We start from the raw sequence: 288,358 nt of genomic DNA, 5'->3' as shown, positions 1-288,358 counted from the left end.
AAGGTTGTGAGCTAAAGCTCTCAAATGGTGAGTGTCTGAGGGAGTTGTGTAGTTTCAATAGGCTGAGCTTTAAGGAGATGTTGATGAGAACTGCCATGAACTACAGCAGATACAGTCAATTCTGCCTTGATCCAGTGAGGAGACTAGACAGTACCTTCCTGCATTTTTCTATTTAACAATAATTAATATTGAAAAAAATCATCAATGTGCAGCTGTACAATGGATGTGACATACACATTTTCTGTGTTATATACTTATCTATTGGTACTATATCCTCTCATTGTGTTAGTATTTATTATTCTACTGAGTAGAAAAAGGCTGGATGATCCTGATATGGTATTGTTCTTCATATGCTATATGATGTGTTAAACAACTGTGGAGAGGATTCGTTTGATCAAGGAAAAAAGTTTTTGGTATGTCAGTAGTATTGGATTTCTATTAGGTACTTAGTTTTGCCAATATTAAACCGTGAAAAAACCTACATATTCCTTAACTGTTGCTTCCAGTCCCTACAGTTCTGTTGTTGCATGATTCTGTAGCATGACAAAGGAAACAAAATGGAGAAATCTCATATGCTAAGGCTGAAAAGTTTTTTTGAGTAAAATGCTGAATTTATGTGCCCATAAATCTTAGTAAGTGATCCAGTTTGGATATTGGGAAAAACTTATTTTCAGAAAGAGTGGCCATGCCATGGAACAGGCTGCCCAGAGAGGTGGTAGAGCCTCCATCCCTGGAGGTGCTCAAGAAACCGTGTGGATGTGGCACTGAGGGACCTGATTAGTGGGCATGGTGAGGATGGCTTATGGTTGGACTGTGAGGGATCTCAGTGGTCTTTTCCAACCTTAATGATTTTGTGATTTTAAGCAGAATGTTAATTGTTTGGATGAGAGCTATGCAAATTAGAGTTTTAATAAGAGGTATAAAGTATATACTTAAGGAGCTTTATTATAAGAAACAATTGTTTTCAAATCTCAATTACGTCAGGGTTTTTTAGTGATTTAATGACTGTGGAGTTTATGTCCAGCCCAGACTCAAATGTAGCACCAGAAAGAATATTTTTGTTGCATAAACATTGCTGGACAAATGTCAAAAAACTTCTATACCTTAATTTGAAGCTCAGGTACAAATAACTTACTATATATAGAATTAAAAATTATATGGTTTCTCTGAGAAGTTGTTTTAAAAAAGACATTTTGCCTTTCATGACATTTGTTTATAATTTCTTACAAAAATCAGACTGCTCTATGGATAGCAAAGGGGCACCACACTGGTGTGTAAGACAGGGGCTCCCTTTCCTCTGCCTACAGTGCCTGTTGCTTTTGGGTCTTGGCACTCAGTGGCCTAAGTGCCCTGAATGGATCCCTCTGGGGGAGAGCAGAGAGCTACTTGAGAGGCAGCAGGGTGCTGATCTCCACAAACACCAGAGGGCCTTGGGAATATCACCTCCCTCTTTCTCAGTCCTTAAACAGAAATCTCTAATGATTTACAGCTGTGCATGTCTTTAAATACTTTTTGTTGTTGTTTTTTTTGGTTGTTGTTGTTTTTTGGTTTTTTTTTTGCAAGAGTGATCAGTGTACTTCAAAAATCCTTCCCATAGCTTTAGTCCTTGTACAGAAAGATACCACTCATTCGGCTGAGTTTTTACAGCCTTCTATTTCTGCAGAGTAAACTTCCATTCAGACGTACCAAGGTAACTGTGCTTAAGAACAAACACTGTTGTGATGGAAATTCAGGAGAGACAATCTTAAAGATTTCACTTTTTTTTTTTCTTGATATTATCCTGAGTTCGAAAAAGCAAATCAGTAGAGGACCCCTCCAGTTCACTCAGCCAAACACTTGTTCCTGGCTGCATGAAGCCTGCTCTGCAGCGAGGAAACCCAGTTGCATGGGAAGCACTGCACACTGAAGTGCTGCAAAGAGGCAGTGCTGCTTCTCAGCACCTCGAATAGGTTTTGTTGTGTACAATCAGAACGCAAGCTGGATATTGAAAATTTGTGGTTCAGTAATTTGAGCACTCCTCTGACGTGATACAAATAATGAAAAACACTTTCCACGAAGTCTACTTTAATAATGAGAATATTGCTGATTTTCAGTGCAAAGGTACTGAGGTGCAAAGGTTTTATTTGCAGCAATGCCCAAAGTGAACTTTAATTATTCAACTTTGCAAATACTCAGTGATCCTGGCTCAGTAATGAGGTCTTCCTACTCACATGCATTTCACATTTGAAAAAAGAAATGCTATTTGTAAAAGTCATATGTTAAAATACAGCATGGAGACTAAAAATTAAAAAGGAAAGAAGAGTTATAGTGTGATTTCACAGCCCCATGCCTCCTGAAGGTGATCAAATTCTAGTGTGAGAGAGGACTTGTATTAAAACATATGCCCAGTCTCTGCTATGATCTGTATTTTTGTTTCTGTGCTGGCTGCTAAGAGAGCATGGCACAAGAGAAGTGGTCTCAGCTAGGTACATTTATAAATCTAAAAGCACAGGCTGCATGAGAAATAGGCATGACAAATGCTTTTCAGGACCTTGTTTCATAGACTCCTTCCTCCAAGTATGTTATTGTATACGAATGGTTGGCATGTGCATACGTGAGAAGTCTGAGTATGGCTGGTTTTAGTGGTCCTGGTGGCTTTTTGGTTGTTTTTTTCTCCCTTTGTGTGTGTGTGGCTGTGCACGTGGAGGAGAGAGGGAAATGGAACACATAATGAGTGTCACGTTTGTGAGGTGTAGAAATAGCTCACTCCTTCATGTTTTTGTCCCTCTCAGAAGCTCATATTTGCTACTTTAAGTGTCTCGGTAGCTCGCACAGGCTATAGACACGACATGTAGAAGAGCTGGGCTGGGCTGTGCTCCACAGGGTCGAGAAGGCACTGTGTCCTGTGAGAACCTCCACCCAGCCCAACTGTGATGTGGCCTGAGGACCTGCTGAGGCCTGTGTTCCTCTGCAAGCATGATTGGACAATGGGCTCTGGGCCGCCTGCACTGCTAATGTGCAGCAAGTTGCATGCAACAGAAGAAAGCAACCTGCTGTAAATGAAATCTGGCAGAACCAAGCTAAAGCAGTACCGCTGGCCATCAAAGCTTGGCCTCACAGCTGCTTTCTCTCCTTCTCATGAAGTGCAGCAAATGTAACTCAATGTGGCAGCTCTGCAAGGCAGAGAGAGGAGGGGCAGTCAAAGCTGTTTATGGATCGGACCTTCTCCATTCACAGTTTGTCCACGCAGCAAATGGTTCTGAATTATTCAAATCTTTTTGGAGTTAATTTGTACTGGGTGACTGGTGTATTGATGTAACTGAAGTGGTTCTTGTTTTGTGAAATGGAGAGGAAAAAAAACCACAGCGATGCTAGCTGCAAACTATAACATGCTTTGCCAATGCCTCTGTCAGCTTTTCAAAGGCCTAAACTACTTGATTTGCTGGGCAGCCCAAGAGTGAAGGTAAATGCTCATTTTACAGGCAGGGAAATTAGGGTTGTTGAAGTTCTAAAGCATTGGTTACTAAAGCAACCTTCTCCAAGTCCTTTTTTTCTACTAATCCGTAAGAACTGTGATAAAAAAAAAAAAAAAATAGAGCATTTTGGTCCTCAACTTGTTTTTTAGCCATAATTTTCATGCCTGTTTTAGAAGTGCTTACAACTACATGGTCCCCTTTAGAGCCTTGCACCAGAAGTTCCACATGAGTAGGAAAGCAAAGATGAAACAAAGCACTGAGGAAGAACCCAAGCCTTGGAAGTTTTGGATGCAATTCACCTGAATATTTTGAAACTTTAAGAGATAGATACAAATGCGACTAGCAAGCTTCTAGTATTCCCTGACCCATTCAAACAAGAAAAAGGACCTAATAATAAAATCCATATTCCTCACCTAGCTGCAGGTATACATTCAAGACCCTCACAGGAACCTTCTCCTTGTTGACCTTGCTTCCAGATGTTTCACACTGGCCCTCTCTCACTCCATACTGAGTCCCTGCCTCACACTGTGCTGATCAAAGATGCACAGAGTACCAGCAGATTGCTCAGAAAGTTATGAACACCTCCAAGTGTTGGCTGGAATGAAGCTGAGCCAATAATGAATGGTTTATTGCAGCATCTAACCTGATGTATCAGTTGTCCATGCTAAAATTATGAGGACTAAACTTTACAAAGCTGATGGATATTAAACTAACTAAACAAGAAGGGCCTGACTTGACTTTTTCTGTGCAGCAGGATTTTCAAACTACTTTGAAGTACAGTGCAATGCATAAGTTTGAGCCCTACTTTTTTCTGGTGTTTGTAGATTGATAGATCAGAGAAAATATCCTTTCATAATGCCAGGCCCAGCCCAACTCCCAGCTGATGTGTACCCCAAGCCTCAAGATTCAAGGGATCATTAAAGAAATTTTTTACAGGATCAACTACTGACATATCTGCGAAGTTTTAAACTACAAGTGTAAGGACAGTGAGAATTTTTACGCTCCTTTTGAATTTCCAGTATTGGCTTAAACTCTGTAAGAAAAGGATAGGCAGTAATTATTTTGCAGTGCATCTGACCCACTTGTGCTTGTGAAGCAAAGAAAATCACCTGGCTCAATAGCAAAGTCACTGACTGCGCATTACATATAATTCTTTTTAAGAAAAAAAAGAAAGCACCACAAGCTGCAGCCCATCAAGTATGGCTCCACAACAAGCTTATTTTTCTTATAATAAGAAAATAAGCACAGAAATACTCTTCTATAGGTCATCTCTTAGCAGAGAAGCCGAAAGCAATAGCATTTTCTGCAAGCAGTATCCTACTATGCTGGAGCTTCTGCATGCTTGATTGTAGTGTAGGTGGAAACTCCTACCAGCAATAAACCAAAAGCAATAAACATCCACCGATAAACTGTTGCCATGATTCCATCTCTGCTTGGGAAATATTCACTCTGAATACAAAATCATCAAAGTGAAAGAGAAGATAACTTCATAGTTCTTGGCTCTTCCATTAGCTGGGGCTCAAATGAAACCAGAGTTTGAGACCAGCTTACACAGCCAAGAACAATCAGCCTCACTCCTTATTCTACTTTCTTGTCTTAAGTTATGGTCTATTAAAAAGATTTTGGATTTGTTTTCTTTTTTGTGAGGGTACTCCTCAGTGTGATCAAGTGGCTTTTCAACCTTCTCTTTGATAAAGCTAAGGAGACACATCCTTTGAAAGGCTTGTCCAGGCCCCATCTTTGCCCTTTTCAGTTCTGGACTTTTTCTGTTCGTTTCCCATGTCATCTCCTTTGCTGCAGCAGCAGCAATGGCATGCAATATTCCAATGCCCCATATAGCAGTGAAATCCTCTGCTCACAAGTTGCCAGTTCACACACCATGTGCATCAACAAAAGAGGGCAACAGGATTTCCTGCTGAGTTGCTTGTTCCTTAGGATTGTCATATCTTCTTCCTTTCTTCTATTTTGCTGGATCTGACTATCTGTCCTGTAGGTCTGAACCCTTTCCTTTGCCCTGGGTATGCATTCAGCAAATCAAGTAAAACTCTGTAATACAATGAACATTTACAGTCTAGTTAACAAATAAACATTCTCCAGTCTCTTGAGTTTAGTAGTTCTAAACATCAAAGAACTACAAAATCTCTTTTTTTTACATTCAAAAAATTGGATTTATATTCATCAGCACTGAGATTAAGAATCTAGTCTGCAAAAAGGCTGGAAAAAACAGCAAATAAATTACAGAGTGAACTGTAAGCCAACAACCAAAAAGACAAAAATATGCCTAAAGAGATCTAACTGCATTAATAAGTGAACAACAGATGATGGAGTAATTACTATTTCAGTATCAAAGGGTCTTAGTCGCTTTGAGGAGAGAAGTGAAACAAGGCTACATGCTGTAAGTAGGAGACTAACCAGCAGCACAATCACTGCTAGAATCTGATCTTGGTAAGTTACCTTTACTTAGAAATCCTGACAACATACAGAAAATACAAGACTGCAAATTAATAAAACAAGTACTGTGAAAGGCTATTTATACTTCAGAATAAAAGTCAGTGAAAATATTTGCCTTCAGAGACCACAGACATTGAATTCGATGTAAAATTCGCAATTTAGTTGATATAAAAGACCTTTCTCTCCAGCCAAGGTGGATCCAATCAGTACTTGACAAATTTGAGCTGCCCATTAGATCAATGGTTTCCTTGGTAAGGGCCAGACACTGAGGAAGACTGCTGTTTCCTGCACAGATGATCAGCAGTCCTTGGAGGAAGCACAGAGATCCTGCTGCTTTGTGGGAAGCAAAGCAGTCCCTGGATGTGCAGCGAGCTGCCTTGGAGTTAGGTGCTCAGACACAGCCTCATCTCAGGGCCGTCAATTCAATGGTGTTTGGGCAGGCAGCTGGCCGCATGCATAAACACTTCCAGAAATCCAGGGAGGTGGGAGAAAGGTCAGGGGGAGAAGACCCTGATTCTGCAAATGCATTAATGTCCATAGCTGTGAAATCATAAGTCGTCCCATTGACTGCAAAGGGCAGGATGTAGGTTTACTGGCAAGGCCGCAGCCTGGTGTCATAAATCCCCTGGGGCCGAAGGGGGTCTGCTCACAGAAAGTCTCAGAGTCTTAGGGCGCTAAAACAAATGGAGTGATCATTGTTTTCTCTGTACGATAAGGCTATGGAGGAACATCCACTGCAGACGGTAAACAAAAAGTGAATTGTAGCCTCTGTGTGGTATCTGTTGTCACTGAAAGAACCAGGGGAATGACCACCCTTGAGACCACCTGTGTGTGCATCGGGGATGATCAGAATCCAGCCTGTCACTCCATGTGACACCTTGCCTGGTGACTTCCTCCTGAGAGCAGACAAAACCTTAAAACCCAGCAGGTGTAATGGGCACACGCATTTAACCCTACATACGCTGCTACCAGTTACGTGCTGTCTGCAACAAGCTGCTTTGTGCTGCCCCTGACCTGTGCTCAGGTCCTGCTCTGTGCAGCCTTCTTGAGCAAGGGCTGGGTGTTTGTGTGATCAGCCTTTTCCTGTGCAAGGAGAAGGGATGCCATAGGGCATGAAGCAGGGTTTGGTACATCCCAGCTATCCTGCACAGCCTCTGCTGTACTGAAACTCAAGACAGGACTGGAGGTAGCCGTGCTGACTCAGGACCATCTAAATTCAGGTTTCTCATGCTGGAAAAGCATATACTCACCAGGACAACTGAGAAAACTGGAGCAGCAAGAGTGACTTTAACCCATAAAAAATCTACCTCAGTTTAAAAAAGGCTCCAGTAAAATGGCCAAGCCCACCAGATTGCATTATTAACTGTAAAAGTAACTGGAATTTCTTATCCTTTCTAAATCTATGCATTTTATGTCTCTGGTAATTCCTTAGCCTGCAAATTTCTGGAATCAGAAATGTGCTAACAGGCTTTTCTGCCTATTATGAAATGCACTTATTACTTCTGCATGGGAAAGTAATATGCTATTTTGATTTTCAACAGTCATTTCTGTGTGAAGCGGTGACTTTCAGCAGCAACCAGCAGCTTTTTGTAAGCTGGAAGTTAAACAGTGGCTATCAGCTCCAACCGTCTCATTCTCCCAATGAGATTAAGACTTGTTTTTCAAACTAATAAAAAAGTTTAATATTCTTTGAGTCATAGTTGTACTACCTAGAAATATTCTGAGCCTCATTTTGTGATTGAGAAGTAGTCCCACACAGCACAAAGTGCTTGGAAATGCTGTGGGTAAAGGCTCAGTGCAGTACATGGAGCTGGTCATGGCACTCTGCAAAGCCATCATCAGTTGTATTTAAGTGATCCCGTAAGGATTCTTCAGCCCTGGGGAATATCCAGAAGGTATGAGGCCACTGCAGGGTTCCTCCAGTCAGTGCCCACTACCGATGGGAGGCACTGCTGTGGGAATTCAGTTGTTCTCACAGCTGGTTTAGCCGCGCTCCTCCTAGGGCTATGGGTAGGCACCAAGGCAGACTATTTGCCAGGAAGTTACATCATTTCAATGAACTTTGATGTTTGAAGCAGAGATCTGCTTTCAGGTCAAGTGCACTGTTCAGTGGTGGCATTCCACTGCTGTTTCTGTGGATGAACCAAAGCCCTGGCAATCAGTAACACACCTGGAAAATCAGCTGCCTGAAGGCTCTGATTTAAATCCCATTTTGCAGGTGGTACCAAAAGAAATCAGTGGAAGCATTTCAACTGGAACAGAAATCAGAAGTCTTATTTGCTCAAAGATGTTCAAAAGGAGCAGAGCTGCTGGCATGCTGACAGATCCCACATCACACAGACAGGAACAGCACTATCAATGCAGGCCTTCTTCTGGATCAGCTTCAGGCTCTTTCCCACCCTTCCACCTTCACTGCTGACAGAAACAACGGCTGATGCCTCTCCGCTGCTGATGCTTCAAATCAGACACTCTGATTTGAAGCCCAGCACAGTTATGCTTCACCAGGGAAAGCCCCATCAGTGGCACACATTTAATAGAGGTGCTGCCGGCAGCCCACCCGCCACGCTTTGACTGCAGGCAGGAGCAGGGCTGGTAGCTGTGCCAGAACACAGACAGGGCTGCGGGCAGTTCACCAGCAGCTTGCACAGCTCTTGCCCAGCCCGTGCTGGTGCAGGCAAGCTCTCTGCACAATGTGAGAGCCCGGGGCAAGAGGCAATCACATTTCTCTTCTCTTTGGGAGAAAACAGAATGTTGTGTTGTAATTAAATTTGCCAGACTCCACTGCAGCATGGTGGTGCAGATGACAGGATGCAGATAAATATTTCTGGGCAGCCTACCCTCACATTAAAGCACTGGAAGGTTGATTTTCTTTGTTTGCTTTACAAATAGCCTTAGTCCTGCCTAGTCCAAGAGGGAATGTTACTGAAGGATAGCTTACAAATACTTTTTTTTCTGCACTAAAATAAGGATGCAATTTTTAACACTAATAAAAATAGAAACGTAACTTCTCTCCAGACCTTAGCTAACAGAGGTCTTGTTTTCCTGACTTGGAAAACCAGCCAACCAAACAACAACACACAAAACAAACAACAGCAACAAAAGCAGCTGAAGCAAATAGAAGGTCTGTGAACATGGAGTTATTACTTATTGCAAAGGACTTCTATTCGGACTGTTATGACTTGCTCTCACTGATCCCAATAGAAGTTGTTTGTCTGTAAGAAGGAGAGCTGTACCAACTGATTTTCATAGATCATAGAATCATAGAATCACCAAGGTTGAAAAAGGCCTCCAAGATCATCCAGTCTAACCATCTACCTACCGCCAGTATTTCCCCAGTAAACTGTAGAATCATTTTCACGTGGTTGTTCTGTTTAAATATGTTTCCTCAGTTTCCCAAGGCATAGAGCAGGACAAGGTACAGCATTTGCCTTTGAGCTCCCAGCCTTTTTATTTGGTGTACTGTGGCTATGCATTACAAAGTGGTCACAAAGCTGCAAGTAGCTCATTTTGGATCGTGCCTCCGATCACCTGGGAAATTGGCTTTTATTGTTGTATACTCAGATTCCATCATGATCCAGGTCCCTGGGCTGATCAGTGCAAATAGCTGCTGAATGCATGTACAACCTCTCTTGATTATTATGCAGCTGTACTGTGCAGTAGCTTTCCTCCATTTACTTTGTCATTACCTGTTTAATGTTCCTCTGTCTCTCTCTTTTAGAAAGGAAATATTTTTGACCTCAATCAGTGTTTCTTCAAACTCCTTCCTCCTCCACCCCTACGGGGCTCATGCTTCTCCATCAGACCATAATGTTCCTTCACTAGGGCGGCTTGTCCTTCATCACCTGCTGTCCCTCTCCCACCTGTGCCAGGACATCTCTGTGCCAGGACATCAGAGCTTCTGCCACCCTTGCTGGCCTGTAGTTAATGGGAGGAGGTTGAGTGGAGCTGTGATGGTGGCACATGCACTGTGCAAAGGCAGCACAAGCCTCAGCTGGGGAAATGGGGAGAGACTGGGAAACACACTCCTGTTTGCACTGCACCATGGAGGCTGTGCTGCCATGGGATGCATCAGGCTTGCTTTTGCCGCTGAGGCTTTTGGCAGATAAGAGTGTGCTGCATGTGGTTTTGGGTGACCAATCCTTATAACCATGAAAGGTATTGTTTGTGTAAAGGTGGAGAGATTGGAAAACATGATATATTTGGTGGCATATTCACACAGAGGGTGGTGATGCACTGGAACAGGTTGCCCAAGGAGGTTGTGGATGCCTCATCCCTGGAGGCATTCAAGGCCAGGCTGGATGTGGCTGTGGGCAGCCTGGTCTGGTGGCTGGCAACCCTGCACACAGCAGGGGGGTTGAAACTAGATGATCATTTTGGTCCCTATCAACCCAGGCCATTCTATGATTCTATGATTCTATGATATGGCTAGAAGGCACTTCAGTACTTACAGATATCATCCAGGACACTTCTGAGAGCAGTGATGATGAGACTGGAGGAGGGTAACTCAAAAGGGGCATCCGCTAGACTGCCTGAACACAGCTTGTAGCAGTTTCACAGTTCCAGGCCATCACATTTTGTACAGGTACAAGGCTCCCCACAACAAACATGCCTCAGCTTGGTGGTTAACAAAGTCTTCTTGGTAGATAATGAAGTCTTCTCCAGTTCAGACTCAGAGAAGGAGGTTTTGTGCTGACTGCCACCTCTCAGCTTTATAACCTTGTTTTTGGCTCTGGCCCAACTGAGTTTCACCCTTTTCAATATCCCAAACTTGTTACTATTCCAAACATCTCAAAATAGTTATACCCTATTGGAAAAGCAAACATTAGCTTCTGCTATCGGCTAATTACCCCAGTCTAAAGACCCTGGCTACCCAGAATTTAGCTCCTGCTTCCAATGATCTCCTGCCATTAACATCCTGTTTTCCTTGCAGAGCCCAGCAAGCCCTGTGCAGCAGCACCAGTTCACTCAGCACACAGCCAAGGACAGCCAGGAAGGTTAATGGCGTTCTGCACTTCCTCCAGCTCTGTCTCTGGCACTGTGGGATTCCTGCAGCCACTCACACCATTCATTCTTGTGCCAAAAGTGCTCTTTAGCTTAGCTTAAATAGCCCTTTCCCCCTTTCTGCTACTAACTCTTCTGAATTACTTATGAAGAGAGATCATATAAGCTCCCAGTCTTTTGCTGAGCTAATTACTCTTCTATGTATTCCCCTAAAAGAGAGTGGCTGCCCCAGCCATCACCTTTATGTCTGTTCCAGGCTCATCAAGACTTTCCAGACTCATAGCCACTACTGAAACATGGAGATGAGATCCCTCCAGAGATTTCTGTAACAGCGGTAATAATAATCCTTGATCTCTGTAGTAAGTACTTTGCCTAGCAGATTTTTGGTCACCTGTTTTTAGTTCTCAGGTAACACTTCTCAGTGGTCATTGCCATCTTGTGAATAATAAAGCCAAGACTTACTCCTCCTTAGTCATTCACAGATGATGAACATGAAGAAATTTCCATCATTAATCCCAAACCAAGGAGATTACAACTTTATTATTAAATACATTTTCATTTCAACCACACTGATCTACATACCCATTACATTGCTCTTTCCCTTAATGTTTTAGCCCTCCTTCTGCAGGCAGTGCACCCAGTCTGATGCCAACAATGTACTGCTTTATCGCCTTCTCTGTACTCCTACTAAACAGAACAAGACCAGAGCAACTCCACCACTAAGTACCTTTCTTGCTGAGAGTTTCTCCTTCAAGAGCACACACAGCAGTCTCCCTCCCTGGAGCCAGAGGAACAAGCAGTCCAGTAAACACAAACCTCCTCCTTTAATACACATGATCACGAAATCCTCTGTGGGTGGCAAAATTTGGCAAAGGCATTCCCAGTTATACTTATTTCCCAGTCCCCATCCTTATTTCCTTCCAGGGTGGCACAGATTTGTTTGTGTGCTCAGAGTGACAGGGAGAGCCTGTGAGCTATTTCAAGGAGACATAAGGCAGTATAGCCAGCTGCAGATTTCACTGGGGAAGTGAAAGCAGTTTTCTCCAGCTTCTCTGTCAGCACTGAGGTCCTGCCCAATCTCCCAGAGTGTTTCCAAACTTCACCTGTGGGTCCAGGGGCTGTTGGTGGATGCTATCACCAAAGTCCACCTCTAGCCCCACCATCTAGCTAGGTCACTTCAATAAGGACATGGCTCGTATTCTGGCTGCCCTGATTTCCCATCTTGTTCCCTTGTGTGGAGCCAGCAATTCCCACAGTCTCCTAAAGCTTGGCTGTGAACTGAGCCTGCTCCTCCTCAGCTTGAAATACATGTGGCAAAATGAACTTGCTGCCTGTCTGTGCTTCAACTGCCTTCCTTTCCATGGACAGAAAAGAAAGGTCAGTGGTTTTACCTGGGTACCAGCAGATTAATTCCATATTCTATAAAGAATCTTTCTTTCAGGTGCCAAGTGAGACATCTGCATGAGCACCCATATTTCTAAGGCACCAGATCAGGTGATGGGAGGTAGGCTATCTGCCGGATAGGCTTTTACATTAACTATACATTTTGTAAATGGAAAAGAGAGATGGGTGCCAAGCATTGCCATAAATTTTTCTGTTGCTTGCTTTCTTTACTCTGTCCTTACTAGAATTAAATCCTAGGTATCATTAATATTTTGCAATAACTGGGTGCAAGTCTTATTCCTTCATTGGCTGCAACCCACAAAAACATTTTGCGCACTTTTGTGTTTTTTTGTTCTCTCTATAAACTGACGCCTTTCCTCACTCCATTTGAAGTGTCTAGCAGCTCTTTTTGGGTTATTGTCTCCTTAGTCTCTCCGATGCTATTCCTAAGTTGACATGATGACAAAAGCCACTTAAGGATAGCAGCTAATAAGACATCTGCTTTCCTCTAGTGAGGGTGTTGGGAGGCTTGTAAGGCAGCAGTCAGATGTGTGCTGGTAATAGGATGCGTTACCTTTCAACTCTGGGTCACTGCTTCACCTCTGATCCTGTCAAAAGTGGCCAGAAGTTGTTATCTGGCTGTAAATCATGAATCTAGGAAAAGGAGTTGATGCTCTTTCTTGAAGCCCTGCTGACAAACATCCACACTGCAATTAGCCAAAGTAGGGAGGATAGACTGGAATGGGGTCCAGCAAGTCAGGGGCAAGGATGCTTATGAGGTCAAGGGCTGGGCAGGACCACCGGTGGCTGAGTTCACCTGGGTCTGGAGGACCACCATTCCACAGGCACATGATGCATTTTGATATAAATAAAAACAGGAGTAAAGTACAGTGAATCTATGCAAGGTTTAGATTCCCTGTTGTTTCTGAAGCCACAAATAAGAGAAAAAGGTGCAGATTTGGTAGAGTATACTTTAAGGAAGATTGGACTTAAGAAAGGCTTTTGTGATTCTTTTAGTGTGCAATGTGTACAGCTCCGGCATTTGTGATGATTTTAGCTGCTCTGTGATTTGGCCATACATAAATCATGCCAGAACTGCCAGCCAGCTGTGCCATACTTGCAATATAAACATTATAAATTTCATTTGTAATTTCTCTCCGTATCTTAAGGACTATGTAAGTTAAGTCTGCAGTTTTTTTTAACTAGCGCTATTAATCAGTGAAATGTGCAATGCTATCAGGTGGTTTGTGTTAGCGAGTTTCACCACATGTAATTACCAATGTCCTTCTTAATTTCAAGTTGTCACCGTTGCCATATTCTGCATATAGATCACTGTATTTGTTTGTAGTCTTTATGGATGTCAAAACGTAACAGAAACTTAATTCCAATGAAAGACACATTGAGGAGCTCCATTTGTGCTGATTAAATCATACATTAACCCAAAAGAACAGAAGGTCTGACATCACTCTCAGGTAGTTAAGGATTATGCTTCATAAAGTCTCTGAATATTATCTTGAAAATGGTCATGTCAGAAGGCCTAGAAATCTCTCAGAGCTTCTTATACTTTTTTATTTTCAAGCATGCAATGTTAGTACATGATCAGAGAGAGACACAGAAATATGAATTAGTTAAATGACCCATTAAAGGTTAAAAAAAAAAAAAAAAGGGCTGAAACCTACATTTCTTTAGTCACCTTTCAGGCAAATCAGTCACCAAATACTTCTGAGCTGATTATTTTACTGCAGAAATTATTTCAGAGCAAAACAGGAGCAAGCAGATCAAAATATCTCAAATATCTCACAACTGCTAGATAGATATTTATTTCAGAAAGTATTCCGTTCACTTTGGCGAGTACAGGGACAGCCATTTGAACTTAGCACAGGGCCTGTATTTCCTTCAGCGGGTGCTCCAGGATGAACACCAGAGACTGCAAAACAAACCATGATGAGTCTTTCACCTTATTCCTCCCTTATAAAAGAGCAAATAGAGACTTTCAGGAAAAAAAAAAAGAAAAAAAGTTGCTATCATAGAATCACAGAACTGTCACATGGTTAGAAGGGACCTCACAGCCCTGTCTCACCCCCTGCTTTGTGCAGGGCGGCCCCCCACCAGCTCTGCTGCCCAGGGCCCCATCCAACCTGGCCTTGAGCACCTCCAGGGATGAGGCACCACAGCTTCTCTGAGCAGCTGTGCCAGTGGCTGACCGCCCTCTGAGAGAAGAATTTTTCTGTCAAAATCTACCCTCTTTTAGCTTCAAATCTATAGTCAAAGCATATGTAGATGTTATTCATTCTTACCAGTTCTGCACAAAGAGGACTTATTCTTTTACCTGCTCTTCACTGAGTGTAATAAATATTCTCACTCTGGTGCTGACTGCATGTGTGTGCCCATGCCTCATCCAGCTCCTCAGGGCTTTATTCCAGAAACAGGCTTAAGAGATTTGCAGCCTACTCATAGTAGCCATAAATAAATGCTGAAGGCCTGAACACTCAGGTCATTAGGCATTGCCCACCTCCAAGCCTTTTACAGGGAGACTGTGAGAATCATGTGTTTACCACCTGGCTTGTAAGAATCTGTGGCAGTGATGTTTTTAATAATTTATGCCCTATTGCGCTTGGGAATCGACCAATCATCTTCAACCAGGTTATGCTTAAGCTCATAACTCCAAACATGCCTTCCTTTCTGCAAGACACTCTTTGCAGCACATCAGCTGCTGCAGTGCCTTGGCTGCAGTAAAGCTTTACTGGGTGTGAGAGCACAGCAGGAGCACTCCTCACCAAGGGAGATACCCACAGTCTGAAATACAGGTGGAAGAGAGGGTTAGGGCCAGAGGCATCCATAACACAGTGTGGCAAAGCTGAGCATAGGGGAAGGCAGGGAAATGGCATTGAAGCGTGCGCTCCCTGGGCCCTGACTGCTCCCTTGCCTCCACGTCCAGCTGATTTCATAGATAATGTGGGAATGAGGAGAATGAGAAGCTGCAGATGCTGCCCAGCCTCACACACCTCCTCTTTGGCCTGAGCAGCCTGCCCTAATTTCACCGCATGCTCAGACCATCTGCAGCCACTGCCTTGCATGAGATTGCACATCTATAACATACGAATATCCAGTTTCTATCCCTGTGCAAAATGAGCTATGTAGAATCCTAATTAAGAACATTTGCTCTGAAATAAGAGCATCTACTCAGGAAATTAATTGGAAGCAGTTAATTAGGGATAACTCCCCATGCAGTGAAGCCCTTAGCACAGACGTGGGAATGGGGCTCACTGCTGTGCAACTGCTTCTGGCTTCTCTGAAAAGCGTGTGCAAGAATTTGTCCTCAGGCTCCCAGTGAAGAGAAAAAGCGAACATGTCACTGTGGTGCATCTCTGGCTTGGCTGCTTCAACAGGATTTAAGCTGTTGTCTAATCAAGGTGATACAGCTTGATGAAGTGGTGATTAATCTTTACTATGCTCCCCAATGATCATCACAGCAAAGAGCTATGCCCGTGTGCCTGCTTGTCCACTGTTCTGAAATTTTCACAGATAAAGAAGGACTTGTTTGGGGATTAGATTTTGTCATCAAAACCAATTTTTGTTCACTTGAAGCAGAAAGGAAGGACTCACTTTTGAGGGAAAAAGAAAGTAAGAGGAAAGCCCAATTGCTGGGCAGTTTTCTGTGACATTCTTATAATGTAGTGTGTGTCCTTGCACAACATTTGTATGATGGGGAAAGAAAGGCATAGATTGAGGAAGGTTACCAGGGTTCTTCAGCCATGAAGTCATCTCCAGGCAGCAGCCGGTGCCGCTTATAAACAGGTTGTGTTACCACCCATCTGCGTTCATGGACCTACAGCACCATTTAACCCATTTGCTTGCTGGCAGTTGTTTAATAGCCAGATTTGTTTTTTCTCCCTAACAGGAGCATTAAAGCAAGGAATTAGGCCAAATGCTGGATTTAGCAAAGATGTTTGCAGGCAATGCCCTTGCTATCCTATGCTCTGCAGAGGACCCACACAGAGGAGCTGGGCACCAGATTGGGAACTTTGTCCCTGTTTGCTGGGAAAGCACAGCTGGCACTCTCAAGGGGAGTCCTTTAAGCCCTGGGCATGGCTTTCTGTGAAGTCAGACAGATGGGCAGAGGGTACAGATGAGGGCAGAAATGGCAGGATGAGAACCAACCATCATTTGGGCTCTGTTCCAGCTGCGGCTCCACGAAGAAGGAAATCCAAAGCCTTTCCTCAAACAACTAATATATAATCTATGTCAGAAGCAGTCGTTTTGCTTTCTGTTTCTCTCTAGTTTCTAAGCACCAGGACTGACTCAGGCCTTGGCTCCAGGGTCATTTTATTTCTATAGTTACGGCATCTAGACTATTATTTCCATTCTGCTTGGAGTGTATTACCCTACAAATGCTGTGTGGGCATCCTCACAGTCACAGGCAGATCTTGTACAGACAGGATTTCTGAAGATGGAAGCCCAAATGGAGATGACACCAAGCTGAGCAGTGCAGTTGATATGCTGGACAGATGAGATGCCACCCAGAGGGACATGGACAAGCCTGAAAAATGGGCCCATGAGGACCTTGTAAAATTCATCAAGGCCAAGTGAAAGATCAAGATCCTGCACCTTGGCTGAGGCAATGCCAAGCACAAAAACAGGCAGGGCGATGAGTGAATAAAGAACAACCCTGAGGATAATGATTTGGGTTAGCTGGCTTATGAAAAGCTGGACATGAGCCAGCAGTGTGCACCTGCAGCGCAGAAAGCCAGCCATACCCTGGGCTGCATCAAAAGAGGGGTGGTCAACAAGGAGAGGGAGAGGATTTCCCCCTCTGCTCTGCCTTTGTACACTGCCATATCACATCCAGGCCTATAGTGGTAGAACAGAGGGTGATGGCTTTTAACAAAATGAGGGTAGATTTAGATTAGCTGTAATGAAGAAATTCTTCACTGTGAGTGCAGTGAGGCACTGCAACAGATTTCCCAGAGAAAACCATGGATGCCCCATCCCTGCAGGTATTCAAAGTCAGGTTGCATGAGACCCTGGGAAGCATAATCTAGTGGGAGGTTTTGTAGGGGATTAGAACTGGATGTAAGGTCCCTCCCAACACAGCCCATGCTAACATTTTCTGATTCTATTAAATACAGAAACGCATTTGGAAAAGCTGGTATTATATTGCTAGCAAATCTAGGCAGAGAAGCAGTGGTATCTCTGTTTTCCTGTCCTTGCCGTGCTGTCTAGCTTACCTGAGGTGGCCTGAGGCACTAAGTGGTCCCACTTCATGGCTTGTGAAAAACTACTGTTTTGTAGAATGCAGCGTTCCTGAGCAGAAGCAGGCACAGACCAGTAGTGGAGTTGCTGCTGCACTTTCAGGGCATTGACATGAACCTGCCAAAAGCGCAAAAGGTCTGGGAGTGGAGATACTTCCTCTTCAGACTCCTAGGCATAGACTGCCTGCAGATGTAATTGCCTTGGTCACAGGATGCATGATAACACTAGACTTCTTCCAGCATGCTGAACTGATCCTGAACCTAAAAGAAATAGTAACCATGTAAGCACAGCTTAGGTGCTTTTAGAGAGCACGTAACCCACATAAAGACAACTCTCCAGCACAGGCAAAAATGAAATGCAGTCGTTGTGGGATCATGAAGTTGTCTGTTTTAAAGCAGACTATAGCACCTTTCACAATGCTACTTTTCAGTGTGCAGTTAGGAATTACTTGGCCAGAGTGACTACTGTTCTTGTCTGCAGGTGGGAGCACTGCCAGCCCTCGCAGCTTCTGCTCAGAGACAGTGTCTCCTTTGCAGTTCTGCCATTGTTAGCTGTACAGCAGGGAAAGCGTTACAGTCCTCACATCCGACTGAGAATAATATACTCTGCATTGTGCAAAGCGGTGTTTAATCGGAGTCATACAACACAGCACTTCCTACTGCAGGGAGCAGCATGGCCATTCGCATTTAAGCTTGCTGCACTGCTGTTTGAATCCGGCTCTTGCGTACTTCATCTTGCAGGTAGTTTGTCCATGATCTTCAAATGCATTCCCTTTGCTAGCTCTCATTCATGCACTGCTTTCTGCACACTGAAGCTCAGGACATGCGACACTTCGTCATGTGCTCCGTGCAGCTTACCCCTGCCTTTTAAAATCCCTTCATTTTTGTTATTTATTTATTTGTTCGGAAGAAGCACCCAGGCTCCCAGGAGATTTTTGTGTGAAACAAGGGATGACGGGTAAAGACGGCAGGTGCAAACCAATGAAGAGCTGCTCGAAGGCCTTCCGCGGAGCACGCTCGCCTGACTCAGGTTAAGGCGCGGCGCTTCCCGAGCCCGCGGGGAGCTCTGGCCGAGGCTGCCGAGGCAGCACAGATCCCGGCTCCCTCTACGGGCATTTCTAGACAACCCCCACCCCCACCCCATCCCCCTACCGCTTTTGTGGCTGAAATCGAGGGGGGGGAAAAAAAACAAAAAAACTAGGAAGTAACTGATCACTTATGGCACAAAGGGTTCTAAGGAAAAATGTAGATAAATGCCTGAAATTGTTTGAAGCTGGGAAGACAGAAGTAACTGAGAGAATGAGGGAATGCCCAATGCTGTAATGGGTACAAGTTAACAGAATTACAGAATCGCAGAATGGCCCTGGTTGGAAGGGAACTTGAGGATCATGAATCTCCAACCCCCCGCCACATGCAGGGCCACCAGCTTCCCCATGTAATACCAGACCAGGCTGCCCAGGGCCCCATCCAATCTGGCCTTGAACACCTCCAAGGACGGGGAATCCACAGCCTCTCTGGGCAGCCTGTTCCAGCACCTCACCACTCTCTCTGTAAAGAACTTCCCCCTGACATCCAGCATAAATCTTCCCTCCTTTAACTTAAAACCATTTCCCCTTGTCCTGCAGTTATCAACCCTTTCAAAGAGTTGATTCCCCTCCTGTTTGTAGGCTCCCTTTAAGTACTGAAATGCTGCAGTGAGGTCACCCTGCAGCCTTCTTTTCTCCAGGCTGAATGGCCCCAGCTCCCTCAGCCTGTCTTTGTAGGGGAGGTGCTCCAGTCCCCCGATCATCTTTGTGGCCCTCCTCTGGACCCTCTCCAACAGCTCCCTGTCTTTCTTGTGTTGGAAGCTCCAGACCTGGACACAGTACTCCAGATGGTGCCTCATGAGGACAGAGTAGAGAAGGACAATAACCTTCTTGTTCCTGCTGGCCACTCCTTTTCTGATGGAGCCCAGGATACCATTTGCTTTCCAAGGTGCAAGAACACACCGCTCTTGTTCAGTTTTTCATCCACCAGGACCCCCAGGTCCTTCTCCACAGGGCTTCTCTCAAGGACTGCTCCTTCTAGTCTGTATGTAATCCTGGGATTCCTCCAGCCCAAGGGCAAAACCTTGCACTTTGCTGTGTTGATCCTCATTAGGTTCACCCAGGCCCACCTTTCAAGTCTGTTGATGTCCCTCTGAATGGCATCCCTTCCTTCCACTGTGTCAACCGCACCACTCAGCTTGGTGTCACCATCAACAGAAATCATGCACAAAAAAAGATACCAATTAAAAGCAAACACTGAAAGGACATATTTGAGGGCAGATGCACTTGGCAGTACAAAACTTTTATTCTGTGACCCAGAGGTCTTCAGGAGATGCTATGTCACAAGTATTCATGGTGGGCATACCCTTGGGCACTCAGCATTTTGCTTCATGGGACTCTCACAAGTTGTACTGCCCTCTCCATTATGTGGGCAAAGCTAAACGTGTCTGGAAGCATCTGTGCCCTGTGTCTTCGCTGGCTGCCTGAGCACCTGGTTTGAGCTTCCTTTGAGAAAAACAAGTGGCAGATCTCATAAAACAGAGATATTGCACTTTCTGTACAAAAAAGGGGTATTGCTGATTTTCAGAAAGATACTCTCATTCATGAATTTAATTGCAGCAGGCTGACTTCTCTCTTGGCCATAGTGTACTGAAGGTGATGTTAACTGAGTACCATAATAGTCTCAAAATATATTGTCATGGAGATAACCCAAGACCTAGGTTTAGCAGTTTATATGCATTTGGTAAAATACTTAGAATCACAGAACCATACAATATCTTCTGAGTTGGAAGGGACCCACAAGATCATCATCGAGTCCAACTCCTGGCTCCACACAAGACCACCCAAACCCAATGTCTGAGAGCAGTGTCCGAACACTCCTTGAACTCTGGCACTTGGGGCCGTGCCCACTGTCTAGGGCAGCCTGCTCCATGCCCACTGCCCTCTGGTGCAGACCCTTTCCCTAACTCTCAGCTGCCCCTCCCTGACGCAGCTCCATGCCGTTCCCTCTGGTCCTGTCGCTGTCACACAGAGCAGAGCTCTGCCCCTCTGCTCCCTGTAAGGAGCTGCAGCCACCATGAGTCCTCCCCTCAGCTCCTCTGCTCTGCGCTGAGCAAACCAAGGGACCTCAGTCACTTCTCATGTCTTCCTCTCCAGGCCCTTCACCCTCTTTGTAGCCCTCCTTTGAACACTCTCTAATAGTTTTATGCCCTTCTCATAGTGTGGCACCCCAAACCACACCCAGTGCTGGAAGTAATGCCGCACAGCTCAAAGCAGAGCAGCAAAGTTCCTCTCGTCACCCTCTGGCAGTGCTGGGCCCAATGCACCCCAGGGTGAAGTTGGCCCTTTGGGCTGCTGTGACACAATGCTCTCTGACATTCATCTTGCTGCCAGCCAGAACTCCCACATCCCTTTCTCAAACCTGCTCTCCGCCTGCTCATCTCCCGGTCAGTATGTATTTCCTGGGCTGCCCCATCTGTACTACTGCAGATTCCACTACTTGCTTTTGGTGAATTTCATGTGGTTGGTGGTTGCTCAGCCCTATAATTTGTCAAGATCTCTCTGCAAGGTCTCTCTGCTCTTGTGGGAACCAACAGTTCATCCTATTTTAATATCATCTGCAAACTTACTTGGTATTTCTTCAAGTCCTGTACACTAAGAAACTTAAATGTCTGTTTAAAATTGTCATCCAGTAGGAAAAAAATAATCTTTTATGAGGTACAATCTTCATCAAACAAGTATATATCTTCTCTGACTCCAGTGAAATTGAAAAGCATCTGGCCATAATGCATTTACTTGAATAAAAGTGTACCACAGTGCAACACAAGAGTTATATTAGGAAAGCCTCCAAATTTTTATATCACCAATATACAATATTTCTGTAAGATGCAGATTCTGGAGGCTGGTAGCTGATCTAAATTAAAAGAGGAAAATGAATACATGGAGAAAAGGAAGCACAAATTGTGGTTTCATATAATATATTTAGCAATGGTTTTATGTTGTGCGCTATATAAATTCAAAACTAACTCAGAAGCAGTTATATTCTCAGAGCTCAGGAAGCCCAACAGCCATATTTGTTCATGGGCTTGGCAAGCTATAGGGAGCTGTTAATGTGAACAGGCCTTACAAATGGCCTTTTTTTGAATGAGGTTCACCATCATCCTTGTTCAGCCCTGGTCGCTTCTTCCTTAGAGAGAGTGGGATAATTTTTGCACTCTAAACTAAGGTCTGCAAAAAACTCAGCTGAAACCACAGCTTTCATTATACTGATGGCATCAGGCTGGGCATGGACTGTGACACCAGTGTTAGCCCTACAGCCATCCTGAGGCACTTACTATTTTGGAACACAGTATGGTTATGTCCATGCCCTTCCTGGCCTGGAAAGAAGAACTCAGTAGGGGACTCATCATTAAGACTAATATTTCAGTGTAATTGCATTTGGTGTAATCACACTGCTGAACATTTCCATTGTGTGCGTTTGTAACATTTGTACCGTGAACCTATGAGAAAGTGTGGGCCACAGCCTAAACTTGTATGTGAGAGATACATTATGAAATTGAGTAAATGCCTGATTTGAGGAAAATAACTGCTCAATTCTGTAGATTACTAGGTAAAGGTAACTAATGGAAAGGATTACAGCAAGTCTCTTTAAGTGTCTTTCTAGGTTGTTACTGTTGTTATGCATAGAATTTATATACCAATTTATAGCTGGGACGGTGCCTTGTTTCTGTTCCTAATTTTTGATAAAATTAATCAAAAGCATTACCTGGGTTGAGCACACTGGGTCAGCTTCAGACCACACAATAAGTTTAAGTAACGAGAAAGGGGAGTGAGGTTCAAATGTGGGAAGCCTGGCCTTTACAGTCAGACAAATTGGTGGAGTAATAAGGGCAAGCACAGAGTCCTGCACCTGTGGTGGAATAGCTGCATGCATCAGTACAGGATAGGTCTGATCCACTGGAAAGGAGCTCTGCAGAGGAGGTCCTGAGTGTCTTGGTGAACAGCAGGTTGGCCATGAGCCAGCAATGTGCCTTCGTGGCCAAGAAGGTCAATGAGATCCTGGGGTGCATTAATAATAGTTTGGCCGGTGGGTCAAGGGAGGTCATCCTCCCCCTCTACTCAGCCCTTTTGAGACCACATCTGGAGTATTGTGTACATTTCTGGGCTCCCCAGTTTGAGAAAGACAGGGAATTTCTAGAGAGTCCAATGGAGTGTCACAGAGGTGACGAGGGACCCGGAGTATCTCTCTTACAAGGAAAGACTGACAGACCTGAGACTGTTCAGCCTGGAGAAGAGAAGACTGATGGAGGATTCTTACCAATGCTTACAAATATCTAATGAGCAGAAGTCAAGTGGATGTGGTCTGGCTATTTTCACTGGTGCCCAGTGACAGGACAAGAGGCATCCAGCACAAACTTGGAACACAGGAAGTTCCATACAAACGTGAGGAAAAACTTCTTTACTTTGAGTGTGATGGAGCACTGGAGCAGGCTGCCCAGAGAGGCTGTAGAGTTTCCTTCTCTGGAGATAATCAAAACCCATCTGGACGCTTTCTGGTGTAACGTACTATAGGGAATCTGCTTTAGCAGGTGGTTAGACCCAATGTTCTCCAGAGGTTCCTTCCAACCCCTACAAGTCTGTGATTCTGTGAGATATAAAGGAGTGCTGGGAGCCCTTGATTCTTTTTCCTTGAACAATGACAGAAAGTCCTGGATTGGATGCTTTCTTGTGACTGAGTGCTTTGGGCAGGGCATACTCCCCTGCAGTCACCCCATACTCACTGATCTAACAGCTGCAATGGGTCTGCAAGGAGGAGGAGGGCAGCCAAAGGGGCTGAGGCCATGCATTAGCACTTCGTAATGCAGTGGATCTCCTCCGAGGCAGGGCAAGGAGGATGCTGCAGACCATGATCATTACAGCTGTATCCAGCTGTGTCCATCCAAGAACCCCTCTGGACAGCAGGGCCATAGGGGGAAGCAAACTCTCCAGTAACCAGAGCTACACATTCTCTGTGCACAGTCACTGAGTGCTTCACTGCCCAGTACTATTCATCATAAAAATTGTCTTCCTGATTTCAGAAGCTGCTCTCTGTGGTTATATATAGGCTGCTCAACACTCAGCTTTTTGCCCACATTAATTCTCACTGTGTCACACAGGGAAGTGGTATCATTACCTACTGGTTAAAGGACTCAGCACGCGATTTAGGGCAACCTGCAAATGGTGTTAGAAGAGCAGCTTCAGAAACCAACAGGACTCGACGTGGTCCTGCCCCTGAGAGTGCTGCATTCATGGGGCTGCAGTCTGCACTCTGCAGGTGCATGGCTATGGGCGCAGGGAGGGAGGGATTGGATGAAGCTCCAGTGTGTTTTTGTGAATGAAAGCTTATGTCACCATGACCCAGCCCAAGCAGAGGGAGCAGAGGAAATGTTACAAAACATGAATTCACAGTCACAAACAGAATGCAAACTCATCTTTTTCCTGCAGAATACACATGCGTAGAAAGCCTCTGTGAGCACCAGACGCTGCTTGTTAAAAACTGGCATCTGTTCAACAGAGCTACCAGTTATTTTTCCATAAAACACATTAAGATGCAGTATAAATGCCTTTATGGATTTCATACCACATTAAAAGGAGGGAGTGATCGACTGCCTTTGCAGTAGCTTATTTTTCATCCTTTGACAGCTGTTAACCAGACAGAAGCATTATTAGTTCAATTTCTCATGCTGTAAAAATATTTGGATATAGGAATTCAGCCAGTTTTTTCCTCCTTGTTTCTAACTTCCTATCAGAGTTGTTCAGATTCCTTCAACAAATTCGGGGTGTAACTAACACAGTATCTTAAAGGGAAGGCTGATTTAATTTCCAAACTTCCAGGCTTGCTAAGGCAGACTTGAGGCTCCGAGTAAAGAGGCATGATCTCTGGTCACAGCACTCCCAAATAAAGTTTTCAGGGTGCTCAGGACTGGATATGGGTTTTGCTCTTCACAAAAATTGGAGCTGCTTACAGAATGTGGATGTTCAGTTTAAGGTTAAGATCTCCCTGCCACAATCAATAGATGGCACATGAAAAATGAATGTTAAAAAATGCTAATGCTGAGTCAAATCTGTTTTTCAATCTTAATAATCCTGTGATCATTTCCAGCAAAATGATTGCATCAAAATAGCCAGGTTACACAGAGCCACATTGCAGTGTTGGTCAGTGAGAGGAAATGCAAAGCACCAGCACCCAAGTGAAGGAGTTGCTCTGCATTTAATCCAGGGGAACTGGTGCATTCACTTCTGAGCCCTGTACGTGCTACAGATAGCGCAGCTCCCCAGACTCTGGGCTCTACCAACTGCTATGACAAACCCAGAGGCTTCATAATCCCGTCCTTGTTGAAAACAATTTCTCATGGGGAAAGAAATTTCCTGAACCCTTCTCAGTGTATTCATCAGAATTATGGACTAGTAAAGCATACAGAAAGTTTTGGAACAAACACGGGAACAATTTTAACACCTGCTCTCTTGGAATATAGTTATTTTCAAATTAAGTCTGAGCTTTGAAATGTAAATATTACTGGTCAGAGCTAAATTATAAAGGAAGATCTGTTGTTGTTGTTTTTTTTTTAATAGTTAAATGCTTTTATTTTTAATAGGCGCACTGGAAATAGACGTATTTCAGGAGCATGAAATGTTCACTGCTGAGCAGCATAAATAGCAGCTGCTGTTACAACTACTGAGTTTGAATGTTCAGTATTCTTAAATGCTACTAAGAAAGCATTTCTCATTCCAACAAAATATTTTTTTTTTTTTTTTTTAATGCAAACATATAAAGCTATAAATAAGCCAGTGGCAGAGATGATGACCAAGTGAGCAGTGAGGGAGCAGTGGAGGTGACAGCAAAGTGACTATGGCAAGCTCCATGTGTGTGGGACCCTGTTATTCACCTGAATTAAGACAGAAGCCTATTTTTATTTTCCTGGGCTATCTTCATATAACTAATTATTATCTCAATCAGCCAAGAGCAGGCATTCCTTGGGGAATCACTACATAGAGACAGTACAATTAATTTAGATGAGATCCATTTAGATAGCAAGCTACTTTTAATGGATAGAGGCAGAGACAGGAGCATGATTTTTCAAAACAACTGTGAGAAATCAAGTTATTTCCCCTTTGGCTGTTGCCTATTTCAAGCAAATACTTTTTTTTTTTTTTTTTTTTTTTTTTTTTGAAGGCAAAGGCATGCAGAAAGCATAACAAAGCCTCTGCTGACTTCCTGTGGGTTTCTGTCTTTAGCTGGGGTACTCAGGCCACGTAACAGTGAAGACTGAACTACTCACCAGTGCCTTGTCGAGTGAGGAAAATTCATCACTCAGCTCATCTACACAAGTGAAACTGCATCAAAGGCTGAAAAAATTAACTATCTTAAACCAGCTCTATTACATTTTGCCAGCATTAGAAGTACACCTTCCCAGAGATAAGTCAATTATCATTGTGTTGCTTTTTTTAAGAGTTATATGACTAAAGATGGAGGGGCAAAGGGGAAGCAGCAAACAAGCCCCATCCCTTTGTAAGCAAACTAGGTTACTGTAAGTTGTCCTTGTCACTGGCTGCCAAAGTGCAGCATGTAGCTCTCGCCTCCCCGTGGGTCACCATCTGCCAGCACATCTCCCTCTCCTTCCTCTGTCTCCCAGTCGGGATGAGTTGGACCATCATGGGCTTTGGCAGGCTGTGTTCAAAGCAGCATTGTGACTTTCCTAAAGGCTGGGGCAGTCTGCTCTTGATACTGCTTCAGTCTCAGCCTACAGGAAATCAGGGTAAACAGGCCTTGGGTTGCTCTCAGGCAAAATCCCCAAAATGCAGCAGAAGTGCACAGGGCAGCCTCTGTCCAGACCAGATCTGCTTTTTCAGGGAAATGTACTCCATTCATGCACAGCACTGCAGCAGGCAATGACTATGCTATGTTATAGTGAAGTAACGGCTTTTAAAGTTTGCATAAAGCATCTTTGTGCATTTAAAAGTTGTTTCCAGTGTTTGTTTTCAATGAACACCTCTTAACAGCTCACGGGAGGCTCTTTTTTGAAGTGTTAGATTCAGCCCAGGTTTGCACAGAACAAATATGTGTGTTTAGAGGAAAAACTCAGTCACAGCTTGAACCAGTGATGGAGCACCTGCTGGGAAGGCAGGGTGAACCCAGGGGAGCTCAGGTGCATGCAATGAACCTGAGTGACGGGAGGAATTGGAGCCAGGATCCACCCCTTCCCAGACCACATTTATGGGTTGACAGTAGAGGCAAATTATCTTGCTGAAGATGTCTGCTCATCTGTGGCCTTCTAAAGGTAAGTAGTTTTTCTTCCTTTGCTTCTGTGGCTGCTGTATTTAGGCTTGTCCTCATTTGCTGCAGCCAAAGACTTTGCCATCCTGCTATTATTGCTGTACTTTCCATCACATTATAGTGTGCACAGATGAGACTCTACTCAGGGAGAATTTCACTTGGACACTGTAAGGCCAATGCAGTCTGTTAATGTGACAGCCAACAAATCAGATACTGACTAAATTCCTGCATGGCTTGCTGCTTTTGTAGCACACAATGAAAGAAAGTCCTGAGTGCTACTGCTCAAGATTATGTGTTAACTCAAGTACAAAACATTTGAAGAACTGTTTCCAATTATAGCAGGTACTCCATATGAGAAGAAAATTCACCAACTACAAATAAAGAGCATGATCCTGTTTGCCTAGGAACCCTCTCCTATAGTCATTTCAAACTCTTTGTACAGCCAGGTGAGCACCTACATTCCTGTTTTTTTAGGAAAATGAAGCAGGACACGTTTATGAAGTGTTAGTTGTAAGTTATTTCTACATTTATGCAAATCAGAGCTCAAACTCCGTGGACAAGATCTGTTCAGTGAATACCGTAACACTGGTCAAATCTGACTGCTGGGCTAAGGGAATGTTCACGGGAGGTTTTCTTATATGTGTAGTTCCCCATCTGCCATTGGTTCGCTTTCACATCATGATACAACATAGGGAAATTCAAGTCTAATGAGTTTTTAGGCAACTCTTTCTGTAACCTATATTTTATTCTATTTTTAAATCTGTAAAAAAAGTCTAAATGAAATAGCCGCATCTGGCTCTGTGGAACAAAGGAGGCAATTAAGAGAAATCGGAGCAATCTCAACACCCTGGCTCATGTTCCTTGAGGTATAGAGCTGAGGTGGCTTGGGATGCTCTGACTGTTTTGAGGATCAGTGTTGGCAATAAAGAAAGCACGCTTTCATCTCTGCCACTGTGATGACACAGCAGAGAATATTGGGCTTTTCTCTGAAGCCCACTGAAGGGCCTTCCACCCTTTCTGTGCCGAAAGAGGTACTCATCCCTGTCAGTACCCTGACAGGGAATATTACAGCATCAACTTTCCCACAAAAGGAATCTTATTTTATGTGAGGTGTAGGAAGATCTCACACTAGGAAGAATTAACAGCTATTTGGTGAGATGTGATGCAACAGCCTTCTCCTTTCAGAGTCATTCATGTTGTTTTACCCTGGCAAACATCTCTAGATCTATCTGTCCTGTGGCCATAGGACTTCACACAAATTTGCAAGGCATTCAGCTGCAATATAGCTCACATGAGTTTCCCAGTTCATCTCCCATCTATTGCTTCATCAATAAAAATGGAAATAAAACTCTATCCCTGAACTGCTGCTTCCTACAATAAAGGCTTGCTTGAGTGTCCTAGTTAATAGTAACAATGAAAAAATGTATGTAGTTCTGATTTATTTGATTTCTGATTTATTTATTTCTTTCTGTGTGCCCTCACAGCCCGGAAACCAAACCATATTCCAGGCTGCATCAAAAGAAGCAGGGCCAGCACATTTGAGGGAGGTGATCCCTGCCTATTTGTTCTGTGCTGGTGAGGCCTCATCTGGTGAACTGCATCCAGATGTGGAATCCTCAGTACAGGAGAGTCATAGACCCATTGGAGCATGTCCAAAGGAGGTCCACAAATGATGCAAGGGGTGAAACACCTCTACTACAAGGACAGGCTGAGAGAGCTGGGTCTGTTCACCTTGGAGAAGAGAAGGCTCTGGGGAGACCTGAGAGTGGATTTTCAGTATCTACAGGGGGGCTGTAAGAGGGAAGGGGACAGACTCTTTAGCAGGGTCTGTTGTGATAGGACAAAGGGAAATAGTTTCAAGCTTTAAGAGGGGAGATTTAGGTTATATATAAGGAAAAAGTATTTTACACAAAAGGTGCTGAGGCACTGGAATAGGTTTGCCAGAGATGTGGTGGGCACTTCATTTCTCCTCCATGAAGAAATTCAAGGCCAAGCTGGACAGGGCTCTGAGCAACCTGATATAGCTGTGGATGTCCCTGTTTGTTGCAGGGGAGTTGAACGAGATGATCTTTAAAGGTCTTTTCCAACTCTAAGGATTCTATGATTCTATGTTTCTGTTCCTCGCGCCTCTGCAAGGGCACTCGGCCGCACTGCTATGCACTGCGGAAATCTCTGTCTGGCCTGTGAAAGAGCATTGGACTTTAGCACACAGCAGTAAATGTAAAAGAGACAGTTTAGGGAATCTGCTCAGAAACAGCTACGTTTCAGCATCCTGAGGGCCCAAAGGTTAAATGGCCACTGGGCAGCCACTGGAGGTGTGTTGATGCCCAGCAATTAGTGGTTTCAACAGAAGACCTCCAAAAGGGTTAAGTGGAAAGAATGTGAATGTATGGAATGCAAGGGCTGTTACAGAAACTTTGTTCAGTGGCTGAGGGGAATAGATCGATCTCTTGACAAGGCAGAGGTGAAAGATGTCATGTTGCTTTATGTTTCTAGGTTTTGAAAATATGCAAGAAGCCTTAGGACAAAAATAATAGTAATAATAATTACTCAGAACGTAGGAAACTTGTTCATAATAATTTTTCTGTAGCAATACTTTGAGCATTTTTTTCTCATTAATTCTGGGGGACAAATTTCCCTGTGGTGTATAAAATGTATATCTATTTTTAAAAGCCCAATAAGAACCTTTTCCATTGGTGACTTAATTACATCATTTATAATGCCATTTGCAAATATTAGGATGCTTCTTGTGTGATTTCCAATCACGTTAATTAGAAATAGTTCATTGAGGAACGCCAACTTTGTTCTCAGTTCAGGTCTGTTGCTGGTGCCAGTGTAGTAATGAAGAAAACCACTGCCTTCCATCCCAAGTGAGGTCTGATTTTCAGTGCAGGATTTGCAAGAAATTACAAAGATGGAGCACTCAGAAGCATATACTGCAGGTATGTAAGTCAGGTACATCTTCTGTACTGTGTTTTTTACAGAATGCTATAACAGAATGATTCTCAACCATGCACTCATGAAACCTCACTGTAACTTCTACATATGAAACTCTATTGACTTATAGAAAATGTTAAACAGCTTTACCTCCTATTACTTCAGATTTTATTTTCCTGATAAAAGTTGTGTAAGCTGCAGAAAGAAACACAGAAAAGCCCTGCACGGTGTGTAGGAAGGGAATTTGGCTGCAGGGTAATCTGGTAGGGAATGGCACTCCCAAACCAATCGTTCAAGCTCAGGTAAAGGAATAAGGGAAATAAAGAGGAACATGAAAAATCTCCCCAGTCTCTGAAAGGTCAGACACGAGCAAGTGTGTATCACAGTTCTGACTCTCTTGCATGGAGAAGCATAGCCAGCTCTAGGCAAAACTGCTACCTCTCTATTAAACTAGAGATGGCAAAAGCCCTGCATGGGCTATGCACTTAGTGTGGGTGCTGCTCAGGGAGGTATGAGGATGCCTGAGGCAGCAGCTTTGGCTTGAAGAGTAGAAGACTGGGAGAGGGGATGAGCCCTGCCTTCTCCTTTTCCTATCTACACACCACACCTCAGCCATAGCCCTTCTCTGTTGCTCTGACAGGCCAGGTGGCCCAGCCAGGTGTAGCCTCCCAGCCTTGAGGTGGCCAGGTCTGAGTTGCAGGGAGACCTTGAATCTGATCTGCAGGGAAGACTCCCATTCACCTGGCAATGCTTATGGAATCCCCTTGAAGTCCTGAAGCTTTCCCTTCATTTTATTTCCCTTCTATTTTGGCTGTTCTACACTATTTTGGGCACACTGCAGTTCAGTTCTGTTTCCCTTCTGATCAGTTGAGTAGCTCTAATATCAAATCTTCCTTGGCACTGCATTAGGACTTTCCTGAACAGTAAAAATAAAGCAAATAAAATATGCAGTACAGATCCATTACTGCAAAGTTCAAAGGTATTCATAATGATATATCAAAGGAGGAGTATATATAAATCTCTAGATAAGATGATTATACGTGGCTCAGGTAGCAGCCATACCTGGAATTATGTGCATTTCCAAACCATGCACTGTAAAAACCTGTGCATTCATTAAATATAAAGTATATATATCTATATAAATATTGTGTATGTGTGTGTATATAGATATAATTCATGGCAACAAACCTGTGTCAGACAAGGAAGGTGAGTTCTGCTACATGTAGAATACAAGAAGCAAATTTGAATGGTCTAACACAGTAAAAAGTCAAAGGATAAACAAAATGTATAAATATTATCAAGCCAACATTAAAATTGAAGTGGAAATTATTTTGTCTCAGGACAAAAATCTTAGATTACATAAAGTTCTCTATGGAGCACTTAGATGATCATATACCTAGATTAAAAAAAGAAATTGGGAAATATGTCTCAATATTTAAGAAGTTCCCATTACAGTAACATTGTTATAGCAAACCTGTACAGAAGACAGGCTGAGCTATCACAGAATGAGACTTGCTCATGGTTCATTCCATTACTGAAGTCAACTAATTGGGATATATCTCTGGTATCTGCATCACCCCTTACCTGCTATATTAGATCTTTAGCAAAATAGGCATAAAGTGCTAATACACAGAGTAAAACACTGTATCTGTGGCTGTAGTATGCTTTACATTTATGTTACTACCCTGTAAATTTCTGCACAGGACAATGACAAATCAGCTTCTCTTGCTGTAGGTCCTCAAGTACAATTTAAACAAGTCAGTCAGAATAATGTCTTTGTCAGAATATCTTCTTAAGTATGTGGGACAGAACTGACCTGAGTTCTGACACGGTTACCTATTCTTCCCTGAATTTAATTCCTCTTCTGAGTGAAGTCAATATGGATCACACACCAAAAGAGTATGACATGGTTTACTTTTTTTTTTCCCTCCTATGAATATCTGCAGAGTAATCAGAAAAGTCAACAGTACTTGGGAAATAAGATGCATAGTCCCATCTAAATGTCTGTACCTATCAACTGAACAAAGAGTTGGACTAGATTCCAATTTGTTAATTTGTTTTCCTCACATGGGTAGCTCTTCTATTTCCAACAGCATTTCAAATTTCATACATTTAAATTGTTACTCTGTTGGGGATTATTCTGTTTCTCAGAGGAAAATAGTAGATGTTCTTTTAAAAAATAAACAAAGTAAAAATGTGACTTTAAGATGAAAAACAAATTTCTTACCATAGCAAAATAATTATAAGACAGGTCAAGTTTTCAGTTCAAATTAATTGGTGATATTTCTTCAAATTAGTTATGGACTGTCACAGTCAAAATCTGTTTCTTGACATTAGCATGACATTTTCCATTCCCTAAATTCTCAAGGGAGTATAAGTGAATTTTGATGACAGAATTTGTCAGAAAATTTGAAAAATACACATCTGAGAAGGTCTGAATATGAATATGGTCCTATACTGTTTGTCAGAAATAGAAAATAAATAATGTAACATTAGGCCATTGTCTTTAAGTAAGCAACGCCAATTGCTCTAACTTGAATCAGCAGTGATAAGGACTGATTAACTTAATTGGCTTTAGACAATTCCCAAAGGCTTTCCCATGTTTCTTACACAAAAAACACAGAACATTCACAATTACTCCCAGTGTGCTATATTCCTGGAAGACAGACATGATTCTGATAGAAACATGAAGTACTTGTAATTGCACTTAGTCCAAATGTATGCTAATGTAAATAAAATCCAAGAGAATCACCTCAGCGTAAACCCTGCCTAAACAAAATCTGGAAACAAGCCTTATGAAAGTCCTTCCTCTCATCTCAATTACTAGGGCAATTCTCTGTTAACATTCAGTTCAGATTAGTCTGTGTGTTGTTTGAATAACTTATTTCTAAATTACGTTCATTCAAAATCATCATAACTTCACAACATGATGTGGAAGACTTTCATATTGTTTGGAGTTCAACAGTAAGGACATCTTAGGGGCTCTCTGGGCATCCATCAAATGAGCAAGGAATGATAAAAGATGGCATGTTACATTATCCACTTAAGTGCCACTACTCCATCTGTAAACTAATGAGAATTCATTACAAAGATACTAGAGAAAAGCAGATTACCTTGGATTTATGGCAAGGTAAAGCTGGTTTTGTTTATTTGTCTGTTTGTTTATATTCAAAGTCCTTACAAATGAGCATCCATTATCTTCTTTATTTAGGTTCTATAGTTTTCTCCGTGCTGTGAAGTTAAAAATGGAAGATTTGTATTAGAAAGCTGATACAGATCTGGTCCAGTCTATTGTTCTGATCCTTCAAAAACCTGAGTTTGAAGCAGAGAAGCTTCTTCATCTGTGTTCTTACACAGCCTCTAACAAATATCAGCTGGTCACATGGGCAAGATTTTCAAAAGTGGCCATTGATTCTCTATTTCCTTCATAATACATGACTTTTCAGGAAATATTGGCACTGATTTTCTCAAAGTTATAAAATCATAAGAAGAATTGGAAGAAAATTTGCAGTAGGGGATGCACAGAACTGGGACAATCCGGAGCAATGGAGAGGAGAGGGAATGTATATAGCAGCTAGGGAAGTGGTGTGAGCAGAGATGAACTGGAGTCCAGTGTAAAGTGGTATATAGTCCCAGCACTTCTCAGAGCATCCAACCCATGCACCAGTATTTCTCTGAAAAGGTTAAATAACAAGTAAATGTTTTCACAGTGAAAATTCTAACTTTTCATTTGATTGGATTTTGATAAGGCACAAATAAATATATAAGGAGAAAGGAGAAAGTGAGTGAGTCAAAGGAGGAGATGTAAGAAAAATTATTCCTATTCTCCTCTTGCTCCATCAGGGTTCACATGTTTCCCTTAATCATTACCATGAAATATAAGTTTCTTATGGAGACACTTGCTGATTTTTTTTCTGGATTGTTTTGGTGGCTCAGGACACAAAGAGGAGCGTGATATCCTCTAAAGCAGGAACTTCACAATTCCTACATGTGTTCCTACAGGAAACTGAGAACTTGCAGACAACTCTTGAAGCCAGAAGCCTTGACACCAACCTCTGTCGGGATCAGATGTATGTAGGTCATACCTTCATATGAGAGCTCCTTGTTGGCCAGGAGCTCCTTACTCTTGTTAGCATTCTACCTTGATGATATAAGGGGCCCATCAAAGTCTATCAGATCAAACCTCATTTCAGTAATCCCTGCTGATGCAAGGTTAAGAACTTTAAACCAATGCTGCAAATTGCCGCAGTCTCACAGCTGCTGTAAACTGCATCTTACTGGGATGGATCAATAGGATCCGAAGTCTCCTTATATTCTGCTCTTTCTTTCACCAAGAAATACGCTTGTTATTATTCTTCTGTTTTAAGCAAAGATATCATGGCACAGAGAAATAGGGCATCATTATTCTTCCCACATAAAGCATGGAAACCTTTACCCTTAGCGTATTTATGCAGTTTGGATGTTACTGTATCTGTTCCTTGCTTAGTTAGGACTGCAGTCTGTCCCCTCATCTCCACCTCATACAGGAGTGTCATGGTAAGGGAACAGCTTATGAGTTTAAGTCCTCACGGCACATAGAAACATTGGTGTTCCCTGCTAGGGTTTGTTGCATGTGAGGAGGAGTAAATTATCTTGCCTGTAATATTCTGGCAATGAGTACTTTTTTGGAGATTGATTAAATGTTTCAGCTTTGCTCAGTCTATTAATCTCAGCAGCCATTTATTGCTCTGTATACTACAGTGCATTTGGGATTATCCCTTAAGCACTGTGTGTAGAAAGCATGTAGCAGCAAGACACAAATCATGTGTCTTGGAAATGCTCCACTAAAAATGAAGAAAGGATCTGTCAGTAAAATGCATGGTTAATATTGGTGCTGGAAGCCTCAACACTTTGTCATCAGTATCAGTATGCCTCCATTTCCCACAGGAAATGAGTGATACTAACTATGGAGAACCTAATGTGCAACTGATGCACAGATGTTGCACGTCTGTTAATTCCTGGTTATCACTGGGTCAGGGGAAAGTGGACTTAAAACACTGCAAACTTCATAGAGCACTGTGAGTAATTGCTTGTGTGTTGGCTGAAACATTCAGCCTCTTAATCCATTGAACTGCTGCTGCTGACTACAAATGCTGCAGGTATTGTCATTCTGCATATTAAGCATATATTTCAAGGTAATATGTGCATCCTAGTGGATGAGGCAATCTTCAAACATACACCAATTGTGTTAGCATAGAGGCTACCAATACAAAGAAATCAAGCCCTAAGAAGTTTTCTACTGAATCATGACTTACTTTTTTCTTTCATCTAAACCGATGCTTTATGAAACAAAATGAGCTCCAGTGGAAATATGCCAGTCTGCAGCAGCAGCAGGACTGGCTCTTTGCTGCTCAGCCACTTTGTGCAATCATTATTAGCAACCCAGTATGAACGTCAGTAGTTCTATGAGCTAGACAAGAGTATCCATGTTAAGGAACCTCAGAGAGAATCTGGAGAAAGATGTATCTTTGAAATTTCCCAGGGTTTCAAGCAGCACTGTAAGTCAATGAAAACTACAGGATGAAAACAAAAGTCAGGAATGGTAACAGCCTCTAAAGTTTTTCAAACACAGCACCTGTAACATTTTCAGAGCCATCAGCTTAACCATCATCCAGGTTTAGCTGAACTGAAAAGTAAAATAAATAAATAAATAGATAGATAAATGGAAAAGAAAGAAACACAAAGCTCAGGGGTCTCAAAGTAGCCTCCAGCTTTCTGACTCGCAGAGTGTTTTTCAGACAAGAGAAAGTGAAGGACAAGTGGAAGTAAATGGGTAAGAGTGAAGAAAGGCTTTATAGAAGTACTAGAGATAGAAAAAGGGTTTCAGTGTGAGCTGGTAGCTGCCAGAAAGCAGCCTCAAGATAACAAAGCACAGTCAGGCTGTAACAGAGAGGGCGACCGATATGGCTATGGAGACAATGTGGCAGCTCAGGGGCATTCACAATAGGTCATTATTAGTATTGTAAAGAACCATCTGCCAAGGCTGCCAGCTCTTTGCCTCCCCTTACTTCTGCCATCTCATGTCACACAGCTCTGCCAGCCCTGACACTGCCAGTGCCTACTCCTGTCCTACCAGAAAAAAGCATTCAGCAGTTGGCTCCCCTGCCAACTTGGTCTGGCACAGTACAGAGACCCTATGAGTCTGATAGAGACCCTCAATATGTGGGTGATCCCTAAACCTTCCCACAAAAAGCTCTAATATTACCTTTAACTCATCCTTATTTACAAAAATATATTGCTCTTCATCTCCCTCTTCACTTTGCTCAGAATGGTCTCTAAATTATTTGTGCATGCACCTCTGGTGATATTTATTTTGATGCACATTAAGGACAACAGAGGCTTATCTTATTTACTTAGTAAAGCCACTTCTTGTTTACTGATTAAGCATCTTATTTTTTTCTCATCCACTGATTTTAAAATTCATGACAAATCTATGTAATGAAACTGCTAATTCTAAAAGCTGAAGCATTCACACTGAGAACACACTTGGAAAGACAGGAATAAAATTTTACTGAGGGAAAAGAATGCAGGCACTGCACAGAAAACCTTTCTGGACCTATAGGCAAAGGCTCTCACCTAGACTATCCTTTCTGTGCTACAGGCAAACAAGGATCAACATCCATGGAAGCACAGGCAGGCTGCAAAATGGTCCCTCTGATGCAGCACACTGAGCTCTCCCACACATTAGGACTGACATGTACTACTCCATTTCAGAAAAAAAAAATATCCAAGTTGTGTTTGAAAAACAGTATTTTCACTCCTTGGAGCCAGTGCTCCAGGCATCTCAGATTATGTACTGCTGGCAGCTCATGCTCAGGAGGACATCCCCCAGGCTGTTTGACCTGTCTCGAAATCCTTGAACCTCTGTCCAGAGACCCCGAGCTCTAACCTTTAGTCTCAGCCTTATGCAAGGCACAGTGCTCTATTATAATTCAAAGCATATACTGCTTGTATAGCTCAGGCTCTCTGCCTACTGTTCCACTTCCTATAGAGAAAACCCACTGTCACACTGGAAATGCATAAATAATGATGAAATAGGAGTGATTTTTCTCCTGCCCAGTGAAAGGCTTCCTTAACCATGACTGTAAGAGGATAGAAGAGAAATGCTAATAGCATTTATGTTCATACTACTAACCACATTGGAAAACTACTTTTTTTTTCAGTTTTCACTAGGGAAAAAGGATAACAGTTTATGAATATTCACTCACAGTCTTTCCCAAGCAGACTCATGTTATTATTAATCAACATAGCAGACCGTAAGATTCAGCAGAGAAACAGAAAAGTCTTTCTTTTCTAAACTCACTGGGTTGGTATGGAGACAAAAGGTGCATGCTAGAAGCAGGGAACACCATTTTTGTAGTTGCTTCCAACCTTCTGTGGATAGCAACCCTTGTGGTTGTTAGAGAGGATACCTCTTCATAGCAGCATGCTACACAGCCGCAGTATTTCATTCAGGGTCAATCTCCTGACAATTAATCAGAAACAAGAAGACTGGTTGCTTATGAGTTTTCCAAATGCTTATTTTCAGGATTATATCCTTTGACAGCCTCAAGTAACTCAGCCATCACTGGTCATTCCAATTCTGCTGCAAAATCCACTCCAACCAATCTCCACATCTGTTTGTATAAAGCAGACCAGTAGAAACCAAGATTATGAGTATAGTTAAGAGACAGCACGATGCCCTGGGAAAAGGCTGAGGTGATTCTCGTAAAGTGAACTTATGAGATAGCAGTTGATTGGAGTTCTTTCTAAAAGTCAATGAGCATGTGAGCAAAGGTGATTTATTTGATATAGTATACTTGGCCAAAGTTTCAACAAGATTCTTAAAGGCTCTTGAGAAGAGAGAAGGTGTACTAATAAACTGACCCCCAGTTAAAAGGTAGGAAAGAAAAGGCAGGAATAAACAGCAACATTTTGTAGCAGTGGCTGGTTCCCACGTATTACCACAGAGATAAACGCTAGGCTTGTACTCTACCAGATATTTAAAAGTTATGTATCAAAATGGTAGAGAGTGAGGTTGAGAAGTTTATGGATTACACAGCTGCTCAGAGAGTAAAGCTGGTTATGAAAGCTTTTTATTGTCTTTTTTAAATTGGTGACAAAATAGAGAAAATAATATAAAGTATATGTGCAAAGTAGACAACAGCATTTGCCATTCCCTTGTCCACTGTGCTGTCACTCACCATATGAGGCCCCTAGATCTGCCCTTAGTGAAGCCATGCTGGCTGTCTCATCACCTGCTCGTCCCTCAGCACCTGTAACATCTCTTCCAGGAGGATCTGTTCCATGATCTTCCCAGGCACAGAGGTGAGGCTGACAGGTCAGTAGTTCCCCAGGTTAAGGATACTCTGAAGCTCAGAAGAAAAGAAAATTTTAAAGAGAGATGAAGTTAATACCTTCTGACTGCTGAGGAACAAGGTGCCTAGCAGGAATACATCCTGTTTCCATCCAGATGTGTCACTAATTCATCCCGAGCCACAAATTCACGGGCAGATGGCAATGAACTCTTGTGACAGAAGACAAATGACAGCATTTTTACACTTATGTAGGAGGACACAGAAAATGCAGATTTACAGTGGCTATCAACAAGATATGCTTCCAGTTCCAATGGAACAATCCCAAGATGCACTAGGCCCCACATTACCCCCAAGGAGCATGAAATTTTAGTTTGCAGCACTGAGGGAATACTGTGAAAGAAATCACCACCATGATGAAATAATGACTTACAGCAAGATAAAAGCCAATTGCTTCGTTATCTCTACCTATGCCAGAGCAGATAACATGAAGCAAGCAAATGGAAAACTATCGTGTCTGTGGATATTCTCTCATGTAGAGAAGTTCTGAGTGTAAAATTAAGCATCTGTGTTTTTCAAAAAATTCTACATATAGTTTCCCATGAAGCTTAAAGCTATCTAATTGCTTTCATTATCATTCTACAGTTAATATAATACTGCAGGTTGCTACTAGAGACCCCCCTGGAAATGATATCCCCTCAGAAGTTGCCAGAACTATACAAAGACAAGGTCTATTCCTGTACTAAACCTGGAATTTAGGAAGTCATGAGGCGAAGATTTTTACCCAGGATGGCAAAGCTGGAGAAGTCTTCAAAGATAGAGATACCACCATGTGAAAAAAAAAAGGGACAAGCTGCTAAGCAACCGTTAAAATACTTCAAGGGAGTTTCCAAATACTCTTCTGTGAGGGTAAAGTGATTAATGGTCTTGCTTTTTCTCCTCATATGTCACTAGGACTCATGGTTGGTAATTACATTTTGTTATTGATTAAAATGGCACATCTTTGCTAAAATCTTTGCTGGGATAGTCAACAGGTAGTGGGATTAGCCACTCCAGGGTATTCAAAAGCATTTCCAGAACTGCCCAAGGAGGCTGTTTTGGGATGGGAAAGCAGGACACATGGGGGAAGAATCTGTGGGATCTAAGCAGTAATCTGTATCCCTGCTGACACAATTTGAAATATGTTATGAGCCCAAATATTTGGCTAAGGTTATTTACCTACCTAGTGTTGTGTCCATGTCTCTTGGGTTACACAGACATATATATTCACACCAATAAAGTTGACGCAGCAAACCAACAGCTACTGCTGTCTGTAACTGAAAGCGCTAAAACCCCAAGTTTAACGGTAGGCTTGATTTTGCTGCCTTGGATCCACAGAGCAGTATAAAAGCTACTAGTTTACTGCATGTGAAAAAGTTTAAAAGTGTTCAATCAAACAGGGGACTGTGGTGCAAACACAAACAACTTTTGCCAGTTGCTCGCTGCACTTACAGTTTAAAGTTGTAGATGACGGGAAGACTGAGAGAGCTGAAGAATAAGGACACAAGTAATTTAAGAGTGTATCTTTGCAGAGTGTACATGGCATCAGTACCTGTAGTCTGAGAGCACCAAGAGCTGCACTCATCTAGCCCCATCTTTGCCACTTGTGCATATAGCCATCCCCTGGCACCAGACAGTGCTGAAGGCAGGAGCACTTCTCTATGCTCTTTGATGAGAAATCCCCGTTGTTAGCATAGCTGAGTGCCAAGCGTGCCGCAGGCAGGTACCTTTGCACTGGTGGCTCTGGGGATAGCACAGCAGTGCTATCTTGGTGAGGAGTCATTTGCAAATAATGTGGCACAGTCCAGCCTGTAGATTCCATGGCCTCTGACAGATGCAGCAGTAGGGCACTCTCTTTATTTCAGTGTAAAGGTATTTACGAACAAGAAAACATGACCAAAATGACATTAACGCATGAACTGAACAAATCTCTGGAAAACTGTGTGTGCAAGAAGATTCTCACAGCTTTCTGTGAGGTCTGCCTTTCCTGCCAAGTTAGTTGCTCTTGGTTATTCATGATTTAACTCAGTAGTATTTATTCAATTTAAAAAGTGCTGGAGGGGGTGAGGAAGGTTATGCCTTGTATGCGTGCTAAATGAAATATGCCTGTACTCAAGAGTCAGTGTTCATTTCAATCAGATCAGTCTTTAAATCAGTTTTGTTAGTCTATTTGAGTTCTGACACTTTGAAAAGTGCCTGATTTCTGCTAGTTTGCTGAAGACTCCATTAGTTACATTTATTATAGAGAGATCACAGGCCAACATGTCTTAATGTTCTGAAGTCTATGTTCCCACATAGCTCAATGTACTCAAACAAACAGTGCTAAAGTTTTGTCTTTGTGTTAATATGAATCTAATAAGAATCGGACTAATACTAGCTTAGCCTAATGTTACTAAAGCCTGTTATTTCTTTACTTTTCTTATTACCCAATTTGTAAGTCACATTAGGTAGTAACCAGAACTCCTGCAGGGTGACTTCTTAAGTAAGTTTTCTTTGCAGCCCATTTGCTTCCATATAATTGATTGAGGTGGGGCTGAATCTGTCAGTCAATTTTAAAAGGCTTTTTGTAAGAAAGTTATGAGCCACCACCACCTCATGTTTACAGCTATGATTTCTTTTGAAAAAGACCGTCTTCAAAAGAGATTGTTCTTTGTCAAAGGTTTGAGAGGTTTATTTGTTTTCTTGAAATACAATTATCCCCGGCGTGCTAGAAGTGGTAATTGAGAAAAGGTTAAACTAAGACAAAATCATTTATATCAATTGTGTTAACTGATAAGCTGACACAAACAGTTGCAGCCTTATTTTACCACATCAGAGTATCAATACTGCTGTGCCCATATTCTGTTGTGATTTCTGGTGGGTTGTTATATATTCATTTGTTACACTTACTCAATCTGTTCACTGTCTTTAGGGCTCTGGTTCCATGTTATTAATATTGGATTTCTACAACACTTGGGAAAAGAAAACTGATCGGGATCAGGGAGGAAATTACATTTCTGTCCAGTTAGCTGCAACATCCAGAACATGATTCACATTGACAGTGCTTTATGCTGCCTCTTTAAGTTATTCCTGATCCAATACCAGCACTACAAGAACAGTAAATACCTGATCTGACATTCAGTCTGCACAAAGTTAACCCTTCAGCATGTCTCGAACAAATCTGAAGCAGTCAGGTGAGTGTCCCAGAGCCTGCCGTCAACACACTGCAGCATTTGAATTCCCCATTGCTAGGTGTCTAAAGCCTCACATGATTTCTCTTGAAACCACAACTTAAGACTATTTCATTTCCAGTTCTTCAAAACCCATCTGCTTTACTATTAACCTGATAAACTGCAAAATCTTGCCCTGTTGCATGTACTGTCCCCCCTTCAGAGCAGTTCAGCTGACTCTTGAGGGGCTATCCAAGGTCAGCGCTGCCCTCACTTCTGCTGTGAAACACAAGGTGTGTGTGCTCCCTGACTGCCACTGGGCCCACCATGGGTGTGTGAATAATACAGGAGTGCACAGATAAGCTAAGGTCACTGCCAAGTGTGATAATGCTCTTAGTAGAACCAAAAGTGAGTGCCACAGCTCTGGCATCTCAAGCACTGTGCCTCTGTGAGATCCTGGGGCCAAAGAGTGACTCAGTGTGAAAATGCCAGGGGTTGCTTTATAGATTTAAATATTGCCTAGAAAACCAGGTCCTGCTTTCATATCATACTGAGACTGGTAACAGCAGGTATCTGTTCAGTAACATTTTCTCTGCCTGGCACACCAGATATCATGACACTGCTGAAGACCTCATCATCGGTCTTGTTGCAACTGACGGTTTAGAAAGCCAGTCTGTCTTGAAGTTGGGAACACATAATTATTTCAGTGTTTGAAGATTTAACTCACAGTGTTATGTCCACAGTGACTTTTCCATGCAGAAGCAGTATTCCCTGTAGATCACAGCTTCACCTATTTTATCCAAACTCTGTCTCAAAACTGTTCAGGAAAATGAATCTTAATTCAGCTGAAAGGCTGCCAACACAGTTTGCTCTTAACTATTAGCTTCCTTACGCCTAAATGATGTTCTCTTTTCACTTGTCTCCACCATAAGCAACACACAGAATAATTATGGTTCTAATTTAATATTCTGTGAGCACCTGAGGGCTGAAATTAAACGTATTTTTTAATCATCTCAGAAATATGAATAGACTAGTGGAAAACTGTTCATGTGTATGTATATGCTTTACTCCCTACTACTGCTACTTCCTAAGGGTTTTCTCTTGGCATTATTTGCTGATGGTACTTTAGGACCTGCCACGAAAAAAACATAGGTTTAGGATAAGAACAGAGAGAAAGAGTAGAATCACAGCACCAAATGGTTTGGGTCCTCAGCAACAGGCTGGGATCTGCTTATCGTTGAATTTTCATCCTTCCTTTCTTTAAGAAGCAGTTGATAAAAGTGGAAGTGAAATAGGCAAATGGCCATTTGTTTCTTTTAGCATCAGACTTCGTTGTCTCTCTCTGCGTGCTTCACTCATAACCAGGAGCCTTTCAATTGTCTCTTAGTGTTCCCACAACTGTCTTCCTAAATCCATTTCTGGGAAGATCATTCAGAAAAATATGGCTAAAATGTAGTATGAAACTGTGTCTCCTTTTGTCCTCAGCCTTCAGCCTAACCCTGTAGACCACTGAATATTCACAAATTGAGCTCTTTCACTTTTTTTTTTCCTACTCCTGACCTAACCTTATTTGCTATAGTACTAAGGAATCAAACCAGGTTAAAATAAGCTATCAACCACTGGCACTTCCTTCATTCTAAATCTGTGAATTCCTCAACATCCGCCATATGCTTTTCCATGTTCTGTTTCCCTAACCCTATATCTTATTTAATATCCTGCATAACCAACTGGAAATCTCAAATCTGTGCATATCTGATCTCTTGTTACAGTCACGTGGTCTACAAAAACAAATAGGTGGGACAGGAGGAAAACAAGAAAACCAGTAAACAAATAGAGCATTTTTCTGCATGTTGATCTTCCAGCAGTTCTACACTAAAACCACAGATCCCAAGGAGGAGGAAAAATGCTCATACAAGGAATAAATGGCAAAAATAAGTTGTGTACTTTCATGCTGCCATTATCAGAGCTGCAGAGTAGTGCTCTAGAGATATTGCAGGCCAGACCTTCTCTGCTACAAGCTGCCAGCATCCCATCCCACAGCTGGCAGAAATATGGAGGCAGGAGCTAGCTGCCTGCCTGGACAGCCAGTCCCACCTGTGGTGTGCATGGTGTTGATCTGCACAAGAACAAAAGTAAGTGCTCAAGGTACTTCTTTTTGCACGTCTAATTGAATTGAGAATGGGTTTTAGATGGGCTCAACCCGCAAATACCAGAGAAACAAGCCAATGAAATATACTACCGAGTTGATACTTCTGCAATCTGCACATTAGTAGTATGTAAACAAGTCCAGTTCTTCAGCTTCATATAGATCTGAGTCACTGTTTTTTTCCTGAGCAAAGGCAACATAATTTTACAAAGACATTTGTGAGGTTATTTAGGACTGGAGTCCAGTAGAAGAAATTGTACCACAGTAAAATATTATGACACATTAGCTTTTCAGCTCTGTACACCACTATCTTGCCAGAGCTCTGAATTAATTGGCTAGTATTGACTACACACTTGAACACTGACTTGCAGAATTGGATTGCTAAGAATTATGTTATCCCCTGTGATTTAAGCTGTTAGACAAAATCACAGACACATAAGGTTAGAGGAAACATATGGCTCAGATCTCCTTTGAGAAAGAATCAGATCTGTCTAGCATATTCCTGAAAGAAGTTTGTCTGTCCTGTTCCAAAACTTTGATGATGGGAATTCTTTAAGAAACCTCTTCAAATGCTGAGAAATGGTTTGTCTAACACATATCTCTTGCTGCAAGTCACTTTTCATCTAATTTGTCGTCAGCATGGAGAAGTCTTTATTTTCTTTGCAAGTCTTTTATGCTGGTCATCATTCAATTTCCTTTTGTCTAAATTAAATAAACTCTCTCCCTCTCCTCCTTCCCCCTGAGATTTATTAAATCTTGTCACACCTATTGCTATTGTCCTGTTTTCTTGCTTATTTTTTTCTTAGGGTGCTCCATTCTGGACACACAATCCTAGTTATTAGTGGTGAGTAGACCAGAAAAATTACATTTATAGTCACCAGAACTACATTTGTTTAGTTCATGGGGCAGTAAAGTCACTGTGGGAGAAATGTTTTTTCAGCAGCATCTGTAAACAGCAGTAAGACCACAGCCTTGCCTGCAGGACTGCTGCCCCACCAGCTATTCTCCACTTCTCATTTGACTTCTGCCCCCCAGGAGGAGTTCTTTGTATTCTTTATTGAACTTGATCTTATTGATTTCTCTGCATTTCACCAGCGCAGCAAGATTATTTACAATTCTAATCTCGTTCACCAAAGTGCTCACAAACCTTCCTGTCTTGATGTCATCCACAAATTTTACTCTTTATTCAAACCGTTACACTCATCCAAGTCATTATTGAAAGCACTGAGTAACGCTGACCCCAGACAGACCTTTGTGGGACCTCACTTACAACGTTCTCCTGGTCTGACAGTGAATTATTGGTAATTACTCTGGACAAGCGGTATTTCAACCACTTGTGCACCTGCCTGGCTGCAGTGATCTTATTTTTGTTCCAGCTCCGCTCCGAACATCAGAACATTACATGGGACCACATCAAAAGTTTTTAAAAGCTCTTGCTTATAATTCATGCTTACCACATCCCAGATAATCGAGGGCTGTCCAATGTACACATCTCATGGACTATATCCTCCAAGTTAGCTCATGTAGCTTGTAGCCAACTGCCAGGCATTTGCTGTACCTATGCATACAGCAAATGATGTTCATCTGCAAGTCTCAGCCATATATATTTTGTAGTGCTTGCCCTGCTAATCCAGTAGCAACAAGAACAGAGTTTTGCAGGCATTAAGTGTTTTCTGGGCACCATGTTTCCATAGCACATGGGGAAAGCAAGGCAACTCCCGTGTTCTTCCTAGAAAGCTCACATCACCAGCAGCAATAGGTGCTGGGAAGTTTGTCCTAAAGAGGTGGTTAGATCAGTTTGACACAATGTTCTTCAAAAGTCTTTGTTGCCTGACTCTATTTTGTGTGTTTGGGGACAAACTGTATCTGTTTGTCTTAAAATGCTTCTCAGCAACACTCCCAGCCTGACTCCTCCAAAAGCCACAAAATCACAGAATTCTAGGGCTTGGAAAAGATCTCAAAAGATCATCAAGTCCAAACTCCCTGCTAAAGGAGGTTTCCTACAATGGGTCACACAGGTAGGCATCCAGATGGGTCTTGAATATCTCCATAGAACTGAGTTCCTGCTTTCTTCATTTTCTCCCCTCTAATGACAGGTACTGTACTTATCCACTGGGACTTTTCTGCTAGCAGCTGTCAAAGATTATAGTTAGTGCTGCGAAGGCCGCTCTAGCACTCCACATTTGTCAGCATAAAGCTCAGCAGGCCTGGCTGATTTCAATGTATCTACACCTCCTGGCATTTTAAACTGTATTCTTTTACATGATTTTTAGCTTGTCTGTACCTCTCCTAAAATGCAGCTTGCTAAGTTGCTGGGTACCAGCACCTTGTTTGTGACTAAAAGCCAGAGTAAGTACTTCAATCTTGGTGTCACCTGCTTTTCTTCTCATCCCTCACTCAGCTGTAGACTTTCCTTCTGCCTCCCCCTGCTTCTAACACCCTTTCAAAGCTGTCATTACAGTTTGTCCCTAGTGACTCATTTTGTGCCTTAGCCTTTCTGAGTCCTTCCTATTCAGGCATCCTTTGTCCTTCCATCCCTTTCTGTGCAGTTGCTTTTGTGTGAGTCCTGTCATTTATTTTGCAAGGTGAACCTGGAGATGCAGCAGGGCATTTCTGTGGTGCTCTCTGCAGTCACAAGGACACAAAGAAGGCAATGCAGTCACAGCCAGCTCTCTGTCACGCAGCCTTGCATGCGCACAGCTGGCAAAGTGGTTCTGGCTCCTGGAGAGCCAGTAGTGGGTTAGTTCATGGACATGCCACCCTCCCAAGGCAGCGTGGTTTCATATTCACATCCTGCACATGTCTGTGCTAGAAGTGCTTGCCACTGCTGTGTGCTCCTATAAAGAACTTTCCATGCAATTAATTTAAATGGTGGATATGGATACATCTAATCCCAGTAAAGATATCTACCATTTTTCCTCGGCAGATTTCAAAAGTCTGACAGAAGAGTACAGAAAGGTGAGGACTACATCCACAGCAACACTTGGGGTGGTGAGTTAGGATGGAAATCCTGGCTGCTGAATCCAGCATCCTCGTCACAGCCTCATTGTGTCTTCATGGATAAGCTGCTGACTTCCTTCAATATGTACGGAGGTCTTGATATACACCTAACTTCACTTTCCATTTTAGGAGGGATACCACTCATCTGCTTGGCACAGACAGCAGCAACGCACTAATGAAATTAAAGTACGTGTAAAGCCCTACATTGTTACAAAGTGTCATCACCATGCCCAGCTTCCTAACACTTTGAAGCTTTCATGTTTGCAAGATGTAGAGAACAACAGTGCAGTACATTAATGCAAATAACAATCATAAAATTGCACATATAGGCTGATGATAATTGCACGGCACAATGTTTTCACTCTTTCACAAGATGACTGACACTGCTGTGCTATTTACTGAAGATACAAACTAAAAGAGAATTAAATTTTCTACTATTGTGACTGACGACCTTTACAGCATCATCCTCTCAGACAAATTGAAATCTGATTGCTTAAAAGGATGCGGTTTGGAGAAAATCCCTCTGCTTGCTCACAGCCCCCGCGATAGCGTTTGTCTGCCTCCCTCCCTCTCTCAGTGGTGCTTCCCCTGGGTTCCCTTCAGCCTGTTACCTCCTGTGGCAGCGGAGCCAGGCCGCATCAAGAGGCTGGGAGCCTGCAGGAGCCTGGCTGAGCAGACGTCCCACCATTTTCGGGGACCATCTGCTAACACCCGCTACCAAAACGGCTTCAGACTCCTCCTGGAATAGAATAAGCTGCACTCCCAGAAGGCATTTTGTAAGCGTTAGATACGGATAGTCCCCCCATTTTGCAAGCAAATACATGCCTGTTGCAGTGCATTTCCAGTACAGCGTGCCATCGTATTCTGAATGGAACTCATGCAGCTACCACAAACCTACCGATATATAAACAGACTTAATCATGATTCTAACTTCCAGATCATTAAGAAAGCCCAATCTGGTACTACCAGTGCTATGGTGTTCCAAGCCAACAGCATTTCCTTCTTCGAAGGAGAGAATAAAGCATTTAGTGAAAAAAATGCAAAAAACACAGCATTCAAATGGTTTGTAGTTCCCTGCAAGCACATTATCCACAATTTTTTTTCTTTCTATGCAGCACAAATTCTATTTATTTCTATGACATCTCCGTGCTAAGCACTACATTTATTTCAGTGATATTCTTTATTCTCTGTAATGAGTCAAGTAAACCACCAGCATGCGGTGTCAGTATTTTTACTGTTATTATCTGTGTTGTGGCATCTCTGACAAGTTAGAGATCACAGTAATGATGATGTACCCAAAAGTCCAGTTTGGATAATGTATCCAAATGGAACAAATTCAGTTCATTATTTGATTTCACAGGCACTTAATCATACAAAACGATGCCTGGCTGGCACTGGTAAATGAACAAGGGAAAGATTAGATTTGTCAACTGTAACATTAAGATCAGCACAGCCTAGCGTGATTCCCTCCCTCCTCATGCTTTCTTAGATGTGGGAGGTGTGATCTCCTCTCATTCTTCTGCAATGAGATGATGTCAAATTGGGAACCCCATAAGCTGATACCAAATGGTGGGACGGCTGCTTGGTCAAAAAGTGCCGCTATCAAGTCTGTCGTCTTTGTTGCTGAAGCACATTTGTGTTACTCCAGAGCACATCAGCTATGCATGGAAAACTTGAGACAATGGCTAGAGCTCATAGCTTTGCATGTTATTAAGGCGAGCCAGTAAAAGGTTTGTGAATTGCTTCATGAATTGCTGCCTGGGAAGAGGAGGTGTCTCAGGACAGCTTGTTTGGAAAGCATGAAAGAAAGCAGGGTCAGGAAGGAGCTTCAAACAAAACCCCAGCTGGCCACACCTGAGGCACTTCCTTCCTGCTGGAAGGAACTAGACAAGCTATGCATTGCACGTACAAATTAGACTGATGATTTTTATGGATGAAATACATCTTAAAAACTCAATGTGAAGGATAATAGGCAGCAAAGGAAGAACCTGTTGTTAAGTTTGCCCTAGAATTACATTTCAAGTTTAAATGACTCCTGGTCATTTTCATTTTCCAGTCTTGTAATTAGGAGCTTGCCCTTATGCCAAGCTGAAGTAAACCTTTAATTTGGTTAATGTTTGCACTCCACTAGTATTAATGACAAGCCTAGGTGAAGCTAACAAACCTCAGAGTGTTCCCATTTTCTGAGAAAATCCAAATGCTTCCAAGGAAAGAGGCATGAAGAGGCAGCTTCCAGAGGAACTGCTCCGCAGGGCATATATAGAGCATCAACAAACAGAACGTGTTCCTTTGTAGGTGTGTGAATTAATGAAAGGACAAGAGTTTTCAGGTGCTTGATTGCAGAAAGATGCCTGCTCTGACAGACACAAGCCAACGCTCCTCCTGCAAGGGAAGGATGCCTGAAAATTATCTTACAGGCAGCTCTCAATGTGCCTACCCAAAAGCAGGATTTTCCCTTACTGGCAGTTTCCACTGTTGGTATTCAGTTTTCATCTAATTCAAGCAAACCCAATAAAAACAATATTTCTGTGTCTTGGTTTCATTTGGGACAGAGCTGACTCTTTCTTAATCATGCCTGGTGTGATGCTATGTTTTGGCTTTTGGAGAAAAACAATGCTGATAATGCACCAATGTTACAGCTATTGCTGAGCAGTGCTGCACAGAGCCAAGGACATTTCAGTTTTTCAGCTTCTTGTGTTGTCCTTCCAGTAAGGGGCTGGGGATGGGCACAAGGAGCTGGGAGGGCAAAGAAGCAGGACAGCTGACCTGTCCTGGCCAAAGGGATATTCCATACCATTTGACAACAAGTGGGAAACAAAAAACAAACCCAAACCTTGATAAACAGCGGGGAATTAGCTGGGAGGTAGCTCCTGCTTGGAGGCTGGCTGGGCATCAGTCAGAGGGTGGTGAGCAATTACGCTGTGCATCACTCGCTTTGTATATATGTATAGATCTATAATTATCATTACTATTTTTTTTCTCTTCCTTTTCTGACTTAGCAAGTAGTTTTTATCTCAACCCATGAGTTCCACTTTGTTGGTTTTTTTTGCCAGTTTTCTCCCCTCATCTTATCGGGGGAGGGGGAGAGTGAGCGAACAACTGCTTGGTGCTTAGCTGCCTGCTGGGTTAAACCACAACATGCTGCAAAACAGATGCTTAAGGAAAACTCCACTGATGTTCGGAGTTCCCCACACAAAATAACCTCCCTGCTACGGCAGGCTGCTTAGTTGGGTGGGCATGCTCAGCCCTTTCCATGACTACTAACAAGATCTAGAGCAGCCTGGAAGCCAAACATGCAGTTCCTAAGGCACTCTGTCAGGAACTAAAGCACTTTTCTAGGGGAATTTGATTAGAGTTGAACAGTTGCTGCTAACACTAATCTCAGTCCCCTTTGAAAAGACTACTGTGCGAAGACCATTACAGCCAGATCTTTTGCCCATACAGTGGGCAGTCCCTTAAGCATTTAGGCCTTGGTAGTCTTGTTCTGGAGAATGAAAGATCATGGTTTATTATGGTGAAATTGCCTCTAATTGAAGTTCAAATAGTTTTGTGTTCTGTTGGCAATTAATGTAGCCCATAGTTTCAAGAAATGGAGCAGAGCAAAAATGTAAATGATAGCCCTCCACTGAGCAGCCTGGAGGGCTAAGAACATTCTCAGCCCTGCTAACCTCTTCACTAGATCCTTAGTGAGCATCAGGCCTTGTCATCTTGTGAGCTGGAATCAGAATTCTAAAGACAGTTTCTTCTGTGGTCCCATCTCCTTTATGCATCGCTTTTCCCTTCCCTTTCCTACTGTCAAACCTCCCAGCTTACATGCAATCTCTGTTGACCTTGGCATTACAGTGACAGCAACTCTTGTTGCAGGCTCACTTGTGACACTACCTTTCCCCTGCATTTTGTTACTATACTCTGGCAGCAACAATCAACTTCTGTAGCTGGTATGGTCTGCAGACACAGAGAGCTCCCTTCTGCCCCTCCATCCCCTACCAAACCTGATTTCAAGCTCCCATTTCAACCTCTGTGTCCTCCACAACGTTGCACTGTACTCCAGTTGTTTTGTCACTTGTGCACTCCAACCCTCCCACACTGCATTTTACCAAGCCAGAGGGCACCAGCAGACAATGATCTGCATTACCCAATGTTCCTGCATCACATTCTCATCCTGTTATCACCTCTCTTTCCCACTGCTCCAGCAGCAAGAAGAGGCCAGTAATTGCAAACTGGTGGAACACGGCATCCCGGTGCATGAATCCGGCCTTGCCTGGGCAACACAGATGTGGATTACCAGATTCTTAAATTTCTACATGTATGTGGATAGTTTAATGCCCTAACTACCTAACACCACACATTTCAGCCTCCAGAATGACCAGATCTTCCCCTCTTCTCACTTTCTTGTTTATCTCTGGTCAGAATTGGCATCTCTTCATATTGTTTTCAAATTGGTCAAGCAGCAATTCCAACACAGTATTAATGTAACACACCCTGAAACCTGCAGCCCTCCTGAACCTGTGTGGTGGGCAAGATGGCACACCTGAATGCATGCTCAAGATAAATGCTGTAGCTACAGAAAACTCTTCATTGTTTTCATAAGCAGTTGGAAATATCCATGAAAGCTGAATAGAAAAAATAACCTTACAAATGCAGGTAGAATCACAGAATGGTGTAGGTTGGAAGGGAGCTTAAAAGCCCATCCAGTCCCAAGCCCCTGCCTTGAACAGGGCTGCCATCCACAAGAGCAGGCTGCCCCATCCATCCTGGCCTAGCAGATGGGGCATCCAAGGATGGCAGCTGTGCCAGTGCCTCACAGCACTCTGAGCGATGAGTTTCTGCCTAACATCTAACCTAGATCTCCCATCTTTTATTTTAAAACCATTCCCCTTCGTCCTATCGCTATCAGGTTCTGTAAGCAGTCAGTTCCCCTCCTGCTTATACGCACTCTTCAAGTACTGGAAGGCTTCAATGAGGTCTCTCCAGAGCCTTATCTTCTCCAGGCTGAACAGCCTCAGCTCTCTCAGCCTCTTACCATAGAGGGTTGTTCCATCCCTTGGATCATTTGTATGGCCCTTGTCTAGACATGCTCCAACAGCTCCACGTCTCTCCTGCACTGGGAGCCCCAGGCCTGTACTCCAGATGGCACCGCACAAGGGCACAGTAGTTGGGTCAATCCCCTCCCTCTCCCTGCTGTCACCCCTCTTTTGCTGCAGCCCGGGACACACTTCACACTTTGCCTTCTGGGCTGTAAGAGCCACTGCTGGCTCATATGTCTGACTTTTCATGCACCAGCACCCCTAAGTCCTTTTCCACAGGGCTGCTCCCAATGAGAACAAATATTGTTTTAAATACTCTCCAATGCACTCCTAATGCAGACAGGCATCTCTTATTGCTAGGTGTGACAGTGAATGGAGATGCAAGACTGCTTCAGTGAATGGTGCTGCATTTGCCCCCCCTTGCACAGCTGAGTGTGTGCTTGGCCACAGCTCATCCCCACGGCATACCTGAGCAGAAGGAGGGGACGGGTCGGTCACAGACCTTCTGCACCAGGGAGGTAAGCGCGCAGTAACAGCGGAGGCTTTGGAAGCCGGCTGCCCCGTGTGTCCAGGGGGCTGCTCGCAAGGATACCTACTGCTTTTGAGGAGAGCCACGGTAAGGCTGAGCACGCACACAGCCGCTGACATCCGCAGGAACGAAACGCAGCGGAAAGGCTCTGACTTTGGGTTAATAGGTGCATCTCCTCGGCTCAACGTGCCGCTGTGCTGCACTGCGTGGCGCAGAGGTGCGAGCTCCCTCCGCATCCTGCAGCGGACCCACGGTGGCGGAGCTCAGGGCGGCAGCGCAGCCCGCGGAGCAGCAGCCCCCGGCGGCTCCGAGCCCGCCGCCGTCAACGCGGTGCCCCCCGCCCTCAGATCCCGCGGAGGGAGCGCTCCGCCCGGCCCCGCCCCCCCCGCCCCTCGCCGGGATAAAGGGTGACGTCATCCCTCCCGCTCGGCCTCGCCGCCGCTCCCCCGGCCCGGCCGCCGCCCCGGGACGGTCGGCGGGCCGCTCCCGACCCCCGCCACCCGCACGGCCCCGACCGCGGGACGCGGGGCCGCGTTCCCCGGACAGCCGCCAGCCGCCGCGCCCCTGCCCCACACCCACGACGTCATCCCCCCGCCCCCCGGTGCTGGCGGGCGCGCGGCCCCGAGGGGGGGCTCCGCAGCCGGGCAGCGGCGTCGCGACGGCTTCGTACTCGGCAAGGCGCCGGCGCAGAGGCTCCGCGCCGGCGCGGTACGACTGGCGCGCATGCGCAGCGAGGGGGCGGGCGCGGCGGGCGGGCGGCGGGGCAGCTCCTGCGCTGACACCTGCAGCATGTGCCAGGAGCTGCAGCGGCAGCGGCCGCCTCTGCCTCTGCGCGGCGCGGCCGCCCCGCTCCGGCGCCGTGCGCGGCGGCGGCGGCGGAGCTCCTGCTCTCGGCATCCCTCCCGCCCGGCGCCGCGTGCCGGCGGCGCGCCGTGACCTTACCGAGCGGCGCTACCTCGCAGGTACGGAGCGGCTCGCCCCTCCGGGCCGGCGGAGCGCGGGCAGCGGGGCGGCGCCTGTTGCCGCTCACCTGTGTGCGGCTGTCGGCGCCCGGCTCCCTTGCGAGGGGCTCTGGGGTCCGGGCGCGGGGCGGTCGCGGTGGGTGGGGGCGTGCGGGGCCGCGAGTCTCCGCTCGCCCTCGGGGTTGAGGACAGCGGGGCTGCGCGGCCGCGGGTGCGTGTGTGCGGCCGTACGGATGTGTGTGACATATCTGTGTGCCTGCGCGCTGTGCGGGCGGCGGGCGGGTCCTCCGTGTCACCGGTTCGCAGCCCGCCGTGCGGCCCCGCGGGAGGGTGGGCGGAGGGAGCGCCCCGTAACGCCCGCCGCGAAGTTGGGTGAGCGGCATCCCGGGCAGCGCTCCCGCCGCCAGGCGTTACGTCGTGTTGGTGGCTGAGGGGACGGGTGAGCTCCGCGTTTATCCGCTGCCTCCGTTCCCAGGCGGGGGGAAGAGGAGGGGTAGTGTTTAGGTAAGGTTTAAAGCGTTGGAGGGGGGGTACGTGTTGCGTGATGAACCGCGGAGTGCGCCGGTGGGCTCGGAGGTGTGGAAAGGAGAGCTGGAGAAGTGTTCAAGCAGTGCCTCAAGCTCAGTATTTCTAGGCGTTAAATACAGCTTGACGTTGGAAGTTCTGTAACTTTCTGTTCACTTCTAAACGCTGCACCTCTGCTCTTCCCCTTTCCGTACTGGTGCAGTCGTACAGTAGTGAGGGGATAAAGGCTTAGAGGCTGTATTTTAACCCTGCCGTGGCCGCAGAGCTGTTTTCCTTACTTTTATCCCTGTGCGGTGTAGCCTCTCTCACATATCCACTGCCAGTGAGCGTGCTCACCGCTGGGCACCTATCTGCTGATGGAACGATGGCAACTGGAGAGCAGTGGGTGCTGGGTAGTTGGGTTTTGCTGGTGTCTGGCTGCCCAAGAGTAAGTGAGCGTGAGACAAAAGCCAGCGCCGTGTCTGCTGTCAGCTTGTCTTCGTGTTTCTTCTACAAGCGATACGCTGCTGACACGTGTTTGGGTTTTACCCTACTGTTGGTGCATGAAGGCTCTCATATCGATACAAAGTTAATAGTTGATGCACAAAATTGGGCACCTGTGTGCTGTGATCAGAGCAGGTGGGTGACTTATGCATGTTGTGCCTCCCGTCAGTGTAATTGTCTTCACAGGCAGCCTTCAGTGTGCTGCTGTGAATGTGCAGCAGTGCCTCAACTATGCCCTCTCAACCCTGGTGGACTCAGCTCTCAGAAGCCCCTCAGACCTTAATTGTGAAAGCAAAGTGTGTGGCTGTGATTGCTGTATAATGGGGTAACCTGCTGGTTCTACAGTGGAAAACCAGGGAAAAACCCCACAAAGTACGTCATGGGAAGGTAGTGAGTAGTGGTCTGTTAAGATTTAGAGGAAGGTGAAGGATAGAGTTTTTTGTTTGGCTTTTGGAGATGCAGTGCTGCCTTAATGATTTCCCTCATTTTGCAGTTGTGTGCTGTCACAGAGCAGAGAATAGCTGATCTCCTATCCATTTCATTCAGCTTAAGTTTGTTCAGAGCAGCCTTTAATGGCCAGCACTGATCTAATTCTCATGGCAGGCAAATAATCAGTTATAACTGCACTGAAATCAATGAGTATATACTGACATGAAACTGAGAGGAAAAGCACTTTCATGGTGTTTTATGTTTGTACAGCTGAAAGTCAGAAATAGCTGCTATGAACACAGTGTGTCCTTTCAGACAAAGTAGTTGATGCCACTCTTGGAGTTGCCCAGAAAGTTTCTTTCTCCAGTTTCAGCAGCTTTTGGTGAGGAAAGCAAAATTAGCGATTTTAGAATGAGAACTATTCTTGGGAAATTCTTGTTCCAGTGACTAATCTCCTCTTTCATTCTGTGGTCTTAATCTTAGCTTGCATGTATACACACTATTAGCAATGGGCAAAGGCTTCTCTCAAACAGGGGAGCTGCTTATGTCATCAGGTGTCACAAGGTTGTTTCTAATGACTGTGTTCTAAGCTGTTATTCTTTATATTAGTTGCAGGTGTGTTCCTCTAGGTGTAACAACAAAGTGTAAACGGGAGGTAATGTTACATTCCAGTTAGTTCTGCTGTGCAAATGGGGATTGTAGTGGAGGGGCAAATTGTTGTTGAAGGGAGGCCTTGCATGGACTGCAGGTCTTGTTTACCATGGAGAGGGGATTCTTGGGAGTGTGCAGCCTGAGGGCACAAAGCAGATGTGATGAAGGGATGAGTTGGACCTCAGACTGTGGCTTTGATGTTGTGTTGTATTCGCATTCTGGCTGTGCTCCATTCATTGAGCACTTCACAAGTGAAAAACTCGCAGAGCATACAGCGGGATGCCTTTTCTTTACAGAGCTTATCCTGCCCCTTTACTGAGGTGCAGAGCTGTTGGTTGCATTTGTAGGGGGAACTGCGGTGCATGAACTTGCCGAGGAAATCAGGTCTGCCAAGCAACACAGGTTCATTTCCTGCATTGTCTCCAATCCAATAGTAGTATGACCTCATACTTCTATTTTCACTTTCTGCATTGTAGATTTGCGTCAGCATTTTTGGAGTCTGAAAGTGGATCAGGAGTAGAGGAATAAGAACAACATTGCACCTTCATACATTCCAGTGCCTGCTTGTGCCAAATTACTTCTATGGGCGTTGCTGTGGACTGACATCTTTGTTTCCGTTTCCAGAGGAAAACAATGTTATTTCTAAATTAAGGGAAACGAAGTTTCTTAGAGGCAGCAGCCTCGAATATGTTACACAGTGAGAGCTAACACTGCTTGCTCAGCTGTTTGCCGGAACAAAACAAAGCCTTATGTCAAAGGTGTCTTCAGTCCGGCACTTACTCTGAGCTTCCTTGAATGGTAATCGTTAATGACATCATCTTCTCAACCTAACAGAGCGTGAAAATTCCTTCATTTATAATCATTTAGGAGCATGCTTGAAATTCTGTCCACTGACACAAACAGCACAAGAGCTGTGCTGTTGCTGAAAGCTGTTGGGATGGAGGAGGGGAGGTTGGGCAAGCAGGTGGCAAAGGTGTGGAGTAACCATAATGTGCTGGAAGAGTGTAATGCAGTGTCTGTCTCTCCGACTTCATTACAGAAGCGGCTGGAGAGAGTATGTTGGAAAAAAGACATGAGGTTTTTGTCTGAAATGTGTAGCAGAACTGTATTGATCTGTATATTTTTATATCTCTCAAATGTAACCAGTCACCATTTTTTGTGACCACCACGGGCATTTGCACTGCTTTGGGAAAGGGTGTTAACGGTCTTGGAGAAATAAAAAGAAGTGTTCTCACATTGCCTTATATTTGGAAACTCCTATATGGAAAACATGTCGGAAGGGTGTGGCAGTTCAGGTTTAAATCCCCTCAAATTCTGATTGAGCATAAGCACTTCATTTGTTTTTAAAGTAGCAGGTGCACCTATTGTATTCTCTAAATGTACATGTTCTAGAATGTCTCATGTGGAGGGCTAAAACCTGATACCAACATGGATTGTTGAGCAGTCTAAGCAGTTGAGATGAAATGCAAAGCCACTTGCAAGAACGTGGAAATGTCAATGGACTTTGTGTCCTGGAGTGGAGATCAACAAGCCTGAGACCGGTTGCACTGATGGAGAAAGTGACTGAAACTAGGAAGCTTCAGAGAAGAAAAAGCATCTCAAATGTAGAGATGCAGAGATCTAAGAAAAACTTTCAAATACACTTTGTTTGGGTTCAGTTACTGTAGAACTGGAACATCATGAAGTTTCCAGCTGATATCGTGCCCCCTTGAAATCAGCAGAAGCAGGGTTTTCCCCAATATTTAGGATAATCATGGCTGAAATGCATGGGGCCAGATCCTTTTCTCATTTATGGTGGCATAAATCCAGACCTGGTGTATTTTCCTCCTCACAGTGAAGCGAACGAGATCACAGCAACTCTACTACCTATCTGCAGCATACCTGCAGTTTCTGCTGGAGAGTATGCTTGTTCTGTTGTTCAGAACCATTACTATTAATTGTCTGATGTCATCTCCGTTGGTATCCATTCTATGCTGACTGTGCACGTACTAATGCATATGCTGCAAGGACCTGCAGGGAAATCCTCACCTGCATCTCATATCATACAGAGGCTGCTTTTGTGTATGGATGCTCTGTGTAGCTAGAATGGCTTGTTAAGGGGAATTACAACTTAACAGAGATTACAGCTTCACAGAATTCCACCCTGTAATGTACAAAGTACAAAAATAAAGGCTCTTTCCAGTTAAATCCTCTACCAGAATGGTGCCAAGAAGTGAAGTAATCAAATAATTTTTGTGTTGGTGGTGGTGCTTTTAAAATCTTCTTAGCTAGAAGAGATGGTAGAAGAGCTGAGCTGGAGAGCCACAAAAATTAAGTATGAGGATCATGGGGAATTTCTTCATGTAGTGGTCTGGATGTCTCTGCTTATTTTATTTAAAATGAAATTCAGACTTCAGAAGTGCGCTTGATTTTTCTTCTTTTGTGATGCTGACAAACTGCCTCTGCTTTGTTGTCTAAAAAGGTAGCAGCAATTAAAATGTGATGTGACAGCGACTTCTATAAACTGTTTTTTGATGTAAGAATCCTAACGTAAGATTTTTTTTGTGACATGATGAAAATTAACAGGGAAAAGGAAGTCTTTCAGTGTTAGCCACAGCTTTTCAAAAGCTCATCTGGAACTTCTACCTGCTGGTCAACTCCACTCGCAATGGAGTGTGGGATTCAAGGCCCAGCCAACTGGTGAAACTCTTCTCTATAGAAGTTTGACTGTCGGTTTGAGCAAAAGGCCTTGGGAATTCATGGGGAATAGAGCAGCTTCCTGCTTTTATGCTGAATTTGCTAGTCATGTGTATGGGCACATAGACCCAGTGAAAAGTGAGACCATGTTGAACAGTTCATCTTGGTTTATGCAGAAGAGCAGAACTGGTTTGCACCTCACCTTGGCATCTCACAGAATAGGTGAGCTGCTTTCAGCGGCTTTGGCTGCATCCAGAAGGAAGAGCCATGTTGAGCAGTTTATGCATCTCAGTTGTGAGAAAATGGTCACTGGAGAAAGGGAAAAAGAGAAGGTAATGTGACGTTTTCTGGAGTGTAATTATTAAAAGATTAAAAACAAAAGTAAAACACAATTCACCTCTGTTTTCAAGTGAAAAACTACAAGGAAAGAAAGATCAGCTTCTATCAGAAATGTAAGAGGGAACCGTGGGAGCATCTTGGTAGTATGATCTGTCTGGAAAGATGTGAGCTGAGTTTAGGATCTGATGCATGTTGCTCTGATCTTGACCCTTGGTTCTTGAGTAGCTGTAGTTCCTCCCTGGTGTCGGTACCCGCAGGAGCTGTCTTTGTAGGCCATTTGTTTGTGTCCTTATGCCTCACAAAATTGTCCTGTATAACAGCAATTTGCATCTATTGAGTTTTCTCACAATTGCACTGTTGTACTTGCTTGGTGCCAGAGTGGAAGTTAAATGATGGTTGGCCAGTGCTCAGCTGCAGGATCATTGTCCCCCCCATAATTGCTGCCACAGAGTAGGTCTTGATCGCAGCCCGAAACAGCAGTCAGCTCTCCTCTTTTCTTTCCTCTTTGAAACACTCTTTGCTTTGGCATGCGTGTCAATGAGCGTGGCCATGTGGCGTTCAACACAAACTCCAGCGAGGCTCGCCTCCCTGAAGAAAGCAGAGTTCTTGGCGGCCCACCAAAGCCCATCATGGCTTGACAGCTACGCTTTAATGAAATGGACCGACCAACTTCTCAGCAGGCAGTGTGCCAACCTAACAGATGAACCTGAATGTGGGCAGCCAGCAAAGCAGATATATATGCGTAGATATAGATATTGTACATACAGGCATAAAAAATTGGGATCTTTTCCATTTGGAAAAAGATGTCCAAGTGGAAGACAGCTCTAAAAGTAAGAGCCTTGAAAGAGACTTCTTTTGAGGATGGGATGTGCTAGAGTTACTCAGAGGAGGATCTGTGCTTTCCTTGTTACTCTCTGCTTGCTGTTGGGCAGATTATATAATAAACAAAGGAGGCTATTTAGTCTTTTGAATCCAGGCACCCTTGTTATTTGCAAGAATGTGGAGAATGACGCTGATTTGCAGCGAATCCCTTTACAAACCTGCTTGAAGCTTCTTTCGGCTCAGATTCTACCAATATGCTCACTACAGCTTGAGATCAGTGCAAATCTGTGCATTTCATGCTTTTCATTTTGCATTAATTACGGTATGGAAATACTTTGCAGAGCAAAAATATTTCAGTTGCACAGAAATCAGTTACAGTACTGAAAGCAACAAAACCTCTGTGTATACCAGCCTGAATGCTTCCAAAATCTGGGTGTGCTTAGCTGGTGAGTAAATGCCAGGCCCCTTCTATGGGTTACAGTCAGCTGCCACAGGTGTGCATGCTGAGTAATCATTGCCCTGCAGTCTTTCAAAGAACTGAACGTCAGTTGCATCTCTGCAGAAGGACCACAGGAAAGCAAAGTGACGTGAATTTGTCTGCAGAGGGATTGGATTGCAGAAGCCTGTGTCTCTTGAGACCTCAGCCTAATGTTATCATGCCAGAGAATTGCCTAGCCTTGCTGTTTCAAGTCACACAGGTACTTGGTTGAAAGTCCAGCTCACGCTGGGAGAGAGCACTAGTGGATTGCAAGATGAATGGTATCACATCCTCAACTGGAAGCTCCTTTTAAAACTCTGAATGGTCTGTGGACGTAGTTTTCCTTAAGCTCCACAGGGCAAAACAAGGATCTGTGACTTTTGGCAAAATCCATAACGAGCTCTGAAAGCAGTTTACTTCCTTCAGGGCTGTCTTGATCATCCATATGGTTAGAAATCTGTTGGATTTTTTTTTTTTCCAACTCAGTATAAAAGTAGAGATTTAGCTTTGTGATTCGAGGACCGTTGCACTAGACAGATGAGCAGAAGTTCTGGGGATAAGAAATGCCTTTGAATTTAACCTGGAGGCACAGTAACTGCTTGTTTTGACTCCTAGGTGAAGCAGTGCAGTAATCTGCCTTCTGTGTCTGGCTGTGGGGCACTGCAAGTTTGTTCATTTGTAAGCCAGCAGTGCAGATAGGTCTGCAGGGCCAGGTAGGGCCTTCTGGCCCAAAGGAGGGGATCAGCTTTTGGTGCGGGCTGACCTGCCTGGCAAGATTGTGCAATTGGGAACGTTTTGAAGGAGGGGCATAATGAGGTAATTTCTTAGGATCTAGATTTCAGAAGACAAAGCTTCTTGTGGTAGGAGTGCTGTGGTATACCTACTGCATGATCATAGAATCATAGAATGGTTTGGGTTGGAAACACCCTTTAAGATGATCCAGTTCCAACCCCCTGCAGTAGGCAGGGACATCTCTCTCTAGAGCAGGTTGCTCAAAGCCCCATTCAGCCTGGCCTTGAATGCTTACAGGGAGGGGGCATCCACCGCCTCAATGGACAACCTGTTACAGAGTGTCACATCCCTGCAGTAAAGAATTTCTTCCTAATGTCTAGTCTAAATCTAAAAAAGCCAGTATGCTCAGAGTAGCAGGGTCAAGCTGTATCTGTTTGTGCCAGCAGATAGGACACTGGTTTCCTTTTCATTGCTGAGTCTGCTGAGGTGGAAATGTATTTGTCCTCAGTTAAGTGCTGGCACTGGGAAGAGGCCACTGAGTTGCTGTATGTTTCAAGCCTGCAGACAGGCACATTGAAAGTTGAACTTCATCACACCCTGCTCTGTATAACCTTTTGCAATGAAAGGTGGTACATACTGTCAGATACCATAATATTAGAGTTATTATTTCTGTGGTTTCTGTTCCTTCAGACAGCTACAAAAGATTTAAAAGCAATCAGTGTTCGTGAAGGTGTCATCGGTCTACTCTGAAAGACACTTCACTAATTTTTGCTTAACCCCTGCTTAAACTAGTCATATGAGACTGATGTTATTATGGATGACTGTATGAAAGTTGTTTGCGCTGTAAAAGATAAATGTTGTACAAGGTTGATAACTTAAGTGCAGCTTGTTAGTTCATTTCTCTGCATCATGGGCTAGGCAGTCCTCCTTATGGAGAAAATGCATTTTGAAGGGTATGTTACATTTCATAGAATATTTGTCCCCTTGTAATGCTTCGCTACATTTCCAAAAGGAATGCTACAATTCTTATGTTCTGGAAGCACCGTATTATGATTACTGCTTGCATTTACACTAAAATGTTTCTTATCTTCCTTTTAAGAGTAAGCTAGTAGAAAGATAATTATTCCTTTGCAATTTGTGGCTTTTTTTTTTCCTTTCAGTGCATGAAGGCATGTGGTGGGGCATAATAAAACTTTTGATTTGTTGTGAGCAGTCAGATTTTTGGTGATGTGCTTGACTATCAGAACAAATGACCACAGCTTCTTAACCATAAGTTCTATTCCATATAATTAATGTAGTGTTAGTGGACTTAGTGATGCAGTGGGCTACATTACAGTGACTGCGAAGCGTGGAAACCTACCGTGTCTTTCTCTCATAAAAAGGCCCTGCCTGTGCTGTAGATCCTATGAAGAATTTTGAGATATTTGAAAGGATAAATCGCTGTATAAATTCATGAAGTTCAAAGCAAAAATACCACTTGGGATAAAAAAAAAAAAAAGGAAGCTTAGCCCAGCAGCAGCTTAACCATAAGTGACAGATCTAGTGCTAAGTCCTGCACCATCAATGCAAATGCCTCTGTGGTTCACCAAGTAGCCAAATGGAAGGACCAGAAGAAAGACTTTGAGAACTCTGATCTCAGAAGGGCAGGGAGAGGGGGCACCCTTTTGCCAGTAAGTAATGCAGGTTCTCTGGGCAAGGTACAAACAGGGAAGATTTAAGATGAGTACAACTAGATCTGTCTTCTGTCTTGTATTTCCTGTGAGAATGGCTTTTAAAGGCATTAATATGTATTTGTCAGTATTACTGTGCAAATATTATGCCAGAAATGAAGCTGGGAACTATGTGAGTTGGCAGCACTGTTATTGTAACACAGGGATAGATTACACCAGGTCTGAAAGATACCTCTGAGGACTGAGACTCGCTAAGTCTCATTAGATGTGAGGGTTCTTCCCTCTGTGCCATATAATGACATGAACACTGGATCAAAGTTGATCAGTGTCAGGCCATGAGGGCAGCCCAAAGTTCAGCAAAAAGTCTGGTTTAGAGGTGACACTTCCGTCTGTCATCTCTGTGCGTATCCTAGACCCAACTGCTTTTATTATTTCTTGCCATCCCATGCCCTCCTAGCTCTATGGAGACTCAGCCCAGCCACTTCTGATGCTGGCCTCCCTTCTTCTTCCCCAGCACAGAGATGCTCACTCCTATGCAACCTCAAGCTCTGTCTGCCCATGGAGCTTGGGTGGAAGTAGTCCTCCTGTTTCAGCTATTGCTGCATGTTGACCATACATGCAGATAATCTCTGTAAATAATTTGCACTGTTTGTCCTGCAGAACAGCGAAGCCTTTGTGGCTATGGCATACTGCTGTTGCCTCAGGAGATGTGTGGGGACAGCTTTAACAGCTGCCCAGGGAAGGGACATAGCAGCATCTCAGCAGCTGCATTGGTACTGGATGCTGTTGCAGAGCTTACTGCCTTCATGTCAGACAGCATCAACATTTGGAAGGTAGGAAGTTATGTTGTGTCCAGAACACCTTGCTGTTAAATGAGATATGAACATGCAGCAGTGAGTGCTCTCCTTGAAAATATGTGTGAGACTGTAGTCACTGCTAAGGCATGCAGACTTGTTGGAGGCTGTGTTGTGGCCTCTGGGCCTTTGCTGGCTACCATAGGCATAGAAATGGCTTGCATTGCTTTTGGTGCACCGCCTCTGTAGTAAAGTTAGAGTAATAGATTAAAGGTGCTCCCTTTTTCCCCATGGTTTTGGTTTTAAGAAGGCTGGAGCCATGTATTCTAAGCAGTTGTGGGAGCTTTAGTGACAGCTGTTTTGCTTGAGAGCCTGTATCTGTCAGTGCCTGTAACATGATTTGATGTAATCCTTTGGATTTCCTCATGCCTAAGAAAGCTGCAGTCTTTCTTGCCTACCAAACCACATTTAACAGCTGAGATTTTAGCAGCGAGTATTTCTAAAGTCTACCATTTTGCATATACTCTGATGATCTACTGTTTATGTATTTTTAATACACCTCTCACTTTAGTCTAAATAGCCAGTTAAGCATGTAGCTTTGGAAAATAAAAAAAACTATGGGGAAGAAAAAGAGCAGGAGTAAAATATCACTAGCAGAAACCTTAGTAGTCTCATTTTCTCTTCACTGTTTGTTGCTCAAAACTGAGCAAAAATATTTAAAATCCCAAGTTATCTCTTCTGACAGGCTTTATGCTTATGAGTCAATCTCATCTTACTATTCAGCTGCTGAGATTTGTCCTTGAAACCCAAATTTCCCATACTTCACGGACATGCATTTAGCAAGACCTTGAGATTGTGCAGTAGAGGGAGAGATGAAAGCTGCTGCCAAACGTAGCAGCTGGGCCTGGTTGTCTGGAGCTGACCAGAAGCTGTCAGTCCACGTGTGGCTTTCCTGCAGGTTGAGAGCAGTGGCACTGCTGCCCCACATGTTGGGAAAGGCAGACTTAGCACAGAGCAGGGTGCAGGGCTGACATTCCTTTGACATTGGAAAGAAAGTCATCACTGTTGTCACTTTTTGTTTGCCCAGAAGGCTTCACTTTTATTTCAGGCAGAGATAATTGAAAGGAAGCATACTGTATATACTGGTGCCATAGGTCTTGTGCTACACTGACCCTCTCAAAATGCAAGAAGGGAGAGCGAGGATTATAGCACCTGATTATAAGGCATCCAAGTCCAGGGCAGATGAATTATGTGTGTGTATATATGTATATATAAAATATATAAATATATAAATATAATTTATATATATATATATTTTTTTTTTTTCTCCAAAAGGATTTGGTTTGGCCCTACTTAGCAGAGAGAAGAATACAATGAACATCGTGCCACTGGTGCTGTGATTTACACCCCAATTAATTGATATCAACACATTTATCTTTGCTAAGCTCCAGACAGATAAACTCAATTCATCAGATCCAAACTGATCTGATCCAAAACTGTCAGCATCCATTGGGATGATTCTCATGGAGGTCTGGGAGGTAGAGAAAAGTGTGTTTGATTTTAGTGTTCCTTTGTTTGCTTTTCTTTTTATCAACTTCTTTCTGTGAATTGACAGCAAGTGTTGGCTTTTGTAGTTAGCTCTTTGTGGATCTGTCTCCATTGGAGAGCTGACTACAAGATACTGAGCCAGTTTACATTTTTCTGGTGGACTTGGAATGCAGAAATCAAGAAGAATGTGTTGCTTTGCCCCAAACCAGAAGGAGAGGTGTTCCTTTTGACACTTTGTCTTTGGCAGCCACACGAGTGAAGCTCATCTGCTTGGCTAAATCTTTTAGAATCTTTTAACCAGGGGTCAGAAATTCATTAAGAGTATATATATTTTTTTTTTATGCTTTACTTCATACTTCTGCCTGTGTTTGTCTAGAACTTAGTGCAGTTCCTTATCAATCACGAGAGCAATTTCTGAAATATTAAATGTTTTTTAAACAGAAGCTCCAACATACACTCATATGCAGTCCTCAAGTATAAAACCATTTGTTAGAATATGTTGTGTCATTACAAGAGCAGTTAGACTGAAATCTTAGAGCGTTCAGAGGACCTTTACTGCTTTCTAATGAGAAAATTCTCCCTAGTTTTGAAAGAGCTGAGTGTTTGATGAGACTTTGGAAAATGGCAGCATCTTCTTGCATGCTGTGCACACATCACCTCTAGTGTCACTAAGATAGTGAGATGTTTAAGTGGTTTTTGATATATCAAACTCTGCTCCATGCTGTCTGTGCATCTGTATTAACTGTTTTCTTAATTATTGTATTTTTCTACTTGGCAAATTCTCAGCAGAAGCACCTAAAGCAGTTGCTTCTAAAAATGCAGCATTTGTAAGTGGTAACTTGTTCTGTTACTCTTTGTTTATTCTGTATTTATTCTGTGTTCAAACTCTATTTTTAAATCTCCTTTTCAAAAAGAAAATGCATGGAACACCTATCAAGAAGTACAGCAGAAAGCTACCATGGTCCAGGAGGCCTCTTTAGAGCATCATCTATGCCTCTCCATACAAAAGAACTGTGTAACACACAGCGTAAGCAGCGGAGTTGTATCTTCATGAATTCATGTTGTTTCACTGAACTTCTTAGAGAATCTGCTCTGACTCTGAGCGTGTTCCCTGTGAAACACCCAGCACAAACAGCTGGAGCAGGATCAAACTACACGTGCATCAGAGAAGGGAAGTAAATGTCTGAATAGACAAAAACATACATGTGTGCAAAGGCAGGATGACTTCTTAGCGTTTTAGAATATGTAGAGAGAGCATTTTAGAGTATGGAGATAGAAGGAGATGATGGTAATGCAAAAAAAAACCACACCAGTAATCAATTTCCAGGAAGCTTATGAGATTACTCTGTATTACAAAAAAATAACCAGAAGGTGAAAGTACTAAGAACATGCATTGAGGTGATGAGAAGCTCTTTCAAGTGGACTGGAATTCATGTCTGCATGAATCCTTGTTTTAGGAAGGGAGAATATTTACAGTGTTGGGAATTGTTCTGTTCATCTTGGTGATCTGACTGACGTCGAATTTGTTTCCCACTTGTAATATGAGTAATATTCAGGCATCTCTTCTCTCGCTGCTGGACTTCAAGTCTTAAAGAGGTGTGAGTTTATTGTTTTATTTACCAACCAAGTGGAATTGTCTCCTTTGATATTTACCTGCTGCATCTCTCAGCATGTTGGCCACCATTGCATGTAATGATCTGGTTTTGTCAGATTTAGATGTATATAGTGAGTGTCAAATAACAAATGTTTCTGTCAATTCCCTTTCTTTATAATGTTGTCAACATAAGTAGAAACAAATGACATCTTGGAGACTTTGGGAGCAGATAAGAGTGGTGATTTCCAATGGCAGTCTCTGCATACAGTCCTATCTGCTTTAGCATGAGTCAAATGCCAAGTTAGCCTCTGGTTACAGAGAGAAGGCTTCTCTGGCTGAAAAATGATAATTTGTGACTTTGTATATTTAAACCAGTGTTTCATCCACTTATTTTCTGTTTTCTCAGTACTTCAGATGATGAAAAATAGCTGGCGAACATTTTTTGCTTATTTTTAAGTACTCTTTTGAACTGGCAAGACATGAAATCCTTGGACCAAAGGACAGCATTTATTAGTAGGTTACAAGTGTCTGAAAGTAGAAATGCCAAATGTATTTACCTCAGCCATGATTTTCACTGGCATAATAAGATTTTTTTGCTTTGCTGCAGGACTTTAAGATTACATTGGCTTACTTTGAGCTAAAACAAGATTTGGGATTTGGTTGTAGAACATGCAAGAAGTGACTCGTGGCTGTAGAAAGGCTCTTCATTTCTCTTTCTATAAGAAGGTATTGGCTGGGTTGGTAGTAAGGAACGCAGTCCCAACTTAGGTGCTGGTGGCCATCCTGTCTGCACCCTGTGCAGCTCCCGAGGAGCCCGGCAGTAATTCTGTTCCTCTTCCCAGGGGCCTGTGCTTTCCTTCCAGGTCCTTTGACGTCCATCACCACTGGAGATTATGGTGACCAAATGTGCCTGAAGTCAGTGAGCACACTTCCACACTATGCCATGCTGTTGTTAAGCCCCTGCTAGCAACCTTCAGTAATTGCAGCAGAAGCACTCATCAGCTTGTACAGCCTGTACTGAAGGTCACCCACCCCTATGGTATGAGCGCCTAAGTAAGCCCTTGTGTTCCCCTCCGTAGGAGCATCCACAATGGCTGGAGCTTAACTACTATCATTTGATGATTCATTTGCAGTGCTTATTTTCTAAAAATTGCATAGCCTGTTCTCAAAAGCAAAGCAAAGAAAAAAGCAGCTGTTATGAAAAGAGAGGAAGAAAAATTCCACATAGAAAACACAAGAGCTTTAAAGAACCAAACCCACATTATTAGGGTAGGAAAAAAACAACAATTTGCTACATCTTATCTTTGAAAAAGATCAGAAATAGAGTTATATTGTACACAATTAGCAGAAACACTTGTGAGTCTTAAGAACATATGGATTTGGATTTGGTACTTCATGGCATTTCTTACTTTAGTGAGTTTCCTAGAGAATAGGATAAGGAATTTTCCCCTGTTTTAGAAAGATATGCTATTATTTTCAGTACTACTGAATTTGAGGTATGTCATATGGGCACTGAAGTAAATGCACTGCTTTTTAAGTGTAGGAGGCATCATTACTGACCAATCTAAGTGTGGTTGTTGTGTCACTGAATATGCAGACTGATTTTGTTATGCTTCCTTTTATTGTAGCATAGTTTATACAGGAATTGATTCAAAAAGCAGAGTATGGCCGCTCTTTGTATGTATGGCTGAAAGAAATTAAAAATAAATTTTCAGTACTGTGTAAAGCTTTGCATTATACTGACCAGCAAAAAACTACAGCTGAAACTGAGGCTTCCCATTAAGGAATTTCTTAAAATTTGTTCTAGGAATTCATAATAGAAATGAAATATTTAAACATTTCCAAATTCAATGCTTTCTTTCACCTCACTCTGAACTTAAATTTTTTTCTGCCTGAAAATGAGGAACTACTCTTCCTCCTCCTCATTTCTCCCAGTGAGCCTGCTCAGTCCAGAGATACAGCTGTCTCGATGTGCCAGAAGCATGCAGCTTCTGTACCCAGGAGGGAACTTGTGTTTAATGCTGAGAAGATGCGCTGTTCCAAAGCAGCCCTGTGGTTCACTCGACAAGGCACCAAAATTAGAAGTCCAGAGTGGTGCTTCAGATAACACAGCTTATCCCAATACAAAATAGTCTGCTCTGAATGTGATATATTTTCCTGTGTGAATCAAACCTGGCTTTTATTCAGTACTTTATTTGGATGTTGATGATGAGAAATTTCTGTTTTCAGTGTTAGATACAGTGCTTCCTTGGTAAAACTCCATCTGTTCTATTTGGTTCTGCTGACCAACTCTCTTCTGATGCTCTGCTGTTCACCATTTGCATGACTTTTACCTGGGAATATCTTTGTTGAGAAGGATTCTCTCCTGAAATGTGCTTGCTGTAGTTACATGCAAGGAACCAGGGAAGCAGTATCAATTGTCTCAAGGTGGAAGAAAGGCATCACAATGAGCTGATAAATTTTCCTGCGGTCTAATGCAAGAAAATTGGGTTTCAGGTCCTGACCGACTTGGAGCCCAGGGAAACAAAAAGCACTGTCTGCGTGTGAGTAGGTAAGGGAATAACCCACGGATGAGTCATGAATGCAGCATTACTAATGACCCTACCCACACCACAGCTGCTGAACCTTCCTGCAAGGCAGAATCAGCTACAGATTCCCCCAGATGCCAAGCATGTCTCATCAATACCCTGTGGAGCTGATGATCTCGGACAGGCTCTGAGAACTGCCCCCAGCTTCTAGCTGAGCTGCCTTTATGGGGACTGCCCAGAAAGGTCTGCTCACTTGTCTTGGCCTCCTGTTTCTTGAAATCCCCCAGTACCACAGCTTTCACCTTAATGTCAGGAAGCTTCAACAGGGAATCTTGCTAAATGAGTGAATGCGTGCAAATAAATGTAAAGCACAGAGAATATGGTGATTTCTGCAGTCTTCATAGTGTGGCTATAGGCCTATTAGCATTTGCTTTGATGGAATGGCTTTCTTTTGATGTAGAATATCATATATACTTTTTAATGACCTTTGTAAAGGCAATTTGTGGAAAAAAAAATAAAAGGTGGGAACAGTGCAGTGCTGTTTCTGGAATGGGCTAAAAATCTGTTCCGTGGCTCTTCTTGTTAAACAAGGAATGTTTCTTTTAGGGCAACACAATAGCAGCTGAAAGTGGGATGAGAGGAATGTCCAAAAAGGGCATATAGAAAGCCAGGATTAAAGAAAGCAGAAAAGCGAAACTCCAGCCAAAGAAGAAAAAGTCTGATACTAATATACTGAAAGCTTGGGATGGCTGGAAAATGTATAGAAGGGCTTCACAGAAGGAATTAATGGATTTTTCTTTTTGAATTGAGATCTGTCATTTTTTTTTCTTCTTTGGATTTTGCTCTTCTGCTTTGCTGCTGTTGCTGTTGCCCATGTATTAAAATTAACCTCTTTTCCTAAGAATCCTGGTACTTTCTGTTTGCCAACCTATTCCCATGCACTGCTATCTTTTTAAGCCATGAGTTCTCTTGCAGTAGAACCAGGGTTTTTGCTGTGGCTTCACTGCTCTCCCACTGCTACAAGGTGATCCACTTTCTGGACTGGAAGTGCGTGACCCTTTTTGAGCGTTGGTTTGTGCGGACAGCTGACATGAGAGATGCTTCTCAGAACTGCTGAGTCTATTACAGAAAATATGTCGTTTGACAAAACTCACTTGTGTTTATGGGCTTTAGAAGGCCTTCCTTATAATCGTTCCTGCCATGCTGAAGTTTCTGTGGTGTCAGGTGCTGTTGCCTGCCCTGAGTTGTAAGAAGAATGGTGCTCCTGATTCCAGTGCAAGCATGGCCAAACAAATGGGCCACTTTTATGAGCAAAAGTAATAGATTTTCAGTTGGGGTGTAACAGATAGAGACAATTTATATCAATGAGTGCTCACTGATATTTTCGGATTTTTGCTGAAAAAATTACAGCATGAATTTATTCCTTCCTCTTCTTCTAGCTTGTATATCTGAAAATGGGAATCACTTTGTTTTCAAGGACCGTTGGACACCCACAGGGCATCTAAACTCCAAAAATGATTATCATATTTTAGAAGGCAAGAGGAAATTGTTGCTAACTCTTCCTGTGAGTTGTGTTGTGAATAGGATAGTTAGAAATGCGGAGAATTATCGTAGAAGTGTGTTTGGAAAACGTATTCAAGGAAAGAGTTGAAAACAGGCTTAGTGAACTGATGTGCTAGGTTTCATTCTGCCTTTATCCTCAGCTCCTGCATCAGGACAAAAAGTCTGTCTGATGAATGACATTCTTCAGTATTTGACAAAGAGGGAAGCTCCTGTGACTTGCACGCTTTGCCGAGGCTGGATTAGGAGTCAGGGAACAGGGAGAGCTGCTGTGCATAGGCAGAGCAGTGTGGAAGAGCTTGTACTAAACTTGACCTGTATCAGTATTGCCAGTCTGTCATTATTCACAAACACGAGACACATCACATGGCTGGCGCATGTTTGGAGCACACCCAGTGTTGCTCCAGAAAACGCTGAAGGCTGGCTTAATGGAGAGACTTAATGAAGGGATTGATTATTTCTGTATTTCCTCCCTTGCCTCCAAGTCTCCTTCATTCTTGGCAAAGAGGATTTCATCTTTCAGACCCTGCCATGAGGGCAGCATTTACCTGTGCTCCTCTGGGATGAGCTCGCATCAATGAGTACAGCAGCAAAACTGAAATATGCATGAGATTTGTAAATATAATGAAGGGGGGTAAGGCACATTGGAGATCACGTTCTGTCTGGCCTTTGCTAGTAAAATTCTTAGCAGTTGAAAACACAATATATAACACTGAAAGGCTATCCTGACACATTTTAGAACTATTTTTTAAGTTCCCTTTGAACTACTTTTTCCTTGACGACATTTTTAAGAATGTGTAGTTATTGTTATCGTTTCAGCTATACTTAACTATAATGATGAGAATAGTAGAAATATGCTCTTGAAGAATGGATAGTTGTGAGCAGCACTAGCAGTCTATGGCAGCACTAACCTTATGCAAAGAGCTGTGCTGTGAAACTCAGTGGAAATTATGCTCTGTGTGTTGTGTGTGTCATCCTGCCTGGCTCGGAGCCTGGGATAAATGCTTCTACCTTCTTCTGGGACACATAAAGTGGCTTTGAGAAAAGCTTTTCCTAAGCCTCTTCAGGTGAAAATCTAATACCAAATCATTTCTGCTGCGCTTTATTAAAGATGCTTGAAACTGAGTTGCTATAGATTGTCTTTTAAATCAGATTTAAAAGTTACAACAGGAAAATGTCAGTGATATATGTCTAGCCCTCTGTCAGATGTGAAGAAAAACACAGTTAATCAGTGACCTGCTAATGGCAGAGAAGCCACTGACTGTTCACAGCCTAAAGGCTTTGATGATACAATTGCTTAAAAGTTGCACGCCCATACTGACATCTGTAACTACACAGGGTGCATCAGACACACTAGGAGGGAGAGCTGAGATATCAACAGGTCCTGCTCTGGCAAAAAAAAGTAATGGGACATCTAGACTTCATGGGAAGAATTCAGCATCTTGCATGGGTAAGGTTGTCCTGATAATCTCAACTGAAGGTGGACCTTCAAGGACTTTCCCAGCTGACGCGGGAGCTTCTAATAATCCCACCTCTGCATCTTTACCTCCTTTTCCCCATCCTGCTGCAACCTCACCGCACCCCAGGATCATGCTTTGCATTTGATCACCATCAGGTCAGCAGAAAGTGTGTTTTGAAGGCAAACATTCTTGAAAAACTGCAAAAATGGAAACAATTCATATAGTTTTCATTAAAAAGTATTTTCTGACAGTTGTAAATGCTTAGAGTTTTGTAAGCTGTGCTATGCACAGTGTTAAGAAGTGTCCTCTGGCTGGTCATCTCCCAAGATGGGTAGTTACAGAAAACCTAAATTCCCTATGCTATGATTTTCTGTTTTACTTAGATGAAATACATGGGTTCACTTTGGCCAGTTTCTGTAGGTCAGAAGTCACTGTGTTGTGAGACTTGGAAGATTCTGAATGATGAATTGGTGTCCACTGACTAAAATGCTTTGAAGGTCCTCTAATGGATTTTATTTCGAAATGTTATTAAAATGCATTTTTTGAAATGTAAATACATTTTCACAGTAGTACTGTCCTAATTCTAATGATTTTTCTTTGTTAGTGTCAAAATAAATCCATAGCATTTATTCGTTTGTCTTGCTCTTTCAGTGATAGTATGGGTTAATTAAAAAAGTATAAAATAAGAGGGCTAGGTGGGATTCGGATCAAGGTAAGTTATTATTTCAGACCTACCTGGCTAAACTACTACCCCTGTTGGCACTGAGATGGATTTCCACCTGAGTCTTTAGTGGGTAAACATCTTTAGCTTGGCAGTGATTTTCTTGTTATTTCAGTTTTCTTCTGCTATTGTGAAGCGTGAGAAGGAAAAAAATATTATTTAATTACTAGATTCTGGTATGTGTTTTGCCATTAGAAGGAAAAATGAGTGTTTATGATTTACCCTGTACTGCATCCGCTGTGATTCCTGTGCATTGCTATCTAGCAGAATTCTTTCTCTCAGTTACTCTCCAAAAATATTGAACTCATACGCAAAAAATAAAATGTTTTTCTTAAATATGCCTTTGCACAGAGAATGAATTAAACTCAAGTAGAACACGGTGGAATCTGTGACCAGAAATTTGTATCTCTGGTTACACAGAAAGCGCTTAATTCATAAATTAGTTCCAATACATTCTCTTAGCTAAGGACATTCCCAACAACACCAGTGTGCACACTGTAATGAAACAGGTATTGCTGTTACTGTCCTGGGGAGAGGGGGTCGTTAGTAAAGCATCCTTACAGGATATTTCTGTAGAGTTTAGGCAGACTCTTTAATACATGCATATTTATGTTTTATTGCATATGGGAAGTTGGTTCCTCCAACCTTTTCCATATGAGAGCCTGTCTACATTACCATCCATGCATAGGAGCTTCAGTGTCAAGCCACAGCCACGCTTGCATGAATCATAGCTGTTAGAAAGAAAGACTTATTAGTCATCTACTTCATTGCCCTTCCTATATAGAATTATTCTATATTGTGCTGTACATTTACTGCTTTTATGCTAGTCTAATTTTAAATTATTGAAGAAATGGGGCTCCCACTGCTTCTCTTGGGAAAATGTTCCAAAGCATGATAGATATATTGTCAAAAATATACTCATTTCCTCATATTCATTTTTCTTTTATTAACTTTTTCATTCCACCAACTTCTGTCTTCTCTGCATTTTCCTGTGATGTCACTTAGAATCATGAGCCTTGAACCCTGCGAACATCTGTTTGTTTTCAGCCTCCTATACTCGCGTGTAAAAGGATACAAATTAACCCTTCCAGGCTTCCAGGTAAAATTGGTTTATATTTAGGAGTAAGCCAATAAAATTGTGAATGTTAGTTGGTTCATTTTGAAGCAATACACTTCTGCAACAGTGTCAGAAGTGACTGATTACAAACAATGGCTTACAGTTTCGTGCCAACTGAGAGTTAATTTCTTAGGCCTCTTTTTGCAAAGAGTGGCTGGTCTGTGTGGGTGGAAGCGTGCAGAGTATGTAGAACCTTTGTGGATGTTGATTTTGCCACGAATTTCCATGTTTATCTGGAGCATTCGTAGAATACATCAGACAGATGGGGAACATACAATTTCCCAACTGTGGTGTGCTCGTGTGAGCTCCCGTAGTCCTTATCAGCACAGACATTAACAAAGTCAGTGTTGGCTTCTGCTGCCATGTTATTTCTGTCCTGATGCGGTTGAAGAGCATTCATTGATCACCACAATCATATGGGCCAAGGCAGTGGTTTAAAATATGCCTTTGTGCTTTGCTTTTGTTCAAGTTAACTTCATTAGTTAACTTGATTAGGAAAAGGACAGTAGCTTAGTACAAGATCTGTCAGAAATCTTCAGATGTTCTCATTTGTCTGGACTTTAAATCTATTTTCAATACATATCAAGTTTGCCTTAGTTGGATTCTGAGTGCAGGTGTATAATCTGACTTAAACGGTGCAACTTGACAGCATTGTATGTGTGTACTTAATTGCCCCTACTCCACAGTCCACTGAGCGAGTCTTATTTTCCCCCTTCTGCTTTGAAATTTGCCATTATGAATTTCCTTTCAAATCTTAGATCCTGCAAACAACCTCCAGGTGGCTTGCATGCTTCTAGCATCTGTCTTACTTTTCCTCCCTCCTGGTCTGGGCAAGTCTGCTTTGTACTGACCTTGTTCCAGCTGCTGGTGCCCTTACTGCTGAAGTTCCTCTACAGTTCCAGGTCACGGGGCTCTCTTCTGCTTTGAACAAAGACTCAGCCATGATGTCTTAGCCTTGGAAGTGAGCACCGTTCAGAAAGTTTTAGAGTTTGCCAGTTTTATTCTAGATCTGTAATTCTTTTCCCAGTAAGTGACGGTATTTCCCTAGAAAACACTTCAATAGAACTCGGTGATTTTGAAAAGGGAATGTTTTTAACTGAGATTAAACGTAGGCAAGAACATAAATAGAAAATGATTTGATAGAATACATTCTATAGACAAGGCATCTGCTTTGTGTAGGACAAAGTACCTGCAGTGCAGAGAATGAGGTTGCAAACATGATTGTGCCCTTTGCTCAACGTCTCCTGCTTTTCCTGGAAATGTTTGCATCTTAGGTAGATGGATTGTCAGACCACTGACGTTAATGAGAAAACTCCACATGACATCTGTTGTGGTTTCTGTGTGTTCCGTGTTCCTTCCTAAATACTCAGGAAACCCATGTGAAGGAAGCAGGATAAAAAAAAGTCATACTCATTGTGCAGTTTAGCAAAAGTGGGCATCCTAACTTGTTCAGTCTTTGCCAGATTACTTGCAAAAGTTGGGTAATAAAGGGGAGAGAGACTCTCTTCTGAGATAACAAGTCTTAATGCACTTTTTTAGCTCCTTTTCAGGAGCCAGCGTGCAATTTTATTCTGTACAATGGACTAAAATGAAAGTCAGAAGTGAATCAGTCTTTTGGGTTTTGTCCCCAGTATTTCCTCTAATTGGCATCGCTAAGATGACAGTGCATATATTACAAAAGCTGCAATCAAATGTTCAGTGTTTGAAGAGTCTTTTCCATAGCTTAGCTGCCTAGGCTCCTTACCTGGGATATGATCTTATTGTCACTGGATGATTGTACTGTCCCTTTTGTTAACTAGAACTGGTTTTTAAAGGTAATTCTTTTAAAATTTTAGTAGAATCTTAAGACTTTACTTGATAAAGTTGGCTGTGCAAAATGCTTGGAGTGGTATTAGTGTTGTTTTATATAACTGACCATGCATAAAACTGTAAGAAATTAAACCCTAACAAATAAGACCCCTTGCCAAGGGATAGATCCCAGTTAAGTGCCTTTGAAAATTCTAGGTAGGAAGCAGCTACTGTGCATGGAAAACAAATATTAGTACAGAGCAAATACATTTTCTAAAGCATTTTAATAGACACGCTTGTTGAGTTGACCCTTGCTTTTGGAATTGTATCAGTGGAAGTAAGCAGGAATTGGCTTTGCAAATCAAAATGGAAGTCTAGCAGTAACAAGTAACCTTGCAGAGGGCAGGCAGGGCTAATGCTTGCATTCAGCGTAAATCCCGCTGTACACTGTCATCACCTTTTTGGTATGCTGTGTTTTTTAATGTAGGTCTAGTTAGGTATGCAAAACTTATATAAATTTGTCTTTGTTTATATGCCCTATAAAGAGTGACCTTGCAACTTCATGTTGGCCATGAAAGGTTTTTTCTGGGTCCAATTTAGTAATTCAGAGAAAACAGCAGAAAGTCAATAAATGCCTGTAAGAGTGTACAGGGCTGAGCTTTCTAGCTGTGGCATGTAGCTGTCATGTTCTGATGTCATCTCTTTACCCTTGGGCCTCTTTGATGAATTCAGATTTGCGACCTTCCAGCAGTAAGAAGTGAAGGTATGGGGCACTGACAGCACTGGACTAGTAGGGAAAGGATTCCAGTTGAGAACAACAGTTGTAAAAGCATGTTTGTCTGCAATCTAAAGTAGAAAATAGCTCAAGGAAAAATTGGTTGTGGTTTGCCCCAAATTTTCTTAAACAATTGCTGGGCGAGAAGCTCAGTGGCACAGTAACACCAATTGCCAAGCTGAGTGCCTTCAGAAAAGCAGGCCTCTTTTAGCAAGGTGGGGAATTCATTCTGTCCCATACTAATGATGTGCCACATTCTTGGACAGAGAAAACATTTTGTTATTTACTCACCTTTCTAAGCTTCTATGAGTTTGTCATGGTTTTATGATTTTTGGTTATCAGTATTCCACACCATCACATCATGTAATGCACTGGGGGTTTGACTGCTGATGCTCAAGTTCCGGGTGCCTGTCCGGAGGAGAAGAACTACATTTCCCCAGGAGGCTTTGTGGTCAGCGAGGAGATACAACTCCTGGCAAGGTCACCTGATGCTCTCTTCTCCACCTGCTCTTCTTCGCCTGCGCTTCTCCATCTGCCCTTCTCCGCTTTTCTTCATCTGCTCAACTGGACTGCACATCTCACCTCAGCGCTGTGGTGAGGCCTATCCACCTTTCAGACACACTCTCTCTCATTATATTTTGCTGATACCATATTTAGTAAATTAGTTTGTTTCACCTCAGATTGTTGCCGCTGTTTTCAATTATTTTGGGGTCCCCTGTTTCCCTTTTCCGGAGGTGCGGATCCACGGATCCCTCGGCCCCGCTGGTCACAGCACTGGGCTGAACCAGCCCGTAAACCATTGACAGAGTCGAGAATAGTTTTATGAATTCTTGCCAATGAGGTAACATGATGCAAGGTGTTGATAGTTGTGTGGCAATGTAGAGACCAAAGATACAGAGCCAGGCAAACTATTTTCATTTGACCGTTGGGTTATTTTATGTTCAAATAGCCCATTAAGTGTGTGTGACTCCTTCTGCTAGTACTTCTGACATGTCATAAATGCAGTGACCCCCAACAAAAGAGGTTAATGGCTTTCTTGTCCTGATGCTGTTGGTGCAACAGAGATGTAAGACACTGAAGGGGTGGATTTGCAGTGTTCTTTGGCTTGTTCAAAATATAATTTTTATAAATGGGAACTAAGAAGGCTCTGGGATATAGGATACAAATAGAACTGCACTTGCTGTCGTCTATCTTTCGAATGAATGGCGCATACGTTCTTGTGAGAGGGAACTGAATTTAATCACATAAAAAGTGTTTTCCAGAGTAATTTAAGGGTAAGTAAATATTTATTAGCAGTGCAGAATCATAGCAAACCACAGCAGAATTTTACTGAGAAATGACCTTATAGTTAATAACTATCTTATAAATGTAAACTATAATAATCTACCTTTTAAAATACGGGTCAGTGACTGTCATCACTCTGTAGTAAAGGCTGCTGGAGAGGAAGACGTGCAGCAGGCTGAAGGGAATGCTCCTGGGACCTGGCAATTAACACATCTTGAGCATGCAGTTCCCACAGCAGTGCTAACTCTGCATGTGACAGAAGCATTAGGAAAACTTGTATCATTGTGTGTTTTTCTTGCCAGTAACAAAATTCTTGGTAGCTGCAGTTTAATTTATGTATGCATTAGATAGAGAAGCTCTAGGCATTAGTGCCTAAAACTATGGGAAGTAAAGTAACTGGTTTTCCTACCCCTAGCATGATATTTTTCAAGAATGGCCACCTCTGCTGTGTGACAAAGGCTGAGCTGATCACTGAGGGCTAGGAGAGACCGAGCAGCTCTCAGCTGGAGTCAGCTACTGCTGCGAGTGCTTTGTGCTGAGGACTTGTGAACCCCCAGGTCCCAGGGTCCTCTGCCCCAGCCTGCTCCTGGATCCTTATGTGACAGCCTTCATGCAGCTGGCAGAGATTTCTGCTGAGCAGCATGTGGAAGACTGCAGCAAAGTGCCCCTGGGCAGCTCCTTTGTGCATTCACGGTCTTCAGTGCAGCAGAGGGCCTTTGTGCTGAATTTGTGAACCAAGGTGAATCTCACTTCACCGATAAATCTGCTAGAACTGGTGGAAATGGCACCTGTGTATTTATTATAGGATTTACTGCCAGTGTTACATGAGTGGTCCATTGAGAAATCTCTTAAGTACCAGCAGGCAAATATATTCTTAAGTATAAAACTTTCATGTTAAGCAAAAAAAAAAAAAGGAAAGGAAAGAAATAGTAATAATCCTATCTGCATTGTCCCCTTCCCTGTTTTCTTTTCCCTGTTTGCCTGCGTCTTCAATCCAAAATAAGCGAGTGTATTTTTGTGCATTTTGGAAATACAGCAGCAAGTACAGTTTCACGCATCTTAAAGAAGACCAGCTAAGGAGTCTTATTAGCTGAGTAGTACCTGTATATCACTGACAAAATTTTTCCTTCTTCTGGCATCACAGAAAAATTTGCTTAAAACAAATCGCTGCACAGAAATGTGAGTATGGCGTCTTTAGTCTATATTTCTTTAAGGTCAGACTAGTACTTGCAGTTCTGGAGGGATATGAATCATAGGTACTGTTTTTGAAAACCTCTAGTTGTAGCAAGTGGACGTCAGCAGCAGAATTACCATGTGGTGGCCTCAGTGGCCTGAGGTACAGGCTTCACATCTTGTGTGGTAGGGAAGGAGAGGGAGAAATTGTGGCTGTAGGTATAGGTACTGCTGACCCCCCATGGGACAGTCAAAATTTAGGATAACAACCTGCATTAGATTTACAGTAAAGCTAGTGTACTTTGAGGAGCCTTGTATAGAAAATGGCTCCCCACAGTGATTGGCAGCAAGCATGTCGGAAGAGCATGAACACAGAAAAGGCTGCTAGAGACTAAAGCAGATCCAGCCACGTGGCACTGGGGCTGTGAGGACAGGTGGGTTGTGGCATTTGTCTCACTTCCCTCATAGTAAGCCTTTTCCCAAGGCAGAAACTCGTAGAAGGATAACAAGCAGAGCTACAGCCACCCTCCCTTTGCAGGACATACTGTGGGAGGGGAGGAGCCAACCTGATGTCATTACAGTTCTGTTGGACTGCCCTGTTAAAGGTGATGCCTTATTGCTATTTTTAATCTCATTTTAATTTTTTTGTGAGAATGGAGTTGATAAAGCAGATTGTTTCCATGCTTCGTTCATCCACCTACAGGGAAAACAGTGCAAGGGAGTTTCAATCTGTAATTCACATGGGACACAGCCACAAGAATTTCCAGATGCACATATTTGGATTACTCTGAAAAGATTATGTTTGCTTCCATCCTAATTTCTGGTCATACCTTCTTATAATTCATAACAGCAGTGCCTTATATTATGAACCTTAGGTTTCTTTTGTACTTTCCCAGGATTTTCATTATGGGCCAAAGAACACCTGGATAAGGATATATATTTCACCTTGTAAAAATACTTTCTACTGTTTCAGCAGAAGTAAAGGAGACTGAAAGTCAGAGCAAAGGTCCTTATTGGGGTCTAGAAAAAGAAATGTCAGTTTGGGCGAGTTGTGGTAAAGATATGCCCAAAGCATCCAGATAGGAATCTAAAGGATTGAAGAGCCCTGCAGGTAGTGAGCTTAGAGCTCAGAGAATGATAGGCAGTGTGAGAGAGGTGTTATATGGCAAGTAATGAATTTGATTCCCCTTCTGATTTTCGCACTGAGAGTAGGAGAAGGAGAAAGTATGCATAATGTAATGTAATGTGAGACTACTGTAAGAGAAGGGTAATGCGAGCTAACAGAGGCCTAGAGGGGGGACTGTAGGTGAACGTCCTGGTAGGCAACGGAAGGAAGTATATGTTTGCAATGGATGCCTAATGCTTCAGGTTTTGTGCAGGTGATGTCACTGAACCACATGCATGCATCCAGTGTAGTTCTGAGATGGTAAACTAAGGCAAGAGATGTGTGATCTCTCACTATAATTTGACCTTCCTACATATTATATGTTTGTTTGTATAGCTGCTTGGTAATTAGTTTTGCCAGCTCTTGGTTTCCATATGTCTTAAGTAATGACAGTGTATTCTCAGATTTACTTCTATTTATACTAATTAAATACTAGTAAACCTGTCCACTTAAAGGACAAATTATAAATCGTCTTTTTCTCAGCTTAATGTTGAGCCTTTCTATATTCCTGAATATTACAGCTTCTTTATTTTTTATGTTTCCCTTTCTTAGAACAGTTAAGCAAGTTTATAGTCCTGCATAATTTAGCTATACACTTCTTAGATTAGGCTCATACAGAGGAAATCATGACAAATTATGTAGGAGGAAGATTTCCAGTTATTCAAGGCCTAAGGTGATGAAATTGTATAGAGATTTATATTTTCATGAAGCAAAATTGCAGTGTCTCCAGAACATTTCCATTGCATATGAGCTTGAATATACATGAGAAAATCATTATCAAGGTTATCTACTTGAATTTCTTTTAAATAAATGGTTATATAGGGTTGGAAAATAACAGCTAGCACCGTAGCCCTTAGGAGAGAGAAGGGTAATTCCTGACTTTGTGGAAAGTCATCAAAGCAGGCTGTGTGTTGACAGCTGCCAGTGCAAAGGGAAAGGAAGAATACTTTTAAAATAAGGAAAGTGATGGGGATATCTTCCTTAAGAATTTGGAGGAAGGGAAATGCTTGCTCTGCAGGATGGTCATTAGCTGTAACTGTGATGGTGGATGCAGGTCTTGGCCAGCTGTCCGCCCTGTCCGTGTGGCACAGCCCTGCACTCTGGCTGACTTGTTTTATGGTGAAGACAGGAAGGTGTTTCAGCCCATGGATTGCAGTTCAGTGTTTCGCAGTCAGCAGCGGTGTGCACTGAGTAATTGCCTTCCATTTCCAAACCTATGTACTGAATCAATTTAATGGTGTCTTACCTGTCCCACTGAGCAGGGTGAGCATTCCTTCCAAGGCCTCTGTGGGCAGAGAGCTTTGTGATGGAGAAGAGGTCTGTCTGTTCCTAGCTAGCACAACTACACAGAGGGTTGTTCTTCTCATGGCTACACAGGTTAATCTGAGGACTCCTGTACAGTCAGCCATGCTGCAGGAAGTCAGTGATCATCCTAACAGAGAAGGGAGCCTTCAGGTACAGAGATGGTGCAGTGTCTGTTCACCTTCTGCCACCTGGACTTCCAGCTGACTGACAAAGACAAAATTGATCTGTGCTCAGAAGTGTGTCTTAAGGAGGAACATAGAGCATGGCCACGAGGCCAAATATAGCAGCAGTATTTTCTGCACAGCTATGTCTCTGAAGCAATGATGTGATCTTGGAAATTTGGCAGAAGAGATCGCTGTGCCAAGTACCTGATGTCCTTGTTGTCCTTACTGCTACTGGAAAGCAGACACAAAGAATTATTTGGCTGTTGAGGAGAGCTGTATCTTTTCTTGCAAGCTAGTGGGTGGGATGCTGTGGAAATTAGCTAACTTTTTACACATTGAAGCCAAAAAGGGCTTGGCATCAGCCCCCTTTGGTTTCAGTTGCCCTAATGCAAAGCTGAATGTCCTTACAAGCACGTGGAAGAGGGAGCGCAGAGTTGGTCTGACCCTGTGTAGTCATCAGTGCAAACCAGCAATGCGTGAATGCCTTTCAACACAAGATAGGTTTTTATAACCTCTGTTATCCATAAGAGGTCTTCTCTTCTGCCTCTCTCACGCTTCTGCAGCCTTACTTTAGTCTTTCTGTAGCTCAGTTCCATTCCCAGAGGCCTGAAATGAATAAATCCAAACATGCTCTATTTCAGCTTATACCCCATGAACAGCACTGCCGATGTGGCATTTTGGAGACTGAGGGAAACGAGCCACATTTGCTTGTGGAAAAAAAAAGAAAGAACTGCAGTAACATGGTGACGTAAGGTTTATCCTGCAGGTTCACCTCGGGTTACAACCGGATCTAATTCAGCATGCTCTTGTCAGTACAGCTTACTTCAGCTGAACCAAGAAATACAGTTCAATTCTGCATGCAGCTAACTCCCACATAAAGCATCAAAACCTTTCCAATTTGATTTTTTTTAATTGTTTTTTTTTTTTTTTTCACTTGAGGAACACTTGGGCCTGAATAATGTGTGTTTATTTATTTGTCTGCTACCAGCTGAAAGTAATTTCATGAATTTGATTAAACAACCGCCTCAGAGTAAACTGGAGAATCACATACTTAAAGGAGCTGTTCCCACACATAGACACTAATGAGGCTGTACAGGAGAATGTTGCTGTTTGGGGCCTCTGCACATCCCCAGGGAGCATTTCCCCACTGGGAAAAGGTCCTGCTCTGCAGTCCTGACCTAGTCTAGGGTTTGAAGTAGCTCTGCCAGCTAGTGATGTGCTGAAGTATTTCGTTGTTTTCATCTTGGTAGACCCTGAGTAATGACTTGCATAATTTTCACAGTGATATCTTTCTGATCTGCAACAATTTTGCAGTTCTCTTTTGTATCATGGTGTAGTGGCAGTGTTCATCTGCTGGCAGACCCCTGAATCTCCCAGAATTGCGAGTGCCGAAAACCATGGTGCCAGACCAGAAGTGGCATTTGTGTGGAACATGTCAAGCAGTTCGAAGAAAGGAACTGGGCAAGGTGTTTTTACACACTGAGGCAAGTGGAGTTGATGTATGCTTGCTGCCTTCATCTTCAAGTGCTGCTGGCTATTGGCAGAGTGAAAAAATGCTTTAGAAAGCAAAGGTTTGTGGTGCACTTCCAGAGCTATAATCTTGTTGGGTTTTTTTTTTCTTTTTTTTTTTTTTTCCTCTTAAACAGAAATGAGATTTTTATGCAGAAATCTCTTCTCTAAACTTTAGAGTTAAGCAAACATTGTGTTGGATCTGACCATGTGCATTGTTCCTGACAGTTCACAGGAACAGGCCAGCGGATAGCTATGAAGTAATGTGACAGAAGGGGAATTTTCTTTTTAATCCCTGACATTTAATCATTGCTAGTGTCAGGAAATATAAATATTTGTCTTCTGTTGCTTAAAGAAAGCAAGGTTCATTAAGGATTATATCCTTTCTTTCTAAAACAAATGAGTTTCTAATGGGAACATGCAGGAATTCATTAACAATCTAATGAATATTTTTAATAGTCCTTTTTGGTCCCAATTATAATATAATGCAGACAGCTCCACAGGGTAAACTACATTTCAGGTTTAAAAAGGTAGAACAGACTTTTCATTAATCTCTTTTAGCTTTGCCTTTCAGTTTTAACCTCCCTATTGAACTGGCTGTAGGCGGTGCTGTCCCTATGCCAGCTTTACAGTCACGTACTTGGTTTGCTTGAGTGAAGAGGGCTTCCGCACCCCGCCTCGGGTTTCAGGCACATTGCCGGTGCCTCCAGGAGCTCAAGAAGGTGGCACCGCCGGGCTGCTGCCACCAGGGCTGAGATCACCCAGCCTGCCTGCCTCTGTGATGGATGTCTCTAACTCTTTCCAACTTGAGCTGACTTTGATCCCATGTAATGAAAAGCCTTAAAATAGACAGCGGAAGGGAACAGAGAGGAGCTTTAATTATTTACTGGTGAGGTAGAATCCGTATCTTTTGTAAAGATACTTTTTTGTTGTTTTTTGGTCTATTCAGTTTTCATTAAGCCAAATTTAAATCTTTGTGCTCCATGTTGATTCAGATTCTGGGGTTGATTAAAGAGGCTTTTGAAGAGAGTTGCATTTTTTTCTTCTTTTACCTAGTTATTTTTCCCATTTCCTAAACGAAATGAAAATACTCCTTTAGCAATTTACAGTATGTTAGCTGCAGCAGTGCTGGCAGATACTAGCTCAAAGTTTTAGTTGCTCTAAGCAACCAGAGCTGAGGAGTGCTGCTTTTCTCCCACTGCTCATGTCTTTGTGCTGGGCCCACAGTGCCCTAACTGTTAGGTACTATTTCAGCAGCACAGGGCTGCATGTGGCCATTTCTGGGACATGGGCACCCGACAACTGCATTTCAGATTGTTTTTTTTCCAATTGCAAAGCGTTCCTCATCATACTAAACATTTTGATGCTTTTTTTGCCTTCTTCTGAAAGCAGTGGTGATATCTTCCCAGTCATCACACTGTTAATACAGCAAGTGATCATGAAGATGATGAAGGGCCTGGAGCACCTCTCCTTTGAGGAGGCTGAGAGAGCTGGGGCTGTTCAGCATGGAGAAGAGGAGGCTTAGGAGGATCTGTTCAGCATGGAGGAGAAGGGGAGGCTTAGGAGGATCTCATCAGTTTCTATAGATACCTGCAAGAAGGGTGCAAAGAAGATGGAGTCAGACTCCATCCAGTGTTGCCTGGTGCCAACACAAGAGGCAGTGAGCACAACCTGGAACGCAGGATGTTCCCTCAGAACACCAGGAGCACTGTGTAGGTGTAGGTGACGGAGCGCTGGCACAGGCTGCCCAGAGGCTGTGTGTGGGCTCTGCTGCTCAGAGATCTTCAGCAGCTGCCTGAAGTTGGGCCTGGGGTTCAGGCCCTGCCAGCCTCAGCTGTCTAGGTAAACAAAGGAAACAAATTCGCTGAAGGAGGGGGTTGGAAAACTGCCTCCAAGTGCCACAAACGTCCTTGAGGGTAAAAATGAGAAGCTCTAGGCTAGACTGGAACTAAAAGTTACTGAATGTGGCTGGTGGGTATTTTGTATTTTTAGGCACAATTTGTAACTTAGCTCACTGGGAAGGGATGAGTGGGAGCTTCAGTTCCTGTGACAAAATACACACTGTCTTCATGCTGGCCTATTTTTCACAGTCCACTGAAGTCCACAGCCTGGCTGGTGGTGGTGGGGCTGGCCTGCCATCACCTTGATGAGCATCTAACCCTGGCAGGGCGCGCAGGAGGCTGGAAGGTTTTATCTGAAACCCAGTGCAGGAGCTGGAGGAATTAGACACCACCCCTTGAGAGCATGAACATGAGCAGGCTGAGAGGGTGGGGAAGATGGGCTTTTGGTGCTCCATTTCCTTGCCTCGCTGCACTTAAAGCCAGAAACAACATAGCAATTCCTGAGCAAAGGCTAACTTGACTTGTTTTGTGATGATCTTTAAGGTCCCTTCCAACCTGAACCATTCCATGATTCACAGTGTGTGTGCTTGGGAGATTTGCATGCTCACACTGAGACTCGAGGAGCTCCAGTGCCCATCAGTATCATTGTGTCCACAGCTTCTTCAGAGAAATAGACAGTAATGGGAAATACAGTGAGGGCTCAGAGAAATGTCCTTGCTTTATCCTTGGTGGATGGTCTTGATGCCATTAGCAAACTACTGTACATAGGGGAAAACATGCCTTTAATAGTCTTGTTTCAGCTGCTGTTAATTTGATTTCCCTCAGGTATTCTGTGTTCAGTCACGAAGTCCTGGAGCAAGACTTGGTGTAGCAAGGAGTGCAAATAATTTACGCTGTAATGTCTGAGGTTCCTAGATAAAGCATGCACTATTTCAAACAAAGCAAAAAAAAATTCCTTTTATTTGGGGATAGACAAGATGAATTCAGAAAGAGGGGAGGAGGTGCTGTAATAATAAAAGTGTTTATTCAAAGCAGTTTTGTGACGAGTAGATTACGTCCAGACCTGTGCTCAGCTTCTGTGCATACACATTGTACGTTTGCAGGCTGTTTGTCATGATGCTTCACAGAGCAATGTTAAAATAGTTTGTAATTACTGATGGATTATTTATGCCTAAAATATTTTTCTATATATCCCTTTTTCTCTGGAAGTTGTTAGTTTAGTTTATGCGTTCAATTCTATTCCAGCCATAAATGTAGACAAGATTACTTATTTTTTCATGGAAACTGAGAAAGTGCGAGTTAGGCACATAATTATGTCTGTCTTGAGACTAAACTGCATTTGTTTGCATTTGTTTGTATTTATGTAAATCTTCAGTAGGACAGTTGGAAAGAATGGACTGGATTCTGCCCCAGATCATCATTTCCTGTTGTTTTGCTGGAGCTCGTTTCAAAGTGGGATTTTTCAGTAGGACTCAATATTGCTGTTGAATGGGTTCTGCTGCTACTGTGGTACTGCTTGACTTGTATAGCTTTGCAAAAGCTAAAATTAAAGCATTTAGAGAAGAAATAGGTCATGACTGAGTGCATTTATATGTGAATGCTAATTATTCACAACTTTAAAATTATTGAATGAGTTTCTTCGGATTTGCTCTGTTCCATAGATCCCATTGACATTTAAATGTAATTTACTTCTATCACCATGTTATATCATAAAATCCAGTTTCTGATATTTTCATTAGCTGGTAGATGTTCTGTAATATAAAAGGAAATCATACTTAGGTCATGGAGGAAAAGGAAATGCAGTTAATCTGTTAATTCCTAAAATTCACTAATTAATTTTTTTAATCTCATACTGGTATTAGGAAGATTTAGGGTTTTATTTTCAGTGAAAGTTGTGTAGAGTTCCTGAAATTCTCTGCACGGTTTAAGATGAGCGTATGATGGGAGGTTCAAAGTCACCACATCCTAAATGCTGCACTCCAGCCTTTTGGACTTGCAGCCTCTAATCGTCTCTTTTCATATGGAAAATGTATGCTTCTCCTGAAGGTGCTGATTCTTCTAATCATTCCTTCCCATTCTGATGAGTTTGCACCTTCTCGGAGAAAAGCCTTTGAGAGTGATTTCTTGTCTGAGGTAGTCTCTGCTCTGGTTTGAATTTCCATAAATCAGGGCTGAAAGGGAAGTTTGTGGTAGCTGAAATACTGCTCTGAAGAATGCAAGAAGCGCACTGCAATGTCTGAGCTTTAGAAAGTGTGTATTTTTCTTGGGTACCAGTTTTCACTGTATTCAAAGAAAGATTTTCATGGCAGCTGCAGATGTCTTTTGTAGGTGGTATTCAATGCTACTGATTTCTCAGACCTCAGAAATAGTGTGCACGGTGGGATTTTTGGCCGGAGTAATGTTCAGGTGGTGGTGGGTTAAAAAAGTCTCTCTTTCACCAACAATCAAATTGATAACTCACAAATCATTATTTGCCTTTCTGTAAGCCCATTTTCCCCTTTCACCTCTTTTGCCTGTGCTTCATCTTGTAAAATGTGGCGTTAGCATGACTCCCAGGTTGGGTGTTTTTTCCTGTTTGATGACTGCGAGGAGCCCAGGGTCTGTGAGGCATTTGCTGCCAGCATTGCATAACTTGTCATTTGGCTGCTGTAAGCAACTGTGCCTGGGGAGCTTCACGCGCCTCTCTGCAGGCTGCGCCGTGCAGCTGATCGTGACACCCGTCCTCGTAGGATGAGATCATCAGCTAAATATAGGTTATAAAGTGGGAAGACCGCGCTCAAGGAGAGGCGTTGTTTCCCTGTTTTCCCTGCGCCGTGCTAGAAGTGGAAGGATAACATCTCTCCTAGCAGGTACAGAGCAAAAGAGATTTAATGTGCTGACCATGGGAAGATGTGCATCGCGCCATCTCCTGCGTGTGGTGGTCTTTCCTTCCTCATCAGTGTGCTTTCACCCCTTCCTCGAGTCCACCTGGGTCTGTGCAGATTTCTCACTGAAAGCTGTCATCTGTCATCCTGGCATCTCCGGCTGATATTTGGGATTTCTCTGCAGGATGGGTACAGCAGAGGGAGCAGTAGGACAAGCTTCTCGCAGGCTGTCTCGCCCTGCATGCTCCCTCCCAGCTTGCACCCCCCGGGCTCAGCAGCATCCCCTTCTGTCCCTGCTCTCCCAGCAGGATACAGCCCCATCCCGAGGGGTGCGTGGGTGCCATTGGTTCGGGATGCAGATGGCAGGAGACAGCTGCTTGGCCATGACACCCGCCACAATGTCTGCAGAGCCCCCTGCACCTCAGAGTGTGAGGCAGACACTGATGGCATTTATATAACTGATCGGGTGGGATTCCTGTCACTGCCCTATATATTATGCTCCAACAATCACCATCACTTTTAAAATTGTTAGGGTTCTTCCTGTGTTCTTGCTAGGTATTTTTTTCTTTAAAAAAAAGAAAAAGTTTTCTTTCCCCTTTTGCCCAGCTTTTTGTCTGGAGACTTGAATAAAGTAAGCCCCAGTACAAGAAAGGCGCAGAGCTCTTGGAATTAGTCCAGAGGACGACCACTAAGATGATCAGAGGGCTGGAGCCCCCTCCTATGTAGAAAGGTTGAGGGAACTGGGCTTGTTTAGCTTGGAGAAGAGAAGGGTCCAGGGAGACCTCGTTGTTGCCTTCCAGTACCTGAAGGGAGTTTATAAACAGGAGGGGGAATGGCTGTATACGAGGGTAGATGATGATAGGACAAGGGGGAATGGTCTTAAACTGAGACAGGGGATGTTTAGGTTAGATATTAGGAGGAAGTTTTTCCACTCAGAGGGCGGTGATGCACTGGAACAGGTTGCCTAAGGAGGCTGTGGATGCCCCATCCCTGGAGGCATTCAAGGCCAGGCTGGATGTGGCTCTGGGCAGCCTGGTCTGGTGGTTGGTGACCCTGCACATAGCATGGGGGTTGAAACTAGGTGATCATTGTGGTCCTTTTCAACCCAGACCATTCTATGATTCATTTTAGAGCGGGAAGGATTTTTTGGTGGGATGTGGGATGAATGAAAGAAAGTTGTTCTTGTGTTGAGCCAAACTGAACAGAGAATATATTTCATAGATTATTTTCTCCCAGTCCTGAAAGAAGTGTATGGTCTCTTCATTCACACGCGTGTCTGCCTGCACGCGCGCTTCAGACATTGGCCAGCTTTCCACGAAAAGCCTGTGGTTGTCTGTCTAGGCAAATGTAAATACCTAACATTTGTAGCACCTTAATGAAAGAATTTACTGGAAGCCTTCTTTCACTTCAGAACATAGCATTGCAATGAAACCAAGGTACTGGAATGAGAAAGGATAGCAGAGCCATTTTCTTAATAAAAATACTCTGTTTGCTTCCTAATTTCAGGAATAAGGACATGAATATCAGGATAAGGTCGTGATAAGATGAATTTTGATGCTATGGTCTTCAGTCTGACAAGTGTTTCAGCCATTCTTTTCAGGCACTGGATGCCATGAGCTCTCCTATTCAGCACTCATTGGTACTTCTGCATGCGGTGTTATACATGATTTCAAAACCAGATTAGTGCAGCAACTAGAAGGATAGTTGTGGAGACCTGAGGAAATTCGAAGGATCATTGTAGAGGTAGTGTTGCAGCATGATTGCATGGTAGTTGAGAGGAAGCTGAAGGTAGATATGGACAACTCTCAGTTCCTGAGGGATAGGAATATTGATGGGAGTTTAGAGGAAACAGGGATTGCTGTCATTGGGAGCAGTAATTAACAAGGTCCTTAAATCCTTAGGAAAACAATCTTCATGAGATGCACTGCTCACCAAGCAACTTTAATGAAATACAGCTGTCACTTCAAACCTTTCAAGTTCAGCATTTTCAGGCAGGGAACCAATAATGGATGATACAGCCTTTTTTATTTATCCGTAAGCACCATCAGGCCAGGAAGGACTTTGCCAGGACTCAGCACTGGGTGCAATTAGGTTTACCTGTCTTTTTTTTTTTTCCCGTGCTATTTCTTTTTTTAAAAAATACATATTTTTCCTTTCAGTGAAGTAAAAATGACTTACGATGACTCACTGATTTAAGTTCTTTTGATTTTGTTAAATCTCAGAGGTCTTTGTTTTACTGATCAATTTAGATGTCTACCAAGAAGAGTAGTCTTTTTCATTTACTTAATGTTTGTATTAATGGTAAGTGGAAGGAGAATTATTCTGGTTGTTCTCTTTGGTATTTTTCAAGTAAGCGGCTTACTGTTCAGTGGCGAGCTTCCTGGGAGCAGTAGGAGGACTCATCTCAGTGCCCAGGTGCCAGAACAGGTCTCCATGGAGCAGCTAGTCTCCTTCTGAGGGCTGGGGCTGTGCTGTGCCTGGCTGAGGACACGTTGGTCTCCTGTGCTGCCTCCCAGTGCTGTGTCATGAGAGCAGCAAGGGGGTGGGTGCTGTGGGATGACACCGAGAGCCCCCATCCCCACTGACTTCACTACATGTTCTCCATCTCTTTCAGTCTCTTTTTTTTCTTCTCTTGGGCTGAGCAGCCACCAAACACATGACATTCAATATGAGAAAGTGCTGGAATCTGTACCTGGGATGATGCAACACCGGATGTATATACAGAGTGAGGATGAGAAGCTTGTGAGCAATGCCACAAAAAGGGATTTGGAGGTTCTGGTTGACAAGAAGTTAAATGAGAGCTGTGTGCTCTGGCAACCCAAAGGGCCACCTGTACTCTGGGGTGCATCAGGCCCATCACTGTCAGTGGGTGAGGAAAGGGGCTGTGCCACTCTGCTCTGCACTGTGCGGCCTCACCTCCAGCACTGTGGTTTGGGTGCCACACTACGAGAAGTGCATAGAACTATTAGAGAGTGTTCAAAGGAGGGCCTGGATAACAAAATGTGAGAAAGCTGAGAGGAGGCCTCAGGCAGCCTACAGCTCCTCACAGGGAAGTGGAGGGGCAGCGCTGAGCTTTGCTCTCTGCTGACAGAACTGGGCCCAAGGGAATGGCTTGGAGCTATGACAGGGGTACAGCTGTACCCTTGGAGTGGGGGTTAGGAAAAGGTTCTTCACCACAGGGCAGTGGGCATGGAACAGGCTGCCCAGGACAGTGGTCACAGCCCCTAGCTGTTGGAGCTCAAGAAGCGTTTGGACAGCACTCTCAGGCATAGGCTTTCAGTTTGAATTTTCTTGTGTGAAGCCAGGAGTTGGACTAGATAATTCTTAAGGGTCCCTTCCAACTCAGGATATACTATTATGGCTCAGTACAAAGGTGGTAGGTAGGAGAGGAGCAACGTGTAGGGCAATTCTTGGCCTAACCTTGACTTTTGGACCTCACCGGAGAAGACTCCTGGTGTAACCAAGCAGCTGAGTCACAAGGTCTGGAGATAGACTGGGGGTAATGGGGTCAATTTAAGTATCACTGAAAAAAGTCCATGTGTTTGATCCACCATGACACATGGAACTGCATTTCTGTTAATGTAATGGCAGTCCTCTACTCAAAACTCCTACTCTTGAACGAGCCTGTGCTGAAATCAGCTGTAGAGGTTAAAGAGATTGTTCCCATGAGCAAGAATTACTCTGAGTAAGACTTAGAAGGACAGAACCCGTAGGGTGAAAAATGTTGCTTGTCCCAGTAAGCTCAAATCTTAAGGCTGTCAAGAGAAATGAATTCAAGATGCTGACAGAGAAGGGAAGATCAAGAGCAAATTCTATGCACGTTAAAAATAGCTGAATATGAAGGGACAGAGCATGCCTCTTAGGCATTGGGCTAAATTGGAAATGGGTAGGAAGTCACATGGTTTCAAATGTGTTACGTATTTGTACTCGTGACCAAATTACTCTCACTTCTTCATCTTTCTCTCCTCTCCAGCTCCTGCCCCTCCAGCAACTTATTATTAGTTTGTATTTGTATGTCTCTGGGTGCTCCCCAGTCTGTTGCATTTAGTGATTTTTATAAGCAACAGGCCCTGCTAAGAGAGGAAAAGCAGTAGTCCTCCTAGCTTTGGTAAATCTCACCCAACCATGCTCTGTACTGGCTGCCATGCTCAGCTCTGGCCATCTTAGGCACTGGTATTGCTGTACGCCTCTTCATTTGAGGAAACTGGACACCTGTCTTTTCCTTTGGCTTATGTGAAACAGTTTTTGGACATATGACCTCTCTGTCCCATTCATGGCAATGGGATCTTGCTGTCTACATCACCATCAAGCTTCGCCAGAAATTTGAAGCACCCAATTTTTCAAAGCTCCACCTCTACATACTCTTATGTTTATAATTAACATTTTATGAGACATGAGAAGTGTATAATTAGTGTTCTTTTAGAGGATCCAAAACCTAATCTATTTTTTTCCCTGTATCTAGTAAACCAATCAGATAAAACTTTTGTGGATCCATTGCTTCCCCCTCAGTTGAGCACTCTCTAAAAGTAGATTGGAATCGAAGAAACAGCTCAGTCTTAATTCTTCACTTCCGATCCATCACATTGGTGCATCACACTTTCTTCCATGGAGAGCTGTTTTCTCCTTGCAGGTTGTGTTCATGAAAAGGAGCCCTCAGCCGCAAAAGCACAACTTGCCTTCCTCTTTCTTGTTTCTCTCTCTGAGCTTTTAAAGCACTGTGCTTCTTAAAACCTAATGTTAACTTTGCTTCTAGTGCTTATCTGCCCTTTGGGTCTCCCATCCCTGCAGAACAGTTTAAGAACACTGATTTGAGGTACAGTGTTGTCATACACAGCATGGAGTTGCTCTGTTTGAATGGGAGTCACTGCAGTGGAAAGACTTTCTCTGGTGTAAGAGATTTGTAATGGTAGATGTGGCTCTATTGGAAATCAGTGCTAGCATCGTTTCTGCAATTCACAGCAACTCCTAAAACTGAATAATAGAGATGGTCCTTGAATCCTGCTATCAGCAGGCCACAGTTTTGGGACCTGAGGCAGAGGAGAAGTTGAATGACTGCCTTAATATCTGGCAGGAAGTCAGTGGCATATTTTTTGCTTACTGGAGTTTTAAAGTTCTCTGCAAAGCAGACATCAAGCATACTGAAGTCTGTATTTGCTAATAGTAGAAAAGATTAGCGACTCAAAATAAATCTTTTGATTCTTCAGGAATCATGTTGTCAGCTAGTTTATTCCTTAATATTTGTATGTTACGGGCAGCTTTTCCAGGTGTGTGAACCTTAGCTGACTCCAAGCTAGGAGCTGTTGCCTTTTTTGCCTGCAAGACTGACCACAGCAGGGGTGTGCACTTTGTGTTTTTATCCAACTTTGTCTCCTGCAGGAGCATCGTGAACAGTAGCTCGTCAGAGATGAAGTGCAGACTTCTTTTTCACTAATGTACAGCCCTTCAGAATATCCTTTTACAGCCCTTTCAGCCTTTCCAAGTTTGAGCTGTTTTCTCTGTTAGCCTGGAGTAAATGCATACTTACTTTTATTACTACATCAGCCTTGCCTCTCAACACCGGTGCTCTGGAAAGTGTAAAGTCTCATCAAGTAGGCCGTTGGCAGAGCATTTATAAACTGTGCTTTTAGCTAAGTGATGCTGGACACAGCTTGGCCTCACGCCCCCTGCCCTGACCTGTGCTGGCAGCAGGATAAGGCTAAGGACTGTGAAACAGATATTTACTGTATTTTTCTGCTTGAACTGTTGTGACAGTAAATTGGTGTTTTCCAGTTTTAACACAAAGCGTTCAATAATTCATGTGTTTTACATACAGTGTTGTTCCATTAGCACCAGTCTTTGAGATAAGGAAATCCTGATGGCAAGCAGTATTCAACCGAATGCACATTTACAGATTAAAAACCAGCTGCTTCCTAAGGCTGGTATCAAGAGCCAGGGGTTTGCGTCAACAGTATTGACTCCTGAAGTCACCAATAGTAATCCTGACTTTCTGTGCTTTGTGGAAGGACTTGTTCACTTAATTGCATTGAAAGCTGCCAAGAATCAGTAGTTTAATTATTTCGGAGCCTGACTTCTGAACAAAATTGCAATGCATTGGTATTGTAAGGAGACACAAATTTACAAAGATTGAAAGTTTAGAGTCTTAACATTTGAAATCAAGTGTGGTTCTTTTTAATTCTATACTCAGCTTCTCTCTATAGATCTCTGTATGGGCTAAGGTGCTGCCAGCATCCAGATATGCATTTCTGCAGGAGCTTGGAATGACAGAATGCTGTTCTGCACCCTTCTTTCCCTAAGTGGTGGCATTTGCAGTCATCCACAGAAAATGCTTTGTGGTGATCCTGTTTCTTACTGTGATTAAATCGGTGACTGCAGGATTCGAACTCGGGGACTGTGACTGATGGTAGTTCTGGCACAAGCAATGATCCCAGGTCCCCACACGCTGAACATAAGCTGCGCCACTTAAAGCATTTTTATTCCCAAGTGCCACAACAGCATGTTTTGCAGCAGCTTCCAAGGAAGGACGGGATTATTTCAGTGTATTCACACAGGCTGAGCGAGCCTCCAGAATGTAAAGGAGCACGTTCAGAATGCGGTGTTTGGTGGCAGTGCGTGTGAGCCGCTTGCAGAGGGGGTTATTTTTGTTGAGGTGAAGAGTGTGCGTGTGCTGTGCGTGTTGTGTTGTGGGAGGTATGTGCTGTGCATGGGGGCGACGTGGGGATGGAATGTCGGCCTGGGGAGAGGGAGAGGAGGGAGGGGGTCTGGGTGCCTGTGATTGGTAAGAGCTCCACAAAGGCATCTGCCAGCAGGACTTCAGAGGAATGTGAAACCAAATCATTTACAAGTTAAAGATAGACGCAGAATACACAGCATCTTGAGCCAGGGCTTAAATTCATCCCTGTCCGCCTGGCTCCTCGCAAAGCTCTGCCTGTCAGCTTTCCTCTGTCTCCTCTCAAGACTCTAATACTCCTTGAAAAAGTACCATAGTTCTGGATTCTGTGGAATTACTGAGGTGGCAGAAGGGATCATGGTGCATACCATAGGGTAAGTAGGAAGCTTGCCTTTTGCCATTTGCTGCAGTGGTGTCTCTGCTTTCCTTCTGCTTTTGGAGCTCAGTTTTTGGAGCCCAGGAGTTCTTTAAGGTAGATATCCAAGTAATGCTTTCCCTCATGATTTCTTTTGCCCTATTTTCCCAATACAGTTGTTTAAACTGTATTCCCCAACAATGGGTTAACTCACAGGGTTTCTTGTTTTGATGTATTTAGGGAGTCTTTGTCTTTAATAATCTTTTCCTTACAATTTTGAGTGCTGTTTTCCTATCAGCTGGATTTTGTTACAAACCTTTGCCCTTCTCAGAGAGATGTGCTGCCTGAAATGCTTTTTGTTACAGTTGAAAAGCTAACTGTTTTCCACAATGCAGAGAACATAATCAGTATTTGTTTGCTTGTTTGGCCAGGGATTCGCTTACCTGCTATTTCCTTTCTGTGAGTTTGATCACAACACAGCATTCATTATCTTTAAACTTTTTGTTTGTTAGCTCTCAGATAATACTTGGCTTTTGGCATTTATACTTTTTAATATTTTGGCTTTTACATTTTCTCTAAGCAAAATCAATCCTATCAATCAGTAATGAAAAAAATGTATGCATTCCCCTTTACTTAAATGGTGAGTTTGTGAGTAAGAAGAAGAATCAAACTGTTGTGTTCTTTCCACAACTTACCAAAAGTAATTTCAGTATCCAGTGGATTCATCTCTGCACTGATCAGTGATATTTTCTGTATACTTCCCAAACACTTTGGGTGAAGTTGTGCTATTTCTGTGACCACAAGTAAATATCGGCAACTCAGTGGGAAGTTGGATGTAAAATTAGTTGCCTAGCAAGAACTCATATAGTGAGTTTCCTCAGGATTTATACTATGAGAATCGCCTAAATGGCAGCACCATTGTTATCATGTATTTTGGGCACAAGTACTGCACATTTGCTACAGGGATGCTCTTAGCCTTGGTGTCGGTGTCCAGTCACCCAAATATATTCAGCATTCCTGACGTGTCAGTGGTGCCCACGGGAGCTGTAGGAAGTGGGTACTGCCTGCAGGTTCCTGGAACACCGAGCATTTCTGGTTATACATACAAGCACAAAGAGACTCATGCAGTGTCGCAAAATACGTGCAAGGGAATGAACTAAAATAGAAGCGTTTGAAGGAAAGATGATAGATCTGATATGTTTTATTATCTTTCTTCTGTTTGATCAAGTTGATCAACCTTTTGATCAGCTTTCTAGAATTTTGCAAAACACCTGGGTGAGCAGATCTGTTGGACTAAGGGAAACATTGGAGGTAGGCGGGCAGTTGGACTGTATGATCTTGGAGGTCTTTTCCAGCCTTGGTGATTCTATACTTCTGTGATCTGCTGTGAATTATCTTCTGTGTGGTTAAATGTAGGGGATGAAGGAGAGGGAAATGCAGAACCTGTAGTGGAACTATGGAGAGAAGAACAATTACAGGAGTGATAAATGCCATTTAAGCCAGTTCTCTGATTGTTAACAGTAGTTGGATGTTTTCCTAACTAGCTGGGACTAGTTAAACACTTCAGTCCCATGCAAAATATGCAGGCCAGCTGGCTCTAACATTAAGGTAATTTTTGTTTTGCTATTGAAGTGGAAGAAGTTTGAGAAAAAATATGTATGTTGGGATGACTAAAAAATTACAGTGGGTCTTAGCAGAGCTGTGGTTGTTCTTGCTTTTGCACTGGATTCCTGTGCAGCATTAAGCAAGCTAGGTTTTCTAAGCCCCTGCAAAATGGAAGGGAGTACTCGTATTTAGATAGCAGGTCCTACAGGGAATAGGCATTGCCTCTGATATGGCTTGGTACTATTGACTTCTGTTTTCAGATGGCATCCCCCTCCCCAGGGCTATGGCAAAAAGGGACAGGGAGGATGAGTTCACAACTTTGGAAGCAGAGCTTTACCACACCTTTCACAACCTTCCTAAACTGCGTAAGAAAAATAGATTGACGCTCAGAGGTGAGCAGAAAATAGAATTAATGTTTCATGGGAAATTCCTGAGTCAGTTCAAAATTAAATTGCATTTCCCTACCACAGTTTATTACTTTTCAGAAGCATTGGTTCAGGAGCGTGATGTTCCTTTTTCATTATCTGAGGCCCTTCTCTCCTAATTAAATGTCCAAGACGTGCTGGAGAGCTTCGTCAGAGGGAAACCCACTTTGTATTGTGGGAAGTGAAGCTGCTGAAAACAAACAGTTCTTGGAAGAAATGGGCATCTGAACCAGGAAGAGACATTCCCAGAATAAGAAGCTGCAATGCAATGTTGGGTTGATCAAAAAATATGTCCTGGTGTAGAACCCTTCTGAAATAACAACTTTAATTTAGGTTGGTGGTAAAATGGAAAATCCTTAATAAACCGTTGTTTGCCCATAGAAAATGTTGATACATTTGGTATATACTTCGTATACTGTAGTGTTGGTGTATTTTTCTGAGATGGAGAATCCCTGGCCAGCTTTGATTTCTGTGTTAGGACAAATATGATGTCACCTGTGCTTGGTGACCTGGCAGCACGAGGGTGACATAGTGTAGATGAGGCAATGAGTGCAGCACGTGCCGATTCAATTGCTGCAGTATTGGAGCCTTCTGCTTTGGGGTGCTGTGTTTGTGGGGCAGTGCTGCCCTAATGCTGATGTGCTGTCCAACACCAATGTGTGCCCTGAATTCCTGCTCTGAAGAGCTGCCTTCTTGGTGTTGCTTGGGAACAAATCCTGCTTTAGCATGGCTAGCAGCATGCTTGGTCTCGGAGCGGGCAGGCCTCAGCCTCTTGCCTGTTACCATCAAATTTTAAGTGTCTTTGTCATGGGCGTTCAGGCAAGTCATGCAAGCTACAAATGGGTTTGACACGTTTTTTTCCTTTAATAAATTATACATTTCTTCCTTTGTGAACCTTGCTAAAAGCATTGGCAGGAATGTGCACAAGGACTTTATAATCCTTCCTTAATAGACTCTACAGTTATTGCCTGTGGCTCCCATTTCCTTTCTGTTGGGATCATTTTTTCTATTGTACGTCTTTATTTCTAGCCTCATCTTCAAAGTTTTTTCAGTGATCGTTCTGCTGAAGATTAGGGAAGAGGAGTGTTGTCTGGAATTGCTTGGTAAAAGTTTAAGGGCTTTTCCCCAAGGTTCCCTGAGAAGATGCTGGCATATGTCTGAGATCACAAGCACCTGAGAGCAGCTCTCAGTGATATAATTTCCTTTGGGTCCTAATGAATCTAGTCCTAGTGCCAGCAGCTAATTTGTTTTGGCAGAATATGGCAGGCAGTGCCTTACACAAGGCATCACACTGCAGAAAGCCTTGAGTCTGTAATTTTGTAACTGTCATAAAGAAAGAAAACGCACAAAACCAACCATACCTAATGAAATTATGGTGTCCTATGTAGCCATGTATATAATCTCAAAGCCCAGGAGCTCTCACAGCTGCGTTTACTGGGAATTCATGCAAATCCTGCACTCACTATTGATCCTGGCTCCCTGAGTATCAGGCAACAGAGCACTTCTTGAGCTAATTATTATATAACTGTAATTATTTCTATATGAAGTGACTTTACCTGGAAATACAGTGAGACTTCCCAGTAATGGGATACTTAAAATTGCATCTAATTGCGGCAGTGGTAGTTGAGAAAGCTTTTGGTACCTAACAGTCTGGAGAAATCTACCCTTCCTACCAGGGGGCTGTTGCACAAAGCCACGTTTCTGAGCCAGTTGTGTGGCCTCTTGTTGCATCTGGCTATAAAACCTGAACTGAGATATGTGCTCTGAGTAATGAAGAGGGGATGAGAAAGCGCTGGGCACAATGAATGTCTGTTTATTAATTTATTTGTGGTGTCTGCTGAACTTAGCCTTCCCTGGGGCACAGAAGGGAGCAGGAGACAGCAAGTATCTGCCCGTCATCTCTGATAAGCCATGTGAGGGCTTGCTGCTGCCTTGTTTGCAATTGCTCTGAGATCAAGGGATGAAAAGTAGTACCTAAGTTCTTATTTCCTTTTATATCTTTTGTAAGGATAAGGTTGACTATAAAATACCTCCCTGTAAATTTCTAAGGACATTTGCACTCAGTGGAACCCCAAAAAGAAGAAAGAAAGTGAAAAAGGAATGAGACACACAGAAGTCTGTGAGCAAGTAGGCATTAAAAACAATTTATTGACAACCAGTGCCTAGTTCTTTCAAGCATGATTAAAGTCAGCACAGCTAAAACACAGAAAAGTACATTTGCAGCAACTTGTCCTTGAGTGCTCATTACCAAATAACAGCTGCAGATAGCATTAATCTTTCCCTTTTCCAATACATTTTCAAAATACATCTTTTAACAAGAGTAGTTTTTGTTTGTGAATGTGGATAAGTACATGGTTCTTAGCAAAAGAATTAAAAATATTTTATTTTTGATTGTTTTCTTATTAAAATTTTTTATTTAGCATGGGTGGGACTATCTCCTTTCTTTAGCTTTGGCTTCAAAGATTGTTGAATGTATACGCATAAAACATTCATTTTGACTGCAATATCTGGTGTGTGGAATTTCGTATCAAGCACAGAGTTAGGAAAGCAACTGGAAATAAGAAGTTGGAGGTGACTTGGACTAAACTTTGTGCTGTTTCATAGGCACCCACTTGGAAACAGTGTATTCCCTCTGAAGAGAGCATAAAGCAGATTGGCTTTGTGCCCTTAAGCCAGCAAGGTGGTGGTGGGTTGATGACTGAATCATAGCGGTCTTTTCCAGCCTTGATTCTGTGAGACTTGCAGGTAGGGCAGGAGGGCCGGCAGTTCTCCCAGCACAGAAAGCACAGAAGAGGCTGTTGCCAAAAGGAGACTGGTCAGAGAATCGTATCATAGAATCACAGAATGGCCTGGGTTGAAAAGGACCACAATGATCATCTAGTTTCAACACCCCTGCACACAGCAGGGTTGCCAGCCACCAGACCAGGCTGCCCATAGACAAAGGGAAATGTCTGTAACTTGAAGCAAGGAAGATGAGGTAAGCCCTAGGAAAATGTTGCCTCTGAAATACACTGCCGATGGAGGCTGTGGAGTATCCATCTCCGGAGGCGCTAGGAATGGCTTTAATAAACATGAGTATATCTGGCTGTTTCTCGCAGCAGGAGGCAGATTACAGATCTTTTCTGTCTGTCCTGTGATTTGCTGACACTGGTGATAATCCTGTGCCTGAAATTATTTTCTTATTGCAATACATGCTTCCTTAATTCTGTTAGGAGGGGTCTCTGTGCAGAGCAGGACAGTTTTTGCTGAGGTGCAGAGGCACTTAATCATCGTGTTGTTTCCTCATTTTGAAATGTTCCTTAGGTGAGTAGTTAAGACACAAACAGCTGGCTTTGCGTTTCAGCTCAAATACCATCATCCTGAAATACTTGGAGACATCACTCTGTCAGCTGGCACTTGACAAGCCGTCCTAAATTTGCAACACGTAATTGGATTCTTGGGATGAAATCTGAGTCCCCTTTGAAGTCATGGGTTTTTATAGGGCAGAAATTTCATGCTGAGGCCCGAGTGGCGTCCACTTGTACATGACGGGCTTTGCTGTCCCATGCAGACTGCTGTGTGTGGGATGGGTGCGTTGGGAGGTATGAGAGTGTGTCACCTTGCGCGGCCAGCATCTGTGTGCAGAGGGGCCTTTGGAGTGCCTGTGTGGGGGTGAGGGAGGCTTCACAACAGGTGTTATATGGGGGGAATCAATTACTCTTACTTTTTTTTTCCCAGTTAATGTCAACAAAATGAATTTACACCACCTGGCATAAAAGAGAGGAGAGGCAGTCAGTGAAAAAGCAGAACCCGTTTTGGGTTTTAAAATTTCGTTTGCTAAGACTTCAGGCATTCTGTATTCTCTTCAGTGTAATTTTTTTTGTCCTTTTTGCATTTCTGGAGAGGGATTCTCCCCTAGTCTTTTTTTTTTTTTAATTTCCAATATCCTATAGTTAGCATTTAATAGATAGGCATAACTGTAAGTAAAATGTTTTGCTAACTACTGGTTAATGTCCTCTGATGAAACTCATGCAGAGATGTCTCCAGTTGTTGTGAGCTAAAATAGCTCCACAGAAAGTACTCTGGCTTTGTTTATAGCAGTGCTAATTCAGAGCAAGTTCTCTGTTCACAGTGTGGCTACTTTAGATTTAGAGGAGATAATTGGAAGTTCATCCTCAAACAGATCGTACTGACGTAAAAGCTCAGTGTTAATCTCTGAGCTGGGAGGTAAAATTTCACGTGTTCCTAATGTATGATTGCACTGCCACATCCAAATTTCTTTGCAGGCTTTTCTCAGCTGTGCAGTGATGCACCGAGTGTAAGAATGGTACACGTTTACTTGAGGATAGAACCAGCCTGTAAAGAAGCACAACGCCTGGGCTTTAGGACCACCAATAGATCAGTTGTTAATAACCTCACTGTGTAATTAAATCAGAATGATTTGAAACTGCCATTAGGGGGAAGAAGACAGAGGAAAACTGTTTCATCCTCACAACATCGTGTTTTCATTGACCTACTTACAGCAGGGAAGGAAACGTGTCCCTTTCCATTATAGCAGAATAGGTTTGTTCAGCGATTTTATAATGCAGTGGCATAGGAGCAGACTGGCTTTTCTAACCACGCCAGGAGGGTTTGGCAGCATGAGTAACATTCACACATTTTCTGCTAAGAAGTGTAAGTTCCTGTCCAAGCTATAATATTATTAACCCAATCAATTCAGCAGAAAGTGCTTTGATTGAGAAAAAAAAAAAAGACTTGTATTCAGAAGTGAGAAGAAAAAGGATGTGCCTGGAAGTGTGCAAAGAAGCCTTTTACTGGCAGCCACATTTCCATCATCTTCCTTTTCCCAGATGCAGAGTCCCTGCCCTCCCTGAGGCCCTTCCATCTCCTTCCACTTGCCTCTGGGCAGCCCTGCAGCAGCGAGCTGAGCAAGGGCATTGGGCCTGCCTTCCTTCCGCATGTTTGCCCTGCAGCAGGCGTAACAGCACACAAGGCAAATCCCAAATCTCTTGGTCCTTCATAATGTGCCATGAGGCAGTGGTGGCCGCTTGCAGGGCTGGGGATGTTGTAGAGAGCGAGGGGAAGGTTGGCTCAGGCCTGGTGGCTCAGGGCTGTGCTGGCTGCAGCACTCAGTGTGTGATATTGCTGTTGGTTGTCTTATGTCTGGGTCAGTAAACCATCTCATTTTGCAAATAAACACCTGCAGCTAGCCCTTCTTGGGCCAGCCAGGTCACATCCCTCCACAAGGTGTTTTTGCTAACTTGGTATTGTCAGAAGCATTAGTCACTGTGGTAGTGGCTTAATAAGTCACAGTAGGAGCCAGCTGGTAATTAACAAATTAAAGATATCATAGATATTTTCCTCAAATATTTCATATGTAGCAAAAACAATTAGAAGCCGAGCACTTCAGCTGTTTGAAGCAGTTACATACGTGAAAAACATCTTGCCGTGTCAGGAAATAATTCATTCACAGAGGCCAGTGAGGCCTAATTTTACTGCCATCTCAGGATTCATAAAAGCACACACAAGAGCTGTGAAACAGGGAGAGAACAAATCCTGCCCCTTTTTAACCGTTTAATTCTGTCCTGTTTAACATACTTATCCAAATGGCTGTCAGCTGCATCTTTAGGAGCGGCACCACTCCATGGGGTTCAGCTGCTCCCTTCTGCACTTAACTTACTTTCATTTTAGAAATGTTCTGAAGCAGGAGATCATGTATGTGCTCAGGAGCGAATCGTCTCTTAGAAAGATGAAACCAGCTTGCAATCACAAGGAGAAGAAAACAAAGGCAGTACAAATTGTGTTAAACCTCTAACCAGGGCAAGGCTCTGCAGTGAATGCAGATGATGATGGTTTTCATTGTGTAGGTTAGGGAAAGTACTCTGGAATGCACAAGCTTGCTTTAACTCACTTGGGGTTTCTTTATTTTATCACCAGATGGTGACCAGTGGTTTCAAATTAAGATGCTCTCAATTACCTGTGCTTGATGGGTGAGTGATAGCATGCCGTGGTATGTCTGCCTTCCGTGCTGCTTCAGCACAGCACTCCTCCGTCATTCCACAGCCTGGCTCAGGGCTGGGCTCTGAGTATGCCAGGCCTTTGACTCTGCTTTTTCTCTAGGACAGGATCTCATCTGAGCACTTTGAGGCAGAAGAAGAAAGGAACAGGATGAGCAATCGGAGCGGCGTCATTTCTGCGGGTAGGGTGCAGTTAATGCCATTGTGGGAGCTATTGATACCAGCAGCAGCAGCTTGGAGAAATATGATCTGCATTTGAAAACTTTCTTCTTGGAGAGGGGGAAAAAAACCTGTTGAGAATGTGTATCTTTTGATAAAAAGCAAGGGCAAATCTTTGTCAGACACTGACAGAGGTTTTATTCGAGGTTGGGCTTGTCGTAGAGATGTGAAAGGCTGTATGATGCAATGAAGGACAGACGGGGTTGCCCCATAATACCTTCGCTCTTTGCTTCATTTATTCAGCTCCATATTGTTTGATGGATGAGCACTGGGGATTTCAAAGAATGTGTTTCTGAAGCTTATGAAAGAAACAAAAACCCTTGTGCAATTTCTGTTCAAGTTTTTAGCTTCTTAAGGTCACACTCAGACATTTCGTGTCCTTAAACCTTTCATTACTACACAGAGGAGAGAGGTAGAAAGAGCTCTGAAGTCATTCACACTAAGTTGTTAACGGTGCAGACCTGCTCTGTGCACCCTGAGTTCTCTGTTGTTGTGGGTGGCTTCTACTTCAGGGTTTTCTGGTCATGCTTTGTACTGGCTGTTGTCTCACCAGAAGTTTCACTGTTTTTGCTGTGTAACAGTAGAGTAGGAAGGCCCAGGCAGCTCACCACACTGGGGATGGTGAGCCCAGAGATCTGAGGGGGGCAGGCAGAAACATGGCGATGTGTTGTGCCTTACCTGCCATCCCACAGCCTTGCTGTGAGCAGCACCACAGGTACCTCTTGCAGTGCTGCCAGCAGTGCCAGTCCTTTAGCTTTGCAGACCTGTTGAATGCACTGTGTTTCCCTTCTTTCTGAGTTTCTGGACTTCTGTCCATAGCAGCCCAAGGTCAGGGCATGGGGCTGGTTACCACCTGGTTTTGTTTCTTTTCTCCCATTGCATTGCAGATTGGTGTTCCTGCAAAGAGGATATACAGAATTCTCATGACATTTTAAGCCACAAGATTTCTCTTTTCTCTGTTTTAGCAAAATAAGATCCTTGTAGCTCAAGATTAAAGTAGCATTGTGATATTTGGGTGTTGCCTCCAAAGCACGGTATTTCAATACACTCATTCAAAAATAAACTTTCCATAGGTAAAATATGGTTTTTTACTTGCATTTCTTTTATTCTGAACAACTGTCCTTTTTATTCTGGCTGCTTAATGTTCTGAGAAATACCTTTTCTTCTTGTTCTTTGCTCATTGCTCCGGTCGTTTGAGTCAGTCTTAAGCTGTTCTCTTCCATTTTTATTTTTATCTGATACCTGGAGAGCAGAGAGCTGGAGTGTGAGTTGTGTGAGGGGTCCGTATAGCTGAGTAATTCCACAAAGGCTGCTGCTCATTTGTCAGTCACTGCACTTATGACTTACTTTCGCTAAGATAAATGCCAGAGCCCTGCCACCAAACAGTTTGGTTCAAAATGCAGATGGCTGAGCTGGCAACCTGCTTGTTTTGTAGCTTTTAGAGCTGTCGCTGTGACCTGGAATCCCCACCAGGCTGCAGGGCACCAAGAGCAGCAGTTCTGCTGGAAGTTGATTGGAGCTCTGCTGACCTCATGCCCACAGAGTACTTCCTTTTATTTCAAACAGCCATGCAAAATATCCTTCCCAGCCACTGCCTCAGTGTCCTCCCTCCCACAAGCAGCAGGTGGCTGGACCCTGATGTGCCGCATCTGGCACATTTTGCAGTTGTTTTCTGCTTCTTGATTATTCAGGGATATGGACTGGATGTTGTTTCAGCTGCTCTGACTGCTCCTTTGCTCTCTGAAATAAAAGTCTGCCTGCTTTAGGTATTAGGATTAGCTGAGGTTGGTTCTACTGCTGAGCTTAGTGTATTCATAGGATCCCAAACACTATATGTACAGATCCATGCTGACTTTTTGTAGCAAGTATCTCACTGTGTGTGGGAACCTGGGCATGTATACATGTACAGTTTTGAAGCAGTAATCATGGTGATACGTGCAAACTTCTCTACTCAGCCTTTTCATTTGGATGTAGATTTACATGATCAATTGCTAGTACGAAAAATCCAGTTCATCCTGTTCAGAATACATATGTTTATTCAGACCATTGTTAAAGCTCATGCTATTATTCATGCATGATTTTTGCTTCCATGTAAGTTTTATTTTACTTTGATCTTCTGTAGTGCCCAGCATGCTTTTAGAAACCACTTCCCCACAAACTGTTATTTCACTGTAATTATAAGAGAACATGCATATAAATCACAGATGAGAATATTACCCAACTGGATGTTCCTAGAAACAGGAGAGTACTTACGTGCAATACAATACATTAATCATGTATAAGGATTCGGTTATTAACTGAATTCTTTTAATACAGTACATTCAGTACCAAGATTATGTGAAAAACCTTCTCAGGGAAAAGAAGGTTTTTGTTATGGGCTTTTGAAATGTTTTCTGTTTTTTTGTTTTGTTTTGTTTTGTTTTTTGCTTTACTTTTCTTAACTTTCCATCAGCACTCTCTTGTTACAGATTTGAAAATGAAAAGCTCCAGGTTAAGTTACCCCTTGAGTGTATTGATGGGTGTGTATGTATGTATATACATATGTATGTGCCTGTACACATATGGGATAGTGTGTTTTGGACCTGTTTCTACAAGCTTTTTTCTTTATGACAATCTCACGGTGCATTTAGTACTGCTTTGTTTCAACAGGACTCCTTGTGGACAAGGGGTTTGTCCCTGCTGGACACATTCACAGTGCAGACCTGTGGTCGTTGGTAGGGCGTTTCTCAAATGAACTCAGCTCTGGTAAATCAAGGGAGCTATCATTTCTTAAGAGGGTGTTATCCCTTGGGTTGGCTTCAGGCTTACATATTTCTAATTGTTACTGATAAAACAGAGGAAGGAATGTGGAAAGCTTCAAGCAACCTTGCTTTGGATTGCCTGTATGAAGGCAGTTCCATGTGTGGTCCCTTCCCCAGGCTGGCAGGACGTGCTCTAATGCCAACACCAAGCTGAGGAGCTCTATTAGCACCACATGGAGCCCCAGCAGCTGCTGGAGCTGACAGCAAATTGGAGCTGCCTCCAGGAAGCAACTCAGAAAGCAGAGAAACTCAGTCTGTCCGTGTTGCCCATGAATATCTCATTCCATGCATGGCACTTATGCCCAGTGCAGGTAGTGGGACAAGAGAACGTGGCAGCACTTTTTGGAGTTTGAAACTAGCAGGGTCTAGTCTGACTCTGCCTTTTGGAGTAAGGTTATTACTATCTTTAAAAGACCTCTCACCGCTGGGCAGTGGTGCAGAGCACTCTTCGGTTTCCCTGGTTATTTTATAGTGTCTTTGCTCTGCATTGGTAGAATGTAAGTTACAGTCTGGGTCACTTTGAGTCACTTTCTTGTATTGACTTAGGAAAAAATCAGAAAAGAAAAGTGGTTTTTGGATGAATAGCCGTGCCTGATTATTTAGCTTTTAAATAAAGAATGGGATTTTCCCGAAGCAGGAGGAAGTGGCAAAAGCAGCAGGAGATGACACATCTACCACTTGTAAATTGTCTTCTATCTGAAGTGCCAAAGTTTGAGCAAAAGACATCGCAGTTCTCTTTGGAAGAAAAGTCTGTTTCATGAGTAGCTGGTTCGTCACCTCACTGGAAAACACATCAGTTGTGATGCCTGCAGCAGTATATAGAGCAGAAGATATATTTAAATCTGAGTTCCACTACTGAGATTTGCATAGTGAACTCTACAGATAGATCTGTAGAGAACCTTCTGCTTCTCCCTTGTCTATGAGCCCTCCATAGGGCAAAGTGCCGCACTTGAGTGCCCCTCACAGCCTCTGTGATTGATGGGACATGACAGAAGAAGTGTGTTTCCTCTTCTCACCCAGCAGACAGCGCTCCTGTCTGAGGAGTTAAGGAAAGAAACCCACACCTTCCTGATGCCCTGGTGTCTGCTGTCCGGATGGGTTTTTGGGAAAGGATACCCATTCATTCAGAACTTCATTCATAAAATAACCCCATTTCAACTCTCTGGAAATAGAGCAGTAGTGGAGGCTGCGTTGCACACATAAAGCTTTCAGAGCTTTGAATGTAGTGTTACCATTTGTGTCTGACTTTTGGAGATGCTGTGCAGCTGTATCTCTGAATGAAATCCACAGAAACCCTACATGGGAATCATGCTGTTATGGTGTAGCTATCTTTACCAAGTCTGTCCTCTCTGGTTTTTGGTGGCTGCTTTCTGGCAGTTGCAGCTCACCTGGTTACTTATCTTCTGTCTCATCTTCTGTCATTTATTTAATAAATATTGTACTTGTAATTTGCCCTCGTTTTATGCTGTCATGCAATTTGTGATCTGGAACAGCAGTGGTTCTCCTGACCCTGCAGAAAATTGATGAGTAGAATTGCTTGGAAAGTGATCTCTACTGGGATTCTTATTACAAGTAAAATTCAGCTGGTTATTACAGAATTGATAGTTCTGTTCATTGACCTGTCCAGGCAGAATGGAAGGTCAACTAAACATTGAACCCTTAGTAAAGAAATGTCACTTCATATTAGTATGAAGTCCTAAGATAGGATCACGCATTATTAAAAGCAAGAGATGTAAAAGCAGCATCCTGTATGAGAGTGATTATTAAGCAAGACATTTGCATTGTCATCTTCCAAATGACAGCTCTGTCTGTCTATGATTCATCATGAAGTAAAGAATTTCTAGTGTTCCAGTTCTTTTGACATGATGTGAGAAATTTATGGCTTAACTTTTTGACCCCCACAACTTAAATGCATTATTGCAGTTCTACATCTAGTCTTTCCATGCCTGAACTGAAGATACAGTATTACTTATGAACAGTATTACTTAAAAATTCTAGGGGGTTCCTGGTAGTCAACAGGCAGACCTGAGGCATGGTGCTGACCATGCTGTCACTGCTTGGCTCTGGAAATGGTCCTTTGCTGCTCTGAATTTTTTCCAGAGTTGGTGTTGAGGGACATGGTTTAATGAGAACTATTGGTATTAGGTGGGTGGTTGGAGTAGATGATCTTGTAGGTCTTTTCCAGCCGTGGTGTTTGTGTGATTCTGTGAAGAAGGCTCTGTTTTGCTCCTCTTTCTCGGAAGGTCTTGTGGCTTGTGTAAAAACTGCTCCAGATTTCCTTTTGGCACACAAATAGAATTGCATGCTAGTTATCTGGGTATCTTCTTTCTTGCTTCTAATACTGGCACACATCTCATATTTCTTTTTCATCTGCAGAAATATGACTGTGATGATTTTACCGTAACAGCCTATGTGTCTAGGCGGCCCATTTGGCTTGCTGTGGCCTTGAGGCACATGACCTTGGGAGGGGCAGAGGCTATCCTTCTTTGTCTATCACTGCCCGGATTGGCAGCAAGACACTTCTGGACTTGAGTTCAGCCAGCAGCTCTGACGCCTTTTAGCTGCCCTTCTTCTCTTTATTTTTCTGCGTATTATCAACTCAGTGGAGGGCAGTTGATAATATTGTCTGTGATAAACAAAACACATAAATTCCTAACGATGTAATAGCACTGCCAATTAGGAAAGTTGCCCAACTGCTCCCATTATAGTACCCTGTTTTTCAGGGTATTCTTGAAAACTTTTAACATTTGAGATGAAATTTTTCAGGGCAGCTGCTTGAGAATTTTTGGAATACTTCAGCTTAAGTGATTCAGTCAGACTGAGAACAAAGCTAGCATAATTTTTTTTTTTTTTCATGTTAAAAGAAAACTTCAGACAGTGTCTTTGGTATGCTTCAGTATTCCTGTAATTTGGAGCAAGGATGTAAACTTTGGTAGGCCCCCTTGACCTTTGTGTGAGGAGTATTTCTGCGGTTTGTGCAGACGTGCCCATGTTCAGCCTATATTTTCGCCCATAGGGCAAAAAAAACCCAGAGCTGCTCACATATGCTGAGAACTGGTTTTAAAATAAGACAGGGGAGGTTTAGGTTAGATATTAGGAGGAAGTTTTTCACACAGAGGATGGTAACACACTGGAACAGGTTGCCCAAGGAGGTTGTGGATGCCCCATCCCTGGAGGCATTCAAGGCCAGGCTGGTCTGGTGGTTGGTGACCCTGCACATAGCAGGGGGGTTGAAACTAGATGATCATTGTGGTTCTTTTCAATCCAGGCCCTTCTATGAGTATAACCAATTGAATCTTTGACATATCCAGCTCATCTGCACATGCTAGAGAGTCTCTGTGCCTTCTTCTGGCACTCAGAGCACCTGTGAATCCTTAACACCTGGTAGACTTCCTGCTGCATTTGTCTTCGTGTGCCTTAGGTAGACACAGAGCTGCTCAACCGGAAGATGAGGAGTTGAAGATTGCATTTGTAGATCTTACACACAGAGAGGATGATGCAGTGTGCAACCTGAACTTTGTCATCTCACAGCTCCTAAACATGGAGACTGCTGAACTAAGCAGACTTGTAACATTCTTGTTACCTCATTCCTCTGGAATAATATAGTGTATATAAATTGACATTCAAAACAGCTCTGATCCAAGGTCTCGGTGTGCTTTTAAGCTTCACCTATTACCCCATGAGGTAAGTGTAGCACAGTGAGGACTGCACAGCCTGGCAGGGAGCAGTTGTAGGGCAGGATGGGCTATGCTGTGCAACAGATGGAGGAGGGCAAAGGATCATTCCTATTCCTGGGCAGTACAGTCTCAGGAGAGAGAAAGGGTCTTACAAATCAAAGTTCATTTCAGTGTTGATTTATGAAGAACTGCTTTTCTAAGCTTCTAGTTTTCTGCCATATTGCCAAGCACTGGCTAAGCAGATCTCACAGGGAAAGAAAGTAAAACACAGTGAAAACAAATACATGAGCAATTTGAAACCTTGGTTACAGGATACTGGCCAGTATTGAGAAGAAAATAATCCTCCTGTCGTCATCATTGTGCCTCATATTAAGAGCACATCTCTGCTCTTATTTATTTTTTGTACTTCTTCAGCTATCGCCGTTCAGAAGAAGACTTTTGATTGAATTTCTGTTTATTCGGTCTAGTCAGATGGAGATTATTTCCAGTTTGTTTATTCAGTGCCCCATATTTACTGTATTTTATCCACATGAATAGGTTTGCATGAGAACAACGAGAAAGTTGCATGAGGAAGGGACCAAAGAGTTAATTTTTTTTTCTGGACTACATGGTTCTTTGGAATACGTTTCTCTAATGATTCCCCTGGTCCTCTTAGGTCCATCTAAATAAATTCTGTTACGGAAAAGAACTTTGCAGTTTATAATACTGAGAGACAATTCTCTCTTCAAAAGATCTTGTTTATATATCCCAGAATCACAGAGTGGCCCAGGTTGGAAGGGACCTCAAGGATCATGAATCTCCAACCTCCCTGCCACATGCAGGGCCACCAACCTCCCCATGTAATACCAGACCAGGCTGCCCAGGGCCCCATCCAATCTGTCTTGAACACCTCCAGGAACAGGGCATCCACAGCCTCACAGTACTCCAGATGGGGCCTCATGAGGGCAGAACAGAGAGGGACAATCACTTCCCTGTCCCTGCTGGCGAATCTTCTTCTGATGGAAGTAGTTCTTTCTTGCATTCAGACTCAGTGCAACTGCTCCAGTTTTCCCTCTCGTGGCAGTGGTGTAAAAATAGGTGAGTCACAGTTCACCAGAGGTAGTGTTTTTTATAGAGCCAACCTGTTCATCTTGGAAAGATTAACAAATTTCTGTCAAACGGGAGAGGTGTTGTCTTGCAGAGAAGCAATAAGCAGGCCTGGGAAATTTTTTGATCTCTACCACAAGATTTTCAGTGCTCACTGCTTCTGCCCTTCAGCCCCTTGGGCCTTGTACTGCTTGACTGTATAAGTAATGTGGAGAGGGTACAGGTACATCTCAGTAATTCTACCACAACAAACACTTTCCAAAATTAATAAATACTTAATCGAAAGGAAAACTCAACTAAAATCTGTAGTTAGGTGACGTACTAAAGGCATGGCCTTTCATTATTGCAAGGCAGACTTTCCCGCTATAGGCAAATGCATGTTTGGGAACAAATAAAAAGAAGATAGCCTACATTCCAGCAATTTGCTCCAGACAAAATTTGCCTTCCTGACTTCTTCAGGGGAGCACTCAATATTTTTGTACACTGTAATTTGTGTATTAAACCATAGTCCTCAGTATAACAACATTATTAAGGAGCAGAGAAAGCTATACAGAACTCAGTCATTATTTAAATATGCTCTGGGCTTTCACTCTGGAGTAAGTGGATAACCAGCTGCTCAGATACAAATATTCTAATTAAGACAGTAGAGTAAGACTTGTTATGAAGGACAAATGTAATTCTCAGTTTTAAGATGGCACAGAAAAATTGTGAACTTCACATTGCAAAACTGAAAGATGCTGAACTGAAGGGGAGCCACAGCTGATGTGCAGACACATGTGAAGTGAGCTTATACTGCCATTGCAAGTGTTTTTTGTGTATAGGAATCAGGCTGTGTGCCAGTCGCCTTTTCTGCTGCTGGGGCTGCCAGCACTCGCTCCTAACCTGATGTTGCTATTGGGACAAGCCTGGGCTCTTCATAGTCACTTTGCTGCCTGAAATACAGCCCTTTGTATCATTGTCAGACACAGGAATGAGGCTTACTGAAGGAGCATCAGGCAGTCAAGTCTCTGTGTGTCCATGACAGGAGGCGGTGGGTGGATGAAGGCCTGGCAGCTCCATGCTGGGCCAGTGCTCTAACAAGAGGCCCAGTGCCGCTTAGGAGACCAGAGCTGCTTTGTTTGGCCTTCTGAGCAGCCTGAAAAGCTACCTCAGTGCTATTTGTGGGCAAAATCCAGGTTTCTGTGTAAGAATGGGATAGAAAGAAAGGCTAAAAGAAAAAAAAAAGCCTATATTCCAAAAAGGTTTAAAATCTTGGCTGTGTAATCGCTAGGAACATCTGTGACAGTTACTCTCTGATTTAAACAAAATCGTTCAGCTAGATCAGCTGGGAAATTGATTTAGGATGTCAGCTCAAGTGGTCTCACTCTACTAACATGAAACAGCTTTGGAGATGAAACTTTGCCTCTGGCTGAGTGCTGAAGTAGTGAAACTCCCGATCTCAGTTGACATTTGTAGTTCAGAGGATATGTGATACCACAAGATATACCTCTCATCCCATGGATTCTCACCTTACGCAGCAGAGCGGAAAAAATGCTCCCTTGTAGGCACGGAACGATGGAATGGATAGGATTCATTCACAATACAGGCCATCACTAATGTCAGCAGTTAATGCACAGCACAGCATAAACCAAGAGTACAGCTTTGAGAAATGCGGTCTTGTTTGAGGTTTTTCTTTCTAGCTAGAGGAGCATGCTGCTGTTAATCCTCCTATGCTCAGGAGCACAAGATAGGCTTTTTGAGAGTGTCTTTATTTTCTTGCTCTCCTTGTTTGTTATTTTTCTGCCATTGTTCATTTAATAACCTCAATTTGGAGATAGGAATACTTGAACTTTAAATACTGATTCTTAGAGAAACCATTGAAGGTAAAGCAGTTTTTATGAGATTCAACATCTTTTTATCTGTCCTGTTTGCCCACTGTCGATACTTGCCAGAGAGTTCTGTTTTGCTTGTGCATGTTCCAAAGGATGACAGTTCCTTGGGCAGGTATGCACCTTACCTTTGTTTCTTGCTCCTAGCGTAGGGTCATTACTGGAAAAGTTGGACCAAGTTTGCACTGATGGGATCAGATTCTGTCTGTTGAGAACATATCAGTTTTAAAGAATTGGCATGGAAATGGTGAGTTTGAAATGTATGATCTTTATCAATGTAATCTTAGGTCTGCTTAGCCTCTATCAGGCTTCTCACTTGTAGTTGTGGAGGGCATTCTTTCAGGAGTACAAGGGAAGTGGCAAATCTCTCAGGTAAATCAGCTGGGCTGGGATTTATCATTATTACCATTGCTATTATAATTTGAAAGGGAAAAAGCTGATTTTAGACATGCGCTTTTCTCTGCAGTGGGTTGGATTTACATTATTTGGAAGGAGCTCAAGCATGCAGATTAATACATCTGGCTGAAGAGGTAAGGAGCTTGCTGCATTTAACAGCTCACTGATGGAGGCCCCGGGGCTGTGTCTCTTCCAGTAGTGCATGTGCTGCAGAGGTCACAGAATCACACAGAATCGCAGAGATTGGAAGGGACCGCAAGAGGTCATCGAGTCCAACCCTCCTGCTAAAGCAGGTATCCTACAGTAGGTTGCACAGGTAGGCATCCATATCTCCGCAGAAGGAGTCTCCACAACCTTTCTGGGCAACCTGTTTCAGTGCTCCATCATCCTTATTGTAAAGAAGTTTCCTCCCACATGTTTGTATGGAACTTCCTATGTTCAAGTTTTAGGCCATTGCTCCTTGTCCTGTCACTTACACACCACCAAGAACAGCCTGACCTCATCCATTTGCCTCCCAGTGCCCTTTAGATATTTATAAACATGAATCAGATCTCCCCTCTGTCTTCTTTTCCCCAGGCTGAACAGACCTATATTACCCAGCCTTTCCTCAGAAAGGAGGTGCTCCAGGCCCTTTATCATCTTTGTGGTCCAGATGCCCCTGGTCTCTGCTATGCTCTTAGTCTTGGTCTCCAGAGCAGGGCAGTCAGAAACAGGCAGCCTGTGGGAGATGTCTCTGTGCAAATTCCCAGTCTGTGCCCAGAAGCTCTTTGGAAGAAAGAGGGCTATTTAGGACAAAAAACTGCTCCGGGGACTGTTGTAATGCTTCAGTGGTGTAGGCAGCGCGGTTCTGGTACATGAAGCATTCCCTTCTCTGGTTTCTCTCAGTGATGTAGACATGGTCTTATCAGGAGATAGGACCAAATAAAGGAAAGGCAAAGACTTGGTTCCTGTCACTTGCTGGCATGTTTGACACATCTGTTGCAAACCCTGTTGCAGGCTGTATCAGATTATGCATAACTCTGGACAAGCTGCCTCCATAGCAGCTTCCCAGCTCAGCTGGACCAAATCTTCCTGGGAAGTGCCAGAACCCAGTTCCACTGTAGGTTTTGCTGGGCAGGATCTTGCTAGCAGCAGAGATGTTCAAGAGATGTTGCAACTTTGCTTTCAAAATCAATGAAAATATTTGTGGGAAAGTCTCAGCACTGGATACAGAAAAGCATGTCTGCTGTGCCTTGCGTGTAGTCAGTGTGCTGCTGCACATTGCCAACGCTGTGTTTGATTTTAGCCTACCCAAGACATTTTTCAGACAGCCTTGTGCATTCTGTTCTCCGGGCATTATTTCTTGGTTGAAACACAGTGGACAAATTAATGCAGAATCTTTGCTTTTACACATGCTTTTAGGAAAGGGAATTCAACCATGCAGTTGTTTCTGGCCTTATTCTTTTTTCGTAGTTTCTCTATATTTGTGATTTTGTTTTTTTCTGCTGGCAAAGAAGTATTTGTATTGGTACCTCAGTGTGCATTATGTGGTGGTGTTACTGTGCTGTAAGTAGCAGCATGTAGCTCTCCTGTCCCAGTCATGTCAGAGATCACTGATGCATGTGTGCAAACAGTTCAGATGGGAAAATTTGGTTGCAGTTTTCAGGGAGTGTCAGCTTCAGATTGATCCATATTGTGTTGAAATGTTCTTGTATGTAGGTGTGTGAGGAATCATGGTCAGGAGGTGATCTAAAGGACTGGTACTGCACATCACTTTTCTTAGAAATGAATTATATGCTGAATAAGTGAGCTAGTTGTGTAGTTTCCTTAGTATAAACATAGATTTCATTTGACGTATATGTTAGACTTATGCTGCTTTAGGCTAAAGTTTCTTGTTTAATTAATAAACAGTTGTGTTTTTATTCAAGACGAGTCCTTCCCCACATCCTCCCTCTGTCTTTTAATGTGGGAGCTCTTGGTTCCAGTTTTGTGTTCCTAGTTTCGTGCTTCTGTAGCTAGTACCAGCCTGGTGTATTCTAACACCTTTTTAAGATGTTTTGATTGTGGTGATGCTGCATGTCAGATGCCATCGCTGGAATTTTCAAGTCACAGGCAAAGCAGAAGGGTTTGAATCCAGCTCAGGACTCGGGACAGCCTAATATGGATGTAGAATGTTTCTGGCCTCTGCATTTCAGAGCATGCTCAGAGCCTGCCAGCATCTCACTTTGGACTGTTTGCATGATGAATTCATCTTAAGCAGTAAACAAAATGTGGTTAATGCTCTAAATAGACTTCTCTGTTTCTTGGATTCTTTGTGGTTCAACTGTTTCTTTAACTTCAATAACAACATTTTTTTCTAAGCAGAATTCATATTTCAGATTTTTGTTGCATCCATGCATGTCCACAGAGCAGAACACTATGTAGCACTATGTAGCACAGTTGTTTCTTACTAAAAAAACCTAAACTTTGATGATCAATTCTACCCTTTTTTTTTTTTCTAATGTTGATGTTTGTCTTAGCATTTACAAATTCCCTTTTTTTAAAGTTCATCCTGAAAATGCTATTTTTGATTTAGCTTTAACTATTATGGTAAAAAGAGCTGAGCTATTCTTTGTTAGGGCACCCATGATCCTGGCCAAGCAGCTCTAGGTGTCCCTGGGTGAGTAGATGTTGGACCCGACAGCCTCCACAGGTCCTTTCCAACCTCAACCAGTCTGTGATCCAGTTGCTGTCTCCATAAGACTGCTTCAGTTCCCGTAATAGATGCCACCTAAACTCTGACTACTGGGCTAGGTTGCTCAACTTTTCCATTGTTTATGTTTACCAGGGAGATTGATTTAAAAGCAAAATCTCTTTGGTCCCTCTCCAGAAATGCATGGTGAAGTTTTCTCAATGGGAAACCTTGGATCTGGGTTCCCAGACAGTTGAGGCTGTGCGGTGGTGGTAGGAGACCTGGATGTCACACAGTAACCCACCTCAATGGTGGTTTTAATAAGTCATATTAACGGTAGAAAAAAGTCCTCCTGGGTCCCAGTGCTTTCTGCTTATTTTAAAATATAGTTCAATAGAGAGAAAGACATTTCCTCTGGAATGTTATTTCTAGCCCTTATTTGTTTGTTTTCAATAGAAAGTCTAGAGGGAAGAAACTGGTTTCTGTATTGTACTCAATGCCCTTAGATAGGAGGGATTATCTTGCTAAGTTTTGTCCCTGATGGCCACAGCTAGTTACCAACTCATCAGGTTTCACCTTTTCTGCTCCACTGTATTGAATGAAAGAGTCACTGGGGAATTACATGGGCTGTTTTTTTCTGGAAGGCTGGCTTACCTATGTGTAATTGCCTGGCTATCTTAGACAGTAAGAAACTCTTCCATAATTTAATGTGGGTGACTTCTGTGACCATTATTAGTATTTAAATAATATTAAATAATGGTACTTAAACATTGTACTTGCTTTCCACTGTTGTCTCATGTCATGAAATTACTGACCACATACCTGTTGGCAGCCTTAGCATTTTATTTGTAACAGCATTGGGATCATTACTTAATTTGCCTCACTCTTACAAGGCCAAACATGTGCAAACCAAAGTCCCCAGCTCAGACTGAAAATATAGGTGTTCTTCTGATTGAGATGCTCCCTGTGATAGAAAATGTGTTATTTCTGCTGCTATCCCCAACAGAATTATCCAAGTTAATTGTTTTGGAGATGTGGGAATGTGATTTTTCATATAGAATTTTCATCTTCTTTAAGAAAGTAGTTAATTAACCCTTGAGGAGTCAATAATTTGGTGCAAGGAGCTGCATGTAGGATTTTTGTAAAGCATAATTAATTCCTAGATTTTTGTTTCATCATTTAGGCTCAGACGAGACACCATTGGACACACGAATGACTAGCAATTATGTAATTTGGAGGTATATCTGAACTACCTTAAAGAGCATGAGACTATTCTGAAAACTAGTAAGGAAAAAATGGCTTCTTTAAAGAAATTAGTGCAATTTGTTTGCCTGTGTAGTCATAACTGTGAGGGTACCCAGAGCATTGTAGGTTATTTCATTTTTCTCCTGTTCTCCACAGTGGTCTTGTAACACATAGGTTCTGTAACTGAAGGAAAGTTCCTCACAGAAAACTCCTTTGGTACATGATGAAATTCTTAGTTTTTCTGATGAACAAGGGAAAAAGTTGGCTAAAAACGAAGTAATTACTGAGAATGTAGAAGAGATGAATGTCTTATACTCTCATTTGCATGTAGTTGTCAAGTTGTCAAGTGAACTTGAGGAATTATTGTATCATTAATATTTCTGCTACTTGTTATTGGTAAGTAGTAAAGCATTAAAGTCTAATAAAACATCTTCTTAAAGCCTTATCCAATTGGAAATGAACATAATTTCTTTGCTTTTTTTTAACTTAAATTTTAAAGACTATTTAGAGACTATTACAAAAGCTGTTGAGTTTGGGGTTCAAGCACAGCACTTTATGTGCTTAAGTACTTGTCTTGGGGGTGCAGTGGGCCAAGTTAGTTGCACATTCAGAGTGAAAGGCTGAATTAAGTAGTAAAAATACGACATCTTTAAAAAACACAGAGAAGAGTTTTTTGTATTTGAGCCTTTTCTCTTGGCAGTGTTCTTTAAAAAGCTAAAATAGGTGATTTAGCAAAATCATCTCTGACTGGCATTCAGCCACAGAAGGCTTCTGGTGCTGTGCATCGTGAAGGGCAGAGGCTCTGTCTCCCCCAAGCACTGTACCACCTCCACCTCCTGCACCTGCTGCCCACTTCACTGGCACCCCAAGCAGCCTGGGAGTTGGGTCTGTCCCCTTGGAGCTGTCAGGGTGGAGCAATAGCATAGCTAGTTATTTGTAGAGCTAAGAGATACCATGTTTTTCCATGAGGAACAAAAGTCTAGGCCAGTCTTCTTTTCAGCTTTCTGTAAAAATTGCCAAGGACGGAAATTAAATGAGAGGGAAGGATGGCTTGTAGCACAATCCAGTGAAACCCTGTCTCAAGTAATTGTTTGTGGGCTTGTTACAGTATCTTGAAAGGAAGCAGGCATTCACGTGCTTTATTTTTAGCTTCCAAGGGAAGAGGTATTTAATGTTCCTTTCTGTCTCATCTCTGAAAGTGTTCTACTAAAGCAGGATCTGCAGACTTGGAGCTGGTTAGCCCAAGACTTTCCTGCCTCTGAAAATGTATTCCCCCAAAAGGGTATTATTGAAATTGGTTTTCACTATAAAATTTTAAGTAGAACTGTTTCTGAACTCTGGAGTGTTAAAACACTTTGCTGCTGGCGGTGATTTGCTATTCGCAATGTATAGTGGCTGCATTTTGCTCTCAGGAAGTCATAAGCATTTTCACATTTTTATTGTCGAGTTGCTTGTGGTGCCATTTGCTTTGATTTTGGCTCCCATTAAGTTATTTATAGTGTGTTTACTTAAATTTTTCTAAAGGAATATTTTTGTCTGGGACTTTAATAGTATTGCTGGACCAAGCCTTAAATCTCTAAGCAGAGATGGGATAAACTATTCAGTTACAGTAAGCTCTGAAAAAGATTCCTTCTTTCCTCCCTGCTCCTCCCTGTTCTCTGAACTTCACTACAATTGCTCATGCTTTAGGTTACTGAAAATCAATGAATTATTTATTATACTTGGTTTTCCAGCAGTAGGATAATGAATGGGCTTGCAAGATGTTGCTGGTCAGTAGTGGGACTCTGGGGTCAACGAGTGCTTCTGATGCATCTTTAACCTTCCTGTGAGACTGCTTTTATTTCCCTCTTCTGTGAAGTAGCAGAGCAGTGCCAACAGCAAAGAGATGAGAGCTGTGATCTTCCTTAGTGGGTAAGACAGCCTGCTGAGTGTGTGGTAAAAAGAAAGCGGGAAGTCGGTGATTATTAATTTTTAGAAAATGCATTTCTATCAGTCTTCAGTTTGATTCCTAATGCTAGCAAAAGGAGAAGCTCTGCATCTGGGGAGTGTAATTCTGAATTATCCGTAGTATCTTTTCCCCTACTATGGCATGGGCTGTTGTTATTTTAAGGCTTAAGACCTCTAAGAATAATAACAGTGGCCTGGCATTGCTGCTCATATTGAGCAGCGTGACTGGGATAAATAGATGAGAGATACAGAAGAAGAAATGGCCATTTTGTGTTCAAGACCAGATTGGATGGGGCCATGGGCAGCCTGGTCTAGTACCAGATCTGGAGGTTGGTGGCCCTGCCTGTGGCAAGTGGGTTGGAACTTCATAATCTTTTGGGTCCCTTCCAACCCAGGCCATTCTGTGATTCTGTGATTTTTGTGCACTTAGTTTGCTTGAGTAAAGGCAGTATATGGCAATGCTAAAAAGGAAGAAGATATACCTCTCAGAGGCTCTTCCCTAGATTACCAAGTCAGCCATTACTTGCTGCCCTCCTAAAGAAACTTGCATCCTCATGCTGAGCAGGCTGATGGGGAACCCAGACCTGACTGCCAGGTGGTGGCAGGAAGCAAACCCACACAGGAGGAAGCAGAGGCAGCTGATCAATGCCTCCTTTTGATGTCAGATGTCAGAGAGGGACTGTCACTGCTCTGCCACATGGTGAGTCCTCTGCTCTGGGCTGTGCCCTGCAGGAGTTGGTGCGTGCTCAGATCTGCAGAGGAGGAGCAGAAGCTGGCTGCACACCTGCCAAGAAAGGGAATCCTGAACAACTGCTCCCGCTCCAAGGAGATTGGGAGCTGGGCCAAGGATTTCATATGTGGGTGATTAAAATTAGACTCCTTCATCCATATGTGTGTCCTCATTTTGAAAACATTGCCTGCCTCACCTCTCTTCTCTCATGTTTTTTGTGTAGTCCCCTAATGGGCTAACGATTCCCCATTTCCTCCAGCTCTGACAGCATCCCTTGTACTCAGTGGAAGTAAATTTATCTTTCTGTAATCATTCAGCACTGGAACAAGGCTTCTGTCTTTTATTTTCCACCACTATTCTCTGGATAAGTTTCTTTTTGTAAGAGAAGAAGGTGATAGTTTCTCCTTGGGAAAAACAGCCAAATGTGGAACTCCCTGTGAGGCTTTTTTATGCATGACAAATAGAGGCCTCCCTGCAGCCAGTGCTGTAAGCTGTGGGGAGATGCATCCCTAATGGAGAGGGTTCCCCAAGAGTCGTGGGTGAAGGCAGCCAGACCAGAGCTGAGCCTGGATATCTTGTGCTCATCACTGGCCTGTTCTGATCCTGAGAATAATAACCATGAAACTGTAGAGAATGAACAGGTGGCCAAGGTGTATACTGAGTGATCTCTGGTTGTGAAGGTGTACACTTGCAGTAAGCCACATGAAAGCGTTGGTGCCGTTTTGGGCATCACAATATAAGAAGGACATAAAACTATTAAAGAGTGTCCGGAGATGGGCCACGGTGAAGGGTCTGGAGGGTAAAGTGTGTAAGGAGCAGCTGAGTTCTCTGGGTTTTCTCAGCCCAGAGCAGAAGAGCTTAAGGGCCGCCTCATGGAGGCTGCAGCTCCTCAAAGGGAGCGAAGGGGCAGCGCTGAGCTCTGCTCTCTGTGACAGCAACAGGGCCCGAGGGAACGGCATGGAGCTGCGTCAGTGCAGGGTTAGGAAAAGGTTCTACATCAGAGAGCAGTGGGCATGGAACAGAGCAGTGGACTCAGCCCCAAGTACTGGAGTTGAAGGAGCATTAGACAGTACTCTCAGACATAGAATTTGGGTTGTCCTGTGTGAAAAGAGGGACTGAACTCTGTAATCCTTGTGAGTTCCTTCCAGCTCAGGATATTCTATGGTTCTGTGGTCAGCTGAGTAAATACACGTAGATAAAGGTCATCCGTGATTTGGTCTAATGTCTTGAGAGCTCTGAAGCATCCAAAGACCCAAGTGCTTCCAGAAAAAAACCCTTAAGTGTCAAAAGACTGTTTTTTAATGTTCCCCCCTTCACAGCCCTTCTTAGAAAAATTAGTAGACTTCCAGTACTGCCTTTTAGAGACTACTAGGAAGTACCCATTAATGCTACTGTTTCCTAAGCAGCCAGGCTTCTGCATCCTCTTGCTGCAGGCTGTGTATCCGCTGCAGAGCTTGAGAGCCATGGTAGGGTGAGAGCAGGGGAGACCACATTCACAGGGACTGCTCAGTCCATTCAGGACTGCTACAAATCAAGGAATCCTTACTTGGGAAGCCTCCTCTGGGCAAGGTGACAGCACGGTCCCTGCTGCAGCCCCTGTGACTCTGTTGTGTGGGCTTGCCCATCACCCTGGTCCTGGCCCTTCCTCATGCATCGCCATACCAGGTGAACAGCCACCCCAGGCCTTTCTTGGGGAAGAATCTGCTCATGCAGAAAGAATGGTGCATTTTTGCTGAAGGAGATGTTGGGTAGTATATGGAGGCTTATTTCTCCCTTCCCCACAGGGCCCCAGTAAAGCTGGATTGGGTGCACAGGAGCTCCCTGTCCCTGGTTTCCCTTTCTCCGAAAGAGTTGCAGGCTGCTGGGTGCAGGCCAAAGTAGGCAGATGAGAGAGCTGATGTACGCACAGTTCTTGCCCTAACATGGAGTGAGGCTGTAGGGCAGACCCAGATACAAAAGCTTTTTTTTTTTTTAATTATATTAAAACTTGGAACAAAATACCCCATATAGCAAAACAGACTTTATAGCTTGCTTCATCTTGGAAAAAGACTTTTCAAAGCAAACTGCTGGCATTGTCTCCTAACAACCCTGAAGTGTTTGTTGGAGGTAGTTTATCTCAAGTCATCTTTTCATTCTTGATTATTTTAAATTGTCCTCCTAAGCCCTAAATTAAAGCAGTGTATTAATAACACAACATCCCAATTAAAAAAAAAAAAAAAAGAAGTGAAAGCTGTACACTTAACAGAGCAGCTCTGCACCCTGCCAAATGTCATAGTTTTAAGAGGACTTGCACTTTATAAGTAGCCTATAAGCATATATCCCAATAAGGGATATTTTCCAAGTGCATTAAATGAAATTGTGAACATTACCAATGTTAACATTTGTTGTATACTGGCAGGATAACAATGTAAGTCTAAAAGGCAAGATTTCAAGAATTATTAAACTGCTGTTATTAGAATCTTGACAACTGAGTGGAGGGAAGAAACCAAACAAAGTCCTCCTGGAGCAACAGGAGAGCAGGACTCAGCAGTTAAAGTTAAAGCCTGTTGGCGGTAGGAGCCAAATCACCTGTGCTCTTTCCAGCCCTGCACATGTTGGTACTGCTGGGAAGGTCAGCATGGCTGGCTCCACTCAACATGCAGAAGTTGTGTTACAGCAGGAGAAAGCTGGAAATTGCGTCCAGTGGAGGAAGTCTTCTGAGAATAAGGTTGCACTGTTTCTGCTGCTTAAAGAAAAACTTGTTTGTAGTAACAATCATCAGGAGGTATATGTATGCGTGCACGTCTGTATACATGTCTGCATGTATGTGTACAGCATATATTTATGAAGAGAAGGAACTGTGTGGTTTGTCACCCAAGCATGCTGCTTTTATTCCTTCTTAACCCCTATGGCCATATAGAAAAACAAAAACAGTCATTAGGAAATTCCCAAGGTAGTGTGCGTGCATGTGTGTGTGAGGCAGTATGAGTAACTCATCTTCACATTTAGCTAGAGCCTCAGTATTGACAGAGCAGCTGAATCATTGCCTGCAAGCTGCCATGTTTGCCATGGTGATAACTTGATGGCATGCCAGCAGTGCTGCCTACAGTCTCTGACAGGCTGACCTTGTAACAGCATCAACATTCTTTCTTTGGCTTTTGCTGACATACTGTAGGCTCTGGAAGCTGTTTTCAAAACAAATACATAATGAAGTATTGTGCTTGTAAAAGCAATTGTGTTTCCGTCCGTCAGATTATTTTAGGGCGTCTCGCCTGCCAAAGGGCAAAGCAAAGAGACATGAAGGGAGGATGCAGTGCTTCAGATAATGTGAGAGGATCTCTGCATGCAGGAGCAACGGGAATGAAAAGTAATCTCTGTGACATCAGAAGTTAATGGTAAAAATGTGACTTTTTGTGCCGTTCCATTGTAAAATGAATTGTTTATAAAGGTTACAAATAAAGCAAGGACGAGTGAACAGAACAGGGAACATACAGGGTGTAAAAGCAAGAAGACTTCTTGATTTAATGTTTATTGTCTACTTTTGTACATCTTCTTCATACAGACAGAAAAAAATCTCCATCTAAAATAACTTACTGGGATTTCCATCTAGACATTAATCATGGAGAAGTGACAGAGATGCAGCTTAGCAGGTGGGCTAAAGACAGTACCTGAATACAAACATTCTTGGCCCTCTTGGCAGGTTTATCTTGCTCTGTACAAGATGACTTGACACGTGCAGGCTTTACCCACTTGGGATCTACTACAGTTGGTATTGCCACTGCTCATGAGCCCACTGCCCACCAAACTTCACAAGCCCTCTGTTTGCCCAGTATTTTCTCCAGGACCCATCTTGCAAAGGAAGCAAAACAACCCAGACATGAGACTTGCCTCACGCTTGCTTCTGCATTGATCACAGGGACCAGAGATTGAGAAATGCCATTATGATTCTTTTAATTCTTGCTACTCTTGCTAAACAAAATGAATATAGCAACTACTGGTATCCCAAATGACGTTTCCCAGAAAGCTGCTGTGAGATCAGAGACTCTACTGTGGATGTGCGACAGGATTTCTTGCCATGCAGTGCACTGAAAGCCATACATACAGTTAAAAAACAGTAGTTGTAATTTTAAAGGATTGGAAAATGCAGTTAGATTAAACCTAGAACTGTGTAGGTTAAGACTAGAGTGAAAAATGGTACTAACAAAAGTCTGGCGGCAAATCTTCATGAGACACCCCAGTTTGCACTCCCCCTCAGATCTATTTTCAGGTGTTGCCAGAAAGGAGATATAATTTGCACCAAGATACTTCCCCTGAATCCATCTTACGGTGCAGTCTCCTAGATTTGTTGCAGTCAGGTATGTATACCTGAAGTTCCACTTCAATTTCTACACCTAGAAGTTGAGGTTATTCTTGATTTCGCATAGTGAAGGATAAAAACTGTATTGTTTGCCCATGTTATTGTTTGTAACTTTACCAGTAGGTAAAGCTGTCTGACTTCACCACATTCTGGCTCTTGGAGGAGCTTTAAGAATAAACAGGATTTGTCTTGCATGTATCAGTGCATTACTCTGCCTTTATACATACTCTGCTTATATATGGCCAGTAAAACTTGAGCTACTCCAGACAAAAACAGCAAGCACACTGTATTTGTCTTTGGTCTGGTTTAGTTTGTTACTTTTTGCACTTTGGGTTTTAACTTGCAAATTTCTACTTGGGCTGCATTTTCCTTAGGGTTTGCCCTTCTCTAACCACTGCTAGCAATTGAATTGAGCCTAACCAACAAACAGCATGAGACTGAAAGTAGTATTTTCAAAGTGGAGATAACTTGCTATGGGATGTATTTCCAACCTGTAGTCACTTTGCAGGAGTAAGGAAGGCTGAGCCCGTTGCTCTTCAGGACATCTGGGTAGTGTGGCGTCTCAGTCCGCTAAGAAGGTTGCTTGAATTTGCTGGGCCTGTTGTTTGCAGTCTAAATGAGATGTCCAAGTTTAACTTTGAAAGGAGCATTTGAGCCTGAAAAAAAAGAGTTTTTGTTGGCTAAACCAGTGGTATAGAAGGGGTGGAAATTTGAATGGGCTCCAAGCTGTGGTGGACAGGCGGTGACCAGATCTTTTTAAATGTGGCCACTATACAGGTTCAGATTTGGGAAAGCTTTGGAGTCGGTTGGGCTGTCTAAACAGCCTGAGCCAACTTTACAACAGAAATCTGGTGCAAATTAGCCTTCTGAGGTAACCCTGAAAGCTCACTTCTCTCTATACAATGAAAATAGGTAGTTATTCTGATAGTGAGAAAATTCAGTCTTTCAGTGTCTGAAGTTAGTTCCCAAGCCACACAGTTTATAATCTCTTCAGATTTGATCTAGAAGCAGGGACCAGGTCCCGGTGCATTTTCTTCGAGTTAAATGTCAGCTCTCTGTAATGCAGAAGCCTCCTTATAGTCTTGGCATCTCCTGGATGGACAGCAAGAAGGGCTTTCAGGGGTGTACAGAACTGATTTGTGGATTGTGAGCTAGCTGTTAGTGGCAGTGCATAATTGCCCAGCTTAGTAGCTTATCCCAGTTTTTTTCCTGTTTGTGTGAGTGGGATCACACAACAGAGACTCTGTCAGTGTGCATCTCTTAAAAATCAGGTAAGGAAGGTTTCCCTATCAAAAGACAGATGAGAAAATTTTCCTTCTGACAAAGAAGGTTTGAGACCGTGGTGCCTAAAAAGTGCAAATTAGTTTTAAAAATTAATATTGCTCAAGTCTCTGCTTCTAAATCCAAGGGAACAGTGCATTAGCTGCCCACTGAACTGACTATCAAACTGGACCATAGAAGGAGAAGAGGAGAGTGCTGTGGAAAATAAGGCTGTAGGCTGCGCCAGATTTCTTCCTGTTTTTGTGCACAAAAAGGTCTTGTTACAGCCATATCCTTTAAGCCCCGGGGAGACCAGATCCATAGCCAAGAACGTCTTTTTCATCTCTGATTGCATGCTGCCTCCTACATCAGCCTGTATTTTTTCTAAAAATAATTCTGATTTCATACCTTAGCTGATAGGCCTCCTAGCAGCCACAGTAGGCACTGCCTCCTTGGAAAACACACACTAGTACGTACAAGCATTGGCCGCTCTGCACACAGCTTTTGAAGAGGCATCCTTTGTGTTTTCGTTTGTGCTACAGCACAGTAAGCTTACACTGAATAGTAGTAGCTGCTGAATACCAGGTATCTTATTCAGTGGAAGAACAAGAATTCCTTTTCTTTTTAAAACAAAGAGAACAAGAAGTCACTTGGCAAGGGGAAAGAAAGGATTTGTTTTTCTAGTCCATGGGGAAATCTGTCAGGCTCAACAGCCTGAACCTGCTTGTGCTGCACGACAGCCACCAACAGCTGAGAGAGCATCCCAAGACAGGAGTTGCGTCCTCAGAGTGAGAGTGGGGAGAAAAACTGCCCCGTGCTGTGGCAGATCTCGGTGCAGTCCCCTTATCCCAGCTCATGCCAGAGGTTACGGCAATTTATGTGCTTGGCTGCCGGGACACCCCTAAGCCAGTTCTGCTGTCAGAGGAGATCTGTGTACTGCAATGCTTTGTGTGATCTTAAGAGCTTGCACAAAGCCGTGGGGTGCTGCATGTGGATCCAACAGAGGTACCAGAGGTGGGTAACATGCTGACACGAATTCAGAATGTTTTCTCAGTGCAGAGGTATCCATGGCTTGAGGACTTCCTGAGCTAGCAGTGAAGTCTCCGCATTTTTCAGCATTACCGTATGATCAGATGGTGTTACAAACATTCCCAATAGTCAGGCTTGTTGATCTGGGTTGTGACTGGCACTTTTCCTCTCCATTTTCTCCCTCCAGCAAACTACAAAGAAACTCAATGAGTTTCTGGTGTTTAAATTATTACCTATAATAAATAGGCTGGGAGAGAGAGGGCCTTGTTTTGATTTTGTGGGAGAGAAAGTACTTTGTTTACAAGGAAAACCCTTATCTGCACTGCAAGTTTCCACAGTCCACCTTGTCTAGACTGGAGGTTGCTCAAAATCATGTATGAAGAAGACAGATTTCCCTCACCCATGTGAGAGGTGAAGGGAAGGGAAAGAAGAACCAGAAACCTGCATGACCGTGGGACAAGTGGGACCTTCCTACTGGCAGCCACAGGCTTCTCAGCACATGCAGCTTATCCTTTCAGCCCTAGCTGTTTGTGAATGTGGATCTGTGCTTAACAGGAAAAATTGGCAACTAGGAAATAAAGGCAGTGCAGCAGGTGAGTGCGAAGTATGTCAGCATCACAGGGAGGAAGGTCTGGAACTTGGAACTTACATCTAGTGTTTGTATGTGCTTCCTGGTCGTGATGCAAACATGACTGCTTAGATCTGGCTAATTTGGCAGAATTTGACATAAATGCACCTCTAACATTGCATGGCTGACAGCTAGAGGGAGGACAGAATTGCACAGAATCACAGGGGTTGGAAGAGACTTAAAGAGATCATCAAGTTCAACCCCCCCTACTAAAGCAGATTCTCTACAGCAGGTCACACACGTAGGTGTCCAGACGAGTCTTTAATATCTCCATTGACGGACACTGTACAACCTTTTTGGGCAACCTGCTCCAGCTTTCCATTATTCTTACTGTAAAAAAGTTCTTCCACATGTTAGTATGGAACTTCCTGTGTTCAAGTTTCAGGTCATTACTCCTTGTCCTATCTCTGCACACCACCGAGAACAGCCTGCCTCATCTATTTGCCTCCCATGTCCCTTTGGATATTTATAAACATTAATCAGATGCCCTCTCAGTCTTCTTTTCCTCAGGCTGAACAGAGATGAGTTACTCAGCCTTTCCTCATATGAGAGATGCTTCAGGCCCTTTGTCATTTTTGCAGTCCTTTACTGGGCTCCTTCTGGGAGATCCCTGTCTTTTTTTTAACTGAAGAGGAGAGCACCAAAGCAGCTGCAACCATACAGATGTTGACATGGGGGGAGCATCTCTATTGTGAGTATTGTAGACTGTCATTTCCGGTGACAAAAAAGCTTCCTCTGATTACTGGCCATAGAGAATGTTGGTAACACATCCTGGATGAAGCGTAAAAAGCAAAAAGCCACAGCCAAGGAAAGCATGCAGCGTTGGCTCATCCTTCTGCAAATGTTGGAACAGTCTCCAGGCTGCTGCTGGCCAGCAGTGTCCTATAGGCTCCTGGGCCAATCCTGGGGCACCTGGCACCTACCACCACGTACTTAGGGCTTCTCAAAGAGAACAGGCAGGGAGCCTCTCATGCTTAGTGTAAAGACGACACAAACCCTGTTCTGCGTGCTGCCTGCTTTGTCAGAAACATGACTGTGTGGCAGTCTGAGTTGCAGGTGAGGTTTATGCCCATCAGACCCAGGCTGCTTTTCCTGATCGTGGCATTGCAGCTGCAGCTTAGGAGTGGAATGGGTGGTTTTGAGCATGGTTTGTATACACAACAGAAGTGTCAAATATAAAAAGCAATTGGAAGGCTTTCATCTCATCTTGTCCTGGGTCATAAAACCAGAGTCAAAGCATGCCACCTCCCATTTAATTTTAAGACTTTTTACCCTGATATTAGCATGCTAGTGCTTACATGCCTAATCTTTCTGTATGATTCTGTAATTCTATTCTTCAGCATCACACAGAAGTCATTGTATCTCAGCACTGCTGTTCCTGTGGTGCACCAGTTTACAGTGTCTGTTTTTCTCTGTCCATCCCTTATTTATATGGGGCTTACCGTAAGGAAGTGAATAATCATTCTGATAAACCTAGACATTCGTAATCTGACTTACTTTGTCTTTAGAAAACCTGGCTTTAGTCCTGCTGGTACAGAAACATCCAGCAGCCATATCAGTGAATTCACTGCGTTCAGAAGCAGGGTCCATTTGTTACTCAGTGTACATTGACTCAGTATGTACTACAGCTAAGTGCTACTTTTTCCTTTGGAGAAGAATCAGAGATTTAGTTCCTTTGTAAAGGGGCAAAAGATTACTATAATTCTACACGCTTGGTAGTAGTAACAAGAACATAATAGCAGGTCTCTGAGTGGTATTTCTGTGAAACTCGAGCTGGGGAAAGGGGAAGCCTTAAGAAACATCACAGGTGCTACTTGCTTTAAGTTTGAAGTACTGAGGTACCTGGTAGCCAGTGAAAAACAGAGCATCTGAGAAGAATCAAATACAGATATTGACAGTAAACAAAGGCTTTTGCAGCTGCTCAGTTTGTAAGTGTAATCTGTAAGGCTGTCTTCTTTATCTGTGATGGGTGATACAGGCTCAGGCTGTTGACATCTCACCATTTTGTTACTGAGGTGGGTTGGACTGGAAATCATGATGACACACTGGAAGTCACTACAAAATCCTGTATTGTTTAAAGGTTTGTCATGGTTTTATGATTTTTGTTATCGGTATTCCATATTATAAGATTATGTCGTGATGTACAAGATTCAATCCAACAATTTCAGAGCTGTATTTTTTCTTCTAGTAAAAAAAATTTCAAGCTGTTAAAATAATCAAGGGAGAGTAAGTACCTTCTTCCCCCAACCTTCTACATATAAGTAGTGGTCTTGCATATACCCGCAAGAATTGCTTGGGAAATCCTTGCCTTCCACCAGGAGATTAAGCCTTCCCGTCTTTTGGGTGAGGGTTAAGCACTATTAACCGCGAGGATGAAGACTGGTGCAGTTGCCTTAGGGAGCTGGAGAGATGTTTAGACTTTCAGCTCACTTGATTTATTGCTCAATTATTTGACTGCATCCCAACAATTGTGTGTGAATAGCTCTACATTTCTTCCTGATTTGTATTAGCAGCCTCCAGAATAACAGCCTGTGTTAGCAGCTGCTTTTGCCTTTTTGTGTCTGGGAAAGAAACATTTGAAAGCTTTTATACTGTAGAGTGAATTAGGGAGAGAAAGAAGGTGCCCTTGTCTCCAACTCGGCCTTTATGTCCGGTCATTTGGGCTTCCACAATGAGCAGTGAAGGCATGTTGTAATACTGGTTGCTATTTTCTTATCTCCCTATTTATGAGGCATTTTAGAGAGAAGCTTACAGGCATGCAGCTGGTGAAGGATTAAGGGCTGAACAGTGCGGTCGCTCTTGTGTATCATGAGTGATAGGGGAAAGGCAACTCTGTCTTGGCTTCTCCCACTCTTCACAGCAGATATTTATGTTAGTTCTGGTGGAGGGAGTGATGGCTTTGGTTAAGAAGGAGTGGTGTTTGACAGTACGGAGCAACCCTGCAGGGAGATGTATTCTGTGTGTTATTTGAGATAAGTTAATTGTCAATTTGTGGGTTTGCCTGATGTGAGAAATGTGAAGTACTCAGGCTGCTGGGAGCAGACACTGCAGATGTTGTTATGACACAAGGAATATATGAACTGAAACTTAAGAGAAAACCTGCATTAAAACCTGAACTGAATCCTGCTGGGTTTTCTAAGCAGCTCCAGAAATGATAGAAAGGTTCATGTGAACATCAATTAATGACATTCAGTACTGTTGTGATTTGTAAGTAAGGCACGCATGCCTTGAGCAAGAAAGTTTCTATTATAGCAGCTTAGACCTTCTCTCTCTCTAATTTCACCACGATTTTGCCTCCACTGTATCCCACCTCTTCAGCTCTGACTCTTACTGTTTATTTACCTGTTACTCTGCTCTCCTCTTTCCTTCTTCCCCTCCCTCTTTTCTTCTGACTTGCCATGCCCTTCTTTCTGAGAGTCTCCTGTTCTTGGCCACTGCTCTCTGGTTTGGCTGGGCTTGCTCTCCTCCCAGGACATGTGGGGCTCTGGGAGAGCTTTAAGAAAGTCCTCTTAAATATCATGGAGACACCTCCTAGATATTGGGCTGGTGGTGGGGCTGTTTGATATCAGTGCGAAGAGTTCTAGCAGGACTGGTCTGCTAAATATCTGTTTTGAGTATTTCCAAGCTTCTTATTGGTGTGATTGTCTTATCACATCAGGCTTGGAAATTTTTCTTGCCTACAGAAGAGTTCAGTGAGATAGAATGTGCTGTTCATCCCATTTTGTAGGCGAGGGGCTGAGGTCAGAACAAAGAGGAAATTAAGCTAGGGTCTCCTAAATTACAAATCGGTGTAATAATGCCTTTTTAGCAATATACTCTTTGTTTCAATTTGGATAGTTTTTTTTAAGCATGAAAGCAAAAGAGTGTGAAAAAATGGAGTGAACCAGCAGTTACAAGGCTGCTGAAACAGGAGGTAGGGAGGAGTCAGGGAATCACAAAATCATGTTATTATTGGACATGCAGAATCTTGTCCTTGTATTGAAATCTGTCAGCATTGACAACGTGATTTTTTCCATTTACCATTGATTCAAAGCTAAGTTATTTTCAAGATAACCTGCAGAGATGGATTCCCAGAAACATACGTCATAAGAGCCCAGAGGTAAGGACAGTTGCTTTTCCTGGTGGCATTCCAGTTTCAGGGCTCCGTAGCTGTAGTGACAGAGTAAGAGATCCAAACATCTGTCTTCTCAGTCATCAGTGGATGACCTGACTTCTCACTGTGCATTACTTCTTTTGGCCTTTCAAGAAAAATTCTACCACAGACCCGAGAAACGCTTCCAACAAAACTGTTATCAAAAGTAGAGTATGCTGATGGTAGATATTGTGTTTGATAAATCCACATTTGCTTATTACAGACTCCTGTTGGAAAAGGTCCCAGCCAGCTTGGCTTTTCACATGGTGCTGTAAGAAATGTTCTCCTCTTTTGTGTGCAAGTTTTGACCTCTGTTATACATGCTTGCTGAGTGTCTGAGCAGATAAGCTGATTTCAATTATCTTTCAATTGATTGTTTTCTATTTGTTTTCAGCTTAGTTCTATTTCGAAAAAGAAAAAAAAAAAATTCAAGGTACTTTGATGTAGCTGTAGCAAGAAGTAAACAAGTGAAGTTTATCACTGCTGGGGAGAACTCAGATCCAACTCCGACCTCCCAAGGGAATAAATCAGGGTTAAACGTAGATTTTCAGATGCTGTCAAGGGATGCATAGGTTGCAGTACTGAGTTCCGCATAGTGCTAGGAGTGGGCTGACTGTACAGTGGAGAATAATCCTGATTCCCTTTCTCTTGTTTGATTCATTGTTCTTCTCATCTATGATAAGGAAGAAACGTGGTCCCAAATGAAGAACTCCTAGTAGAGTTTCATATATGGAAAATCAGACCTACATAGGCTTTCCAGTGCAGGATTTGTGAGGCATTTAATCTCTAGATTACATAAGGTGTCCAGATGCCTAGTATATTTTCTGAAACTTCCTCTTACTATGCGTCTATGTGGTGATAATTTTTTTTTGTAAAACCAATTTCCTTCCGTAAGCCAAAAGTAATGTACCCAGTTATGAATGATGTTGCTTTTATTGTATTCCTTCAGACTTTACTGCATGCCTCCTGTAGCTTGCTGGAGCAGTTTTTAAAACAAAATGTTGTCAGTGATATTAAAATATAAATAATAATTGGCTTTAATGTAAAAATCACATTTCACTCTGAAGTATTTATGCAAAGGATTCAATGTGTTTTACAATTAAAATAATTTCCATACTGACACCAACCTCATTGCTGAAGATGAACAGTGCTTTTGGTGTCAGATGTGATAAATCTGGAATCAGAACGTTTGAAAGAGAATGTAAAGGAGAAATCCATTGCTTTTCCTGCACATGGCACCACAGAGTGGTTTGGGTTGAAGGGACCTTAAAGATCATCCAACTCCAACCTCCTTTCCATGCGCACCTCCCACTAGACGCAGCTGCTCAGGGCCCCATCAACCCAAGACTGGATGCCTCCAGGGATGGGACATCACAACTTCTCTGGGCAGCCTGTGCCACTGCCTCACTGCTCACTTCACTGAGTAAAGAATTTCCTCCTAATATCTCATCTAAATCTCCTCTCTTTTAGTTTAAAGTCATTTCCTCTTGTCCTATCACTACATGCCCTTGTAAAAAGTTCCTCCCCATCCTAGGGTACCTGAAAGTACTGGAAGGCCTTAGTGAGGTTTCTCCAGAGCTGCCTCTTCTCCAGGCTAAGCAAGCCCAGCTCCCTCAACCTTTCTTAATAACAGAAGTGCTCCAGCCCTCTAAGATTTTCGTGGCCTCCTCTGGACTTACTCCAACAGCTTCACACCTTTTTTGTGTGTGGGGCACCAGAGCTATTCAGTATAGTCCTGCAAGTGGGGCCTCACAAGGGCGGAGGAGGACAGTCACCTCCCTCACCCTTCTGGTCGCACTTCTTTTGATGAAGCCCATTTGGCTTTCTGGACTGCAAACTGACATGTGGTTATTGGCTTATGATGAGTTTTCCATCAATGAACTCTCCCAAGTCCTCCTCTTGAGGGCTACTCTCATTCCATTATCCACTCAGCCTGTGTTTGGGATTGCCCTGTCAAGGCCCCCCTGGCTTGCAGCCTTTCAGTGTGTTGACTGCACATACAACTTCACTGTGTTTGTTTTTTTACACTGAATAAACTAGGTGAATACAACATTTTCCAGGTAAATGTGCACTCTGCTCAAACACAGTTCCTTTGGAAACAAATTTTAGATTGTTGCAAATATCTCTGAAAGTTTATCAGAATCCATAATAGACAAACGTTTTTGGTGGGCAGCTGCTACATGAGGGTAGTCAGGATTGGTGTAGATGACATTTTATACACTGTGGGGTAAGAATAACTTGATGCCCTTCAGATTCGTCCCTCTTCTAACAACGTAGTGAGATAAATTTATTACTTTATGTAGTCTGCATTTTGGTTGTCATTTCCCTCACCCCACAAGGCTCCATTTTAAAGTGCAGGAAGGAGCCTTGCTCCGTTTCATTATGCCTATTTTTACCACAGTTGAATGATCTGTCATATTCCTGCTAACTGCGGATGCTCCATGACCTGCATGGATTTCGGAAGTGCTGCAATTGCTGCAGACCCACTGCCCTGTCTGCATGGGCAGGATGGCCAGCACTCTCAGTTGTCCATCAGGCTGACAAGCAAACACTTCATTTGCATTCCTCCTCAAAGAGCTGGCTGACTCTCTCAGTGCTAGTTAAATTAAAACTCTTTTAATCAGATGCAGCTGTCTTCAACTTGATTACTTTGAATACAATTTCCTAGCTGTCTTCCCCCAACATTTATCTGTAGATATATTAGTAATAACTGTGAAGAATAGATAAGTACAATATCTGCTTTAAACATACTTATGCAGGTGTCTCATTTGGAGATCAGTGGTCAGTCATTTCTAATGTGCTCGAATCCCAAGAGTTCTGTCACGTCTGTCCCCTGGGCCACAGTTCATTTACCTTGACAGGTCACAGAGGTTTTGTCTTGACGATGGCCCATTGCTGATGACCTGAAAGGCTCTGTCCTTTCTGTTGGCAATTGGAAATACAGCAGGTATTCTTACACATCATAACCATCCTCTCTCCGTGGTGCAAATGTCCAGTGATGCAGGGTTTCTTTTGTTCAGAACTGCTGAAGAGATGCTTTAGGGCAATGAGTGAAGTGCAGCTCAACAGTGGGATGAGGACCGATGCTGCTTTTAAGATGTTCAAAGCTGGCTAAGGAGAAATAGATCCTTTGAAGCTTGGGATAAGTATGGGATTTGAGGGTATTACAGGGGCACTTTAAGACGTTCATTGCAGTGAGTGGTAGAAGGAAGAAATCCTTCCTGTCATGCTTGATGTTTTGTTAGTTTACATCCAGAAGAAAGGAGAGGTTAGAGGTTCTTGGCAGGAACAGGAGGAAGAATTCCAGAGTGTAGCAATGCCCGTTGGGCAGAAATTCCACAACACCTTTTAAATTTTTGTGCAAGGTATGCAGAAGTCAAATTGCTGAGTTTCAGGGCACCTGGAAGCTCCTCCCTCTTCAGAAAAGGCTGCGTCTGGGAGGGAGCAGGTCAGATGTAATCCAGCTCTCCTTCAAAGTCAGGACTACAGCCTCTTGTTTTGAATGTGAGGCAGTGAGTAGCAGGGTGCTGGCCTCTCCTCCCACTTGCAAGGTACAACTGAAATAAAAGATGATTTCTAAGGGAAGAATCAGGAGGAAAGAAGCTGTGTGGGTTTTTGTAGTACATGCAATATTGCAGTTACAGAGCTCTTGGGTTTTTGACAGGTTACTCACTGGTGTGCACCCTTTGGTAGAGTTAGATTGGGAAATCTGAGGATGCAGTTGAGCTGATTCATGATTAGGCATAGTTCATATACCGGAAGATGGACAGACAGTGGAGGAAGATAGCAGCATCCATGTGTTCAGCAGCGTGTTCTAAGTCACCTGTAGGTGTTGTGGCATGTTGTGGCACAAGCAGATCTGGATTCCCAGACATCTGTGTCTCTTTCATAAACAGTCGAATCAAAAAACCTGTTTTATCACTTCTGTTTCACCTTTTTTTTTTGCGGTGGACACCAATCCTGTATGTCATTTTCGGCTCAAAATATGAAAGCTGGGAGGCCACTGAGCTGTGTTTTATCTTGGGCAGAGGAGTTTTGGGGGAAGAGCAGAGAGGGTTTGGTCAGTTAGGTTTTGAAGCTCATCTGTAACATGAGCCAGAAATTAGCTTTCAATTCTTTTTGTTTTCAGGGAAAAGTAGGGACCTAAGAATTCTGCTATATGTGGCATCTTATAAATTATCGAACGTTGTCTCTGGAACTATTTTGATAACAGTTCTGTTGGGTTCAGAGTTAAAGATGCCTCCTTCCTATGGTGATTGTCTGGTGTAAAAAACAAATGTTCCTATTGAAACAAAGGCAGTTTGTTTTAGATTGAAAAAGAAAGAAAGAAAATATTGCCAAATCAAAGACGATAAACTAATTTTAAGAGAATACTTTTCAACTTTCCAGCAGGCAATAAAAGTAGAACTTAAATTAAGCACAGTGAAATTACTAAAAATCACTTGAGCACATCATTCAAAAATTAGTGAAGAAATGTCCTTGTTTGGTGCAGAGTTTTGCTTGGAATTTTGTGCAGCTTGATGCTGTGTTTATAAACAATCAGGAGCCGGACCTAAGGGAGGTCACCTGAGAATCACGTCTCATATCTGAAGGACCATGCGGCTGTGGTATGCTTATTGAAAAGCTTGTATGGGTCTCCTCAGGAAGGCAGGGACCATTCTGCCACTTCTGCAATCAACACTGCTCCTTTGGTTTCCTGCAAAAGGCTGCTTATCTTCTCAGATGGAGTGGGAACTTGTTTTTGTTTTTTTTTTTTATGGAAAAGCACTGGGTGAAGATTGAATTTATTTTTATTTGCGATACAAGCAGGAAATGAATTCAGCCTGCCAGAGCTGGGAACAGAATCAATTAACTCTTTACAGCCTTTCCAGTCACAGCCCCTTCTGCCTTCACTCTTTGTGGGATGCTTGTGGTGAAATCAATGGGAGAAATGTCAGTAGAGAGCAGGTCTAATGGAGGGTATTAGATGTCTTAGTGCATTGCCCATGTTTGACAATGGAAGAGTGCTTCATCTATTGTACAGAATTCACTTTAACAAAGGAGTTACCTCACAACAGCTAACGGTTTCAGGTGACCTGTCTCATTCTGTCTTCTTCCATCTTCATTTTGTTCCCTGTATCGCTGTGTATCGCACCACAGTTCCAACAGGAAAGTTGCTTTGGTTAAAGTCATGTAAAAACCACTGCTGTGGTTTACCCACTGTGTGTAATCACATTTTCCTTAAAGCTTTCTCTACAAAGGCTTTTACATTTATCACAATACTGTTCCTCATGCTTATTGTTCATGCTAATAGCAGATACAGCAATACTAAGACATTATTGTAATTGGTGCTGATGCTGCCCTATTTAATGTCATTTCTTTCTGAGTAGTGTTAGATTTGCCGAATCCATCCATTTTTGCTTTCGTAAAGTAAAAAAAAACAAAACACATTAACATGTTTTCAAAGAGATAGGGGGAGAGGGAAATCACTACATCCCAGTGCACTAATTTAAAAAAATGCAAATAGGCCCATAAATGAAGATCAAATGTTGTTTCTTTTGACAGTTACGCCTCTGTCAATACAAGATCTATTGGTTTCTAGTCCTCCCAACACTTATGAATGTGCTTAATTGAACTCACTGGATTCAAAAGCAGTGTTTCTTGCACTCTGTGGAGCAGAATCCCAGGAGTAGGCTGAGTTTTGGCTGCTGTGAGCCTTCACATCACCAGCTCTGGGTTTGCCTGTGTGGGGGCAGTGCAACGTGAGGGAACGTCTGTTCAGGGATGCAGGACCTTACAAAGTTGAGGTGTACATTCAGTGCTTCTGATTGAAATCAGCCAAATGGTGCCTCACAATATGTAAGGGGTTAAATGACAAAAGATTAAGGCTGGTATAGAGGGACATGCATGCACTGACTCCTTATTGCCTCCCACCAATTTTCCAGACGTGTTAAGGCAGGCTAGCAAAAAGCACAGAAGCCATTGACGAGGCACTGTAAGTATTTGTGGTACGATAGAAAGGCGAAATTGAAAATTGCAGCAGGATCTTTCTCATTTTCTCCATTCAAAGTATAATCAAATATTCAAGTAAGAGTTAAAAATATTTTCAGTTATTGCACTTCCTTAATCTCTTGTCCATGTTTTTATTTCAAAATCACTTTTATTCTGTCATGCCTTTCTCTTCTGCTTTTATATTGAAAAGCTCCACAAACAGAAGTGCAAAGTGCTACTTAAACCATAAATCAAACCAACAAATTCAAAAATTATTTATTTCCAGAATGGTTTTATTTGAAGTTATTTTAAGTATCACTTAATTATAGCACATTTGAAAGTCAGAGGAGTGATTGTTAAAAAGACAGGTTGGTTGTATCTTTTAAGGACTGAGCATACAAAGACTACTGTTCTTATAGTAAGAAATAGAAAATACACAGTCATAAGAAGCACTGTACAGACTTTTGTTGCCTGAAGGCAAAATAACTTCCATAGCATTTGCAGAGGCATGTTGTTGCTCCCCACAGCAGAATGCTCATGCTGCCTGCTAGCAGAGTAACACTGCAGGAAGCTTGAGAGGCCATGTAGAAGAGCAGATAGGTAGGAATTGGCTCTTGTTGCCATTGTGTTTGGACACTGTTTACTTCACTTAAGGTAGATGCTGCTCCTGGCTCTTTCCTGGCCTCTGCCCATGGATGCTGCCACCATGGCTTCCCTCTGCCTGATGCACACAGGCTTCCCCAATGTCCTGCAATTAACCAGTGCCAGACAGTTTTAGCTGTCATCAATGTTAGCTTTTCAGCTAGTGATGTCATGGCACTGTTTGCAATAACTTTATTTCTGTTATGGTGACCTTATTGACAGCAAATTACTGTTGTTAAAATGTTGTTGGTATACCCTCAGTCATTTTGAAATTAAAATATTCTTATGCCCCTCTGGCTGAGTGGTTAAATGACACCGCAGTGGCCCTACTTGTCTCATGAAAGACTCAAATCCAAGGGTTAATTAAAGCATGGAATAAGTATCTAGGGAGGCATATATAAATGGATAACAGGATTCTTACTTTTATCTTCAGAGAAAGACATCACCATATATAGTTTATGCTAAGCTAAGGACAGAAAATCCTTAGATCCTTAGATAAGGCAGAATTTTTACATTTTCTGGCAGCTGCAACCTTAAGAAGCCCAAACAACAGTAAAACAACACAAGATTTGATAACAATGATATGTAAATATATCCCTAATAATCACAGGGATTAAGCATTCCAGAAGACTGCATAAGGCTTTGTATTTATGGAAATCTTAGCAGAAGAACCTGCTTTGAGGGTTGGAAAGTGAGAAAGGCTGCTGTGTCCAATTGCAACTGCAGGGAAAATTGGAGCCATCAGAATTACTTACTGATAGTGTCATCTGGCTGGTGCTTCAGGCCAGGACATGACAAAGAAGGACTGCAGGATCTGTCATGACGGGCAGTCAGAGGTGTTGCTTGGCCTCTTGCCTGAAAGCCCTATGTTCAAGAGTGTCTGCTGGCATCTCCATCCACCCCTACCACCAGCTCAGAGTGAAGCACCTTCCAGTCCTCACCCTCCTTTTGGGTTGGTTTTGGTTTCTCCCGAGGGCTGTCTTTCTGTACCAACCTCAGTTTATGCCGGGTATTTGAGGTGAGGGAAAATAGATGGGTGAAGTGGTGCTAGAGCTTTTGACAGGAGTCTCATCAGAGCCAGTGGAATAAGGGATTCCACAGAGTGTTTCTCTAGCCCCCAGCTAATGCGGATGGTGATCTGCGCTCCTGAAACTGATTTTTTAGCATTTCTGAAGAGGGTAGCATTTGTCTACTCGAAGCAGAGCCTTAGGAGATGCACTGATACCATCTGCCTTATACATCCAACTTGGATGCAATTCAGAGGACAGCATTAGGAGAAGAAATTCCCTGCGATTTCACTGCGGAGAGGCAGGTGTCTCTGTGTGGGCAATTCAGGTCATTTGAGTTAGATGCTTAAAATAGCAGATAAGCAAATGCAGTTCATCTGCTCTCTTCATTGAGTCCATCTATTTGTGTCTTGAGCGTGATTGGCCATCTCCCTGCCGAAGGAAGCTTGGGGCCCGGAAGCATGCATGAGGCTTTTGGATGGGTGATGAGAGGCTGATGTGGGGCTGACTTTGCACAGATTGGTTTTGAGGCAGTTCAAGCTATGTGTTTTGTATAAACATGTACAAATACAAATGAAGAAGCACACAGGTACCACAGCACTGTTGGTGCTGGAGTAGAAACTGCTGCCCGAGGGCTGTGGGACCAGGCTGCAGCGTGCCACGAAGGTCTGACAGTTATGGCAGAGATAGCATGACCCCAGTACTGCTTTGTGGCAGCCTGTGAGTTCTGCCTAATCAGAGGAGGGAAGGAAGTGCCATGGAGACTTTGGAAGCCACAGCCTCTGTTTGGCTATTGAAAGATTAGGGACACAGCTCCTCAGTATGAGCTGTGTGATGCTGCCTCACTGTTCTTCCCACGTACCCACCCCACAGCTGGTGACTCCTGCTGCTGCACAGGGCCTCCTTGGCAGTAGTAGGGCAAAATATTTGTGGAACCATGAGTTTGAAGAAATACCCAGGTCTCACTGAAGAGAGAAAATACAGTCAAGGGGAAAAATGCAAGTGTAAGCGCTGGCCTCTATCTAAAGGACATGCCAGGCAGGGGTGCCATGATGGCAGTGTCAAGGAAGTCAAACTTCTCTTTCAGACAAGCGAGGACACAGGGAAGAAATTTGATTCCCTCTATCAACTGCTTGGTGCTGGAAGGGCTGGAGTGGTGCCGTGGCTCCATCCCCACTGCCTGGGCAGCATTTTACAAGGACATCTGAGTCTTGGCGGCTGCTGCTGCCGGGTTCCTCCAAATAGAGCCAGTTCGTGCTGGAGCCAGGCTTTGCCTTTATTTTGCATGGCTTGGGCTTTGCATAAGAGAATCAATTATCCCATGATAGTGAGAGAAGAGTCCTCTAAAAGCTTTACATAGGTTAGCAGCATTTCTGATGAGAAGATATTTTCGAGGCAAAGTGGCCATTCATCTTAAAAGACCAAATGCTGCTTGTGTAAGGCAATCCCTGGCCACAGGACATGTAAAGCCAGGCAGAGTGACCTCCATGTTGCATATGTTTGACATTGGCACAGTCTCTCTTATGACTTCCAGGTGTGCATTAACTGTTCCAGAAAAAAAAGCATGCTCGTGTCCAGCCCTTCCCACACAAAAGTGCACGCCAGCTGGAACCTTCCTCAGGAGTATGTTTGGGTGCCTGCTCCTGTTAAAATACAGAGGCTATTCCCTGTTACTATCAAGCTTGCCTGCCCTGCAGATGCCCTGAGTTCGCTGCAGACCCCCAAGTGCATAGAACTGGGCTTAGGGGGCAGCACAGCGGAAGAGAGAAAGCCTGTTAAAGCATTAAATTGTGAGCGACACGGGAGGCTGCCTTTAGCCTTGGGGCACCTGAGCAAGCATGAATTATTGATATTCTGGCTCCGATAATGGCTGAGTTGTCAGCCCTGCCATAAACAGTGAGCAGGTGCTGCCTGTCCCACGTCTCGCTAGTTGGGGTCCTGCTGGTCAGGGACAGGGAGGCTGGTGCTGGGCTTCCAGCCTGCGGCCTCAGCTATGAGCTGTGCTGGCTCCTGGTTCAGATAGAGGGGACATCCCTCTTCAAAAGCTCGCATTCATTTCTTTCAGAGCAGGTGACTTCCTTTAATAGTCCATGAGGCTCCATTGATAGGATTTCTTTCTTTTATATATATATATATTTCACTCTACACACAAGCAGAGTTGAGTCATTAAAGGCATACAGAAAAGCCAGTAATATTAAAGGATGTGCACAGAATGTTTGCTTGCCTCTCAGCTTTTGTTATTTTTTGCTTTTTTTGTTTGTTTGTTTGTTTCTAAAGTGCTTATTATAGTGTTTGCACATGCAACAACCAAGACTGCATCACATTATACAGCTTTAGGAAGCATTTTATGGTTTGTCTGCTGTTCTGATAGAGAATCTGCAGGGAGAACATTCACAGCAAGGTAACAATTAAGGAGATGCAAGTTATTGGAGAAGTACAATGCATACTATATATATACAATATATATACAATATATAATATAGTAATTGTAGAAATCGTTCTGAGGAGCATTCTCTTGCACCGTGTGTTTTGTCCCTCTCTTTGGAACAATAGATGGAATTTTGAAAATTAATAAATAGATGTCTACTTCAAAGCAAAGTATGGCAACTCTTCCAGCAGCCTGCATGGCTTTTTCTGTCTTCAGAGGTCTCTTACAGCTGTGGCTCTGTACATCTGCAGAACTAGGGATCTGTGTCTTCCATAGCCAGCCTTTGTGGCAGTTACAGCAAACTACAGATTCTTCAAGTGGGTACTTCATGGTAATAGGAAATAATATTACAAATTGACTTGAACAGAGTATGACTCTACTCATAAGCAGTACAAAATAATTAATTAGTAGGTATGATTTTATTTTTATTTTGTATCAAAATCCATGATAGCAGAAGCTAATTTCTCTGACTTTTTCATCATATTGAGAAAGATAGAAAAATGAGTAGAAATGTTGACCTTTTGGTGACACAGTTGCAGAAATACATTACTACTTAGGTCATTTTTGGAGCAGCGGTGTCTTTCACACTGACTAAACTTTTGTCTCAGAGATGAGAGAGATTATTGTGATTTAAAAAGCTTAGCAGGTCTGGGGGTGGGCTAGCTGCTGGGCAAACCCCTTCTGAAAATACTGACATGGGTCTTGTGCCATGGATCAGGTTCTGTCAGCTCCGTCACTGCTTGTGAAGGAGAAACTACCCTACTCCCCAGTCAAACTTTGTTCTCAAAGGTGCAGTTGTGAGGTGCTAGCCTATGTATTCTAGTATGCTTCCCGAGGCAGACTTTGAGTGATATTATTATACTATCTATCTAAGCAGTGCAATAATTCATTCTGAAGTTGGAAAGCATCAGTGTTTAACTCCAAAACGTCTGCTGTGATTAATACTCATGTAGGATGCAGTGTAGCATAACAGTTATTTAGCATTTTCCAGATAGATACAGTCATGTTCCAAAAGCAAACACTCTTGTAAGAGTTTCCCAGGCCAGGAGAGTGGAAGTACCCATTGCATTTTCTGAAGATGCAAATCTGGCTTTTGCTACCTGTGCTGATCGTGCAGCTATACTTCTGTTAAGTACAATCATTTGTTTTCATTTCCCATGGAGGTAGTGACCTAAATTTGAAACCAGTGAATGCCAGGAGCAGAAAAACAATGATCAGCTGTTTGAGGGATCAGTGGTGATTTCATATGATTAATTCATTTGTTCTCTTATAAATAAAACTCAAATCCCCTGAAGTAAAATGTATAGTTAATTGTGTCTTTCTTTTTAGTCTTCATCACAGTGTAGCTTTCATAGGTGGCATGAATCTATCTGGATTAAATTTGCTGCACCAGAAAATAACCCTGACTTTTCCTGGGTGGGTGGACAAGGAAAAAAAAAAAAAGAAAGAAAAAAAAACTTTTTATCAGTCTTTTGTGTTGCAGCAGCTGGATTCATCGCTGCTATGGCAACACACCACATGATGAGGTGTATTAGGTTGCTCTGTGCTGGGTGTGAGGGGAAATGAGCTCAGCTTTTTGCTGAAGGTAGAAACTGCTCTAGAGCTCCTGTTGCAGAGCTGGGTAAGGTCAAGTGCTCTGGTTCCCAGCACGTGTTGTGCTCACAGAAAGCAGTAAGAGTGCGTGGCTGCATGAAACTGCAGAAGCAGGTAAGCATCGATTAAGCTGAAGCCTTGCCTTCCTCTCTGGGTCAGCAGGACTTCCAGGAGTGTTTTCTCTTCATTTTTCCAAGTTCTGTAAAGTCACTGTGCTCATGTGGCTATGTGAACACCTTGTCAGGTGTTTAACTGTTTGGGGGACTCCCCTACTGCTAAAAAGAAAGTCTTGTCATTTAGGAAGTGGTTGCCTTCAAATCAATGAAAAGTGTATGCGGGTTTCTACAACTCTGTTGGCTTTGCCTCAAGGTGTGTAACTAGTTTTGTGTTTATCATTGTTGCTTAATGATTAGGAACATCTGTTGTCATTAAGAAACCAATGTTTTACTTACTCTTTTATTAATAATACTTCTTAAGAATCTGCTTTAGTCTTTAATATTTATTAATATCTCCCTTTCTCTTTCCTGATTAGTGGAATCAGTGTCTCTGATGAAGGAGGAAAGGAGTATCTATATCATTTCCTCCTACAGATTTTACACAGCCTCCTTAGGTTTGGCAGCATAAAACCAAACTTCAGTGCCTTATAGGGATGTGAATGTGGAAGCAGTGCCACAGAATATTCCGTTTCTTATCCCATTAACCATTTATCTACATACAGATGAACTGAAATATCAGCATTGGGTTCTATCTGTGTATTCATGCCTATAACAAACTCAAATGAGATTTATCCCCCTATTATTTTCTCTGTGCACCCTTTTTCTTTCTTTTTTTTTTACTTTTACGCATGGCTAGGTTAAATAGGACAGGCTGTTTTAAAATCCTTGTTCTCACTGTAGGTAAACTGGAAGCATTCCAGTGGGGCTGGTGAAGGTCAGCCTGTCCCTCTGCTGGTGGGGAGCAGTGGCAGCTCAAGTTATGGTGTAACTAAACCAAGTCTGAGAGGCAGGTAACTTTGCCACAAGCAAAGACGACGTGTTCTTTATGCCGTGCTGTAGGGAGTAAGTGCTAAGAGCTCAGGTTTTCAACTCAGCTGTAATTAGGTGATTTTATCAAAGGTGAAGAAAAGCAGCCAGCCCTGCCTGTCAGCTTACAAGATAGAATTTGTGAAATAAAGAGGTGCAAAGCTAAGCAGTCCATTTATAAGTCCAGAATGCAACAGATTTACAATGAGTTGAATCAGGATTCTTGAAAATGAGCATTTTATGTCAGTGGAATTCTCTGAAGGAGAAGATTAGCCAAATGAGGAAGAAGTCAAGCAAAGTAGGACTGTGATTTAGCTCTGATTCCATCAGTTCAAGCAGAGCAAGGAAAAATCAGATCAAATTATCCAAGCAATCAAAGAAGTTTGATCTCTCTAGATTTAAGGACCTTGTTCAATTTGGTGAATGAGGAGTCTAATTGAAACACCCAGGATTATCACAACTGTAGCACATCCATTGTGACTCAAAGCATAAGGCAACGGGAGCAAGTGATTCATAGTCTAGTATCACTAACACTCCTCTGACTGTCACAGAGATAACCCTAGATGTGGGGATTCAAAAATTAAGGAATTTAGATGAAAGGAGATAAACCACCATCTTATAAATATTCCCCTCTCTGAGAGTTTCATCTTTGAAGTCAGAGCTGTGATAGCTTATAACAAGAGAGGGAGAATTAGAAGTGAGAATCTTGGTAAGGGCCTTCATTATTAAGCCTCAGCAACAAACAAGATAGAAGAGTTTGTGTTTAGCTGGTCATCTTTGCAAAAAGGTAAGAGATTATGGAAGTATGGGTATGGAAAATCCTCAGTGAATTCTGGTGAACAAAAGGAGTATAAGCACTGTCCAAAAAAACCTTCCTATGCCTAATCAGGTGTTCCGCTGTGTGGTTTCTCTAGAACCATGCTAGGCTGTGCAGATGATCTTAAAGATAACCAACTTGATTTGGAAATGTGGTCATGTTTTGATGAAGAACACTATTTTGAAATAGCCACCTTCTGTCCATTTTAAAGAACTTTACATATAAACTTTCTTACCTTGGACTTTTGTCCCTGTTGCTTTCTGCTGTCTCCTTAATCCCTCTGGATCTGGTATAAAATTTTTTTGCACAAGGGATGGTGTCTTTTATGCCTGTAGACTGCACAAGATTTTAATAGCCAGGGCTAACTGTAGTTTTTGAGGAGTAAAACAAGAATTCTTTACAGGCGACTCTTGTACATGGGACAGCTGAGAAAGACTCAGAAGACTGCTAAAATGTATCACTGTGCCATCAAAATAATTTCATTGAATAGTTCGAGTTGGAAGGAACTTTAAGATCATGTAGTTCCAGCCCCCAGCTACAGGCAGAGACACATCTCTCTAGACCAGGTTGCTCAAAGCCCCATTCAGCATGGCCTTGAATACCTCCAAGGAGGAGGCACCCACAGCCTCTCTGGGCAACCTGTTCCAGTGTCTCACCACCCTCACAGTAAGGAATTTATTCCTAATATCTAGTCTAAATCTTCCCTATTTCTGTTTAAAATCATTTCCCCTCATTCTCTTGCTGCCTGACCTTATAAAATGTCCCTCCCCAGCTTTCCTTTAGGCTCCCTTCAGGTACTGGAAGGCCACTAAGAGGTCCCCCAGAGCCTTCTCTTTTCCAGGCTGAAGAGCCCCAGCTCTGCCAGCCTGTCTTCACAGGGAAGGTGCTCTGATCATCTTCGTGGCCTTCCTGTGGACCCACTCTGGCATATCAATGTCCTTTCTTGTACTGGGGGCCCCAGAGCTGGACACAGTACTCCAAGTGGGGTCTCACAAGAGCAGAGTAGAGGGGCAGAATCACCGCCCTTGACCTGCTGGTCGTGTTTTCTTGATGCAATCCAGGATACAGTTGGTCTTCTGGGCTGCAAGCACGCTTTGCTGGTTCATGTTGAGTCTAATCAACCAACATTAAAGTCATTACAAGATTTTACTATTCAGATTTTACCTAGTTTTAAAACTCATAACTCATTTATAATATCGACAAAGTTATTGGAGAAATCTCATTGGCCCACTTCCATAAAGTAAAATCACATGATTTACCAGTATAATCAACTTTTGGTAGTTTTGGATTCATGGAAAACAGTGGAAAAGCAAAAAAATTATTCCACTGAGAAGGAAAACATTGATCCGTTGGACTAGCATAACTGCCTCAGTCTCTGAGAAGAAAGAAATCTGGAGTCCTGATTACCCAGAATCAAAACAGACACAACATTTTAAGGCCAGTTAATATGATGTGTACATGTGTTGTATGCAAATAATAATGTGGGCAAAATTCCAGTGGGGAACAACTTGCAGTGACTAATTGATGCCAGAATATGTGTACCAGGAGGAGCAGGCCAGTCCTTCATTCAACTGTCAGATGGCTGAGATATTTTTCCAGGGATAAATATGTTACAGCAACAGACGCTAACTTTAAGAGCTTGAGCTCCACATCCAAATGTTCATCTTGCTCAAATGAAAATGGGCAAAAGCATTTCTAAAGGGAGAGCAAACATCTCCTGGGCAACATCTCAGATCACAAGTGGGTGGATTGTAGCAGTCCAGGCTGTCCTTCCACACAGGACCTGTGCACTTGGGGCCGGTTATTTCCAAAAGGTCCAACTAGCTAACAGCATTAAGCAATGGTGAATTAAAGAAATCTGTTCTCTGAAAAAATGTCCACTATGAAGTCATCATAGAAGGTGATTCATTTTATCATTGAGCACAAGAGATTGTGGTATCACTGTATTTACCTTGGGTGTCTGCGGAGCAAGTTCCAATGTCCATTTCCATTTTAAGGGTGCACTAGAACAGACCGAAACAAACACATGCACCAACTTGCAGCAAATGAAGCTCCAGCTCCCTGGCTTCTGTGCCACATATAAGGGACCTTTGTACATGAGTATCTCAGGAAGAGTTGTAGAGCCATCACCTAGCTGTATTTGCCTGTGGTCAAACTTTCTATAATTGTTCCTCTGAGGCGCTTACTTGAGTTCAGTACTAACGTCTCAATGCTCACAGGTCATGAGTCAGTGCTACAGGACAATCGTGGGATTTTGAAGCTTCTTTCTGAATCTTTCTGGCTTGTTGCAGAAAAGAAGATGAAATCATGAACCTTGGAGAAATGGAAAGAGAGCATAGTTTCTTCTTACAGATTTGTCTCACAATAAACCTGCACTGAGATAATCTCTTCCTCTGAATGTCAAACAACGCCCAGATCTTCTGCCAAGGAAAAGCTCCTTTTCATGATTCTACTACTTTCTCCATCAGCTTCAGACTGTGCTAAGTTAGTAAATAATCTACAAGACTCCTCGCTCCCTACCTGTCTCATACAATGTAGCTCTTATATGCTTTGCTTGTGTACATGTACACGCAACCACACATAAAATAAATCACGTAGCCTTGCTATATGTTATTAGACACAAAGAAATGAGTTTGGGATTAATTACTTTCATTTTCCTGGTTTAAAAAAAAAAAAAAAAAAAAAGGCTGAAGATGTTGAGTGTCACAAGCTGTTTTATCAAAAATAAATGGCATAATCATAGAATGGCTTAGTTTGGAAGGGACCTTAAAGATCATCCAGCTCCACTCCCCTTGCCGTAGGCAGAGTTGCTGCCCACCAGATCAGGTTTCCCTGGGCCCCAATGCATTTTGAGTACCTCAGTTTTCTTCATGTCTCTTGGAGCTGGTTCTCCTCATTTATCAGAGGAGGTACACACTCCGTGGCCTGTCTCTTCTGACCAGCATATCTTTAGAATCCCTCTTGTTATTTTTCACATCCCTTGCCAAGTTCAGTTCCGTTTGTACCTTGGCTTTCCTGATCCAATCTCTTCATATGTGGACAGCATCCCTGTATTCTTCCCTGGCCACATGTCCTTGCCATCCACTTCTAACATCACACTGGGTCAGGCAGAGTGAAACTGGCACAATCTGCAAGTCTCTCCTTCCTTTTACTGCACAAGTTGCCTAATAATTCTGCTAAATTATGTGCTGATCCAGGATGGTGAAGTGGTTTTCTGACTGTTTCTGAGGGTGAGCTTTAGTCTTGGTGTGAGTTGCAACCTAATACTGGATTGAAAGTAACTGGATTTGCAGGGCTGCGAGGAACAGTGCCACCTACCTACTAATGGTAATTAAGTATGTATTTCTTACACATTTATGTAATGAGGTGAAAGCTAAATGCCTGTTAACTCTCTCTGGCTATGGATATTTTTGTGTGGGATGCTGCTTAGAATTTAAAGTGGCAGATTAGGCTTTCAAGAACCCTTTGACAACAACAGTGAACTGAGGGTGCTCCGAAGAATGCTAATACTGGAAAAGTAGGAACATCTTGATTGTTAATTCTGCTGAAGTTAGCAGAGCAAAACTGAAAAAGAGAGAGGATTTTTTTTTTACTTTTCATAACCCTTAGGCTTCATAAATGCATCATGCTTCCTTATTGCCAATTTGCTCGGGAAATCACTGCTAACATCTCACCTAAGAATTTATTATCATTCCAGTCAGGCTGTCTTTCACGTATATTGAAGATTTCCTGGATTTTTACCAGCTTTAAATCATATTGAAAGCAAGCAGATGAACATTAAATTAAAAGGTTAACTGAAGATTAAATATTGTGCTGGCACAATACAAATTCTGTTGAACAATGACTGGTCCCACAGATATCCTTTAGGTCTTCTGCGTGACAGAAGGCAACCAACTATATAATTCTCTTCTTCTTTGAGGGCTTTTTTGACATTGACCAACAAGATCCTCATGAGGAAGAGTTATTAGAGAAATATACCAGCTTTTTCTTTTCCCTAATTGGAGAGGTGGTCGGTCTCTTCAGGTAGAAGTACAGGAAAACCAATTCATTCCTGCTGTCCTGAAAGAAGTAAGTTTTTGTATTGGCTTTTCTAGTGCCTGATTAACAGCATTGTGGTAATTTTTAGCAAGTAACCAGTTAGACTTCATTGGCTTTATAGCATTTAAAGCTCTGTTCTGTTTTATGGAGGTGTTTTGCCTATTTGAGCATCTGCCTGGATTATGGGTATGAGGGGACAATAGCATACCAAAACCACCAGTCTTCTATAGTTGGAAAACCCCAACATGTGTTTATGAGTTTATTTATCTTGCTAGCTGCACTGAAAGAGAGGAGACAGAAGGTAGATGGAGAAAAAGGTCTTAATGCATCCTGTTTTGCTCAAAGTGTGATGATAGATGACTTTAGTCATCTTTTATAAGACTTTCTTTGTGCACACGTAGCTCCTGCATTAGCAGTCACTCAGCAGAGCAAGTAAGTGCCTAAATGACTCTCTAATGCACTGTTTCCAGCTGATGTCTTCTACAAGTAGGCTGACCTCAAATACCTGTTATTCAGGTTTATATTCCATGAGTGTAGTGAGTTTACTCCATGTTGGAAATATTTCTTGACCTCTGAAAACTCTGTGTGCAAAGGTATGACTCACCAACTTCCGTGAACTTTGAAAAAGCTTCCAGTGCCTTTGTGTGAAGGGCATTGATAATAAGGGGTACCCTTATTATCTAGACTGTATGTTCGTTGTCTTCTGTTACTTCGTTTTACTGTCCTCTCCTGCCTGCTTTGCTGCTTCTTATTGATCTATCCCATTCCTCCTTCTTCACTCCTTCTTCACCACGTATATGTACTTTTTTTTTGTCTCCATCACACTACTCACTGCCTCAAACTTATATTTTCTAATAGCCAGATGCTCTTTCTTCACATCTGTCTTTCAACACTTATACAAGGAGTCCCTTCTCTTAGCTCTCATCATCAATAATCCATGCTCTTTTTCAGTTCCTTTAATAATTTCTATATGTCTTTCTTCTTGTCTTCGTTGATGGCGGGCTTTTCTTGTGCTCGTAAAACATGTAAGTTACATGTATGATTCCCTGTGAATGCTGATTGATTTCAGAATTCTCGCTGCAATTATTTTTACACTTTGTGTACAGTCAGTTGCAAATGTATTCAGAGATATTAACTGGATTTGAGCCACACTCCTGTACGTCTTTGCTTTGTGTCTGATAAAATTTCCTAATTGGTGTCCTACATGTCTTAGTGGGATTAGGCATTACCAGAACCCAGCAGTTACTTGTTACTTATGGGAAAAGTTCTGTAACAGAGAAGCTGTGCCCATGGTAGACCCTTTCCATGGTGAAACCCACGTAACTCCTGAAGAGAAGCTGAGCTGATTTGAGGAGATGAACAAAGCTGAGATGATTTGAGGTTATGAACAAAGCTTGCTCCTTGTCCAGCTGCCTCTCACATGGCTGCCTTGTCTGCACTGGACTGCCTAGGAGTCATGACTTCTCCAGGCATGCACACTGGGGTGCCAAGCAAGCTTTGAGCTGTCAGCATCATCAGACCTTCCATCCTCAACTGAAAGGAGACCTTTGAAAGTGCCAGGTCTGGGCTTGTGCGGAGACTTATCTAGAGGGCAGCCTCAAGGAGGCTTCCAAAAGAGCTCAAGGCATACCCTAAAAACACCAAAGTTATAAAGTCACTTATTTCTGAGGTATCCTTGTGTGCTTGGGAGCGCCTTTCTAGCTAAGGAATGTTATGAGGTAAGGTGAAAGAGTAAGCAAGCTTATTTTCTGCACCTTTAGCAGTGAACAATGATCTTTGGAAAGGACAATCTATGGATGAATGAACAGAGGTGATAGTGTCACTGGGACACGGACTGCCTGCATGTTAAAGGAGAAATCTGAGGCGGCTACACAGGTGTAAGGAGATGAAGCCACGTCTTGCCATGCTGCCTTTTTCTTGTTGCTGCGCCTCACTGCTGAGCCTCCTTTTCAGAGTGATTTTATTACAGTGATATATTGAATGCAGGAAAGTATAATCCTGAGCTATGATTAGAAGCTGAAGAAGGAGGATGTTTTAAGCTAGCCATTAGCACAGGGTTCTTCTCCCATTTGGCAATGTAAGTGTGCAAATGACATAAATAACCTAAAAGGCTAAAAGCAGAATGAAATAATTATTCATTTTGGATCAGGTTTTGTTTTTTAGGAGCCTGAGTGTGATTATTCTGGCACAAGGGACCTTGGTTTTAAAGGAGAGGTTTTAAAGCGTGATTTTAAAGCAGAGCTGGCTGCAGCAGGAATCCTTGTGCCTTCAAACCCGCCAGTGAAGCCCTGAACCGTGAGCCAGAGCACCGCCATCCCACTTGCCCTGGGACCTGTGCAGGCCTGGGAGCCTGTGATGGCCTCCTGGCAGCAGTCAGGAAAACTGTTTGCAATTGGGCTTTTCACCTCCATTTACTCTTAAGTGTTTTATCGCTCTTGACATGGTAGGGGCTTTTTTTACTTCATTTTTTTGTTTTTGTAAGATGGAAAATGTATCAGATAGATGCAGAAGTAGGTCTTGCAGTTCAGAAGTGTTTTGAGTTGCTGAATAACTTTGGCTCTTAAATTTTGAGTGAAGTTCAAAAAATAATTCCAGAAAGACAATGCAGAATTTAGCCAGGCCATCCTGTTCCCGTGACTCTCTATAACATAGGTAATAGGGATGAGCTCCATCCAAAATCCACTGGTACAATTAGCATTAGCTCAGAAAACATTCCTCAGTTTAGGGTGTGACTTGGTGATGCAGAGAACAGCTACGGATCTGAAAATAGTGAGACAAGGGGCAGAAAATGCTTTCACTGGCTTTTGGTAGGTTCACATCTGTGTGTCTGAGTTCTGACTAAAACCCAGGCTAACACGAAGTTGCAAGTAGAGTCAGGACAATGTTGCAATGAGCTCAGCAGTTCATTTTAAAAAGTTTTCTATCGGTATACTTGTGTCTCGTCCTTGTTTAGAATACAAACCAAAGTTCTATGTGTGAGTTGTAATTTCTATGAGAAATAAAATACTGCAGTGTATTTTAAAGTGACTACTATCACATAAGAGGGTGTCTTCATGGTGATATTTCTTGTTAGGAGTTAACCCACACCAGACATAAATATTATGCAGTTGTATCTCTTGGAAAGAGAAAATGAAAATTTGACATCCCAGTTTCCGAACATCTGTTCTTTTGGAGAAGTGGGAATGTGTAAATCAGAATAGTTGGGATTATGGTGATCAGTGCTCCCTTCTACTGCTGCTGGTCCCACCTGTGTGCTGGAGACATGATGACATGTGACTCAACTGTCTGCAGCATCTCCCATCCATCTTTGAAGCTGGCCTCAAAGGGCAGCTGTGTGAACTGTTGCTAACTGGAATCCTGGCCCTTTAAATTGCCTTTGTGCCAGATGAAATGTTGGTATGTGAAAATACCTACAGGCCAGGAAGAACATTTTAGGTGATTATGCCTGCATTTGAAAATAACTTTTTTCCACCCCACGCTGTGATTTGTTGCATAAAAATAGCTAATAATTTAAGCCTGCCTCCCTTCTGGGAGTATCCCATTCAATCTTTATGCCTTTGCATCTTCTCTTGTATCTATTCACATATGGGTAGAAACACTTTACTATCAAAATTCTGGACAACTATGGGATAAATTGTTTTCATTAGAATCAGTGACTGAAATTGATCCATCAAGGTCATTTGGTTAATTTCTTTTCTTTGTAAAACAGCTGCTAATTTTAAATCCAAAATTATCTGAAGTGGATAAAGGTGTGGGAAAATGATTTGGTGTGATGATGTGCATCTCCCATCAGTGAGTGTTTCACATCTGCCACTTGAGGTTGAAGATTTTGTCATTAGTAATAAATGCCACCTTTTTCATGGAAAATCTTAGAATAATTGAACTACTAACATACACATTGCCATAATTCATTGTATATCAGTTGTTATTTTTGATGTTGCTGTTCTGCTGTCTTGACTGTCTCTTGATTGCTATCTGTTCACGTTACAATTTAACCTTGCAGCATTCTAATTTTAACACCACAACGCTACAGAAAATACAAACATGCTAGACTCTGGTTTCAGATAATGTTTATTTTCATTGCCCAGCTTGATCCCAGAGGGATAATGAAAACTCTTCTTTCTCTGAAGGGCAGACGCCTAACGGATATCTTTCAGTATTGCCAGAAATAGAGGTGTCCTAAATCACAAGTTACTTTTGAAAAGATAAGACATTATAGATGAAACTAAACATGAGTAAAATCCTGACAAAATTGACTTCGTTATCATTGAAGTCAGTGCAAGCCGTTCTATTGGTTTAAATAGAACTAAGATTGAACTCTGTATTTATGTAGAAGATGAAGAGCTCACACTTTTTTTTATACATACACATGCACATTTTCTATTCCTTATTCTGGTATAAACGTACTGTACTGGGAAAGTGCCACTTAAAAGTTCACAACCTTTATGAAGGATGTCATGCCAACAGCAGAGAAGCATTAAGGAGTGAAGGACAAGCGTAGCTGTGTACATTAGTTAGTTCTTTTTGTTCCAAAAAGAGAGGGCATTTCCTCTGACTGTGCTGCAGCACAAAAGCTCCAAGTAGATTTCAGCAGGCTTCATCTGAGGTTTAAACAAAGTTTCAAGCATACTTACAGATTTTCAAATTCAGTGTATTACATTTTCTAGAAAATGTTATGCAGGCTACATTTGTGAAAGTATATTGTTAGAGCAGCTTAAAACAATGTACTGGATATCCACCTTGCAGCTATCTAAGCCATATCAATGTTCAGTATTATAGAGTTTTCACTTTTCAGCATGTTTGTTTGCACTAACAGACGTCAGCTCTGCCCTTTCTCTGTGTGGCAGTAATCTGAAGAGCAGAGAGCTTTGCCAGGCCTGGCTTGTTCCAGGTGTTTAATCTGAGGATTGCCTGAGGGCCTGGAAGCAATGAAACAAGAAATTTTACATGCATTTTACAATGGACTTCCTTAAGAAGCAGAGATTGTACAAAGATGCCATTTTGTCAAAATAAAATTTGCAGTGTTTGTTCCAGCCAAGATAAATTTGCCACAATATTTTGCTCAAGTGCTCATGGTAACTGGCCAGGCGCCCTCAGGCACAAGTCTCCCCAAGTGTCTGCTGTTTATCGTTGTAGGCAAAATTTTGACCCAGCACCCAAAAAAAAAGCCCACTAAAGCCTTAATTTTAAAGAGCTGACATCTACCTTCTCAGACAGTTACCTGACTGGAACATAAAAGAACTGTTTACTGAGAAAAAAATGAAACAAAAGACATTTTTTCTTTTTTAAAGCAACCCTCTGAGAAGGATGAGAAATGTAAATTAAATTTCCTTTTTTTCCAAGTCTGTATTTTTATCCCATAAGTATCAGCATGAACAGATACGTGTATTTTAAAGTTCACATTTGTTGCAGTTATATCCCTGGCTTCCAGAACAAGCAGAAAAACCTTTGTAACAGGACAGAGGTATTTCAAATGCTGCATCTTCCCTAGAAGAGCAGGAAATCTGTATAGAAATCTTTTTCATAAGTAAAGATAGAGAAGAAAAGATTATTCTGAGTAGCTGTTGCCCATAGGAAGCCTAAAAGTCTTAATTTTAAAAGCTATTCTATCCTGTGTACATTCAGTTGCTGCCAATTTTGCAGTCAGTTTTTGCAATACTGGGACAACAAATACAAAACAAACTGACTTTTATCATGATATAATCAGAGGTGCACAGATGCAATCTCTGCTCAGTGTGTTTAAGGAGAATGGGAACAAAAGAAAAGAGAGTTGTTCTCTTTTTCTTGTTCAGAAAATTGCCTGAACAGAAGAAATACAGAGTTTGTGGGATAACTTCATTGTTTTGATGAGATGAGTGGTGGGTGGGTTCTCCTTACCTAGGAGGAGTATTTGTGACCGTTAGGGGGCAAAAAAAAATTTGCTCCCTTTTGGACACTTGAGAGTGCTGTATTTGTTCTTTTCTAATCCTTTGCTATACCAAAAACTAAACAGGCAAGACAAAGATTATGTGTATTTTTCATAGTAGCAAACATTCAAGTTTGATTAACTGAATTTTTTTCAATGTGTTTGCATGTTAAAGCTAAAAGGAGAGCAAATGAACATAGGAAGCATTGGGTTTTGTGTATTTTTCCTTTTCAGAGTAGCTTACATAAAACTGTTCCAGGATATCAGCTTTCAACACTGTTGAAGAGTTTGGCTGATGTCATTTAACTGTTGTTGGCAGTTGTACCAACTTCAAGGCACGTGAAAAGATTGATTCTCCCTTTTTTTTAAATAGATTAGTTCATGGTTTTGTAAATTAGTATTGTAATACATCAGAAGACAGGTGGCCAGCAGGGACAGGGAGGTGATTGTCCTTCTCTACTCTGCCCTCATAAGGCCCCATCTGGAGTACTGTGTCCAGGTCCAGAGCTCCCAATACAAGACAGACAGGGAGCTGTTGGTCCAGAGGAGAGGCCACAAAGATGATCAGAGGGCTGGAGCACCTCTCCTACGAAGAGAGGCTGAGGGAGCTGGAGAAGAGAAGGCTGCTGGGTGACCTCATTGCAGCTTTTCAATACCTAAAGGGTAAAAAGAAGGGCAGTCAACTCTTTGAAAGGGTAGATAATAGTAGGACAAGGGGAAATGGTTTTAAGTTGAAGGAGGGAAGATTTAGGTTGGATATTAGGGAGAAGTTCTTTACAGAGAGAGTGGTGAGGTGCTGGAACAGGCTGCCCAGAGAGGTTGTGGATGCCCCGTCCCTGGAGGTGTTCAAGGCCAGGATGGGGCCCTGGGCAGCCTGGTCTACCATTAAATGTGGAGGTTGGTGTCCCTGCATGTGGCAGGGAGGTTGGAGATTCATGATCCTTGAGGTCCTTTCCAACCTGGGCCATTCTATGATCATATAATTAATAGTCTTGCAGCATTTTCACACATTTCTAGTCTCCCCCCAAGACAATGTCACCTTTTCAGACAGTACAATTTCAGTAGATCATTCAAAAGAAAGGAAATGTAGCTGTTTTTGTCTCGGACTTGAATTTTCCTTACTAGCTAACACAACTTTCAAAATTATCTATTCTTTTTCTTTGTTACATGAGAAAATAGATGGAAAAATGAAGTTTGAAGGAATTCCATTCCACTTTTTTCCCCTCGTTATTTTGACCTTATTACTGCCATGGGTTATTTATAGCTCAGTGACTGCTATGTTTAAAACCTTTGTGAGCGGACTGACTTTATCAGAAGCTGAATATTTGAAAGGCTTCCAGGATCACTGCTGCTTTGAATGAAGATCTGTTCCACACTGGTCTCTTGTGGGCCCTCATCTGTTAGATGACCTCCCATAGGCAATTCATTCAATTGACATACGAATGCTTACCTCCAAAAGCGTTACTTTGTAGTGCTGTTCTACCTTACTCAAATCTCTGTGATGTGCCAAAAAAAAAATATGCAATTGATGATACTACTTTAAATAGCCTGCTGCTGATATAGTGAGGAATGACTGCACTTGATATAAATGAATGGTCCTGGCACTGGGGATTGCCAGTGGAAATCTTTTCAGTATTTCCCAGTTGAAGAATGAAGCATAGGCAAGGAACACCATCAAAAGGCCTTTTTTTGCCAAATATTTCAACACCTTACAGCATCTAAGTCTGTTCAAAGCAGAGATATCTGTCTTCTCTGGCTGCTATATGAATAAGATTGAGTGGCAAAATTGTAAATAAAATAAAAAATAAAGTTGTAAATAACGAGAAAAGTCCTGTCTGCCTTTTCAAAATTCTCTTTCTGACTCGTTTCTGTTGTAAAACCACACTTCCACAGCCTTGCTTAAAACCAGGCCTGCAGCTAAATATTTACCCAATAGATTTTGTTAAATCTATTTCATTGCCTCTGGAAATGAATTCACACCTCTAATTCCTAAGTAACCTTTGCCTCTGGGCATCTGTAGTGAAAGCAGGTATTAGAAGAGCTGAAGTAGAGTTGAAATAACTGATAAACTGAGTCAATAATTAATGGATTGAGAAAACAGAATAAGTTTTTGTCTCTCTAGGGTTTGGAAATTTTTTAGCTGAAAAACTGAGTTGGACTTGAATATTTTCAGTCCTTTAGATGGTGCTGGAGATATTTTGAGCTGCGTGTTGTCAGTCTTCCTGTGCCTTCCAGGTCGCCTCCAGCCCTTCCCAGGTTGGATCTCAAGAAAAAATGCTGTGGGGAGGTGCCACCAGCTTGCAGTGGGAGACCTGAGGAATTCTGCTTGGAATTGCTTTTCTCAGGGGACAGTAGAAATCCCAGATCAGCTCAGAGAGTCTTTGCAAGGCCCTACAGACCTGCAATGGGTTGTACTCCATCTAGTTGGCAAAAGTGAGCCCCCACAACTAAGACACGGGTTGAAAAGATGGCCGCTTGCCTCATGTAGCAGATAGGCCCACCTGTTTTTCTTCACTGCTCATTGTATTACACTGTGTTCATTCAGCACGCCTACTCGTTCTCTCCCTTTTCTACTTCTTCTACATCATCATAGTTCTCCTCTGCCTTTACTTCTTTTACTGACTTTGCCGCAGCTTTGTCTTGCCTTGGCCCAGGGTCCTAATACGCAGGAGTCATTCATTTCCTGATCTGGAGCCCCATCTCTTACTGTGCCCCTAGACCTGTGGCCTCTAGAAACCCTTGAGACTTGGCTACCAGTCTCCAGTTTGATGCTTAGTTCCTCTGAGCTAGGTACATCATGATAATGCTTTGTGATGGTAGATCAAGGCTCACTGGTGTTTTTCCACCCAGCACACAGGTTTTTCTTTCCTCTTTGTGTGATTCCTCCACCTTGGAGACCAAGGTGGGAGGATGGGGTGTACTCTCTTGCAGACTGTTGGGACAGCATACCCCTGACCTTGTAGGAGTTTGGCAGCTGTGAAGTGGTAGAATTTGCTCCAGAAAGTTCCATTATACTCAGTTTCTGCATGTAGCTCAAGCACCCTGTGAAAAGTATCGGTTAATTGAGCCCAGTCCTAAAAATGACCCATCAGAACTTGTTTTAGTAGAAGGTGAAGAATATGTAAGGAGTCACTGGTACAAAGGGGCTTCACCTGCTCCTTTTTCTAAAGGAAAGAGCAGCTTCTTCACAGTTCTAGCACTACTCATCGTCGTCTTGTAAGATTTTAATGCATTTTGCTCATGTATAGTGTATATTGTCTTCTTTCTCATAGCTATAAGGAAAGCCTGGTCATTCTTCAGTCCTTTTCATGTTTCAGCCATTGAGCTTTCAGAGGAAATGAAAGATGAGCCCAGAAGCCAAAGTCCAGCTGTGCAGTTCTTTGCATTCCTTTACTCTCTGTTTACACTGCAGTCTGAGGCAAGAACAAAGTGCTTGACTGTCACCAAGCAGTCTGTTGTAGGATATCACAACTTTGTGGTACAACACAGGAAGTCTGAGAGGCAGGAATCAGAAGAGGCAAAGTGTATGGTTTGGGAGAGATGCAGCAGAAAAAAGGTAATAGTGAAGGCAGAAATAGCAATAAGGGAATAGGATGTGGCTAATGAGCTAGCCTCTTTTAAAGACTGACTGTTTCAGAAACTAAATGGTGAAATATGTAAGATGAAAAAATGAGTATACGCATGTGGAATGAAAGATGGTTCTCTTCTATTTTATACCATCTGAGGATCTTTCTATGAAACACTTCTACAGTCTCCATTTCACCTCACTGAAAATATAGTTGAGCCTACAATATATATGATAAAGATTTATTGGGATAATTTTAAAAGACAGACTGTAGGGCATTCTCCACATTTCCTGAGAGACTGCCCAAGCCTAATACATGTTTCACTTCCGAGTTCCCTTTCTGAGATATGACAGTTTCTTTGTTTAAGTATCAGTTTTTTATTCCCAGTTAAACCCTATGTATCATACCTAATAATTCAGCTCTCAGCATCAATAGCATACAACTATTTTATTTGCAGTTCATCAGCATTCAGCAAAACTGTGTAGGTTTGATGTTACTCTCTTCCCAGAAATCAGACTGTCCTGTCTCCATCCTCTGATTACTGCCCCATGTCTCCTTCTCGCTCCTTCCACTCTGTCAATAGCTTTCAGACAACTTGGTGCCTAAACCAGAGTGTAGTAGTTGAATGAGGTTGAATCAGAGCCAAACAAGGGAGAAGGTCTCTTCCTTCCTGCTCTGATTTGATGCATTTGATAACACAGACCACTGCTGCCTTTTTTTTTTTGTTGTCATTGGAATGCTCGGAAGAATATTAGACATGATCTGATTATTAAGCAAATGGCACTCGAGGCGCACTTGTTCTTATTTTTAAGTATCATTAAGCAGCTTAGTTTAAATCTGCTTAAACTACTTCCAGTTAGATGCCTCTGTACCAGTGTATCTGCTGCATCTTTCAGCAGGGTTCTCTTTGGAGGTGGTTTTGTCAAGGTGGTGATGAGAGACTTCAGACTGGCATGGAGCTCTCGTCAGTCTCAGTTTCTGTTCTTTGAAGTAAACAGGTTGATGTCTGATGTGCGTTGGGGCATTGCACCAAGAAGCTGGCAGCCTCATTGGAGGTTGTGAGTGGTGCTTCAGGAGGTGGAAGGGCTCTGTAGCTACTTGCTAGTCTGAAGTGCACCAAACTAGTGTGCTTCTTGCTTGTCACAGTCAGTTCAAATACATTTTTTGGTCAATGTTCAAGCCTAGATAAATTATCTCTCTCCCTGAGGGTTCATGCCATCCTCATGCTCTTGTGGCCTAATTTGTAAATCCCTGATGGTAGACAAAATACCCCAGCGAGTCTTGCTGAGGAGAAACAGGTACAAATGATCAATACCTGTTACTTTACTGTTAGTATTTCTGTAATGTTATACCTACACAGAACCATGATATTTCACGTAAAAAATTAACTTGCATTTAGCATTTAGCATTGGAATATCTCTCTCCAAAATGCATCATGTCTTGCAAGTTGCTGGAGGCGCTAGCATCCTCCACACTGCTGCAAGCAGCCTTCTTTTCACATGATCATCCCTTCTCTTTCCTTCATCATCTGTGAGCCTATCTGATAGTTGATGGCCACCCAATTTTGGTCACCAGTCTGCAAAATACCTACGTAAGTGTATTGGGTCTTGGAAATCACACTTTTAGAGCTAGAAGCTCAGTGACTGGGATTGCACCACTGGGTGTTCTTTGAGCCAGTTCAGCTAGTGTGTTTAAATCCCTCTTCTGAATGTGACTGTGACCTAAGAACAGGGATGGGGAAGTCCAGTGCGGCTGTTGAATAACTTCTAGTTGTACTGATATTAGTCTGAGGAAGTTTCATCTTTTGTTAAGCGTGACAGAAGCATGTACAGATCTGAATTGTTGTGTGACAGTATCTTGACAATTTTGACACCTCCACTAACCTGTAGTTAGTGTTTCAAAATTAAGTTTTCCACAAAGGCCATTGCATTTTGTGCATCCCTTGCTATGTTTGCATAGGAGTGTGTTTTGACTGCCCTTACATTAGCATTCTTAAGAAGCTATCTACTTGGTTTACATGAACAAAAGTCTCTTTAACAGCTGTTGGGGGATTTCAAAACACACAAGGAATCCCTGCAAATGTATCTGCCAGCCTGGTGAGCTGTTCTTCTTCCACGTTGCTGTTCTCCCCTTTGCTTTCTTCGCATTCTCATTCTCCCCTTGCCATATGAGAGGTAATTTCAGGACACTGAAATTTCTCCAGATGAATGTCTGCTTACAAGTCTATTTCTACCACCTGAAAAGTTTACTCCGCATTGGAGGGGTGTTTATAACCTAAATACTCCTTCACAATACAACTAATATTTTTTTGTTAAAAATGTTCCTCTTCAAGCATATTTTGTATATACAGCAGTAACTCAAGTTTAGCATGGTCCAAACAGTGTTACTGCGTGTATCTAAGAAAGACCAGGATCTGTGAATCATCCAAAGCAGGATATTTCTGCTTATCCATTTACAGGCATCACCAGCCATTAGCTTTGCAACCCATATTTCAAACATTAGATGTGTGTTCTGGCTTAATGTCTAAGATTATTTGCTACATAATTATATTGTATTTCATTTTCTTCTGTACACTGTTGTAATGATGATATTGCCTAATAAAATAATGTCAGATTTTAATTAGGTTAAAAATAATTTGGTGTACTGGGTTTTTTATTTGAGAAAATAAACTAGCTAGTAGTGCATATCAGACTAGCCATTTTTTAGTTTGTGTTTGTTCAGGTTTCGTTTCATCCTTAACCTGTTGAGATAAGAGGGGGTTGGTTTTTGTTGTCTTTCTTTCTTATGTAAGTTATCCTTCATCACCTTATATCTATTTTTTCATTGTGAGGATGGAAGTTGCCATAATATTAAATACATTTATTATTTATTTAATGGTTAGTTTCGCAGAAATTTCTGCTTTGAATAAATAGCTGCACCTTATTAATCACTGAAGTGAGTTATCCAGCCTAACAAGAAAGGATCTGATAATACTGCATGAGAGTAGTTCAGCAACCTAAGGCCTAAATTTGCTGGGAGGCAAAGGCAGAATATATTTGTGTCAAAGGCAGTTTTGTAACAGAAAAGCTTATGTTAGCCTTCTGTGGTGGGATACTTGAGGAATAACCACTGATGTATAAACTGACATAAAATGTAGGTCTTTTCCACAGCTCACTTTTATATGTGTCCTGAATAGCATCTCAACATACACCCAGATAATGGAGAGGATGAAAGAGGAAAAGATTTCTATGGGTTTGATCCTCTTCTCTTTAATTCTTTAATTCCTTGTGCTTTCCAAGTGACCTCAGTACTCTGTAAACTTCTATGTGCTATGTGGAGGTATGTTCTTTGTTAGATACCTCTCTGCATGTGAATAAAGACAGTCATGTATTGAAAGTTATTTTGACTCCTCGACGTGCCATTTCCAAATACATCTTTTTCTGTTAGATGTTTACTGAGAACAAAATAGAAAAATCTTTGAGTCTAGTTCAGCAGTCCATTCCTTTTCACTTAATACTCAGTCACCACAATGGAGTTCAAGCATATCCTTTATGTCTAATGTGTGTATGAAGGGTTTGCTGAATAAGAACGTATTAAAGACAGCTTTTGTTGAGCTCAAGTCTGTCTGTGTTTGCCTTTCCTTTGTGTTCACTCTTACGAAGCAACAGAAATGTTTGTATCTGACTATGATTTCTGATCACCTATCTTTTAACAAATTTAGATGTCTTATTGTTTGGGTTGGTTTTTTTTCTGCCATTTTTTCTCTTAACACTTGGTACTACCAGGCTACCTGTTATGTTTCTTCTGGATATAACTAGATTGTATTGGTGTACTGCTTATGAGATTATTCATGAGTATGCAGGCCGGTACAGAATAACAATGTACAAATGCTGATTTCAGGCATTGTCTTTGTATAGTGAGTATTTTAGCTGAGGATCTTGAGGACTGAACTGTTGTAGCTAAGGCTGCCAAATGAAATAATTGTGATGGCAGTTGTGTTCCACCACAAACTTACAACTTCTAAGGCTGTAAGACTTAGAGTTGCATCCTTAAATGTGGTCTGGTATTTGAAAGCAGAATTAAAAGCAACCAGATGGTGTCTCCTTTAAAAGAGCTTGAGCTACGATAATGGTGAAGTTGTGCTACTTTTACCCAAGTCATCAGACCACTCACAGAAAGGATACATTGAGATAAAAAGGAGAAAATCTCACATCTTTATTCTCTGACAATAGCTAATTGCTAACATACCTTCTTCAGATATTGATCTGATCAGATCCTAGGATAATCTACTTGCATTAAAGATCTGGTTTCTCTCTGCATGAGTCATAAAGATGCAGTAATCAAAGCTTTTATTTTGCTTAGAAGGCATACTTTTTCCAAATATATTCATAAATTCAATAATTGCCATCCTACTGACAGTCTGCTATTCTAGCAACTGCTATTAATACTTAAGACAAATTAACAGCTACCACTATGAAAAAATATATGTGAAGAGTTTCATCAGTGCCTCATTAGTCTTTCGTTTGTAATTTGTTTTCCACTTTTCCCTGAATTAGGTCTTCTTAGCAACTTGGATTTCCATGGGAATGACTTTAAAGAATCTTTCTTAGCTGAGTTTTTGAGGTAGAATTGAGAATACGTCTTCAGGAATCTATTTTTTACAAATGTTTTGGAAAAATAGAAAGTAGAAAAAGTCCAGAGGGGCCTATTTCATGCATAAAGATGAAGAAGTTTAAGTTTGTGGTTCTCAGTTGAATACTGAAAACTCTTCTTAGCTGATGGGGTTGTTTCGTCTTCTCTAAATCAATGGCCATTCAGTTAATAGTTTGGATGCTGAAACTATTGATCAGGTGCGGTGACAAAAAACAGCAGCTTCTCTCTTTACTAATTTGACTACTCAACAATACATTCAGTGAAAGATTTTCACAATGTGCACAGTGAGGCTTAATAACTTCAGTTGCCTAGGAATGTATCTTCACCCACAGCTAATATTTGGTTTATTTAGATGGTTTTTTTTGTAATTCTACCTACTGTTCTTCAGCAAATAATCATCAAATCCCTATTTGCAAGAACTGACAACTTGTCTTATTAAAATTGGCAGAAGCCAGGAAATGCTTCCCAACACAATCACTGACAGCTTACTCAAATGAATTTGAGTTTAATTATGCCAGCACAAGAAGAAGTGAAAAGAAATCTTTGACTAAGAAGGAGTTTAATTATATCTGACATCCTGTAGCCTCCTTTGTGCCTCTACAATGGCAAATGAAAAGAACTGAGAGGAGACCATCGCAGCAAAGTATTGGTGTATCAATTACATACTTTCTGTGATAAAAATCCTGATAGCTTTTTATCCCCTGACTTTCATGAAGGTTCTCCCTACAAGCTATTCTTTGTCTAAGCAAATGAAAGAAGTAGAATTGCAAACTTGAGTTTTCAGAGGTAATCAATACAATATCGATCCTGTTTTTCAGAAAAAATAGTAAAGAAAAAATAAAAGCCAAACAAATGTTGAATGAAAAACTACATTTTGGGTGAAATCCAGGTCCCTGAGGAGGGCATGGCAGAGCTCCACTAACAGATTAACACATCAGACAGGCAGATTTGGCATTGCGTATTGTCAATTTCTGTGTCTGAGTTCTGAGAGTTTGTTCTTTTTCTGAAATGCATTTTTAGTGTAATAAAAAAAGAAGTGGCTGTTAGCAGAAGTTATTCCTAACAACCCCTCAGCTGTACAAAGGCTCCGAAACGTTATGAAGTATAAAGAAAATCAATATCCGCTTAACTTGTTTTAAAATATTTAATGAACTTGGACTAAGTATAATTTGAAGATAGCATTTGAATAGAACTTTGAAGAGCTGTATTTAAATCTGCACCATTTAGCTGATATCAATCTTGCTCTTTATCAGAATTGTTTATCAGAAGTTATGTCAATGGAGCACTGGAGAAAAAGATTTTGGAGCTGAACAAAATGATTTTATTGGATTGCTTTATACTCTCAGAGGGTGAAGATACATTTGAAGCACTGAACGTTGGTTTTCCTGCAGTGCTTCAGCCAACAGAGTAGTTTCTTAGAGTGCCAAGAAGGCTGACTCTAAAAGCACGTGATTGCAAAATTACATCTGAGCACCTTGTGTGTGACAGCCTCAAGGACTGCCTTGTTTGAATGTCTTTCCTGTTTCAAGTGGTAAGGGTCTCTTCTGTTGAGAGAAGTCCCTCTCTGAGTTTTGAGGGGAAAAGCTGGAATCTACACTCTACAGGCACCCATAGAAAGGTTTTTGGATATATTTTGTCCTAATTAATAACTTTTTGAATTCTTAAACTTGACAATGTCTAGTGCACATGGAAAATGACTGGTGGCTGATTTGTTCCCTCATTGTCATTGTCAGTCATGACATTCTCTGTTACGGTTCTCATTCTGTACAGTGTTACATATGAAATTCAAATGCTTTGTCTCTCATGTTTTCTACCTCCATACTGTCCCTTTCACCTTATACTGTCAAATTTCATCAGAGTTTGTTTTTCAGACCTTGCAAATAAGATCTGGGTAACACTCAAGACTTCCCTGGATACTGAGCATTCCAAAAATGGATTGCAGTAGGTGACTTATTGGGCATTTTTGGCAGTTTCCTCCTAAGAATGTGAAGCTCCTGAAGGGGAACTGATGAAAAAATCGGTGGAAAATTCTTAAAAATGAACAGCACATTTTACTGAAGGAATAAATCAGGAGAGATTTTTTTTATACAGTATTAAAATTGCAAAAATATGACAAAAATAAAAGAAGATGGAGAATTGCAGAGACTCATGCAGAATGTAAGCCTAGCAACAGCTTACATTTTGTCTCCTTCAATGTAAAAATCTCATCTAGATAAAAATACAAACAAGCACGGTAAGTGCAATGCAATTATACCTAGCCTCAGGAAAGAGCACTGAACAATTTTATTATAGTGCCAAAGATTAATCCTGGAATGTAAAGCTTCAAGAGTCCTATTACAGACCTGCTTCATTAAAAAAAAAAAAATGTGGAACAAGACGTTTGTAAGGCACCAATAAATCCATTAAGTGACAGAGGACTCTGAAATGGCCTTTGATGATTTCAGTTATTAAAATTGCTGAGGTTGCTGAAGTTGGTGACTGCAAATACACTTTTAGCTGGCGTCCCTTTTAACCCTCTGTTCTCTGGTCCAAATTCTCCTTGAAATAAGCACCTATCACTCTGCTCTAGTTAAACGGGCAACCCCCAGCTAACTGGACTGAATCTGGAGAAGGTGGGAGAAAAGAACTGTAGGTTTAAAATCTGTTCTTTCAGGTTGCTGTGATCCCAGAGTGAATAGTGCTTCAAACCCACGTATTGTCTAGAGTTCTTTCACTACTTTATCAGATCACTGTAAGCTGGACCTTAGCAGGCTCTTTCATTTCCATAAACTGGGATTTCTGGAGCTGAAAATGCCTAAAAAGGAGCAACAGCACTTTGATAAAACTGGCCCAAGCAGTGACAGAAAGAAGCCTGTGCTACTGAAAAGGAATGCTATTGTCTAGTCAAACCTGTCTTTATATTTTGACCAACAGTGTAGAAAATAGCATCTGATTTGTCAGCAGCATGAAGAAAGGCCATTGAGAAACCTGCAGTTCTCTCCTAATCCTCATCCTAATTCCTCCAACTCCCAAAGATACCTAAGCAAATTTTGAGATTGAAGTATTTTGACATTTCATGTTAGATTAAGAAGTAGCTCTTTAGATCAGGGGATTTCCATGCCAGGGAAATACATGCTGCTCAGATGCTTGAGCCCTGTTGATATTCTCTACCAAATGAAGTTATTCTTTCCGGAGGTGATCTCGGGACACTCACTGTTGATTTTACCAAGATTCTGGATCAAAACATACAACTATAAGTTATATCCCAAAGTGTTCCCAACCAGAAGTAGACAAGACTCAGGCAGACAGAAATGTTCGTTTTTTTTTTTTTCTTTTGTGCCAGCTGCAATGGAAGGAACAACTTTCATCCAGTCTACAAGGCAGGAATGTCACTGATCTGGGTTTGGAGCTCTTGTGTCAAGGTTGTAAAAACGCGCAGCTGCGTCACAGCCATCACATAGGAGTTTATAAATTTTCCATGCCACAATTAATCAATTTCAGTGTATGAAATTTCCTCGCTGGCACACTTCCTGACTCCCTGTGGCGCTTCATCTGTCACTGATAAACAACACAGGGATTTGTCAAAGTGTTAATGGGGGTGGCTTTTCTCAGAGTCATCAAACTGTGCACGTATGTGAGTGTCACGTTAGGAGTTTCTTACAGTCTCTTCCTGAATTTATGGAGCTCTCAAGAAGAGAGCTCCTTTTCCAGTTAGACAGGCAGTTAGCTCCTTTTGGGTTTTGGAGCAAATGGTTTAGTGCTAGCAGGTGTTGCTTTTGCCAAGTTCAAGAAGCTGGTAATATACTAATTGATGACTTAAAACAGAATTTAATAAAAAGCTATTTATCCTAGAAATACTAAAGCCAAAAAAACACTTATGTGAGACAGAGGTTGCTATATTACTCATAAATCAAAGTGGCGGAAAGGAAAGGAAAGAAAAGTAAGGCATGAAGTTCTCACCTTATTTTCTCACCTTATGTATGTATGGTATTTTCTCTTAGATTTTATAAACAAATAAAATATACTAAAAAATAGACCAGCTATGCTTCTGATGCATAACAAGCATGAAGATTAAATTGTCATTGAAACAGCTCAAATTGGGCTAAGCCATTTGTTTATTGATTGTTTTCCCTCCAACTCTACTGACATCATAACGGCATTCAGCTCAAAGCGCCAGTGGAAGTGAAACATTCATGGTATCCTTTTCAGTAACTGGAAACCTTATGCTTAATTATTTCTGCTCTAGAATGCCTGTAATGGTTGAAGCCTTAATACCTTGCTAATCAGTACCTCACTAATTAGTCCATGACAAGAATTTTAATTAGATGCACAGTAGGTGTTCTCCCTGTGTACAGAAGAGCTTTTTCCCAGGGAGAAAAGAGAAGGAAAAAAGATAGTGGAAGGCATCAAGGGAAAACAAATATGTCTCTTCTACTGAGAGAAGATTGTACAAGAATTAATATTTGTAAAAATTTATTCTGTTTTGTTAAATATGTTAAACTTCATTTTGTGATTTGTAGAACATAAGATACCTCTTTTTTTGTGAATTGGCATTTGTTTTAAGCCAGACAAGAAATATGGAATGTGACAACAGTCAGTTATGCTCATGGCCAGCTCCAAGGACTGAGCTCAGAGCATCCTCAAGTACAAGTTTCTGTAATCTGAGTTAAAGAGCTGAGCTGCATATCTGTGAGCTGGAACAAGGTGAAAGGGTAAAAAGAAGATGTGCAGCACTCATCACCAGTGGTGTTAGTTGAGCCTTGGCTTGGACACATTCTGGAATTCCTATCAGAAGAAACCCAAAGATAATAGTATTGATCACCATCATCTGTATTTGGTTGGCTGGTTAGTTCTATCAGAGAAAGATGCAAGAGAGGGACAGAAGATACTTCTGATAATACTGCCGGTGCTAATGTTCTCGTTGGCTTAATGGTATATATGCCACTGGAGAGAATTTTAGGAGTATTTTGGATGAAGGCTATTCAGAAATCTGCAAAAAAAGCTACTGCAGTGAGAGTCTTACAAAGTTACTTGTATATATATATACATGTAACTCAGCCTTCCAGGGAGAGGCCCTTGTCAAGTCTCGTAGTCTCCATATACTGCCGTTTTCACAGCTGTGAATAAAGTGTTTCAGTAGATATGGGACATTCTGAAAAATGATGACCATGTCCAAAGAACCCTTCATATAAAGAGATATAACCACCAGTGAAATAAAAATAAGGATGGACTGCACAAAAGAGAAAACTAGTTGATGATTTTTACCCCACTGTATAAGGATACTTGGGCAAAAGGCTTCCTGGAGGAACACGAGATCTTGCTTTAGAATTAGCATTATTTGAAAAATGCATTTTTCATTTGGTTTTGATTGGGAAAATTCTTTCACGCGGTGAATACAGTCACAGGTAAGCCATGCTCAATGAATGCTCTGTCTGTATGTAAAAGCTGTGACTAAAGAATGCTTTTATCTACAAGGAATTGTAAGGAAAGCATGAATAAAGTAGCACCCTTTTTGTTTTCAATAAACACTGAAGCAAGTCAGAGGCTGGAATGTTTGCAAATCCAGTGATTATTAGATGGACTGTATTGAACATTTCTGGAAAGAAATGCCAAATTAATCAATGGAGAAGAATCTGTGTTATCCATAAGTATAAATTGTATCAAGAAACTGAAAAAGGTGATGTAATTGTTGTGCCAAAATGAAAATAACCCAGGCTTGGTCAGTTAATATGAACAGTGTGTATATTGTTGGTAGAATAACTCTGAATATAGTAAAAGTCAAAGAAAAAAGATGATGCTCTGTGAACCATTCTACAAATAATAAATGTTAATGTAAAATTGTATTTGCTCTGAAGTGTTCGCTCAGCTGTCCTGTCTGACTAAAAAATGTTATTTTTTAAATTGCCTTTATTAACTCACCTGTTGTAGGAGATATAGTAATTTCCCAAAGCAAAATTGTTTGCTACAGTAAGTTCAATTAGAAAGAGAAAGGTGTGGGGAACTCGAGCGGGGATTAGTGGGATTACATGATTTTTCATATTTTATGGGAGATGTAAAGCTGGTCCAGGTACAAACAATCTTGTTACTTAGAATGTAGAATGGGTATCTTAAGGCTTACCTCATTTTGCAGATTGCTGTGAGCCTTCCTTGACGCCTCCCAGCCAGCAAGACACAAACTAGCTCCAGATCAGAGGCTGTGTGCCCACTTCAATAAGGCATCATACTGAAGGCTTTTATCTTTAGAGAAAGGCAGGATATATTAGTTCCTCAACTTAATGCCATGGTACACACATCTGTATCTCTCATAGCCAAATCAGAGCATGAGTGAACTTGAATATACCTATAAACATTGTACAGCCATGCCCTTTGTCCACTTTGTAATGAGACTGCTACTCACATCACAAAATGTCCACCATAAACAGCACTTTAGTGGAACCTTTATCAATACTCTCAGACTTGAATAGGCTATTGGGAAAAGGCAGCTGTAATGTACCAGCACTTCATTTGAGCAGTGCATTATGGAGAGAAAAAAAATAATAATCAGAAATCTCTTATGTGACTGCTTTCCTTTCTCCAAGAAATAAAAGGAAACTAGTCTTCCGCCCAGAGTCCTCTGGTAGGCAGATAGTAGACTTCGCAATTAATACTTTTATCCTTCCTATTAAATACATGTGTGGGTTTGCTATTGAAAACAGCAGAGTATTTTGGATTCTATTCCTCCACATAGTATCTCCTTTTCATCCCACATGGCCCAATGTTATTTGACATGATCTAGTTGAAATAAGGATGTCGATTAAAATGTGGGTCAGAGCCTGAACCAGGTTTGTTTTGCTAGAGTAATTATCCATAGGAAGTGGTGAAGCTGACACAGATTCCATTTTTTTAAGTGATTCTAAAGATGTTTATTCTGGAAGCTTTTGTCTTTTACAGTTTGAATGCCAGCTGTGAGGGAAGCCGTAGTTTTTTTCTATTCTCTATCCAGCAGTAGTGTTCTTAGTAATATTCTGAAGACTGCAGGACAAAATATTCTTACTTCTGAGCCTTTTTCTGGAACTCATTTAATCAGAAACATGCTGTCCTGAGTTTGAATGAATATTTGGAGTGTATTTGCTTGAGTAAATAGAGGTGTTGTGGAGTGTGGATTTTGTTGTGTGATTTTTTTTTCTTTCTTCCACCCAGAACTGGCTAGAAAAGCATTTTCTAAGCTGCAAACTAATTTCTGAATCTTTTATGATTTCTTCTCTCTTATATAATTTAAACTGAAGATTCCTTATTTAAGAAAACCTAAACTGAATTTCAGAGCTTGTGTTATGTAAGTCAGTTAGTTACATCAAGCGGAAAAACTGAACATTGCCTTTGGGAGATAGAGAGGGGGAAAACAAATGCTTGAAAGCTGAGTCTTGGGAATGGAGGGCAATTTTGGGACCAGCTTTCCCCCAAACCATGCCACAAAGAGGCTGGCAAAAGGCACTGAATATATGTGGAGCACCAGTCATCCACAAAGGTTCTCCGGGATCGATTATGGATATTTAAATGTGAATGTTCTGTCTGGGAATAGTACTTAGACTTTTCACATGATTTTGTCTTCCAGAATGATTGAAGATTGCGGGAAAAGAGGAAATACCATGGCAGAAAGAAGGCAGCTGTTTGCAGAAATGCGTAAGTACTTCCTAGAAATTTCACTGTATTAGACCAAGCCACTTGCATTGCAATGTCAGTAAAATTTATGTAAGCTTTCCATCTCAAGTAACTGATACCTTTGTTTCACAAACAGTTTAATATTGTGAAAACAAAACTACAGGGAAATGGGCTGATTTAACCAAATATCAGGAGAAATGAATTTCCTATACTGGCTTTTGTATTTTTTCTACACTACATGATATTACTTAAATTAATGCCTTCTTGAGACAAATATGCTGAAATACACAGGTAGCAGTGAAAGGGGACTGGGGGGGGGCAAATGTTTCCAAAAGCAGACCGGTGCCCAGCCAGTCTCTGAAGAGTGCCCACCTTGGAAGACAAAACTCCTCATCCTCTTCTTCTACCCCGACTTTTTATTGCTGAGCATGATGCTGTATGGTACTGACTACCCCTCTGGTTATTACAGATCAGCCATCCTGACTGTATCCCCTCCCAGCTTCTTGCTTACTCCAAGCCAACTTTCTGCAGGGGCACAGTGGGAAAGAAAGAGCACCTTGATGTTCTGCTCAGCAGTAACTAAGAAACACTGATGTATTGTTGACGCTGTTCTCGCCAAAAATAAAAATACAGCACTGTGCAGGCTGCTATGAAAGCTAACTCCATCCCAGCCAAACCCAGTACAATCACTATGTTTTACTCCGTATCACTTGCATCATGCTCCTGTCTTATATGATCTACCATTCTCCCAGCCCTTTAGCACATAGGCAGTTACAATTCCTTTAGTCTAAGAGCCATTCCCATCAATTGTCCATAAGATACCCATTCAAATGTCCGTAGAGGTGTTTTCAGTTAATTTTAACCATAACTTGAGCACCATCTGTTGTGGTGGTCACTAAGGATAGGATAGGTGGTGAGTTGTGTTGTGTGCAGAAACTGGCTTAGATTGGATCAGTACTGAACATGCCCAGTTCCTTACAAGGCTCATCATCCGCTGTTTTAGATGATACCTGCTGTAGTATTTTGACATAGAAGGATAGCATACAACAGCGACATATAGTTTGGACATAATTATGATGTTTAGAACTCAAATCATGGGTTATTTCCCCCCAAGGTTAAAGCTCCTTAGGGTACATACTGGGTTTCACCATCTTCACACATTACCCACCAAGTTTGCCTGGGTCCTCTGGTGAAAGCAATCCCACAAATATATTTACCTTCTCCCAAGGAAAGAGCAACCCATGCCATCTTTCCCAGCCAGTTCTCTACATCACTGTGGAGAATGTACTGTGGGGACCTTATCTCTTCCATAGTATGTAGGGATAAGAAGGAAGAAATGCTCTTGGTACTCAACTTGAATCATTGATCCTCTTGGGACAGTGCTTCCTCAGCTGAGATGCAGCCCCATAGGGTGAATGAGGAAGAGAGATTCTCTTTGAATCCATGAAGTTGGAAGGACAGTCTTTGTGTGGTTGCTGCCTTGAAGTCTGTTTGAGCAGCCAGTTGTCACGAAAGTATAGGCGTATAACTCTGGTGTGTTGCATACCAGCCTCCACCACATGGGTTGTGTGCATTGTACAGCATCTGGATCTTTGGTGTCCTGTTGTCCAGATTGCTATAGACTCTGTTCACCACTGCTAATTCCCTCAGATATTTTCCTCAGCAGTGGTCCACTGCCCATGGTAGTTTACTTTGTTTTTGAGAGCAATCACCTTCATGCTTGACATGAGCTGCCTCCAGAGGCTGCGGACATCTGGCCCTTTTCTGACTATTTTGTGGGTTAGGTGGTCCCTAGAGAGGGATCCCAGCTGATGAGCTTCCCTGCCCTCCAGTTCCAGACCACTGGCACCACTGGCCCAGCATTTGAGCAGCCAGCTGCTCTCCTGGATCATGGCCACAAGCATCTCGCATATCCCACAGCTTATTCAGGGATGAGGTGGTTTTTGCCTCTTCTGTGATGTTTCTCTTCCCTTCCATGTCCTTACATCTGTCCCACTGAGGAGCAGGCTGCTTGCCATGGTTTTCCCTCCTGCTTCCCTCCATGCTACTAATGGGGAACCTCTTTGTCTCTCACCAACAGTCAAGAGTTGAGTCTCTGGTTTAGCCACAATGTCTGTTTGTTCTCAGGTCTGTAGATCCTTCCAGTGTCCATCTGTGTGCCCTCAGATCCAGATCTCACCCCACCAGGGGCTCTATATAGAGCATCTTTGTAGACATAAAAGGCCACAGCATAATGCTAGAAGCTGCTGTCAGGAAGGACAAGGCATCTTTGTTGCAAGTGATGCACCACAGTGCAGAAGACTAAGAAAGGAAAAAAAGAGAACCTAGATGGTGTGCAACCAATAGCTAAAACACTGGTATGTTATCAACACTGTTTGAGTCACAAGTCAAAAATACAGTGCTCCGCACACTGCTCTAAAGAAAGTCAGCTCTCTCCTAGCCAGACCCAGTACAGGGTTTCATGTACCTCAGGTACCACTTCAGTATATTTTTTTTAATGTCTAGTTAAGCTTTGTGTTCCCTGCAGAACTGTGTGTCATGGATGTGTTGTTCTAACAACGCTCCTGCTATTCTCTTGCCAGTCCCCTCTTACTTCTCTTACAATCCACCATTTCACAGGGAATTCGTATCATGTATGAAGTTTGAGACTGGCACCTTCTTGCTAGATCTACCAACGTTTTGTTTGTTTGATGGTTAAGATTCCTATTATTTGCCCCTTGAAATATAGAAATATAGAAAATGGATTTTTGTGAATATTTATTCCTCAAAATATTTGATCAAGTTAGCACAAGGAGCTGGTTGCCCTTTCTGTCCTGTGTATCAAGACTTTGGTTCTCTGAATTTAAAGGCAAGGCCTTAATGAAAAAAAAATCATTAATGTGTCCAGAGCAGCTGTGCACTCTGAAAGGCCAGGGCTATCCTGGTGAATCAAATGTGGTCAGTACTGTTCTCCAGGGATCAGCTCAGGTGCACTGAATGGTGTATGTCTGCAATACTGAGCTCTGCAAAATAAGGACTTTTCATTCAGCTCGCCTGTTAAGAACAGGCTTGGCCCATTCCACTGTATCCATTAGCTTTGATTGTAGAATCATAAAATTGTTAAGGTTGGAAAGATCAATAAGATCACCTATCCAACCATCAGCCTATGCCTGTTAGCACTCTAGACCACGTCACTCAGTGCGACATCACCCTTTTCTTGAACACCTCCAGAGATAGAGATTCCACCACCTCCCTGGGTAGCCTGTTCCAATACCTCACCACTCCTTCTGAGAATAAATTTTTCCAAATATTCACCCTAACCCTCTCCTGGTGAAACTTTAGGCCATTATCTCTTGTTCTGTCACAGTTATGTGGGAGAAGAGGCTGACCACCACCTCACCACAATCTCCTTTCAGGTCATTGTCTCCCCTGAGCCTCCTCCAAATTGAGCAATCCCACTTCCCTCAGCCACTCACCGTAAGACTTGTGTTCCAGACACTTCACCAGCTTTGTTGCCTTTCTTTGGACACACTGTAGGGCCTTAATGTCTTTTTTGTAGTAAGGGGCCCAGAACTGAACAGAGTGCTTGAAGTGTGGCCTCACCAGTGCCAAGTAGGAAGGGACAATCACCTCCCTGGTCCTGCTGGCTGCAGTATTTCTGGTACAAGACAGGATGCCATTGGCCTTCTTGGCTACCTGGACGCACTGATGGCTCATGTTCAGCTGGCTGCTAATTGACACCCCCATATCCTTTTTCCTCCCTGCAGCTTTCCAGCCACTCTGCTCCAAGCTATAGCAATGCATGAGGTTTTGTAACCAAAATACAGGATCCAGCTGTACTTTTTAGCTCCCTACTATGGGCAAGGACACCTCCCTCTACACCAGGTTGCTCATAGCCCTATCCAGCCTGGTTTTGAACATCCCCTGGGAGGAAGCATCCACAGTCTCCCTGGACAACCTGTTTTAGAGCCTCAACACCCTCACAATAGAATTTCTTCCTAATATCCAGTCAAAATCTACCTTCTTCAAGTTTGTAGCTGTAGGATAACTGTTGAGTCATGGCCTGAACCACTGACTGAGCACCCGGGGGAAAGGACCCAGTCAGCCCTGGGAGCACAGGTGAAGGCAATTCTCCTGTGTGACTGGAAGGGGCAGAGCCTGGCTACACCTCTCTTAAACCCCACTTAAAGGCTGACCCCTACTAGGAAGGTTCTCTTTCTGGGTGTCTCTCCTTTGTGGAGTTTTTCCCTCTGAGCCTAGATGTTTGGTGAGCAGTCCTTTTATGTTTCTAACACTTTTCTGTTGCATCAGTCTCTCAGTCATTGCACCTCTTCTATCACCCTTCTATTGTGTTGATCTTTCTGATTGTTATAGTAGCCATTTCCCCTCATGTTGTTGCTACTTGCCCTCATAAAAAATCCCTCCCTAGCTTTACTGTAGGCCTTGTTCAAGTACTGGAAGGCTGCTAGGAGATTCCCTTGGAGCCTTCTCTTTACTAGAAGAGCTCTCTTAACCTGATTGTATGGGGAGGTGCTCTGGCTTATCTACAGTAGTTGAGCTTGTATCAGCTCAAGTCAATGGCAAAGCTTCCATCAACTTGAGTCAATTTGACGTGGTCATGAACTCCTAAACCAGGAGATAATTCTCTACAAACTTCCAGTGAGGGTTTGTGGTTTATTTCCATGAGGTTGAAGGCTTTATTGTTTTGAGGCAATGTTTCTAAAATATGCAGTGAGCGCTGGGAGGACAAGGAGGGATTATTTTCCATGTAATACACAAATACTCATTGGTTACTACTTTTTTTCCTCACACTTCAGTGTGTTAACATGTTACTTATCTACTTTTTGTGTCAGGTGTTCCTCCCTTTTCCCATTTGCCTGATATGGGAGCCATTAGATTGTGGCCCAAACCAGTGATTGAGCACCTGGTGAAGGGATATAGCCAGCCCTGGGAACACAGGTAGAAACAGGTCAGTTCACCTGTGGCACTGGACCCTGTGTGTCCACCCCTCACTAGCCCCATGGAAAAGGTCTCTAGCCTTTAGGAAAAGCTCCTTTAGGAGTTTTCTGTGTTCTCTGATCTTTGGAAAGGGGAGGGTAAGTTATTCCTTTTATTACTATTTATTACTAAATTGTGACGAGTACCTTTCTTGGGTGATGTGAAAGTGATTAAAGGCAATTATATCTGCTGTCTCCTATCATTACAGCCTGCCTCTCTTTCTTTTTTTCTAACATGTACTTCCAGAGAAGCAGGTTTCAACTAGAGTAAAAGATAGAGGGGAAAACACTAATTTCTAGTGATAAACTAAATATGTTATAGGTGAAGAAATGTCCACATTCAGAAAATGCCCAGTTTTGCATGTTGAGAGTACCTTCAATTCTAGCATTAGTATGAAGGGTGTGCTTCAGTACAACAGCAGATTGTCCTGCTGTTGTTGCATTTAAGTTTCTTCAGCTGTGTGCAGGCCCACACAATCCATGTTTAAGTGTAAATATGTACTTAATGCGCCCTACGTGTCCTTGATGATACAAAGTTTCTGAAAACTGCAAAAAAAAAAAACCAAAACAACGTAAAAAACCATGCATTTCTGGTTAAAATTTAAACTCTACAATTTTAGAGGAAGAAAACAAATGATATAGAGGACTTTGCTAATGTTTTTGTTTCTAGTGGTAATACTGGCAAGTCTGTGGTTAAAATTCCATGGTATATTTAGAAAGTGGATTGTGCTCAAGATTACACAAGATAGTAACAAAAGAAATTCTTCTATTCATTTCTTTTTAAGTAGGAAACTTGCTCTTAACAAGGAGGAACTTACCTCACTTCAAATCTGGGGTGGTCTGTGCTTTTCCCTGTGTTGAGAGTTTAGTTTGACTTTACTTCGCAAGAGGCATTTTTCTGGTTCCAAATTACAAACATTTGTGAATTAGTATCATACTCTGTAGAGTCTGAGTCTGGATTGTCTTATCTCACAAAATGCACCAGTGGATGTCAAATCAATAGGCTACCCTTAGTCTAACCTGACATGCTCATATGTATCCAGACGGTTCTGATGGGGAGTTCATAATGAACATAGTTGTTGTGCTGCCAGCACATATTATCTACTGTGGAAAAAGCAACCAAAGCTTGCAGTGCATCTCTTTTTCTTTTTTCTTTTTTTTTTTTCTTTTTGTGAACAGTCAAGAGTATTACATAGAGAGGAACATTCAAAAGAAGCAGTGAAACAATGCTAGTAGTTGAAGAGAATGGGAAGCCACTGGCAGTCCTTGTAGGCAAGTTAGAAATTCAGTCTCATTTGCCACACATCTTTCCACTTTTGAGCACTATCCATGTAAGAGAAGCAATATTTTACAGAAGTGATTTGACAAACAGGTTTCAGGCTATGGTAAAATGTGAATTGTGTCAGAATTAGATAGTGTGTTCCAAGAATTTATCAACAAAAATACATAGTCAGAAAGTAATTGTGTGCAAATAGTAGGGGGAAAAAAGCAACATTACTGCCTACAAAATTGCTTTATTGTTGGTACTGCAACCTAGAAAGTACTATAAGCCAGAGTCTCACTTTGCTTTGAAAAGGTGCTAGGTTCTTTAAAAGAGTGTAGGTGGATGGTGACAATATGGCTATATGTACAACAAATAATGTCATGATGAATCTTAAAGAAAACATTTGGAAAACACATAAAAGCTGGATAGGGCCATCTCTAAATTGGGATATGGATATGAAGGGTGGACTGTTTGATGGACAAGAAATTGGTTAGAAGGCTGTATGCAGAGTTTTGTGTTGAATAGCACTATGTCCAGGTGGAGGCCGGTGATGAGGTGTATCCCCTGGGGGTTTGTCTTGGGACCAGTGCTCTTCAGCATCTTCATTGATGATAGGTTGCACCCTTAGCAAGTTTGCCAGTGCCACCAAGCTGAGTGGTGCAGGTGACACGTTAGAGGGAAGGGATACCATCCAAGAAGACCTCGACAAACTAAAATGGTGGGTCCATGTGAACCTTCTGAGGTTCAATGTTGCGAAGTGCAAGGTTTTGCACTTGGGTCAGAGTAATTCCAGATGCATATGTGGACTGAGAGGAGAAGAAGAACTTGAGAGTAGCCCTGTGGAGGACCTGGGGGTTCTGGTGGATGAAGAACTGGACATGAGTAAGTAGTGTGCTCTTGCAGCCTGAAATGCCAGTGTTGTCCTGGGCTCTATCAGAAGAGGGGTGGTTAGAAGGGAGAGGGAGGTGATTGTCCCCTTCTTCTCTGCCCTCATGAGGCTCCATCTGGAGTATTGTGTCCAGGTCTGGGGCCCCCAATACAGGAAAATGTGGAGCTGTTGGATAGAGTCCAGAGGAGGGCCACAAAGATGATCAGAGAGCGGGATCACCTCCCATGCAAAGACAGGCTGAGTGAGCTGGGCTTGTTCAGCCTGGAGAAGAGACAGCTGCGGGGTGACCTCGCTGCAGCCTTGCAGTATTTAAAATGGGATTATGAACAGGAGAGGAATCAACTTTTTACAAGAGTGGACAGTGATAGGACAAAGGAAAATGGTTTTAAGCTCAAGGATGGAAGGTTTAGATTGGATGTCAGGGGGAAGTTCTTCATGGAAAGGGCAGTGAGATGCTGGAACAGACTGCCCGGAGTGGGTGTGGATGCTCCTTCCCTGGTGGTTTTCAAGACCAGTTTGGATGGGGCCTGGGGCAGCCTGGTCTATTACCACACCTGAAAGTTGGTTGCCCCTTCTGTGGCAGGGGGGTTGGAAGCCTGGGACCCTTGGGTTCCTTTCCAACCCAAACTATTCTATGATTCTGTGATATTTCACTCCACTTTTCTTACAGCCCAAGTGTATCTTGTATAGATATGTTTTGTGTGGACAGTCCCTTAAGGAGCTCTGTTTTAGGTTGGTACCTTTCCTGCCTAGGAGGCTGCTCAGCTGAACAGGATAGTTCTTACTCTTTTATTCTAGGGCCAAAATATCATGAAAAAGAAAATGTGCAAAGATTCAATTGAACATTTCCTTGAAATGTGTAATGGAATTAATAATCAGCCTTTTATTTAATAGGCCATGCTGTAGCTGTGCAACAATACTTCTTGGGTAAGACATACCAGCCAAGGAGAAACATTTAATTAATGACCTACTCATCTACTTTCTGAGATTCTTTGAAAATGTTATGAATGATACACAGCAGCAAGATGCCTAAAGGCACTGTGTCACATCCTGCCCCCGTTTTGGTCCCTTTGTGTTGCTTTTGTGTGTGGAATAGCTATCAGTCAGCTTCTACCTGTATCTCCTGGATAACTGCTCTGGAAATCTTGCTGAATCTTTAAGTTGTAACAGCCTGGACCATACAGTGTGTGAGCCAGAGAGCTGACTATTTGAGCTCTCCGTTGCAGAGAACGAGCATCTATGAATTGGAGGATGCCTCACCTTGCAGTATTTTTGCTCCCTTCTGCGGATTGCTGTCAGTCTATTACTTAGGGCATAATACTGTTTCTAATTTGGTTTGCTGGCAAGATGTTATTGTGATCTGGCATGTCAGCCAAAATTTTTTTGTTAAGTATTAAAATCAGATGAAGGTTTTCATTGTGTTGGAGCCTGGCCGTTGTCATTTAGCCTGCAGCTTGACCAGGTTGTTCTTCAAAGTGACAGACACAATGGGCTGACTACTTCTTGCCTTCCCTCACAAAAGTTTTTTAATGCTGTAGCTCCTACCTCTTCTTGCCCACCCCTCACTACTCTCCCTTCAAACGAGATAGCCTTGAAAATAATTTATGACTCAACTGCTGTGTTCTTTGTGTTCTCTGCTTTCCCTGTTATGAAAGATGCACGTAGGTCATATTCCATACAAATGTTGCTGTTATTCTCTTCCACTAGGGGCTCAAGATCTGGATCGCATTCGTTTGTCCACCTACCGAACAGCATGTAAACTTAGATTTGTTCAGAAAAAATGCAACTGTAAGTATGTCAGCTTTCCTATACTATTGATAGTATATTTCCATTACATTACAGTTTGTCTTTCAGATCAGTCCCAAAAGGGGTTGTTGGATCTGGCATGGCAAAAGGCACCAGTCAGAGCACCTGGGAAGATTTCAAATACTGACCTGTTCATATAAGGAGCTTGTCTCTCACGTGCCCATGATTCAGTCATAGAAGCACTGGTTTTCATGCAGGCTGCAGCTTTAATTAATATGAATGCTAACTGTGTTCTCCAGTTTTCTTTTAAGTAATACTTGGGGGTTTCAGCAGTCATGCAAATTGTTATAGTAACTCTGTGATGGAGTAAAGGTGATTCTGTTACTTGTCTGGGGTGCAGCAAAGTATGTGCAGTATTACTCAGCTCTGTTTTTTCCAGAACTTCTAATTCCCAAGAAGTTTCCTACTTGATTAGTGGTCTTTTAAGCATTTCTTCTGAGATCTGGTCTCTCTTCCTTTACTGTTTCAGTTTCTATTAGCACATTCATGAGAAAACCTATAAACTTTAATGGATTTCAATGCATATAAAACCTGTTACGGATTGTATCATTTATTCTCCATCTAAAATATTGTTCAAATATGTAGAATGATGAGTTTTGGCTTATGTGTTTCACTGAATCTTTCTACATTAAGTTTAATGAAACCCATCCTATCTGTGGAAGCTCTTGTTGGCAGAAACAGAAGGAGGAGGACTAATGTAGGGAGACCAAGTCTTTTTTGGTCTTCATATCTAAACTAGAATGACAGGCTGGCTGCACTTGTGCTATGCACGGTGGTAAATGCATTAAGAAATGTTCTGTTGATAGGGATTAACCTCTTGGGAGGGAGTTCCTGGTTTTGAGGTTATACATGTCTGTGTTACAGAAATGTTTAATTCATGCTGTCCATACATACTACAGGGACCAAGCTGTGACAGAGAAGTCTTTTGAGAGTGTTTAGTAGATTATTAACTACTTGGTCTTTCAATCACTTCTGCAGTATGTTTCTCATACTTTGAATCTGTAGTTAGCTGAAGTATGAGTTGACAGATTAGTACCATTTTGCAAGCAGACTGCCAGACACAAAACTTGGGAGGGGTTTAGTACCTACACAGCAGCTACCCATACAAAAGCCAGTGCATTGGAAGACACTATTATGCTGTGTTCAGTTGTTCATTTTTTATTTTTTTTTTTTAGATTGTGTTTAAAAAGATGAAATTTCCACTTTGTATTCATGGTAACAGTTCAATAATCTGAAGCGACCGAAATATCTAATTAAGTTCACAGTGATAGCAAAGATGCAGACTAATTGCTTTGGTAACTGTATACAGAGCAAATGAGAAGGCTTAAGAATGAGATAGCCACATTGTTGGGTGGCTGACTGGCTAAAAATATTGGTTGTTAATCTCAACTTTATTCCTCCTAAGTGCGAACTGCTTCTGTGGAACTATTCTTTTTGTTCTTTGTATTAGAATCACAGAATCACAGAATGGTCAGGGTTGGAAGGGACCTCAAGGATCTTGAATCTCCAACCCCCCCCATCACAGGCAGGGCCACCGACCTCCCCGTTTAATACTAGACCAGGCTGCCCAGGGCCCCATCCAATATGGCCATGAACACCTCCAGGGATGGGGCATCCACAACCTCTCTGGGCAGCCTGTTCCAGCACCTCACCACTCTCATAGTAAAGAACTTCTCCCTGACATCCAATATTAGAGAACCAATGCGCGTAGCCTTCAGTTGACCAGTCTGTGCTGAGTCCCTCACGGCGGTACTTGCCTTCTGGCTGGCATTGATAAGTGGTTTGGTGGCCTTACATCAAGAGTTACACAGTATCAGCCCTTTCCAGGAAAAAAAAAGTCTTAAACAAAAATATCCTAGGAATTATGTTCTGTGCAACTTAAGGAATAATTTGTCTTGCTCTGGATCAGGCTGAATTGAGCATGTATTTTCTCCATAAAGTACAATTTTCTTCTCATTTCTGTCCAACTGCTGCTCTCCCACATAGCTTCCTCTCACTGGAAGAAGAGGAGTCACTCATTCACTGTGCAGTGGTGGTCCAATGCAGAGCTTCTAAACATAGAGCCAATGAGCCAAGTACTGGTCTGATGTGGTTAATGTCTGACCTCTGCCTCATGTTAGTGACTCGTTTCCTACAGAAATCGCCATTAAGCTCTACTCAGTAATAAGATCAGGAGGAAAAAAAAGTGACATAGGGAAAAAACTTTCTGTTGTATCTGAGCTCTTTTGTATACAAGAGAATATAAGAAGGAAAAGCTCAAAGGCAGTCACACTCTACTCCTGTGCATGTCACCTCCTGTCACCCAAGCCATCTTTATCTTCTTTCAGCTGTGCTCTCCTGCACTACCTTGACCAGCTTCTTGCTCAGTCACTGTGGCCTGGAGTCACTGGGAAAAAGAATTGCTTGGAAAAAAGTATGTGCAAGGGGTTCTTTTAGAGAACTAATTTAATAAATTGCAGGGAGCTGCTCTTGGCTGCAGGCTGGAGATGTATGAGGATGGAAGCAAAGAGCTGTTCTAAGTGCCAGAAGTAGCTCTTCCAAGAAAAGCAGAGCAGAGGTTTTATTAACACAGGCTTTTTTTACCCTGAGGTGCACATTAGTATGGAACAGAGTGTGACAGTCCTAGGATATCAGGTGGCTGTGCTTATCACAAACAATGCAGTGCTTGTTTCTGCATCCTTTAAAGCAGGGACACACGGAGGGTCATCTCCCTGCCACCCACTGTGAAGTATTCTCACTATGAAAGAGTATTTTGCTGAAACCTACATCATTGGGGTGGTTTTTACTGGTGATGTGAGTACTCTGTAATGGGGTAAGGTGCACTGGCAATCTCAGAGCTGTTCTCTGCAGTATTTCTCCTTATGCTATTCAAATGATGTGGCCAAAAGTTATAGAGAAAGTGGTAGTTTACCACCATTTACCAGAACATCACTGCATATGTTGTGCTCTGAATACTAGCACTTACTGATCAAATTAATTATATCATTGAATTATTTCACTTTCTCAAGAGGAAGATACCTCTAAAGGTGTTTTAAAAACATCCTTCAAAACGGTCCATATTCTGTAAAACTTTAGGAAAAAAAAAGTGAAAAATATTCCTTCCATAAAAATCTCTCTGAGCACTTAAACCAACAGCCAGTTTAAATAAAATCAGCAGTGTGAGGGAAAAAAAATCAATATCAGTCATTGCTGTTATTTGTCAAACAGAACAGAATTGAATCCAATCCAGCTTCGTTCTTCAGAGAAGCAACAAATTCTTTGTAAGAAGTAAGAAAATATGTGCATAAATATGAAAAAAATGCAGTGCTGTTTTTTTAAGGAGAGCTTCCTTCAGTTTTAAGTATTCTTCTTTTCCTGTGTTGATACTATCAATAAATAACAATAATATTGACAAACTATTGGGGCACACCTCTGTACCTGCTAGTACCCAAATGTGAGATGCAAATATCCCAAAACAAGAGACCTACAAAATTCTGCACATATGCATTCTGAAAGCTGGGAAGCTTTACTACTGCAACATAAATATAAATTCATTTTGTGCTTCCCTATTTCTGGTAACAATTTCTAAGCATATAGGTAATGAAAAGACAAACTCTAGATAATGTTCAGTATAGAAAGAGATGAGTATGTGCTACTTGCTTATTAATTTGCACATCTCCTTGCAATAGCAGTAGTCTCCTCTTAATCATAAAGACCAGCACAAGATGGAGATACCTCTACTTTACAAAAAGAAAAAAAAATAAAAGAAATCTTAAGAACTTACGATGGGGGCATGAATAATTTCAAGTGAATTAGACGAGTCTTGGAGAGACAGACCCCAGAGAATACCCTCCTGGAGTTTGCACTATCTTCAGATCTAAGAATGTAAAGTAGGAGCATGTTGGCTGACTGTGACTGCTTTCGAGAATCTCCATGTTGGATATAGTATCAGGAATAGCAATACTCTAATCATCTGAGGCTGAATTTCATTATTTGGGATGATGAGGAAGCAGGTGTGGAAACCTGATCAAAAGTACAGTATGTCTGTGCTGTACAAAATGTACAAAATGCAGCTGGCTGAACTTCATCTATGTTTTCTAGTGTGTGAAGGAGGCCCACTGTCAAGGGCAGAGATAGGAAAGCCACAGGTAAGCACTGTGAGGTCTGTAGCAGTCACAGAACTCAAACCCTACAGACTGATGTTCCTCAAAGTTGGGCATTAGGATACTGTCCTTTACTTGACTTTCTGTGTGTTGAAGCAGGTTTTGAAACGTCCAGTGTACGTTCTCACCATGTAAGGAAGATGCCACCTTGACAGTGTTGACTTAAAGCTGTTATCCATAACAATCAGACACAGAAGAATAATAACGCTTTCCTAAAAGAAGGCGTGAGCGTCCAGTTATAATGCAGCCACATTTATCTTTCAACATTCACTGGTCTGCAGGAAACACCAAAAAATTATGATTCACAGTAATCCCCAGTCGTCCTTGTTCTGTTGGTTTATTAAAATCCAGTTGTTTATAGAGAGAAACAATCTGAGGTGGAATGTCATGATAACATGCAGATTCCCTCTGGGCTATGGTGGCAGCAGGAGTAGAACATAGCAACATATCGTAATCAAAACCATTATACAATTACACATCACTCACTTGTACAGAACTGTACAGCTGGAAAACTGCTGCTGTCCTCGGTGAACTTCTGAATGTGTTGTGAGGTTATTCTGTGACTCTGGCTGCAGAGAGCAAATTTTGTTGATTTCTATAGATCAGAATAAATCACTGGCAGTTGAAAGCTTGAACCTGAAGCCTTGCCAATGATTGTTATAAGACGTTTAATTCAGACAAAAAGGAAGCTTTTTTTTCCCTCTTGTCATTTAATCCCAGCACCTTAGGGTTTTGGAGTCTTTGTTTCTTTGCCTTCAATATTTTTCTGTGTGAGTGAATTTGGTTTGGTTTGGTCTGTCTTATCCAAGTCATAATAGGGCTGTTTCCACACAGGGAGTGTAGCTGCTCTGGCTGTGATGGAGACCCTGTGAATGTCCAGGGCAGCCTTTTCCACCTCTACCCTGCTCTTCCTCCTACCTCCTCTGGGCTTCAGCAATCACCGCCAAGCATGGAGGCATGTCAGCTTAATTCCTGTACATGCTCCTGGGTGCTTCTCTGATCTGATCTGCCTTTTTACATTTGTTTTAGGTTAGAATCATTTCTCACCCTCCTGAAATATAATAATTTCCCACTGGAAATGAATGACAGTTATTGTAAACACGCTATTTTTAGATACTTTTCTTAAAGCTTTTTACCTTCTGTGCTCTTATACCTTCTGTAACGCTGCTGGTTTGTCTTAGAAACTGGCAATTTGGGTATAAAGTGATGTAATCGGCCTTTGTGAGCTACTAGCCCCTGTCAGGATAGCAATCACTTGTAAGGAAAGCTTTGCTTTTATTAAATCAAAGTGAAATTACTGCTCAATGCTGTTGTTTCTCTGTTTTCCTGTACTGGACTAGCACTTAAAAGTATTTAAGCTTTCCCATTCAACTTGCCATTCCCCACAAAATGAAGTGTTGCAGTATCTGGTCCTTGTGGTAAGAGGAAAGGGTATGAAGATATGCAAGTCTTGATTCCACAGGGGAAACGGTGCTGTGACCTTTGTTTTACCCCAGTGGCCTAGGAAGACGTTACTAGATACAGTTTCAACTTTCTGTTCTGCGTGAGAAAATATGCTTTGGTTTTAACTATTTAAAAAGTTCTCTTTTGGGGAACACAGCAAGAGGGTTTTCAGAAGCGTCTGGATCTGGCCTGTTAATCAACATCATCAGATCTTTCATCTTTATATTTTAATTGATTCAGGAATTGCTTCTCTTTACATTAATAAGACATAGAATCTTGCCACCATAATAGAAAACTATTATTTCTTTGATTCAGTAACTTCATTTTCTCCAACATGAAACGGAGTCCACAAGAAATATTTGATAGTGTGCAAGAATCCCATGAAGATCTTTGTTGTGGCAATATTGTGCCTAATAGTTCTCGTGGACTGTATAGCCTGTGTGCTTCTGTGCTTGCCCCTCATTCCTTCTTCTCTTCAGATGACCATCACAAGCAGAGCCTCCAAATTATCATATTGTAGAGTTGTTTAAGTTAAAAAACTTAGTCCCCCGTCATCATCAGGTTCTGTGGTTAGTGTTCTGTTCTCATTGTAGGTTTTTATCATGTTTTTCATTCCATCCTGTAAGCAATAAAGCACAAGATGGTTTCTGGCTGGGTCACAGAGCAGTCAAGCTGAATGACAAGTAATGTTGCCTACTTGAGAAGTGTAAAAGGTCTGCTTGGCTGCAATTTGAAACATTATTTCCAGGGAAAACAGTCTGCCTCTTGAATTTTTTATCATGGCACCCTTATATTCTTCTAAACCCTCATTAGCAGTCGCCTGGGATATTTGCTTAGAAATCTTATATTTTTGTTTTTGTCATTGCTGACCCTCCTGGATATTCTACAATCTGCTTATTAATATTACTAAGTTAATGTAGAGGCCTGAGGGTTTTTTTTTTGTTTCTTTTTTTAAGAAAACTGAGACTTAGTCATTCATGTAGCTCTTGAAGATATAGCTTTAAAAAAAGTGAAGAAGAAATAGCACTCTACATTACATTACTATATTACAAGAGCATTGTGTAAGTTACTAATTCTGGTATCCTGCAGTACTTGGATAATGAAAAGAAAGATGAGCTAATGATTTTGAAAACTTTTTTGTTCCTTTGTCTTTACTAGCGACTTGGAGGCTAAATGCTCTTGGAACTGCTAGTACCATCCCATATGGGTTTCCAGGCAACTATGGGAAAAGGATGCATATATTATACATTCTGCATTATGCATCAATTATTTAATCAAAAGTTCAAAAGGGCTTGATTTAGCATATTCCCTGCAGACAAATCCTTCATAAAGATTTTAGGCTGTAAGTGTTCACTCACAGCACAATATCTTGAAAATGGTTTCAGATTTTCTTCTCTTAACTGTAAAAGTTTGTTAATGTGCTTGACAGATCCTAATACCTGTCATATAAGCTGTTATATTTGACATGTTCCACAGGACTGATTGCAGTTCAGCCTTCCTTCGATGCTGGCACAAAGTGGACTGTTATTACGTGAGGGATTGCAGTGTCTCTGATCCCTGATTATTTGCTTTTAAAGGCTGCCATCGCAATTCCAGCTCACACATGATTAGCATAAGAACTGTCAGTGGACATTTGGAATTCATTTCAGTGTCAAAAAGAGTGATCCAAACAAGGCTGCGTATCTTAAATTCTCAGCTCTTTGCGTGCTCCCAGGTTGATTTTTCAGCCACACCCATTATTCCAAGTAGCTCCTGTTAAGAACTGAGTTGCAGAAAATTGTCAGCTCATGTTACTTTGTCCCTTGCAGAGGAAGATGTCTGGATTGGCATCCTTTGAGTCAGAAGCTGGCAGACACATAGATAGACCACATCCTCAGTACACCTACAGGCTGCCCTCCACGACACCAGTGACTCAGCCCCAGTTCTATGCAGACAGCTTTGTAATTGGATCACAGCTCAAAATCTTTTCTGACTGACTTCCTGAACTCTGATACAGCTGCCATTCACTGCATTATCTCTGATGGCTGTTCTGATACAGGTTTGAGGTTGAGACTGGGCAGTCTGTTCAGTTTACCAGCTGCTGTCTCTGAACATCTGTTCCTGGTGTCAGGCATTAGTTGCCTTCGACCCAGGATGCTTTGGTTTAGAAATCCAAAACCAGAAAATGCATCCTATTTCACATTGGTCCTCCTAAGGAAAATTCACAACGAAAGAAAATAAGCAATTATTAACTTAGTACTGTTCTAGACATTCTGAAAATTGCAAAATGCACATACATGCAGACATGCAATCTCATGAAAACAAATGGGTATCTTGATGATAATAGAATTGCTGTATTGTCTGGGAGCTGCTTCTGCTTCATGTGAGAGGTTTTACTTCTTTTGCCCTCTTGTGTTTTTCCTTCAAACTGTAGCTATATTTTTAAATCTCCTCCATCATCATTTCTTTGCCCCTTCTTCAGCATCACCTTATTACCTGTAGCATGCATTTTATCTCTGACTTTTTTGCAATTCTTATGCTCTTAACTGCTCTTTCTGCTACTTCCCTCTTGGCTGCAAGAAGCCTGTCTTCAGGCGCTTCCTCTCTTACACTTGAGACTGTCCTACCCACATGGGTATTTTGCTGGACTCTCCCAGTGTCATGCGAGTACCTCCATAAGGTGCTAAAATGCATTAAGCAGTGTGACTTCATGCCTGTCACATGTTGGTCATTCTCTCAGTTTTTATCATTTGACATCATATTTATCCAGGAGAGGGGAAATAAACAAAATAGAAGTTTTCCTTGGAGCAGATATCAGTAAATTGGGTGATTGCAGTACTTTGTTCCTAGGGAGATCCGGTCCATCATTTCAAACCTACTCTGCCTCTATTCTGAACTCAGAGCAAAAGGAGGAGCTACATGTGAACTCCATCCATACCTGAGAGCAGTGTACAATTTTGAAGCCCTTGCAGAAAACTGTTTTTCTGAGAAGATAAGCTCCAGCATTTTGTCCATGTCCTGTAGTATTGCATTAAAAGTGTCCTTTTCCACAGCATCTGCTGAGTTGGATTTTGTTGAGGGTTCGTGGTTGGTTGGTTTGTTGCTGTTTTTTGGCTTTGATGCTGTCACATAGCTCTGAATAATGGCCAGGCACTATGCAACTTTCCTAACCAGTTGTCTCCTCTGCAGTCTTTTCCTAGATGATCTGATGCATCTCCTATACTTCTTCATTCCCTTTCAGACTCCATCTCCAGTACCATTTGGAAATATAACTGCTGTGGAGTCATCAGGCATGCTGGCTGTTTGTGGTGAATGTGGGCTTCTTTAGGGTGAAGAGAGCAAGTACTGTAAAGAAAAGAAGTCAGAATGTAGGCCTTGATCTTGTTTTTTACTGTAATTCACTGCTTCTGAAATTCCCCAAAGTGGTTTTTTTTCCCTTCTAAAACCATGTTCAGCTGAGGGAGCTGGGCTTGTTCAGCCTGGAGAAAAGAAGACTGCAGGGTGACCTCATTGCAGCTTTTCAGTACCTAAAGGGAGCCTACAGAGGGGAGGGGAATCAGCTCTTTGAAGGGGTTGATAATTGCAAGACGTGGGGAAATGATTTTAAGTTAAAGGAGGGAAGATTTATGCTGGATGTCAGGGGGAAGTTCTTTACCGAGAGAGTGGTGAGGTGCTGGAACAGGCTGCCCAGAGAGGCTGTGGATGCCCCGTCCTTGGAGGTGTTCAAGGCCAGGTTGGATGAGGCCCTGGGCAGCCTGGTCTGGTATTACATGGGGAGGTTGGTAGCCCTGCCTGTGTTGGGGGTGTTGGAGATTCGTGATCCTTGAGGTCCCTTCCAACCCAGGCCATTCTGTAATTCATTTGTATTCAGAGTTGCACCAAAGGGCAATTTGTGTACCTGTAATAATAAAGGTCAACTTCATAATGCCTAGAATATTCAAAGAGAAGCTTGAGTTTACTGTTACCTATTTTTCCATACCAGCTGTACCTACTATCATTTTCTCTTATTCTTAGTGGAAGATTTCATACGGCATATATGCAGCGTGCCAGGACAAATTGTGAGAACAGAAGATGTTGGCCATAAAAATAATTTCCCACCTTTAAAAGTGTGAAGAGACTGCGTAATATAATGTCCTCAGTGTGTGCTGCTCTCACTATGATTATGGGATGCTACACAATGGACACTCAGCTTCCCATCATTGACTTGTTTGTGATGTACAATAGCTTTGCAGAGACGGTTTTGTTTGTGCTGAATTAAGCCACCGTGAGGCCAAATTCAAGCTGAGTTATACCTGTGATATTGTTGTTGGCTGTAACAGGCTTGTAGCAGGGGAGCTGCCAGGAGTCTCAGACCCATCACTGTGTGAAGTGTGGCTAATTCCAGCAGAAGTTCTAGGGATACTCAGCCTTTACAAATTGAAAGTCTGCTGAATCCACAGACATTACTGTCATGAGGAGAGGAGTGAATCAGTCTCTTAGTGAAGAGGATGAACTCGGTTTCCAATAAAGTAGTAAAGTAGTAAGAAGAAGTAAATGCTAGTATCATAGTACGTCTCTTGTAAAGGTGCTGATCTTCCACAGGTTTAGTTTTCCCTGTTTCATACATGCCCATTTTACCTTGAAACTCTTTATTTTGTCTTGAATCTTGAATAGGATATCTTGAAGGATTGCATGTGTAAAGGATGACAGCTAAGTGGCCATGTACATTGAGGCTCTTACTCCATCTAGGGGCCCTGAAAACATCATTAGAGAGTTTCTGTCACACAAAGGAGAAGGGATATAGATGTGTGGTGCTTCATCTAAATCCTGATTATCTGTCATTTTACATTCTATGTTTTTGCTTCCTTTCTCATTATTGCTGATTGTTAAGCAATGTTTATGTTAACTGGAGCTTTTCTCCTTTTCCTGGCTTAATCTTCAAGTATCTCTCCTTAAGAAATGTGATGGTTTAGTGCATGGTACCACAAATCACTGAAGTAGGAGCCACTGTAATTGCCACCTGGTTCTGGAGTTATGGTTTCTGAATGATTCAGCCAGAGACTGGGGTGCTGGCTCTTGGAGAAGGCATTGCTTGGGGTATGGCAGGAGAGCAAATGCGCAAAGATTATGTGAACACAGAGATAGGATTTGGTCAAAAGTTCTGTATAGTTTGCATGAATTAGACATTGTCTCATCAAATGAATTCAACATAAAGAAAAGGATCTTCAGGATACCAGGATCCATCTCAGAGCTGATTGTAACTCAGATCCCAAAAGACTTCTTAGGCAAATAAATCATCCTGTTTTCAAATGTAATAGATGTTTAAATGTGAAAGTTTGAACCTGTGGCAGTAATGAGCACTTTCATTACCAATCTCAGCAAGGGATTAAATCAGGTTGGAGTTTGAACTGTCCCTATGACTTTAGCCATAAGATGCTTTTTTTCACTTACGTCCCATGCTACAGGAACATCCAACTTTATCTCAAGGCTCTTGCTATTAACAGCTGAGGTTGATATTGGGATTTTGTCCTCATAAATTAAGGGCTCCTACAACTCTCTGGATTGGTCTTAACTCCTGACAACAGAAGAGAGGGACATATATCATCTCTTTTTTTGTGTGTCACTTCTGTTCTGGGGGGTGAAAAATACAATTCTGATATGAGCAAGTTTACTCAAGGATTAAGATGAATTTAAATATTTCTCTAGTTATTTGATGAAAATTTTGTAGGCCAAATTTACTGCATGTTACATAAGAAATAAATTAATATGAAAAGGATCAGCTTAACAATATGCTTATATGTAAAATGCTACTTTGATATTCAGGGAGATGTGCAGTTCCTCATTCGTTAGCATTCTGCACCTTGTGTTGTTTACAGTCTTGCCAACCCTAAATGATTAAAAAAAAATTAGGAACAAAAAAAATGGTGTGAGTCAAACTCTGAAAAGCAGAAGATGAGCCGAGGAGAGCTTTGTCTTCAAGCAGTTTTGAGTGTATAAGTGCTCATTCTTTTTCTCTGATCTTCGTGGTATGACTGAACTTTAAAGGTTGCCAACGTAATGTCAACTTTTTTCTATGGCCATGAGGGAGGAAAGGGTTATGAAGACCTGTTAAGCTGAATATCTACTTGCCATCACAAGCTTCCAGTGTCAGGGATTTTAAGGAAAGCAGCAGTTACTGTAAGAGCAGGGCTAACACTTTGTATCATTAGAGCTGGTAACACATATTAATTCAAGATTAGCGGGAAATGTAACTCAGCTTTTCAGCATTTGCATTCGCTTTACACTTACTGTTTGCAGGTAAGGAGGCTAGAGGTCTCTTGTGGTGAAGGTCTCTTGTGGTATGGAGAGGTTCTGAGGGGTAGAGGGCAGCTGGGAGCAGCAGTACCAAAGAAAAGAAAAAAGTGGAGATACTTAGGAGAAAAAGATGCGGTATTAGTCAGAGTTGGCACTTGAAGAAACATATTTCCAGAGGAGATTTTATTACCGTAAAAAGGACACCCAACATGAAGATTATTCTGCCCTTTTTTTTAACCTCTTAGCATTATTTGCCTATCAAATGTGATAGCCTTTATAGGTTGTTCACACTGTTGAATCTCCAAGCACATATTCAGCTAAATTCATGGACAAGGCAGTTTTCTGGGGACAGCAGTGGGAATACACAACCTTTGATTTGTGTTAGTTTGGTTGATGTTGTGCCAATACAGAGTTAAAATTTAATGGCCAATGTGTGCTGCATTTACTAAAATGCACCCAGTAGTGCCATCCTGTGGTCAAGGCTATGTTGAACAGAAGGCTTGTGCACTCCGTTCTGCCTTTTCTTTAAAAGCTATTTTGCCTTGGATTATTGCACAGAAGCTGAGTTGTGCCAGGCTGTAAAATTATAGCTTTCTTCTCAGACACTCAGTCATTTCTGAACTTCCAGTATAATCTCATAAATAGGAGTGCTGGACCATGTCTTTTTCCTGGAAACACTTTTTTGAAAGTTTCCATAATTCATTTTCTGTCGCCAGTTAGGTATAACAGAGATGGTGTTTTGCAAATCAGCTGCAGGTACGGTATCACCCATGCTGGAGGTTGTTTTACCTCCTTTTGGGAGTGCAGAAACATCTTCCTAAAATATTTTTATTGCGGTATATTACAGAAGAATTATATCTAATTAAAATTTTGAAATGCTGTAGTTTTGCTGATGAAATACAAATTCAGATGTAAGGCTAATTGCCCTTGTTTTAAGAGAAATGAGAAATGTTCTGTATCATCCATATTTACTGACCAAGTTTTGTTGCCTCATATCTCCATTTGAAGGAATACTTAGTCACGTTCAGGCCTGACTACACAGTGCCTCAAATGAGGCATTTCTTACTAGAATGGTGTTAGGGAGAGATATTAAAAAATAAGGGAGATGAATAATCTAAGGGTACCATTGTCATTTTGGGCAGAATTCACAAAGTTTCTGGATATGGAATATAGATATCAGCATGTCTGCTGTTGACACGCTGGTCTTTGACTTATGAATGTGTTCAAGGTTTAAAACAGGTAAGTGATATATAATGTGTGGATTTAAGCTACGGGACTTCTAGTAACAGAGCAGTGTTTTAACTGAATGTTCTTTCTCTCCTGTTTGTCACAAAAATGTTAAGGAGCTTAGAGTTATGTTTTTTCTTATTTTAATTTATGTATGTCATACTTTATTCAGCATTTTGAATAAACAATTTCCGAGAGTGTTTAAAAAAAGGAACCCCTTTCCCAGCAGCTGGGTGAAAAGCAGTGGCAGCCGTTTCCCCAGCCCAGCACTGTGGGATGCATTGCCCCCTGCTCTCCCTTACAGGATCGACTGTCATTAGCGGTGCCTGCTGGAGAGACTGTTGGCCTCTTCAGCCACCCACACAGAGCCCTTCTGTCAGTACAGGTGAGATAGAATAGGCAGGAAGAGACAGCAGGGGGGAGAAGGAGCTTTTATGTAAATGTAATTAACATAGACAATTTTACTGGAGATGTCCATGTGATCTTACACATTGGTGGCTTTGTCGGTTGCCATATTAAGGATAAAAAGACCACATTTCAGCATATTGTTATCTAGCTGTTCTCCCTCATTAATAGCACTTGGCCAAGTTGACAGGCACGTCCAACAGGCCACATTTGTTTAATGTGCTGAGTGATCAGAATCTCAAAAGGCTTTAAAATAACTCACTTTTCACTCTGGGCAGAACAGTAGGTGAGGATACAAGAATGCAAGCCTAGAATTTGGACTGGAGAACGTTTAAAACTTTTCCCCTGAAATCCATCACCTCAGCTCTATACATTTTATCCTACAGATTTCCAGGCATCCAGCAGCTAGCTTTGGCAGCAGTTCAGGAATACTGCCTATGCGTGCATTCTGTCCCATCATCCTGGTCATTAATGAAGGTGTTCCACAGCTTTGGCCTCAGTATTATGCCTCAGGGTATGCCATTAGTGACTGGCCTCCAGCTGGACTTGGTGCTGCTGTTAACAAGATTTTCAGCTTGGCAATTCAGATAGTTTTCAGTGTAGCTCACTTTCTACTTGTCCAGTCTGTAGCTATTTTTTTCAGTGAGGAAATTATAGAAAATTGTGTCAGTAGCCTTTCTAGGGCCTTAATAAAGAATATCTACTGCTCTGTCTTGTCCAGGGAGGCAGTCATTTCATTGTGGAAAGCAGACAGGTTGGTCAAGCATGACTTCTTCTTCATAACTCCATGCTGACTGCTCCCAGTCGTTTTCTTGTCCTTAACGCGCTTGGAAATGACTTCAGGAGGATTTGCTCCATTCCCCGTTCTGTGGACTGAGATGAAGTTTTAGATCGCTGGATCTTTTTGCTTGTTTTTAAAGAGATTAACACAAACTTTCTCGCAGCTCTCAAGAACCTTGCCCTGTTGCCACAACCTTTGAAAGCTAATTGAGTGGCCTTGCTGTGACATCACCTGGCTCCCTCAGCACTTGTGGGTGCATTGCATATAAGGTACCATGGACTTGTGAGTGTCCAGTCTGTCTAAATGTCCTCTAACCAGTTCCAAAACACCTCAACCAAAATTGTCTTCCTCTTCTTGACTGTCCCACTTATCACAGGGATCTGCATCTTCCTGAAGATGAAGCTTGTCAGTGAAGACTGGATAGGAAGGCTTCAAGTAGCTCAGCCTTCCCTATGTTTTTTGTCTCTGGGTGCCATAGCCCATTCAGCCTACATAGCCTACTAAGCCTACTTAGCCTACTAAGCTTGTCCTGCTGTTGAAAGCCTTTATTGTTACCCTTCACATCCCTTGCCAAATTCAGCTTGAGTTGGGGCAGTTTTTGAGAATTTGATTTCTACAAAGAAATACAGAAACGTTGTCTCTGGTTGCTCTAGATTATCAGTACCTCAGTGTATCATCCTCTTACAATCTTTCTTACTATTATATGGGAATACACATATTTAAAAAAAATTAAAGCATTTGGGGATCAGAATGTCTGTAAATATTCTGAATGTTCTGTTACTTACGTCTTTAAGCTTAAAGTATTTACTCGCAATCACTGCATCTACAAACTAGAAATCATATGAAGTAGCAGGAAGATGCAATTATAATTTGTGTGTGTATATATACATATATATGTGTATATGTACATATATATACATACACACAAATTATAATATATATGTTTAATAAAAGAACTCATGTTTGGCAACAACCTGGATGTTCACCGTTCTTGAGTTTTTGGTAAGCAATGATGACCAGCCCAAGAGCTGTTAGTAGCTTGCAGAGCACTCAAAACTAGCTTAGGACATGCCATGCCTGTTGGATTAGCTGCCCAGTGGGTGCCCAGCTGTGCTGGAAGTCACTGTGCTGGATAAACTGTGTTTGGAAGCAGAAGCAGATGAGGGAGGTAGAAGCAAAGCGTAGAAGACATTTCCAGGAGCAGGTTCAGATATTTGGGTAGTGAGCGTAGCCTGGGTGTGCCAGGCTATGGAGGGTGGCATCTGTTGCCAGACATACCCAGCCAAAGGGTGGAATACCTCATTTTTAGCCAAACAAACCTAACACCCTGTTACATTTTCTTTTTCATGTAATTTGGCACCAGAAAATGTGAAGCCATCGTAGTTGGCACTTTGGTCTGCGTAGTGGTAGGACAAACATTAAGGCTTTTACTGAGCATGCTGCAGCTGCTTGGTATGAGGGGCAGCTTGGCCACAAACAGGTGTTCTGTAGTGAGAAAATACCTTGTTCAGTGCTCCATTACCCTCCTGACAGCAGAAAAGAGGAGTCAAGCAGAAAGAGTGAGTGACTTCCCAGGGCTTCACAACAGTGATGATGACAAATGGCTGCACACCCTCATTGGTGATGGGTTCATGGATTCTAATCTGAAAGAGAAGAATCATCTAACATTTTATAATATCCGGGAGATTGCTAGACAAGGAAGCGTAGGTCTTTCACTTCTAATGAAATCCACATTGAATACCTGCAATACATTCAAGTGCCATTGATTTCAAATTACAATGCTGGTATGTTTAAACTCAGGCACATCTGTAAGAACTGTGCTGAACTAAAATTTTAATGAAATGTATTCTTAGATTTTTGAAATGATTTAAGTTAATACTACTTTAAAAGTTGTTCTTATATTCACCAACAAACGCTGTCAAGGTGGAATTCTGTGGTAACTGTCAGTTGGGCATATTTACCTTAGATGTAATTAGGCCTACTGTAAGATAAGCAAATTTGAATTGATTATTAAAGCCATAATTTAGTTGCTTCCCGTGTTTGATTAAACACAGTCTTCTCTTCCATGTTCATTTAATAATAAATGGAAAAATAACATTGTAGAGTTCATGGTTTATGTGGAGTACAAAAAATACTGTAGAAAAGATTTGTTTTTTTGCATAAGTAAATTGGTTTAATCTTAAGAAGGCTTAAGCACACAAACTCTTCCTCTGTTTTGTTTTTTTTTTATTGTTGCTTTTTCCACTTAGAAGATAACTTCCACTACACTTTTCTTTTTTATGCTTGCTTCAGGCAACAGCATTTCTTGGCAGCTGATGTTTGAAGTAATCTGCCTCCTTTGAGATTAGTGATATATCCAAGATTATCTCACAGCTTCTGTATCTCATGGTAACTATAAATAAACTGCATGATGGGAGGACGACTTCATTTCTCAGCTTATAAATAAATTTTAATTTCTTTGCTTTAAGCTGAGTAAAAAAGGATAGTCCATCTCTTATCTCACACTTTGTCTATACTGTAATCTACCAAACAGAAAGCTATTATTTAAGAATAGCCATTAAAATAAAAGTGCATTGATTTCTTCCTAATGTAGAAGCTAAAGAACTCATGGGAGAGAAAAGGAAGATCAAAATTGGTGAAACTGTCGTATGCATTTATAGTAAGCAACATAATTTTGTCCAAACTTCTCTCCAATGGTATCAAGTATACCTCCTTCAAAAATCAACTTCCTGACAGAGTTGTAGAATGGTGAAATTCTGCCCTGTGGCTTCTAATTCCTATTTTTCATAGTATCAAATCAGTAAAAAGCAATAGGAAAGGATGTTCTGAACACAAATAAAGGGAGAATGGCAGGATGTAAATCCTCAGGAATGTATAAAAGCTTTTTGGATAGAGGAAAATGCAAAACACTTTTCAGACTGAGACGGTGGTCTTCCATCCACATTTAAATGCTGCAGAGAGAGATCAATTCATTTACGATGTACTGGCAATTGTCTCTCTCTCCAAATGCTGTTTTACCAGGTGAAATAGTTTCACTGAAGAAAATAACATTTGTTATTTGGAGTGTATTTCCATACGTTAATCTTAATTCTCTATGATTCGGGTTGTGCCTCCTCCGAGAATGCATTTGTTACTAATGATTGTTGTGTAAAATAAGTGAGTGGCAGCCGTCTGTAGTGCTGTTCGTCTGCTTTGTGCGCTCTGTAGTTGTGTTGTGCTTACGTGGCAGGGGTGGGTAGCTGTGAGAAGAGTCCCATGTTAGATCAGAGAGAGCTCTAGCCTTCTCCAAAAGGATCCTGCCATGTCCAAATCTGAGCTTGTGCCTCTGAGAGAGCAGATTTAAGAGAGGGAAAAACACTGCAGCAGCAGCTGGGAGAGGAGTGATAAAATGTGAGGGAAAAGCCCTGCAGGCACCAAGGTCAGTGCAGAAGTCCCCTTTGTGGGTACCCCATGGAGTTGATCTCCACGTGCAGCCTTGGAGGAGATCACTGTGTGGTGGATGAGGCCTGAAGGAGGCACAGCCTGCAGAGAGCCTCTGCAGGAGCAGCCCTGCGTTTGGGTTGCAGCCTAAGGAGGGGAGCCCATGATGGGCAGGAGGGCTGGGGGAGCTGCTGCCCAAGGGAAGCCATGTTGAAACAACTCCTAAAGGGTGGGCGCTGTGGAATGAACCTGAGTTGGAGCGGTGCTTGGAGAGCTGCAGCCTGTGGGAAGCCTAGACAGGATCAATTTGGGAAGGACAGCATCCCATGAGGCAGACTCCACACTGGGGCTGGGGAAGGGAGAGACCATGAAGGAGTAGCAGACTGAGCTCAGCTCCCATTCCCTGCACTGCTTAGGAGAAGAAAGTGAATGAGGGGAAGGTGCTTTTAGTTTGCTTTTAGTTCTCACTGCTGTTGTCTGTTAGCAATAGGCAATAAATTACATTAATCTCCCTATGCTGACTATTTTGCCCGTAACTATAATAGTTGAGCAATCTCCCTGTCCTTATCTCAGCCCTTTTTCTTATTTTCTCCTATTCCTTTGAAGAAAGGCAGTGGGAGTTCAGCTGCCCATCAGCAGTTTGCAATTGACGTTTCACTGGGCTGTATATCTTTGAATCACTTTAACTCCACATAGATGCTAGACATGAGCAGCTTTTGTTCCTGATGTGTAGTGGTAGTCTGGTGACTCTGTGAAAACAATTAGCAGATATCTGTCTGAGAAAGGGCATTTTTTTCATGTTGAAGGTATAAAAGTATAAGTGCACAAGGCAGCAAGAGCTGCCACAGTAGCTATTACAGAATCTAAGACAAACCTACAGTTTAACTTTGTTGAAGGAATTGGGGCAGATTTTTTGAGAGAAAATGTTGGATAGTATTTGTAAGCTGGTTACACTGAAAACTTCCTATCACCACAGTACTTAGAAATCAGATTCAGGTTTTATTGCACTACATGTTTTTTGATGTAAGGAGAAATGCCTTCTTCAGTGAGATTAAGACAATCTGAGGGATGGGCAAATGAATACTTGGGCATAGCGGAATGATGGAGAGGATGAAAAGTAAAATGGGAGGGAAACAAGCTTATGGGAAGTTTGCAAGGTTATCATTCTGGTTTTGCGTTGAAAAGGGTGTGACGCTATAGGTACCTTGTTAGCTGCAGTTTGAAACTGACGTAAGTTTCTAATAGTACAGATAGACAGAATGGAGCTTATAAAGGCCAATGTTTGCCTCTGCTTTTTCCCACCCTAGGCAGGCAACATGGTATAATACTTAAGCTTGCTTACTGCCTAAGTACATTTTTGAAAAATGGGGTTCTGAGTGATCAGTACCACCCAGATGCACTCAGTGCTAAGTCAAGGGATGCAGAGGAGGTGGCTATGGTAAGATCTGATAACTTTTTATAGAGATTAAATTATTTATTATTTGTATTTTCTATAAAACCTAATTATTATAGGCCACATAGTGGTCAGAACAAAAAAGGCATCTTTCCTTACTACTTAAAGAACAAAGTGTGGGATTCATCTCAGTTAACCTTGCCAGCCTTGAGGTCACATCTCAGGTATGCTTGTTGTTGTATGCTTTCTAGTCAATAAAGAAATAGAAAAGCACCTTCAAAGCATCGTTCACCTCATCTGTCTCTTACTAGAGCTGGTTTTAGATGCCTTTCAGTTTACCAATTTTTAAGGGATTAAGCTTAGGTAGGTGAGTTCCAAACTCTTGCCCATAACAACCAACTTGAGTAAAAGCTGGGGAAGTCCTCATAACAACAGTTTAGCAAACTCTATTAGTAATTTTGAGCTAGAGATTTAAAGAGATGTTTTCAAAATTAGCAGATGTTAAAAAGTTTGGATCTTATCCGTCTTTCATTTCTTCCTGCAGGAAGGAGCTTCTGTAAAATAAATTTAAAATTCATGAGTAAAATGAAAAATAAAATGGTGCAATAGGATTGTTGATTATTTGGCTTCAAGTGGAACCAAGGCGTTTCTTGGGGGGGGAAAAAAAGCAAAAAAAAAAGCCAAGTAAAATTATTTATAATATCAAATGCACAGCAGTTCTGTGAGACTAATACTTTATGGTAGGTGGGGGACGGTTGCTGCTATGCAGTTTCCACTAAATCATTTTCTTAGATGTGTGCCCTACCTTTGTGGCATACGAATGAACATCAGGACAGCCTGTGAGGCTTTCAGGTTAGAGGTAATGCTAAAAACAATATTTTTCACTTGAATGTGTTAGCGTGCTGATATTAGTCTCACCTCTGCTAGCCTCTGGATATTTCCCTTCTGAAAACCATCATCAAAATTAACTCTGGATGTGACTGTGTTATGAGAAATGTAGTATCAGTGCGAAAAGAAGAAATGCTGCAGGGGCAGAAGTGAACCAAATATGCATGTGGGCAGGACAAGGCTTGTTGCTGTCTTCATTTCTCTGCACTGATCAGGTGCAGAGCTGCTTGAAGAGTACCCCAAGCAGCTCCAATGACATGATTTGTTGTCCTTTATATTCCCTTCTTCCACCATCACACTGTGGGTTTTTTTCCACTTATTCTCATCTCCTCTCAGATGAGCAGCCTTTCCCTGTTTGTCCCTTTCTTACTGGCCGCAATGTTGCTGATTTTACATCCTTATTCCATATTTATGTCTAGATTGCCCTGGTAATTTCTGCCTTGGTCAGCAGTGCTGTTCAGCTGGTAAGCCTGTTCATGCTTTTTCTGGGTTTGCTATCTTGCTAGTGTAGCCTCAAGTCAAGGTTAGCCGTCTGTGTGGGTATTTCTCCCTTTCTCCTATTCATTATGCCTTGTCATTGCTGACACTGGCACCTCTCAGTGTAGCTGCAGCCCAGGTTTGACAGTTTGCACACAAACCCCTACTGGTGGAAGCACCTTCTTCATCTCTTTTGTCTGTTACCAGAGGCCAATCTCATGGCATGCAGCAGCTGGACCCTGATGGAAACTTCTCAGTCAACCTTTGCTTTCTGCCTACCATTTCCCCCATAGAAGGCCACAGAATAAGTGCAACAGGGCCAGCCTCTTGCTGCGTCTTCCAGCGTATTGCTCTGTGTTTCTTTCTTTGCTACCTTATGCTGGTGACCCAGATTGGGAAATACATTAACTTCTCTCCTGGACCAGACAGTGGCTTGATTTTTGGTGATGACTTCTGTCCCCTGTCTAATCTGTTTTCTGAGCTATGTAGAGAAGCTTCCTAGCACGTTGTTATGTACAGCCTGTCTTCTCTAGGATTGTTCATCTCCTGTTTACTGAGATTACCTCAGGGGCAACTTGGCAGTGAAAACTGCTTGAATGGGAATGGCTACTTTAACAGGATCTGAGTCTTACACTGGATTTGTTTTGGGGAATGTGTTCTTCTGAAAGATAGAAAGGATGAGTTCAGAGAGGCTGTGTTCACCCCCCTGCCTTCATTCAGGATGGCTCTCTGAAGACGATTTCCTGACAAGGTCAAGCAGACAAGGTGGGCTGTAGAAGCTTCCTTTTAGTATAAAGGCCAAGTAAGCAGTTAGTGTAACAATGGAACTACATCTTGCAATTTTTCCCAATTATTTGCTAGGGAGCAGCAAGAAGAAGGGGAAAAGTACCTTGTATAATGCCTGAGTAGTTGCTGCTGCTGCTGTTGCCACTTGCCTGTATGCTCTGTGTTCCTCCTTGGGCTTGCAGCTTACATATGCAGTAGCAGGGCAATAGAGATGATATTTTTTTTCTCCTGAGGTAGAAGTAAAAAAAAACAATAATTGGCAAAATTCTAGACTAAGTAAACAGAGTCAGTGTAGTTCCATTTATCTAACTAGTGTTGGCTTACATTTCTCTGCCATCAGACCGTCATGCCACATTGCAGTCTGAGAGCTGCCTGCAAAGCAACTGAAAATGTAATGATGAGGATTAGAACTCATTTCTATCTGCAATAAAATGCATCTTCATCCAGATACAGGTAGCTCTCGATATGAAGACATATCACTATGCTAACTAATAAGAACTGTACAGTAGTTCCTCTGGTAAAAAGAAAGAATTTGCACCTTGAATCTCATGATTTATCTCTTATTGAAATTTTTAGGAAAGAAGGTAATACTTAAGATTAAAAAAAAAAAAAAAAAAATAAGATGATTTATTTTAGTTGTGTTTAAGCTAAATCTAACTTTTGAATGACTGTGTTTCTTTTTGATTTTTGGTCCACCGCTTCAAGAACTGCCAATTTGCAGCAAGCCAATCATAGTCACTGTAACACTGCTATGCAAACAAGATCTCTGTTTGGATACAATATGAGGGCTGAGCAGAGATTGTCCTTTCAGCTGTCCTTGCAGGCAAAACCAGCCCCTGTGAAATTCAGCCTAGATCAGGAGATCAAGAGAGAGATTTAACAAATCATTTGGAAAATATATTTAGAAGACCAAAATGTGACTTAGGGATCACTCATTACATGTTCTTTATTTATATGTAGTTTGTCTGCCCTGACTCAATTACAACTCTGTTTCTGTAAAATATTTTGCTTTCAGTTCAAATTGCTGAAAAGCATTTTCAAAATGTCAGTGTGTGTTAAGCACTTAGTATTCATAGGCTCTTCTGAAAAGCCCATATGCTATGCAAATTAATATCTAAGAGTAATTTCTGAATGGGTATCCATAGAGACGCGGTTCAGAAAAACTATTAACGTGCGTTTTCCTTCCAGTGGTTTCAGTGAAATACAGATTTTTGCTTGAACACTTCATACAACGAGGAGTGATTTCCTGAGCTGAAGTTGTACTCGTTGCAGATAGTGGTAACAGTATATGGTTTGTTTATTAATGGATTTGGTTTTCATTTGCTCTTCCCTCCACTAAATTGAATTCTCGGTGATGGAAAATGCATACATTCATTTAATGTTTCCTGAAGCACCTCCTGCGTGATCGTCTAGGAACGTGTCCCCCTTACTGTTTGTGTGTTGTCCCCTAGTGCACCTGGTGGACATTTGGAACGTGATAGAAGCCTTACGGGAAAATGCCCTCAACAACCTGGATCCCAGCATCGAACTGAACGTGGCTCGCCTGGAAGCTGTGATTTCAACTATTTTCTACCAGCTCAACAAACGGATGCCGACGACCCACCAGATCAATGTGGAGCAGTCCATCAGCTTACTGCTCAACTTCTTGCTAGCAGCCTTTGATCCGTAAGTCTGCTTTCATCCCCCACGGGCTTCCCTGCTTCCCTGACTGGTGAAAGGGTTTCGCTTGCTCTGAAAATATCTCTGGAAAACAATCCCACAAGCTATATTCTGACCCAAATAATGAGCGTGTGAATAGTGCTCACTAGGGAGAAAACCTAAAATTAAGGGCCTTTCCTTTCTGTTGAGCCAAATTCAGCACAAGCGTGTTTCCACCCAGTTTCTCCAATTTGTTCATGTCAAAGAGGAATTATCTACAGAAACAAATTCACATCCACTTCTAATTTATGTTGTTATTTATTGATGCACCAGTCTCTGACACCACTGCAATGACTGTGCGGCAGTGACAGGGGTTAATAGCTCATTATTTGGAAAGAGCTCCATTTACTGCGAGTTCTTGCAGCTGTAAGCATTTTCTTTTTTCTGGCTCTTCCCAGTGCAGTATGATTTTGAGACCATGACAGAAATAGAATAATGACCAGGAGGTGAAACTGAAATTCGTGTTGTTTATTACTGTATGGGACCCATACTGCAAAAAGGACAGGTTCAAGGTAGAGTGAGCTGCTTGCTGTAGCAAGTGTACCTTGTGTACGTATTAGTTACTGAATGAGTAGACATCAGCCTGCATTGCTGTGTTCAAAGTCCTCAGGCCCACGTTACTGGAGAACAGCTGTTAAGTCTGCATATTGCCTATTGCCTCTTTATGGCAGTTCACCAGCTGCAAACATTGGCCGTGCTGCCCTTGTCCCCTCCCTCTTTCCACCCTCTCCCTCCATGGTCCCAGTGCTGGGTATCGGGGCTGGGTTTTGTGCACCTTTTGGAGGCAGCCCAGCCAGGCAGCTCAGTCACCATGGCAACGGGGAGAAAAAGTACTTGTTCCACATGACAGGGCTGCACCCAGCCTCCCCTCCGGTCCCTCTGAGGGAAAAACAAGAAGTCAATCAGTTGTAGAGCTGTAGCCTTCAGGAATATTTTTTCCTTCTCAACAGCAGTAAGGCAGGGAACAAGCATTTTAATGTATGCCACTGAGGCTGTGACAAGAGCACAAAAGGACAAGGAAAATGGCCGGATGCACACATCGGTGCACGCTGCACGCAAACTGCTCCCCAGCTGACAAGCAGCAGCCCCAGGACCATGAGAGCAGGAACTGTGATAACGTGCTTGTTTTGTAGCTCACCGTGGTGGGGGGTGGAGTTGTCAGCTGGATGTCAAGGCCAGTCATAGCAAAATGGAGGATAGGGTTTAACTCCTCTGTACAGAAACAGAATGTGAGAGCAGGGTTTGGCTTCCCCTGAGCACAGCTTCCCACATGCTGTGTGATGACCTGGTTTGGGCTCCCAGAGGACCTGAGGAGGCTGTAGGCATCTCATCGTCCTCATGCTGCTGCCTTCAGGCAGGATACACAGGGTGCATTTCCTATGGCAGAGACAGACAGAGCATCCTGAGGAAAATGCTCTTTGCCTTAGAACCTGAGGTGAGGACTGGCTGCGCATAACCCTGTGCTGAATGCACCAAGCATTGTGTGTGTGGTTCATCTAATCACAAGGTTCAGGCACAGTCTGTGAGACCTAAGTTCAGGCTTCACAGACATCTGTGTCATCTAGATGTCTCTTTAATATGATGGGTGTTTGCCCACCTATTGCAAATATAGACATGAAAGTCAAACGTCTGATTCTCAAAACTGGTGTCAAAATCCTTTAGCATGACTCAGATGATTGATGTTTTGTTTTGAGTGTTTGTTTAGCAACCGCTTGCGGTGCAGATTTCCCTGACTCTGATGTGAGTAGCTCCTGCTCAGTAGAGGAGCGGTGTAGAGCTGTCTGCGTTCCTAACTGCACTGATACGTGTTCATACATTGCATAAAGGGAGCTGTGAGGCTCTGGATGAAGTCTTTTTCTCCAATTCCTTCCTCTCTTATGGAGAAACTGGACAGTTAAACTAAATTGCCTGGAGTCTTGTCTGATGGAAAAAAAAATAGTCACTCCTAAAATAGTCCTGTTGTCTTTGACCTGAGTTCACTCCTGTTTTGTAGCCATGTTTTCAAGAAATGGCTGGCCTTTCCAAAATGCCAAATCCAAATTGTGAGGGATGTGTTTATTAACAAATAAGATCACATTTGATTCTATGTACACAGGCAGCAACAACAAACCCAAACCATAAAAAAAACACTCTGCTTTCTAAGGCTAAGACAACATAACTCTTTCAGTATAAATGAGAAGTGGTCACAGAGTGTTTTGGTGTCTGTGGCTATGCAGAACAAAGGCTGCTCCTGCTGTTCCAAGGGTAGTTTCAGAAGAGATTGCTCAGTTGCTCACGTTCTATTTGAAATGCGAAGGAAAGGAGTGGAGAAGTGGAGTCCATCACTTAGTGTATAAGAAAGGACCACAAGGGACAAGTCAATATGTGATTTAAAATCCAATATACCTCTAATTTATTCAACTCTGGTCAATATATACTGTCCCACATGACCATGCTGGCAGCCTGCTAGCAACAAGTTGAAGATCATCCAAGCATTATACATTGCTCCTTTTAATTATAGCCCATATTTTCGGAGCATTCATCCCAAGACATGTCAAAGCCCAGACAGCCAACTAGGTGAAATGTCAGCCTCATTCAATAAAGCAGCTCCTAAAAAGACTCGTATTAAGCAGACTGTAAGATAATCTGTTCTAGGTCATCTTCAGCATCTGCTCAGTATTGCAGTACAGCTGTTCTCCCTGCAAAGTTTAAGTGACAGGAACATCACAGATATTTCTGTCCCTTGACATGTTTGTCTCATGAATAGATCTGAGAGCTCTGAGCAATGAACAAACTAAATCTAATTGCAGGGGTTAGACTTCTCAGAATAAAGAAGAAATAGTCATGCTTGGTTTTAATCAGACGTATATTAGAGCTTTATTGAGTTCAACATGTAGAAATGTTCAGTGCCTGTTTGGATATATAAATTCTTGCTTGATCATCCACTTGGAGCTATGAAGTGTAAAACTGCCCTCTTGTCCATCTTTGCTAATCACTGAAAGTGATGCAGTCAGACTGGATTTCATGGAGGAAGTCCTGCAAAAAGGAGTGTGACAGAGAATTGGCTGTTACAAATTTTTCTTTCCTAAATGAAAGAATGTTGCTTGGTTCCAATAATTTTGTCCTTGAAAACCATTTGTGAAAATCACAGAATCACCGAGGTTGGAAAAGCCCTCGGAGGTTGAAATTACAGCCTCTAACAATACTGCTTCTGTTGCCCTAATTTAGCTGGATGGTAGGAAGTCCACAAGTACAGAAGTTTTGCTACTAGGAGTTGATGGAAAGTTGATCAGGCAGTGTGGGGGACTTCCCTGCTATGGAGAGAGGCCATCTTTTCCTCCAGCCACACAGTGAATGAAGAAACCTTCTGCTCTGCTCTGTGTCTAAAAGCATGTATTACTTTCTGCCCTTTTCCTCCCAGCTGCAGGAGATAATCTTACCTGACCACCATTGCTTTCTCTAAGTACTCTCCCATGCTGGTGCTAAGTGCGTGTCAGCTTCAGGGGTTGCCTTGGCCATCATTGATGCTCCCAACACTTTTCTGCAGGGAACTGAAGAGGAACTTCTGGAAGAGGGGTGCTTTATAAAGCCACAACATTTTCTGCCCTGTCCTGTTTCCACTAGCGAAATTTATATCTTCCTGCATTATTTGTTAGGGTAGTATGGTTAGGTTGCGGTTGGACTTGAAGATCTTTAAGATCTTTTCCATCCTGGGCAATTCTATGATTCTATCCAGCTTAAAGCTTCGTTCAGTGGAGGGCTTCATGCTGCTGAGCCGCTGCTCCAGCATTGGCTTTTATGCCACAAACAGTGCGAGGCCCTGCTGCTGCCAGTCAAGGGCATCTGCAGTGCTTAGCAATAGCTTAGGGCACTTCTGCATCTGACTGATACTGGCAAGTCTTAGGCTCCATTATCCTCTTTGTTCATCAGTCATATTTATTTATGCATGTGTGTGTGTATATGTATGCACGCACATGCACGTATATATTTGGGGGGCTAATTGAATTTATACTGGGTCTAGTGATGCTTTTATGAATACAAATGACCGATACAAAACACAGTGTCAGAAGTTATCAACTCTAACTGAGAGATTGAAGAGATAAATGAAATCTTATTCTTTCTGTTCCTGTGTTCTGTACCATTTGAGTGTGGGAAACGCCAGTGGCTCTGGGATGGAGAGCTGATGGTGAATTGATGTGTCTGCCACTCAAGAGTATAATCCTGTTAGTAAACATAACTAAATTTACTGGGAAAAATATCTAAACCTGAAGCAGTTCCACATGGGCTTCATTTTTTGTTCAAATTTTTCCATAGCTTCTTAATAACGCTATTGCTTTCACTTAGCATTTTTCTTTAGCATAACAACTCTTTCCAAGGCAGGTAAAAACCTCATATAAAAAACTGCAGAAAAAATATCCCAGAAGTCTGAAAGGTGTAATGCAAAAAAGGAGTGGAATGCAAAACAATCAAATTCTCAGCTGTAGCCACAATTTGTTAGCACAAATTAGAGTCTAACCATTGAAGAGTGGAAATGCAAAAAACTGGAATAGATTCTGAATGTCCTGTACTGGGATTTAATCTCAGGAAGCCAGGCACAATGTGCACAATGTGATGAACACAATGTGATGAAAAAGGAGATGTGCACCAAAGTCAGCACTAAAGAACATATTAAAGATTTACTTCTTAAATAATGAAGTAGTCAATTTATTTCTTTTTGTCTGCATTTCTTGTTGATTTTCTGACAAAAAGCACAATTTTAAAAAATGAACATAGCTGTAAAGCATGTAATAACATTTAATGTGCTAAAACAAGCACATAACAAGAAGAGGGAAGCCATGAATTTGTCCTTCAGTACTGCTGTTGCATAAACAGCAGTAATGATGATCACCTTAATGCATAATGAGATAAATAGTTTAATACTGAGAGTCACATACATTGTGCATCACTTCTGCGGTCTTTACAGAGCAACATACTGATGTTTGCTCCTGCAAAACTTCAAAAGTCTTTATGTGTGAATTTCCTTATAGTGTGTATTACAGTATGTCACGTGAATGATAAACATATTACAAAATATGTCTACTTTCTGTCTTTGAACAGGGAAGGACATGGTAAAATTTCCGTTTTTGCAGTCAAAATGGCCTTGGCAACTCTTTGTGGAGGAAAGATAATGGACAAATTAAGATGTAAGTATTTTGGGTCTTATTTTTTACCCGTTAATCGTTGTTTTATTTAGAGATACAATAGTACAGGCAGGGAGAAGGAGGAATTAGGGTAGGTTATAGTTTCATTGCTGGGTTTGGGATTTGCACTGTATGCACCTGCATGAAAATCCCGCTAAAAGTTTGACTGAATGTCACAGAACATTTCATGTTTTTGAGACCACACTGCATATATTCAGGCTCTGATCAGTGAACATCTGATTTTTTTCCTTTGGGATGATTAAATGCAGAGTATAGTCAAGTGCCTCAAATGTTCATCATGAAGCATCATTTAGCAATTTCTTAGGCTTTTTTTTTAAAAAAAAAAAAAAGAACATCTCATTTCACACTTAGAAGTACAATATATTTACTCACTATTTATATTTCTTCCCATAGGGCACATATTAATTCCATCTATTCTGCAGAATGGATTCTCATTTCACAGGACTTACTTCAGTTTCCAATCAGCTAAGATACATTTTACACACAGCAGCAAGGAAAAACTTCATGTTCAGTGATGTGATGTCTGTAATTCATATCCAGAACAACATTTTCCAAACATTTTTACCAAGGGGTTAAGATTAACCTCCAGTTTCCTCTGAGCCTTCTACCACAGCCAAAGAAAATTGAATTTACAAACTGCTGTTGGTTAGAATAGGACAGTAGAAATTCCAGATGCAAATTTAGTCTTCCAGATTTGGTGCCATTTTTTTAGTATACAGTTTCTATGTAGAGATTCAAATACAGAGCCACTGTAAATTCATCAGTGTTCTCTAGGCTGTTTTAAGGATAAGGAGCAGAGTGCATCCAGTGGAAGATTGGGGAATGATGTTAATTTTTCCGGTAGCAGTCTCAAGGTTCTGTCACCGGGATCTTCATTCCAGCTTCCTAGAAATGAAGCAGCTGACATCACAGCCTGGAAAATGATAGATATTGCTTAGTCAATGATCCCATGATTGGCTTAGGATCCTTTGAAACCAGAGGGAAAGTAATGGCTGAGAAAACAGAAACCTGCATCTCTGGAGCAATAAAACGATGTAATATTTTTCTACGAGAACAAAAAAGTTAAGCAGAGAAAAGAATAGAAAGGATTGTATTTGAAAGAGCTTCACTGTTTTGTGTGTCCAAAACAATGTTAATTAACTTAATGAGCTTGTTGTGAAGATTTAAATTTGACAGGGTAAGCTGGCAGTAGGAAAAAAAGCTGATGTTGCGTATCTTGTCAAATTAGATCCTTCTTATCTGATTAAATTGCTGCCTCATGTCATGCATCAGATTCCACTTAGAAGATGACCACACACAATGAAAAAAAAAGCAGGAATATTTTCATATCAATATCAGCTTCTTTGTTTATATGTAAATCATTCTCTTTGTATTCTACTGAGTAGGATTATAATAAAAAATGCGGTAATAGTGACTGTTTCCATAAGCAGAACATGTTGTTCAGCACTTCTTTTTCAGATCAGATAATACTGAATTAGGAGCAAATTTGAAGCTCAAACTGAAATTGCTGTGTCTTTTTCTTGTCTTTTTTTCTCCTCAGATATATTCTCAATGATTTCAGACTCCAGTGGAGTGATGGTTTATGGCAAATACGACTTGTTTCTGCGGGAAGTTCTCAAGCTGCCCACAGCTGTTTTCGAAGGGCCTTCATTTGGTTATACTGAGCAATCAGCAAAATCTTGTTTCTCACAACAGGTAAATGAAGAACGAGTGTCCTCAACACAGGCTTTCAGTCACACCTCAGAGCAGGCTGAGGCTTTCCTCCTTTCTTACGTAGAGAAACACATGGCTGGATGGAGATTCAGTTTGCTTATTGCTGGCATGCAGGTTAGCTACACATAGTGGGAATCTAGTCTCTATAGGTTCCCTACATAGTCACCAAGGAGGGAGCAGCTTTGCCAAAAAGTAATTCAGAGCAGGAGACCCTGTAGAGACTGAATTCCTAATCTAATCACTGAAGTTAAATGCAAACTCCTATGTAATGTGAATACCCCAAGACATGCTGTCTCCCACTGCAGTTAGTTGTTGTTGCTGCAACATATGTGAAACTTTAGCTTCACCATACAACTCTCATCAGAAAATCAAACTACATGCTTTCCAAGTGACGATGTGCACACACAAAAAGTTTACAAGGGAGTAGAAGTATTTGCCTTCAGCATTTATTGAAAATGGAATTCTGTAGGTACTAGAAAATCCCTAGTCCCATACAGATACTATCAGGAAAACAGTGAGGTTATCCTGAAGAGAGCACAAGATTTGCCACACTTCACCAGGTTGTGTAGGCACACTGAATACACCACTTTGGCAGCAGCTAAAATCAAACTCTTATTTCCCATAATCGGGGCTGGGTATCCACTTCTCCAATAGAGTGGAAGGAGAGAGATCCTCTGGCACTTGCTATGCAGCACACTGAGTAATGCCATAAATCTAGCAGAAGGCAAGATGCTGAAACTAGGAAGAGGTTAGAAATGAAATGTTATTTTCTTTCGTTACACTCATTACTAAAGCGTAACTGAATGCTGTTGAACAAATGGAGCAGGAATAGTGTCATTTCCATGCAAAAGTCTCATTTTTTATTTTCCTTCAGTTTCATCACTAATCAGTAGGCTCTCCAGTAAACTGAAAGACATTGTTGAAATTCGTTTATTGAATCATCTCCCAAATGATTTTAAATGGTGATGCTTGCATATGTGAAAATAGTCTTGTTTCACAGTGGGAGATTTAGAACAGCACTTCTTATTGTCTTGAAGAATAGGAAAGTGACTTTTGGTAGTTTTGATTTAAAATAATAAAAAAGTGCTCTTGCATGGCAACAGAACATTCAAGCTTTGAACATTGAACATGATACTATGAAGATCAAAAATTAGTTTCTTCTTTTTCCTTATATTGTAATTTAGGCCTCATTTTCTATTCAAGCAGCCATGAGGGCAATGGGGCTTTCATTGACACTGCATCCAAATAAGAGTGGACCACGCATATTAAGCTACCCTGAGAAAAATTGATCACAGAATCACAGAATTGTAGGGGTTGGAAGGGACCTCCAGAGATCATCGAGTCCAACCCCCCTGCCAAAGCAGGTTCCCTACAGCAGGTCGCACAGGTAGGCATCCAGGCAGGTCTTGGACATCTCCAGAGAAGGAGACTCCACAACCTCCCTGGGCAGCCTGTTCCAGATCCTCCAAACAGTCATTAGAAGGTTTAGTTCCAGACTAAACAGACTCCATTTAAAGCCACCAAGAGTTAGGTCTCTGAGTAATGTCAGTATGAAGTGGATTTACAAAGTCTGCATCTCTAAACAGCCAAGTGTTCTTGTAAATCTAGTCCAGTAATTCACTTATGTTCACTCTATGCAGTTCTCATTCAGTCATCACTAGGAATGAACAGGAGTTTTGAAATGTGAGTCTGAGCAATGTATCCATGTGACACTGTGATAAATGGTAGCCACAGTCTTTGTCACACCAAAGGTCATTCTTTCACCATCTCATATTACACTTAGTGTACCTGGGGATAAGTTCAACATTCTTTCTGTTGTTTTAAGCATTCCTGAACTTCAGATATTTTTTCTATTGTAGTTAATAAGCTATATAAGTAGAAACAATTACCATTTATTTTTAAGCAATGGATGTTTGCATGTATTAGTACCATATGTTATATTCAGTATTGTTTTTAAAGTTTCAAGTGAGGGAGTTTGATTTTATGCCCACTAGGTTGTATATCCAAGGAGATCGATGTATTAACATGTTCACCCTGATATTCCAACACATTTTTGCTGTATTTGTTTTTTTTCCTTTTTTTTTTGTTATATAGTTGTGTGTTTCAAAATACCACTTTCCTGAGCAAACCTGATCATTTCACTAAGAACATGATTAGGTTGAACTATTAATTTGAAAAAAAATTCTTAGAATGTTATTGCAGAAATGACCCTCCTATTCTATATTTTTTTCATGAGCCAACCAGTGCAGCAACCAATGGGAACATTAAGTTTCAGCTACTGGAATATCATGTGGTAGTTAAGAAATTCAGGCTTAGCATTCAGCACAGACCGGCTTCAAGATTACCGCTTCTGGTTAAAGTTATAATAATAAATCAGACTCATCTTTGAAAACAGTTTTTAAGTGCCTTACAAACAGTTTGATGTTTTTCATTGCAGTACATACAACACTGCAAAAAAATACAGTCCTCTATCATCTCCTTATTGTCTAAAAAAATTGAGATGGCAGATTCCAAACAATATGAATGTTTTCTTTTTATCCACAGCTAGGAAGTTACACTGATGGTATGATGGCTGTCTCTGGACATTTTTGTGTAAAAAATAATTGGTATTTTGTTTATTCGTAGAAACACACATCTAATTCTTGGCGTAGACCTTGCCTTCCCTAGGTCAGAGCATTCAGGTGTATTATTGACTCAGTACACCTGTTCTGCTATAGAAGAGAGACCTCGCACACATTTACATGAGTCATCTTTTTTTTTCCATAATACTTCAATGCATTTTGTGCCTGTTTACTTCTAGCCGTTCTCCCCACGCCCCCAGAGTGATAATGCAGGGGACTGGGGTGCTCTGTTAGCCACTTCCATTTGTTCTCATCTTGATCTACCAGAAGCAGCTCAACCCCATAATAAGCAGATTCCTAAATGTCGTGGGAATAAAAAAATTCTGGGAATAATCTTCTGCTTGTGATGCCAAATCCATTTCATTTTGCCTCTGAAAGGAATTTACCTATTGCAGAAATGTTTATTTCTTCTCCATTGTACTCATTCATTTGATTAAACCACGTGCATTCCTCTGTCTTTGAACCACTGCTAGAGGGAATGACTGATCAAAATAGAAACAGCATTTCCTCATCAGCAAATTTATGGAATTTATGGAAATGCCAGGCAGAGGAAATGATTTAGTGTTTCAGAATGTGGATCTGTGGCTCAAAAAGGAGATTGGTTTTTTTTTTTTTGTATTTTACCACTTTCCCCCATGGGTAGGATTAACGTGATATTACATTGTATTCATGTTAAAAAGTGCTATGATGCTAAAAGCATATTTTTTAATTTCTCTTTTTATACCAAACTAAAAAAAAAAAATAGGCACTAACTTCATTTTCTTATCACTTGGCTAAGTGTTATTCCACAAATCCAGACTCCATCTGCATGTGATATATATTTAGAAAACAACTTTCTCTTTTTATTCTCCTAGCAGCTGATAAAAACTGCAGAAGGAAGCATGTCTTCTAAAATGTATGGAAATTTTTCTGCCGGTGCCCTTTCAAGGGCCACTGCTCTCTGTAATCCATAAAACCAGTGATCATCAGAGGAATGATGATCTCCATACAGCTCCTCCAGGCCGTAAAGCTGTCGGTGAAGCTAACTTGTTTTAGTTGCCACTGTTTGAAATTATAGTTGCATGCAAAAGCTGTATCTGTTGTGGAAGAGCTGTTCTTGTCTCCCCATCTATTTGCTTGCTTAGAACACTTGTGGATGCACTGTCAACTTACCTCCCAGCAAGAGCAGAGAGGAGACAGGTTCTGCTTGGCCCTACAGCTGAGGCATTGGAGGACCCCGTTATTCCCTGATTTGTTCATCCACTTTGGGGTGGTCATCCATACAACAAGCAGGTGGTACCTAAGGTGATAGCGCATTGACATAGGCTGGCTTGGGGGACTGGCAGAGCTTTAATTACCCTTACTAGACTGTATGTTTGGACTTTCATACTGCAAGCATGGCAGGGAAAAGGCTGTATTTCATTAAGAGTTAAATCTCATATTCCAGCTACTTGTGTTCTTTAAAGAATCAAGACTGTTTTCACAAATAGCCTAAGGTATTTTCTCTTGTCTTAGGGATAGAAACCCTTATATATTTCCCAATATCTTGCAATATTTCAACCTCGAGATTGCTCCAAAGTGCAGAGTTTTCCACTGATCACTCAGTGTAGAAGACAAATATTGATTTTCTTTACATCTCACAGCAATTGTATCTAAGTGCAGCTGAGGCACTCCATCTGAAAATTTCAACTCCTAAAAGCACTCCACTACGCATGAAGGTAATATACGTCATTGCATAGCTGCTGTTGTCCTTTCTGATGAGGATTACCACCCTTCTCCAGCAAGTTAAGGCTGTGCTTACTCAATCAAATATGAAAACTTAGCAATCACTTTGGATTTGGGATGCCACTTAAATACATATATTTATAAATTACACCTGCACATATTCTCAAGAGGACTCAATATTTTTTATCTTAATCTTATTTTAAAGGAAGGCTCAGTTTCTGATTTCTTAAGGACTCTCTCTCTTGGACCAACCAGTAACTGTGTACTTTAGTACTCTTTCTATAGCTAATGTACTACATAGGAAAGTGAAAGGACTTATGGAAGAGATATCTGAAGCTGAAATATGACCTGTAGGTCTGAAAAAACTACTGAACTAAGGTTTGTGTGACTCCAGACATCTAAGAAACTTAAGGCCTGATATAAGATTGTTAAATCAACAAGGATATTTTGGAGTTGAAATCTCTTTGAAAGATAGAGTGGTGTAGTGCTTATAGGTATAGAGAGTTAATGTTTTCATGGTCAGAGCTCTCCCACAGCCACTTACCATGGCCCAAAGGCTATGACACAATCTGCTGTGATGATCTGCCCATATCTTATGTTGTTTTCTGAACTTATACTCCCTTGTCATTTTTTTTTTCTTTGTTGGACTATCATCCATTCTTTGCTGACTGTTAGCTATGCACAGCGATACCCTACATTCATTTGTATTTTTAGAGGGTACTCAAAACATGTGAGAATGGAACTGTGAATTTTATTCACAAAGGATCTTCAGGGATGACTTTAGAAGACTCTTCTAATAAGTGGGAACTAGGAATCTCCAACGCAGCCTCGTGAAAGTCATTAGTAATACAAATTCTGACTCCTAAAAATAATCCATGTTTCCTAGTGTCAGTTGTCTTTTTCACTAGACCAAGGTTACAAGAGTGTCTGAAGCTTGTTCCCAAGTGTTTCTCTAAGAACACGATGTAATCGTGTTGATACATCTGATTACTGATTCTTTGTACATGTTTGTTTTCTTATTTGAGCAGAAAAAAGTCACGTTAAACACTTTCTTGGATACTCTCATGTCTGATCCCCCGCCACAGTGTCTGGTGTGGTTACCACTTCTGCATCGGCTGGCAAATGTGGAAAATGGTAAGTAAGAGCTGTTGACAAAAAAAAACAACACTTTACTAGAGTAAGCTTCTGTGGGAGGATTTTCTCACTCTGGGGTTGATTTTGTAGGAGCTACTGTACTGTGTTCATTAATTCCATGTGCTATTTTTACAGTTACTGGTAAAATACTTGAAGAATCCTGTTGGTTCTTCAGCCAGAAACAGGCTACTCTACTTGCTTTAGCAAGGGGCTTGGACTAGTTGATCTCCAGAGGTTCCTTTCAACCCCTAAAGTCCTGTGATTTTGTGGAGACGTTTTGCTGTGCTCTGGAAATTATCCTGATCTTGTCCACTCCTCCTGTGCTCTGGATAAGCAAAGGATGATAGGATTTGATCCATTCACATACTTCAAGGCCACAGCTTTTATTAGCTGTGACATATGGCAGTAGTGGAGGAACATCTTGGCAGTTTCTGTTCATGTGATATTCTTGGCAACAGAAGGGCAGTGCAGTGCAGAATACCAAGAGGCCTATGCTGCCAGGCAATATACTATGAAAAGGAGCAAGGAAGTTGCAGATTCATCCTTACGTTTTTGGTTTTTTTTGCGTGGAAGATGAGGATTAACTGTCAGGTGGCTCTTTTTCCATAAAGGATTGTTCTTCCCCAAAATGAGTAGATGACAGACGTTAAGACGGGAAAGGGTCGTGAAGATTGGCTACTTTGGTTATTGCGTTGAACACATTGCTTTTCTCTGGACAGAAACGTCTGTCAGACTTAAAACTCCTTGAGCACCTTGGCAGTAGTCCATGCTCACAAATGAGGAGTCCTCCAGCCAAACCCTTCATATATGATTTCTCTAGGACACAGACAGTGCTGCCATGCTGAAAGTGCAGGGGCAGAACTGGAAAGTCTGCCTTCTCATTTCAGTGAGCAGCCACTAAATTGCACCCCACAAACTGTACAGTTCCTCATGTGCTTCTGGAAGAGTTTCTCAGCTCCAAACCAACATGCTGCTGCTGTCCAGACTGACCAACACTGCCAATATTAAATAGACCACAAAAAGACAATACAAGGAATGCCTGTCTTGTTTAGGTGTACTTGTTCTTAATAAAGGGGCATTTCTTGCTCACTGGCATCAGTGCTGACAGGCATTATTCCAGTACTGTTAAACCTAGAAAAAGGGAAATGTAGAGTAAGAAGTTTATACTAAAACAAAATCCACATTAAAATACTAATTATGCTTTATAAATAGATTTTTTTGTAAATAATTTTTCAGCCCAGTGTTTTGCCTCTGAGGTTGCTATGTAAGGGGCTTGTTGAATATTCCTGTGTTCCTGCTTCTCAGAAGGTTTGCCTCTAGCATAACTGAAGCTTTGAGACAGTGCAGGGGTGAAGAAGCAAGGCTCTGAAAGCAGAACAAATCATATATATACTCACACTGTTGGGAAATAAAAGTATTCGTCATGTATTTCTCACAAGTAAACGAGCCTGGAGGAAGTTGAGATCTCCAGCCATTTTGGTGATAACAAGAGACAGAGGACTTTGTACATCCTCTTGTACTAATTCCCCTTTCCACTTAAAGGCATGAAGGTGGATGAGGTGACAGTCTTAAGTCCTCCTTGGCTACAGAGCCAGCAGACAACCCCACCTTCCTCCAATTTTTGTCATCCCTCAGCTTCCTCCTGCTCTCCTCATCCATCCCTGTCCCTTATTGGCTTTGCATCATTTCCCAGCCTTGCGCACAGACCCTTCCTGCTGCGAAATTCTGGCAAGGAAATGAAACGCTGACATACTTAGACTGGTCTAAATCCTCCCAGACTGAACCTCAGGAGGGAAGAGCAGGTGTTTGGTTAGAAAGAGAAGTACAGTGTCTTATGGTAAGTATGACACTTGGTGCAGTGAGGAGAGAACACACATAGCAGAAGTGCCAGGAGAGGGGTTCAGAATGTCCTGACTGGTGCCTTAGTGTGCTCAGTGCTTGAATCCTCATTTCTGCCTGCTTCTGAGGGGAGCAGAGAGCAGGACCAAGCTGGTCCCTTCAATGGCCACATTTCCAAAATAAGACATCCAAAGCCAATTCTGTATGCCTAAGTGACATCAGCTGTACAGACGAGACAGAGGTAATAAGGGGCAACTTTATGCCTGAAGACACTGCTGTGCTTGGAGTAACTGGGCAGTGAGCCTGACATATTCTCTGGGACCCATTGCTGTACCTCCTGATGGCACAGCAAAACATTCAGCTTCCCGCAGCAGTGTAGCCGAAGGCTGCAGGGGATTATCTCACTTGTGTATTTCCTCTATATTCTCTTAAATACAGTTAGAACGTATTTCTTTCTGATGCAAGCAGAGACACAGGTACCTGTCCAGCAAAAGTCAGAGGCTTAGGGCTCACGGCTCAGGCCAGATTCATGGAAGGGCACATGAATTTTTGTACATAGAGCTCAATGGGTCAGAGCACAGACAGCACCTGATGTCACAGATTCCTAGGGAGAAAAAAAAAAAATTCACTCTTCCATTCAGAGATTTTTCGCATCTGCTTTTTCTTGGGTTCCTCTGCTTGGGGTTAAAGCTTGGCATCTCTCTCCCACAGTCTTCCATCCCGTTGAGTGTTCCTACTGCCACAGCGAGAGCATGATGGGGTTCCGCTACCGCTGCCAGCAATGCCACAATTACCAGCTCTGTCAGGACTGCTTCTGGAGAGGCCATGCCAGCGGTTCCCACAGCAACCAGCACCAAATGAAAGAGTACACGTCATGGGTAAGGGGAGGCTTGTGCCTGGCCGCGGGCGCTTTGCCTTGGGTGGGGGCTCCCGGCAGGGACTGCCGGTTGGGATCAGCAGCCTGTCGGGGAAGGTGCACCCAGGGAGCTGGTGGGAGAGCACAGAGGTAGGAGCAGACTTTCTGGAGTGTGCATTCAGGGTGGGTGTGTGACAGCCGTGCTGCAGACCTGCAGTGCCAGGGGCCCAGAGCAGAGCGCCAGCTGCACAGTAAGTCCTCCTGCTCCCATGGGACTGTCCCCAGCTGTCTCTGTTGGGCACTGCTGGCTCTCTGTAGGTGGAGTGGCTTAATGCTGGCTCATCAGTATTTTAAGCCAAGTGGCTGCAGCATATATGTAGATTTTGGGGTAGTCCTGGCATGGTAGATTTGAGCGTGATCGTAGGCTTAAATCTATCCATGGCAGTGTTTATTGTGGAGAAAAGCAGACTTCAGCCTTTTTATCATTAAATACTTTTTCTAAGCTGGCATAGAAGCACTGACAGCTACCTTACCCTTTTCAGGGCATCAGGTGTGCTGGCTGCACTCTCCCGGGGTTGGAGACAACCCTTGGTCCCTGAGCCTCCCTGTCCTTCAGGGTGCTCAGCCAGAGACCAGCAGACAAATCCTGGCTGATCTCTAATACAACAAAAGTGTAATCGTTGTAAAAGAAAATGATAAGTGAGGCAACAACTTACACACAAACAGTGCTTTTTGTATGCTTCTTAACAAAGCTCTGAAATTCACAACTATAAAGCAGCAGTCTTACTGTTGATGGAGCCAGCAAGGGTTAAATCTGATGTGATTTGCTCTGCATGCCAGTCACGTGGCCCTGCACTGCCTCAGAGCAGATCTGGGTCTGTGAATGTTTTTGTGGGTCTTAATTGCTGCTTTTTGCATAGACACAATGACTCGAGCTTGGTCTCTGAATAAGGGAATGCCAGCTACCTAGCTCTGGCTCCACTTACAGCAATCTGTGCTATAAAACCATTTTTGGCTGTAGCAGGAGAACTGTAGTTATAGGCAAGAAATCATTTTGACACGTAAGATTTCTGCTCAACAGAAGAGAAAACACGACTATACCTTATGGTTTCAAATGTCTCATAGTCAGAAACAAACATTTTCCTGCAAGTATGAAATAGCCTTTCTACAGTGATCATTAGCATTCATTCAAAACAGGTTAGTGTTATCTATAATAAATCTATATCAAGCTCTACATGCAGGTTAAAGGTTTTAATATATATGGTGGAGATCAACTGATTTGAATTCAGAGTAAAATTTCATTTATAATATGAGAGAAAAAGCCTGAATTTTATATATTTAGATTGAAATTGTGTAATAGAAATATTTCATTATTACATTGATTACAGTAATAACTTTATGTGGCATGCATGTACACATGTACACGTGCATATATATATATACCTCTCTTGCTACCTTTTCAAAGCACTTCTAAATTTCATCCTGCTGAGCTGTTTTTTTTGTGGGGGAGGAAAGGTTGTAAGGATCATCAGCCCGGGTTTACCTGGCTGAGAAGCTGAGTCACAGAGAGGTGAACTGGATTCCCCAAAAATCTCTCACAAAACCTAAAAGGGATCCTCAGTCTCCAAGCTCATTTTTAAGAAAGGGTTCAACTGCAAGGAGTGCTCAAGCAAAACTAAAGCAGAGTGTGTTGATTTTTTAGATGAGTACTGTTGAAGATGAGTGAGATTTGAGGCTGGAACTCATGCTTTCTGCACAGAGCCCTTCAGTCTTTTGGTGGCAATGACAGTATGTCAGCTTCTTCTCACATGCTGTTGGTACGATTCTGGCCAGATTTGTGTGAAATTTCCCATGTCCTGGTTCATTCACCTGTGTAACCAGGGAGGTGAAGATAAGCTTTATAGCAATAAGATGCTGAGCCGAGGAGGGAAACACTCATGAAAAGGAGAAAGAATGTATTAACTTTGTAGCTGGCCCCCAGCTAGAAAGTGGATGGTGTCTTGTACAGTACTATACAGACAGGCACAAACAGATGGGTTCAGCTGACATTGCCAGCTGGTGAGGTGTAGCCAGCTCCAGCCTGAGAGACCTCCCTTTGTACTGCTCTACCTTCAGTTTTTCCTGAGCACAGCGTTGCAGGGACCAATGGCAGTTGCACCTGTCTGTATAGATAAACCCCCCCAGAGCCTTCTCTGAAGGCAGCTGAAGGTAAGAGCAATCTTTTTTCCAATCTGAACGGTCTTTGGCTTACCAGAGTGGGGCGGGAGGAGACGGGAGAATGTCAGTCATATTGATGTAAGCAGTAGAGCTTCCTGTTGTTTTGTGCATCCTACAGCAGAAACAGTTTGCACCTTACTTGTCCACATTACCTCTACCTTCCTTATTCCTCCCAGAAATCACCTGCTAAGAAGCTAACTAATGCACTTAGCAAGTCTTTAAGCTGTGCTTCCAGCCGTGAACCTTTGCACCCAATGTTCCCTGACCAGCCTGAAAAACCTCTAAACCTGGCTCATATTGTGTAAGTATCTGTGTGCTCTAGAGAAACTAAGCTTTGTTGTGGGGCTTGCTTACGCCTAGTCTAGATGGTATAGCTCTCAATAGAGCAGGAAGCAGCTGTGTCATTACCAATGCATCACAAGTGCAAATCTGCTGATAGAGATAATTACTACAAAAATGTGCTTCTGGTGTGTCTTCACTAGAAGGCTGGTGAAATATGTACATATGATCAAGTATGGGACACAATGGTGATGTGTCCCTGTTCCCTTCAGAAGTAGAGTAGATGCAATTTCATACAGTTTCAGCACTGTGGGATGTGTTCATGCTCAGAACATGATGTGGTTTTAGAAGTCTTCCAAGGCCTAAAAGTTCTTTAGACTAAAGATGCTCCAGCAGCTAGGCAGTGCCAAGTTGCTGTAAGGCTCAGCTGTCACCTACTGCCTGCACAGCTCCTCGTGGAGGTGCTCTTTGGAGCACGTCAGCCAGAGATGGATTTGCTGAACTATCTCTCTGCCCTGCCTGGTGTGAAAGCCTGGCTGTGCTGGTTGAGGCAGCGGTAATGTCACAGGGCAGAATTGGGCCATTCATGTCTCAAGGCAGACTTGGAAAGCCAGGAAGCATGGAACCAAAACAGAAGCCTCTATTCCCTGGTGGCAGAGGGCCTCTGAGGCCTCAGGGCGTGTTGGAAGGTGGCAGCAAGTAAAAGCTGGACTGCTGTGAGTAGGCTGAGTGCAGTTAGGTAAGGGAAGAAGAAGGTACTGTAATTGATTAGGATCTGTTCCAAGTCTTTGCTGCGAAATTAACACCTTCCCTTCTTCCTAGCTATATAGGCATAATTTAGAGTGATTGGATGTGAGAATGAGCCACCATCTATTTTGTTTTATGATAGAATTTCTCTTTATCCGTAGATTGAAGGCAATATAGCTATATTGGCTATAATGGGATGTGAATGAAAAACCTGTAAGTTGTGGAGGTAGCATGATCTACAGCATAATTCACATAAATTAACTGAGGGGAGAAATATGCCACGGTATCTCATTGAGAATAACTTCTTGCCAATGTGATTTTTATTTTTAAACATGATGGAAGTTGAGAGAAACAGCTCTGGGCGAGAATCCAGGCAAAAAGGTTTTTATACGTGCATTTAATGGAAGAATTCTGGCAACAGAACATATCCTTTTTTTAGTAGTTTCTTCCTTAAATGAGGACAAATACTCTCTGCATTACTATACTATCTTTGCTGTTTATCGTTCTTTCACTTAGAAGTGGTAGCAGACAGAAGGGCGGCAGGATTTTTCTCTTTTACTGGAGCCACACAAGATTTTCAATTAAGTAATGTATCTAAGGCTCATTTTGAATAGTTTTCATTGTGTAGTTAATCTGATGGAGGAATTACTAAGGGGAGATTTTACTTTTCTATAGCTAAGATTGGCAACAAAAAGGGCACCGTAGCCTGCAGACAAGTGGCTTGATCAGAGGGATTTTCAAATACATTCTGCAGTGTCCTAACATTGTTTGCATCCAAGCCAGTGGGAGCATTATTTTTGACATTGCTAGAATAGATTAGACAAGCAAGGAGCACTTTGTAAAATTCCTGTTTTTATTTTTTTCTTTTACTATGGTCGCATGTTAGGCTATTGCGTGCACTGTGATGTAGCATTTTTAAGTTGTAGTGTTTTAAGTGTTTCTGCCTCCTTGAGAAAGTTGATTGAGTATCACCAGTTCACTTTTATCAGAGAGCATAATCACTCACTTTCAAAAGTTTAGAAATAACCTCTGAGAGATTTGCATTTATAATCAGTAGGTAATAGTTTTCCTTTGTTTTACCACAAGGGATGCTCTTCTTGTTTTACCATGTCACCAGCTTTTATAGGTCTTTGTAGCTGTGTTTGAACATCCATTTGAAGCTAAACCTGAGGAATGTGACAGTGGGCATCAACCTTGCAGAAACATGACTTGGGAAAGTCAGATTCATTTTAAGTTTTCTTGATATAAGAATTGACAAACAAATGTTAATCACAAAAGTTTAGCAAAGCCTTAGAATTTAGAGACATCTGTACACAAGAGTAACTCTGCATATATTAGCAGCATCAGTGACCTTTTATGCATAGCGGCTATCTTGGTTTGTACAAAATCAGGGCCATAGGAAGGGAGATTGTCCAATGCTGTACTTAAATCACATATTTTTCAAACTAGCAATTTAATTAATTTTCTCTTTTCCATTTCATTTTGGCTGCAAAAGAGATACTTGGTGAGTATTTTTCTTCTTTCGTACACTTGTTGGAGGAAAATAGCTTGAAAAAATTCCATGATCTCATTACCAATCCCTAACTTTTTATAAGAGTCTTCAACACAATCATTGTCTTTGAATGCAAAGACATATTGAAAGGAAAGAACTTTGCTAGGATTTAGAAACCTTCCCTTCCACCCTGGCTTTGAGATAAAACTTAGAAAAGACATGAACCTGAAGCATGGATGTAATGATCTGCTGAATTTCATGGATGCAGCGTACGCACTTCCACATGATCAGAAGGAGTGAATGGAGTGCCAGGAAGAGTGGAACTCAAGCTCTCCCAAACCTGTCCTGCCTCCTCTCTAGAGGAGCATTGGAAGACAGCCCCTCCTCCTGTCCTCTTTGGCATCTAGGACTGCATAGCCTTGGGCTAGACCCATCTTTCAGAAAAGCTACCCAGTTAAGAGTTTGAATGTATTTGCTGAACAGTGGTTACACTGTGAAAATTGAGAAAGCAGCAGATCAGTATTTGTTCCTAAATAATTACAGTTTCCAGCCAACAAATCACCAGTTGTTTACCCGTTAGTTTCCAAGTATTGTCTCCAAGTTTCTTTTCAAATCTCTGTATCACAAGGCTCATCTTACAGAGACCTTGCCGTTATTATGGAATCGTACACCATGGCCTCACCCAAACTCTTCCTAGCTCTGATGAAGCAGTTTACAGAAAATAATACTGAACACTATTTCATCCAGAGATAATTACATAGGACACACAGAATCACAGAATGGGCAGGGTTGGAAGGGACCTCAAGGATCATGAATCTCCAATCCCCCTGCCACAGGCAGGGCCAACAACCTCCACATTTAATACCAGACCAGGCTGCTGAGGGCCCCATCCAATCTGGCCTTGAACACCTCCAGGAACGGGGCATCCACAAAACAATTGCTCCTAAAACAAATTTCTTACTGACTAGATCTGCAATTTTGCCCCTGGGTCTGAAGACACTGGCTAAAAACTATGCTGTCCCATAAGTATGCAGAATTCTACATCTTGCTATTTCCAGCTTCAAATTTCTGTCCAATCAGTGTGGTATTTTTGTGCTAAGAAATCCATTGATACTCACCGAAAAGGTATTTGTGCTTGTTTTTGAACGGTTACAAAGTAAGAATGAAAATATATATTAATAGTTCACTTCTGTGCAGAACTGTTTTTCTTTGTTTCTTACAAAGAGTTTGAAAAATTTGAAAAAATTGAATTTGCAAAATTCAGAAAGCAAGACAGATCTTCCACAGAGCTTAAAGGGAATCATGACCAACTTGAAATCTAGGCAGTTTACAGCCCTGATATCTGCTTATATCTGAAAAGCCTGTGATTTAGTATCATATTTTCTGTTCTTTCCAAAGCATCCTTGTCTTTTGCCTAGTGTTGTGTAAAAAGTCCATTAAGAAGGGAAAAATTTGCTTTGATGGACACAAAAAAAAAAGATTATGCACAAAATGTTTTTAAGAGGAGACAATAAAAGAAAGCAGAGGAAATATTCTTTCTCATTTCATTTTTAGTAAGAGTGGGAAATAAAAAATGTAATAATAAAACCATCATTATTAATAGGTCCTTTTAAACTAGAAACTGATTTGAAATTTTGATTTAGGGGTTTAATAAACCCCAGTTGAAAAGCTTTGCACTTAAGGCAGTTTTGCACTACAAGTATTTTATGGGACACTGAGGCGTATGGATACACTGTGGTCTCTGTGGGGATATGGAGCACAGTGCTGTGGATAAATCTGAGAAAAGCTGTATAATTTATTGGCAATGGCCTCGTGCAAACCTCTGTACTGCCACAGCTAACCTGCTACTGGTGCTCAGCCTGGCTAGTTGAATGCACTGTCTGCATCACAAACTACAAGCTCTGGAAAGAGTCAGTTTGCCGAATCAGGAACAAAATCAAGAGAATTGCTTAAAACTCCCTCGGAACACATAAAATTACTATTTCCTGCTGGACCTAAGTAACAATGTGTTTTTATCAACTTTTCATTAAAAACACAGCATCATTAATTTTGAATTAATACTTAAAACAGACGATGCCAGCCGTATTGTTAATTTAAACAAGAAACTTATGTAATTCTCTGTAAATACTGTTGCTGTTTGATTGTTCTGTACCGAATGAATGCAACTAGATATTTTACCTTCCTTTAGGCCCCCCCGACCTGTAACCAGCATGAACGACACACTCTTCTCCCACTCTGTTCCCTCAGGAAGTCCCTTTGCCAACAGAAGGTGAGTTGTTATTTTAGTTTATGTTAAATCACTAGATGAGGGTGGTAGAGGTTTCCACTTTTGATTTCCCTCCTCAAAGAAGGCAAAATAAAATTAGCAGATGTGAGCAGAAAAATACGCAGATATCCAAGTGGAGAGACGGAGAAGGGGCACTCCAAACTCCTCACAATTGAGTGCAGAGCTCTGGTTCTTATTTGGATTCTCAAGTTCTACTAAATCTGCTCAAATGCAACTCAGTAATCCGCTGACAGAGGCTGAAAATGGGCCTCTGTAGACATTTTGTAGATGTTAAAGCAGTGTGGGTACAGAAGTTGGGGCATACCATTACCTACTAGGAGTGATTGCATCATACTGCAAGATGTGATATAAATAAAGGGAAAATGTGTTGATTCTTACAACATCGCAAGGCATCCTTCTGTTAAGCCATTCAGATTTTCTCTAAAGATTACAAGAGAGAAAAGACTGTCTTGGAATATGGTGAGTGTTTGGGGAACAGTACAGAGAGGGGCAGTCAGCAACATTAATCCCAAAGAAAAGGTGCTTGCAGCTGAGTGTGTACATTTTGGCCCAGTATTTTGGCTCATTATGTCCAAAATACATATGTAGCATCTGCTGGCTTTTTCACCCAATCTCTGTGTAAGCTTACCAATGTACATAGATGAAAAAGTGGCAGAAAAATAACATCTTGCTATGCTGGGGAAGATGAGTGCTATGTCTTCCTCAGGTGCATTTTGTTGCCTGGTCCTTGCTGTATTTGTCTGTGCTTCAGTGTTCCCTAATGACCAAACACAATCTCTGGGTATGTGTGGATACCTTTTCTAACAGAATAGAAATCCTCAGTGTACAACACTGAAATGTCAAAGTAAAGATGTATGGTTACTACTTTGATTTATGGACTTCAGTACTGGGAGCTATAAACTGTAAACTCTCATTGTTATCTTAGTGCAGAAGGCTGCTGGGTACATCTGAAATGCTTTTTGAAAGCCGGTCCCAAAGCAGCCCCTTAGTCTGCTGCCTGCACAAACAGTGTGACTGCAAATGCATATTTGTTTCTAGAGTTGGCATATGTGGGATTTTATGTTCTGGAGCAAGGCAGAATAATGTTATCTGTGGCTTCTCCAAGACAGGTCATTAAAATCAGTGCTCTCTAAGAGTATAGCTGTTGCTTCTATTTATGCCCAGGAAGTCCCTTTCAAAAGAAGTACACTTTGCCATGTATGTCAGCAACCTGCAGGAATAATTACAGCACAGTTTTCTGTGCAACATTTATTTTTTTATGTGTGAAAAATTCCTGATAATTTTACTTTTGTCTTCTTCAGTAGTTCAGCTGACTGCCTAAATGTCAGGATTAAATGTAGGTAATTTCTGGGCCATTAGAATTATTTTCCTTCTGGAGGAAGAACTGATTGACGGAGAATCCTCTGAAGGCAGGAGGCAAAACCCACAACCATAGGTACTCAGACTAAGCACGCAGTATGATGTCCTTATACCATGAAAGTTTCCATGATACAATGGTTGGTTCTGGCTTTTTTTTTTTTTTTTTTTTTTTTGAGCTAACAGTACTGTGATATATTAAACAATTCTGTGTAATAAGTGCTATTGTAACTTTTGTTTCACTTCCCTAACTGCAATTTAAGAGCTTCAGCTTATTGTCATTATTTTAACTCGTATACATTTCAATTGCATTTATTTATTTAGAAAAAAAAGTAACAAACACCTACAAGCTATCAAGTCAGTGTTCTTTCTAAGTGGTTATAAGTTGCATCTGTTTTGAAGAATTCACTGTGAACACGCTATTGCCTGTGCTTACTTTTTGGAGTATTAACAAGGTTTCATTGTTTGAATCATTCAGGTTACTTGGGGGTATAAATGTAGCCAGTCCTGTGGCTGATGAGCATTCTCTTATAAAGCTGTATGTAAATCAGCTTCACAACAATTCACGGTCAGTATGAGAGCACTAACCCACTAACTGCCGTAGTTCTGTAGCTCATGCACTAAATCATTAGCAATTCTGCTCAATTACTAAAGATAGTCTTTAAGGAAGGGCTCTGGCGGGCTGGAGGATCTTATGGCTCTAATTATTCTTTTGATTAGACTTCCTGCTGGCTGTGGGCTTTGCCAACTTTCCTTGCTTTCGCTCAGCACTAAGCTTTCATTTCACCTTTTCACATAGGATTAATATTATGCATCTGGAGGAAGTTGGACACATTGTTTTTGAAAGCCAAAAAATGCACCTCTATGTTTGCATCTTCAGTGCATGACTTCCCGGGTGTATTCCTGACAGAGGCATGAAAGAGGCTCGCAGAAGAGTTTGGAAGCAATTCCAAGTCCCACAGCCAGCCTGCCCTCCCTTGTCCACAGCTCTTGCTGCTGAGAGTTAGCGGTCAGCAGTTTGTTCTGCTTGCCAATAACCCTCCCTGAACCACTTTGCTTTGCTTTTCAAAATGGCCAAAGAGAGGCAGGTGTGTATCCACTCCTGAAGTTAGTGAAAGCCTTCCATTTCCTCAGGGAGCTTCAGAGGAGGACCAGTGCTTCTAGCTGATGCTCTTCTCCCAACATTCTCTCTCATTGCAGTGACCTGTAGGGAGAGCCAAATTCATGTTATGTAAAAGTACCCAACTGGATAAGAACAATTTCCCAAGTTTTTACTGTGGAGTGTAACGGCCTTTCTTTTTTTCTTCTTTGATTAGTGCATGAGATTAGCTATAATTCAATGAGAAAGTACTGAGACAAAGGTACTTTTTTCCTAAATGCCAACTTCTTCAATCTGTATTAGACTAATAACAGTATCTTCGTTCGTTCTTGTAGGTTTTACTGTTATTATTGCCCTGGGAGAATCAGGCCTCATTAGTGGAAGCTCATCCTCTCATACATCAGAGAAACAGACTTTGACAGCCTTGTTTGCAGTTCTGCTGTTTTCATATTAAATGCTCAGTGATTCATGTTATAATAAAAATTGTACAAACCTAGGGTAGAATTTCTAGCTAAACATAATCAAGGGTAAATCCGCTGTCTGTTTTCACTGCAGACAACTTATGGTTACTTTAATGTGTGTTGCAGTCTAGTTTAGTGGTTTCAGATAGCTTTGAAGAAAGTTTTTATGTAATTAGATAGTTTATGCAAAAGAAAGTTGGCACAAACTCTCATTTGTAGCATTCCTGTGGTATTTGTTTCAGATAGCTGCATTCACATCAGAGCATTGCCATTCACCGCCAGTCTTTCTCTGTAGCAGGAAATGTTGAATACAGCACCAAGTCACTCTGCTGCTAGAAATGAATATGGTAGCATAAATGCAGCAAACCATGATCTTCATTTCTGAATTCTTGGGTGGACAAGGGAAAAGGACTGGGAAGAAGAATCTTATTAAAGAGAAGATCTTTGATAACTAGCAAATATAGTGATAAATTGTGGGAACATCTGGAAGGAGACTAAACATGAAATGTTATTTGCAGTTTAATTGAGCTTTGGGTGGATATACAATTATTCCAAAGCACAAAGGAAGTCAGATTTATGCTTTCCTTGAGATGCTTCTTAGTTTCTTCAGTCCACTTCTCCATCGCAGTCTGCTTGCTCTGTTTGAGCCATGATGTCCATGAGTGAGTGTTAATGAGAAGTTTGGCATAACAATTGCCTTCCTTTTAAATTTACACAGTGTGCAAATTGGTATCAACAGTACAGCATGCTCAGCTGAGTCCTTTACCCCTGTCTGTACAGCTTAAGAACTTTAAAGCACTTATCTTAGTAAAGAAGGAACAAAAAATCACCGATCTTCTCCCAAATACCAAATGATAGACGTTTGTTGTAATGACAGCTAATAAGTGACTAACACTGCAAGAGCTGATTTGTTTTTACCCTGGCTAATATTTTTATTTTTTCTTAATCTCACACTTATTTTTGTGATGTCTGATTAACTAGAGGGCAGCAGAACACTGCTGTAGAGTAGCCATTGCCCTTAGAAATTCAGTGAGCTGAACGTTTCAAGCCAAAACAGGTAGATTGAGCATTGTAGATACTTCTGTCTAGTCAAGAAGAATAACTCTATCCCTAGCTGAATTGACAATGTCTTCCCTATTTGGATTCTTTTGTTCCCCAGCTGCGGTCTATCACTAGCATAGTAATGGATACAACCTCTTTCAGTCTTCTTTAAAATATTGAATTACAGAGTTTGAGGTAGGATAAGGTGACACAGAATGGCTTTTCTTGCATGTTTTTCAGTGCCCCCTCACAGCTGATACATTTAGTTCTTCTGAAGATATAATCAACTGGAATAAATGAAGTGATGCAGTACGTTCCAGTAAAGTTGAAATTAGTCAGTAATTCTGTGGTAGACAGAAAGAATATACTGTGATATCAAATGCCCATAACCAATGAGAAATTGAGTGTTATTTAATGCTGAGTCAGTGTAGATGGTGCCCTCTTTGAATTCCAGGTGGATGTAGAGCACTGAGAGATGTTTGTACAGTATCTCTGGAGCATACTGGTTGCCTTTGTTGACCACATTTCTATGTCTGAAGAGTGTTGTAAACTTGAACTGTCAGATGCCTTTGCATGTCGTTTTCAGGAAAAGATGAGAATCCTTCTTGGATTTTTTGGCCAGTGTTCTTCCTGCTAAAGGCAGGCTAAATATCTGACTGTTTCAGTGATCTGGTAGGCTCTAAAGAGAGTATAACTTTTTCACAAATTTCCGTAGGTGTACATCTTTATAAACATCTGCCCAGAGATGAAGGCCTTGTCTCTTAGTTTGGGTAGGAAAACATTCTTCAGCAGCTCATTGCAACAGGAATGTATCTTAGAAAAATGTACTCTAGGTTGTTGGATCCAGACAAATTCACTGTGGTAAAAATAATCTTTGTGCTATTAGCTGTATTTTGGGGAAATTATGGGGCATGTAGGAGGCTGTGGGAGACAAGGAAGGGCAAATGTAATCTCTTCCAAAGAAGGAAACAACTGAAGGTGGAAATGGACAAAAACTCAAAGAGTTGTGCAAATAGAAGCCTAACCTTGGTATCCAGCAATACTGAAATTATGAAAGAATTAGTAAGTTCCTGAAGGATAATAAACTGATGAGAAATAGCCAGCATAGATTTGTCAAGAAGAAATTATGTCAAACCAAATTGATGTATTTCGTTGAAGGATAGCTGGTCTAGTGGGTAAAAAATAAGCAGCAGATATGATACAGCTTGACCTTAAAAAGACTTTTGACATAGTCTCTGTATGACACAAAAGTACCCAAAGGAAATAAGAACGTAGGGAAATTAGTATAAAGTCAGTGCACAAGCGGTTGAAAATTTGTAATTAGATTTACAGAAGTTTGCTATCATTCTAGGAGGATGTATCAGCTGGGATTCTTAAAGTTCTATCTTCAGTCAGACGCTGTGCACTATTTCTTGTAATGACCTACCTGGAGCAGTAGAGTGAGTGTATGTAATTTGTAGATGGTACAAAGGTTGAAACAGTTACGGAGAGGAGTGCTCAGAGAGCAATTTCTAAATTAAAAAAGCAGCTCAATTGCAGTGGTAGTAATTGATGTCCAAATGATTTGAAATCAGTTAGAGGAAACTCAGTAATTGTAAGTGCTATAGCAAGGAAGCAAATAATCAAATAAAACCTGGAGCATAGTTGAATGGACAGAAATATTTTGACAGAGGATCTACAGTTGCAGTGAACCACAAACTAATTGGGGTCAGCAATATGATTGTTAGAATGCATCTCACTAGGACTAGGACTGAAAAGTCAATACCCAGAGGTGGTGGCAGGTTGCGCCCTACGTAGGGCATGGTACTGGAACAAATGTGTTACTGAGCATGTCAGAGTCCAGCAGAGATGCCCAAGTATCAAAAAAGCTTAGAAAATACAGCTCCTAAGAAAGGATTGGATGCTCATACTTTCAGGATAACAAGGTGAGGCCATTTGTCATGTTTGTTCATCGGTTCCTCCACCCTTATTAAGTTGCTGCTGAAGCATAGGACAGTTTATGCGTGATAGAGGGGACATCACAATGTGCTGTTAGAAAGCAAAGCTTTAAATCTTCCCTGCTGATTATGGCAACAAATTTATCTTTAACACATTCTGTATCTCCTTAAGGCATTTTCCTTCTGTAACTGGGAATAAAACACTGAAAAAATGTATCCTTCTAGACAAAATGGAGCATACTTTCCTGCGTGCACATTACTTCTGTAGAAGCACAGCACACATGAACAGCATGCTGATGGACATAGAAACTAGAAGCAAGTTGTTTTGTTGTTTTTTGTTTGCTTGTTCTGTGTTATATTGCATTTCACTGAGCTCTCTTTCAGATTTAGTATAAAACAGTAGGGCTTGGATTCCTGCGACACCTTTTAGTGCCATGTTTTTCAAAACTCCATGAATAACCTTGGTCTCCCATAGCAGTGGGAGAAGGACAACATTTCGTCTTCGAGAATTCCTTATTTATCCCAGCGTTAAAGTTTGGCTCTTCAGTCCACCAGAGCATCATGTATCATATTTATGCAAAATGATCTGCCTATACACACACACACATCTGGAAGCACAGGTGCATACATGCTAACACACAGGTCTTCTGATCAAAGATACTTACAGTAATGGTAGCCAAACCCCAAAATAGATTTTAAAAGCAAAAAAGTAAAATATTTTTCTATTTAGCTGCCTACAGCCAGAAATGCTGTAAAAAGAAAAACTAATATTGAAATTTCTCTACTTTTGGCCAGTCTTATTGGCCTTGATAATAAAAGTGGTAGTAGTATGTAAATAATGCCAATAATAGGAATTTGCTTATTAGCCTGGTGAAGGAAGGAACTAATAAGGTTATTAACATGGATATTTTTGTATTGGAAAAGATGCAGTTACTGCAATCCATTGAATACAGTAATTAAGAAAAAAAGTGGCATTTTGCAATTGGGCAATTGAGCTTTGATGAACTGTATATTTTTTAATCAACAGAAAAACAATACTTCTGAAAACAGAATTGTTGTGTCCCATTACTACATATAAATAAGCAGATTTCCATAGGTTATTGAATCTGCCTCATGGCAGGCATGGAGAAAAACAATTTAGCTGTTATGGGGAAGTTTTACCAACTTGGAGGCTGCATTTCAGTATTTACATCATACTCTACCTGCAAACTGAGAGAAGTACGTTTTGTTTCTCTTTTCCATAGTGAAGGCTTTATAGTTTTGCTTTTCAAGAACAGGAGGGAAAGCTAATTCTTGACTTCACATTTCTGAAGTTTTCTAACATTTCTTTAAAGCTCTGTGTTTGTTGTTTTTTTCTTTCATTCAGTCTAGGCTTCTTGAATGAGTTCCTCCAGATTGTTCTGTAATAAATGGTAGGCTTCAGTGATTACTTTCTTCTTAGTTCTCCTGTCTTATTAACTAGCTCTCCCTCCAAGAACACTGAAGTAGAGCAGAGCAAACTGCTGGCTAGGGCTGCTCCGGCTTTCTTGAAAGGCAAAGGGTAAGTTAAAGAGAGAGTATGTTTGTAGCTTGCACTAACACAGCTAAAACAAAAACTTCTTCTTACTTCCCCCTGTTTTTAATATATTCTGTAAATACATTTCCTGATAAGATGCTAGCAACCAATTAACCCTGTGAGCTCTATAGGGCATGCTTAAGTGTATTTGTGTGTACCTGAGCGCGAGGTCTTGATCAGACATTTCCAAGCAAATCCAGCTTGTGATTTCAGTATGTTAATAATCTGTGTAACAGAGATATATTTGATGTATTTAAACTCTACAGAATATAATGAAACAAATAGAGCTGACCTTGCAATCTGCTTTATTTTAAAATAAATGGTTCTGCATAGCCCCAGTCCCTGGCCTGATCTGGCATTTCACCAATTTCCATGGCTGGCTCTGTACCTGAGTTGGGTTCTACCATCCTAAGCCATTGAATATTTAATATGTAACTTACAGCAATAACAAAATAATTTCTGCACTTGGTATCTTTTTTCTAAGAGCTCTTAATTTTTCGTTCCTACATTCTCATTTCGCAATCTCATTTGCTCCTGCTTTCTCTGTTTATTTCCCTCTGTCTGTCTGGACTGCACCCTCTCTCCTCGACCCCGTTCCAGGTTACAGTACAGCCTCGATGTTGCAGACAGGCTGGCCGATGAACATGTGCTCATTGGGTTGTATGTCAACATGCTGCAGAGCAACCCCGCACGGTTAGTGCAGGTTTGGCACTTTGGGGTGATCCAGGAAAGGGATGCTGGTCGGCCACTTGCTCTCCTCGTGGCTACCCATGAAGCAGCTTTTTATGAGCACTAACCTGAAGGGAACGTGTATGCTTGTGGGGTATGTCCTCCCGGAGCTGCTGAAGATGTTGCTGGTAGCAAGGTATTGCAAATAAGTACTTGAATAAAAAGTGACTTCACAAATTGGTTTGGAATGCCACACTCCAGTCAGTGAGGAACTTGACAATGGTAAAGTGTTCACACAATTACTTGAATTTGTATTTCCAAGACAATAATTTTTAAGATGATACATAATTTGTAGCTTCAGCTTACCTTGATAATACAAATGGCAGTAGTATGTAAATAATGCCAATAATTGGAAATGCTTATTAGCCTGGTGAAGAAATTAATTTCAATTTTTACTTATGCCAGGCGTTTTTATATTTACCTGATTTCTGCTTTGTTTATATGTATCTTGTGTATATATATATATATGTATACACACACACCTTATATTTCATTCAGATTCAGGTATGAAAGGTTTTTAAATGGGTGCCTTGAATGTAGTTCATTATTTCTGAGGGAGGGACTATGGAGCACAGGGCTCCATGCTATTTCTAAAGTCATGTGCTGTCCTAATGCTGGTGGCTAGTGGCCTCACAGCTGTTCCTACTGCTACTGCAGAGGTTTTCCCAGGTTAGAAACTCCCTGTATACTGTTATACGTAGAGAAGGCAATAAACAGCTTCTTTAGAGAGGGTGAATGCAGTGGTTCTCTGCAACATTAGAAAATTGATTTCTGTGTGTTGAAAATGGTAACTTGCCATGTAGCTGTGCCCTGTGGAGCAGAGAATCTGCATTTGTTGTTCTGGATCTGCTTCTTTACTCTGCATCCCACTAGAATTTGCCAGAGGGGAGAAAAAAAAAAACAGCTGCATTTTAGAGAAGAAAATGAAAACCACTTCCTCAAAACAAAGACATTTTGAAAGGGGATCAGCAGCACTTTCAGAAAGCAAGCCTATTTAATAATATTTACAGAGTGGCCGTGAAAGCAAGCTGCTGGGGCATTCAGAGCGGTCTTTGCCCACTTACGATTGAAGAGAACAGGAGGAGATTACCATTAGGTCTAGTTTGACAGAGGAAGGAGGAAATGTTGCCCTGCCTTCCACGAGTGTCTTACTCAATAAGGTGATTCAGGAGGTCCACATAGACTGGACCTGGTTTAGAGTCATTTTTGGTGGTGTGCTACTGATGCCATGCCTGTGATTGATTTAGCTTCTGAGAGGATCACCAGTGAGATCCCATTTGAGCGTCCAGCCTCATCTTTACCGTCTTCAACTTCTAAATTTTATCCAGTACTTCAGTACTTCCAGTACTTCAACCTGTTCCTTCAAGCATGTGGACCCACCTCACCAAGTCACAGTACATATTTGTATCCAAATATGCACATAAAATTTATGTACCATAGCATCCTTAAAACGTCATGTTTTTAAAAGAATGAATGGACAGTGACTGGTAATGGCATTAATTACTGGAATAACTGATGCAAAGTATAGTACATACAATCTCATTACCAACTTTAAATCACTGCAGTCACAACATCCTCAACTAGGAACAATCTCAATCATTTATATGAGATACCAATTAGATTTTGACAGAAACGTAACCGAGAGGAACAGCAGTCTCTGTCATGCATCAAACCATGCTGCATTGTCAGTTTCTGCTCAGCTGCAGTGAGACTGATAATAGTGGATGGTTACATTTTGGTTAAGATGGGAAGAACAAACAAAATGTCACCAGGAGAGGAAGGTGAGTTCTCTGCATTGTCTGGGGCAGCATCTTCAGGAAACTGGAAATTCCTTCTGTCCTGGTCCCGACATGACTTGATGCATCTTGCTCAAAACCCATGCAGCTGTGTTAGGATGGTGTTGAGTTCAAGATCATTGATACTGCAGCTCAACATGTGGTCAGTTGAGTGAAGCACACAGCTAACTGTAATCAGGTAGCTCTGCAGCTAGCCAGCTCAGCCTTTGAGTCTTCCTCTGCAACATACTGTGTATGCAAACCCCTATCTGCCACAGCAGGCTTTCAGGTGCTGCTGGCATCTGTCATTGAAAAGAGGAATGATTGGAGGTGGACCTCCACCTTAAAGACAAATACAAATACACTTTGTGAGCACAGTACATAAAAGTGTTATTGACAGCTATAAGTTGTGTTTCAGAACAGAACAGGTTAGCTTTTTAGATGACGACTCTGGCTAATTTATAGTAGCTAACGATCAGCTAATGATCCAGTATAGTCCAGTTAGTGTTTTTGTCTGTTTAAGAATAGCTAGTATTCGTATTTGGTTTTTTGAATTATTTTTCAGTGCTTATCTTTGTCTTCCATCTGCAGTTACTTGACACTGAAACGAGAGAAGTACAAGCTTCCTTTCCATCTCTCATAGGCTAATAAGCTACTTCAGGTTTTATTTAGATCCAGTACTGCAGGGCAAATTAAGAAGCAAGATAAAGACTATTTCATTATTTATAGTAACTGTATGGGTAAAAATAGCACCCCTTACCCAGATGCTCTGCTTATTTTATTCTTAAAGTGTGTTTTAGAGTGTAAAACCAATAGATGATATTTAATTGTGTTCGTTTTTAATGTCTGATTCTGAAAGAAAAGCCTTTAGCTGCGCCTCTTTGTTCTCGTAAGTTAGAGTTTCTACCTAGTTTTGCATATCAATTTCACATATTCCAGTCTTTCCTTTTAGTTGCAGAATAAGATAAGATACATGATGAGGAGGAGGGTATTTTTGTTCTGTAGAGAGCTGGCTTATGGTTTTTATGTTATGCTGTATAGGAATGTAGTGAGTCATATTTCTGTACTATAAAAGTGCCATGTTATTCCATGTTATTTTAGAAGATGTTTATTACAGAAGTGTGCAGAAGAGCTAACTAGCTAGGAAGGCTGGGCTCACTTTGAGCTAGCTGGGAGGAAAGTAAAGCGTATCTCTGGATCAGCTCAGCTTCACAGGCTTTCAGAATACTGGAGCTGGGTTTCTGCTTTAAGTCTTCCCATGAAAGAAGAAAAAAATCAGAGACGCTCTGATGACAGAGGAAATGTATAGACACTGGGCTCCCTCGAGTGGAATTAATTTCTGCATACCTTATTGATACTGACATTTCTGTGGTGAAATATAGGTGATTCTAAAGTAAATCTGAGATGATACATCTCAGCTTTAAATGCTTGTAGACCAGAACAGTTTTGAAAGTCTCACAGGTAACAAGCATCAAAGTGCATTGATAGGTTGCAATTAGAACATTGTTCTTGTAGCACTAATACTTAGAAACCTAACATTGCTTTTGTCAGCATTTTTCATAGTATATTATTCATTTATTAACTAAGCGAAAGTTTGCATTTTATAGAACAAGAGCACACCGTGCAGGCCCTGCCGATTCCAATACTGCAAAACTTTCATGAGAGAATGGCAATTCAAAGACTTTTCAAACCATTGATGGCATAATTTTAAGAATGCCGGGGATCGCTGGATCCGTAACACCCAGTGCAGAGCGTCTGCTGTTGAACAGGCTAATTGAGCACATCTAAAGCATAGGAAATAGCCAAGGAGCTTGGGTGTCTCTCCTCTTCCACAGGCTATCATTCCTATGCCTGGAGTTTTGAGATCTTTTCTCGTGGATATCCTTCAGCCTGTAAAGCATCAAACAGAAGAACAAAAGCCTAAACAAAAAGTCCTATCGTAAAGGGAATAGTATTGGCTATTTGTCAGACCAATTACTGCTGATAATTATCAAATCTTTAGAAAAATGGTCACTAATAAAGAAGCAGTGTTAAAACAACTGTGTAACAACTGTGTAAAACAACTTTGCACAAGACTCATCAGCAGACTGTTAGTATGTGATGAGTCTCCTTTGAAAGGATGCCTGTAAGATTCTCTTGCGGATCCCACATTCTACACACATATTCGTAACATTTTAAAGCTTGTGTGTTTTCAGTGTATCATATTCCGTGAAATTGCTGAAATAAAAACAGAAGTGGATTATGGCAAATCTGAAATCTAAGACATAAAAGTATTGGCAGGCTAATGCTGCTGTACAGACCTCTGTGCTTAATGATCACATAGAATAGGTATATTTTGGAATTAAATATCTCTCAGACATTGAAATTTAATTTACAAAGAGTTGATGCCACTGATTTCTGGCATTCATAGGCCAACTTTGATGCACTGCTGCATCAATTTGATGACATCAGCCTACACATAACTGTATATCAAAGACATAAATAGGGAGTAAAAATCAAAAAGCAGCAGAGCTTTGATTCTTTCAGTGAAGTCATTGTTTTAGGAGTTAGCTCACATCCCAGAGCTGTGCTGCAGATTGTGTTGGGCCAGCAAATGGAACCATAATCTATTATTTTTCCAGAATGGATAATATAGTTGCACATTGCTGTAAAAAAGAGAATTGATGCTCAATGCTTGCTATTTTCACAGCCATCTGTTAGAATGTTATGTTTTAGTCATTAAGGAAAAATTAAAAATGAATTTTATTGTCATGAAATTAATCCTTATTACCTAGTTTGCATGATCGTTTGTGTCTGTAAGAGTTTCTTCTCCTTTTCTTTCTCTGGATGACATACTGGTACAGTAGGCACGAGTATGTAAGAAGAGCACTGTTCATGGATTTAGAAAGATCAAAAAAACACCTTTGGCTTGAGACTTTTCAGAAAGTAACTCTGTCGTATGTTGTCATCCTGCAAGAATCTGAGTAAGAGCAGAGTTAAGCTACATATGCAATAAAATAAGTTGGATAACTGAAACAAAAAAAAAGCACAAGCTTAGGTTGCACAGACCCTCTCATGCCTGACTTCTCATAGCTTTAGTGTTTTTCTGTACTTCATGTTTTTGGCCTCACAGGTTATTGTCAGAGTGAGAAAAAGATGTTTATCTCTTTTCCCTTGCCTCAGCAAGTCATAACCAATCCACATGACTCCCAGCTTTAGTTTAATGATCAATGAATATCAACAGTTACTCATCTTTCCAACATAACTTCTAGATCCCAGTGGACTTAATCAAGCCAACCAAAAGATGCACACTATATTTCTTTGAGGTACCTGGGGATATGAACTCACTGAAAATTTTGGGGGGAAATATTTCTGTTTTCTTTTATATCTGCTGATTCTTCAGAAGCAGAACTTCTTGCTCAGAAATTATTTTCATCTGGCAGGCTTTTCAGGTTCAAGGTAAAATTTCTAGCAGAATAACAGGATAGGATGCCCAGCCCTTGTTTTGTGCACTCCTTTGAGATGTGAAACTCATTCTCCAGCAACAAGCTGTATGTCGTAATTGGTACATGGGTAGAGAGGCACGTGCCTGTCTCCCTTCAGCCAAAACATCACACAGTTTCCAAGGCATCAGAAGAGAGGGCAGGCTTGCCTCTATCCAGGATCATCTGCAGGGCTGTCATGTTCCACACGGCAATTCTTCTTACCTTCTCTTAGCAGCTTCATCTTCATTTCTCTTGTATATAGTGGGCATCATGCAATATAGAATAGTTTTGGTGGTTCTCTGCAAACTTCTAAAATGTTTAGAAGAAGTAAATGTTTTCACTGTATTAAGTTTTTCATGCTCTTCTAACTTAGTAATAATCTCCATTTAAAATAAGGACAGCTGGCAAAGGATTAACCTGTGAGGAGTATTTGCCTTTGATATTGTTAGAAAACAAATTGTAATTAGGTGCAATATTTTAAAGGAATGCAGTGTATTTGCTGGAAGTTCTTGCACTTAGCAATTTTTATGGCAGTTCTGTATGTGACCAAAGCAGACTGTTACAGTTGGTGCTACTAAACTCCTGCATCCTGGCAGCATGAGTTGGGTCCATGATAAAGCCAGTCCAAGGCTAGGATCAGTGGGGCACATTTATGTGGTTTTCTGAAAACTTACTCCTAAATATCAAGAAAACAAAAATAAAAGAAAAGGTCTGATTATAAATTCCTAGATCAGTGGTTCTAAAGCTGATTTCTGTGAGAGCTTGGTAAGTGCCCTGCAAAGCTGCCCCTACGAATTTGCTCTCCCACATTTCTCCTTGGCTCAATTAACATCTGCTGTTGTAAACATGTTGGCGATGTTTTGTTTCTAAGTTCTGTGATGGGGGAGTGTGAGTGGACAAAGTGGCAGAGCAGCTGCCGTGCGTACTGTGCGCTAACGTGTCTGCCCTCCTCCTCTCCCACCCTGAGCAGCGTGCTCGACAGCGCAAGTCGCCTGGATGAAGAGCACAAGCTGATCGCCAGGTATGCAGCAAGGCTGGCAGCAGAAACTTCTTCATCAGTAAGTGTTTTAATTAAAGGGAGGTGCTTTCCTTCTGTCGTGTTCCAGGGGCTTGGCAAGATCGCGGAAATTATGTCTGACAAGCTCCATGGTTAATGGGTTGTATTTCACTATCCCTCTCATCAGATGTTGTTATATTTTATGAGTAACATTTTATTTAAGTCGAAGAATTCACATATTAATGCATATAATCTATATACTAATGTAATGGTACTTAAATAAGTACATCAAAGGGAATCTGACACTTTAAACTCAGGCAAAACTGGAAAATATTGCCTGGACAAGCTTTGGCTAAAGGTTAATGATTTACTGCATTGGAAAAATGAGTGATGAATCCATTTTACTCTTTAGTTCAAATATCACTACCACCAGGGCCTTAAGTGCTCAGGATTTTAAAGAGTGATCTCCAGCAGGATGGCCGTAATGACCCACTGCATTAGCCCCGGCTCTCATTTTCATTTCAGAGCAGTGATTATTCTGCTCTGTGTATCTTGAGACAGAAGGTAGTGACAGGCTGAAACCTCACTAACTCTGTTAGAGAGGGAAGTGGGAGCCTAATCGAGGTATATTAAATCTTAAATGGCATAAGTAAGGTCAGCCTAGTTACTTTTTTTCCATCTCAGCACATTTGGTAGAACAAGGAATCATAAATGATAGTTAAGTGAAAGGCAGCCGGTCCAGGATGTCAGGAAGCATACTTTCACACCGAGATTTACACTGTGGGATCAATTGGAAGGGTGAAGCCAGGCAGTGCTCTCAATGTGAGGCCACCTCATGCAGCCATCATGTTGGTGCAATTTCTCTCTCGAGGAGTGGGTTTAAGGGTTGTGGTCGACCAGCCATCCCACAGCAGTTCCTTTCCATGGTGTGACACACAGCACTCAGCTTTCAGGCAGCCTGCAGTTGACTATTATTGAAGGACTATTATTGAAGTAATTTATCATGGGGACAAAATTCCCTACTGGTAAGGTCTCTGAGTAGGAACTGGTAGAAATCAGGTGTACATAACATGTTCCTTGATAGAAGGGAGAAGAACTGAGGAAACAGTACTTAAGTAGCTTTTAAATTGAGCTGGTCTGAGTAAAATCAGTGTATTTCTCTTTGTCAGCCAAGTGCCCATTTCTTTGTGCTCTTTGAAGAGACGAGACAAAAGAAAAAATGAAGGTTTCCATGTACAAAAATCTTTCAGCAGAGCACAAGAGTAGAACCAAGTTAGGAGCGGGGTAGGAATGTATAAAGCTTTGCTGGTGGCCATTCTGCTTTTTAAGAAAACATATGTACTCATAACACTGGGCACTGAGGAAAGTGACCCTGGCTCCCTCAATATCAGACACCCACCAGCCTGTCTTTATGCGCTGCCTTCCCTGGTTGTCGCAGTGTCAGTTTGAAAATGCACCCACAGCAGAAAAGATAGCACAGAGCCCACTGACCGCAGGGTTGTCTTCGTCCTTTTTGAGGGCCCGTTCCTGCAGGAGGGGTGTCTGGCATCACACAGAGCTGGTCCAGGCCTCACAGGGTTTGGACAGTGAGAAACGCTCAGATCACAGCAGCAGCTCAGCAGAGGAACCTTCATTGTCTGATTCTTTCACCCTCGTGTTAGACATAGAATCATAGAATGGCCTGGGTTAGAAAAGACAACCATGATCATCTAGTTTCAATCCTCCTGCTGTGTGCAGGTTCACCAATGACCAGATCAGGCTGCCCAGAGCCACATAAATGGATGTCTTTGATCAAAATTATGAAACTTTGTATGTCTGTGTGAATTCTTGCCTTGCACTGTCATTGATGCAGTGCTGAAATACTGGTGTGTGTACGAACAAACAAACCAGTAGTTGACATCTGCTGAAAAATACAAGAAAATAACATAGTCCAATAAAACTGAAGTGAATAATGCTTAGGTTAGTAAAAAGTAATTCAATTCCCACTTCATTTTATTGGGGAAAAAAGGGCTTTTTATTTCTGCAGGATTGGAGGGTGAGCTTTCAGAAGTATCAAGGAGCATATGGGAAAACTTGGCCAAGTGGGCAGTGCAGACAGACTGAAACCTGGATGCAAAAGCCTTCAAACTGAGAGTAAAACCCAACTTTCGAGGGAAGGAAGCACTGCTGAAGTGGAAGCATATCCTCTTCTTTTTGGAGAGAGAAGCTGTTTTTTTGTCAGTGCCTTTCTCTTGTCTTTAGTGTCTGTACTGCAGCAGCTGCCTGCTGCAGCGCCATTCCCTCAGCTTTTAGATGGTGGAGCTGAGAAAGCTCCCAAAGGAAGGGTGGAAAGACAGGATGGTAAACACTCCATTGTTTTCTGTAGCACCTGCACTGCTCGCTAGCAGTGGAGCCATGCTGGTATGAAGCAAAACATGGATGCTCTCTGTATGTGGACATGCATGGTACTGTGTGTTCTGTGAGCAGTTCTCTGTGCTGAGCTCGTGGGTGCCCGCTGGCCATCCCTTGCTCAGCAGCCCTCCTTTTTACAGCAGCAGCAGGCACAGCAGAGAGGGGCGGCAGACATCTCCTTCACCATCGATGCAAACAAGCAGCAGAGGCAGCTGATTGCAGAGCTTGAGAATAAAAACCGGTAAGGATCCACGGCGTACCTGGTTTTGCTCAGCTCCATGTGTTGTGTGTTATTTTCTACCACCACTTCTGTGCTTTGTACTTAAACACACTTATGTGCCTTCCCCAGCAAAAAGCAGAGGGCACAAAAAGGTCCACAGAACATGACAAAGGCTTTAAGATCCCCAGCCACCCTCTTCTTTAATGAATGTCCTGTCAAATGACATGATACAATCATTGATACTTTATTTTTCACAGTTGCTGTTTGTTCAGGTCTTAAAAAAAAAAACAGTTCTGTTTCAAAACCACATTAATTTTTATCTGGATCCTCTGTAGAGCAATAGCACGAAACGATAAAAGGATTAGTCCTCCTGGTAACGATATGCTCCCCTGCTTTTATTTGTGAAGAAGATGGTTAAAGCTCCCCAGAACACAATTTGCCTGAGAAAGGCCTGCAGAAAGGTTAGCAGCAGGTGAGGGCACTGATGAAATGAGACACTGGGTTCAGATGTGAGTGAGATTGAGGGATAGTGCCCAGGAGAAATGGGCTAGCCACCTCCAACAGGAGTGACACCCATGTGCTGTCAGCAGAGTGTCTGGCCCTGAGTATCAGACTGCCCGATGTCGTGAGATGTATGACAGCAGAGCTCTGCTTTTACTGCTGGACTGTAAAACAGGACAGCCCAAACCAGATGGTTTCCTATTGCAAGCCCTGCATGGCCTTCTGTCATGGTATAATGAGCCACCAGCTCCAGTCTTGATTTGTCTTTCATAGTTGGAGTCCGCCTCCTGACCGTCTGGTACCCAACACATTGTGCAGGAGAGAAAAAAATCACAAAGGTTTCAACCTTCAGTTGTGAAGCTTTGTGTTCGATCTCTGACAGCATTCCAGGGATGGCATGCCAGCCATAACAAGTCCTGTTAATGTGCTTCTCCATGAATCAGTGACCATTCTTGGATCTGTGCTTACACTACAGTATATATACGTATATACTCAAGATGGGCAGATATTATTTTATTATTTGTTAAGTTGATGCATACAGTTATTTTGTGTCTGCTTCTGGCATTGGGGATCTTGAAGAAATGCTTCCCTTTTATTACAAAGTACTGAATTTATATTTTTTTTAAAATATCCAGAGCTACTTCTGTTGGCTGGAGCCCAGTCACTAAATCTACATTGGTTAAAAGCTCTGTACAGTCACATTTCTTCTCCCCCAGCTGTGTGTAATGAGCTGGTTTTGAGGAAAATGACTGACTTGTGGTCTTCTGCTTGTTCCCTTTCCCAAGAGAAATCCTGCAGGAGATCCAGAGGCTGCGACTTGAGCATGAGCAGGCATCTCAGCCCACACCAGAGAAGGCACAACAAAATCCTACCCTCCTGGCAGAGCTGCGGCTCCTCAGGTAAGTGCACAGCAGTAAAACCTCCAGCAGCTCCTCAGACAGACTTGTAGCAACTGAGGAAGAAGTATGAGATAAACCTGGCTTATGCTTTTGGGACCTTTTTTATATAAATATAACACTGTATTTTTTCTCCTATTTCAGTGCAGGCTGTGGTCCTAAAAGTAATTAAGTTTATGCTTTAAGCAGCATGCATGAAGAATCTCACATATTACTCATCCACATTAAATTAAGCCTGTGCATTAGTGTTTGCAGAGTTAGGCCCTTAGGTCATTTGGAATAGGTCCCCAAAGCCTTGTCCAAGTGTCATTAATCATATGGGGAAAAATGTTCTTCTGTCAGAGCAAATGCTTCCACAAAGACTTCTCATCTGTGCTAAAGTAAATATAGAGTTACATGAAAATACAGCCAGAGTTAGACGTTAATTTTTGGAAAATTCCCCATGCTTTGAACTCGAAGGAAAGGTCAGTTCTCTTCATTGTGCATAACCAGGCTGCAGAGTTGTGCGCCATGCCATGTGAGGGCGGGGAGGAATAACGACATCTGCCGCAGCTGAGGACCTAGAGGATCATTTCTCACATTATCCCACTAAGCTAAAAACGTTGATACGGATGTGTCTGCTTGTTAATTAGGGTATTCTACACAAGTATGCTAATTGCCATATATGTCAAGTTGAAGAAGAACAATTGGTACAGATCTGTAGGCTCCCTGTATGTCCCAAAGTTCGTGTAGTGAGAGTCAGGCTGGGAACTATTCAAAACACTTAATCTATTTAGAGAATAGAGTGTAAATCATTTCTTTCTGGTGAAACAATGCTAGATTAAGTTTTATTCCCCTCGCCCAAACAGCAGTTCTCTCATGAGAAGACTAAAGAAAATTTTTGGCCATGTAGCTCTTCCTCCTTGCACTAGAAATACTTCTGGTCCCTAATTCATAACTGAAGGAAATTACTGTAGAAAATTATGCTAAATTCTTTCTTTACAAATACTGTACAGTTTTATTGCTACGTTTTCCACACTAAAATATTTTTCTGTTTCACAAATACTTACATTTGCTTTCCAATCTGGAAACAAACAGCTTCTTGATTTCTGAGTGATTTTAGTATGTAATTACTCCTAGATATCCACAGGCAAAAGATAATTTTGTGAGAATTTAAGGTATAAAACTGAGCACAATGAAAATTGATACGCTGCACAAAACATGCTAATGATGTAGCTCCTTCTGTGTATCAAGCTGAACCTCTATTTTAAACAGTTTTAGGAGGTCAGCTTTCTTCTATGTAGTTAATAAATAAAATTATCCTTTAAAAAAAAAAAAAAAAAAGATTGTGCAACGTTAGCAGATTGACTACTTAATTTTACATCTTTTCAATTTTGCCACACTTAATAAAACCTTAACAACCTTATTTAAATTTCCTGACGTGGGATGTCTCTAGGGCAGTGGTGTTGAGTTCCTTGACTACAGTATCTTTTCTGATTGAATATGCAGTGTCAGAAGCAGTAAGTAACTTTAAATCTGTGCATCTGTACACTGTGCTGTACCCTGCTTAGATCCTCTCTCTACACAGATTAAATCTAAAAACAAACAAACAACAACAAAAAAAAAAAAAAACAAAAAATCAAACCCACAGAGGTATGTGCCTAGGATGTGCCACTTTGGATTACGTGGATATCTTATTTTTAATGGCAGTTTCTTGAACTCAGTAGCTTTTGTACAAATCATAGCATTTCCAGCCATTACATTCTTGGAAAAGAAGGTCCAACACAGATAATTAGTCCTCCAGAAGAGGAAATACAACCTAGCAGAGTTGTTATCTTGTTGTCTTAATATACAGGTGAGAGATAGCACACATGCTAACCTGTAGAAACGAATGATATTTATATCAGTATCTGCTCACATATCTTAAATAGAAGTCTCAAATCAGAATTTCATGCTTCCTTAAATATGGGAAACATATTTAGTTTGTTGATTTTGTTCTTCCTTAATAGAATAGAATAGAATTGGACTAGACTAGTTCAGTTGGAAGGGACTTAGGAAGATCGTCCAGTCCTACTCAACCACTTTAGGGCTAACCAAAAGCTCAAGCGTGTTAACAAGGGCATTATCCAAACACCTCTACAACACTGACATGCACTGGGCATCAGCCACCTCCAGGAAGTCTGTTCCAGTGTTTGATCACCCTCATGGTAAATAAATGTTTCCCAGTGCCCAGTGTGACCCTCTCCTGGAGCGGCTCTGCCGTTCCCATCCTGCCATCAGTTCCCAAAGAGCAGAGCCCAGCACCTCTCTGCTTCCCCTCCTCAGGGAGCTGCAGAGAGTGGTGAGGTCACTTCTAGGGCTCCTCTTCTCCAGACTGGGCAACCCATTGCTCTCAGCCTCTCCTCACAGGACATGCCTTAGAAGTCTGCTACCAGCTTTGTTGTTCTCTGGACACTTTTAAATAACTTAACAGCCGTTTTGTATTGTGAAGCCCTGAACACACAATACTCTAGGTGAGGCCTTTAGGATAAAGTCATGTTTTACAGGTAGTACAAAGATAACAACATAGTGTTTTTATTTGATTTGCATGATAATGTATAAGATATACCCAAGATATACCTTTTTCAACAGTAACAGTTTTGGTTACATCCTGGCTTCCAGCAGGCAGCAATTCCATACTGTATTCATTTGGGGACCTCTCATACAGTGCTGTGTCAGTGAAACGTGGTGCTGTACGTCCCTGTGATGCACTGGAGCTATACAGGATCAAAGCTATTGCTGACTGTGGGGCACAGACTGGCTGCCACACATGGGGTGGCCCAGTGTTCACAGTGCCACAGGACTAGCACTGGACTTAGAGCCCAAACAGCTATTTTCAAGCAATTATAGTTCTGCTGTGTGATAGTCTTATGCTTGCTTCTGAAAAGATAGGAACAAAGGCAGTTCACTGTGGTTTTCTGGCTGAATTTCTGAACTCTTACAGTACGCAACACATATCTTGCCCTGTGCAGTGCCCCTGCTGTAATTTCCTGCCCTTCAGGGCACGGCTTTAATTTCTCCTGACAGTTAGCGAGGTTATTGACTAGAGAGATTCACAGATAGAAAAATGAAATCACTGCCAGGCATTCCCACAAGGGAAAATGTGCACAATCTTGAACCCCATTTGCTCTTTGGAGAAGGATCTGTGTCGATGTCTGTCTTTTTCCTAATCTCTGTACTCAGCCTCACGAACATTCTCAGTATGAGGGAACTCCATAGCCTACACATAACTCTGCTTTCTAGGCACTGAATGTGGTTAAAAGCTGCTGAGGGCTAAGGTCTGATTGTATCTGCTTGTTTCTCAGACAGCGGAAGGACGAGCTGGAACAGAGGATGTCTGCTCTCCAGGAGAGCCGAAGAGAGCTTATGGTTCAGTTAGAAGGCCTCATGAAACTGCTGAAGGTAAGGAACTGCACTTGATACTAACACTTGATACTGCCCTTTCCTTTGACAGAAAGGAGAGACGAGTGCAGGGTTCTGCAGAACTTGGCAATTTTCATGATAGAATTTGGCAGCTTGGCTCTTTGACCTTCCCTTTCTTTCCTTTTTTTTTGCTTTTTTTTTTTTTTCTTTTATCTTCAAATTCAAGGCTTTTAAACGATGACCAGATAATGGTGTTCCTGCAATAACAGATCATCGTTGTCATCTACTGCTAAATGGATGAAACAGTAGAGATAGGCTCCATACTATGGACTAAATAACACAGTCATTTGAATAACAGTATAGCACAATGCTGTACAGTCCTGTTTTGCTCATTTGCAGAAGGATTTGACAGCATTTCTGGACTTCAGTGTATCAGTCTCTGAAAGTACTTCCCAAGTAACACTTGATCATCTTCATAAATGTAGAAACAAGCCTGTGTTAACGAGATGAAACATACCTCAAGAAAGGATCTCACTTAAAAGCTGAGGTATCAAAATATCAAAACATATGCACTTTTAAGAGAGGCTAGAGTAAGGTTGAAAGTGCATCTTTCTTTGAGTCTAGCTCCATTTTTCTGCTGTGCCTCAGCACAAACAATGCCGGAAATTCATGTTGAAAGGAAGAATTCTAAATGGCGTGAGAGTGTTTTCTTTTTTGCTATGCCAGATTTAATGAGCACGTGGAAAATTCAGTGCAGCTTGGGTCAAATGTGGCTCTGATAAAAGCAGAGAGAATTTCAAGGAAATCCATTAAGCAGCATGTATTTGCATTAAATGATGTTGGACCCCTTGAGTTATTTGCATCTCTTCTCACATAGTCTTCTGCAGCCACAGTGCATTGGTGACATCTGAGCACGGAGGCCAACCAAACACCCAGCAGATTTTTGCAAGCCAGGATTAGATGAGATACTTTTCCCTCCATCCGTGAAATGCTTCGCAGCTGCAACTAGTGGTCAGGTCAGCCTGCTGTCATTGCACTGCCTGAACAAAAGGAACATAGAGCAGGAGGTTGCAGTAGCTTTCTGCACACTTTACACTGTTCTGTGTTTCAGACCGCTTAGAGATCAGACCATCACCTGGCCATTTTCTCAGCAACTGTGGCTTTTAGCTTAAATTTGTACTCCACATTTTTTCTTCTATTCCTCACTTACGTGCTGGTTAATCTAATGTGCTGATCCTCTTTTTCTTTAGGAAGAAGAATTGAAACAGGCAGTAAGTTGCCTACTTATTGGAGACCTCACTAACTCCTGAATGTGATTGTGTTCTTGTGATTTATTTTACTGATTTATTTTACTTCCTCTGCTTGAAATGTGTGCATATTCTTTTGACCAAAATTAATATCTTGCATTTCTTTCACACATTATTTTCAAGTATGTTGGAGCGATTTTCATAATCAAACCCCTTAGAATGTGAGTCATGACTACAAGGAGTCTTGATCTTTTTCTCACTCTTCTAAATAAGGACATTTATTTTATATAAAAAAACAGGATGTGAAAGCGACCTTGCACATGAATTAAAGAACACTTCCACCACAGAAAATGTTTTGAAAATGTAATGATAACTTTGGGACTGTGAGAAAAATGTAACTGATTTTACATTAGAACAATGAATTTGAAATTCATTCAAAGCTAATTGAATTCATTTGAAATTCAATTGAAAACTAATTGTTTTCTGTAAGCTAAGTTTGAAAGGGCAGTTTTAAACTTGAGATGATTTCATTGGTTTGGAGCTTTTTAGCATTGAAAAATATTTGGAAATAGTCTTGGAAAAATATTAGGCTAAACAACACCCTTTTCAGACAGCAGTCTGATTTATAAGTCCAATAAAGAAGTGTTGCATTCTGACAAAGCACATTTCCTCCAGGTTTCATCAGCAGAAATACGGTTAAAAGTCTGAAGTTTTCTGTCTGTGATACAACATGCTGAGTTCATAGGCAATACTTATCATATAGCTAGTGTTTTGCGTTTTGGCTAATTTTTATGAAGCATCAATCTGTGGCACCCAAAAATAAAATCTGACCAAATACTGATCTTTAAAGTCCCCTTCATCCCAAGCCATCCTATGAAATATCACCTCTGTTTAAGAGTCATCAATATAGTTCTGCGTAACAGTGTTAAAAGGATCTTCCATTCACAAAAGAGAAGCTCCCAACATGAAGAGTTTCCCTATCATATAGAATGTTCACTGGACAGTGTAAGTGGAAGCTCATTTTTGGGCTATTACAGGATATGAGTTTTTCTTCACGGAGTAATAGCCATGCTGAATATGAGGTGATGGTGCTTAGGAATTACTCTGAGTTTCCATGCAATTATACTCATTACACTGTGCCATTTCGTGATCTGTTGAGAGAAACAAGATTAAATTAATTTCTGGATGAATTCAATTGGGATGAGCCATCTGGCAAATCATCTAACACTTATGAACTTTCTATTTCTCTGCTGCCCCTCCTTGAGAAAGGATAATGAGTTCTTCATGTCTGTGTAGCTTCTTCACCACCTGGTGAGGCTGCAGGACACTTTCACATCTGTGATCGCTGCTAGGCCCGGCAGAGGGAGCAGTGCACCAAAGATCCTGTTTTCATTCTGTGCCTTTTCTCCTAAGCATGCGTAGTGCGTAATGATGGGAAACCTTCCCCTGTCTAAGCAAGGGTTAGCTTCAAATCCTTAATACATTAACTAGAGGTGGTGAATTAATTAAAACACAGATTTTCCTAAAAGGCACCAAAACAGTGACAACTGCAGCCAATTACAGCATAAAACCTGAAGTCATCTACAATTTGGTGGTCGCTGTCCTAGCTTCTTTTTCAGCATGCCCTAGACCTCAGCTGGTATGGCTGGCTACCTCGGGAGCAATTAGGTGCTACATTTCTGTGTCAAATTAGCGCTGCTGATGGTCTCTGCAGGTTTCAGGAGCTCCAGCCCATGAAAACCACATTTTGCCTGATAGCCACTAAGTGGGAATAACACTTCCATCCCACAAATTTGGGCTGAGCTGAAACTCAGTAGAATAAGCGTTTATTTCTCTTTCATCAGGCATTCCCTAGCACCCACCTATTTCAGCATTGTCTTCATTACTTCTGTATGATGTTGCCCAAATAATATAAAAATTGAAAAGTTTTTAGCTAGACAGTGAGATCCAAAAGCTTCACTCCTTTATGTTTCACAAACACTTTGTTCAGAAACTGAAAGCTTCAGATAAGAAAATACTGTTTTACATAAACACAAGGTCTCAGCCATAGCTGTAAAGCAAATGCAATGCTAAGCACTGGTGTGCAGCTTTTACATTTCCCTTGTGGGAAAATTCCAGTGAAGAAGTACTGGCAGGCATCTGTTATTTTTAGTAAATAAAATGCCTATTATGAAGTTCATTCCTTAAATGTGACTTGGTTATAGGAAACAAATCTCATCCCTTTTTTCTCATATTCTCTGAAAGTTCCACTGTTGGTGTTTCCCAGAACTATGACCATGGGGAGCTGAGGAAAAAGAGCAAGCAAAGGAGGGAACTGGGAACAAGAAATTCTTTAGCAGATCTGTTTGATAGAGGAGTTGAGACATGAAAGATGTAGTTCCCAGGTGCCTTGCCTGTCATGCAGGGTGTGTGACCTCCAAGAACCTTGAAGCATCTCAAGGGTGCTTTTTACTCAGCTCCTTCTGGACCAGAGATCAGTATTGCTACTTCTATGGGGACGGCTGATTGCAGAAACAGGAGAGCATCTGGCCATTATGTATTTGACTTCTGTTTCATCTATCATTTAAATGTTCTAAAACCGATCATTAGAGAAATTTTATATATTAAATCCTTTATTCTTCCATCAGTAATGTGCTTATTCCTCATAAGCCTTGATGTCTCTCTGGTGATAATGTCTCTTAGAAGGGGGTGATAGAAATGAACAAATAGCTTAGTATTCTGATACATAATTTATGATTAGGGGCAGGAATTTATAAAAATCTCAAGGGCAATGCTGCCTTCTCTCCATTATGGACTGCCACTGTCTTTTCTTAGAATATATTTGCCACCCCTTTTCTGGGCCACTGTGGCAGCCACTACAGGAGTCAACAGAAATGGCATGGGAATACTTAAGAAATCCTTTTAAATTCTCGGAATGAACATGAGGGAAGGGAGAGACAGCACATATGTTACTTTTTGCTGTAAACTGGGGTACGTGTTATAGTCACTATGTAAAAGTTCTCCAGCCACCTCCATCCGCCAGGATTTCAGTCATTAAGGATGTGTGCAGCTTGGCGTGGGCTTGGACATTCATTTTTCCTTATGTGGACGTGCATTCCCAGGGGCTCTGAAACAGTCAGAGAAAAGGGCACCATGTCTCTTGGCATCACTCACCCTGGTAAAAATTATTGTTTTGTAAAGTCTGCTTGAATTTCAACTAAGTGATACTAACGGCGAGGTGCTAACAGCATGACATTTTATATGGCTGATGTGAAAACATGTAAGCTTCCAGTAAACAATTTAGAGGTGTATGATTTAGGAGTGGCTTAAAATAGTTCTCTAGACCCAAATGAAAGGCCTGAGGCTTTATTGTTGAGCATGTCAGCTTCCATGTGGCCGAGAGGCTGCCCAGGCCTGATGGGACTCTGTGAGGAGGTGGAGGGCCTGATGTCCTCTGTGCAGCATCACTCCCCTTCTCACAGTGCAAATCAGTTATGTTTTACCACACGTGTATGTGAACTGGGGGAAGTGAGTCAGGGCAGAGATCGGGCCTATGCTTTGGTGTTCATTAATATGGTTTTTTTTTTTTAATTTTTTTTTTTAATTTAGCTGCCTGACATTTTCCCATGTTTTCAGAAAGTCAGATCTTCACTCATGTTTTCCTACTTACTATTTTTCTACACTGCAGCATTGCTGTCTGCAAACAAACAACTGACTCCAGTGCATTTCTTTTTAGCATTACACAGCCCGCCTACAAAGAGCATGATGCCTTTGAGCTGAGGACGAGGGCTCTCACGAGGACCCATTTCTGTGCTTGGTTGTTTTGCAGACCCAAGGGGCAGGCTCCCCCCGCTCCTCGCCTAGCCACACCATCAGCCGACCCATCCCGATGCCTATCAGATCTGCCTCTGCCTGCTCCACACCCACCCACACACCTCAGGACTCTCTGACTGGGGTGGGAGGAGATGTGCAGGAAGCCTTTGCACAAAGTAAGTCTCATTAGGAGCTTGTCTGAGGTACTTGGAAATTATTTGAAAATGGCTGTTTGTGTGGTTAATGAACGACGGACTTCTAAGATGCATGCAGTAAAACAAAACAAATATTCTTCCCTTCTGTACTCAGCACTGGTGAGGCTGCACCTCAAGTACTGCATTCAGTTTTGGTCCCCTCACTACAGGAAAGACGTCGAGGCCCTGGAGTGTGTCCAGAGAAGGGCAGCGAAGCTGTGAGGAGTCTGGAACCCAGGTCTTATGGGGAGTAGCTGAGAGAACTGGGATTGTTCAGTTTGGAGAAGAGAAGGCTTAAGGGAAACCTTATTGCTCTCTACAGCCCCCTGAAAAGAGGTTGTGGCGAAGGGGATGTTGGCCTTTTCTCCCAGTTAACTGGGATTGGATGAAAAGAGAACAGCCTTACGTTGTCCCAGTGGAAGTTCAGATTGGATATTAGGAAAAGTTTCTTCTCCAAAAGAGCAGTGAGGCAGTGGCACGGGCTGCCCAGGGAGGTGGTGCAGTCACTGTCCCCGGAGGTGTTCATGAACCGTGTGGATGTGGCACTGAGGGACGTGGTTAGTGGGCATGGTGGGGGTGGGTGGCTGGTGGTTGGGCTAGATGATCTTAGAGTTCTTTTCCAACCTCAGTGAATGAGACTATGATTCTATGAATCCACAGTTGTGTTTCACTGTCAAATATTGACTTTGTCAGCTGTCACACCTTGCTTTCCAGGCAGGCAGGTAAGCAGAAACTGGACACTATGTCATTTAATGAATTCTATTAACCAGAATAAGAAGAGTTGTCACTGACCTCAGCAAGGTATATTTTCAGTATGGTTTTTTTACATGAAGACTGCTGAAGAATATATGCTACAACCATAGAATTAGTTCAGGTAAGAAGAGCTCTGTTGGCCACACATCCTGCCCCAAGAAAGCCAGCTTCAAAGCAAAATGCAGTTGTTCAGGACTTTTATCAGCTGAGCTCCAGACAGCTCCCATCATGCATCTTCCACAGCCTCTGCTCCAGTGTTTGACCTTGTCTCTTACGTAAATATTTTGTCCTTGCATCTGAGTGTCCCTTGATGCAACCTATGGCTGTTGTCCCTTGCCCTTTTGCTTTGTGCCTCTAAGAAGGTCTGACTAGACTAAACAGGAACTGAGCTGGGAAATTTCAGTGAGCCCTTCCTCTGTTTTTTTTTTTAATACTGCTGTAGGCTACACCGTGTTTTTCATTTCTCGTTCCACTGTCTTGTCAAGTGGCAATACATCTTCAACTGTTTCGAATTTCTAAGGCCACAGGTTAAGTGATTATGTTGAATGCAAAAGAAAGCAAATAGCCCATGTGACCCAAATGAGGAAATAATTCCTTCTTTTTTAAAAATCTGCTTTATTCTAGAATATTTACCTCATTGCAGTTCTTTTATTTAAACAATTCTTTTGCCCTGTTTCAGTAGTATAAGTGAAATTGTAAGCGGGACTCTCTAGTTCCCCTGCTAGAGTGAATATGTGTTTGTTCCTAAGAACCCAGTTCAGCACTCATGCAGCCCTACCCCTGAGCACTATCTCTCTGTATCTTACAGCAAGGTCAAATCTATAATGCAATGAAGAACTTTCTACTAAAATGCTAGTCAGTTCATATATTGAACATGTTTTATTTAGGTGTAATTCCTAATTCCAGCACACCAGGCTGATGGATATCTCATTTTCTGTGAGAAAAGAAACAGTCAAGACATATTCTCCTTTTTCTGCTGTGAAAAAAAAATTTTAAAAAAAAAATGACAGAGGCAAAAATTTGGCCACTAACTCCAATGATGTTGTTAAGTAATTTCTTCCAGAGTTAAGACTGTGAGAAATAAGATAGTGGCAGCAGTAATTTATCCATAAATAACACTAATTTGCCCCAGGCAGATGTTCTTAAAGTACATAAATGTGTTTTATTCAAGAAAGAAAGCAGTAAAAAAAGTTAAGTGATCACGTTTAAGAACTGCAGCATTTGATGAATATCTAGCTTTATGTCATTTACCACATTCCCTAGGCAGAGAGGTCAAAACCACAGAACCTGAAACCAGCCACTCTGTCACATCTTGACATACTGTGCTCCATTCTGCACTGCACCAGCAGAGACCTGTGTCCATATCCTTGTCTTGTAATGCACACAAGCCATGGTTAAAGCACCATTTCTCTTGCTTTTTTTCGCTGTGCAGTTTGCCATAGTTTATAGATACAAATCCAAGACAACTTTAGAGAGGGAGTGGATGTGTGAGTGTTCCTGTGTGTGTGAGAGAGAGATTAACCACTTTGATTTACACTCCAGGAATCATCTGCTAACAACAGTATATTTAAAAAAAAAAAAAAAAAAAAAAGGAATAGGAAAAAACCTTAGGGTTTGGAGTTTTTAAAAGGTATTATTTTACATTCAGCCCATTCTGAAGAATCTACAGCAATTGAATCCTGCAAGTTCCTGTGAATACATCAGTCTGGAAGATTAGAGGTTCTGTGGGATATACTGATTATACAGCCACAATAGGAGCTATGTTTGGGATCTGGGGGAGTGAAGCATGCGTTACCAACAGCCTGCTCCTAGGGAAGGAGTTTTTCATGCAGCTCACAAGAATCCTTCATGATTGATGATTAAGGGAATATTGCCAGGTCCAGCAGGGAAGCACTTCTAGATTCATTATTAAAAAGAGTTTAAAAGCAGCCTGGGGCTGTTAAGAGAGGCAATAGTGCTTCTTTTATTAAAAAAAAAAAAAGTAAATTATGAAATATACAGAAAAATCCTTCAGCTAGAGCAGAAGCTGAGAGGAAGCAGAGAAGGAAAATCCATATAAATCTTGATGAGGTCAAGTGTGTTTCTTCAACATTTGCCGTAATTATCTGGCAAATACCTAGCAATAATGGTGTCATTAAACAGAACTGTGGGAACTTATAGAAAACACTTCATTTCTTTCCTCCTTCCCCACAGACATTTTAAATGAGTTCACGCTGGATTTAATCTTCCAGGCCTGGTCTGCTGGTGTCACTGCACAAATGCAAGCTTGATGGCAATGAATAATCTCCACATATCTGGCATTGTGATTAAATGAAGCATGAGGGTAGGCTTCTGCTCTTGCATACTGCATGAGTAAATGAGGCCATTCTGCAGAGAACTCTTCTGCACGTGTCCCTCGTAAGGTCTTTGATACCCTGAATCATCACAATGGCAGCTTTCAGCAGGGTTAAATCTGCTTTGAACAGGAAAACATATGTCTTGTGAAGAATATTAACACTGTTTTGTCTGTCTCTTGCTTCAGGTGCAAGACGAAACTTAAGAAATGATTTGCTGGTAGCAGCAGATTCAATCACCAACACAATGTCGTCTTTGGTAAAAGAACTAAACTCTGGTGAGTGAGGCTGAGGAGGGTGGATAGTCAACACATTGGTATTTTGTATATATTTGTAAAAAATTAGAGCTAGGAGCATATAGACCAATAAAGAAAGCAGTACAAAAGTTTCAAAGGTAGTTTCAAAGGTTTTTTTGCTTATAGAAAAAGAAGTCTCCAAATAACAGCTTCAGAATTCAGGGGTTTTGAAAGCCGTGGTTGTAAACACACAGCTGAATGCAACGAAAATTCATGGAGAAGTTTGGCCCTTGTTTCTTAGGGAAATGGCCTTGTCAGGGAATTGTACCTGAGAGGAAACTTTATCAGTGGCTGTGAAAGCACCCTGATTGATGGCAACTTTCCATTCCATAAAGAGAAGTTTGCATTTAGAGAGATGACTGGGGTGGCACTGAAGAGAGATTTCAGTCTTTGGAAATTTCATTCAATATAGAATGTATAGGAACTTCTGTAAAATGCAGTATGTAGTGTACTCATAAAAATATCCTACCTAATAAGCCAAATAAGCAAAAGGTTCACTATCCTGTCCCACCACAAGATGAAGAACATTAAGTCTACAGAAACATATTCTACTATATTCTACTGCATTCACTGTGATGAGATGACCACCCTAAGCTGGAGAGACAGAGAAAGGTTTAGAGAAGTAGACTGGAAGTAGACTTGATCTTGTGAAAGTTAAATGGAAACATCTGTCAAATTTGGTTTCACAGAAGTGGGCAGCGAGACAGAAAGCAACGTGGATTCTGAATTTGGACGGACTCATTTTGATGACCTTGTTCCATCTCCAACATCTGAGAAGGCATTCCTTGCACAGATCCATGCCCGGAAGCCAGGGTACATCCACAGTGCTGCTGCCACTGGATCCATGCGCAGTGACATGTGGGTACCTGCTCAGTTCACCTTTGTTCTCACTCTTTTTCTGCTGAAGACAATGCAGCATATTTTCTCACCCTCTCAACTATTTGAATACACAAAAAAGCCTAAATCCAAATGAGGACAGCTTTATGAATAGACAGTAGTAAGTTATTGCTTTCAAGTACACTTGAAAGGCCAGAGCTTAGGATGCCTTCAGGTGTGAGCTATCTCCTGTCAACTCTAGGACACTCAGATAGTGTGGAGACTGTGGGACAGCTGTGTCCCTTAGTCATATATGCTCTGCAGTCCCAATCCCTGCTTATCGAGACCTAAGAGCCTATTGGAGCACAATGACAAAAGAAATTGTTGTTTTTTTTTCTGGGGAAGACAGAATGCTTTTTTATTGACCAACTAAATTGATCAGCAAACCAATTTATTTTTAGAACCAGAATCTTATCAATAGGCATCTTTCCAGTTATTTTTAGTTCAACCTCTTACTCTTTGTTTTACTCTCAAAGCAATTACGGAGGACTGATGTCCATATCCCCAAAACACCTTCAGCTGAATATGCCCTTTGGTCTACTTCAGCAATACAAGACCGCTGGAGAGGGCAAACAACAGCAATGTTTTCCACTTCCAGGACATTATTATTACCTGGTGGTGCATGTGGCTGGAGCAAAGGTATCCTGCTGTCCTCAAACTTTACAATAAAGGGAGGTTGTATTCATTTTGAATGTCATTCATCTCAGGAGCTTGTTTATGAATAATTGTCTTTAGGGTTACAGAAGATGGAGATCCTTTTGTCAGAGCAGATGATGAAAATTATGAGAATGATTCTGTCCGCCAGCTGGAGAATGAACTGAAGATGGAAGAGTACCTGAAGCAGAAGCTGCAGGATGAGGCATACCAGGTGGGAAAAGGAGCTGACCATACCTCTCCATAAACAAGAAATAATTATATACCAGAGCTTCCCAGAGCCCTTCTTATCCTGTCCTGGGCCCTAGGGTGTAATCTCTTCTCAGTTACTAGAACAGCCACATTCAAAGAATCACAGAGTTGCAGGGCTTAGAAGGGACCTCCGGAGACCATCATGTTCAACCCCCTGCTAATGCATGTTCCCTACAGTAGGTTGCACAGGTAGGCATCCAGACAGATCTCAAACATCTCCAAAGGAGACTCCACAACCATTCTGGGCAGCCTGTTCCTGTGCTCTGTCACCCTCATTGTAAAAAAGTTCTTCCACATATTTGTGTGGAACTTCATGTGTTCCAATTCTTGACCATTGCTCCGTGTTGCATTACTACACACCACTGAAAGGAGTCTGTCCTCATCCAGATAACTCCCACACTTTAGATATTTATAAACATTGATCAGATTCCCTGTCTTCTGTTCTCTAGGCTAAGTAGACTCAGGTCTCTCAGCCTTTCCAAAAACTACAAAATTCTGAAAACTGCTGCTGTTCTCTCCTGTAGGCATGTGTGCATCTAGCTTCTGTGCATGCTCAGAAGGACCACACCTGAGGCACACAAGAGTAGCCCTTATCCTTACCAAGGCCCTCAGGTGGGCCAGAATTACCTCTCAGCTTTTTCTCTGCCAGTTCCCCCTACGTCGCTTAGACCTCCACACTCCATACCACAGAGGCTGGTTCATGGCTGTTAATGGTTAACCGTTAACCGTTCATGGTTAAGCCGAGCTCTTGTTATATTTAGATTTTATTTTCTTCCAGTAGTTGAAAACATTCATAATGGTTTCTCCACTGTGAACTGAAGCTTAAATACAGTCTGTGTGTCATTGTCATTTTCAGAATCTGGAAGGGAGGGAGAGGGTCTGGAATGAATTATATCCTAGAGAACCGAGTATTCAACAAGCATCTAGTATAGTGGAGCCTGGGGACTTGTCATTAAATACCCCCTGAGGAAGCTTTCAAAGGGCGTTTGTTTGAGAATCCAAGAAAAGCTAATTTGACAGAGGGGCCTGGAATCCCGTAGATATCCTGTCCTGCCTGTGCAGCAGTCTTCACTTCTGCCTGCTGTAATAAACTATCACAATTTTTTAAGCTATTCTGATTTGGATTATGCTAATATAAAACTCATATCTTGTAATAATGATAGTAGTAATGTTTCCATTAGGGCATGCCCAGTTCAGTTACTAAGGAGCGGGTTTAAAGCAAGCAAGAATAAGTATTTTCCCATATGGTGGTCAATTAAAATTTGGATCTCACCTATAGAGTGTAACAGAGACCAGAAATATAAATGTTTAAAAAAAAAAAAAAAAAAAGGATTTAGCTGATACAGAGAGACCAACTGTACAGAAATCATATTCAAAAGCACTTTCTAGATGGGAGATGTGCTGGTAGATTTTCTGTTTTCTGATGGTCACTTTGGATACAAGATTCTGGGACTCACATGCTCTTGGTCTAATAAAAAATGGCAGTTCTTGTAGTTGCCTCTTCTGCAAAGCTGCTAGAATTAATTATTCTTAAAAAGTTCATTGTCTCATATCAAAATTGCAGGTAATTTTGAGGTTGATGAGCATCTTTTGGGGGCTTGTTTACCTCAGTCTGCTACAGGTTCATGGTAACTTGCCAAAACTCATTTAGTTGCAAAGGTTGCTAAGGACATGGTGGCAGCAGCAGCAGTACTGTTATGGGATATATATGCTAAGGCAACAGTGGATGATACGGGGTTTTTTTTGTCATGTTTTTCTTTTAATCCAAGGTAGGAAATTAGGCCAATTTGACTGATATTTGATTACACTATGGAAGTACAATATACAGTAACAGTGTTACATGACATGTAAGTTACATTTTGTATATGCACAAAACTGAATACATGAGTATAATGCAAAATAAGGGTATTCCTTGTGTAGTAGGAGTTGCAACTGTTGCTAAATAGACCTGGATGTTACTCTTGCTTCAGTCAAAAATAGTTTTTCTACTGTATTTCAACAACACTGACAGAAGGGGAGGAGATCTCCTTGATGATGTCAGAATAAAACTCCTCTTGAGTATAGGTGAGCCAAGACTACACCAAGATGAACAGAAATGTGTTCACTGAGGCAATAGAAAATCCTTACTCTAGACATGTTCCATTTAAGAAAATTTTTCCAGAAGAAATTTCGTACTGTACTCCACTGTCTATCAGGTTGTCAGCTGCTATCAGGCAATTATTAGAGAGCAGTAACTTATAAGTAGAAACTATTTTTAGTTGATAACCACAGGTCCGAAGGATGCAGTGTGTATGAGAAATCCTTTCTACAATATTTGATGCCCTTTTGATTATGTAACATGTTTAAGCAAGCAAAATTGTGTATGAAGTTAGTAGCAACCACTAGAATGACTGGGAGGTGGTTGAATAATATCACATATTGCTCCTGAGACATGCGCTTTTGCTTTGGCTTGCTCTCTGTGCTTCGCAGTTAATTTGTGGTATGTTGTTACGCTATTCCTTTTTCCGCTGTTGTCACTGGTACTTCCTGAAGACAAAGCCATGGCTTGCTTTCCGCTTGTAAAAACAAAAGAAAGCTGGAAAATTATTGTTTTAGGGTATCCTATGGAACAGTGGTCAGGTGAACTATTCTCCTTGTGCATCCAGCCATTGAAATTTATTGCAGGCTATTTTGCTGTTTGTACTCATGTGTACACTGAATTAATCTGAATAGCAAAAAAATAACTGGTGGCTGTAGCTGTCATAATGCAATTGTCAGCTGAGATAATCTGCAAGGGAGAACTCCTACTGAGGTTACAGAATGGTAACCTCGGTAACAATATGGCAACTGTTCTTACTTTATTAAATATCTCACTTTTTGTAAAAGCAGCACATTTAGAAAAACGTGTAGATGTAGCCTTGCATGGAAAACGGTTGGTCAAAACCCACTCTTGTTATTTTGTGTCACCTTGTCTTCAAGCAACATTTTCAAGCAAAACTCAAAATTAGTAAAGTGAGCAGAACACTCAGGATGCACAAGGGAATCTGGAGCAGGGAACCTCAAAGGAGGCTTCTTTCTCTCTTTTTCCGAAGCATGTTGTAAATAACAACTATTTGTACCAGAAAAATCACAGTTAGTGCACAAGTGTAAGTGCTAACAGTGCTGATGCTCCCACATCTGTTAGCAGTTGTGTCCTTGTTAAAATCTTTTGCTGAATGTGTTGTGTAAGGCACTTTTCATTGGGTTTGTTTTCCAAGTCCGTAATTACAGTCTTTATTTCTAGGCTTGTGCATGGCTTTCTTCAGAATAATACACTACCTGGCTGCTCACTGGCTTAATTTGTCATGTTCTTGTTTTCTATCCTTTGTTATGCAGGTCAGTTTGCAAAGTTGAGTGCAATATCCTTCTCTCTCTCCTCTCAAGTAAGTATCATTATAATTTAGAAGAATGTTTGGAATGAATCCTCCTAACGTATTTTAGTTGCAGAACGCCTTGTATACTACTGAGTGTATGTGATAATGCTGTTTCTTTCTTCTTTTAACTTGTATTAGAATGCCTAGGAATGTCACCGAATCATTTCTAATAACTCATTTGAAATATAGTCATGGAATCAAAGACTCACGTTACACCATCACACTTTTCATCTTTTCCATTTGTTGGCCACAGGAGTGAGAATGCAGAGTTTTCATCTCTGGGGACGATGACAAGTATACTAGCCAGTGCAGAGAAAGTATATACAGAAGATAAGAAATCAGAGTACATTTCTGGAGACCTGAGTTTAACTCTTACAAAGGTTGAGTCTTCCTAGTATAACCAAAATAAATCATTTCTGGCGAAACCAGAACATCTGCTGTAGCGTGGGAAACAGGAGTTAGGCAAACATCAAAGAAAGCAATCCACCAGCTGCTTAACTGTAGAGGTGTCTTCAGATGCATTGTGGAGGTTTAAAGTGCTCTGATACAAAGTGCAAGGTACCCACGTACTAGCTAAAGTCTGGCAATTCAGAGATAAAGCAGGATAGTTTAGAAATTCCCTGTTGGCCCATTTTCAGGTCATGTTCTTCACACGTCAGCCTCACTGAGTTTAATGCCAAATTCAGCAGTTGTGTTTTTACTTGGGAACTCAGACAAAGACTATTTTTACGAAGGAGCCTGTTATTCTGAACATTTCCCTGGGAAATGGGAGACCGCAGGCTTACTTCTTGCCTCATCTGAAGCTGTGGTCTGCTTTTCTGACGTCCAAGAAAAAGTGCAGTCTCCTGCAGTGAGAGGTCCCCTATCAGTCGGTGGTGGAAGCAGGGTGACATTCAGATCAGCAAAACCAGCAGGCTGCATTGTGCCAGCTATAGCAGGAATTCATCTTGTTGCGTTTTGGTTGCTGTGTTTTATGCTGGAGCTGCCAGAATTTCAGGAAGGGCTGAAGCTCTTCTTCTTTAGATGGCAGTTTTGATAGCAGAATTTGACCCTACTTCAAGAGTTTTACAAGTTCTGGTGGTACTATGATCTGAATGTGAAACTGTGGGCCTTGGTAAAGCAGCCGCCGGTCTTGAGTGTTAAAAGTCATTAGGTATTTCTGAAGCATCTGTCTCAGTGTTTCTAACAGCTAAAGCAAAATAAATGAATGTGAAAAACAAACTGCAATACCCAGAGTACTATAAACACCAAATAACTGCATGTAAAATTTTCTCCTAATGTTGCCCCTCAGGTTACATTCTTTTTTTTGGTAGTCCAGTAAAAAATGTGAGCTGAGTAGAGTTTCCTAAACACAGACAGACAGAAAAGCAAGTTTTCTTCTTTTATTTTGTTGCACTTGCCAGTTACAGATCATGTTGCTTGAAAAGGGAAATAGGTCTTTCAGAAATAATGTACATATAAACTGTGTGTGTAATGGAAATGTTATATATAGCTGGGTTTAATTGCAATTATGAATAACTGACTTTTGTATCGTGCACATTTTATTCAGTAGCAGTATTTCGTAGTTATGGAAAAATAATTGTTCATACCAGATAGAATGTCTGAAATGCCTATGCTGTTTGTGTTGGGCTCTTACTTGAAGTTTACAAATTGCATCAAGACTATTACTTCAAAGATTGTATTGTTCAATCAATAATGACACAGTCAATAGTGTATTGCCTGTATGTATGAGACAGAAAGCCAACTGGGAGGGGACCATGTCAATTTATTATAGCATCATATGAGTGACATTGCCACTGATGGCCAGCCACGGGCTTCTGTTCATTTCCTTATTTATCAGTCATGGATAAGCAATGTTGATGTCAATTGATAAAGGCTTTTTGTGCTTTATTTGCATTTGATTTTTTGAAAGTGCTAATGTTCAATTCTCCAGAATTGATTTTGAAAAAGCATATAGTAGTATAATAAGTATAATCTAGTATAATAAGATCCCAAGAGATAAGTGGTTCGGGTAATACATAAAATATAATTTAATCATGTTTTTGAGATCGTTTTGTATGTTAAATGCACTTGAATAGCACTTGGTTTGTTCTTAATAGAATAGCAGAATGAATTTAAGCTTGTCCTGAGCCAGCACTAGGCAGGTCTCAAAATGCAACTTTGGCATTATTTTACCTGCTCGGGTGACTAGGGTTGACATTTTCCATTGTAGAGGTGATTGAATGGTTAGTATGGAAACAGGCAGAAATGTCTCAAATACAAAATCCCCACATCGTCTCGACTTTTTGCTAAGAAGACATTGCTAAAGAATAATTGTTTATTCAACTTCACTGTTTTTCCAGGACAGGAAAATTCTTTGTGAGTAGCACTATTAAATTTTTCTCACCTTTTCCCTTTTTTCCAACTCTGTTCTCATGTTTTTCAGCAGTGATTATAAATATTGCTGAACACCGGTTGAGAAAACCCACAGGTCTTGGGAGATAGTGTGTCGGTTCAGCCTGCCTGTTGCTCACCAGAGAAGGGTTGCTGGTTAAGCCAAGGGACACAGTGTGATAGATTATTTGTTTAAGTGCTATGGAAGCATAACAGTTTTGTATCTTTTTTTCCAGGGCAAGATGTAAGATTTGAGAGCAAACCTGCATTTCACAGGCCTTTGACATTTTGAGCCCTTTGATATAGATCTGGCCATTTACTGTTTGGGAAAGATGAAATGAAGGACCTGTAGCCCGGGGTCCAAGTTAGGTTAATGGCCCACAATTAATGGATGTTTAGTTTTCACATTTGCTGTGCCCACTGCCTGAGCTTTTCACCACATTTCCCAGCCGTGCCCTGACCTGTTTTCAGCTGCAGGGTCCCAAACACTGCCAGTCAGAGCTGACTGATTGCTTCTAGTGATGGGCAACCCTGCCCATGGCAGGGGGTTTGAAAGTAGGTGATCTTTAACGTCTCTTCCAACTCAAGCCATTCTGTGGTTCTGTGATTTAAAGCTCATGCATTAGGGCTCATTCCTAGTGTGGGCTTCAAGCCAGAAGCTCAGGAGCTCATGGAGGTGCAAGTGTTCTGTTTGGTTGGGCCCTCTGGAGGCTCAGTTCCAGCATGAGCTCCTATCAGGCTTGACTTTGTCTGTCAAAAACTTGAAGACCTCCCTGGGTGGAGATTTCATCATCTCTCGGGGCATCCTGTGCCAGTGCAGCATCTCCCTCCTCATGATTACCCCAGAATCCAACCAAACCACCCGAAATGCAATTTGTCTTTGTGTATACTCTATCACTATCAAGGGGATTTTGGCTTTGTTATCATGTAAGTACCCTTCAGACAGATGCTAACCAAACCTCCCTTTCTGCCCCTGCCTAGGGATAAGCAAGCCCAGTTTCTTCAGTCCTGTCTTCATAAGTCAGTGATGCAGTGATGGAGATGCAGATTACAAACCCTGGGTGAACTGATCACATCAATAAGGCATAACCCACTAGCGAAGCCATTTGATTCGGTGTCTCTTTTTTTTTTGGTTTGATTTTTTTCTTACTGAAGAAATGCAGTAAAAACAGCATTATGTGATCCATCCCACTTGAAAATAACAGGAGGCTGGCAGCACAGCACTTCTAAAACTGTATGCTACTTTGTGAGCTATATTTTGTGTCTCCTCTTTATTTTTTCTTCTTAAATCCTCCTCTTCTTAGCATGTAGGTGTAGAAAAGCTGCAAGAAGACTGTGACCAAGTTAACTGTGAAGAAGCAACTTTAGTTCTTTTAATTTAGTTTTAAAATCACACAAGTGGCAGGGATGTTTTTGAAAATCTCTGAATGATATGTAGCAGTTAAGAACTTGAGGATTCAGTTATAAAAAAGACTGAGAAACAGTTTTATAATATGACAAATAGGAATTAATTCTGGCATATCCAAAATGCTGCCATGAAATTAGAGTTGTGAGGTTCATCAGTGCTCATTTTTACTTTTATGGGAGCCTCTCTATCACAATGCTGTATGTGAAACAGAGAGAAGCCATGAAAGAATGTAAAAAACCCTCTACTCACTCAAAAAGTAGTTTATCCAGAAAATTAGAAATAAAACCAGCTTCTCGTCAGTACTATCAATGCATCTTCATGCATCCAACGTTCCACAAGCCATTCCTGCTTTGCACTTATGGTTATAATGATTCCATCACAAAGTATGAAATGTACCTATATTTACATAACTTTTACATTGATTCAGTAAAAATTAGTCTCACACAGCTGAGAACTGACCTATGCCATGGCTTTTGGTTGTGTTTTTTGGCTGTAGTGTAAAGACCAAAATGTTCATTTATGAAGCTTTCCAAATTAGTTTGCACAATTAGGTGGTGCAGATGCATGCCTGATTTTTAAAAACAGTTGCTTAAAATACACGTCAGAAATTCTTTGTGAACCCCTCATTAGACCTGCAATGCAGGTTTCCTTTTCATTCATCAACAGAATGTTAATGTTAGGTCTTTTGTAACTGCCTGACACACGGAGATACTAAATTAAGATCATCATACCATTTGACATGCTTAGATATTGAGGAATCGGGTGGAAGCATTTGTGCTTGAATAATTAATACAATCAAATGGTGCCAGGAAGAAGTAAGCTAAACTACCTGACCTTTCTTGATTCATCAGATTTCATTTAATCCTTCTTTGCTGAAACCATTTGCATTTCCTCTCTCATCTGGTAGACCAGCTTTATTCCTGAACTGAGTAGAAAAGAATTCATGTCAGTAGGGTTCGGTCTTTTATGCTGTTACTATCAGATCTCATGCAGTGTGAACTGGTGCTCTGAGACAGATCAAGAGAAAAAGGATGAGCTCCTTATTTCTGAAAAGGGATGAGAATACAGTGCCTTTGGAGTAGATATGCCAAAAGAAAATGGTTGCAGGTCCTGATGTAGTTCAGGGGGAGCCAGGTTGCCTATTAAGCGTTTTTCATTATCAGCTGAATAAGATGTTTAGTTGTTCTTCAGGACACAACAGAAGAATGAACTGGTGTGCCAGTGAACTGGGATGTTTATGATGTGTTGCTCCCAGAAATGCCCTCCAAAGTAACTGCATTTCTTCTTAGACATAGTAAAATATACCCAAGCCTAAATGAGGGTAGGACATTTTTACAAATGGAGGCTTGTGGTGGGAACTGGCAAGTGGCTGTTAATGGAGTGGCTCAGGACCCTGTGCTTAAGGAGAATAATCCATGGTTGGCTGCCAGTAGTCTAGCTTCAGAGAAAGCTGTAAGAGTAAAAAGGGAGGGGAAATGAAAAATCTACTAATCTGTGTTAATGTCAGTTACCTCTGTATCCTACATGTAAAGCAGTCTTCTCACCATGGTAAGAAAAAGAGTCTCAGGAGAGACCTTATCGCTCTCTGCAATGACCTGAAAGGAGGTTATGGTGAGTTGGGGTCGGCCTCTTCTCCCAGTTAACTGCAGTAGGATGAGAGGGAATGGCTTTAAGTTGACCCACTGGAGGTTCAAGTTGGATGTTAGGAATGATTCTTCTCCAGAAGAGCAGTCAGGCAGTGGCACAGGCCGCCCAGGGAGGCATTAGTGTGGATGTGGCACTGAGGGGCATGGGTTAGTTGATATGGGGGGGATGGGCTTGTGGGTGGACTAGGAGATGTTGGTGGCCTTTCCCAACCTTAATGACTCTAGGATCGATTCTATGACTCACCTGGGCAGAATTGCTTTTTCTTTTTGATTGTTTCAGGCATAGCCACAAGAGTTGGCCAGCTCCTCCCTTTCTCTGTCAAGCAGCCTGCTCTCATTCCATTGCGGGTGTGCTTGCGTGGCTGTGTACACACATGCAATGTCTTCCACTGGCTCTTTTTTAAAAAGTTTCCCTCAACATTTCTCACCAGGCAAGCTGCAGCCAGACAGACAACGAGAGCTACGTAAGAACTGATGATGAGGAGAGCTGCTTTCGGACAGATGATGAGGAAAGCTTAGCTGCAAACTTCACAGAAGAATGGAACCAAGAGGTGCAGCGTCTCTTGACAAAAAAATCACATAACTAAGTTCTGAGGACTGTAGCACAGTACTTTTGTTCTAAGAGTTGTAGTTTGTAGATGTGTGTTTTGACAAAAGACTTTCATTTAAAGCTAACTTATATTAGCTACATCTTCTGTAACATGGCTCATTACCAGTGAAGAATACAGACTGAAGTGCATACTGCTGTTACAAAGGATGGCAGTATTAATAACTCACATAAACCCTTTGCACATGATATTGAACCTGTTCAGTTTACAATGACAGTACTGTTTATAGATAGAAATTTGATTTCTGAATACTTTGAGATTTTAGTAGATTGGTTTACTATACACTGTACATTTTTTTCCACAGAAGAAATAAAAAGCGATTACGCATTAACACTGAATGATTATACTCCTGAGTGTATATATCTAGTAGCCCAAAAATCAAAGTACCGGATTTATATTTGCAATTTGTTTGCGAGTCTTTAAATTAAGACTTATACAAAATGTACTAAAACAATAATAATTATATAATTAATAATAACAATTTTAAAAATCTCTAATTTAGGGCTAATGTGTAACTTAGGAATGTTTCTTTCAGAATTATCTAACAAATCAGCCATAGAAGTTAGTGTAAATATTTTTTTTCCAAATAGATATCATATACAAAAGGTGACATTCAAATGATATAGAATCTAGTTTTTAAATCAGCACAGATCTTCTTAAAACTGTGAACTATGTTTTGAAATACTCGTTACTAAAGCTGTTTATAAACCACAGGTGCCATAAGATCCCTGAACTGACTGATGTTATGTATAATCTTCCACGGTATTGTTTCATTGATGTTTTAGCTTTAGTAAGCATGTGTTCAACAAATTGTCTCTTTCCATTCCTCTGCCCCTCCGTCTCACCCACTCCATTACGTTATTTTTGAGGCCTTCAGCTTTAAATGTACAGGCTTAAAGTGCGCTTGCAACTGTTCTCTTTTGATTTCCGAATGTGTATTGCCTTAGCCAGCCACCAGATGTTCTGCATGCACTCTTGGAAATGTGTGGTGAGACTCTTTCAGAGCTGGATGGAGAATTAGCTATCAGTGAAAAGCACAAGAGAAGCGGTGGGTTTTCTCGAAAGGACGGGCATACAGTTACAGAATTGGAGCTTTGTGCATTTTTGTAACTCAAGTGTAAAGGTATTTCAGGAGAAAGGGGACATATCCTGCTGTTTGGGATTAGGAAGTGAGACTGCTAGCTAAGAACTGTTTGCTCACTGTTACTGCAAACTGAGGGACAGTTCTGAGCAGGGACAGACGCAAATATAGTGGAATGTCCCCCACACAGCGTATTGCTTGGAAATAAAGCTTACACCTTTATGGTAGATCACATACCATGGCTAGTTCTAGAGCCACGTCTCTGGAGCCAGCCCATGGACAGCTAGACCAGAAGCAGGATGGCTGTGTCAACACAAGGCAGTGCATTGGATGCACAGCCCAGTGGAGAAGCGCAGTGCGTTAGCCTGGGGCGACCTCTGGGCAGATGTAATTTTACTGCACCGATACGACATTGCTGCTTCCGAAGTGATGCCGTCCAGCAGCCCTGATAACAATAGCGTTTCATACAGGTATTTCACACCAGCACAGTTTGCCTACAGCAGGTGGTCAGTTACCGATGTGGAGCAGGTGAACACGGTTTGTCTGTCCTCTCTTTTGTGGTTACGTGGATGTGCGCTGCCGTATTTACTTGAGATTGCTGTGTAGCTCAACTCTGTTCACTTGATGCTTGCATGCACTCTCCAGGCTTATGGCTGTTTCCCTGGGCACAGTGTGTTAGGGGATGAGTATCTGTATGAAAGAGCTGCTGCCATTTTTCACTTTCATATCGCATTATTGCTTATGCAAATCTTTTATCCATACCTCCTTGCGTATCTGGGCTTGGTCTCAGACATCCAAACAGATTCTGAGGTATCCAGATACCCTCATGTAAACTTTTCACTTCTGCAGCCACAGTCCTTTCCCTGGGATATGTACCGGCCTGGCAAGGCTGGCCCCATATTCTGATGCCCCTCCTCCAGCCTCCTCTCAGGAATGGGTGAGCCTCCACTAGTGCCTAGCACTCCACATTTAGAGCTACTCCAGAGAAACTGTAGATGATGCTGTCAGCTCAGGATTCCAGTCGAACATTTCCTGAACAGAGACAGAACAAACAAGTTGGAACACAGCTACGTGCGATGGCTGACTAATTCAACCCATGTCATGTTTAACTGTACCCAGAGTAGTAGCTCCCTCCCATCATCTTCATGTCTGTGTGATCATTATCACTATGCTTAAAATAGACACAATAGAATAACTCTATTGCTAGAGCTTCCAGACTAGGAGCAATGAGGGAAGCTGGCTGATCGCATGCCTTTCTGTCAGACTGGTGTCAGCAGGGCCATCCCCAGCAGAGCTCTAGGTCCCTGCCTCCCTGGAGCCCCGAGATGAAGCACCCTTCACTCAGCTCTCCAAATATCTATTTTAAGCATTTCCCAACTGTCAAGCTGGCTACATATTCACCCAGCTGGTCTTTGTCTGCTTGTTGAATATTATTTTGATTGTGGTTTGCGGTCATTAAAGCAAACAGTTACAGAAGAGGTCCTCGGCGGGGGCCTTTTCTTAGCTCCCGATGGCCCACCACAGCAGTCAAAACTCTGGGTGGTTTTACTGTCACTGGAGGGAACCAGTGGTTTGGATTCAGGAGACAGGGATGTGAAGATGTATAGGGTCCTCGAATGTCCAAAGCGAAGGTGGTGAATGGGTTGTCTGTAAGTAGTAATGTTAACTAAACTGCATAAAAAGGTGTGTGGCCTTTGTTGTGATATAATATGTATTTTCTTATATGCATGAGCCAAATTGTTGCATCATGATTTATCATGTGTGTCTGCCTTTACTTTCAGTCATCTTCTCCCATCTTTATTGGTTCTTGGCAATTACTGTAGATAGATTTTGTAAATATTGCAACCTCGGGTTGCTGTAATCACGTTGGTTCAATTCAGCAGACGGAGCTGTGAACAACAAGCACTCCACTGTGTCCTGAAGGCAAAGGGCATTTTTACCTTTGAACCAAAAACAAATGTATGAAGAGTTACATCTTGAGGCTACTAACTGCAAGACATTTTTAAAACTACTGTACTTGACACCACTTGAGACAGATACAGAGACACTAAAGATGTCACAATATTCATTGGTATTGTAACAGAACTGCTATTGTATGGGTTTTTTGTATTGCTGTTAAGTATTGTTTTGTGTGTGTGTGTTGGAACCTACTGGGGACATGTTATATTTTGAAGTGATTAAACTATTTAATTGTGTGTCTATATTTTGGAATGGAATTATTTCTTCATTAAAAAGATTTTTAAAAGTAATATATGGAGCATCATGTCTGTGGCTTGTTTTGGTTTCAAAAGCCCATGGAGCCCAAGGACAGGTGTTTTCTGTAGTTCCCCTGTGGTGCTGCAAGCAGCCCTTTCTAACTGTCTAGTTAATTACACCAGAGTGGGCTCCTTTAGAACAGAAGTGCTATCAGTGTATCAAAAATATCCTGTAATTCTTATCATGGAGAGAAATGTCCCGATATCTGGGAAGTGGATAAAACCCGGTCTCCTCCTTCCAAGCTGCCTGCTGTGGTAGCCTATAAATCCATGAGGTTTATTTGCCCTAATTCCCCTGTCTGCACGGTGGTGTTCTTCAATAAAGGTGATCATTTTACATATTAAACTATTTGCCAGATAGTCTGAACTTTGCCTCCACAATCCCAGTCCAAATTCATATTCTCAGGATTTTAATATATGATGACATATTGTTGGCTCACGAGGATAACTCTGTTTTATCCATGCTTAATCTCAGTTTGCTGTATTTTTTCCTAACCCACAGTCAGGCTATGGCCTGTGGGGAACAGAGGAGCCACTGGAAACTAATTTATAGGTACGGGCTGTTTTCCTGTTGCCTCTTGGTTACTCTACTTTCTGTTCCCCATGAGAAAAATAGACTTATATAGGAAGGAATAAATTGGTTTCATTTGCTGAAAGAAATGAATAAGGGAGTAAGAGTAGAATAGAACGAGAGTAGAGTAGAATAAGAAAAGAATAAGAATAGTTGTCTTTATGTCAGGGAAGGTGTAACCTTGTCTGCATCATTTCTAAGTTAGATGACTGAAAGCATCTGGAAGTCTCTTAAGAGCATCTCGGAGTTTCATTCAGCAGCTTGGGAATTGATGGATGCTCTTCCATAGCATGTCTCCAAGGCCTGTAGCTCAGCAGTTGCCTCATAAACAGTCCTTCATGCGGGGTGAAGCCTTTGGTGTTCTGTAAGAGGAATAAGAGGTTAAGCCTATCACAGAAATGGGTTCAGTGAGGGAGGGAGTAGAAATCTCACATCTTTTCCAACTGATTTTGAGAAATGGAGCTAGCATAGAAGGGAAGGGAAGTAGGAGGAGTTCTGCAGGTCCATTGTGCACGCTTTGAGATAAGGTCATTACTGCTAAAGACTAAAAGAACGGGCTATGTGTTAGAGTAGCTGCTGTTACATGCCTTGGAAGGAATCAGAGGAGGCCATGATGTATTCTGCCGTTGGCATGTAACCTTATGGAGTGTGGCTTACTGTTTTCATACAACACGATTTACCACCAGCAAATTGGTTTCCTCGTGATTGAGTTTTTTTGCAAGACACTTAGCGGTGGGCAGATGGCAGATGTGCTAATCCTGCCGCTTGTTATGCTAATTGCCAGCTGGGAAGGCCTCTCACTACCACTCCCGCTCTGTTGCCTCTAACTGCCTGGTCCTGTGTGTAACCTGCCTGGTCTACAAGGAGAGTAGTGCTCCACGAGTATGTGTTTTGAGCAGCTTTCTCATTGCTGTGTGGTTTGGGTTGGGGCCCTCTTGGTGCATCAGCTGCTTAAAAAAACACAAATGTGGTTTCCAGCCTGGGGGTGTAAGGCATGCATTGCTTAGCCTTCTGCCTGTACCTCCCCCAAGCCTTTGGCTGACTGTTGGGTCAGCTTAGGAAAATGGCCGTCACAGCCCTGCAAGGCTGCAGACTGAAAAATCAGACTCCTCTGTTCAGCTGGGTGTCCACCTTCCCACGTGAAGGGAGTGAAACTGGAGAAGAATGGCAAGCACAGTGTGATTGTTCACACACCCAAAACACTCACCCAGTCCTGCCAGCCCTCTTTTTTTGTTTTTTCTTTTTTTTCTCCAGCCATGGTACTGAGAATAAAATAAATTCATTTCATTCAGAAGGACTATGCCATAAAGCCTTCCTAGACAGATGTGAAAAAATTATTTCTCACCTCTGAACTCAGCCGGTGTAACTTAAGCCAGTGCGTTAATTAAAAAAAAAACAGGAAGGCAAGGATTTCACCAAACATCTTTGTCAGCTGCTGTTGCCTAGGTATCCATGTTTAACATTCTGGGGCTTGTTTCTAGGAGTCATAAGCTGCAGAAACAACCAAGTTGTTTTAAAGGGAAGAGGACTCAGCTTTGGTTTGCCGTGTTCACTTTGTTGTACTGATGTGGGTGTTCGTTGTCTGGTGATGGCGCAGGAGCACAGATCCCCTGCAGCAGCATTTCCCTGGCTTGCTTCAGCCAGCGTGCACACCTGGCTGTGCGTGACGGCTGGCACGTGTGCACTGTGCGTCTGTTCTTGCAGTGCTGAACAAGAAGCGGCACTTCAGAATGCGTGAGTCACAGAGCAGCTCTCCTGCCCCGTTTGCATAGGTTGGGTTGCTCTCATTTCCACTGCAAAGGAAGGTGTGCAAGCAGCCTTCCCCACGGGGCAGAGGAGAGCTGTGCTGGACGTGTCCTCACACCAAGCTCCCACGGCAATTGCACAGCTCCAGCAAGGTGCCGTCTCTGCTTTCATGGCACTTGACGACACTGTGTGACTTGTGAGACCCAGTGGTGTGAGGGACCTGGTTCTACCACTTGGCAACCACCAAACTCTCTGGCCTTGGCTTTGTATCTTTGGAGCGAGCAGCTGCTGTGGGAGATGTCAGAACCCCACCACACCACTGCCTCTGGAGGTGGGATGAAGAGAAAAATTTGAAGGAAATATTAATTAAAATTAAATATATATGTGATCATATGGTACAACTAATGGGGAGCTTCAGGCCAATTTAATTTTAAGATCTCAATAGACAGCAGTTATCAGCCATACGTGCTCGCCTCTCAGCCTCATTTGACCACAGGGCATAGTATAATGAAAACATGGATGTATTTTACCACCATTTAGTGGTACGTAGCTGAAACTCTGAGGAAACCTGTATATCCTATATCTACAGAGATACTTAAGCTTGCTTTAAAATTTCTGGGATGAATTCTAGCAAGTTCAGCCAGACCCAGTGCTTCTCCTCGTCTGATTCCTCACAGAGGCATGCGGACTTGTCTCTGGCTGCATAAAGCTAATTGTGCTCATGCAACCTAAAGCTGACAACTAAATTACTGTTCCAGCATACTTGCAGAACAAAGCTTCAGTGGCAGTGTTGCAGCCTGGTTTCTTGGACCAGCAGTTTGAAAAGAAAGATTGTTATGCAAATTCCATTCGGAAATTATTAACAAGAGCAATGCTGGAGAGCACAATCATTTTAAAAGGACTGTACATTATTGTAACCATATTCCGTTTTTGGTTATGTTGGCACAGAAAATGCAGGCCTATGAAGTGCTTTTAGTAGAGTAGATGGGCATTTAAATAAGGAAGGAAGATTTAGGCTGGATATCAGGGGGAAGTTCTTTACAGAGAGAGTGGTGAGGTGCTGGAACAGGCTGCCCAGAGAGGCTGTGGATGCCCCGTCCCTGGAGGTGTTCAAGGCCAGGTTGGATGGGGCCCTGGGCAGCCTGGTCTGGTATTACATGGGGAGGTTGGTGGCCCTGCCTGTGGTGGGGGGGTTGGAAATCCTTGAGGTCCTAACAACCTGGACCATTCTGTGAGTGAATGATTCTGCATGTGTGAATATAAGTCTTCTTCATACAGTGCAGTCCTGAAAGAGGTCTCAAGTATTCTACAAAATCCAACATTGATTGAAAGTGTGAATTCTCTCCACTGTGAAGCTGTAACATTGCTGTTCTGGAAGCACTTATTTTCACCAACAAGTTGGCGCTGCTCAGAAGTGAGGTCACACTGTGAATGCTGGGGATAGCTTGCTCCCACCAATCCCATTTCTTTCATATTTTCTGCCTGAAGTCACACAGTCACACAAGGTCTGGAATCTCACAGCACCTACAACCTCTGAAGATCTGTAGCTAGGTAGCAACATATCACACAAGAGGTAATCTCTCAATACTTACAACTTTCTTTCTTTGTCTGCAAAATTTTTGCAGCTACAAGAACACAAATACGTTTAAACTAAGGAAGGGCAAATCAGAGGAAGGACCTACTCGTTTGGAAATGAACACAACGATCTACTGAAGATAAAAGTCTTCTTTTTATTAATAGGTGTGCCTGTTTACAGGGGTTAAACTTTCTATCTAGTTGAAATTAACCTCACTTACATAGTTAATTTGTTTATTCATTATTATTTCTTGTTTACCTGTGACATAGTAACACTTGCAAAAAAATAATCAATACAAGTCCAGTCCTCACAGAGGAGCATTGGGCTGATCTGGTACCACTGATCTAAAATACAGAATTTGGAAGCACAGACCAAGGCTACTGTGATAGTTTGCTGGAGCAATCTAAAAAGCAACATTCTGCAGACTTGAAACTGTAGAAATCATAGTTGCTTTTGTTGTTTTTTTGTTTAAAGAAGAACAAACCTGCAACCATGGAAGGTGGAGAACATGGAAAACCCATCAAATAACTGCAGAAAATACAGGGAGACATGAACATGTGTGCACATCTTAACATAGTTATTGGCACATCTGCCTCCTAAAACAGCCAGCTGTGTTCCCACCGACTGCTGTCTCCCGGCTTTTTCTGCTAGCAGATCAGAAATTAAGTAGTGAAGTTGTAAAACCAGAAGAATTCAAGAAAAAAATAAATATTCCATAAAGCACACTCAAAATGCTGGGGTTTATTTATTGTAGATAAGGGCATTCCCACAGAAAGGAATAGTAGGAATGGAAGAGTAGTGCCACATTCTCCATGACAAACAAAAAACCTGACATGCACAGATTTTTGGCATGATGTGAGGCTGGGATTTTGAACAGCTCCTTTCACTGCATGTAGAGACAATAATCTTAGCACAATGTGAGCCAAGTACCTGGCACGCTGCACAGTTTTTCAACCATCATCTCTTTTCACTGCGCAACCTCAGCCACTGTACAACCCGGGGGCAAATCTTGGTCCCTTAATTTGCGCTGTCTTCCTACAGGGGAGCTAAGGTGTGGTGGTAAGGGAGACTGGGAAAGAATAAAGATCTCTTTGGAAATATTTTGAAGCATTTCCCTGAGTTTGCATGGGCACCTGTGAATTCATGCATAAAGGATATTGAAAACATCCTTGGGCAGTCTTCTATAAAGCCCTTCTGTTAACTTTCAGCCTGTGGCCAAAAAGTATCCTCGCTGCTATGGCTGTATTTCCTCTTCTCCTTCATGCTCCTAATTTAATATTTGTTCATTTTCCAACATCTCTGAGCAGAATCCGTCCCTCCTGTCCTTCTCCAGGCTGTGGTCAGTGTACACATCTTGCATTTCATCTTGGTCACCACAGCTGGTGGGACACAGCTGGGCAGGAGCAGTACCTTCCCTCTTGGGGGACAGTAACCAGCCCCAGTGTGGCTGCTTCCCCTTCCTTCTCCATCCCATGGTGCTGGGCTGTGTCGATAGCTATAACCAGGACTAAAACTTCAGGGCATTCCCTGAGGGTTGGAGAGGGAACTTCTTCCTCCCAGCTCACCACCTGACTCTTGAAGGGGACTCTTTCATTTCCCCCCTCATGTGGGACAAATCCTTCTCAAGAAGGTGGCATTTAGCTTAACATCAAAGCTCAGTGAGGCTCACCAACGTGAACTGCGACCTCTAGAAAAGAAAAGATGAATTGTTTTTCCCTATGCTTTTTGATATTTATGTGATGCAGCAAAGGCCTTGACTTTGATGGCTTTGAAGTGTTTCTCCCTCAAGAGTGTCTTTGTTTTCTGCCTGAGACATTTATCTCTTGTCTAGCCTTGAAAATGCTGATGTCTGGAAGCTGGAAAAATTACAGCTTCACAAGAGCTTCAAGGCCAAGCAATTAGGGAAGAGCTTTAGCTAGCCTGTAAATTCCTAGGGCTGGCTGCAGCCATGAGAATATCAACTTGTGCAGGCTTGGAGTCGCTTGTGGCACAGCACTGGTACAAAAGAGCAGAGGTGCAAATGTAAAAAAGCCCTTTGTATGCTTGTTTCTTCTCACAAGTGCTTGCTGTAGTGCAGTGATGAATTAGCATTTTATAGGGTACACAGCACTCACTGGCACTTGTGACAGCTGAGGCTCACACCTGCAGGAGCAGAGGGAAGCAGGTCCACCTTCACTGCTGCTCTAAGGGCAAAGGAAAAATCACAGAGTGCTTTTCTTTTTCAGAAACTTCCATTTGAGCCTTTGACAATGCACCAGAATGGATGGTCACAAAGAACCACAACACCTACTTATCGTAGGTAACCATTGAGACCTATTTGAATACAAGGTTTAATTACTCTGCTTTTCCAAGTTGCACTCTTCTAGCGCCAAAATTTATGGATTATTTTTTCGTTTTAAGGACTGAACATTTATTCAAATGAAAAGTGGTTATAAGACAGAAATATGTCTTTTCAGAGAGCTTTTTTGTAATTAGTAAAAAGAAAAGCTTGATTAATGGGATGGAAGGGCAATATGAAGGAAATTTCTTGTTCATTTCTTGAGTAAGACCTCCAAGCACCACAGATAGAACTGCTCTCACCTCAGCTTAGTCAAAGAAAGAGACAAAAATGGTGAAGTCTCTATTAAAATTTCTCAGCAATATGTGTAAATAAGTGGAGTTTCCTGTGTTACAGCACAGTATCATGATTCTGCCTGGCAGGCCCCAGCCCTGCTGCGAGACCTCTGCCTTTGGTTCTGCAGAGTGGAGCTCTCTAGGTAAGGTGAGCAGGAGAGCCACATTTTCCCCTTCAGATCCCACATCAAACAGAACATATCCAAACAGCCCCTCGTGTTTCAGGCCCTTACACGGTCTTCCAAGATATACTTCCAATGTGCTGTCGGTAACAATAGCGTGGCTGCCCTGCTCCCACCATTCTTTTGTCACCACATCGGACCCTGTTTCCTCAGAATGAGGGGTAATGCAGGCAAAGCTGCCATAACACAAGGCAGCTGCTCACTTTGACCATTTCAAAGGTTGGTCGTTTTCTCAGCCAGCCTACAGCTTATACTATTCTGTGCACTGATTTCTGTGTTGCAGAATCACAGTAGAGATCTATGATTTGAACAGCGCTCTTTATGGAGACAGAGCACAGTGCTACACCTTGCTGTGCCAGCTGCCCTTCTGTCAGCTCTAGGTCTCATTCCCCTAAGCTCTCCCTAGGGAGCCCGCTGCCACCTGCACCCCATCCTTAGTGCTCCCAGGAGGGGCACTCGGCACAGCCCCAGCCCCGCTCTCCCAGCACAGCGCTGTTTATTTTGGCCCCTGTGCTCAGCCGCCCTGCTGGGTGACTTGGAAGCAGAGGGTCGGGGTTGTGCAACTGGAAGCTAATTAATTAGATCAATCTCTCGGGGCCTGTTTGTAGGGGAAAACACTTTCTAGCTTAATTTGCTTCAGTAACATAAATGTGGTCTTTCTGGCTCTGCGTTCTCAGGCACAGTTCCACCATTTTCACATGGCTAAGAGGACAGACCATGTAGCACACCCCTCAGCCCAGGCTGAGCCTTTGAGCCCTGCTGCCTTGTTAACAGCTTGACCTTGCTACAGCTCTTACCTAAACTCTGATCTATTCCTACTGACACCAGATACGACTTTGATTTTTATATAAAATCTGCTCATGCCACATAACATTCCACACTGTCCATTGCAATGATCAACCTTATCCCCACACTCTGCTAATTCCTCCTTCCCCGTGGATCTCCTCACTGTTACCAGCTGCAGCCCTGTTGCATGCAGGACATCTCTTCTGCCTCTGCAGCTCGTGGGTAGCTCCTCACCCTGCCCTGTGCCCTCAGCCCTGAGAGCAGAGCAGCTGCACCATGCTGCCATTGGCAGCAAAGGCACTCAGCTCTGAACAGCCAGCTATCAAACTGTCCGTAGGATGAAATAAGGCAAGAAGACTTTTTCTAGCTACTGACCTGCACATAGCAGTGCTCTGGATGGTTATTAAAGACATGAGTAGCACACATGTGTAAAAATCAGCATAATTTTTGAAGACTGATTTCACTTGCAGAGAATAACTGGGCTATTGGGCTATATGACTGCTGTCTTTTTACTGCTTGTTATCCACTCCGAGTGATTGGAACCCAGTGCCTGCTAAAAGCATGGAAAGGCAAACCCCACCCAGGGCTGCTGCTGTTCACCTAGTTCAAAGTCCTGCAGGAGGTGTGACATGCAGTGCTGTGTGGGCATCGTGCCCTGCAGAGCCTTGGTTTCTGCCAATTACTTCCCTGCCAAAATCATCAAATGCTGTAATATACACGCACATACATAGAAGTTAATGGTTAATAGCTGTGCTGTCTCATCTGCCCTGGTGTCTGGCTGAATGAGTCCTATAGAAAGCCTGTCTCCAGTGTGAACGGGAACAGCCGCAGTCAATACCGACACCTCCAACAACTGTCGATTTACAGTAGGCGACATCTATCAGATATGATGATTAGGAGATCGGCTTTCCCAGCCATGACCCCAATTGGCCAACACAGAAGCAGAGTGCGGGCACCAGTGTGACTGCATCTGTCAGGGCATATTAGCTCTGAGAAATCATTACCCACCCAAGGGAGGAAAATTAGCAGAATAAACCATGCTCCCTTCCCCCCTTTCCAGTGTGAGCTGGTGCAAATGGGGCTGAAAGCAGACAGACGGAGCAGAGCACAACTTTCCTCACTGCTGGGCAGCCATTAACTTTCAGGTCCTTTCCTGCAGAGACAAAAGGCAGTGAGAAGGAAGTCGGGCAAGAGTTAATTTTTTTTTAAGAGACCTTCTCCCAGCGTCCTCAGCTTTCCTTTTATGAGAGGTGCCTTTGGGAGACCTGGCTGCTCCTCCTTCCTTCTGGATTTGAGATCTTTTTTTTTTTAAGCAGTGATCACTTGCAGTTCAAACACAGTGCACTGTGTTCTCTGCAGAGGTGAACCAGCAGCATTAGCTCTGGTTGAAGTAGGGGCGGAAGAAGTAACTGAAGAAGTAGGAATGAGAAACTTTCATTAATTCAAGATACTCAACTCTGCTTTTCAGAGAAGGTATTACACTGAACCTCAGCTTCTCATTTTGACACGTTTCATGTTTTGTTCAGGTTATTGTATCAGGCTTTAATACGCAGCTCTAGCTGTTGTCTGATGCAGAAATCAGTTTTCTGTGGCAGGGTGGATGGCTTCATTGCTCATTTCTGGGTCCGGAAACATTCTGAGCTCGTAGGAGGTGTAAATTTTTTGGTAAAAATATGGAATTTTTGGCACACGATGTTGACAGATGAATTATATCTTCTTTTGAAAGATCTTGTTAGTGTAATTATCTTTTTTCTGTATTTTTTGTAATAGTGTGATGTTTTTGGAATGCTTCTTTTTTTTTCATGTACCATATCAGAATATATATAGTAAGGAAAAATATATCCATGACATACAGTACAAAGGCATATTTCTTCTACTTGGTGACAGACAAACAGAGATGATGGAGAGAGGTAAGGAGAGAAAAGTCTTTGAAGCTAAACATGTACTTTTCTGCCCCAGTTGTGTACTACACTAAAGGTAGAATATATGTTCTTGTGCATTCGAAACAAAGCCTTGAGGAAACATTCTGGTCAAAGCCTTGCCAGGTGAGTTTCGGTCTCAGCTTGAGCAAGGTGAGGCTTTGCCCCCAGCTGCAGCTGCAGTTTCTGCTGCTGGCTGTTGGGGTCTTGGGGTCTCACCATCCAGGAGCCATGCCCAGGATCTCAGACATACCAGTAGACTGTGATGGAGTGATGCTGACCCACAGTAATATCCTCAGAGCATGAAAAGATGCATCGAGCAAGTTAAAACCATTTCAATACCCCAGGTACATATCTGTGCTATTCCTGCATGTGATGCTGATTTCCTGGGCTGTATGGGTATATCAGTGAATTTCCACATACACCAACTGCCCCTTGGCAAGATGGAGAATTTCACTTTTTCTCTTCCTACAGTATAATTCAATTATAAACAACACAGTATAGTATTTAAGAGGTCCATCATCTCTTTCCTCCTTCTCTCTTTTGGTTTCTTGGTATCTGTGTAACTGCCAACTGTCCTGAACTTTAGTCTTTATATCATGATGCTCAAACATGGTTCTCAACCCTAAAACTTGCATGATTTTTGCACATTACACTGTGACCACTGTTTGCACTGTTCTATTTTTTTTTTTTTTTTTTTTTTTAGGTTTTCTATGCCTATGTTTGCACTTTCATCTCTTCAGATCTAAGGCAAGATTAGGTTAAAGCCCGGCATAGAAGAGACATCAAAATTTCTAAAGCTGGATTTACAATGCCAGGTTTTTTGCATGGGTAAAATCTACTTGTCCAGATGAGAAACTGTAGGGGACGAAAAACCTTCTGAAGCAAGCACATGCTTGGTTCCACCACTGCTACGATGGGAGAGAGGAAACACTTCTGTTTCCTGCACTCAGATTGGACAGGAGTCACAGTACAGCTGGGCTCCAAAAAAATCTAACCTCCAAAGGTTCAAAAGTGCTTCTGGTTTCTGTAACATAAATGCAGCCATTGAAGTCCAGCAGAGATTTTCAAGGAAAATGTTCAGATCAGGATTGGCAGGTGAAACAGAAAATCCCCCCTCGCATTCTTGCAAGATACAGTAGGAATCCAAACTTGAATGAAAACTGGGGTATGATTGCAACATGGATTTGGGGGGCTTTGTCAAGAAAGTCACAGTTGTCCCCATCTGCCCTCCGCATCCCACTGGTGGTGAAGCTGAGCATACCACTGCACCTGGAGCATGGCTTTGTGCTTACCTCGAGCATCTTTTCTTTAGAAATTGAAGATGATTCTGCTGCTTTTATTTTTAGTTCATGCAAAATTCTCAGACAACGATAGTTTTGCAAGTGAAAGAGAATCTATGGAAACACTTTGAATAAAAACAAATCAGAAAATAGGCCTGGCACTTCTTCTTTTGGCCTCTGTGCTCCCTTCTAGTCATTCTTCTGCGATGAGTAATGCTGGGCGTGGAAGCCCACATTTGTCAATGATGCTGCGTTAACTGTGAAAAAGACAGAACTGTAGGTTAATCTGAAGCACGCAGCAAACTGAATAAACACAGCAGTGCAGTAGATACCATGAGAACAGTTTCAAGGCAAGAGAGAAAGTTCAAATTGAGGTGACTCAGTTGCTGAGTGTTTAACTTGGCCCTGCAAGCGAGTCTGTAAATAATACAGGATATTAATACCCTGGCATATTGTCAGCCATTACTGTTTCTACAAGGAACACACAACCTGCCACATATCAATGTGTTTCAGAGGTAGTCTCACTCCAGAGTTTCTCCAGGCCTGGCTCATGGCTGACTGAATGTGTGGAAGGTCCCCCACTGACTTCCACAGAGGTTAGCTTAAGGCATGTGGCATGTGAAATGTGAATCAACAAGCACCTGCCACTTCAAGAACATGGAGATGGTGTAAGTCATCCAGGTTTCTTTAGCTGTGTTCAGCCATGTGTTAGATTAATGCAAATCTGTGCTTTTATTCAGAAAATATTCCTTTGGATGCTCCTGCAACGTCTAGGGGTGGAAAATGCACAATTTTATGCCTGCAGGAGTGGAGGTCACTTAGAAAGCATCGTTTCCACTGCAGCATTTTTAGCTCTGTACTCTTTCTCACCAAATTATGTATCATATTACATCTCACTGCCAAAAACCGTAAGCCTGAGACCGTGTGCTTGGCTGTCCTCTGCTACTGATGGGCCCCATCTCTGTGGTTGACAGACATTTCTCCCCTTCAGAAAGCATGAAAGCGAAGGGCTGAAGCTGCCCTTCAATCCCTTGGCTGCTGACTGATTTTTGTTGGACAGGAGCATGACAACAAAGGAAAGGCTCAGCCCAAGTCGGAGATTTTTGGACCAAATTCACTCTGGCACAAAGCAGTAACTGCCCTCTATAGGAGCTGTACTACTAGATGAAGTACTTTCATCCTAGAAATTCAGTTCACACGCTCTATCAAAGGAAGTTCGCTGCTTTTCTGCTGTTAGGGGATCATTTTGGTGACAGGAGAACGTGAAATCTTCTGACCTTGTGTACAGAAAAGGAAAACAAGAAAGTGCCTGCAGATCTCAGAAAGGGCTGGAGATGGTGTTACCTTCCCCATTGCTGTGTGCCCCCTACCCCTCTCCTCCTCGGCAGCCCTCCTTTCCAACCCCAACCTCCACGTGAGGCATGCCTCAGGCCTCGCAGACCCGCACAGGACCAGCAGGCCACTGCAGCAATGAGAGCTGATCCTGGAGCTGGGACTAATGGGGCTTGTGCTGCTGCCGTCTGGCAGATAAAGACACTCACAAGAGGCAGCTGTAGCAAAAATCTGCAAGCGCGTTGAGGTGCAGAGAGAGGGGCACTGTGGAAAGGGGAAGTCCCTGGAGATGGCATAACAGACTCAAAGGGAACAACGAATGCTTTCAGCATTTCCTGGCAAAGTACTGCATGGGAATTATTGAGATATTGGCAACAAAAAATGTATTTCAAACAGTTAACAGTTCTTTTCTCTCCATGATTTCTCCACAAATAGACTCAATTGTTTAAGATTTCCTTTTTTAAATTTGCCTATAAATGTTTTGCATGAACCCATTTCAGCCTGTGCATGCTTTCGAGTGCTGTAGAGTTGTAGCCTTCAGTGTTTGCTTATCCTGATTTTCTCCATGTTTTCTCATTGCTCATCTCAACAACAGAAGTTATTTTTCTTCTGTACCTACCATAAGAGAGAGCCTGCATGGATGAAAAGATCGGTTGTACTGCTTTGCTAAGAATGTACGAGTGACCACATAGTAGATCCACATTTCAGATAAGAAGGAATGCATTTATTTCCCCAACATATTTTTAGATGTCGTAAACCTGTTGCTCAAGGAAGTCAAAACACTCTGTGTTACCCTAATTCTCACAGAATTCCACTGTACTCTCAGAACTCTGGTGTATTTTACCCATATTTTACAAACAAAAGATGTGGAAGAAATAATTTGTCTTAGCCTAACAGACAGAAGTTGAAGAAACAGAGAAGACTTGAAGGCATATTTTGCTGCAACAGAGTATTCTTTAGCAGAGAAGCCATTCTTTACTTTTCCAAAAATTCTGCCTCCTGATAATTAATGAAAGAACACTCATAAATATGTGTGCGTATTTGGGGGAGGGAGGCATATTTGTTTTTCTATTTATATAGTTGAACTGGGTGAGATTCAGATGTAGGCCTAGTAATGAACTCTGCTTGGTGAATTTGTCCTGTAATTACCCCATCTCCTTTTCCAGAGGGAAAAACAACGCCTATCTGTCTGTCTGTCTGTCTGCTGGTGCCGGTATACCCTCTTAATTTTCACTTTCTTCAGCAGTAATTCCTTTTCTCATATTTCTCTAATCGTGTATGTTCTATAGATCGATTTTCATTACACTGCATTCTGCCTCACTGGTTATGAGGAACGAACCATGAGCTGTAGACCATATCTCATCGTGGCCAGGGGAGATAATCAAAGAGGCGGTTAGTTCTGCTTCCTATCCAGCCTGATAATTTCTACCAATAATCTCCTTTTCCTTTCTCCCTTCTGACCACTGTGAATATGACTTATTAATCAGGGCTTCAAATGAAAGAGGAGGGAAAAATAACGCTACATACAGTCCCATATTGCAGTTTACTGTAACAATATCATTCAGTGATTCTTCGTTGGATTCGGAACTGCTGTAAAGCAAATGACATTCCTAATCTTTTAATTAGCATGTTTTAATTTGACTCATGTGAAGTTACATTTGATAATACATAAACACAAACAGGACACTTAGCAGAGGGAGGTTCTGGACAATCTGTAAAAACTATCAAGGAAGCTCCTTACCTTCAAGTACCTTTGAAGAAAAATGTGTAAAGAAAGAAGCACTGTTTTATAATGCTGTCAGAGGCTTATCTGCAAATCAGAATGGTAACATCAGTTGTATTTCAAGATTGTCACAAGACAGCTATGAATATGTTTATCTACCATCTCTTTTGGACTCCTTTGGGTTATCATAATGCTGGTTTAATACACATAATAGTCCCGTTTGGGAAACCCAAATCACTCAGAAATCATAATCTTGGTTTGAAATCTGGAAGATTAGAGTTCTTTTTACTTAGCTCTGGGAACTGAAAATACAAGCTTCAAAGTCTGAAAGTCCTGAGTATTAAAACATCCCCACTTCTTTCTCTTACTGACTGTTAATGTCACTGTTAAGATCACAAGAACAGATACATTGAATCAGATTCAAGGTCCAGCTAGCCCAGGATCCTTTCCTGGGCTATTTTTCCATAAAAAATACTATATATTTGGGGAAGAATATGAAAATAGACAGCAACATAGTGACGTTCTCCTAATACAGTTCTCAGCCTTCTGCAACTGCAGGGAATGCCTGGACCAGAAATGGCATTTTTGTGTTCAATAGCCCCTGAGGATTTTTCTTCCATTCATCTATGTTGACAATTTTAACCCTTTCAAGCCATTTGGATCCATAACATTCTGTGGCAGTGAGATCCATAATTTAGATACCTCTTGGGCAAAGAGCACATTTGTTCTTGCATTTTTTCTCAGTCTGACACCCAGAGGCTGTGTGTTTTATCCCAATCTCTCTAGCTCTGAGAAAGAGCAATCACTCCCAAATGACCTCCTCAGTACCACAAAGGATGTAACAGAGGTATCTGTCACATGCCCCCACTTGTCTTTTCTCCTGGCTGTAGAAAACATCTATGCATCACAAACCGAGCAAAGCCGCCACATCCTTCATATTCCTGATCGCTTTTCTGTGTAGATCTTCCTCTGCTGTTAAACTTTTCCAGTGGGAAGTGTGGGAGAGAAACCAAGTCTAGATGCACCATATATCACGTCATAATGATAAATAACAGAACAGAGTGCAACTCATAACAAAAATGGCAAAAGTTATTAACAGAGAGTGGAAGTAGTACTGCAGACCAATTAGCGATAGAGGAGAAAACATTAGATCTGCTTTATATGGTGCTGTACAAAAATTTTAATTGCATTTACAACTTTCCTACCATAATTAAAAAATGTGCACTTGTAAGAGAATTACTACACATGTTTTAGAAATCACAAACCTTATGGAAATGTCAAAAATGTCAGAAATTCCAGTCTGACATGTCAATCGTAGGTCAGCCCACAATGATCAGCTAACTAGGCACTTGGTCTTAATGTTTGCTTTCTGCTCGACAAACTTAGATAATATTCCCAAGTTTCTAAATGAAATGTTCCTGCTTCAGCGTTGACCTTTCAATTCAAATGTAAGAACTAGGAAAATGGAAAAATACAGATTCCTTTCCAGAATGTTTTCAGTAACTTTTCAGCATATCTGTACAGTCGTAGTCCTTCCATGCCAAAAGCTGAGATTCATCATGGAGTAGTTCCAATTACTGAAAAGGTCTTTGAATTCTTTGGTAGGACTGATTGTAAGACTGATTTAAATCAGCCAAGAGATGTACCTCTGCTCTGTGTTACTGCTCTGTGGGTGATAGTGAAGTCTATACAGAGACCTTGCTATCGATATCTGCAAACTTTACCACCACTGCTGTGGCCAGCTGAAATGAAATCTGGATCCCTTGCTTACCAAACCCCAGACTTTGCTGCTCTGCTTTGAGCCAGCCCCTAAAATGGTATGCAGTGTTCCTTTCTCAGGGATTGTGTCAGCCCCACTCTCTAACCTCAAGTGCATCGAGCAGCCTGACAGTGACACACACATACGTGACCTATACTTCTCTCTTGGTTCGTTGTCTCTTTTAAACACATAGGGAGCTGCAGGGCAGAAGGAGCACAAACGTGTGCATGTAAAGGACAAACAGCCTACTTTGGCCCTGGCACAGCATCTCAGGCCATGACAAGTCTTATCTTCCTTACAACGCTCACACCTCGTGACCCTGAAGGAAAGCTTCCTTTTGTGGACAGCTGATTTTTAAAACATAATAGGGTCAGATGGGGAGGATGATTTGAGAGGTTTTATTTTGTTGTGTCGTTCAGGTTTTTGTTTTTTTGTTGGTTTTTTTTTGTTTGTTTTTTTTTTTTTTTGTTTTTTTTTTAATGTTTACTTCTCACAAAGCACACGAAGCAGTAAAAAGCAACAGCTACTGTTATTATGCATCTTTCTACCGGGGCCTCATTAGTATCAGGGCATCTGTGGCACAGAGAGCTGTGAGTACTATTTGTTTAACTAAATCCTTACAATCAGCCCCTTTCAATTTGGACAATTTGTAACAAACATAGCTGTGTGGTTCTCCTCTTCCTTCCTCCTACCCCTGCCACTCCTGGCTTTGCTCCCAGACAATTCTCCTCTCCAGCACAGAAGATGTCCCTTATTACAAGCCTGAACCATCACATCACATCACAACAACTAAAAAAACATTTGCTACAGTATTTTTTTTTTCTTCCTGCCTGGTTTGAGGCTACAATGTACATTCTGTCTCCACCACAGCTACACTCACATTGGAACCTCCAGCCCAACAAGCAATACCACAGAAGAGTTATATTTCCTTGCCTGCAAATAAATAACTAAAAACAGTATGGTGGTTGTAAGAGATGAGAATCATAATCTGACTTTCCTTATTATCATCATCAGAGATTGGAGGCTATGCTAAATCTTAACAAAACTCTCAAGTTATTTAGGTGTCTCCTTCAATATCAGGATGTTGGACATCTAATTATTTTTGAATTAAGCTTAACCAACACTTGCCAAATCGGGTTTTCATTTCTGGGAGCTTAGTTCTTATTGAAACTCCACAGGCATGGAGCATGCCAATTCTTCTCAGTTTGTTTGAAGATCTGTGCTCATTTTCTGCTGTCACTAAAAGCTGGGGATGCCGACTCATCTACAAAGGATGTAGTGAGATGGAGGTTTCAGCTCAGATTGGTAATATGTCTGTCAGGTACACCAATATTTCCCTCTGCCTGCTCCTGTAAACAGAATCAAACCTGTTCCAAGGATAACCATGGAATCATAGAATCATTAAGGTTGGAAAAGACCTCTAAGATCACCTAGTGCAACCATCAACCCACCACCATCATGCCCACTTAAACATATCTAATAACTAAAATAAATTTTAAATTAAAAAAAAAAACAACATATGTTACACCCCATATAAGCAGCACTACATTTATAGTCAATCTTTTTTTTTTTTTTTTAATCAAGGAACTCTACTGTCTGTTTAAATACAATCACTTTTTAACTGAAATCATCTTGCCTGTACTGATACATGAGTTGCTAGTACACCAGTTCCCATCTTTTATAAGCAGCATGCCTAGGGTTCCAATCAAACTTTGAAGACATGACTTCAATCAGGAGGTCATGATACAGACTTTCTCTTCTTTCTTGTGTTACTGAGATTCTATGAATATTATAATTTTATGTAAATGAGAAGCAGAGAGATTTTTAAGTTCAGCAATGATTGTATTTGCTCAGGAGACTGGTACTTCTTCCTGATTTTCTTTTATGGCTCTTCACATATGATGTTTAACTTAAAAATTTATTGACTTGTGAGAGAGAAAGTCACTTGTGGAGGTAGGCATTGCTAATTCAAACTGTTAAGTCCTCTGGGAAATGGTTTAGGCATTCATCATTCGTTTATTTATTACCCACTGTAATGGATGAGCAGTTATTGGTTCAAACACACATTTTCAAATGTAATATTTAATAAAAACTCACCCGTTATATAGAAAAAAAAATCATCCGTGAAACACTCACAGAAGATCTACAGCTTAATAGGAAAATGTGTTAATTTTTGTTCTACTGTTAGTAACTATTATGTGACAAAGCCAAATGTGCATACATGGATAGTGTGCAGAATTAATTTCTTAGAGAACAAAGGAACACGTGGTGGCAGGGTGAACAATGATGGGGTTTTCAATGCTCTGCCGACTAGGACATTCAGCCCCCTGGACTCTTCCTCTATTGTTAGTTTTACTCTTTGCAGATTCACTACGACCTGATACAGCTCTGCAAACACAGTTCATTTACTCCTCACGTGGCTCGTTTCTATGGTAATACTAAAACAGGAGACTTTTAGTTACTTGTGATTCCTTATTTAGAAATGCCAATGTCAGATGTCATAAACTGAACCATTTTGACCCACTATGCTAACTGAAGTTGTCACTTTGCATCTGGTTACCACAATGCTTCTTGCTGCTCTGATTACACTGAACAACCTTGGCCTAGGAGGAAAAGAAATTTTGTTGAGAATAGATGGTTCCTCACTTTACTCCTTATTTCACTGCTTCTGTTTCCGATGACGATGGGAAGTACAGCATTGGCATACTCAGGCTTCTGCTACAGTGAGATGTGCACAGTATTTACAAAGAAACATTGCCCTTTAAGTCAGATTAGGTGATGCAAAGGAAAAACACTGTAAAGGCAAAATGTGTTCAACATGAGCTTCATCTCAGCTTCATAATTATCCCCTCAGGGAGCAGAATTTCTTCCAGTTGTAATAAGGATAAGTCTGGCTCTTCAAAGCAGGAGTTTTCCTGACTTTTACAGGGTTTGGGAGACACCTGCGGAAAGTGAGTAGACCTTGCATGATGGCACCACGTGGCAATTAGCAACAATTTTGTCAGATCTTTGCTGCTTTTCCTCAGGCAACTCAGCAACCGCAGTGGTGCATTAGGGGTATGGGGAATGGGGGAAAGATTCACACTCTGTTAGGTACTATCTGTGCTGCGCGGTGCCACAGACATTGTCTGCTCAGTCATCTGCTTCAGTCCCACACACATTGCTATGATCCCACCTCCACTTCGGTGAAGCTTCCAAGGGAAGGAGACTTTCAGCCTCACGTTACCATTCCTCACTCTCACAGTGTGTTGCCCTACTTGTCACCTGGCAGGTCCCAGCAGGTGGGGACTGTCCCCATCCACAGAGGTACAACTGTCTGCTTTCACTAAAAAAGGGGACCTATCTCCTTTTTGCACTACTACTACCTTTGCAACGCAGTCTATTGACAGTCTGCTTGGACTGCTGCAAATACCTCTCTAATATGATGACAAAGATTAAACCAATCTTGAAGGGTTTTCTTCTTTCCTGACTTGGGCAGTGACAATCCAATCCAGAAATCCCACAGCACTGGGAAAGCAGCACCAGACCTCACAAAAACCTTTCACGTTGGAAAGATTTAACCACCCCAGTTTCAGCACAGAAACAACATAATTAGCCAAGCTCTTGCTGACAGAAACATCTTCTGCAAAATGAATGAGAACATTCCCAAATCCTGAAAGCTTAAGGTCAAAAATGAATTGGAAAAGATGGCTCAAAACAGATGTGGGCATCCCTGTGTAAATCAGCTATTTGGAACATATTCAAGAAAGCACCCTAGTCAGAAAAGTACTTAGGTGTGGCCTAATAGGAAGTGCAGGGTTTGGAACTCTCCTGTAAAGGACCTTGATTGGCAGGTGCTGTTGCATAACCCACAAAGAAGAACTTGCCTAGAGCATCTGTTTCTTCAAACGTTGCTGATTCACCAGCTATGAATGCATTTCTCACCACTATCTATCTGAATGTTCCACAATGAGACACCCCCCACCCCAGAGAGAACCATTTTAAAAGGCCACTCTTTGGCCTGACCTCATGGCAGTTGCCCTTTAAATTAAATGCGCTCTTAAAACTCATCCATTCATACCAGTAATATGGTATACCAGGGCCACAGTAAGGTTAGATAAGAGGGATTGCTCTCCAGGGATATTTGCAGAGTGGGCAAATATGTAGATACCGATGAGAACCTAATTTTTAAGCTGAGACAGGGCTAGGGTAATTACCACTTAACGCTGTTCTTCCCCAAGGCAAACATGTTAGGTAAAATATGTGAAGGGAGGACTGCACTGAAAAGTCTTGCTTTGGCCCTGCTAGAAATTACATATTAGGAGAGCAGCAGAAGCAATGATTATATCCTGCATGGACCCTAAACTGCTCTACTCATACTTACCTTTGAGCAATATCACATAAAATGTGATGAAATCAGCATGCCCTTGAGTCAGACATGTCAGAATTACCCCCCTGCTGATTTATGCTTTACTATAAAATATTAAGAATGACAGATGATATATTACATCCCTTCTGTTCCACACATGCCATGTAAAATGGGCTACGTGAATCCAAGCGAACAATCTAACAACCTAGCTTACCATTAATGAATTTCTGGATCTTTATTTTCCTCAAGGTTTCAGCTGGGAGAACTTCCATAAAAGTACTTTACTTGTTGACATAATGAAAGCTTTCGGAGCTTCCTTCCCTCCTGAAGCTCTGGTCTGTGCACCACAACTCT

The 288,358-nt window shown here is 41.9% G+C and overlaps 1 protein-coding gene across 9 annotated transcripts; it reads left to right on the top strand.

Annotated features, from left to right (window-relative positions):
- Positions 1-93,851: 93,851 nt before the first annotated feature.
- Positions 93,852-268,160, top strand: DTNA (dystrobrevin alpha). Of its 9 annotated transcripts, none has more exons than XM_042838636.1 (21): positions 93,852-94,039; positions 169,241-169,308; positions 178,124-178,204; positions 200,888-201,101; positions 206,211-206,296; positions 207,855-208,009; positions 213,381-213,486; positions 216,037-216,203; positions 218,575-218,699; positions 223,105-223,185; positions 230,560-230,637; positions 231,253-231,345; positions 237,591-237,678; positions 240,149-240,249; positions 241,515-241,628; positions 244,949-245,045; positions 250,062-250,221; positions 253,514-253,603; positions 254,311-254,479; positions 255,233-255,365; positions 264,654-268,160. In XM_042838636.1, the coding sequence occupies exons 1-21, from the start codon at positions 94,023-94,025 to the stop codon at positions 264,807-264,809; spliced, it is 2,379 nt and encodes a 792-aa protein (XP_042694570.1). In that variant the 5' UTR covers positions 93,852-94,022; the 3' UTR covers positions 264,810-268,160. The 9 variants fall into 9 exon arrangements, with proteins under 9 accessions (XP_042694570.1, XP_042694581.1, XP_042694578.1 ...); XM_042838647.1 differs by lacking the exons at positions 230,560-230,637; positions 231,253-231,345 and adding exons at positions 220,920-220,928; positions 225,038-225,127 and having other exon boundaries at positions 240,152-240,249; XM_042838644.1 differs by lacking the exons at positions 230,560-230,637; positions 231,253-231,345 and adding exons at positions 220,920-220,928; positions 225,038-225,127.
- Positions 268,161-288,358: the final 20,198 nt, after the last annotated feature.

The sequence above is a fragment of the Centrocercus urophasianus genome, unplaced genomic scaffold (genome assembly GCF_019232065.1).
Source record: "Centrocercus urophasianus isolate 14NV4802_14NV808 unplaced genomic scaffold, USGS_Curo_1.0 seq_11, whole genome shotgun sequence".
In the NCBI taxonomy this organism is placed as follows: Eukaryota; Metazoa; Chordata; class Aves; order Galliformes; family Phasianidae; genus Centrocercus; species Centrocercus urophasianus.
Note: the sequence above shows the minus strand (reverse complement) of the source record. Positions and strands in the feature narration are given on the sequence as shown.

Excerpts from the sequence above, each read along its gene's own strand:
- DTNA (XM_042838636.1), top strand. Across the intron at positions 216,204-218,574 it reads TGAAAGAGTACACGTCATGG|AAATCACCTGCTAAGAAGCT; the intron begins GTAAGGGGAGGC and ends TATTCCTCCCAG. Across the intron at positions 255,366-264,653 it reads TGCAGGATGAGGCATACCAG|GCAAGCTGCAGCCAGACAGA; the intron begins GTGGGAAAAGGA and ends ATTTCTCACCAG.